Raw genomic sequence first — 288,358 nt, forward strand, 5'->3', positions numbered from 1 at the left:
CTATATGACAGGCTGTAGGTACATCCACCTCACTACCAATGACTCAATTTTTTTTTTTTTCCTGTGGTACATGGGCCTCTCACTGTTGTGGCCTCTCCTGTTGAGGAGCACAGGCTCCAGACACGCAGGCTTAGCGGCCATGGCTCACGGGCCCAGCCGCTCCGCGGCATGTGGTATCTTCCCGGACCGGGGCACGAACCCGTGTCCCCTGCATCGGCAGGCGGACTCTCAACCACTGCACCACCAGGGAAGCCCTCAGTTTTGTTTCTTTTTATGGCTGAGTAATATTCCATTGTATATATGTGCCACATCTTCTTTATCCATTCATCTGTCGATGGACATTTAGATTGCTTCCATGTCCTGGCTCTTGTAAATAGAGCTGAAATGAACATTTTGGTACATGTCTCTTTTTGAATTATGGTTTTCTCAGGATATATGCCCAGTAGTGGGATTGCTGGGTCATATGGTAGTTCTATTTTTAGGTTTTTAAGGAACCTTCATACTGTTCTCTGTAGTGGTTATATCAATTTACATTCCCACCAACAGTGCAGGAGCGTTCCCTTTTCACCACACCCTTTCCAGTATTTATTGTTTCTAGATTTTTTGATAATGGCCATTCTGACTGGCGTGAGGTGGTACCTCATCACAGTTTTGATTTGCATTTCTCTAATAATTAGTGATGCTGAGCATCTTTTCATGTGCCTCTTGGCCATCTGTATGTCTTCTTGGAGAGATGTCTATTTAGGTCTTCTGCCCATGTTTTAACTGGATTGTTTGTTTTTTGATATTGAGCTCCATGAGCTTTTTGTGTATTTTGGAGATTAATCCTTTGTCTGTTGTTTCATTTGCAAATATTTTCTCCCATTCTGAGGGTTGTCTTTTTGTCTTGTCTTTGGTTTCCTTTGCTGTGCAAAAGCTTTCAAGTTTAATTAAGTCCCATTTGTTTATTTTTGTTTATATTTCTGTTACTCTAGGAGGTGGGTCAAAAAAGGTCTTGCTGTGGTTTATGTCAAAGAGTGTTTTTCCTATGTTTTCCTCTAAGAGTTTTATAGTGTCTGATCTTACATTTAAGTCTTTATTCCATTTGGAGTTTATTTTTGTGTATGGTGTTCGGTAGTGTTCTCATTTCATTCTTTTACATGGAACTGTCCAGTTTTCCCAGCACCACTTATTGAAGAGGCTGTCTTTTCTCCATTGTATATTCTTGCCTCCTTTGTCATAAATTAGGTGCCCATATGTGTGTGGGTTTATCTCTGGGCATTCTATCCTGTACCATTGATCTATATTCTGTTTTTGTGCCAGTACCATACTTTCTTGATTACTGTAGCTTTGTGGTATAGTTTGAAGTCGGCGAGCCTGATTCCTCCAGCTCCGTTTTTCTTTCTAAAGATCGCTTTGGCTATTCGGGGTCTTTCGTGTTTCCATACGAGTTGTAAGATTTTTTGTTCTAATTCTGTGAAGAATGCCATTGGTAATTTGATAGGGATTGCATTGAATCTGTAGATTGCTTTGGGTAGTATAGTCATTTTCACAATATTGATTCTTCCAATCCAAGAACATGGTATATTTCTCCATCTGTTTATGTCATCTTTGATTTCTTTCACCAGTGTTTTATAGTTTTCTGAGTACAAGTCTTTTGCCTCCTTAGGCAGGTTTATTCCTAGGTATTTTATTCTTTTTGTTGCAGTGGTAAATGGGAGTGTTTCCTTAATTTCTCTTTCTGATTTTTCATTGTTGGTGTATAGGAATGCCAGAGGTTTCTGTGCATTAATTTTATATCATGCACCTTTACCAGTTTCTTTGATGAGCTCTAGTAGTTTTCTGGTGGCATCTTTCGGATTCTCTATGTATAGTATCATGTCATCTGCAAACAGTGACAGTTTTACTCCTTTTCCAATTTGTATTGCTTTTATTTCTTTTTGTTCTCTGATTGCTGTGGCTAGGACTTCCAAAACTATGTTGAATAAGAGTGGTAATAGTCTTGTTCCTGATCTTAGTGGAAATGCTTTCAGTTTTTCACCATTGAGTGTGATGCTTGCTGTGGGTTTGTCATACATGGCCTTTATTATGTTGAGGTAGGTTCCCTCTGTGCCCATTTTCTGGAGAGTTTTTATCGTAAATGGGCGTTGAATTTTGTCAAAAGATTTTTCTGCATCTATTGAGATGATCATACGGTTTTTATTCTTCAGTTTGTTAATATGGTCTGTCACATTGATCGATATGCATGTATTGAAGAATCCTTGCATCCCTGGGATATATCCCAGTTGATCATGGTGTATGATCCTTTTAATGTGCTGTTGGAATTTGTTTGCCTGTATTTTGTTGAGGATTTTTGCATCTATATACATCAGTGATATTGGTCTATAATTTTCTTTCTTTGTGACATCTTTTTCTGGTTTTGGTATCAGGGTGATGGTACCTTCGAAGAATGAGTTTGGGAGTGTTCCTTCCTCTGCAATTTTTTGGAAGAGTTTGAGAAAGATCGGTGTTAGCTCTTCTATGAATGTTTGATAGAATTCGCCTGTGAAGCCATCTGGTCGTGGACTTTTGTTTGTTGGAAGATTTTTTTTTTTTTCTTTTTTTTTTATTTTATTTTACAAATTTAATCAGTTATACATATACATATGTTCCCATATCCCCTCCCTTTTGCGTCTCCCTCCCACCCTCCCTATCCCACCCCTCCAGGCAGTCACAAAGAACCGAGCTGATCTCCCTGTGTTGGAAGATTTTTAATTACACTTTCAATTTCATTACTTGTGATAGGTCTGCTTATATTTTCTAATTCTTCCTGGTTCAATCTTGGAAAATTGTACCTTTCCAAGAGTTTGTCCATTTCTTCGTGGTTGTCCATTTTATTGGCATATAGTTGTGTGTGGTAGTCTCTTAAAATCCTCTGTATTTCTGCAGTGTCAATTGTGATTTCTCCTTTTTCATTTCTAATTTTATTGATTTGAGTCCTCTCCCTTTTTTTCTTGATGAGTCTGGCTAAGGGTTTATCAATTTTGTTTATCTTCTCAAAGAACCAGCTTTTAGTTTTATTGATCTTTGCTTTTGTAGTCTTCGTTTCTGTTTTGTTTATTTCTGATCTTTGTGGTTTGTTTCCTTCTACTGACTTCGGGATTTCTTTGTTCTTCTTTCTCTAGTTGGTTTAAGTGTAGGGTTAGATTGTTTATTGGAGATTTTTCTTGTTTCTTGAGGTGAGATTGAATTGCTATAAACTTCCCTCTTAGAACTGCTTTTGCTGTGTCCCACACGTTTTGGGTTGTCGTGTTTTCATCGTCATTTGTTTCTGTGTATTTTTTAATTTCTTCTTTGATTTCTTCAGTGATCTCTTGGTTATTTAGTAGCACACTGTTTAGCCTCCATGTATTTGTGTTTTTTACAGTTTTTTTCCTGTAATTGATTTCCAATCTCATAGTGTTATGGTCAGAGAAGATGCTTGATACGATTTCAGTTTTCTTAAATTTTCTGAGGCTTGACTTGTGACCCAAGATGTGATCTATCTTGGAGAATGTTCCATGTGTACTTGAGAAGAGAGTGTATTCTGCCACTTTTGAGTGGAATGTTCTATAAATATCAATTAGATCTATCTGGTCTATTGTGTCATTTAAAGCTTGTGTTTCCTTATTTATTTTCTGTTTGGATGATCTGTCCGTTGGTGTAGGTGGGGTGTTAAAGTCCCCTACTATTATTGTGTTATTGTTAATTTCTCCTTTCATGGTCGTTAGCATTTGCCTTATGTATTGAGATGCTCCTATGTTGGGTGCATGAACATTTATTAATGTTACATCTTCTTCTTGGACTGATCCTTTGATCATTATGTAGTGTCCCTCCTTACCTCTTGTAACAGGCTTTATTTTAAAGTCTATTTTATCTGATATGAGTATTGCTACTCCTGCTTTCTTTTGATTTCCATTTGCATGGAATATCTTTTTCCATCCCTTCACTTTCAGTCTGTATGTGTCCCTAGGTCTGAAGTGGGTCTCTTGTAGACAGCATGTATAAGGGTTTTGTTTTTGTATCCATTCAGTGAGCCTGTGTCTTTTGGTGGGACATTTAATCCATTTACATTCGAGGTTATCATCTATATGTATGTTCCTATTACTACTTTCTTAATTTTTTGGTGTTTGTTTTTGTGGGTCTTTTTCTTCTCTTGTGTTTCCCACTTAGAGAAGTTTCTTTCGCATTTGTTGTAGAGCTGGTTTGGTGGTGGTGAATTCTCTTAGCTTTTGTTTGTCTGAAAAGCTTTTGACTTCTCCATTGAATCTGAATGAGATCCTTGCTGGGTAATGTTGGTTGTAGGTTTTTCTCTTTCATCACTTTAAGTATATCCTGCCACTCCCTTCTGGCCTGCAGAGTTTCCGCTGAAAAATCAGCTGATAACCTTATGGGAATTCCTTTGTGTGTTATTTTTTGTTTTTCCCTTGCTGTTTTTAATATTTTTTCTTTGAATTTCATTTTTGTTAGTTTGATTAATATGTGTGTTGGTGTGTTTTTCCTAGGTTTATCCTGTATGGGACTCTCTGTGCTTCCTGAACTTGGGTGACTATTTCCTTTCCCGTGTTAAGGAAGTTTTCAACTATAATCTCTTCAAATATTTTCTCAGACTGTTTCTTTTTCTCTTCTTCTTATGGGACCCCTATAATTCGAATGTTGGTGCAATTAGTGTTGTCCCAGAGGTCTCTGAGATTATCTTCAATTATTTTCATTCTTTTTTCTTTATTCTGCTCCTCAGCAGTTATTTCCATCATTTTGTCTTCCAGCTCACTTATTTGTTCTTCTGCCTCAGTTTTTCTGTTATTGATTCCTTCTAGTGTATTTTTCATTTCAGTAATTGTGTTGGTCACCTGTGTTTGTTTGTTCTTTATTTCTTCTACATCTTTGTTAAACATTTCTTGTATTTTCTCAATCTGTGCTTCCATTCTATTTCCTAGATTCTGGATTATCTTTACTATCATTACTCTGAATCCTTTTTCAGGTAGATTGCCTATTTCCTCTTCATTTATTTGGTCTTATAGGTTTTTACCTTGCTCCTTCATCTGTGACATTTTTTTGCCATCTAATTTTTTTTTTTTAATGAGTGGGATTGTGTTCCTGTCTTACTGGTTGTTTAGCCTGAGACTTCCAACACTGGAGTTTGTAGGCTATTGGGTAGAGCTGGATCTTGGTGCTGAGATGAGGAACTCCATGAGACCTCACTCTGATGAGTATTCCCTTGGGTCTGAGGTTCTCTGTTAGTCCAGTGGTTTGGACTCGGAGCTCCCACTGCCGGAGCTTTGGCCCAGCCGTGGGCTCGAGAACCAAGATCCTGCAAGCTGCGTGGGGAGGCAAAAAAAGAAACAATATCAGAGTAAAAAATAAAATTAGACTAGGAAACTATCAGATATGTTAGAAAGAATGTAAAAATAAAAATATAGATGAATCAACAACCGGAAGGTACATCAGTACCACAATAGGAAAAAAGAGGAGGAGGGAAAAAAAAAGAAAAAAAAAAATGGGGGCAAGGCTGTGGAGGGCGGGGCCTAAGCAAGGTCAAGTTTTGGGCTGTGGGCAGGGCCAATGCTCAGGACCCACAGGGCTGCAAAAGGCCCTGGGGACTCTGGGGGTTTGGGCTTAGGCTCAAGGAACAGAAGGTGCCCAGGCGTGATCCCCAGCCCTGGTCTCAGAGCACAGGGGACCTCACTTGGGGCCCAGTAGGCCTCCTGGGCTCAAGTGGGCAGGTCATAAGCCCTCCTCTCCTGCTCCTCTGGTCTGGGAGGGCCCCTCCCAGCTCCCTCTCCTGATCTCCCGGGCCTCCCTCCCATGCCCCCAGGCCCAGTGCGACCAGGGCGGGAGGGGGAGGGCTTGGAGGGCAGGGGACTGGCCTGGGATCTCAGCAGCCTCCCTGTGCCCAAGTGGGCAGGGCAGTTGCCCTCCCTTCTCTCCTGTTCCTCAGGATGGCTTTTCCTGCCTGCCTCTCCTGATCACCCTGACCTCCATCCGATGCCCTCAAGTACCCACACGGCCTGGAGGGGGCCTTGGAGAAGGATCTCAGGGATCGACCTGGGAACTCCACAGGCTCCCCGGGCCCGAATGGGCAGGGCAGTCGCCTTCGCTCCTCTCCTACTCTTTTTTTTTTTTTTTTTTTTTTTTGCAGTATGCGGGCCTCTCACTGTTGTGGCCTCCCCCATTGCGGAGCACAGGCTCCGGACGCGCAGGCTCAGCGGCCATGGCTCACGGGCCCAGCCGCTCCGCGGCATATGGGATCCTCCCAGACCGGGGCACGAACCCGTATCCCCTGCATCGGCAGGCGGACTCTCAACCACTTGCGCCACCAGGGAGGCCCTCCTCTCCTACTCTTCCCGGAGAGTTCCTTCCACCTGTCTCTCCTGATCTCCCCGGCCTCAGGGACGCCAATCCTGTCTGGCCTCCACTTTTCCTCCCCCCTCAGTCCCCCTACATCCTACTTGTTCACTTTGGGGTTCCTCCCACCTCCTTGGGCATCAGAGTCCCCCACCAGCGGCCGGCAGGTGCCCTAGTTGTGGGGAGACGCTAACTCTGTGTCTTCCCACACTGCCATCTTGACTCCGCCTCCATTTTTAGTTTTTTGAGGAAGCTTAATACTGTTTTCCATAGTGGCTGCACCAATTTACATTCCTACCAGCAGTGTACAGGGGTTCCTTTTCTCCACATACTTTCCAACATTTGTTGTTTGTAGACTTTTTGATGATAGCCATTCTGACAGGTGTGAGGTGATACCTCATTGTGGTTTTGATTTGCATTTCTCTAGTAATTAGTGGTGTTGAACATCTTTTCTTGTGCTGGTTAGCCATCTGTATGTCTTTTTTAGAAAAATATTCAGATCTTTCCATTTTTTGATTGGGTGTTTGTTTTTCTGATATTGAATTGTATTCACTGTTTACATATTTTGGATATTAATCCCTTGTCAGTCACATCATTTGCAAATATTTTCTCCCATTCCATAGGTTGTTTTTTTGTTGTGTCCTTTGCTGTGCAAAAGCTTTTAAATTTAATTAGGTCTCATTTGTTTTTGCTATAATTTATATGGCAAAGAGTGTTCTGCCTCTGTTCTCTTCTAGGAGTTTTATGGTTTTCATTCTTACATTTCGGTTTTTAAACCATTTTGAGTTTATTGTTTTATTTGGTGTGAGGGGATACTCTAATCTCATTGGTGGCTGTCCAGTTTTCCCAGCACCACTTGTTGAAGAGGTTGTTTTTTCTCCACTGTATATTCTTGCCTTCTTTGTTGTAGATTAATTGGCCATAGGTGCATGGGTTTATTTCTGGGCTTTATACTGTTCCATTGATCCATGGGTCTGTTTTTGTGCCAGTACCATACTTTTTTGATTCCTGTAGCTATGTGGTATAGTCTGAAATCTGGGAGGGTTATGCCTCCTGCTTTGTTCTTTTTCCTCAAGATTGTTTTCGGCCATTGTGAAGCAATTATACTCCAATAAAGTTGTAAAAAAAGAAAAAAAAAGATTGTTTTCAGGGTCTTTTGTGGTTTCATACGAATTTTAGGATTATTTGTTCTACTTCTGTGAAAAATGTCATGAGTATTTTGATAGGGATTGCATTAAATCTGTAGATTGCTTTGGGCAGAATGGCCATTTTAACAGTATTCTTCCAATCCAAGAGTATGGGATATCTTTCCTCTTTATATCATCTTTAATTTCCTCCATCAAAACTTTTCAAAGTATAGGTCTTTCACCTCCTTGGTTAAGTTTATTCCTTGGTTAAGTTTATTCCTAAGTATTTTATTCTTTTTGGTGAGATTTTAAATGGGATTTTTTTTTTTTTTTTACTTTCTGATATTTTGTTATTAGTGTATAGAAATGTAACAGATTTTTGTACATTAATCTTGTATCCTGTGACCTTGCTGAATTCATTTATTAGTTCTAATGGTTTTTGGGTGGAAGCTTTAGGGTTTTCTATACAGAGTATCATGTCATCTGCAAATAGTGACAGCTTTACTTTTTTCCCTTCCAATTTGGAAACCTTTTATTTCTTTTTCATGTTTGATTGTTGTGGCTAGGACTTCCAATTCTATGTTTAAAAGAAGTGGTGAGAGTGGGCATCCTTGTCTTGTTCCTGAGTTTAGTGGGAAGGCTATCATCTTTTCATCATTGTGTATGATGTTGGTTGTGGCTTTGTTGTAAATAGCCTTTATTATTTTGAGATATGCTCCTGTTATACCCACTTTGATGAGCGTTTTTATCATGAATGGATGTTGGGTTTTGTCAAATGCTTTTTCTTGTCTATTGAGATGATCATGTGATTTTTGTCCTTCCTTTTGTTATTGTGGTGTATCATGTTGATTAATTTGGGATAAATCTAAGTTGATCGTGGTGTATGATCCTTTTTACGTATTGTTGGATTCAGTTTGCTAATATTTAGTTGAGGATTTTTGCATCTATATTCATCAAAGATATTAGCCAGTAATTTTCTTTTTTTGTCGTGTGTTTGGTTTTGGTATCAGGGTAACAGTGGCCTCATGGAATGAATTTGGGTGTGCTCCATACTCTTCCATTTGTTTGGAATAGTTTGAGGAGGATATGTATTAGTCCTTCTTTATATTTTGGTGGAATTGCCTGTGATGCTGTCCCATCCTGGACTTTTGTTTGCTGGGAGTTTTTGAATTACAAATTCAATTTCACTTCTAGTGATCAGTATGTTCAGATTGTCTGTTTCCTCTTGATTCAGTCTTGGCAAGCCATATGTTTCTAGAAATATGTCCATTTCTTCTAGGTTGTCCCATTTGTTGGCATGTAACTGTTCGTAGTATTCTGTTATGATTTTTTATATCTCTGTAGTATCGGTTGTAATTTCTCTTCTTATTCTGTTTGAGTCCTCTTTTCTTCCTGGTGAGCCTGGCTAAAGGTTTTTCGATTTTGTTTATCTTTTCAAAAACCCAGGTCTTGGTTTCACTGATCTTTTCTATTGTTTTCTATCTCTGTTTATTTATTTCCTCTCTGATCTTTATTATTTCCTTCCTTTTGCTGACTTTGGGCTTTGTTTTTTATTTTTCTAATTCTTTTAGGTGGTAGTTTAGGTTGATTATTTGAGATTTTTCCTGTTTATTTAGGAAGGCCTGTATTGCTATAAACTTTCCTCTTAGAACTGCTTTTGCTACATCCCATAGATTTTAAAAAGCTGTGTTTCCATTTTCATTTGTCTTGGGGTATTTTCTGATTCCCTCTTTGATTTCATTGACCCATTGGTTTTTTAGTAGCATGTAGTTTAGTCCCCACATGTTTATTCTTTTTCCATTTTTCTTTATGTAGTTGATTTCTAGTTTCATACCATTATAGTCAGAAAAAATGCTTGATATAATTTCTATCCTCTTAAATTTGTTGAGGCTTGTTTTGTGCCCTAGTATCCCAGTATGTTCTTCAGGATAGTATGTGGTCTATCTTGGAGAACATTGCATGTGCAGTTGAAAAGATTGTGTATTCTGTGTTTGGGGATGAAATGTCTTGTAGATAAATCTGTTCAATCCAACTGGTCTATTTTTTTTTTATCGAATTGTTTTTATTTTGCTTAAGTACCCCTCCATTTTTTTTAACATCTTTATTGGAGTGTAATTGCTTTACAGTGGTGTGTTAGTTTCTGCTTTATAACAAAGTGATACAGTTACACATATACATATATCCCCATATCTCTTCCCTCTTACGTCTCCCTCCCTCCCACCCTCCCTATCCCACCCCTCTAAGTGGTCACAAAGCACCAAGCTGATCTCCCTGCCAACTGGTCTGTTGTGCCATTTAAGCACTGTTGCCTTATTGATGTTCTGTCTGGATGATCTGGCCATTGATGTAAGTGGACTGTTAAAGTCCCCTACTATTATTGTATTATTGTCAGTTTCTCCCTTTATGTCTGTTAATATTTGCTTTAGGTGCTCCTATATTGGGTGCATATATGTTAAGAAGTGTAATGTCCTCTTCTTGTATTGATCCCTTTATCATTATATAATGCTCTTCTTTGTCTTTTGTTATAGCCTTTGTTTTAAAGTCTATTTTGTCTGATATGAGTATTGCTACCCCTGCTTTCTTGTCATTTCCATTCGTGTGAAATATCTTTTTCCATCCCCTCACTTTCAGTCTATGTGTGTCTTTAGCCCTGAAGTAAGTCTCTTGTAGGCAACATGTTGAAGGGTCTTTTTTTTTTTTTTAATCCAGTCAGCCATCATATGTATTTTTTTTTTTTTTTTTTTTTTTTTTTGCGGTACGTGGGCCTCTCACTGTTGTGGCCTCTCCCATTGCAGAGCACAGGCTCCGGACGCACAGGCTCAGTGGCCATGGCTCATGGGCCTAGCCACTCCGCGGCATGTGGGATCTTCTCAGACTGGGTCACGAACCCGTGTCCCCTGCGTCGGCCGGCAGACTCTCAACCACTGTGCCACCAGGGAAGCCCACCATATGTCTTTTGATTGGAGCATTTAGTCTGTTGATATTTAAAGTAATTGTTGATAGGAATGTACTTATTGCCATTTTATTATTTGTTTTCCACTTGTTTTTATAGTTCTTTTCTGTTCATTTCTTCTTCTTTTTGTTTTTTCCCTTGTGGTTTGATGAATTTCTTCAGTAGTATGCTTCTGTTCCTTTCTTTTTGTTTTTTGTGTATCCATTGTAGGTTTTTCATTTGTGGTTACCATGGGGTTCATATATGTTGACCCATAATTATATCTACTTGATTTAAACTTATGGCCATTTAAGTTCAAACACATTCTAAAACATCTACATTTTTTACTCTCCTTCCGCACATTTTTTTTAATGTCATCTTCATGCTTATCCCTTTAACAGTTTGTTGTAGTTATAGTTGCTTTTACAATTTTTTGTGTTATAATCTACATACTGGCTTATTCAAGTAATCTTCAATTCTTGCTATATATCTGCCTTTCCTAATGGGATTTACCCTTTCCTCTAGATTCTTCTTTTCCATTTAGAGAAGATCCTTCAAGGTTTCTTTTAGGGTAGGTTTAGTACTGCTGAATTCTTTTAGTTTTTGCTTGTCTGAGAAGTTCTTTATCTCTCCTTCTATTCTAAAGGATAATCTTGCTGGGTAGAGTATGCTAGGTTGCAGGTTTTTCCCTTTCAGGAGTTTGAATATATCATGCCACTCCCTTCTGGCCTGCAAAGTGTCTGTAGAGAAATCAGCTGATAACCTTATGGAAATTCCCTTGTACGTGACTCTTTGGTTTTCTTTTGCTCCCTTTAGAATTCTCTTTATCTTTAATTTTTGCCATTTTAATTATGATATGTCTTGATGTGGGTCTATTTGGTATCATCTTGTTTGGGACCCTCTGTGTCTCCTGTAACTAGATATATGTTTCCTTCTTTAGTTTTAGGAAGTTTTCAGCCATAATGTCTTCAAATACATTTTCTATACCCTTCTCTCTCTTATTCTGGAACCCCTATAGTGTGAATGTTGGTGGGTTTAATATTATTCCAGAGATCTTATATGTTACTTTTGTTTCTTTTCTTCTTCATTTGTTTTTCTTTCTGCTATTCTGATTGGGTGATTTTCATTATTTTATCTTCCAAATCACTTATATGTTTTTCTGTGTCATTTAGTCTGACATTCATAGCTTCTAGAGTGTTTTTTATTTCATATATTGAATTATCTATTTTTGATTGGGTCTTTTATATTTTCTAGTTCCTTGTTAAAATGATCTATATTTAGATTAATTCTCTTCCATAATTCGATTAGCATTTTTATTACTGATGTTTTGAACTTTTTTTTTTTTAAGGGATGACATATATTCCTTTTCCAAACATTACAGTAAAACCAGGTGGAAGAAAATGGTTTTAGCAGTTAGAAAAAAAAAAAGTACACATCTGGAGTTTGGCCATTAAAAGTCATTTACAACACCGGGAGGGGAAAAAAAAAGACAAGACGTTCTTTCACATTACAGACCTCCCCACCACCCCAAAGCTTAATACTTGCTTACCAAGTCAAAAAAGAGACAGTTGATTCACAAGCTGGAGGTTTGAACTTGAGTAAGGCATTTATAAAAACCCAGACGGGGCAGTGTCCTCCCCAGCCCAGGGGCCACTAGGCACAGCACAAGAGATTACAAACTCAGCAGGGGAAGGCTGGACATTCAGGGTTTGGGAGTGTAGGCACCCCCACCTCTGGCCTAGGGATTTGGGGAGTAAAAAAAACCTGCCTAGAAAAGAATTGAGGACGAAAACCAGCAATTGCCTTCTTCATGGATGGGGACAGGGAAAGAGGTAGGGCCAGGGGCAGGAGCATTTCACATCACTAACCTAACTTAGGAAACTGCAAGGGACCATCTTCAACTGGCCTTACGAGGAAGACCAGATGGATGATGGGAGAATCCACAAGAGGGAGAGGAGGAGAGGGAACGTGGCTAGGGGGCAACAGCCCCTTCCCTTCTGGGCACAGGAAGGCAGCCAGGGCACCAGATCCAGGCAGTGACCACAAGGACAGCACAGTTCCTGCAGCTTAGAGATCTCCCACCTGCCCCCACCCAGCTACTCATTCTGCCTGCCGCTGGTGTAGGGCCGCTCTCCGGCCCGAGCGGTGGATGGCTCTGTGCCTGGGGCCCTGCCTCTTCTGTGTCTCCTCCCTTGGAGGCAGCTCCAGCCTCTGCCCCTTTGGCCTGGGGCTCCTGGCTCTCGGGTAGCGGCAGCCTTCCCTCCCTGGGCAGTGCCTTCCTCGCTGCAGGCACTGACCCCACCCTGCTCCTGCCCTTCCTCTATGGGTGACGAGGCAGACAGATCATCCCCTCCGGCTTCCGATTTCTCCTGAAGGCCAGGCCACTCACTTTGGAAGGCTTCTTGAAAGAGAATGTCTTCATCTTCTTGGGGGTCTCCTCCCCCTTGGCCACAGTGCCCTGGCCAGGGGGTGCTGGCTTGATGGCAAAGCCAGTGGCCCCAGCTGCCCCCTCTGTTCCATTCATGGGGGAGGGGGCGACTCCCCTTCACCTTTGGGGGTAAGTCTCCACTGCTTTTCACGCAGCCGTTCTCGTGGCCGTTCTCCTGTCCATTTACCTTTGCGGGGGAAGTGCCTGCTGCCTGCTTGGCGGTTACATTGCCCTGGGGAGCCTTGGAGCTCTGGCTGCCCATGGTGGGGTTCTGCTGGAGGGGCGCCTGGAGCCACCCTGGGCTTGTGCCACAGGAGATAGTTCAGTCAGGTGGGCCTCACCGACGGGGGCGGGGATGGGGTGGGACTCGTGGCTGAGGGAGGGGGCCCCACTCCATGCCCCCCGCCACTAGCTGTGCCGGCCCCACTCTGTGCCAGAATGCCACGCTGTTTTGAATTTTTTATCTGGTAAATTGTTTATTTCTGTTTCATTCTTTTTTCAGGGGTTTTCTCTTGTTCCTTCAATTGAGAGTAGTTCCTCTTCCTTTTCATTTTACTTAACTTTCTCTGTCTACGAATTTAGGTAAACCGTTACCTATTGTGGTCTTAAAGAGGTGTTCTCATGTGGGAGCCTCCCTATGTAGAGCGCATGTGCCCAGTGCCTTTGGTGCGAAGGCTGGAAGTTCTGTGGACGCCAGTCACGGCTTTCCTCAGGCTGTGCTGGCTGCTGTCACCTTGGTTGGGAGTGTGGCTGGTGGTGGAGGAGCTAGAGCCTGTGCACAGTTTGAGGTGGGACTTCCTCTCTGCTCGCTGGCTGTCATCGTCCTGCCAGGGGCGGGGTCTGATCCCTAGTTGCTGGAGCAGAAGCCCTGAGGGTCAGGATTGCATTGGCTCCGATCCCTTTAAGTGTGTATTTTTCCTTCTCCCGCACTGGGACCTCTGCCCCAAAGGAGGGGAGTGCTGAAGCAAGTGGGGCTTGTGCTGTTGTAGAGGACCAGTGTGTTGCCTGTGTAGAAGTCTGCAGCTCTGCTCGATGCCGCCCATGGTTGCATCTTTTCCCTGGTCTTCGCTGCCCCAGATCTAGTGCTGTGCTGCCGTGGAGTGAGAGGGACTGGAGCAGGGCCAGAGCATTGGCTCAGCTTGGGCTGGGGCATGCGGTGAGGCGGCTGTGGAAAATCTGGACAGCCACGTTGCTGTCAGAAGTCTGAGCTGCTTCTGGAGTGCTGCTTTGACTGAGCACCAGCAGTGGCTGCCACCGCCCCACCTGGACTATGTCCTGGGCTGCCTCTAGGTCCTTAGCTCAAGTCTTTACCCAGGTCCTGACCACCCTAGATCCAGTGCCACACTGTGGAGTGGAGTGACGGGGGTCGAGGTGTTTGCTTGAGTCTGTCTTTTTTCTAAGATTAGGTCTTCCCTTGCTTTGGCTTATTAAACTGTCCTTGCTTCTCTGAAGTATAAGTATTTTTTAAAACTGGCAAAGAAAAAGTGGACAATGATATTATGTCTCCTCATTCAAACTTATTTACTCAGCCTTGAGTTTGACTTCTGGATCCATTCAAGATAAGTGGCTTGAGGTAAATTTCTAATTTTGATTTCACCACATGTAAAGTCACAGAGGTTCATAATAACATACGTAATATTTGCAAATAACATATGTAATATTTGCAAAGACCTTAGCACACTTTGTAGTACATAGTAGATGATCAATAATTTGTAGTAGTTATATGAAAAATAAAGACAATAGATAAGTGTCATCATCCAGATAAGTAAATTAAGAAGAGTGTCTTGATGGTATAAACTTACCATGTTTACACCACTGTGTTAGCTAAGTTTTTCCATTTTTCCACGGTGGCTTCATTGGGACCTATCCATGCTTTTGTCTCCAAGAGTACGTCTAAACAGTAAGCATCAAGGGGGAATTTTCCTTTCATGCACACAGCCAACCAAACAGACCTGTGTTAGCTGTGAGGAGCATTCCAGAACCAGTGGTAGAATGAGGTTGTGCCTACTGGCTGAAGTTCTTGTTGGATCTAGATTTAAACTCACCTCTTTGGTTCTAGGACTAGTATTTCCTATTGTACGATGCAGATCTTTGTATTTCCAATGCTTATTAATAAATCATAGTTTTAAAAAAATTAATTTATTTTTGGCCACGTTGGATCTTCATTGCTGTGTGTGGGCTTTCTCTAGTTGAGGTGAGCGGGGGCTACTCTTTGTTGCGGTGCGTGGGCTTCTCATTGCGGTGGCTTCTCGTTGCAGAGCATGGGCTCTAGGCGCGCGGGTTTCAGTAGTTGCAGCACACAGGCTTCAGTAGTTGCAGCATGCGGGCTCAGTAGTTGTGGCTCACGGGCTGTAGAGCACAGGCTCGGTAGTTTTGGTGCACGTGGCATGTGGGATCTTCCCGGACCAGGGCTCAAACCCGTGTCCCCTGCATTGGCAGGCAGATTCTTAACCACTGCACTACTAGGGAAGTCCAGTAAATCATAGTTTATCAGTGTTTGTTGATGATTTAAATGAATAAATGTGAAAATGCACCTAGGGGAATACAATAGTCCCATAAAGCATTAGGGTTTTCTCAATTATCTGCTGCTATTTGTTTCAGGGACCTATCTGAAACAGATAGCATTTTGACAGGTGACCTTTAACTTACTAACTTAAGAAAACAGAAAACAGGAAAAGCGTGGGAATTACTCTTGACTAAAACACATTTGTGTTAAGTCCATGATGGGTATTACAGGTATTCTGACAGGCATCTTCCTGGTCAAGATTTAAGTTAAATTTGAGCTTGATATCTAATAACATCCAGACTTGTTTCCCACGCACCTCAAAAGTCGAACATGGGGGCTTCCCTGATGGCGCAGTGGTTGGGAGTCCGCCTGCCGATGCAGGGGACGTGGGTTCGTGCTCCGGTCTGGGAGGATCCCACGTGCCGCAGAGCGGCTGGGCCCATGGGCCATGGCCGCTGGGCCTGCACATCCAGGGCCTGTGCTCTGCAGCAGGAGAGGCCGCAGCAGTGAGAGGCCCGCGTACCGCAAAAAAAAAAAAAAAAAAAAAAAAAAAAAAGTCGAACATGTTTTCCTGGATAGGTGACATTGTGGGGCCTTTAACTGACTCTAATGCAATGTGGGCAGTGCAATGACTGAATGATTTTAGAAATATTGATATCTATAGGCTACTCTATGAGTAGAGAGGAGGCAAACACTTCTGCTGTCTCATATTTATCTGGGATTCTCATGTCACTCTTACGGAAAGCTGGTGGCTTAAAGTTTTTAAGACATCCACTTTGTTCAGGTTCTGCATCAGAAGCTACGGAGGGCCATAATGCAAGGACAGATCCAGGTTTTGTGAGGCCTGAAGCTTTAGACAATTTAGGGTGCTCTATTGTTAAAAAAAACCCCATACAATCATAAATTTAAATATTTGATATAAAAGTGAGTGACTAGAAGGGATCAGTCCTTGCAAGTAAAGGTCACAAAGCTGGTTTCATTAGCTTCCTGTAACTGTGCCTTTGTAATACTGGAAGCAACATTTTAAGACAAAGGGATTTGTGATAGAACGTTGGTGGGTGGGGCATTTCCAAACATTTACCAGTAAGAGACACATGTATATGCTAAATGTAGCTCCAGAGATAGACATTAAGTGCCAAGTGCTCAGAGTGGAGGGAAGCCGGGTTGTAGGGAAGACAGCAGAGAAGGGGCCACTGTAAATTATGCATCCAGGAAGCCTTCAGTTAATTGGAATGCTTAGGGAACTGGGAATCCTTGAGTTGACTTTTCAAATTAATCAAAAACAACAACAAAAAACCCCCATCATTTATTGGCCATCAAAACTTTAAAAAAATACAGTCCTTTTCTTTTTTCCAATTTTCCTGTAGGTTTAAGAATTAAAAGAAAAAATCAATCAATGTAATTTACCCACTGAGTTTAAGGAGAAAAGAAACCAAATAATTACTTAGAGGGGGAAAATAAAGTATTCACTTCCCGCCTTAATAGAAAGTCCTCTGTTGCTTGGGTGACTGAAGTAACACCCGTGCCTGGTGGGAACAGGAATGCTGGCCTCCTTAACTGTCTCTCAGAGACCATTTGACTGGTAGAATTATGGTGGGGACATTGGTTTGATTGTGGTGTAGCTGTAAGGGCTCAATAAAAATTTCTTGAATGGATGAATGAACCAAATGAATGGTTCCAGTTTGAACAGATAAGGACAGTTTTGAAAGCATTTTTTATTCCTAAGAATTCTGTAATTAAATCTTATCAGACTCTTTTGAATGCACTGAAAATTCCTTCCTGAATATGGCCTGGGTTTGACAGCAAAAAGATTAGGAAATGGAACTTTCACTGAGTGCCTGACATATGCCAGATATTTTGCTGATGTCTGTATATTTATTTAAGCCTTGTAACCATTTTGCAGTGGAGGAAAACTAGATCTCAGGACTAAAATAACTTGTCGGTGGCCTTCCAGGGAGCAAGCGGCAGAGCTAGGATTCAGATCCAAGTTTGTGTGTCCAGGGTTCATTCTCTGACTCTGTAACTTGTCATTTGACCTTTCTTTCCAGCGAATGTGAAAGACACATGAAACAGAGACTTTAGCTAGAGGTAGGAAGGATTATAAAGAAGGGAGTGTGGTGTGGTGCAGAGTTATGCTGCTTAGCCATCGGTAGTATATAACTTGGGGTCTTAAATTACCCATCTGTAAGATCAGAGGACTGGAGTTGATGACCTCTGAGTGGGGTGACCACATGGCCCAGTTTGCCAAGGCAGCCCTGATTTATACCAGTTGTACCAAGGTGACTATGATTAGCATTCCCTTCCACTTTCAAAAGTGTTCCACTGTGGATCGTAAAGTCTAAGGCTGCCCTATATATGAGATTGATTCCAGGTCTTACTTTCTATGCTTTCAAATTGAATCTAATAGTTTCTTTGATTACTGAAGCAATAGGAATTTTCATTTCCCAGGCCCATGAGGTGTGAGGGACTGACAGTACATCAAGTGACCTCTGTCTAGAGTTTGCTTTACATTTCTGATACAGATATTTTTTCTGCTATTGCCCCTTTCCTTTAAAAGTACACTAGTTAGGGACTTCCCTGGTGGTGCAGTGGTTGAGAATCCGCCTGCCAATGCAGGGGACATGGGTTCGATCCCTGGTCCAGGAAGATCCCACATGCCGCAGAGCAACCAAGCCCGTGTGCCACAATGACTGAGCCCACGTGCCACAACTACTGAAACCTGTGCACCTGAGCCCTGCTCCACAACAAGAGAAGCCACTGCAATGAGAAGCCTGTGCTCTGCAACAAAGAGTAGCCCCTGCTCGCCGCAACTAGAGAAAGCCCACACGCAGCAACGAAGACCCAACTCAGCGAAAAATAAATAGTTATAAAAAAAATAGTACACTAGTTCATCCCCTTCTGGTCAGTTTGGTTCCAGTTAATTTGGGATCATTATATAAATATTTATTTCTACTAATAGTGGCCATCACTTATTGAGTGCTTAGAATAAATCATTATTCATTATCTCATTTAATGCACTTATTAATATAAGATAGTTTCTCACTTTCTAGATAAGGAAACTGAGGCTTAGAGCAATTAAGTGACTTGAAGGAAGAGGTGAAAGCAGGTATTCCTAATCTCTTAACCATTATACTATAGTAAGGTATGTATACAAACACAGAGCAGATAATTTAAAAAACTATCAGAGTTGGAGACACAATGGTGGGTAAAAGGACGTGAGCTCACCTCCTCTCATGAAAACACCAAAATCACAATTGACTGCTGAACAACCATTAACAAAAAAGACTCAAACCTACCAAAAAAGATATTCTTTCCAAAGACAAAGAAGACGCCACAAGGAGACAGTAGGAGGGGTGCTTTTGCAATGCAGTCAAAACCCATACCTCCTGGGTGGGTGACCCACAAACTGCAAGATAATTATATCACAGAGGTTCTCCCACAGGCATGAGAGTTCTGAGCCCCATGTCAGGCTCCCTAGCCTGGGGGTCTGGCATCAGGAGGAGGAGCCCCTAGAGCATTTGGCTTTGAAGGCTGGCAGGGTTTGAGTGCAGGAGCTCCACAGGACAGGGGGAAACAGAGATTCCACTCTTGGAGAGCACACACAAGGTTTTATGTGCACTGGGACCCAAGGCAAAGCCGTGATACCATAGGACCCTGGGGCAGACCTACCTGCAAGTCTTCGAGGGCCTCCCGGGGAGGCGGGGGTCAAGTGTGGCTCACTAGGGGGCAAGGACACTGGTGGCGGACACCCCAGGGAATACTCATTGGTGTGAGCTCTCCCAGAGGTCGCCATTTTGGCACTGAGACCTGGCCCCACCCAACAGCCTGCAGGCTCCAGTGCTGGGACACCTCAGGCCAAACCACCAGCAGGGTGGGAACACAGCCCCACCCATCAGCAGACAGGCTGCCTAAAGTCATCCTGAGTTAACAGCTGCCTGACATGGCTCTGCCCACCACAGCGACAAGACCCACCTCCACCCACCAGTGGGCAGGCACCACTCCCTCCCACCAGCAAGCCTGCACAAGCCCCTGGACCAACTTCACCCTCCAGGGGACAGACACCAGAACCAAGAAGAATTACAATCCTGCAGCCTGAGGAAGAGAGACCACAAACACAGAAAGTTAGACAAAATGAGACAGCAGAGAAATATGTTCCAGATGAAGGAACAAGATAAAACCCCAGAAGAACAACTAAGTGAAGTGGAGATAAGCAATCTACCTGAAAAGGAATTCAGAGTAATGATAGTAGACATGATCCAAGGTCTCAGAAAAAGAATGGAGGCACCAACTGAGAGGATACAAGACATGTTTCATAAAGAGCTAGAAGCTTTAAAGAACGAGCAAATAGAGATGAGCAGTACAGTAACTGAAATGAAAAACACACTAGAAGGAATCAAAGCAGAAAAATGAGGCAGAACAACAAATAAGTGAGTTGGAAGACAGATTGGTAGAAATCACTGCTGTGGAACAGAATAAAGAAAAAAAGAATGAAAAGAAGTGAGAACAGTCCAAGAGAACTCTGGGACAACATTAAATGTACCAACATTCGCATTAGAGGGGTCCCAGAAGAAGACAGAGAGAGAGGGCCTGAGAAAATACTGAAGAGATAATAGCCAAAAACTTCACTAATATAGGAAAGGAAACACGCAAATCCAGGAAGCACAGAGAGGCCCATACAGGATAAACCCAAGGAGGAACACACCGAGACACATATTAATCAAGTTGACAAAAATTAAACACAGAGAAAATACTAAAAGCAACAAGGGGAAAGCAACAAATAACATACAAGGGAATCCCTGTAAGGTTATCAGCTGATTTTTCAGCAAAAACTCCACAGGCCAGAAGGGAGTGGAAGAATATATTTAAAGTGATGAAAGGGAAAAACCTGCAACCAAGAATACTCTACCCAGCGAGGCTCTTGTTCAGATTTTATGGAGAAAATCAAAAGCTTTACAGACTAGCAAAAGCTAAGAGAATTCAGCACCACCAAACCAGCTTTACAAGAAATGCTAAAGAGGGACTTTCCTGGTGGCACAGTGGTTAAGAATCTGCCTGCCAATGCAGGGGACACGGGTTTGAGCCCTGGTCCGGGAAGATCCCACATGCCACAGAGCAACTAAGCCTGTGCGCCACAACTGCTGAGCCCACGTGCCACAACTACTAGAGCCCATGCTCTGCAGCAAGAGAAGCCACTGCATTGAGAAGCCCATGCACCACAACGAAGAGTAGCCCCTGCTCACCACAACTAGAGAAAGCCCGCGTGCAGCAATGAAGACCTGACGCAGCCAAAAATAAAAATAAATAAATTTATAAAAAGAAAAAAAAAGAAATGCTAAAGAAACTTCTCTAAAAACCTTGCCGATAATCAAGTGTTCATAAAGACATGGAGCAAGAGGATGTCACATATGCTGCAGCACAGTAGAAATCACTGCATCACCTATTAAAGTTGACCCTTCAATTCCATTCCTACACACTTATAGACACTAGCAAAATTCTTGCACATGTACACCAGGAGACAAGTATACAATTATTTATAACAGCATTATTTGTAATAAATAGACTGAAAACAACCTGAAATTTCCATCAACAGTGAAATGAATAAATGTGATATAGTCATAGCATGGACTAACAAATAGCCGTGGACAGCAGCATGAAGTCTCAGTAATTTTTTTTTTTTTAAATTTATTTTTGGCTGCGTTGGGTCTTTGTTGCTGCGTGTGGGCTTTCTCTAGTTGCGGCAAGCAGGGGCTACTCTTCGTTGTGGTGCGTGGGCTTCTCATTGCAGTGGCTTCTCTTGTTGCAGAGCACAGGCTCTAGGCACGTGGGCTTCAGTAGCTGTGGGGCGTGGGCTCAGTAACTGTGGCTCGTGGGCTCTAGAGTGCAGGCTCAGTAGTTGTGGCACACGGGCTTATTTGCTCCGTGGCATGTGGGATCTTCCTGGACCAGGGGTTGAACCTGTGTTCCCTGCATTGGCAGGTGGATTCTTCTCTTTTTTTTTTGCGGTACGCGGGCCTCTCACTGTTGTGGCCTCTCCCGTCGCTGAGCACAGGCTCCAGATGCACAGGCTCAGCGGCCATGGCTCACAGGCCTAGTCGCTCCACGGCATGTGGGATCTTCCTGGACCGGGGCACGAACCTGTGTCCCCTGTATCGGCAGGCAGACTCTCAACCACTGCGCCACCAGGGAAGTCCCTCAGTAATGTTGAGGTGGGTAAAGTAAGTCCCTGAAAAATATATTCAAGCAGTCAGCAAAAGATGAGATTTTGAAAACTGAGGAGTAAGTTAGACCAAGAGAAGAGAGGACATCATAGTCATAGAGACAAGGAACAGCAGATGCATACCACCTCCCCCATTGCATGTGTCCCTAATGTAGAATTCTGGTATACCTGAATTCACTTCTGGATACCTTTTTTTGAACCCTGAGAAATTCTCTAAGTGAATTAATTGCTTGTTGGGAATAGTTGCAGCAGAGTGAGGTTGGAAAGCCAATAAAAGAGATAAAGCAGTTAGGAAAGGAATAGAGATGTTTACAATTAATTCCTGTCTAGGAAGCCAGGTGGGGGAAATTATATCTTGTGCTTCTGCCTGCCCTCCAGTGGCGTCCCCAAGGAGGAAAGGGGCAAAAGTCAATGTCAGTTATGCTTCAGTGTCAAGATTACCAAGACTGAAGGAAGCTACACTAACCTGGAGATTGGAGAGGGATTTTAAAAGTCAAAGACAACTAACTTAAGGTTTTCTCTGTGCTTTTTCCATCTCAAGCACTTAAGTAGGTTACTGTGTCTCTGAGATCACAATGGGAATGATCAGTGGAGTTTTTAAACAAGAACTTTTGTGTCCAGAAAGAAAGGTTATTGTAGTAGAGCTTAGTACTGAATTTTTGAAGCTATAAATTAAGAATCTCAGTTTTTACAAATGTTTAAGTTCAGTTTGCAAATCTTTTTTTTTTTTTTTTTTTTTTAGAAATACAGTAATTGTCCAAAAAACCCCAAAAAACAGAAAAACTATCAGGCCTCCTAAATTCCCATTGGCCTTTCCTTATTTATCAGTGTCAGTGATAATCTTTGTAATTACATCTTCCATTGCTTCCACCATCCATCATTTACTTCAGAGTAGAAGAAGCATTTGCCTCAAGTAAGCAGACTACAGATTTTGACTAAAATGCAAGTTCTCAGGAAATCAAGGGGATTAGAAGGTGGATGTGCTGAATATTTACTTACTTTGTGGACCTTCTTCTTCTTTTTTTTTTGAGTTTGTCTTTCTTTACCAGAGTATAAAGCAGAAAACAGACACTTGCTTTTTCATTTATTTATATTTGCATAGAGAGTACTTAAAATAAAACCCACCAGATGACAGTCTTATCATTCTGCATTTATTTATTGTCTGGCTAACTTACAAAGACACAGATGTCTAGGGTAGGTCCTACCCCACCATATAAACTACCCTGATGACATAGGTACCAAAATGTGCATGTTCACATAATGCAGTGGTATGAAAAACATTTTCTTTCTTTACAGCCCCTGACTATAAATAGGGAAAAATTAATTTCATGCCAGAAAATTTTGGGCACTTTAACAGTCATCACATTTCTGCTACTAAAATATCAAAATTGGTATTACAAGTTAAACTATAAAGGCCTAACAGTTCTTACAAATATGCAAATAATCTGCTACTTAGACATAAAAAGTCAATTTTTCGCAAATCACCAAGTAAGGCACCACTGGATTAAACATTTTTCTTGGTTTTTACTAAATAAAATGCATATTGAAATAAATACTGAACACTGAATTTTAATACTGTAATACATTTCAATATAAAATATGTGAATATTAAGAAACTATTGCATCTTGAATACATTTATTTGGAAATTTTATGGGGAAAAAACATATGTAAGCTCTGGTTTCAGAGAAGTAACTATTAATTTTTGTGATCTGCCATAGTTGGCGATTTTAGCATAGAACTTATTCAAACTTTGGGATGTGATTAGGTTTCTAACTTTCAAAGAAAGGGTGTACATGTATTAATGGAATATTCACTTTAAAAATACATTTTAAAACATCTCTATCCTGGATGAATAGCAACTTTGAGCTGTGATCCTGCTTCAAACTTAGGATGGTATCTGCAAAGTTGGGATATATAAGGAAATTGGCCATACTTACTACACTTTACAAAATTCAGACCCATTTTCTTTGGGTCAGACTTTTCTCTGCCATATTTGCTAGGAAGGCCCAACTCCATCTTTTCTGAAGTGGGTCAATAGGCTTTATCATAGGGATTTTTACCAACTATTGATATCTGATCAAAGAATTCAAAATAAAATGATGCTGCTATATTACAAAAATATTAGAGATTAAAAACTTTTTTTGAAAATACTTTGCCAAGCTTGTTACACTTTTATGTTTCTTGATTTTCTTTGGGTAAAGGCCCCCAAGTGAACGTATGAAAGACAAATTAATGGTGGTGGGCGGGGAACCAAAATAAGCCCAGGACTTTGACAAGGAAAGTTATAAAAATACAACAGATTCAAATGGGCAACTTCATAAGTTATTAGACATCCCATTATTAGAACTCTAAGTTCTTTTGCTTTTACATAAATGAAACATTTATTCTATAAATAGGAATGCTTCTTTCAAATTTTTCTTTGGATTGATTTCTTGTTAGCATCTCCCAGTAATACATGAACAATTCACTGAAACCATAATACAGAGTTTAGGTAGATATACATATACATATATAGCCGTGAACTTTAAAAAAATAAGTAATGGTAAATTTTAAACATAATTAACCATATAAAACATCTAAATGGAAATCTTTTTTTCCAAGTGTATAGCTAGATTTAAAAGTCCCAGTAAAGTTTTGTAAACAAAACCATACAAAAAGGGCAAGGCTGGCTCATCCCTATGTCCTCTGGGGGAGCTTTATTTGCATAGATCCAAGGCAAATGATTCTCCCAGAAAGATTCAAAACAAGTTCCCTCCAATTTCCTGCAGCAGTCTCTTTCTCTCAACCCCATAATCATCAGATTTAGATTTTTAGAGTTTTGTCCATCAACTCAAAACTGTCCCCTTCTTCCACATTTCTGATTTGCTACCTTTCCCTGACTTTCCCCACAACTATGGAGCCTATGAGCCTCCTGCCCTAAGGAGCAAGCTGGGCTGGAGAGGAATGAAGCCACTTCCGATGCATAAGGCAGGAGGCCAACCGACAGATGAGCTCAAGGCAGCTGCTTCTAAGCCCTGGAGCCCCAACTGGCTTTCATTTTCTTTCCAATGGCTTTATTCCACATGACTGTAAACCCTATTATATCAATTTCTGACCTTGATACTGTGAAGCAACATCTGTATACAGATTTCCAGGGAAGAGGGAAAATAAGGGAGCAAAATCTAAGGAAAGCTGTTTGCCAAACAAGGTGTTGGGTCCTAACTTTATTTTTAGTTACCTCTTGAATTGATAAAGCTCATCTTGCTTTTTTTGTTTTTTAAACAAGAGGTTTTTGCACTAGCCTCTATCTTCTGGACCTGCGCTGTCCAACATGGTAGCCACCAACCATGTGTGGCTATTGACCATTTGCAATGTGACAAGTCTGAATGGAGATGTGTTCTAAGTGTAAAATACATACCAGATTTTGAAGACTTAGTACCAAAAAAAGTATATAAAATATCTCATTAAAATTGTTACATTGACTGCAGGCTGAAATGATATTTCGGATGTCGGTTAAATAAAATATATTAAAGTTAATTTCACCTATTTTCCTTTTTAATGTGGCTACTAGAAATTGTAAAATTGTATATGTGGCTCACATTATATTTCTATTGGACAGCTCTGTCCGAGACCGCCGAAGATTGGACAGCCTGTAACTGCAAACATTTCACATGAGCAAGTTGCTTAGGTGGTCTGTGGTTCATGGAAACAGGAGGCCAAACATGCAAAAAAGGCATGGAAGCAAACAGCTCTCAGGGACCTTAATATCGTGATCTGTAGCAAAAAAGCAGTGAATGTTTGAATTTCATTGGTTGAAAGCTGGGACACAATTCATTGCTGCCTACTTGCCACAAAAGCCTATATTCATCCCCAAAGCAGCCAACAGGCTATAGCTGAAGCAAGCAATAGCTTTAAGAATATACACAATATAAAAAGCGAGGTGCATTTCTTTACTGCATACCCACCCTGCACACACGCATTCCCACATCACCTCCCTTCTTCCCTATTGCCATCATGAAGGGGACAAGGGAAGACAAGAGAAGGAGGGTGTGCGACTTGGACAGCAACAGCAGAAGGAGCTCTTGGGCTTGCGTGGAGAAGAGCAGGCAAGGATCACCTTGGGGTAGGAGGAAGGGGTGGGGCACCCCTTTCTCTTCGGTTGGATCCACCTTGATGAAAAAATAGACAAAATATAAATTTTGGTTAGAAAGCTTATGTTCTCACTGTAAAACTTAAGAATGGTTGCAAAAGAACCCACTACCCGCCCCCCCCATGATCAAGGCTGTAAATGACTTGCACATGTGCATGAGAAATGAAGGGAAGAAGCAAGTAAGGATCTGAACAAATTTTCCTAGAGAAGGATGACCTACCACTGCTACCAAGTACTTGTGCGAAGTTAAAGTTTTTAAAAAGTCACTTTTTTTCTCTTCACATAGTATGTGTGATTATACATTACATATAATATATATATTATAGATTGAGAAAATATGGATGAGAAAAACAAAAATTCACCAATGCTTTTACCACCCAGAGATAACCAATAACATTATGTGTATATTTCCCATATATAAACAGTTCCCTTTTTTCTTCCAAAAACAGGATCATATATAGTACATTTGAACCTTTTTCAAAGTCATTACTCTTTACAAATATAATTGTTAATGACACATTGCATTCTATTATATAAGTATACTATAGTTTATTTATCTAATCATTCCCCTTTTGTTGGGCATTTAGGTATCTTCTAATTTCTAAACAATGCTTTTTTGATAGCAGCCATCCTAATAGGTGTAAAGTGATAGTTTTATTTGTAGTTTTATTTGTGTTTTCCTAAAGATTAGTGATGTTGAGGATCTTTTTATGTGCTTATTGGCAAGCTGTATATCTTTTTTTTTTTTTTTTTGCTGTACGCGGGCCTCTCACTGCTGTGGCCTCTCCCGTTGCGGAGCACAGGCTCCGGACACACAGGCTCCGCGGCCATGGCTCGCGGGCCCAGCCGCTCCGCGGCATGTGGGATCTTCCGGGATCGGGGCACGAACCTGTGTCCCCTGCATCGGCAGGCGGACTCTCAACCACTGCGCCACCAGGGAAGCCCTGGCAAGCTGTATATCTTATTTCAAGAAATATCTATGCAAGTATTCAACCATTTTAAAAATTGGGTTGTTTTGTTGTTGTTGAATTGTAGGAATTCTTTATGTATTCCAGATATTAACCTTTTATCAGATATATGATTTGCAAATATCCCATTTCATGGGTTTTCTCTTCACTCTATGGATAGTGTTCTTTTAAAAACTATGCATATTCATGGGCTGTCAGCATGCCATAACTAGGTTTAAAATCCATTCACAATTAAAAAATTCATTTGTCCCATGCACATTTTGTTTTGAGGATCTAACAGGTGTTAGGCATGAAGCCAGGTGCTCAGATGCTCTGAGTAGGTCTACCAGGGACTTGTGTCAATCGAGTAGGTCTGCTAAGGCCACAGTTCTGAGACTCAGGTGGACTGGCATTGATGGATTCCTCAGCAGGCCACCACTTCCCTGACAGCAACCAAAGTAGCCCACTTAGGGATTCTTGAGTTAGAACAAATCTCTGAGCAAGGGGAGGAGTTAGAGGAAAACAGTGGCAGTCCATTACCTTGCCTCTTCCTGTTTTTATCCCAACCAAGTCTTTTCTTGGGCAGGGACCTGAGGAAAGACTCATCTGGATGTAAATCAGCTATCTGTCATGGAGCCTTGACTGTCAGTTGACACACCACAAATGTTGAGCAAAACAAGGGCTGGCCTTGTGCAAAGCTGCAATTAGGAGGCACTGTTCAGGGCTGTCTGGGTGCCCTACCAGGCAGTGGGCCTGGAGGCTGAGGCAGGTACAGGAGCAGGATAAAACCACTCTGTAGTACTTTATTTGTGTTAGAAATGATCCATTATCATTATAAAATATTAAACATGCCCAATGCTAGAAATATTTTTTTAAACCTACAAAAACATTTTTGGAGGGCTGTGGAAATTAATTTACCGACCTAAGAAATATTTTTAAATGCTGCTGTATTTCAAGCTCTGTGCCACTTTCAGAAGATGCAGTAGTGAGCAGGACCTAGTTCCAATCCTCAAGCTGCGGACAGTCATAAAGACAGGAAGTTGGGGGGAAGGAATGTGTTCAGCTATTAAAAATCTAGAGGGGCTGGGGAGGATGGCTCTGTTATTGACGTAAATATACAAATAGCACAGAGTGGGGTGGGGGGAGAGAACTCTTCCCACGTGAAGACTTTTCCACCAAATATTTCAACCACCAACTCTTGTATGATAATTTTATTACAGTTATGCCTCTTTTATTAGGCATCATCTAGAATGCAGTATTCCACATAAATAACTTTTTTTAGGAATTAAACTTGTCCTTTCAAGAAGCAATATTCTGTTTACTTCTGGCATTTTTTTCAGGGAAATTTTTCTAAAGTATTTTCTGATTCCTTGAATTCTTCAACAGAAGCACAAAGCACAATTTGTCTTGTTCTTAATAACCCAACAGAAACATCTGTATTGTACAGTGCTGTGATACCTAGCAGAGCTCTGTGTTCCTAGCTCCTCCTTTAACCCAAGACTGCCACCTATCTCTTCTCCCCGAAGTCAGTGATTTTGCTTCTAACCAACCTTGTCTTCAGCTGATATTAATCTGCTCTAAGGCTGGGAACCAACCAAGCAAAAATTAAGAACTGTGTGTTAAGAAAGAGTCAGTAGGCTCAGAGTACGTGAAGGAGCTCTGCTGGGCAGTGAGGACAAGGCTAGGGGCACGTGACAGTTCTTTGACATGCTCAAACACTTCTTCTCCACTCATTTCTGGCTTGGGAGTTTGGTTCTGAAGCTAAGGCTATTACAAGATGGGGCCTCATCAGTGATATATGTATATTTCATGCTAATTCTTCCTTAGTTCTATACATTTATTGTTGTGAAATATCAGTTTTTCTATTTCCTCTTCTTGTTCATGTATTTCTTTTCAGTAGGGGAAAACTGATTCACTTCTTTATGGTAGCATTACATCTGTAAGGAAAAAAAAAATCTAAATGTCCAATAATGGTAAACTAAATTATTATATGCTGACTTGATGGAATTCTGTAGAATAAAACCCATGTGATAAAATAGAGAAGCGTTTACTCAGCAATGTTATATAAATCTCATCAGCAAAACCCATACTCTATAATTATTAAACTATATAAATCAATCAGAATTAGATGGATAAAAATTAGAAGACAACCTGGTAAAACGAAAATATCTGTTATGTTATGTGGAGAGATTATGGGTATACTTAAAATTTTCATGTAATGCTCTGTAAAGTTATGATTATATTTAAATGATCAAAGCAGTTACAGTGAGTTTTTGTTATAATTAGACATTCTGCCAGTCTCAAAACTGGTTGGAATAGAAGATGGCTCTAATTGTGCCATCTTAGGAAGATCAAAATGGGAAAAGAGTGTCCAAACAAGCAAAATAATAAAATTTAACCTACTAGCAAACTAAAGGTATTTTGAGCTTGTTAATCATTTCTCATATGCATTCTGGATGTCTCCATTTTCCTCAATGCGTGTGGAAGCAGAGTTTACTAGAATTTATATGGTTCCAAATCCAGGAGTGATTTCTCTGAAATCGCCCCACTCCAGGCAAGAGACCTGGATTTCCTATACAACCCTCAGTTGTGTATAACCCAGGCTCCTCAAGTATGAAGGCACCCAATTGCCCTTGTAGAAATACTCACTCCGGCTTTCATTTCTTGCCAATTTACTGGGATAACTTTTGGTAGTTGGTACATATGGCTCTGGAGGTGGCAAATCAGAAATCGGATGGAAGAAGAATCTGCTTTCCCACTCATCTGAGGGAGAGAAACAAACAGTATCTTCAGTAACAGACAATCTTCTCTGAAGACTTATGTAACGAAAGGCACAGAATGAAATACAGAGAGAATGGCAGAGATCGCTTCTGGTTTTATGTCTAGAAGTTTAGAGAAGAGCCGGAAGTGCTACAAATGTCACTGATTAGCACAGCGATAAAATATACTGGTCTGCGTATCAAACCAAAGCCAGATCCAGGTGACTTTAACTAGAGTGACTAGGACCCAGCCAGTCCCTCTCAGGAGCTGGGGACTAAGGTTTGGGATGCCTTTCTTAATTATTCCTTCACCAGCGGAAGGAGTAACTAGGACCCTCTGATAACAATGGCAGAGATAAGCTGTTCAGTATCTGCAGGCCATTGGGCCTCTTACCCACCATGAACTGTTCAGAAAGGTAGGTATAATAAGGTTAGCTACAAAAATGGTTCTTTTCAGAATTCTGGAATCTCTGGAAAGTTAACCAAAATGAGACTCAAACAAGGAACAGAGAAAAATGATCTGCCTTTTTGGGGAGTGGAGGAAGGGGGATTACTATATTTCATCTGAAATCATGGTGGGCCCTAGAGTGCTTAGATTAGTGCTGTGCAGTATGATAACAATGAGGGTCACACAAACAAGAAATGTTAATGCAAACATACAAATAGACACAAACACACCTGCCATTCAACTGCTGCTCTACTATAGCTTGTACGTTTCCAAGGAGCCGGGACCACACCTCACCTTCACATGAAGAGTCTTGGAAGCCGTTTCTAATTGATGTCGATGGTGGAGGTGGGGGAGGCACCCCAGTGCCAGGCCTGTCGGGAGGAAGAGGAGGCCGGGGCCCACTTCTAGGACTGTCTGTTCCACTCCTGGATGGCACCTGAGGGGTGGCAGGCAGGGCCCGAGATGTGCTGCCGTTTCTGTTCATTGGAGGAGGTGGTGGGAGAGGGCCTGGAGCAAAAGAAAAATGACATTTAGTCCTATACCTTACACTGTACATTACTATTATCATGGTCATCAACATGCAATTATTGAGTGCCTGCTGGATGCCCTTTTACTAGGGAATGTGGAGAAATGGTGGAGAGTTCCTAGGAGGTTTAGCCAAGAAATGATTAGACGCATATAAGCACAGAAATGCACAAGTGTACACACATATGCGGAACAGGTGCATATGAGAGCTAAATGGTCGTTTGGCTTTGAGTTAGTATTGAGATTGGAGGTGATGCAGTTGACAATGGTAATCAATCATCTGTTTATACTGACAACTGTATACTTTAAAAAACATTTAAAATTCCTTTTAAATAGCTGTTGAACTAATTACTGTGACATGTTACTTATTAAGTAAATGCTGTTTTAAAAATAAGATAGTTATGAACTTATTTTAGGTCTCCAGAGGGACTAAGTTCTTTAAATGCATGGTATTATTGCTAATTATACAAGCATGTTTCTGTGATGCATATGATCTATTTCCAGGCAGAAGTGGGATCAGGAAACCAAACATCAGTCATCCCAAGAACAGTTAGAGTTCCTTCTTGGTTCTTCCTCTTTGGGGTGTCAGATTAACAGAGGGAGTGACAATCAGCTAATCAATGTGCATGGCTATAAATGCTGGTGCAGTATCCTGACCCTGTGCAGGCTGGTTATCCTGTGGAACTTAATTTCCTGTCTACAAAAGAACACCTTTCTCACTGCACTGTTGCCAGAAATACGTAGTCAAAAAGCAAATAAAAAGTATTATATAGTATTTGAAACCATGTTTTAAAAATGCCGTGGTGTGGTATAATCAGAAAATTTTAAGTTCTTAGTAAATAATTCAAAGTAAATTCTTCTTTTTGATAGTACAAAGGAACATATCTTGCTTTCCCCATCCTCCAAATGCAGAGGCTGTTTGGGTCATGAGTAAATTTTTAAAAAGAAAAAAAGAACTTGAGCATCTCTCATGCAAATCAAAATGGCCTTAGTAATTATTCCTGACCTTCAGTGGTGTGTTCCACTAGCAACATGCTGACATCTTTCTGTAAACACAATGTCTTATGATGCTATAAATATAAATATGTCTTGTTAATTACAGATTCAGAATCCAACTAGAGGACCTTAAAGTGAATGACCCACCCATCAAAGATATTCCTGTCTGGAAGTCTTGGCTCAGATCTCTAATGGAGGTGGGAGGCATGCCCAGCCCTGGTTCGTCTCTCAAGGAGTCTTCAGTGCCTAATCTGGTAGAGTTTATTTATTGCCCCATCTGCTTCTCACTGCTGGAGTCCCAGTTAGTATGAGTAGAATTATTGGGGGGAGAAGTGGCTCACACTCTGTGGGCTTAATGGCAGTGGTAGTACCACCACATAGCTGTCACTGAACGCAAACTAGACTTCCAATACTATGGGGCCTGGTACTACATAACCTGATCAACTTGATCTCTCTGACTTTTAAAGTAACTGTTCATGTTCTTTACTCTCCAGCCTTCCAGCCCTCTGCTCCAAACCTAGGCAAGCATAACAGGAAACAGATTTCTATTTCCTGTTGGCAGTATAATAATGAAAACGATCATTTGTTGAATGCTACTACATGCGGGGAAATGAGAGAACCACTATACACACTGGTCTCATTTAATTCTTACAACAGCTCCGAGGAGCGTCAGGACAGCAGGTGAGGCCTCAGAGGTGTTGGAAGGTTAAAGAGCCCAAATCAGTACACTAATGAGTGGAAGAATAGGATTTGACTCCATTCTGTCAAATTCTAAAACACTCCCCTAACAATGAAGCCAAGCCACCTCTCAAAATATAGATGGCCCTTGATGACTTCTCATAGGTTCCTTGTGGAAATGTAAATTGGTGGGAATTTTCTAGAGGCCAATTTGGCAATACCTATGAAATCCATAGTTTACTATGCACATCCATTGTCCTAGAAATTCCATTCCTAGGAATTCATCCAAAAGAAATACAGAGATGTGCACAAATATTTAGCTACAAGAATGTATCCCTGCATTATCTGCAACAGCAAAACTCTAGAGATGGCCTGTATGACCACGTAACTAATAAATAAGCCAAGGTACTTTTGTGGGATTTAGTATTATGCAGCCATTAAAAGTCAGGTTGTAAAAGAAGAGTTAATCATATCAGAAAATGATAATGAGCTAAGTTAAATAAAAAGCAAATTAGCAAACAATATATGTAGTATGATACTAATTTTGCAAACATGTATGTATATGCATTTAAAAAAGACTGAAAGGGTATATAAACAATGTTATATCTAGATGATGGTGGTGGCAGAATTATAGATGATTTTTATTTTCATTATACTTTTATGTATTTTGTATAATAAACAGGTATGACTTAATGTAATTGAAAGAAACAACAAATATATATCACTGCCTATCCTATTTGGGGGAATATTTAATCTGTTGATTAAATCATTTGGTAGAACCAAGCAAACAGCTCCTCAACCATTTTGGGGGAAAATCCATACCTGTTGGATAAGAAGAAAATGATGCATTTCATTCATCTGACTACTTGTTCTTATTTGTTCACTGAAGCATACTTAATGAGATGCCACAATGTCTAGACTGAATAGACTACCAACTTTTCATATTTGTAGCTGACTCTCCCTGGCAAAGTGGTTTGAAGGAGTGGTTTTCACTTTGCTACACATTACAGTCACCGGGGAGCTTCCAAATATCCTGATGCCCAGTTTGTAAACCAGACCAATGAAACCAGAAACCCTGGGGTAGGAACCCAGGCATGGTGGTTTTTAAAGCTCCCAGGTGATTCCAGTATGTGGTCAAGTTTGAGGACTACTATTTTAAAAAAGTGTTTATTAGGTTCCTGAGGTCAGGGGGTCAAAGGTCAGTTAGCTTCTCACAGAGCAAAAAATGCCCCATTTCCAGACATCCTGTAGGTATGGTAAGGTTAGATTCCAAAACTAGATAGTTCTTCTGAATCCATCAATAACAAACAGAAAACAAACAACCACCTATGTAAGTAGGAGAGAGAATACAGACTGGTCACACTTCATTTCACACTGTGGAGGTTCTCCCCTTAGATCCAGGTTTCTCAGCCCTGGGTGGGGACACAGATGGGCTTCAGCAGGTCCTTCAATCCATGAAACAGCAGGCAATTTTGAGTTTATGCTTATGAGCATTTTTATGGAGAGGCCTTATTATACCTTTATCTGATTCTCCAAGGGATCTATATGTCAGAGATGTGAACAGACAGCAAAATGGACTCTAGTATGTGTCAAAGCTTGACCGATGAAGAGAAGTACAGGGGAAGTCCATTCACTCTTAAATAACTGCCCTCCTTGTTGGAATAATGGGCCCTCCTGCAGGAGATGGGAATTTAGTTCCCAGTTAAGACAGCAGAAATTCCCTTTCAGGAGATGTCAGGTAGAGTGGTGAGATGGAAGGTGAGTGAGTGGCCTATTCTTTATTAACTCGCTTGGGATCATTTCACTTCACTGGTTACTTAGTCTCCTCACTTCTGAAACGTGGACAGAAGTATGGGTCCCACTTTCTTCAGAGGTTACGTGAGGCCAAGAGGAAATCATATGGGTTATGTGTCACTTCCAAGGTCAAAGCAGCCCGAGAGTTCACTTAAGCTTTTGTTGGGCTCTCTTCATGTGCAGTTGGTAGTGACTTCTGGGCTGGCTGGGTCACAGGGGCACAACTCACCGCGCTCTGGCCATACCTGATCTGCCCGGTGGGTCCCTCACCGGAGGAGGGGGTCTCTCGTTGGGCGGGGGAGGAAGAGGGCCCGACCGCCCGGGTGAAGGTAAGGGAGGCGCAGATGACAACGACGACGAGGACGAGAGGGACAGGTTCCGCTGTGGGAGCCTCGGGATTTCGTCGCCGCCGCCGCCACTGGACCCTGGGGGCACTGGGGGAGGGCCCGGCCGGCTGGGGGGCAGGGGCGGGGCCTGCGCGGAGGGGGAAGGCCGCGGGGTGGAGGGCACCGGGGGCTTGCTGTTCTGAGGGGGAGGCGGGGGGACAGCCTCCCTATGGATGGAGGGCCTGCTGCCCACTGGAGGGGGCGGAGGAGGGGGTTTGTCATCCAAGGCCCTGCTCGGGGTAGGGGGGAGGGGAGGCCGGTTGGAGAAGGGCGAGGAGGAGCCTGACGGGGTCTGGCGGGTGGAGCCTCCACCGAAAGCAGCCCCTCGGTTTCCGGGGAGAGGGGGAGGAGTCGGCCCGGGGCTGGGCTGCCTGGGGGCCCCGGACACTAGGGTGGACCCCCGGTTGTGCAGACTTGACTGAACGGGTCTTGGAGTATTAGGCACTGGAGGCGGAATATTATCAGGCTTCGCGCCCACGTCGGGCCTCGGGGGAGGCATTCGGTTCCTCTGAGGTTCCGGAGGTCCGCTTCTGTGGCCTGAAGAAGGCACAGGGAACCTCCCTGGGCCACTTGGGGGCGAGAAAGGTTTGGCAGATGTGGGTCTTCCTCCTGGTGGCAAAATCGGGGGTCGACTTCCTCCAGAATCTGAAGAACAGGAAAAAAAAAAAAAAAATCAGAAAGTTAGGAACCTTAAAGGAAATCAGAGAACTCGAGTAAATTGCCAGCTACTGGAAGCCCTTTCCTAGATGCTGTAAACAATAGGTAACTATTATTTCTATAAACTAGGTTTGGTGCGTCCTTCCGGGAAGCAGAGGGACAGATCACAGCTGTCTCTCTTCTGCTCCCAGATTCCACAACCCACCAGCTTTCAAAGGGACTCTGGAGAGCTCGCTTGGCATTATGGACGGACAAGAACCAGGATGAGGTTGGTAAGAGCTCTGGAGACATCCCTGTTCATTACAGAACAGGATGGCACTGGTACATGGGATTTCTGCTCATGATTTTCTTTTCTCCCCATCACTATCCCTGTCCCCCAACCCTGTGCCTCTCAGGTTTGAAAAATAATGTAGCCGTCTTAGATGAAGAAATTAGTTATCCCGATATAAGTTTCTGTATGGGAGGGCTTACCTAGAACCTTTAAAGGTAAATTTCTAAGAGAGAATGGAAAAACATAGTGGAAGAGTTATGACTGAAATAAGAAACTGTCAAAGGAAAAAGAAACTGTCAAAGTTTAATTAAAAGAGTTGACACCGGCGGATGGTCTTAATCTACAAACAAGTAGGCAACTATACAACGTTTTTCCCTACTAGGTCAACTTCCACTTTAATACTGACAGGACAACCCTACTATTAATACATAATTAATACTCAACTGCTTTGGTTCAACAAAGGGAAGAACTAAAGAGGAACCAAAGTTATGGAAAAACTCAAACCACCACCCCAGAGTCTCTTAGAACCCAAACTAATTCTCAAAAAATGCTTAGTCTGAAAAAACTTCACCCAGTTCAACTATGAGCTGATTAATGTACCAAATGTTAACCTGCTATACTATATGCCATCCATTATTCTAGATGCTAGAGCCAGAGGAGTAAACAAAACAGAAAAGCTCCGGCTCTCTTGTAGTTTACGTTCTTCTGGGGGAGATAAACAAAAAACCAGTAAACATAAATATTTTCAGATAGTTATAAGGACTAAAAAGAAACTAAAATAGGCTGATGAGATGAAGAATGCCCAGAGAGGCCAGGATAGATGGGGGTGGCCCTTCTGAGGATGTGACATTTGAGCTAAGGCCCGCCATGGAGAGGAGGAAGAGAAGTGCTTCATTCAGGGCCAGCAGGTGCAAAGGCCCTGAGGTGGAAATGAGCTTCAAGTTAAAAAACCAAGGCTTTTATGTGCGTGAGGCACAGTGAGCATGGAGGAGAACCCTACGAAACGTAGCCTGAGTGGCCAGCAGGGGCTGGGTCATAAAGAGCCTTGTAGGCCAGAAGGCGTTCAGATTTTATCCAAGGCACAATGAGAGACATTTGGCTGGATTTATGAATAATGTGAACTCTAGAGAGAATTTTTTATTTTGACTTTAGCACTAGAAATGAGCTATATTTTCCTTGACTGTGTGGTATAGTTCTATGTCACCAACTTGTGATAAGTTTTACCTTCCAAATTTGGATGAAAGGTGCAGTTACTATCCACATATATGTTACAGGGATGGGACCCATTATGCAGATAGTATACTATGCAAATACTATAGCATTTTGTGTACTAACTTAAATTCCATCTTCATTTCATTGTTTTACTTCCAGTTGTCTTTTGCCTGAATTTCTTCACCTACTGTTAAACTACTGAGTGTATGCATTTGTCAGTTGCCTCAAGTCCTTTCAGTGGGTTTTAAATAAACAAATTTAAATGCAGGCCTGGCAAGATAGAATCTCTCATATTCTTGAGTCTCCTTCTAGATGTTGACAATCCAAAACTAAAATAGCCAGGTAACCCTGAGGATTCAGTGACTTTATCTTCATATGAATGTGACAATTTCACACTTTCCCAGTGGACATTTTAAAAGACCATAGAATTAGAAATAAAATTCTTCTAACAACACAGTAAACATTAAAAAGTAAAGTTTCATGGTGAAATTTCTTGAGCTTCTGTCATAGGGGAGAGCCTCACACACTCTGTAAGGTTTTCTGTTTAGGCATGACCAGGTTTAACTTTTTTCTGTGCCATCGTGTTCACAGACAATCCTGTAGGACTCATTTCCATGGCTTCCTGCAGAGAATACTTAGAATCACTAGCTCTGAAATGCCAAATGTCAGGCAAAACACCTTTTTAGATTTTGTGTGATATGTAATTATATTTCATATGACATGCTCCATTGTGTGTTTGAAAAGAGACCCACAAGTATTTACTACACTCGACAGGTGGGTCAGACTACCTCACAAAGAAAGTGAATCTGCCAGGTCACCAGGCAGAGTTTCCAGGGGTGGCAAGTCCCAATTGCTCCTTCCTTTTCTTCCCACTCTAGCTTACCCTTTAGAAAAGTACAAAAACGTACACGTTACCCCAAGGACACTGGGCAAATATTTAACAGCTCGATGGAGCTGTCTGATCCTGATTTTAAAAAAAAAGAAAAAAAAAGATGCTAAATAGAGTCCCTCTTTTTAAAAAAACTTATTTTATTTCATTTATTTTTGGCTGCGTTGGGTCTTTGTTGCTGTGAGCAGGCTTCCTCTAGTTGTGGTGAGCGGGGCTACTCTTCGTTGCAGTGTGTGGGCTTCTCATTGCAGAGCAGCTTCTCTTGTGGAGCACGGGCTCTAGGTGCGCAGGCTTCAGTAATTGTGGCACGTGGGCTCAGTAGTTGTGGCTCACGGGCTCTAGAGCACAGGCTCTGTAGTTGCGGAGAACGGGCTTAGCTGCTCCGCGGCATGTGGGATCTTCCTGGACCAGGGCTTAAACCCATGTCCCCTGTGTTGGCAGGCGGATTCTTAACTACTGCACCACCAGGAAAGTCCCTTGAGTCCCTCTTATAAAACAGTGTTAACATTTCAAGAAATCTAAAATGTTTCACAGGGCACAGTGCCTTAGAGGGGATGCCAAGTCTCAAAACCGCCAGACTCAGCCTTGTCTTCAGTAACTAAGGAAGGAAACTCTCCTTACCACTCTCCCTGTTGGCTGTGGATCTCAGCCTTGGCATCCCAGCCTGGAACAGTCCTCCCAAACCGGGTGGTCCACCCCCTCCAAAACTCCCACTGCTGCCTCCGCCACCACCACCAGCTCCTTTAGGTTCTGCAGAAGGAAGAAAACACAGCCTTTACACATGTCTGAAGATACCACCACAGAACTTCACCAGTCCTCGCCCAAGTAAACAGTCACGATACAACAGGGAGCTGGCAGAACCTAAGCCCGCGGTGGACACGTGGAATTTCATTAAAGGGTAGGGCTTTAAGGATTCACCCTGTCCCCCGTCAGAAAAGCAGAGGGTTCTTTCTACTCCAGGGCAGTCGCAAGCCCAGTGGTAGAAGAATCAGTAATAGATAATGACTTTCCCCTGCTTGGCTGGCTGCCACATGAGTTAATATCTATTGTGTATCATAGGAGTTGGTAAATAAAAGTATCTTCAAAGAAAGAAAGTCTTAAGGGAGGAGGAGATGCAATAAAAGGTGAGAAGAAAGGAAACAGTAAAAATAAAGGAGAAGAAACTAAAATATCCCATAATTTTGCTTCATTGAAATACCCACTTTTTGGGTGTATTTTTCCCTGCCAGGCTTTGGTGGGGTTTTTTGTTTTGTTTTGTTTTTCATTTTACATGTTTTTTCTCATGACCAAATTCACTACATAGTTTTCAGCCTGCTTTTTTCAGTCAATACTTTATTGTTAGCATTACCCATGTCACTAAATATTTTTTGAAAACATGAGTTTAAAGGATTGCATTGTGTTTTAGAACACTGAATGTACTGTGATTTATTTATCCATTCTACCTATTTGATGGCCTTCCAGGTTGATTTAAATTTTTTAATATCATAAAACCCAACAGTAGACTTTAACATTTTTATAATTCTTTGCAACTTGAGACGATGCAAAGATTTTGTTTTATTTTGTATTTGTTGCCAAAAACTGTGAAAGATTTCAAAATAGGCAAACAAGAAAACAAGAAAAGAAAGGAAGAAGAAGGAAGAAGAAGAAAGAAAAAGATTACTAAGTATCCAGTCTAGCCTTCTGGGTTATTTCCCATTACCTTTGAGCTAGTCTGCAACTCTGTTAAATTGTACAAAACTGATAATAATGCAAATGATACTTGTCCATAGAAATGCATATTGGTTGTGTTCAGTGTAATGCAATTGATTGACCCATTTTGCACCTATTTGTAAATTCATTTCAACACTCACCTGCCTACATATATGTGGTACTTTGAATTCTCCTTTGAATTGATAACATTATATTGGTTCCCTCATTAATTAATGAGCTAAATAAAATCTTTGATATATGTTTATTTTATATCTGTATTAGAGCCATGATTATACCCTCTTTAAAAAATTGTCTCTTAACAATTTATGTATGTATATGTTTTATGAGGTTAAGTACTGTTTAAAGTTCTACCCCTGGAAAACCTTGTTGAGTCTTTGGTAAGTATTACATGAGATCTACAAATTAATCTGGGAGAATCGACACTTTCATGATATTTAGACTTTATGGAAACATGGTATATTTTCCCATGTCTTCTGATTTATTCAGTAAAGTTTTATAATTTTCATGATGTGGATCACCCATAGTTCTTTCAGGGTCACTTCAAATACATTTTTGTTTGTTGAAATTATGAAAGGAATGTTTTTCCTACTATATTTTGGAATTGGTTATTACTGGCATCAGGAAATTTCATTTAATATCTAATAAATCACTTTCCTGCATTTTCAGAATTAAAATTTATTTTTTACCTTGGATTTTCTAGTAGACAAATGCTCTGCAAATAATAATGGTGTATGCCTTCTTTTCTAAGAGTTGTGTATCTTATTTCTGTTTTATATAAGAAATTACTTTGATGACTGAGCTTCCATAACAGTACAAGTTATTAATGTTTTATTAATTTAAAGACAATTTATTTTAAAATAGTTATAAAGAATAAATAGGGCTTCCCTGGTGGCGCAGTGGTTGAGAGTCCGCCTGCCGATGCAGGGGACATGGGTTCGTGCCCCGGTCTGGGAGGATCCCACGTGCCAGCGAGCGGCTGGGCCCGTGAGCCATGGTCGCTGGGCCTGCGCGTCCGGAGCCTGTGCTCCGCAACGGGAGAGGCCACAACAGTGAGAGGCCCGCGTACCGCAAAAAAAAAAAAAAAAAAAGAATGAATATACATTTCTATATTTATCTTAAAAATAAATTATTAACATTATTAGTATTTTAAAAATAAAGGAAATCATGTTTTGATTTTAATGAGAATGACTAATGTTTCAAAGTTACATTTAAAAAAATATGTATTTATTTGTTTATTTTTGGCTGCATTGGGTCTTTGTTGCTGCGTATGGGCTTTCTCCAGTTCTGGCGAGCGGGGGCTACCCTTCGTTGTGGTGCACAGGCTTCTCATTGGGGTGGCTTCTCTTGTTGCGGAGCACAGGCTCAGTAGTTGTGGCACACGGGCTTAGTTGTTCGGCGGCATGTGGGATCTTCCTGGATCAGGGCTCGAACTCGTGTCCCCTGCATTGGCAGGTGGATTCTTAACCACTGCACCACGAGGGAAGCCCCCAAGTTACATACTGATTGTTGGTTTGAAATAACTTTTTTTTCTTTCTAAGTATTCGTGGTTAGCAAGGATCCTTCCACTCTGGGTTTTTAAGACTTTCTTATGGCATGGAATTTTATCAAATGCCTATCCAGGATCTACTGAGATCAGTATATGGTTTTCCTTATTTGATATGATAGATATATAGACTTTCTAATATTAAAAATGAGACAAACTCTGGATTTGGTGAATTATTTTTTTAATATACTATTGAATTAGAGTTTTTGGATTTTTAGTTAGTATCCTCTCGTCTGTGATCATAAGTGGTCTACAGTAGGGTTTCTTAGCCTTGGAACTACGGACATTTTGGGTCAGATAATGCTTTGTTGTGGGTGACCGTCTTGTTCCCTGTAGAATGTTTACAGCATCCCTGGCCTCTACCCACTAGGTGTCAGTAGGAACCCTCCCTCAGCAAGTTGTGATAACTAAAAATGCCTCCAGGCATTGCCACGTGTCCCCTGAGACACTGATACACCAGCTTTCTTTCTGTATATATGCTGCCTTTGTCATGTTTTGATATTAAGATCATGCCAATCTCATTATACCTAACAGATTGCTTTCCATGTCTTCCTACATTTAGGAATGATTTATATAGCATTTGAATTTGTTGTTTCTTAAAATCTGAAATAATTTTCTGATAAAATCATCTGGCTCTAAAGCTTTTTAGAGAAAAAGTAAGTTGATAAAGTTTTCAACTTTTTCCTTGCTCACTGAAGCTTCATGAATGATTTTTGGTAAATTTGTACTTTTCTTAAAATGTTAAATTCTTTAAGATTTCAAAATGTTTTAGCATATAACTTCATTGTAGCATCCTTAATTTTAGAAAATCTGCTTTGAATCTTATTTAATCTGCTTTCTGAGCTCTATTTATTCATTTGTGTTTTCTTTTTTTCTGGATTAGATTGATCATAAGTCTGTGTCAGCTCTGTATCTTTTCTAGGTGTGGAACTTTCTGGGATACTTATGGGAACTCTGCTGACAGAAGAAACAATCTGATACCGAACTCACAAGAATTACTTCGCCTAGTACGATATATCAAATTAGAATAACAATTTCTGGAAGTGTATGCAAAATTGCTTCCATATAAAATTTAAAAGTTTTACTAATTTTAATTATTGCCAATAATATTAATAATGCCCTTGTCATTAAAACGTTATTCGTTGATGAACGATACATTCTGGAATACTGCATTTCATAGGATACCTTTACCTGGTATTGAACATTCAAAGAGATCGATGAACTTGTTCTATCAGACATCATCCACTAGTGTTCTTAACTTGCAACAGTTGTACAGCTTTCCGATAGAGAAGCTACACTAGTTGAACAATTAAATTGGAGGACAAAGCTGACCTCAAGAGTTATATCATGTATAACCATGGTCAACATTTTGACATAGAACCCAGGGAGGTTTCACCTGCAAACAAATACAAAACCATGGATGGACTTTGCCACTTGCAAAGAGCTTCTAACAACAGTGTTAGTGTCCAGTTAAGTTCATGGACAACAAGGGCATGCATTGGGTTGCATCTGGTGTCCACAAAGCAAAATGCATTCTTAAACATCACTGAGCAGATGGGAGGGAGAACTAACAAACACTCTTTTCCATTTAACGAGAAAAGTGTATCTTGAAGAATATAATGAACTTCCACTAGTGGATTCAGGACTAGGCCCCAGACTGTCCATTCTTCTTCAACATCTAGGGAATTCTCCAGAGCGTAGGCTCCCTCTCATAGTGGAGAGAACCACTGGGCTCTGGTCTAGAGGTTGGCAGTTTGTGGAGTTCCTCTGGCCCCATCCCAGGCACCATGATTCAATGGCTATTGGACCAAAGCTCCCCAGAAAGAAGCGACTGGGCTGGGCAACCCCAGGGAGAACCTTGTGACACAGATCAGGAAAACTAAGCAATTGATTATACAATAACCACACCATTTTGTGGGCATTCTGACCCAGAGGTAAGACTTCGTCAAAAGTCAAAGACCCTCTAGTTGCACTGAAGTGTGGTGCATTCCATCTGCACCACCTTGCCTGGTAACAGAGCAAAACTCAAAGGCCTTTGTCGTGGTCTTCCTCTCTTCCACCTTCCTCCCACACCAATGTTCTTCACCTAACGCTGATCTTTCTCTTCTACTCGTTAGGCACTTTTCCTAGAAATTCCTCCACTTGGCTAAAATCCTACATCGTTATTCACTTGTCTACAAAGCTCCCTCTGGTGAGTTTAGGACAGTCTAATTCCTGTTGAGTCCAAGTGGCATCTGTGGTCGAGGATGAATTCTGGGCACATCTGGCTGGCAGTGGAAATGTGTGAGGAGTGTGAGATGATAGTCTTGAGGCCTGATAATTAACTTCGGTAGATGCTAGCCATATGTAATGTTTCATTCTGTTGTACATGTTAATAAGTAGCCCTGTATGGTGGGTACTTGTTTGTTTACACATACCCTGCCTTGTTCCAGAAAGTATCTCAGATTTACGATGGGTCAATAAGCAAAGCTGTGATCTCATTTCCTCTCTCTCCAACCCCCTAATAATCATAACTACATTTGAATTATACATTCCAGGCAACAAAACACTTTCAGAAGCATTGTCTCATTTGATGCTCACAACAAACTTGTGAGGGCAGTAGAACAGGTATTATTCTCCATTTTACAAATGAAGACAAAGGGTTGGAGATGGTCAGGGCTCGAACCTACATCCTTTGATTCCAAGACTAGGGCTCTTTCCATATTTCATGCTGCCTTTTGCTCTGTGGTAAGATGAGCAAAGGGTTAATTTCCAGAAAGTGCTGTAAAGAGCTGTGAATAATTCAGAGAATTGCTGCTGTGTGTGTCTTGGACAAAGAATTATTATACTGGCTTCCTGCAGCATTACAGGGAACCCAAGCCAGAGCCATGGCCTACAATGAGTGATACAGTCCCTTATTCTGCTAGCTTTGCAGCTGTTGTTAACCAAAAAAAAAAAAAATTTTTTTTTGGTGGGAAGAGTAGAGTTGATTGTTAGGTCATAAACCATTTATCTCCGTGGAAAATAACTTTTTTCACTTACTGTCCAGTATCGGTGCACTTCTGTCATTGGTGACTGCCTTCTTTAGTTTCTTCCCTTTGCTGATGTCAGAGAGAAGAGCATTTCTCCCAGCCTGCTCTGACTTACTCAAGGTAGGCTTTTCTGTATTGGCCTGAAAGGAAACGGGCAAATTCATCTTTTGAATTAAAATCATGTACTACAACACTCAGTGAGGACAGCTAGCACATTGGGAGCTTGTTATTAAGATTCTTGGCAATAGGCTGTAAATTCTCTACAAGTTTTAGACCCGATGTCACTCTTTTTAAGACCCAGACATTTGGGAGCAGATGCAGCAATAAATTACATTCATTTTTAATGCAGGAAGAGTCACTCCCTGATAAAAGTCTCTGAAAATTCAGATCACAATCTGGCCGTAACCAACAGAGCAAGGGGTGGATGGCTAGAAACGAGTAGGGAATTTTAAGTCTGAGAGGAATTTGCAGGATACTATGAGGCTTCATCCTCTAGAATGTTCTCTGAAGAACATCTCTTTCTTGTCTTTTGGAACTAACCTGGTGCAAGAGGAAAATTGTCTTTATCAAAAAGGGTCAGCTGTATTTTTTTTAATCCACCAAAATTTTAGAAAATAATTCCCTCTGGTTACACTGACAAGAGATTTTTTCTTTTTAATTTAAGGCAGATTGGAGGTATAATCTACAAATAGTAAAATCACCCTTTTAGTGTACAGTCCTGTGAATTCTGACAAACATATACAATCGTGTAGCCACCGCCACAATCAAGATATACAACATTTCCATTACCCCCCAAACTCCCTTCATGTTCCTCTGGCCTAAGGTGTTCCTGATGTTTAATCCCTTTAAAAAATTTTTTTATTTTTAAATTCTTTTTTCCATTATGGTTTATTACAGGATATTGAACATAGCTCTGTAATCCCTTTGAAAGCTTAGACCACAGAGACTGCACAGCTGACAAAGATGCTGCTTTAAAACCTTTGGGGGGACTTCCCTGGCGGTCCAGTGGTCAAGACTCCGTGCTTCCACTGCAGGGGTGTGGGGTTGATCCCTGGTCGGGGAACTAAGATCCCACAAGCTGCGATGAGCAGCCAAAAAATAATAAATAAATAAATAAATAAAACCTTTGGGTATTTTGTATAATTTCAGAATTCCTGGGAAGGATTCTTACTGTGAAATTGGGATTTTGTTTTTTTCAGGGTTCTTTCAGGGAGTGGGAACACTAAGAGGCCAGCAAATGGACTCGGAAGCAGGCGTGTACCTGTGTCTATCACACTTGGAAACTGGCTTGGTCTGGCCTGGTCCCGGAGAGAGTCGTCTTCCCCAAACCCAGTGGTACTTCTGGCAGCCGTGAGAGTCCTTTGAGGCTCGCCCCAGCCCTTCTGAAAGGCTCTGATTTCACAGATGCCAGCAAGGGCCACAAGGAGTAAACCTGGGCAAGTTTAGCTTGATACCTGACCCAGCTATTTATTATAGTTAGAGGCAGAGGGAGAGCTAAGAAAAACCCTGAAGCAGGCTAAACAGAATCTCTGTGTATGAAGCTGAAAGGCTCTTAATTAAATTATAAAGTAGTAGTTGCTCACGATAGTAACAGCTAACATTTATATAGCTTTTACTATGGGTCAGGCACCGTTTTTAGCATTTTATGTATATTCATCAACCCTGTGAGTCATGACTTCCATTTTAGAGTCAAGGAAACTGAGGCACAGGGAAGTTAAATCATCAACCCGGTTACCCAGCTGGTAAGAGGAGGAGCTCGGATTCAAAGCCTGGCAGCCTGACTCCGGAGCCTTCCCTATAACCTGACAGAAGGATAACCGCGGGGTCTAGAATGCCCCTTCCTGGAAATGGGGAGGTGTTAAAGAGTACAAACTTGCAACTAAAACCATGGATAAGTTCTGGAGATCTAACGTACAGCACAGTGATTACAGTTAACAATGCTGTATTATATACTTCAAAGCTGTTAAGAGACCAGAACTTAAACGTTCTTATCACAAAAAAGAAATGATAATTATGTGATGTGATAGAGGCATTAGCTAAAACTATGGTGGTAATTATAATACTTAAATGTATCAAATCGATGTGCTGTCCACCTTAAACTTATACAGTGTTATATGTCAATTATATCTCAGTTGAAAAAAAATTAATAAATAAAATGCCCTTTCCCCACTGGCCTCCAACCCTCCTCTGAAGCAAGCCTGTTAAGAGCTTCTTGGCAGTCAGTTCCAGAAAGGCTCTTTGCATATACAGTTCGCTTTTGCTAATGGGATCATCCTCTATTGCTCTGAAACTTGTTTTTATAACTTAACAACATGCCTTGGACATCTTAGAAAGAGCTTTTTGAATTACCTATTGTCTTCGTTTTAAGGATGAAAAAACCTGAGGCGTTTAGAGGTTAAGTGCCATGTCCACGTTGGTTCTCTTCATGGTTTTGGATCAGCAACCCTCCCTGACCTCCTGTTCTGCCTCAAAATTTATTTTGACACCTGACCTCCTTGGGTGCTGACTTATCTCTTGACTGTGCTGTTCCACTGGATGGTGTCCTATGATGGCCACCAACCTTTCCCTTTTCCCGTCTCTATATCCTGTCTCTCTAGGATCTTGCTTTTAGTCAGGTAATAATGGATAGAAATGAGTGGATAGGATAAACCAGGGTGTCCCAAACTTCAACCATTCTGGTACAACTTTTGTGACTTTTGTCATCTTCTCATGCTACCTGTGTTATTATTTAATATTTTTCATTAAGTCAATTCACTATTTTATTTACTATACTATTTCTCACTGAACATTTCTTTTAAATTAACTCACTATTAAACCCTGGGTGTGCTAGTTATAACTTTTAGAAGACATATTAAACACATGAGCATTAAAATTAAAAAAAAAATCAAGGCACATACGACTCAGCAGTGGTGCAAAACCTATACTTTTGGGGAAATATAAACTAGTCCTTCTATGTTAACCAGATCACAGCTTTTCAAACTTATCTAAGGGAAGGACGAATTTTTAAGAAAAAAATTTCCAATCCGTCATGGACCAATATTTGGTAAAATAACAATGACTTATTAGAAAAATGAATCCGTTTAAAAAAGACACACAAAATACAATCTTAGAAATAATAGTCATAACACCACTTCAGATTGCTGTAAGTGTTTCTAAGCACTTACTCTTAAATTTCTTATTTTTGGGGGACTCTAACCAGGAGTTGGAGGATCACACCTGGAATAGCAACGAGCTAATCAATGGTCTGTTCTTCCAACTAGGTTCCAGCCTTAGATGGGTTATAAAAAATATGTACCATGGAAGCCTAGGCAAGGGACTTTTCCTCTCTGAGCTCCAGTTTCCCCAAGTGAAAAGTGAAGGGCCCATCACTGGGAGGCTCCTTAGCAGCGAAGGCTTCACATACTGGGGGGTGCGTCTGGGAGACCTTCCGTATCACTGCAGGGAGGGCTGCCAGCTTCCTGGAAACGGGTGCACTAACTTCTGAGGACAGGTCCATCAGGGGGTCAGGATGAGCCCAGAGAAGAAATTCCTTAGGAAAGTACACATGGAACTGCGAGGATGGATTTAAAGGGCGAAGTAAGTGGGGGGAGGGGGGAGTGGAAGATGGGGGTTATTTGTCAAAAACAGAGTGGGAAGAAAGATGGCGAAAGGCAGAGAAAAAGTAAGTGAGTCTGGAGGACACTTTAATGGATGCATTTTCAGACAGGCAGACTGGGTCTCTGGACTATCTGCCCAGATGTTAAAGGCTAGAAGCTGAAAACAGTGCAGGCTAGGCAGAACTGCTCCTGCCAACTGTCTTAGGCCAGCGTGTTCAAATGAACAGGACATGTCTCCTTGATGGACGAGGCAGAGGAAACCTAACTAATCCACATTCCACGTGTGTCCTACGCATTACATGAGACCTTAGACTACAAAACATTTTCGTATGGTTATCTGCTGCATCCCAGGCTCTGGCTTATTTACTCCAGCACCTGGAAGGCTTACCATATCATTCATATTTAAGCCAGAATGTGAATACACTGAAAACAAATACATGTGTGCCAGGTTCAAGTTTGTTTAGCTTGCTTCATGCATGGGCCATGGATGGGGAGAATCACTCACCAGAGAAAACGTGGGCGGTGGTGGGGGTGCTGGAGGGGGCGGTACGGGCATCCTGGACAGTTACACTTTCAGCAGTCTGGCTGACAAATCTGTAAAAACAAAAAGAAACAAAGCACCATCATGTATTAGACTTCTTAGTAATACTCCATCCTAATCTTCCTTCCCGCTGTCCCGTCAAAGTGGCAGCTATTCACGAAGCCCAACTTTTATAAGAGGTGGAATTCCTTTACGGCATGGCTAGGATGTTACTATTCTGGAAGGTGGTTAACAGGGAAGGCTTCTCAGCCAAAGTGCCTGGAGATCCTGGAAGCAAAATCCAGTGCCTCATGCTGCTCAATCCCACCACCACCAAAGCAGGTTGGGGGAAGGACCCTGGCCTGCTGCCCGAGTAAGCTGGGAGGTTATTAGGAAACTGCTAGAAATGTATCCTGGCCAAGTCCGATGTTCAAGTGGCTCCACTTCACTTATCTCCATGGCGCAGTCCTCTCCACTTCTCCCGCCCCCACCCACTCCATGCCCTCTCTTTTCTTCTCCAACATTCCTGACATTTCTTCTCCACTCTGCTGCTTTTCTTCTCTGAGATTCCTGACATCTGTCTAGGTCTGGGTAGCACCCAGGAATGCAAAGATGAATCTATATTTCTATACTTGCCCTCAAAGTTCTTACAGTCCTCCGGGGAAAGGAGATGGGAATATGGGAAGATAAGATGGGCAAGGAGGCTGGATTCCTACCTCTATGCTACTTGGCGTTTCCTTACAGGATCCAAGTGGAAAAAAAGAGGGGAAAAAAGAGAGGAGGAATCAAACCTCTGATTCTGGGCTGTTTACTACAAATAGGCTTCCTTAGAAAGGCTTATCTGCAGTCTGATTGCTATGGGGACAAAGGGAAGGCCAGACTCCGTGGGGTTGAGACAGCGCAGGGAAGCCCTGGTGGGTAGCAGCGGCGAAGGGGGCAGCCTGGCAAACATCAGGGCCTGAAGAAACAATGGCGAGGACATGCCCCCAGAGTTGTGCCAGCAATGAACCCTGTCTCCCTTTTCCCCAGTCCTCGGAGTCCCATCCCTGGGTCTAAGCAGAAGCCCCAGGCCGCAGCCCTCACCCACGTACTCACCCCTCAGTATCCCAGCTTCTCCCACCCAGATCTTGCTACTCCTGGATCAGCAGCGCTCCCAGATTGGCAGCGGGGCATCACCCAGAGCTTTTAGAAACATCAAATCTCAGTCCCTCTGCCTGCACTGCATTTGTTTCAGCATTTTAACAAGATCCCTGGGTGATTCATATGCATTTGAGAAGCCTGGTGGTAGAGGCTTAAACCAAGTGAGCAGCCTGGAACACTGACCACCTGAATAACATTGTTTCTGTGGAACATGTGTCCTGAATTTCAAACCTCAGGATTATCTTTTATTTTCAATAGTCTCTTAATTGCAGAAAACAACCTCTTAGAATTTAAAGTATTAGGGAATTCCCTGGCGGTCCAGTGGTTAGGACTCTGCACTTCCACTGCCAGGGGCCCAGGTTCGATCCCTGGTTGGGAAACCAAGACCCCACAAGCCACGTGGCACGGCCAGAAGAAAAAACAATTTAAAGTATTAACTTAGTTCAACCACTGAAAGTTAACGTGGAAAACTTATACCTTGAAACAAATACAGATGACCCTTGAACAACGGGTCCACTTAGATGTGGATTGTTTTCAATAGTAAACATTATAGTACTATACCATCCGTGGGTAGCTGAATCCGAGGATGCAGAATCCGGGTGCCGAGGACCCGTGGATAGGGAGGGCTGACTGCGTGCAGAGGGTCGGTGCCCCTAACCCCCGCATCGTTCAGGGGTCAGCTGTTACTTTCTATAGAAGTTTTGCTGGATGGCTTGCTTTCTGTGACAGAAACGGAATGGAAAAGCTAAGAGGACATGGCCAAACTTGTCAAAGCTACTGGAAGACAGGAATCAAGAGAGCTTCTGACAGTTCTATTCTGAGTGCCATCTAGAAAATGAAATTTAAAAAACTCTAGAGCAGCAAGAGCTGCTTTCATCTATTAACAGTCAATTGGATGATAAAGGGCACTTTATTTCTGTCGTCTTGAATACTTATGACCACACTGCAAACTAGCATAATTCCACTCATTTTACAGAGGAGGACGCTGGGACTCAGAGGAATTAATAACTCCCTGAAAGACCCGCGAATCTCATTCACATCAAGTCCTTTTGATCCCTGCTCTTCTTAAATAAGCATTTTTAGGCAGGTAAAGGGCTAACTAGTACTGCAGCTCACCTGTAAACCCGGTCAGGATCCGGTTTTCAATAAGAGCCTGTCTCAGACAGCGGTTCTTTTAAAATCTATTCCTTACATTGGGCTTTTCTGGGTGACACCAATCGGTCCCCCATGGGGCTACACAGGCAGTGTAATAAGGAGGGCTGGGGGGCCTGTGTTTGGAGGCCTATGAAGGGGGTGCTCCAGCTGCAGGGGCACCTCCGGAAGCCTTAGGGTTGTGTCCTAGGACCAGGAGGAAGGATGGGGATCTGAAACGGGATTCAGGCCCAACTAACTGTCAGAGCTGCTATGACCAAAGCAATTGTCTGAACAGCTGAGGAGGCAGCTAACCAAGGAAGGGGTGGCCGGGTCCACCCAGAGGGCCCGAGAGACGGGCTCCATGGGACAGACCGTCCACATGCTCAGTGGATGAAAGGCCCCTCAACACTCCATTGTGTCAGGTTCTACGCTCACCAGCTAACCTGCCATCCTGTTAATCCTAATACTGAGGAAGAGGTGGATTCTGATCAGCTACCGGGAACCTCTTACGGGTTTGGTTCTCATAAGCCAGTCTCTGGTTGCAAAGATCAAATTGAACTTCTGTATGCCTTAGGGGCCAGATGACGGAACAGGGACACTCTCAGGGGACTGCCACCCTGTAAGGCCTCTTTAGTCTAAGTATTTTACAGTTTTCTGTCGTTGCTGTTATGGCTCTCTCTGTGCATTAACTGACTTATAAATAAACCTCCGGAGCACAGAGGCTGCGCCTGCCCCTGCCCCGCCCCCTCCGATAAACAACGGGGAGAGGATCTGCGGGTGGGCGCTCTCACCTTTCCCAGGCTGAGCTCTCCTTCCTCTCACTGCTGCTGCTCCCCCTACCCCCAACCCTCACTCTCCTCCAGACAAACTCCCACGCCCACCTCCACACTGAAAGGTGATTCCAGAGGCCTCCATGGTCTCTTGGCTTCTTGCTAGCTGAACAGCGGCTGGTCTGGACTTGTCCAGGCTGGGCCTTGAGGGAAGTTTGTGAGAAACCCCAGACTCCAATCCTGCCACCCCAGCACACGGGTCAAAGAAGACCAACCTCATGCCCCCAACGCCGCGCCCCCAGCAGGCCCCCTTCTCGGCTGTCTTACCACCAGACCATGAACTCCATCCGGTCTTCCCAATACATGGCACAAAGCAGGGTTCTCACTAAATATGTGGGACTGGAAGAGCCAGGTATCACACAAACAAGCCATGTGCTGGTCTCTGGAACAGCTCCCAGCATCAGCCCATGTGCATCCCAAGGCCTGGGCAAAGAACCAGTCCAATGGCAGAGGGGCTGGCTAGCTTGAAGGCTGGGTGCTTGCTTTCCTGACTTCATCAGGGCAGTAGAGCCCAAGACCTTGGGAGAGCAGGGACTTCCCTGGTCTCCTGGAGTTGAGAGCCCATGTCAGAAGCAAGACTGGGCCTGACTGTAGGGCCTCAACAGCAGCCTAGATCCTAACGGACAGGCCTTCCTAGCCTGGATCTTCACATCCACACGGTCTGTGGACAGAATTCAGGGGTTCATGAACTTGGATGAAAAAAAGGACATATTTATTTCCCCTAAACTCTAACTACAATGTAGCACTTCCTTCAATTATGAATACAGGCCACAAACCACACCTGAAACCTTTTCACCAACAGCTTTTCCCATGATATTTTCACATCACATTCTCACACCATATTAAAATTGTTGCAGATCTCTTTTGAAGTTGTGGCAATGAGCTGCTGCTAGATCTTGTATCTATTTCACTGTAACTAGTTGCCTTGGTAATCCTCTGTATTTTGTTTTATGCATTTAACAACAGTCAGAAAAGCAGTCTGACTTTTTTGGGCTTTACCAGACACTAGCGTGGCCTATGAATGAAAAAGTTTAGAATCCCTGTGAGAACATGAGTCCTGGGTCAGGAGAACATGATTTTGAAACTCTGCTCTGCTGCTAATAACCTGGGATAAGACTAAGCTCTCTGAGCCTCCCCTTCCCATCTGTTAAATGGGGGTACGAGGCGGATGAAATGAAACAGTACAGCAGGCCCGGGTAGAGTAAGCCATCAACAGACGGGTCCAGAGCTGTAGCCCCTGAGGTGAGCATGCGCCCTGCTGGTGTGAGTACCGCTCGAGCATCTGGCAGAGGACGACCTGGCCTGGTGACTGAGCTGAGGCCCTGGCTTTGCCCAGAGTCCTGTGTGGGCAGGGCTGCCCCCTGGGCATGAGGCAGCCTGAAGGCTTGGCCTCTCACATTTGGTTCTTCCCTTGGGAGATAGGAGCGCGGCAGGAAAGGCAGCTCTGTACCCAGGTGGGAGGGGCCCTAGAAGGGAATCAGTGACTAGGGCAGGGGCTCCCAAGTGTCAGCCATCATCTCTTGCAGGGGAACCAGGCTCCCTGAAGTGGGAGGATCACGGCCCTACCCATCTGCTGATCCTTGCCCTCCTACCCTCCCCTGACCCCAGGCACAGAACTTCTAACAGTACACACTTTTGAGAATTAATTGCTTTTAGAGAATCATTTCACTGTTTAAATACTTTCATCATAGAGAGAAAGGTCAGACTTTTCTAAAATGTTCACCTTGTGTGCTGAATTTTATGTGCACAAGGAAAACCACATGGATAGAAATGGGTTTTTTGTTTTCACACACAGTGTTGTGGACTGAATTTATATGTTGACGCTCTAACCCCTAGTACCTCAGAATGTGACTGTATTTGGAGAGATGGCCTTTAAAGAGGTGATTAAGTTAGAATGAGGCCATTAGGGTGGGCCCTAATCCAATATGACCGGGGTCCTTAGAAGAGGAAGAAACACCAGGGATGTGTGAGCGCAGAGAAAAGGCCATGTCAGGTCACGGGGAGAAGGTGGTCATCTGCAAGCCAAGAAGAGAGGCCTTGGGAGAAACCAAACCTGCTGACACCTTGATCTTTGACTTCCGACCTCCAGAAATGTGAGATAACAAAATTCTGCTGTTCGAGCCACCCAGTCTGTGGTACTTTGATATGGCAGCCCTAGCAAATGATAAACACAGTTTTAACAATACATGTTATCTATCATGTCTGCTATCCACAGTGAAAATTATAAGATAATAGCTTTCGAATAAAATCCACCAACTGATTTCTCACCCAAACGATCTCTGGATTGTCTGTCATACATTAAAGAAATTAAAAGTCAACCTGAGGGGGGACTTCCCTGGTGGTCCAGTGGTAAAGAACCTGCCTTCCAATGCAGGGGACGCAGGTTCGATCCCTGGTAGGGGAACTAAGACCTCACATGCCGTGGGCCAACTAAGCCCGCACGCCACAACTACTGAGCTTCCGTGCCTCAACTGGAGCTTGCATGCCACAGACTACAGAACCCACATGCCCTGGAGCCTGCATGCCACAACTAGAGCAGAGAAAATCCACGCGCCACAACATACAGCCCACATGCCTCAACTAAGACCTGACAGAGCCTAAATAAATAGATGAACAAACAAACAAATAAATAAATAAAATATATATTTAAAAAAATCAACCTGAACCCTAGGGAATGTGAGTGATTACCAAAGTTTTATTTAATAACTGAATCCCTAAAAACATCAACAAATTTTAGATGGAAACTATTGAGATGAGGGGAGGGATCTACCAATAAACCTTTCAGAAAGGAATTGATTCTTTGGGTTGAGAGAACAGAGTACAATATTTTACATAAATGACTTCAAAAATCCACTAATTGGCTCTTCTTTGTCACCTACACACACGTAGATATATACACACAATATACATCAATATTTAGAAATTCTGGAATTTCCTATTTCTGTGAGAGACATGGATGGTTTTGTTGGTTTTACTACACTTCTAGTAGGTCAGCATCATGGTTTAATGATGCTGGACAGTGGACAGCATCACACACTGACCCTAGATCAACCAGGGCAGCTGGTGGCCCTGAGCCATCTGCTAAATGTGTAATACTGGTTATGAGGAACACCTTGTGAGAAAGAGTGAATTGCTCCCCACCCTACAGCAATGTATACCCCCAACAGCATGGACAACTAGACACTCAATCAGAGTCCAGAGTTCAGTCCAGAGTTGCCCCAGGAAACTTATGCTTTCTTCTTCAATATGCTCATCTAAGAAAGCAGAATTATCTCTGAATGTAAAATGATCAAGAGAACTGGCAAGTTATTTAAATAAACTGTTTCTTAGTTTCTTCCAACCAATGTCAAATTCATTCTAGATTATGCCATGTGAGGCCCACACTATAGAATGACAGGAAGAGGGGAGAGATTTCCAGCACTGTCCAGTGAAATAATCCTCAGAAGGCCAGCCTCTAATCCTGAAGACGTGGGTGTGAATCAGCCAAGTTCTAGCAGAGAAGATAAGAAGCAGGTTTATCCAGTTATGTTTTATCACGATTTTGGACCATTCAAAAATATAAAGCATTTTGCTATGCAAATCTTGCCAAAAGTCACCCTTAAATACTATTGTACCTAAAATGAATGGGAGAAAAGTAAACTTTTTGTTTAGAAAAGGTTGAATTCATCACTGTGTGTGGGGGGGGGGGGCGGGGCGGGGGGGGTACAGGGAAAGGACATAATAGAAATAATACAATTGAAAAGATCCTAACGTCCAATGTTCTCTTGCCCTCATTACTTTCTATTCTCTATCTTATTTTTATTTATATTCCTTGATATTTTACTTTATATATAATGCTCTTAACTCATTTTCATGTATATATTCCTTGTGTGCGTCTTCAGGTTAGATTTTTGAGAATTTTTTTCTGCTTCCAAAAGTAGCATATATTCATTTAGAAAATGATAAACAATATAAAAATGAAAAGATGAAAATAAAACACGACAGTTGTATTTAACCACTGAAGGAAGCATTTGATAATAATTAAATATTAGGTGAAAAAGGGTTGGGGTTGATAATACCCAGAGATAATTCTTGTTAACCTTTTGATGTATATTTTTCCAGCTTTTATACACAAACACACACATACCTCTTTGTATCTATACAAATACACACATGCACAACTGTTTGACCAATAAATATTAACAGAAGGAAATTTATAATACATACAACTCGACAGTGTTTTAATAAGGAAAGGCCCTTATATTCATATCGAGTTATTGCAGCCATAAAAAAAATGATTGCAAAGGCATTCATTATAAAGGTAATGAATCTACTCCAAGTTATACCGTTAAAATAAAATCATTTAGCAAAAACTCAAGCTGCTGCTAACATTGGTAGTTTGGGGATTCCTACTCATGATTATTTTGGGTTCTATTCTTTAGAAACTCCTCCATGAGACAAACTTAGTTGGATGTGTTTAAGATCTGCAAACCATCAGAACTAATTAAGATGAAGTTGGCTTTGTTCTTCAACTTCCTGTAAAAATGCTCAACAGGAAAATTGATGCTCACAGCAAACCACAGCCATCCTGTTTCTTTAGCAGTCTTTTCACAGCTGCAGTTGCCCGTAGTTTCTATTTTCTGATACCAGGCCCAGCGCAACAGCTCAGTGCCCCACCCCCAAGCCCGGCATGTCGTTTTGGCCATTTTAGCAACTTGTAATACGTTTGCATAAAGTTTGTTTCTATTATTGTGACTCTTCCTCTCCTCAGACCAAGCTCCGGAGGGCTGAAGGCAATGAGGCAATCAATGCAAGAGAAGAAGCAGAAAAGGCTGCTCAACCCAAGAAGAAGCCAAAGGTAGAGAAGAGAAACAAGCTTTCCTTTATAAGCAAAGCAACTGCCTCACCTAGTTCACAGTCATTGTTCTTCTCAATCTGAGCTGAACGTGGTACGCGCGCTTGCTGTACACGGGACCCCTCATTTCTCAAAATGTACTTGCTCTTTTCTCCGTTGATCATCATTTAAGGCAATAGCTTAAGTGAATTCTGCTTATGGGCTGTCTTCTCAACGGTAAGGGTTTGTGTCTCTGCTGTATTTGGAGGGTCCTTGGCTATTTCAGAAACACTTCTTTTAGATAAAGAGTTGGATAATTTGGGGAGTAGGGGGAATTTTTCAGAGAAGACATTTTGAAGCATCTACAATGTCATGACGATCAGAGGGGAGCTTGGACACAAACCCACAATTTTATTGTAAGAGTAACTGCTGGGGAAATAAAGGTTGCTATGAAGTAAAATTATTTTTTTAATACACTGTCCTACATGTTTAATTGAAAAATTAGTGCAAATTCACAGACAGCTAAACCCTCTCAAAAATGAGAAAATGAAGGTACACCTACTTGTCCTTGTTTAACTATGGGAAAGGGAAGAGAAATCTTTTCTACTTTATCCACTTAACTAAAAAGTACCAATTTGCCTCCCACAACTTCCCATCTCTAACAAGTACTGGTTGTTTTTTTTGTTTGTTTGTTTGTTTTTTGTGGTACGCGGGCCTCTCACTGTTATGGCCTCTCCCGTTAAGGAGCACAGGCTCCGGACGTGCAGGCTCAGCGGCCATGGCTCACGGGCCCAGCCGCTCCGCGGCATGTGGGATCTTCCCGGACCGGGGCACGAACCCGTGTCCCCTGCATCGGCAGGCGGACTCTCAACCACTGCGCCACCAGGGAAGCCCTGTTGGTTTTTTTTAGTACTCTCTTTAAGGGCCTCAAATCTCAAAACTACATTTCCCTAAATCCTCAGCACCACATTTAGTTTTACCAGAGGATTAAGATCTGCCCCTCCCTGTTCTCCACTACACACACACACACACACACACACACCCCACACACACACTCATGCACACATACTCACAGCATATAGGTCAACAAACTCAACATATTTTATTCATTTAACCATTGAAAGTGTAGCCTTATAATATAAGCAGAAGAGTCACCACATTTACTTCTGAAAAGGTCAGAAGACTTAGAAAGGACATGGTCTTACCTGAGATTATTCACTTAAAGATATTTACTGTGGCTGTGACATTTAAAACAAAGCATTTGTACAATCCCAGATTCTCAGGATTAGGAAAGGACATCTTGTGGCCTCCTAACTGTACTTACGAAAAAAGCGCTTGAAATTACAGTTAGTTGTTAGTGGCCTTGGGCAAACTGCTTAGCTTAAGTCCAGTTCCCACGATAAAATGGCGAGAAGGGTACCGACTCAACAGGACTATTCAAGAGTTAAATGACATTTTTTTTCCTTAAATTCCATATATATGTGTTAGCATACGGTATTTGTCTTTCTCTTTCTGACTTACTTCATAGCACAGGGAGATCGGCTCGGTGCTTTGTGACCGCCTGGAGGGGTGGGATGGGGAGGGTGGGAGGGAGGGAGACGCAGGAGGGAAGGGATGTGGGAACAGATGTATATGTATGACTGGTTCACTTTGTTATAAAGCAGAAACTAATTTTAAAAAAAAGAAGAAAAAAAGAGTTAAATGAGGCAAGTGCTAAATAAGTATTAGCATTTAAAAAAAATAAAGTAAGCAAAAGTCAAGAGCCTAACATACAGTGAGCGCTCAATAAACATTGTCTTTTCCTTTTTTTAACCATGAGAAAGAGAAACCACGAGCTGATGATGTAGCCCACATGTGCACACCCATGCAAACTTCTGCATTACAAATGAATGGCAAAGGGAGGTGCATATAAAGTGCATTTTAAATTTCTCAGAAAAGCACACTAATTAAGGCATTACTTATTCTAGTATTCTTTTCTTCAGTTTTAATTTTCAGGACTCAGGGTTACAAAATACAGACAGAGGTATTTGATAGTCCGGGGTAAATGCTCTTTTCAACAATAAGTAAATGTATGACAATTTGGAAAAACAAAAATGAGTCAAACCTTAAAGCAGGAACGAATCACAATTTAAATAGCCAGAAACTCCCAATGAAAATGACGTGTTCATGAAGTGTTAAGCAGACTTCAAAAGTGCATAAAACTTGAAAGGTCCAGGAATTAGGTAGCTCACTTCCTCTTACATTTTAGCACAGGTTGGGGAACTTCCTGCCTATAGGGCAGATCTAGAATTTGATTTTGTCAGCGATCAGAGTGAAATTGCTGCTGGACCCCAGGGAAAATTCTTCACCATGGGAAGGTCTCTGAATACTGCAGTTCATTCAGAGTATGTGTAATCCTCAAAAGTTTAGATATTAGAGTAACTGAAGAGCTGTGAGCAATTAACCAACAGGTGAACTTTTCAAAGAGCATCAGAAAACAACCTAGGATTTTAGATAAATCATTTAACCTCTTTAGACTATAAAAGGAGAATTTTGACTAAATGATGTTCCAGTTCAGAAGCAACATAACTTTATGAAGTTAATGCATAATGTTAAACCCACAGCCCAAGTGACTAGTAAGGGTATGGTTTCCACACTAATGGACCTCAAAATCTTTTTCAGGCTTCTCCTCTTCCTCTCTCACTATCCTGTCTTATTCTTTATCCTGCTTTCCCACTATCTTTCTCTCTACCAAGCTGTCCTACTTTTCTTAATTAGAACCCTCCTACAGTCTTTTCTTCGTTTTACCACTTGTCTATTTTCTGATGTATACACTAGTTATGCCACTGAATTATTTAAAAGAACTTATACTTATTGACCAAAGTTGTATGTGCCCTCTTAACTTTTTAAAGCTTTATTTTATATTTCTCCATAGGGTAAAAGGAATATAAGTCAAGTTGCTTTTTCATATATGCCCCAAAGGAAAAAAAAAGCATTTTTTTGATACAAAAAAGTTTCCTTAATCCTGCTCTGTAGATCTCTGGGTATACCGTTTGAAATACGAAAATTACAATATTTTATGTCAAAATATTAATCATATTAAATGTAACTAGTTACAATGAATGCTGCAGAATTTGATTAGCAATAGTAATTGTGCACCGCACTGTTAGGATGTTGAACAGAATGATTCTAAAAGACAAACTGTCCTAAAAGACTCTGCTTAGAAATGATTTGGGATTTGAACTTAAGTAACAGGTTTGTAGCAACAGACTGGCAAGAGCTTAGCTCCACGGTACTTTCCTTTGGAGCTTCCAGTGGCTCCTTTTGCTTTAAAAGCACTTACTGTTGCTGGCCAAAGTGAGAATTCAAAGGCAGTCATGTGGACAATTGCACCATCCACCGAAAGGATACAGTTACTGACATAAACCCCCATTTTAATGGCAGAAAAAATTCCTGTGGATCCAAACTTGCCCAGTGGTCAGGAAAGATTCTCCTGAAAATCTCGCTTACATTTTGGTTCAAAACGCAAGATCTAAATTGCCCACAATCACTATAGCAGTGAAACTAGTCCTGTGTGCAACAGGACTCGACCACATGGTACTCTACTGAAAAATTAAACAACTTTACCTCAACATACTATGCTCCATCAAAAGCCATCGAGTCCTTCCCTCTAACTGAATAAAGGAAATACATTTAGTTTGAATATAATCTTTCTTACCGTTAAAGGATACTGCAGGAAGGCATGATCAGGGACGCAGGCAGACAGGGAGGAAGCAAGATACGAGAGAGAAAACCGTCCCTGAGAAAGGCATCATCTTCTAACGCAAACGTGGGGTCGTTTTTGGACAGCCATTTTGGACAAGCTCTGGCCTCTCGTTAAATGTGACACACTGAGTCAGAGGCAGACATCCTTCTGTGGTTATTCACTTCCTGTCTGATTAATTTGTTGCTTGTTCCTTCCTCCTTTTATGCAGAAAAAAAGGCTAGATGGGTTTTACTTCAGAAGCAAGCAAGAAAACCCCCCTAAATTTGGAAAAATTAAATGTTTCTCCTTCCCACCAGGTGTAACATACCTTTTGGTACAAGAGGAGACACGAGGAGATGAGCACCTCCATCTGGTCAACAGCCCAACTATTTCTAGACACCTCCACAAAAACAACTGCTCATGGAACGTGAGATGCCTTCAAGAAATTCCATTTTAAAGCATCACTCTCGATATTGATGATAACATTCAGGAATAAGGGAAAGAGTCGCTCAAGAACTAAAAGCTCTAAGCAGCACTAATAAATAACGTAAGTGATCCTTCCTCATCTACAGAGCTGGGTAGGGAGTAAGTTACAAACGCAGGTGAACCGAGCTAGTCAGGTGTATGAAGGCAAATGAGTTCTGAAACGTAATTTTGGTGCCCAAGTCAGGATAAATGATATACAGGCACAACTCATTTTATTGTGCTTTGCTTTATTGTGCTTTGCAGATATTACATTTTATTATTTTTTTAACAAATTGAAGGTCTGTGGCAACCCTGAGTCAAGCAAGTCTATTGGCGCCATTTTTCCAAAAGTATTTGCTCACCTTGTGCCTCATTTTGATAATTCAATCAATATTTCAAACTTCTTCATTACTATTATATTGGTTATGGTGATCTGTGATTACTGATCTTTGATGTTACTACCACGACACGACTACCACAGACGATGATTATCACTTGAATGAAGTGTTTTTAAATTGAGATATAGTTGATTTACAATAGCAATAAAGTAGTTTTTAATTAAGGTATGTACATTTTTTTTAGACATGATGCTACTGCACACTTAATAGCCTACAGTAGAGTATAAGCATAACGTACATGCACTGGGAAACCAAAAAAAAATCGGTGTGACTTGCTTTATTGCGGTATTCGCTTTATTGCACCTGGAATGGAATCTTCAGTATCTCCGAAGTAAGCCTGTACAGCTCAAGTCAGCTGAAGATCAGAGCTTTCTAAGCCAAAACGTTTTGTTTCCGTCCGCCACACTTAATGGGGTGACAATAACTCTCCCAGAGGATGCTTGACAGAAGCACAGAGATGATGAGTACGTAAGGAGGAAACTCAGATTCCTCACTCTCAAAGGACTCTAAGAGGTGGGCAGGAGATGGAATACAGGCAAAAAATATTATACCGAAACCTTGAGAAGTGTATAAAAATCTGAAAACGCTCAGAATTTTTTCTCAATCCACCTGAAAGGTTCAGACTTATATTTGTGACACACACCGTGTACCTGTGAGAAAACGGTATCAGCTGCAAGAATGAAAAACTGAGGCACATTCTGGAGAAGTACTAGGATAGCTGACGTCCAAGGTTCTTTTAACTCTCAATTCTTTGAGATATGAATCTAGCTTCACAAGGAGTTTCATGATGCCAAGCCACGGCAGAATTCCTAGAAGTGGAGCTTCCAAGGATTAGTGACCTAGAGTCTTCAACTTTGCCTGGTGCCACTTGATGGTACAGACTTTATTCTTCTCAACTAACGTAGGGCCTGGAGTCCAAGGGACACTCAATACATGAATAAATACATGCAGGCCTGAGGCTGGACAGAGGTGGAGGCCTGCAGCTATTATCTCCTTCGCCCTCCACTAACCTCGGGAAAACAAGAGAACTTGATCACCTACCAGGTAAATGCCTGAGTGACTCTTTGGGGAAGTCTAACTATAGTTGGGTCTAAAAAGAGAACATGGGCAATAGGGTGATTTTTCTATGTATTTACAGAATTACTTTGAAGTTCTCTAATAAGTAATGTGCCCCAAACACACACACACACACACACACACACACACACACACCCTAGGACACTACAGTTCATGACTATTCTCACCCATTAGGAAAAACTCAACTAGAAGGGGGTATGTCACTTAGAAGTCTGGAGCCTGTGAGACACACAAGGGAGTAGTTGTCTAGGGTTTGGGTCTATTTCATCTTTAATGAGAACTTGTAAGCACAGTCAACTTTGGACACATTTATGAGGTGTCCACTATGCACCATAGACATAAATCAGATAACGTTCCTCCCTGTTTAAAACCCTCCAACGGTCTCTCATTTCACTTTAAAAATCCAAGGTCTGCCTAGGCCCACAAGGACCCACAAGATCTGCGCACCCCCCACCCCGTACACCCAGCTCTCTGACCTCATCTCAAGTAAACTCCCTCTTGCTAATTTCTTTCGTCTTTCTGTTCCTTAAATGCACAAGGTCATTTGCATCCTGGCCCTGACACTTGTAAGCCCTCTCACCTGGTACACTCACCTCCCTGGTTCCTTTTCATTCTCCAGTTGTCAGCAAAAATGCCCCCTCTCGGGGCTTCCCTGGTGGCGCAGTGGTTGAGAGTCTGCCTGCTAATGCAGGGGACACGGGTTCGAGCCCTGGTCTGGGAGGATCCCACATGCCGTGGAGCAACTAGGCCCGTGAGCCACAACTACTGAGCCTGTGCGTCTGGAGCCTGTGCTCCGCAACAAGAGAGGCCGCGATAGTGAGAGGCCCGCGCACCGCGATGAAGAGTGGCCCCCACTTGCCACAACTAGAGAAAGCCCTTACACAGAAACGAAGACCCAACACAGCAAAAAAATTAATTAATTAAATAAATAATAAACTCCTATCCCCAACATCTTAAAAAAATAAAAATAAAAATAAAAATAAAAATACATGCCCCCTCTCATGTCCCATCTCTACTCCCACTTTCTTTTTTACCTGGCACATGTCGCCACCTGGCATGTTTTCATTTAATTGTTTAGTTCCTTGCACATCCCTCCCCACTAGAGCTCGAGCTCCATAGGACCTTGTTTCCTGCAGTCGCCTCAGCATCTAGAACAGCATCTGACTCCTGGTAGGTGCTCAACAAATATTATTTGTTGGATGAAAAAGAAAAGCAATCTCTCTTAAAAATTCTACCAGAACATAACATTCGTTTAAGAGCCTAAGGCTGTTCCCCCTAAAGCAGTGACTAAGGAATGCCAAGGCTAGACTTGCACTTTCTTGTTGGGAATCTGCCAGGGAAAGGACACTGGAGATGAGCAGTAAACCCTTTAGCCAACCGGGGGGCTTGGCAATGTGTGCAGAGTCTCCTGCAGTGCAGTGGTTCATGTCACTGGGCAGTGGGGAAGAGGAAAATGGGTTAGGAAAGTTAAAAACAAAGAAATCATCCCATCGGAAAGGAAGGGGAAGAAATTACAAGATAAAGGAAATAAGGCAGGAAAAGATGGAGACAAAGGAGAGATCATGGTGGGCGGGGGGCGGTTCCAACTGCATCACTGACAAAGCGGCCTTGGAGGCCACCCTCTGCAGTGGGTGTAGGTGTTGGATGTGAAAGCACTTTCTGCCCTTCCTCTGTGCCCCGGTGTTCCCAGATCCGCGTCAGTTTCTCAGAATAAGGAATTTTAAGGCCGAATGAGCCTGCAGAGATCAGAGTCCACACCATCATTTACAGAAGAGGAAACGGGGGTCCAGAGAGGTTAAGTGACCTGCCTCTGTCACACAGCAGGCAGCAGCAGAGCTGGTGCCAGAAGCCCGGTCTCTCTCTCCATGGTCCGGTGTCATTATGGCCTTAAGCCTCATTTTAAGTTCAGAGGAGGATTTCACTTAATTCCTCTCTATAAGCATAAGCAGAGGTGGAAGGAAGAGGGGTAGAGAGAAGGCTGTGATGTGGAGGGAAGCAGGTGAGGGTAGGGTTTGTATTGCTGTTGGGGATGTTATTATAATCAAAGGCCGAAGAAAAGTGGATTGAGACCCCGAGGCGAGTAAAGATAATCACAATTCTGGACTTCAAAGAGAATTTTAAATGTGTATATCACCCTATTCAATACATAGACCAGTCCCAGCCTAATGACAGAGTAAAACAATAATCAACAGTCTCCGGACCAATCAGATGAAGAATCCTCCATGTTAATCTACAGAAACAGAAAACGAAGGACGGACAGAGATTATAATACAACACGGTGGTTCTCACCAGTCTGGGTAAAGCCGTAAAGAATCACAGCCAACGACCCTCCTACGGTGACCCCAAATCAACAGAGACTGAGTAAGGGCAACAGTGACATGTATAAAATACAAGAACAATTGTTTTTTATAATTCTGGTTTTTCAAGTTGTGTTTCCATGACTACCTGTTATACTTCAGTATTTCCCTGGTAGTAGAAACATATTTTAGAATACTGTATTCCTTCCATTCTAAAACACCACCTTCGTCAATAGCAAAATACCCCCCTTATAGCTTTTTCGGGGGAAAAGGAAACAGTACCAAATTAAATGTATGCATTTATTGTAAGAGAAATTCTACTTGCAACTTGTTAAAATATGGGAATTATGTGATTTAAAAGAGCAGAAACAAAGGAATTACCTTCTTCCCCATAAACTTATCAGTACAGTTACATAGAGGGCTGATCATTTAAAAATAATCTCAGAAACAGAGAAATTAAAAACAAATTTTGTACTATTCTATGTCCTGCTAATATAAATTGGTATAATCTTACTTGGGGAAATATTTGCAATATATTTCCTTATGTTTTGGCAGCTCAGCATCCACTGACCCTACTTACAATGATGTCCTTCAGTTTTCTTTTTTTTTTTTTTCTTTTTTTTGCGGTACGCGGGCCTCTCACCGTTGTGGCCTCTCCCGTTGTGCAGCACAGGCTCCGGACGCGCAGGCTCAGCGGCCATGGCTCACGGGCCCAGCCGCTCCGCGGCATGTGGGATCCTCCCAGACCGGGGCACGAACCCGCGTCCCCTGCATCGGCAGGCGGACTCCCAACCACTGCGCCACCAGGGAAGCCCTGTCCTTCAGTTTTCGTTTGGAGATGCATCCGTCTGTCCCTCCCTCCCTCCCTCCTTCCCAGACCCTGTGGGTCCAGAGGAATTCACTCCCATTCCAGATACACGAAGAGCTGGCTCATGGGATCCTTGCATTCACGTGGCCCCGGAGACTTTTTTGGTGATGGCCTATGACCTCATCAGAACCAAGGGAATTTGTGGCCGGAGGAGAGGACTCTTCCTGAGGGACGAGACTGGAGTTGGATCTGTGAAGATGGAGGGGCTGGAATTGGCTCACTCATCCTCTCACCCACATGGGGTTTGAAAATGAGACCAACGAAGTGGGGAGCTGGGGATGGAGAAAACCCAGCTGTTGACGTTGTTGGCTGAATCCATCTATACCTGAAGCTAGTTCTATTTTGGACTTTTAACTTATACTAGCAAATAAATTCTCTATTTTGTTTAAGCTGGTGTGATCAGGTTTTCTATCACTGGCAATACAAACACTCTTACGTGATACAGAAATCAGTACTAGAAGTGAATATGGAATGTGACTAACCCTAAAATGTGCAACTGGCTGACTTAAGGTTGGATGACAGCTAGTGCAGGCTTCCTGCATTAGGAGGTTGACCATCCTGGCTATGTGATGGTAACACTGCTGGTTATGGTGCCACCTATTGAATCCTGGGTCTAAGACCACAAGCCTCCTGAAGGTGCACCATTAAAGGATTCGGAGATGAAATTTAGAAGGTTGGAGTGTGTTGGCTACTTGCAGCCTTCAGTGAGAGCCACAGGAAAGAGATAAACTTAGGATGAAACTGATTGGAAGCCCAGAGGCAGGGAAAAAGGGCTTTGTTAATAGAGGCCTTTTTTTTTTTTCCTGTGAGGTGCAACCAAGATGGTTGAAGAGTCAAATAATCTGGAGCTCTGTGGGTTTAAAAACCCAAATTCTCAACACTATGCTAACATTAGATAGAGCAAGGCCAGACAGTAAGCACAATATCAGGAAAGAAGTTTGAAACCTAGGAGAAGCCCGATTCCCCATCGTCTCTCCAAAGACACTGTGGTCTCTCATCTGAGCAGAAGGCCCATTACATTCATTGTGATACACTGGTTTCCATCTCAGGAGCAAGGAGTAAATAATTAGTGGCTTCACCACCTCAGGCCACTGTTTCAAACTGTACCTAATCAGAGGCCACTAAATTTGGGAGTGGAGGATGGTTCATTTGCTGGGAGACAGAAATGCCCAGGCTTGGCTTCACATTCAAAGAGTACGACTCAACACAATCCTGAGTTTTGTTCACTAGTCCATGGAGTTCAGGCGTTAGAGAATCCTACCATGTTTTTAAGTCCTAGAGGATAAAGCCCCAGAATGGTCGAAAACAGTTTATGATTGCTCAAATCCTAAGGCAATCCCTAGATCCCTGAAGCCAGGAGAACAGGGTGTAGGCCGTGGAACAGGTGCAACCCTGCTCTTAGAGACGGCTCTGAAGGCAATAGATAAGGAAGGCCCACCCAGAGAGCAGAAGGAGGTTAAGCCACTGGATGACCAAAGTTCTCATTCTGTTGCCACACAGCTAGAGTCTGTTCAGTAGGTTATAAAATATGCTAGAGACAGGAGACCAATGTCTCCGCTCCTTTCCCAAATGGACGTTTAATTGTGAAATTCTTCTACTGCTCTCCCTCCACCATTGTATACTGGGTGTTAAATTTATAATTTAGCACTGGACCGTGAGGTACTACATTCAGTACTGACGGACAAGACTGTGGAAAGTATGCACTCGGCGCTGGACTTGGACTTGGATTGGCCACCTATTTTGGGGAGGAGGGTGAGTGTGATTTATTATGTGGGAGCATTTTTGAAACTGTATGTGTGGGAAGATGTGTGTGTGTGTGTGTGTGTGTGTGTGTGTGTGTGTGTGTTGGACAGGTAAATAGAGTATACATTGGTTGCTGTGGGGCTGTCCAGCATCCATTCTTCTGAATTACAGTAGAGCCTCAGATCTGGGGAGAGAGACATGCACTGTTCTCCACTCCTGCTCTTCTGGCTTCAGTTGGGCTAACTCTACCCGGGCTCCAGGAATGGAAAGTGACCAGCCCTGGCCAGTTAGAGCCTGCGGTTCTCTGGCTGCAGTGACTGGTTCAGAGATGAGCATGTGACTACTTCACACCAAGGAGATGCAATGAGACTTTTTCTAAGATGTGTGGGGCTGGGACTGGTGGTATGACAGCCACACTGTACACACATGGAGACTGAGAATGAAGCCCGTGCAGTGAACAAGCTGTGAGAGGAGCCTGAGACTAAGGGATAAATAGGAGTTTGGGATTAACAGATACACACTACTATATCCCACTCCTGGGCATATATCTGGAGAAAACTCTAATTCAAAAAGATACATGCACCCCAATGTTCACAGCAGCACTATTTACAATAGTCAAGACGTGGAAGCAACCTAAGTGTCCAGTGACAGAGGAATGGATAAAGAAGATGTGGTATGTATACACAATGGAATACTACTCAGCCATAAAAAAGAATGAAATGATGCCATTTGTAGCAACTTGGATGGACCTAGAGATTAGCATACTAAGTGAATTAAGTCAGGGAAAGACAAATATCATATCACTTCTGTGTGGAATCTTTAAAAAATGACACAAATGAACTTATTTACACAACAGAAACAGACTCACAGACATAGAGAACAAACTTATGGTTACCCAAGGGGGAAGAGGGTTGGGGAGGCATAATCAGGAGTTTGGGATCAGCAGATACAAACTACTATATATAAAATAAACAACAAGGTCCTATCTTATAGTACAGGGAACTATATTCGATATCCTGTAATAAACCAAAATGGAATGAAAAAGAATATGTACATAGATATATAAAACTGAATCACTTTGCTGTACACCTGAAATTAACATAAAATTGTAAATTACTGTACTTCATTAAAATAAATAAAAATATGAGGCAATTGGAAATTTGAATATTGATTGACATTTAATAATATTAAGATTATTGCAAATTTTTAAGCATGATAATGTTATTGAGGTTATGTTGTTTTCTACAAAGAGTCCTTAAATTTTTCGAGATACATACTGAAATATTTGTGGATGGAAAGGTATGATGTCTAGGTTTGCCCTGAAGTGAAAAAGGGGGAAAATAGCTAGAGGTTTAAAGAAAACAAAATTGGCCAGAGATAATCATTCCTGAAGCTGCGTGAGGCATACGTGGCAGCTTGTTACAATGTTCTGACTACTTTTCATATACATTTGAAATGTTTCTATAATAAAAAGTTCAAACAGTAAAATAAAAGTGACTCGAGGCTCACTCCCTTCTTCATCCACTAGAGGCTGTTAAAGGGGTTTGCTCACTCTGTTATAATCATGCTCAGACCTGGGAGTTACAGAAGTTACCTTTTTCTCCTCAATAATGATCTCTTTGGTTGATAGATGAAATGGGACAGAGACTGAGGGCTCCCTTATACTGATTCAGAACCCAAGTAGCTCTTCCTAGAAAAGCATTCAACTCTCAAAATTGGAGACCCTCTTAATGGTAACAAAAAAGCAAAAATCTAAATTCCAACCAACCAACCAAAGAACAAAAGAAAGCAACGCTCCTCCTAGATCAGCACTGTCCAGTAGAAATAATTTGAGCTATATGTGCAGTTCTATATTTTCTACTAGCTACATTAAAAAGAAAAAGTTAAATACTAATAACATATTTTATTTAACACCCTATTTCAAAAATATTATCATTACAACATGTACTCAATAAAAAACCTATTAATTAGGCATCTTGCACTCTTTTTTCCTATTAAGTCTTCAAAAACAGGTGTGTATTTTACTATGGGTGACATTTCAAATGCTCAAGAACCGCTACCACACTGGACAACACGTCTCTAGATGGTGAGGGCCTGGTGGGAAGGAGCCCCGTCTTATCCTAAATGATTTAATTAAAATGCAAACATTTCCCAGGTGGTCACCAACATTCAATACAAGTGGCCCCCAGGGGAAAAAACCACGTGAGATATAGAAAAATGTTTCTTACAACTCAAGGGGCCAATGGGTGGAAAGCCCTGTTTTCACATCCTGCCATGTATCTGTTTGCGCACACACCCAGGGAGAAGCTGCTGGAATATGGATAGCCGTGTGTTCCTTCTGGCTGCCAATCTGGTTGCTAATCATTAGGTATGAAGCCCAGGATGGGGTCTCTACAATGATTTCTGGGGTGGGGACAACAGCCGTATTGTTCCCTGTTCAGTCTTCTCTCCAGCCATATGGCTGGTGACTCAGTGTCTCCTGCTGGAGAATAGAACCATGTGGACAAGCCCTTCCCTGGGCTCCTCAGGAAAAAAGGCTCTATCCAGCTCTGCACCTTTGGGCCTGATGGCACTCATCTGAAGCCTGAAGGAAGGGCTCACTGACCCGAGACTCCCCCTGGGGCCCCCTGACTCCAAAGAAGCAGCGCCAGGCTAGTGCAGCTGCTAAGTGGAGAAGCAGACCCAGATCCTCTGCACGGGGACAGGAAATGGGGGTGTTTGTGGGTGTCACAACAACGGGGAGGGCCTGTCTGGGATTCAGACCAAGGATGCTAGACAACCTGCAATGTACCAGACTGTCCCACTCAATAAAGAACTGACCCGCATGACCTACAGAGGTCCTGTTGGACACTGATGTAGGTGAAAAAACTGTTTAGTTATCTGAGCCGAGAACTTAACTCCATTTTACATACAATTCAAAGTAATTATTGCACTGCTGTATTAGTCCCTGAATTTTCCAGTAATGCAACTGTCATGTAAATGAAATACTATGTTTTGCTCAGCTTTTTACCCAGAGTTGCTCATCTCTGCTGGAAAATGTGTCCCAAGGTATCGCCACTTGCGGTACCTAAGTCTCTCTTACCCAAATTAGCCTGCAGCTGCAGCTGTCCCACTCACAGTGATTATCAGTGTAGCTGCAAACCCCTGACCACTCCATTTTCTTTGCTAATCAGTTGTACCCGATCACTTACAAATCGAAGTTATTTTATAATAAATTACATTCCTTTCATTTCTCTTTTTAATTACAGATAAAGATTACATGGATCTGGGGGGACATGATGTGTGAGGTCAGATTATTTCCCTGGTGAAGGTTCACTGAAGCTTGTGAAGGGGGCATTAGAAAATACTGTTATTCAAAGTGAGCCCAGGGTCAGACAGGGCTGCAAGCCACTGCTTCTGTGCATACCCCTGACTGAGCTCCTTTAAAGTCAGGCACAGCAGTTTGATGGCTCTGCTTGTCCAGCCTGGGAAATAAAGAGAGGAAGCCATGGGGCCCGTCACAGCTGCTCACCTATAATCCTGGGAGGGAATCTCACACTTTGTTTCCCAACGGTCACAGCTGCATGCGGTGCTTCTTGCCCCTGTTTCTCAGCAGGGCTGCTTCTCTCAGTGGCTTGGCTGAAACAATTTGTTCTACTCGAATGACCCCAGATTCCATCTGATTTTGCCACTTCAAGAACTTTCCACCTCCCATTTGGCTGCTCTGGAATCTCCAAATGACTGACTGGGAAAAAAGACTGTTGGAAAAACACTTCCAGGTTGTCTCTAAAGGGATGGCCGCCCTATCAGACAACGGAAATGCCTCCCGCTGGACCAAATGCACGTACGTGTTCCCTCAACTCCAAACATAGGTCCAGGGGCAAGAGACCAGAAGAGGTGCGACCACAAGGTGATATGCTCTACCATTTTGTGTGTGTGTTTTGCTCGTTTTGGTTTATTGGGTTTTTTTGGTTTTGCTCAGTGCTGACTAAATGACTCTTCCCCTGCTGCACGGAAGCTGCTTAATTCAGTCTTGGATCATTTCATCCTGTTTGAGAACCATTCCAACGGAATGGACAGAGTGATGGCTTACATAAAAGCAACTCCAGGACTACGTTTAAATATTGACTAGTCTGAGAAGAGCAAACCACAAAGCCTTGAGGTGTAAAAACCACAGGTGGTTTATGTTTTGTAGGACACCCTCAGGAAGGTAAATGGACATAGTTAAAAAAAATCAAACTGGTTTCTCCCTGCCTCACCCTTACCTACCACCATTAAGGAATAAAAAACAAAATAAGACTAAACGGCAATTAAACAGAACCCAACCTGGGTGTCACTCTTGGCCTTGCGGTGGCAGCTCTGTCGAGCAAGGCAAACATGTAGCTGTCTGGGTTCCATGGCTAAGGTCAAGCGTAATGGCCGCCGGGGCCACAGCTCCTCCCAGCCCGGCCACCGCCCCTCTCGGTCACCACAGCTGCTTCCTTCCAGATTCGCTTCTCCAACTCCAGCTCTTCTGGCCCCATGCTCAACCTCCTGGCCAGTCTTCTCCAGCCAGAAAAACAAACGCACAAAGAAGACTATTTCCTAGGAATCAAATCTTCGATGATCTTTTATCTGCTCTCCCCATGTACCTGTCTCTGACCTCACGGCTGACTGGGGAGCCGGAACGCTGCGAGGGCTCCCAGGCAGTCACTCAACACTCAGTATCCACTGTGTGCCAAGTGCTGTTTTAGGTGTTGCGGATGCCACAGGGATCAGACAGGTGAGATCACACAGTGATCTCCACCCTCACAGAGCTCACGTTCATATCTGAGTTGATGACGTGATGGAAGGAAAACAATTTACCCCCCACCCCGTTCCGTGCCGCACAGGTGTTACAGAGTACCCAGGTCACTGCCAGAGGAAGGGCTAATTCAGGCAGACTCTAGTGTAAACGTATAGTGCACCAAAGTCCTGGGGTCATCATTTCGATTTGAGAACCATTTCCATACAAACATACTTGAGGGCACCCTGCCAGGCCAGCCCACAAAAGTCTACTTAATTCACAACATGACTAAACTAAAACTTTAGTTCCAATTCTTCAAGGGAGAGGACTCAGAAGTGATGGACGGGAGAGGGCTCAGAAGTGATGGACGGGAGAGGGCTCAGAAGTGATGGACGGGAGAGGGCTCAGAAGTGATGGACGGGAGAGGGCTCAGAAGTGATGGACGGGAGAGGGCTCAGAAGTGATGGACGGGAGAGGGCTCAGAAGTGATGGACGGGAGAGGGCTCAGAAGTGATGGACGGGAGAGGGCTCAGAAGTGATGGACGGGAGAGGGCTCAGAAGTGATGGACGGGAGAGGGCTCAGAAGTGATGGACGGGAGAGGACTCAGAAGTGATGGACGGGAGAGGACTCAGAAGTGATGGACGGGAGAGGGCTTCATGATTCTCTGCTGCGCCAGCCTCAGCCTCTGCCCCATTCCCAAGCCGGCCCTACACTTTGCCTTGACTGCACTCAGGACATAAGGGGCTCCTGTCCCTAAGTACTTCTTACCCAGAAGTCATAATTCCCCTCCACAGGGTAAGATGACCTCATCAAGATGTCAGGAGGAAATCGACTTGTTGCCTTTTATCTTTAAAGACAGAGGAGTTGTTAACCCAAACGACATTGAATTTAGTGGACGTTTTGTTGAGAGAAAGGAAGCCGTTTGGTTGGAGGGAGATGCTGTACAGTACAGTCACACTGTCTAGGGTAAACTTTCTTAAGTTTCTCCTACTTTTTTTTTTTTTTTTTTTTTTTTTTTTTGCGGTACGCGGGCCTCTCACTGTTGTGGCCTCTCCCGTTGCGGAGCACAGGCTCCGGACGCGCAGGCTCAGCGGCCATGGCTCACGGGCCCAGCCGCTCCATGGCATGTGGGATCTTCCCGGACTGGGGCACGAACCCGTGTCCCCTGCATCGGCAGGCGGACTCTCAACCACTGCGCCACCAGGGAAGCCCTCTCCTACTTTTTATAGTTTTCTTCCTTCACTTAAATATATATATTTTTTCTTATGAAAAAGTCATACATGAAAAGTTTAGAAAATAGGAATAATATAATTTTTAAAGTGACCCATTAGTACTCAGAGAAAACCAGTTACCATTTTGGAGTTTCCTTCCAGTCTTTTTTCCTCTCTGTGCGTGCATCTGAAATGGAATCATACTGTATATATATAGTTTTATACTCTTCTTTCTCACACTTCCCTGTGTTATTAAATATTATCCTAACACAATTTTAATAGTTGCATATTTCATTTTTATAGATGTTCCATTACTATGTAAATACTCTTCGTTGTTAGATATTTAAACTGCATCCAATTTATTATTACAAATCCTATTATGATTAATACACTTGTATCTAAATGTTTGTGGTCCTTTCAGATTATTTCCTTAGGATAAATTTATTAGAGTACAATTACTAGAATGGAAGATATGAAGTTTTTCCTTTTTCCTCTTGATACATGTTGTTATACTGTTTTCTTAGTTTTAGCATTCATATTCTCACTAGCACCCATTTCATTTCTTTTCAACATGTGCTTTTATCACTTTTCAAAATGTGCCAGTTTGATAGACAAAAAAATTGTATGTATGAGAGATTTTCATTTCTTTGATTATTAATGAGGTTAACAATGTTTTATATATATTTATTGTCTTCTCCATTATTAGTATATCTTTCTCCATTAGTTATCTGTTATCTGGATTTTTTTTTAAATCACAGGGTTTTAATCTTTTCCCTTATTTCTTCCACTTTTGAATTTAAAGGCCACCTAAAAGCTCCATGACTTTTCATAGACAAAATAAAATGTTCTGACCACTGGGGGACTGGGTGGATAGCAGTGACCATTTCTGTGTGTTTATAAATAAGATTTCATAAATCCAGAATCACCCCTACTCCCAACAGATACACATTTACAAAAGAATTCCCTGAGATTGCAACTGTGGATAATTTTGTGCAGCCTCTGAGAATGTTCAACGTCTAAGAAATGTTTCCATCCCATACCGGGAGGAAGGAGCAGGACATCCGGGCACATCTGACCACGGTTCTTCCTGTCTCAGAGGCAGAAGTAGGAATGCCCTGATTTATGTTACACACGTGCAGACATGTGTAAACCTCTAAAGTCTGAGTACAGAAAACCACCATTATGACCCTGAGTCACCTTATTCCATTTTTCACAAGACCAAAGTTCCCAGGAACTAAGGAGTAATTTAGGCTGACCTAATGAGCATCCAAGCTTCTGTTATGTTTGTCATCTTCCTTAGTAATTCTGAAAATATTCTGGAAAAACTAAAATCTAACTTAGAATTTTTTTGATTGAAAACTTGGTGATAAAAACCTTTCTGAGCCTAAGTTATTCAAAGTAACTACAGTTATCTATTTGATGATTCACCGGAGGACCTGGGCTGGAATGACATTCTCCCGTCTCCTTTCCACCTGTGTCTTACCAAGTCAAGAGCTATTCCTTACTTAGTACAGTTTTCTCTCCTGGACTTAGAAGATGCTCAATATGTCTAAATGAGAAAGGTAGACAGTCTGGGGTAAAGTGACTGGCACAACACTAAACACTCAGCAACATCAGCTATCATTACTATTGTTAAGTGAGCTAAACTTCTCCCCAGTTAGTGCTACTTGGTAAAAGAGGGAACACAGCAGATGAAGTGGCTCTTTTTGTTTATAGAGGGATAATTCAATGTAATTTAAGAATAAAGAATTTACTCTATGTCATAGTTGAGAAAACCTGGGTACTCGTAATTTCAGAGTCTCCATTTTATATTGGTTCTACAGCTCATTTTCAAGTCTACTTAGGCCTATTTCAAAAAGATGGCATTGATCTACACAATTCTCTTTTACGAATGCCTCTGCTTTTTTGTGCAATTTCAAATATCACTAGACTTAATGAACACAAATTCAGAAAAAATGCCCCAGAAGCTTCCTAAAAATACCATTTCTCCTAAAAGTTAAGGAGAAACAGGGATTCATAAATTGAGTTTATGTTCACTGCCTTGTTTTCATTTGAGCTGGAGAGGCTCCCTGTCAACTGCAGGTTAGAGCTCCAGGAGGAGGATGGAGACCCCAAATCCTCCACTTCAGAGAGCAGGCTTATCTTCAGTGCACTAAGAAAATGTCCCAAAGCCCTTGGGGACTGTCTCACCCAACTGGGAAATGGAAGAAAGAACTTCTTTTCAAGTCTGCTTTATTCTAGTGGTTGAGGAGTGCAAAAAGAACAGTAATGGTCTGTGAATGTTTTCAGAGGTGGCACATAATGAACTGAAAGAAAGCAGGCCTTGAGACAAGATCTGGGGTCTCTGAGCAAGTGAGAAAACAAAATGATTCCTATCATTAGGCCCAGGTTCAGCCACCACAAGATGGGGGACTCAGACGGGAAACACAGTTGTGCCCAGAGTCAAGTAAAGCTTCAGCAGAACCGAATACCACACAGAAAACGCTTTGCGGATCCAACTCTTGTTGGCAGGGAATTCACGGAAAACCAATATGAAGGTCACCAGTGTGAAATTTTATTTTCCAAAGTACAAAGGCTTCTGAACACAGAACTTCCTAGTCATCCTAGGTTTACTCCTACCTCGTGCAAAATACTCTGTAGGGGCACATTTCTAATACTCTTCATCAGCAGTGCCTACTGAATTCTCTTCAGCCTCTAATGCACAAATGTGGAGATTAGGTTTTCTTCCCTTGCTTTCCACCCTCTCCCTATATCTTGCAAATACAGATGAGCGTTTCTCAGAAACGCTGAGAGATACATAAAGTTGAGGTATCTCAAAGTCTTCATAGGCATAAAGACGCACAAGGTTGAACAATGGAGAACAACAACACATATTATACCCTGGATTCACTAACAATTACTTAAAAACAGTGTAAAAGGCAGTGTACAATATATATTACTTAGGAAGTAACTGGGACCTGTTATTGCTTTGCTAGCATTTGGGCTTTTACAAAAATAAAGTCCACGGAAGGACTGGGTCAACTCAGTGGGTATTTTCCTTGAGTGTAACCCCTCCCACTCCCTCCCACACACAAGCAAGCAATTACATTTTAAAAAATATAAAATCAGAACTGGATGAAAGTCAAATCAGTTTTTTTTAATCCATAAATCTGGGAATATAAAATCACTATAAGTTTATTATGGTTATATATTTAAAATCTCTAGTTCTGTTTTCCTCAGCATAAGTATAAAAGTACTGAAAGGTTTAGAATTTACTTGTAAGATAATGTAAAATATTACTATCTTTGTAACAAAAGAAATTCATGAATTTATGGAAAAGGGAATAATATTTATAAAACATGTTAGTAAAAGCACTTGCATATGTTTGCATATCAACATTTCAAAGTATTCAAAGGTCATTTATTTTAAAATATTTAGGACTTCCTTGGTGAGTGGTTAAGACTCCAGGCTTCCACTGCAGGGGGCGTGGGTTTGATCCCTGGTCGGGGAACTAAGATCTTGCATGCCATGTGGCGTAGCCAAAAAAAAAAAAAAAAAATTAAAGTATAATATTTAAAGTATAATTAAAGGAAAGTTAAGAATTGCTTTACTCAAACTTGCAGTTTCTAAAAATTTATCAGAACCAGAGAGCCTGGACGTATCAAAGATTAAGTAGAAATCGACATTCAAGAGAGTCCCATGGAATTCTCAGGGAGAGCAGGCAAAGGGTCATCTGAGGACATTATTTTAGCCTAAACTTTGAATATCATTCAAACAGGGGAGCCAATGCCTGATATTAACAAAATGCAGTTTTCTATTGGTAAGGTCAGATGACAGCCCACCCTGTCTGCCAAAATTAGTGGATGAGGAATCATTTCATGAAGTCATGCACAAACATGAAATAGACTGTAAAGGTTTGCTGCCATCCCTCAATCATCACTTTGCTTGGCTAGGCTGCCTGCCGGCAGGAATATCTCCCTCTGCAAAACTGTTTCAAAGTAATGACTTGGAGGAAGTGGTGTGCTGATACCATGAAAAAAAAAATCCCTCAAACACAAAGATAGTTCAAAAAGCATCTGTATATGGCTCAGAGGAAACAAAGAGCTCAGCTAATTTTCAACTCAAAATAAACCCAAGAGATCAGTTTACCTTGGCTATAACCACACACACACACACACACACACACACACACACACACACAGGAAAACTGAGGGTCAGCAATTATCCAGTGATTTTGTTCTGTGCCAAAGGGGATGAAAGGGGAAGATTATCCATCCTGGGGCCAGGATGGAATAAGAGAAGATACCCCACCCCACATGGCTTCCCACACATATTCACATGTATGTAAAGGGACTTCACACCGTTCTCTCCATGAGACCGGTGGGCCCTAGAATCTGACGTCCCTCCCTGAAGCCAGCAGTAGATCAGAAGCCATTCTGAGACTCTAACATATGGTCTCTCCATCACTGAAGCCTTTCCATGGGTTTTCCTTCCACAATGCTGTCCTTACAGAGCTAAGAAAGGATCAGGGCACCTAAAACCTTTTTTGTTTTTGGTCAACATTAGGCTGAAATACATCTACAATCTTTTTAAATGAATAATATTGAATTTTTAACTTTTGAGCATTTAAAAATATTCTTCAAATTAAGCCAACACATCAACAACAAATATCACATTTATATTTGGTTTTGAAAACCATTTGGAATTTTCTGTAAAAGCAGCTACTTTTCTGACAGAATAGGTGGAGATTGCTACCAAAATCTTAAAAAGATCCTTATTTTTATTTTCAAATAATTTTCATTTGAGAAGATCATTAGATATGTCAGCAAAAGTCTTTAAATTGTTTTTTCAATCCTGGTTTTGTATCACTACTTTGACGTCTTTCTTGCTGATAGGGTGAAGGAAGTTCCAAAAGCCCTTCAGTTCTGATCAGTTGAGGAAATTCATCTCACAGCTGAAGGCTTACTTATTTTATTTTATTTTCATTTTTTGTGAGAGGAAGACAGGAAAAAGTGATTGAATTTTAATATCAGAAACATGTGTCATTGACCGTCAACTGGGTAGTAAGATTTTTAGTTTAAAACTTTTAGTACCCAGGTAACATGTGGGGACAATGAAAGTATTTTAAAGGATGTTTTCCCTTCCCCTTCACAATGTTCAGGCTGTGCGCAGGAAGCAGAGATTTTGTCTCAGCTCAGGAGCCCACCCACAAGAGCAGCTCCATGCTACAGTTTTCAACATTTGTCTTTCTAGGTGGAACACCAGTCAGCAATCCTCTGAAGCTCATAAAACCCAACATAACCTTTTGGGCTTCTCTGGTAAAAACACATTGAGTAATAAAGGATAGAATGCTTTCTGTTCAATGTTTCCAGTGCTATTCTCTGGCCAGAAGAAATACCAAATCACAGGCATCTGGAAAAGAGAGATGGCCCAGAAAGAACAGCGGTCTTCTTACACAGCCTGTGAGCAGTGACCCCCTAAAGGTTCGTCTCCTGCTGTCTGCTGCCTGTGGAGCTACAAGCATTGGAGCAAAGAGCCATTTCTATCAGACTTGACTCAAGCGATAGGGGGACTTAAAGGGCAGTGGTCGACTTCTAGGGAGTGAAATGTTGTCTGATCACCTTGAGGATACAGGGAGCGGTGAAAAGATGAGGGTCCATGGCAGTGACAGTGAGAGAAGGAAGTGTGCTCCATGAGATTGCACACCATGTGATGTTAGTATCTTCCCTAGGAGCTTTCCCAAAGGCATCATTCAGCTTTAGAAAACAATTAAAAGGCCCATCAACATCTCTATGTGTAGTTTACACATCCTACGATGCTTTCTTGGCTGGTCCATGGGCACAGAAAGAATTGAATAAGATACCAGAAAGTGGACGAGCTACACTGTGAACTGATGCAGAGGTGGAAAGGGCATGACTTAGGAGGGCAAGGATTCAAGAAAGGTCTCTGAGGTTTCCTTTCCACAGTTCTTAGTCACATAAGTTCCTTTCTGGATCTTAACAGTGACTAATGGGCCTCAGAAAAGGAATCGGGGTACTAGATGGAAAATGCCAGAAGTCAACGGCTCTCTTCAACAGTGTTAAGTTTTTTTTTTAACCCTTTCTTTATTCTAAAGTCCCCTTTTCAGAATAATTTAAAATTCCATAATTACAAGTGCTTCCTTTGTGCCTACATTCCCCTTCTGAGACCAACTGCAGCTAGACCCACCCTAGCCATGGCCAGCTGGACGAGAGCAGGTCCCTGGCCGGGAGTGGCCAGTCTTCAGGCTGGATAGCACATTGAGTTGGCCGGCCATGAAAAACTCTACTCACATAGGGCAGTCAGGTTCCTCCCAGTCTCAGAAGGATGAACTGGGAATCATGGAGAGGGAGGGGCAGTCAGCTGATGGCACCAGACAAGAGACAGAAAGCTTAGCTGAGCCAGCTAAGCAGCGGACATGAAGAGAGAGGAGATGATCCAACTCCTGGCACATCATGGTTTCTCAGGTCCCTAAACTGCATCCTCCTCTTCAACGATTTTAACAGTACTAATAGTAACAAGAACAACAATACTAGCTAACATTCATTGCACGCTCACTATATGTTAAGGAGCATTACAGGCCCTTTTACAAATATTAATCCAGTCATTTTCACAATAATTTTATGAAGTAGATGATGATGATGATGTTGGCACTGAAGCACAGAGAATTAAGTAACTTGACCAAGGCTACACAGCTTTTAAGTGGTAGAGACACAACCTGAACTCACATGGCCTGGCCCCAGAGTCCATGCTTCTAATCAACATGTGTCTCCCTGTGGGGCTAGTCCTGGGTGCCCTGTTTCCTTATTGACCTCCCTGCAATAAAGTCCCTCTATTAGGGAGGCCTGACAGAGTGTCTATTTCTTGCTCCCCTATTGTCTCAAAATTAGCATTTTTCTTGGTGCCACTCATGAATCTCAGGAACTTAAGTATATATTTATTAATTCAAGAACCATTTAATGCTTACTATGTGCCAGGAACTGCTATGAGCTCTGGAAGCTGTTCCAGCTCTCGGGAACCTTATCTTTGGTAGAAAGAGAGTTGGTCTGCAAACCCCACCCCATTAGAATGTGCTTCCAGTGTCTACTCTGTAAGGTCACACTTCCATATATAACACGCATATATCACTTATGCATGATATGTATACTATGATATCCTATCTTTGTACATATTGTGTCTTATTTTTGCATAATACTATATTGTATCCTGAGCTCATTGATAAAATAATGTCTAAAAAAAGCACATTTAAAAAATCACCAATCCTTAAAAAACTAAAAATAGAGTTACCATATAATCTTGCAATCCCACTCCTGGGCGTATATCTGGGGAAAACTCTAATTTGAAAAGATACATGCACCCCAATGTTCACAGCAGCACTATTTACAATAGCCAAGACCTGGAAGCAACCTAAGTGTCCATTGACAGATGAATGGAAAGAAGATGTGGTACATATATACAATGGAATATTACTCGGCCATAAAAAAGAATGAAATAATGCCACCTGCAGCAACATGGATGGACCCAGAGGTTATCATACCGTATTAAGTAAAGTCAGACAGAGAAAGACAAATATCATATGATATCACTTATATGTGGAATCTAAAAAGATGATACAAATGAACTTATTTACAAAACAGAAATAGACTCACAGAAGCAGAAAACAAACTTATGGTTACCAAAGGGGATCGGGGAGCGGGGGTGGGGGAGAGATAAATTAGGAGTTTGGGATTAACATATACAAACTACTATATATAAAATAGATACCAACAAGGACCTACTGTATAGCACGGGGAAAATATCTTGTAATAACCTATAATGGAAAAGAATCTGAAAAAGTATATACACACATGTATATGTACAACTGAATCACTTTGCTGTACACTTGAAACTAACATAATATTGTAAATCAACTATACTTCAACAAAAAAATGAAAAATAAATCACCAGAACAAAAACAGACATGTTGAAGATGGCTTCCCTCCTAGGATTTCTAACATCCTTCCTAAGTTTCAGAGGTCTTCCCTTCCTAGGATTCCGGGTCAGAGCGAGGCTGTGGGGAGGGCAACAGTTATGCTCATGTTGGCTGGGACTTGCTCGGAAAGAGTACGTCCCTGTAGGTGGGGCTGCCATGTTCCCCCAGACACTGCAGAGCAGCGGTGGTTCTAGCAGGGCATCTCAGGAGTACGAACCACAGCCTTTTCTCCGTCCTACCGAAGCTCAGGGTCAGCCTCTTGCTCGTGGTACGGGCCCCATCGCCGCTAAACGCTGTTCATATTATGTCTGTAGCACTTGCAAGATGGGTGCTCCCAGACACCGGGTGTCACACTGTCTCATCTGTCGACCCCTACAGCAACCACAACCCTGCTCTGCATTGACAGGCCTTTAGTACATTTTAAGTAATTGTCTTCCCCAAATTCCAAAGTCTACCGTGCAAACTGGTGAACATAAATAAGTTTAAAGAAGATCAATTACCTATAATCCTACTGGGTAGAAATATACATTTGTTAACTTTTCGGATTATTTCCTTCTGGTCTTTATACATACATGAAATGTTTTAAAATTAGGATTGTGATGTATGTAAGTTTGGAATCCAATTTTTGATTTTTAATGACTGCATGATATCCTACATCAAAATTTATTTAACATTCTTCTATTGCTGGTCATCTAGTTATCTCTTACTTTCCTTTTATGTGTGTCAATATCAATATCATTATATACAGATTCTTGTGCTCAGCTAGGATTATGCAATGGAATAAATTATAGAAACAGAAGTATTGGATCAAACAGTTTGAACAATTTTTTTTTTTTTTTTTTTTGCGGTACGCAGGCCTCTCACTGCTGTGGCCTCTCCCGCTGCGGAGCACAGGCTCCGGACGCGCAGGCTCAGCGGCCATGGCTCACGGGCCCAGCCGCTCTGCGGCATGCGGGATCCTCCTGGACCAGGGCACGAACCCGTGTCCCCTGCATCGGCAGGCGGACCTCCAACCACTGCGCCACCAGGGAAGCCCCAGTTTGAACAATTTAAACTCTCTTGATACACAGTGCGTACACACACTGGGAAGGCTCACATTTCCTCTGGCATCATAAAGGAATGCCCCATTCACCGTACTCTTGCCAGCACTGAATATTACAGTTTTAGAAAAGCTATATCTTAATTTGGTTTCTTCAATGGGTCAGAACAGAGTATATATTGAAACTCTATGCTCCAACATAAATTTCAGAAGAGCCACTTACGAACAGGAGTAAAATAAGCCTATGATCATCAGTCCCCAACTTCAAGCCCCTGGAGCCTTAAAATGCTGCAGAATTTTATAAATGGAAATTACTTTAGGGATCACTGAATAAACTGTTTTGGTTTATAAATAAGGTAACCGAAGCTCAGAGAGGTTAGGGACCTGGGCAATGTATTCGAGTTAGAACTAGAATCTAGTTGTCTTGCCCCATGAGTCATTTCTTTAGAATAGGTTGACAACCTAACAGAAGCAACAGAGTGAAAGTATAAAGGAAAAAAACAGCATACAATATTTGAAAAGGAAACGATTATTGATCTAAATTCTATTTTATCTTTGACATCAAGTCAGAATAACTTGTTTTATGGACAAAAGCAAAAGCTCACATCTAAGTACTACTCTGTTCTTAAGATCCTTGTTTAAATCTATAATAAGATTTTTTCCCCCGCAAGCATTAAAGTATTCAGCATTGATCTGTTACCTCCTCATCTGACCAACATTCACTAAGAAGATACTGTGGCCAGGGGCTGCGCTAGGTGCTGGGGTAGTAGCGGGGAAGTGTCCCAAGGTAAGAAACGAGGGATTCATTCTTGGGGGGAGGTGGGCAGGAAGACGTGAGCAAACAATCATAATCCACGTGGCTGGGTGGTGACAGGAGTGCACGGGTGCTGTGGTGGTTGGTGGCAGAGCGATGGATGTGGAAGGCTTCACACAGGAGCTGGCCAGGCACTGCGCCTGTCCTTGAAAGCAGTCTACTGAGCAGAGGAGGAGAGGAACCTCCCAGGCAGTGAGAGAGTAAGGCTGCTGGTCAGATGCGGCGGAAACATGGCGGCCTGGGGAGATGAGGCTGGAAAGGTATTCTGGGGACAGGCAGTGTTCAGGAATTTGGACTCCCAAACGGGAGGTGCCTGGCCCATGAGAGACATTTAAGCAGTGGTGCCATGATCAAAGTTGTGCTTTATCAGCTCACTCTGATGGCAGCGAGGGGAAGGGCTGGAGTCTTTGAAGGCAGGAGACCTTATCTGCACTGGTCCAGCCCACAGGCTTTGAAGGTATAATTCAGGGAAGAGGCGGAGGAAACATAAAAGAGGACATGGATTCACGTAGTGCTGAATGTTGTTTGAGAAATAACATGACACAGAGATGGATTAGACGGGGGTGCCATTCATGAGGTGGGGAAGGCAGAAGGGAGGTCCAGGTTCTAGAGGGAAGTCATTTGCTCACTTTGAGCTTGAGATCTGCTGAGATATCAGGGATACCCAGAAAGCAGATGGAAATACAATCTGGAGGTCAGGGAGGGACCAGCACAGGTCACAGGTCAGCATAAGCAGCACAGGGCTAACCACCCCTCCCACTCCAACATCCCCCCACATACACCTGCGTGCTTCCTGTCGCCTGCAGGCAGCACTGCCCGTTAGAAATATGCCAGCCGTATACACAATTTACAGTTTTCTAATAGACACATGATAAACACAGGTGACAGGTGAAATTAACTTTAAGGATATGTTTTATTTAACCCCGTATATCTAAAATATCATTTCAACATGAATCAATATAAAGATTACTAATGAGATATGTTACAGTCATCTTTTCATACTAAATCTTCACATCCTAATGTATCCTTTACACCTACAGCCCAGACTGTATCAATTCCTATCAGCGACACTTCAAGGGGACTATGCACTGGACTATGCAGGACTAGATGGTGAACCGCAAGGGTGATTTAGGCACCAACATGACGTTTCTCTAGGCCTTGGAATTTGTGGAATTAAATTAAACAGAACTTAATTTTACAGACGAGAGAACAACGAGGAACCTGCTGAGCCCCCCAAATCACTACCCACCACCCCCTTCTCATGCTCTGAGAAGCGGTGGCACAGGAGCAGCGTCGCATGTGACTGGAAGTTTGAAAAGGCTGAGGATAGGGACCACCCCTCTAAACCTTACTTACTAGGTTATCAAATACCCTGGAAGCAATCTGAGTGAACTCAGATCCTCTTGAACTTGAACTGGCTACCTCTTAATCTGTATATGTGTCTGGTCTCCCAATAAGTTTCCTAAGGCAGTGGTTCCCAAATGTCAAACATTTGCAAACCGACTTCATAATTCTGGGATGGCTGCATACCACCCAAATGACATCATTTACTCAATATTTTCATTTAATTCAACTAACCTTAGAAAAATCTGAATACATAATTTAGTGTCATCCTAAGTGACTAGATCCATGAAACCATGGATTTCACGGTTAGATATTTTTTCTAGCATACATGATAACTAGGGGAGAACCCGCGTGCAAGCTCATTCACATGTTGGCAGGACTCAGTTTCTCGCTGGCTATTGGTCAAAGCCTCCCTGCATTCTGTGCCGTGTGTGGCTATTGGTCAAAGCCTCCCTCCATTCTGTGCCGTGTGTGGCTATTGGTCAAAGCCTCCCTGCATTCTGTGCCGTGTGGGTCTATGGGGTGGTTCAGAACATGGTAGTTGGCTTCCCTCACAGTAAGCAACAGAGGGACAGAAACCCCCAAGATGGAAACCATAGTCTTTTACAATTAAATCTCAGAAGTGATATCCCATCCTCTCTGCTGCATCTTGTTCACTATAAATGAATCACTAAATCTAGCCCACATGAAGGGGAGGGATTTAAATAAGGGTGTGAATTCCAGGAGGTGGGGATCCTTGGGGGCTGTCTTAGAAGCTGCCTACCAGGTAATGATGTAAAATATCCATGACCTCTATTGGTGAGGATGTCACAAGTGCTGCTAAAACTACTGCAGTTTGTTGGCTACATTCATACTTGCAGGACATGCAAATTTTCAGTGAGAGGTTAGTGAAAATAAAGGTGTATTATGTTCACAGACTTCAGCTTAAACCCCCTTGTGTTAAAGAACTCAGCATACCTCGCACCACCTAAAAATCAGTCTGATGCTTTGTGGATGGGCACAACGACGCCTCACATACCCCTGGAACCACCATGTGTGGGCATTTACCATGTTTGTGAAAGAATCCTTTTTTTTTTTTTCTTAACCTTGTGGTACTGCTAGTCCAACTCAGAAATAAATCGACTTTGAAAACTTTGAAAACTGTTCCCACAGCTGCAAAAAGCAAGTGTTTGGCACTAATAAATCCGGATCAGTGGAGCTCGGCTTATAATGAACTTTCACCTCCTCTAGGCAGGAGGAGAAACTGATCTACTGGGACATACAAGTCATGTTTCAAAGGGATAACCATTTTTCTAATGACAGGTAGCATCGGAGTAGAAAGCAAATAGAGCAGAGATGTATTCCTAAAAAATCCTATCTTCTTAAACTTGGGGCCCTCTGAAAACACGAATCAAAATTATATTTCTAAGGGCCCTGCTTGACCTCTGCTTATTACCTTTCCAGGCACAGCCACTGCAGGTATTTTCCTTCTAGATGGTGAAGAATAGCCTGGGATGCTAACGACAGGCCCAGAGCAGAGAACCAGTGATCTTTGTACACAATTATAGTTGAAATTTTGCCCTCCTGGACCCCAATCAAAACTCGTCATCGCCTGCTCACAGAAATGCATAGGTGTTCCATTGTATTGGGGGTGAGACAGGAGTTATATTCAAAATATTTAACAACCAATAAGGCACAGGCAATAACTGATCCAAACAATGTCTGATGCTAGAGCAGGGTCCTGGGGCACCCCTTGCTGTGCCAGGCATTAATCCTTAGTTGCTGAAGTATGAGAGAGGTCTTGGGGTGCTTGGGGTGTACTCGGGTGACTGAGGTTGGTGATGAGTCACCAACGGGTTTTGAAGCATCTCAGTATTTTAGTAACCAGCGCAGCTGCACCAGTGCTAACAGTCTGAATGTCATCTGCTGCAGTGGGGGGCTGCTCCTCCCAAGGGTCCCCATGGAGGGTTCTACTGTGGGAGCTGACCCTATTGCCCTTCGGCACTCTGTCTGGCTTGTACTGTGGGGACAGAGCCCAGCCCTTCTTTCTGTGCCTGGAGCTGAGGTCAGTGCCTCTAGGTCCTGGACCACTTCCAAGGCTCTCAGAACCCCCTGCTCATGTCTTCTCAGGGCTGGCTGGCTGCAGTCTCCCAGCTCCCAGGCACCTTCTAGGAGCAGCCTGCACAGCTGCTGCCAGCTGGCACCAATGGACTTCTACGCAAGAGAGGGCTGGGTGTTTCCTGTAAGTCTGATGGAGGGGCATGTTCTTAGTCCACAGGCATCACACCACCCAAGCAGCCCCACCACCATATGGGGCAGAGATGAAAAAAGAGACTTTTTTCATGTACCCTCTCATTTCAAGGACTGGTTTAGCAACTACTTGGAATTCCTGAATGGAGCTCATGTTTTACTTTTTCATAAAGGAGGTCATTCTGCAGTGCCTCTTGGTCTATATTATTTTACTAAAATGCTCTGGTTGGTTTACTTTGCTCTTGTTTCTAGTAAACAGAGTAGGGGAAGCTTTGGCTACAGGTAGCGCTGGGTCTGAATTCTGGCTCAGGGGACTGCAGCCAAGTCACTTCCTCTCTGAGGCAATGTAAAAACTTCTGTAAGTGGGGCTCACACAGAGCCTGCCTTGTAGGCTGGTCGAGGGTCTAAAGAGACAAAGACAAAATTGACAGATACTCTTCTAAACTGAGCACAAGATTGAGAATAAAAACTTTCAGTCTCTGTCTGGGGTAGGAACTTCCAGTGTTACTCCAGTGTACCAATTTAAGTTTTTTTTTTGTTTGTTTGTTTTTTTTGTGGTATGCGGGCCTCTCACCATTGTGGCCTCTCCCACTGCGGAGCACAGGCTCCGGACGCGCAGGCTCAGCGGCCATGGCTCACGGGCCCAGCCCCTCCGCGGCATGTGGGATCCTCCTGGACCGGGGCACGAACCCGTATCCCCTGCATCGGCAGGCGGACTCTCAACCACTGCGCCACCAGGGAAGCCCCAATTTAAGTATTTCTTAAACAGATCTTTTTTGTTCACTCAAGCTGACTAAAAAGCAGACAAAGGGCAAATTTAGAGGTCAAATGTATTCAATAGGTTTTGCACAGACTTAGATCCAACCTATAAGAACTCAGCGTTCTCCCTACTGAATGAAGTTAACATACCTCCTTTTTTCCAGGAACATAGCTAACATACATTAATTCATTAATATTTGTATAACTAGCTAACATTTGTGTCAATCACAATAAATGCAATTTCAAATCAAGATAATGTAAACATAAACATTAAAAGATGGAAAGAACCTCATAATATTTTCTTCAATTGCCTTGACATATACGCAAAGAAAAGCATGATTTCTTTAGGTATTGAGCATCTGAAAAAAAAAAACCTTTGCTTTTGCCTACGTTGCTAAAACTTTTTTTCTTAAAAATAAGAATAATGGGGACTTCCCTGGTAGTCCAGTGGTTAAGACTCCACGCTTCTACTGCAGGGGGCACAGGTTTGATCCCTGGTTGGGGAACTAAGATCTCACAAGATGCGGCCAAAAAAAAAAAAAAAAAAGTACACTTTCTTCTCAAGTGCTCATGGAATATTCTCCAGGATAGACTATATCTTGGGTCACAAATCAAGCCTTGGTAAAGTTAAGAAAACTGAAATCATATCAAGTATCTTTTCCAACCACAACACTATGAGACTACATATCAATTACAGGAAAAAAACTGTAAAAAATACAAACACACGGAGGCTAAACAATACGCTACTAAATAACCAAGAGATCACTGAAGAAATCAAAGAGGAAATCAAAAACTACCTAGAAACAAATGACAATGAAAACACGACAACTCAAAACCTATGGGATGCAGCAAAAGCAGTTCTAAGAGGGAAGATTATAGCAATACAATCCTACCTCAAGAAACAAGAAACATCTCAAATAAACAACCTAACCATACACCTAGAGCAATTAAAGAAAGAAGATCAAAAAAACTCCAAAGTTAGCAGAAGGAAAGAAATCATAAAGATCAGATCAGAAATAAATGAAAAAGAAATGAAGGAAACAACAGCAAAGATCAATAAAACTAAAAGCTGGTTCTCTGAGAAAATAAACAAACTTAATAAACCATTAGCCAGACTCATGAAGAAAAAAAGGGAGAAGACTCAAATCAATAGAATTAGAAATGAAAAAGGAGACGTAACAACTGACACTGGAGAAATACAGAGGATCATGAGAGATTACTACAAGCAAATATATGCCAGTAAAATGGACAGCCTGGAAGAAATGGACAAATTCTTAGAAAAGCACAACCTTCTGAGACTGAACCAGGAAGAAACAGAAAATATAAACAGGCCAATCACAAGCACTGAAATTAAAACTGTGATTAAAAATCTTCCAACAAACAAAAGCCCAGGACCAGATGGCTTCACAGGCGAATTCTATCAAACATTTAGAGAAGAGCTAACACCTATCCTTCTCAAACTCTTCCAAAATATAGCAGAGGGAGGAACACTCCCAAACTCATTCTACGAGGCCACCATCACCTTGATACCAAAACCAGACAAGGATGTCACAAAGAAAGAAAACTACAGGCCAATATCTCTGATGAACATAGATGCAAAAGTCCTCAACAAAATACTAGCAAACAGAATCCAACAGCGCATTGAAAGGATCATACACCATGATTAGGTGGGGCTTATCCCAGGAATGCAAGGATTCTTCAATATATGCAAAACAATCAATGTGATACACCATATTAACAAATTGAAGGATAAAAATTATATGATCATCTCAATAGATGAAGAAAAAGCTTTTGACAAAATTCAACACCCATTTATGATAAAAACTCTCCAGAAAGTAGGCATTTGAAGGAACCTTCCTCAACATAATAAAGGCCATATATGACAAACCCACAGCCAACATCGTCCTCAATGGTGAAAAACTGAAACCATTTCCTCTAAGATCAGGAAGAAGACAAGGTTGCCCACTCACACCACTATTATTCAACATAGTTTTGGAAGTTTTAGCCACAGCAATCAGAGAATAAAAAGAAATAAAAGGAATCCAAATCAGAAAAGAAGAAGTAAAACTGTCACTGTTTGCAGATGACATGATACTATACATAGAGAATCCTAAAGACGCTACCAGAAAACTACTAGAAATAATCAATGAATTTGGTAGAGCAGGAGGATACAAAATTAATGCACAGAAATCTCTTGCATTCCTATACACTAATGATGAAAAATCTGAAAGGGAAATTAAGGAAACACTCCCATTTACCATTGCAACAAAAAGAATAAAATACCTACAAATAAACCTACCTAAGGAGACAAAAGCCCTGTATGCAGAAAACTATAAAACACTGATGAGAGAAATTACAGATGATACAAATAGATGGAGAGATATACCATGTTCTTGGACTGTAAGAATTAACATTGTGAAAATGACTATACTACCCAAAGCAATCTGCAGATTCAGTGCAATCCCTATCAAACTACCAATGGCATTTTTCACAGAACTAGAACAAAATATTTCACAATTTATATGGAAACACAAAAGACCCCGAATAGCCAAAGCAATCTTGAGAAAGAAAAATGGAGCTGGAGGAATCAGACTCCCTGACTTCAGACTATACTACAAAGCTACAGTAATCAAAACAGTATGGTGCTGGCACAAAAACAGAAATATACATCAATGGAACAGGATAGAAAGCCCAGAGATAAACCCACGCACAGTCACCTTATCTTTGACAAAGGAGGCAAGAATATACAATGGAGAAAAGACAGCCTCTTCAGTAAGTGGTGCTGGGAAAACTGGACAGCTCCATGTAAAAGAATGAAATTAGAACACTCCCTAACACCATACACAAAAATAAACTCAAAATGTATTCAAGACCTAAATGTAAGGCCAGACACTATAAAACTCTTAGAGGAAAACATAGGAAGAACACTCTGACATAAATCACAGCAAGATCCTTTTTGAACCACCTCCTAGAGAAATGGAAATAAAAACAAAAATAAACAAATGGGACCTAATGAAACTTCAAAGCTTTTGCACAGCAAAGGAAACCCTAAAGAAGATGAAAAGACAACCCTCAGAATGGGAGAAAATATTTGCAAATGAAGCAACTGACAAAGGATTAATCTCCAAAATATACAGCAGCTCATGCAGCTCAATATCAAGAAAACAAACAACCAATCCAAAAATGGGCAGAAGACCTAAACAGACATTTCTCCACAGAAGATATACAGACTGCCAACAAACATATGAAAAGATGCTCAACATCACTAATCATCAGAGAAATGCAAATCAAAACTACAATGACGTATCACCTCACACTGGTCAGAATGGCCATCATCAAAAAATCTAGAAACAGTAAATGCTGGAGAGGGTGTGGAGAAAAGGGAACCTCTTGCACTGTTTGTGGGAATGTAGATTGACACAGCTACTATGGAGAACAGTATGGAGGTTCCTTAAAAAACTACAAATAGAACTACCATATGACCCAGCAATCCCACTACTGGGCATATACCCTGAGAAAACCATAATTCAAAAAGAGTCATGGGGCCTCCCTGGTGGCGCAGTGGTTGGGGGTCCGCCTGCCGATGCGGGGGATGTGGGTTCGTGCCCCGGTCTGGGAGGATCCCATATGCCGCGGAGTGGCTGGGCCCGTGAGCCGTGGCCGCTGGGCCTGCGCGTCCGGAGCCTGTGCTCCGCGGCGGGAGAGGCCGCGGCAGTGAGAGGCCCGCGTACCGCAAGGGGAAAAAAAAAAAAAAGAGTCATGTACCACAACGTTCACTGCAGCACTATTTACAACAGCCAGAACATGGAAGCAACCTAAGTGTCCATCGACAGATGAATGGATAGAGAAGATGTGGCACATATATGCAATGGAATATTACTCAGCCATAAAAATAAACAAAATTGAGTTATTTGTAGTGAGGTGGATGGACCCAGATACTGTCATACAGTGTGAAGTAAGTCAGAAAGAGAAAAACAAATACCGTATGCTAACATGTATATATGGATCTAAAAAAAAAAATGGTTCTGATGAACCTAGGGGCAGGACAGGAATAAAGACATAGACATAGAGAACGGACTTGAGGACACGAGGAGGGGGAAGGGTAAGCTGGGATGAAGTGAGAGAGTAGCATGGACATACATACACGACCAGATGTAAAACAGACAGCTAGGGGGAAGCAGCCGCATAGCACAGGGAGATCAGCTCGGTGCTTTGTGACCACCTAGAGGGGTGGGATAGGGAGGGTGGGAGGGAGATGTAAGAGGGAGGGGATATGGGGATATATGTATGCATACCGCTGATTCACTTTGTTATACAGCAGAAACTAACACAACACTGTAAAGCAATTATACTCCAATAAAGATGTTAAAAAAAAAAAAGAACAAGAATTACGGAACCCCTGAGGCTTAAACAGTAAAAGGCAAGGCCTAAAACAAAAACCCTGATCCTTCCACTCTCATTTACTTAAGTAAACATTCTCTCTCTGATTTCAGTCCCAGAAATCAATCAATGAGTAAGTCCTTATGCAGAGTTCCATTTCATCTTTTTTATAGGAGTTTTAGAAGCTACAGGTGCATTGAGGAGTAATATTCAACCATTAAGACCATTATGGAAGATTAATTTCTTCTAGGATTCTATCTCCTATGTGTAGACACATATCCAAGCCTACTCAACATCTCCATGCAATGTCTGTCTAACAGACCTCTCATGCTCATCACATCCCAAACTAAACTCCATAGATCTCCCTCCCCTGCCACCCCCTTGCTCCACTTACAGCCTTCCCCATCTCAGTCTGATGGCACTTCCATTCTTCCTATGCTTGGGGTAAAATCCTTGAGGTCTTCCTTGACTCCTCTCTTCCACTTATCATCATTCAATCCAACAGTTAATCTTGTTCTACCTTCAAAATAACCAGGCTCTGCACTATTCACAATACTCAAGACATGGAAGCAACTTAAATGTCCACTGACAGATGAATGGATAAAGAAGATGTGGTATATATATATATATATATATATATATACACATACAATGGAATACTACTCAGCCCTAAAGAATGAAATAATGCCATTTGCAGCAACATGGATGGACCTAGAGATTATCATACTAACTGAAGTAAGTCAGAGAGAGAAGGACAAATACCACATGCTATCACTTATATGTGAAATCTAAACTACAACACAAATGAACATATCTACAAAACAGACTCACAGACACAGAGAACAGACTTGTGGTTGCCAAGGGGGGAGGGGCAGGGGAGGGTTGGATGGGGAGTTTGGTACTAGCAGGTGCAAACTATTATATATAAAATGGATAAACAACAAGGTGCTATGTTATAGCACAGGTAACTATATTCAGTATCCTGTAATAAACCATAAAGGAAAAGAACATGAACTTTGCTGTACACCCAAAACTAACACAACACTGTAGATCAATGAAACTTCAATTAAAAAAAAAACAGGCTCTGATTACACCTCACTGTCACCTCTAGTGCTCCCACCCTGGTCCAAGGCACCCTCATCTCTCGCCAGAGTGTACTGGAATAGTCTCTCTCTTCAACTCTTACTCTCCTGTACGGTTCTCTCAATACAGTAGCCAGAGGCATCCTTTAAAGAACAAAGCCAGATCATCGTCTCTCCATGGCTCAAAGTGATCCCAAAGCTCCCTTCTCTCTTGATTGAAAGCCAGAGTCCTAGAAGGGCCTACAAGGCCCTCCAGGACTTCCCCCTACTTCCCTCCTCCTCACTTACTCTGCCTGGTCACACCAGCTCCTCCTTATTCCTTGAATATGCCAGGCTTGCTCCTGCCTCAACGCCCCTTTGCCTTTTCCCCAGTAACTGCAAGGCAAATTCTCTCACCTCTTCCAAGTCTTCACTCAAATGCCACCTTTTCCGTGACAATCATCCTACCTGCCCCACTTAAATCCATACAGCCACCCCTGCCTTGCCGCTCTTCCTGCTGCACTTCTTCCACAGTCCTCGTTACTTTTAACCTGGGACTGTACCACGTGACATACTATTTTATTAGGGTTATTGTTATTGTCCACATCCCCCACCTAGAATTTAAGATCTACATGGAAGGTGCTCAGTAAATATTTCTGAATTAAGGGAAAATGCCCCCCAAAGGGCAGAAAAAAGACCCCATAAAATATCAAGAGTCCAAAAAAGGGCTTATAATGTCCAATTGCAGGACCCATATATTATATTTCATTTTCTTCTTTTTATAATGCTTGTGGCATTTTAAAGAGGAGTGACAAAGGAGCAGGACTGACACTGAGGAGAGGATGCTGTGGAGGAAAGACCCCGTGGAGTGGCATTCCCGGGGAGGGGCAGATCAGCACACTCCCAGCACAGGGACTTCGCCATAGAGGTCCCCAAATCTCCTTTTTATCTGGGAGTCAGAGGGATCAGCCTCAGAATGACCGACCCATCTTACAAATTCACAAGAAGCTCCCCAGCACACCAGAATTCACAAATGATGGCATTTCTTTCCAGTGACCATGGCCATTGTCCAGAATATACTCTTCTGAGATAGTGGTTGCAAGGAAGCTGATTTAATGTTCAGAAGGTGGTTCAGGGATCTTGGAATCAGGGCTAAGGATGGGTACGCCTCTTGAAGGCTGTTTAATCTGGGCCATGGTCACTGGAAAGGCTACTTAATCTGGGCCTGATCTTCAGCCACACTGCTCAGTGGACAACCCCTGTCAATCCACAGTCATGTCCACAAGATTGAGGGTCTCTCTTACTGGCCAATCCTGGGCAATCCTCTTCTTCACTCCAAGGGGACCATCACCGTTCACTGCACACAAACTTTCTCCAGGTAGGATGGATTAGGTGTCTACTGATAAGGTTACACCCATATTGCTGTGCCACCTTCCAGAAATGGAGGTCACTTGGCTGGAGTTTTGTGAGCTCACAGGCTCCTCAGTCGCCTGGCCTGCCCCTCTTAGGCATGGGTCTGGCTTCTGTAGATCCCAGAGGGGTAGAACATACAGAGTCCAAGTCCTTGGGAGCTCTCAACATTGCAGCCCGTGCTGGAGCCAGGAGCCAGGAGCCGTGATTGATGTTCACCACTCTCACCAATTAGCTCTTTTGGCCAAGACAAATCACCTAACCTTTCAGGGCCTCAGTTTCCAAATCTAAAAATAAGAGGAGGGCTTCCCTGGTGGCGCAGTGGTTAAGAATCCACCTGCCAATGCAGGGGACACGGGTTCAAGCCCTGGTCCGGGAAGATCCCACATGCCGCAGGACAACTAAGCCCGTGAGCCACAACTACTGAGCCTGTGCTCTAGATCCCGTGAGCCACAACTACTGAGCCTGCACTCTAGAGCCCGTGAGCCACAACTACTGAAGCCCACACGCCTAGAACCCATGCTCCGCAACAAGAAAAGCCACCGGAGTGAGAAGCTCCTGCACTGCAACGAAGAGTAGCCTCCGCTCGCCGCAACTGGAGAAAGCCCACGTGCAGCAACGAAGACCCAACACAGCCAAAAAAAAACTAATTAAAAAAATAAAAATAAAAAAAGTAAAAATGAGGGGATTGAACCCTTGAAGGTCCCTTCTATTTCTAAAAACCCAGAGCTCTATTTTTTACCTACCTCTTTAAGTTTTAAATAATGACAACAGCATCTGAAACCCTGTTTCCGAAACTTTTCCCAAGACCAGATGTTCCTGGCACCGAAGTAGGAGAAAAAAATAGTTTTTGAATAACCTAACTTTTTTGTCTTTTAGAGCAAATTATCCTCTGGCCTTTTCAATTCCCTTTCCCCTACTGCTATCTCCTTATGAATCCTTTAAAAAAGCTTTAAAAAAGTGAACTATCCACCCTTCCATATTCATCAGGATCTATCTCATAATAACATGATTCCCCCCACCCTCCCCCCCATTTATTTTTCCTATGAAAAACCACTCAAACACTTTCATTCTGGCAACTATGCTCATCAGCCTTGATTTGGCCCTGTTTTGCAGGGGAGGGTATTCAATGCTCTGAGGAAGTGGAACGTAAAGATTAGAGGCGGGGCTGGGGGAGGAAGCAAGCTGTCCTTGCAGGTGAGTTCTGGTCTCAGTTTTCACGAGGTGATGGGCAAGAAGGGGGAACGCAAAGGGAAGGAGAGGAAGAGTGAAGGCACATGTTGTTTGCTTTGAAAGAGGTTTTAGGCGAAGCCCTGGTGGCAGCCCATCAAGAATGTTCAGTTGGTTAAATGACTTCTGGAACTGGGACTTTCCTAAGAAGTCACACCACAGTGAGAGGGCGGAGCTGGAACACCAATTCCTGTCCTTTAGCAGCTCTCTGCCCATCTGTCTGCGTAGCAAGCTGGTGAGGTATTGGGCAGCCCCTCTACTGGTCCCACACCCAGTTTCCAGGAGCCAGGATCATTCTACAGGTCTCTAAAGCCTTTAAGGAAGACCAAATCTTTCCGTAGCCAGCCTGGAAATCAAAGATGCTCCAAACCACCATTTAATAAGTCAGTGATTTATTGAAAGAAGAGCAATTCACTAGCAGACCCTCCAAACGAATCTATAGGTATAATACATGAATAACTGCCTAGCCTGAAGTTAGCAGCATGTTCTAAATAATTGTAGGTGCCAAGATATCATCTAATGACTTTTAACTGAGGAAACAAATGCCCTAAAGAATTTTTAGGAGGGGTGGGTACATGCATGTGTGCAAACATGTATCCTACGATAAAAAAAGTCTCTGTTTTTAAGTCACACTAGGATTACAAACCAATACAATGAGTGAACCTAAAATATGACATATTATTTAAACGCAGGCACAAACAAAAGCAGAAAGCTAGCCTAATTCATACCAGAAAGTATCAAAAACAGACATTCTGGTAAGTATCTATCTAGTCTGACAGTCTCAAAGCAGTAACTTCGAATTAGTATGGAGAAATTACAATGTTGGTGGTGTATGAATACCTCCGGGTGGAACTGGCATAGGATGTCATGTACACTAGGAAGAGGTGCCTCTGAAGTTTGTCGGTTTGTCGCATCATAACAGGGTTCCACCTCCAGGACTCATATTTTCCCAGTTTGTTCTGTTATTCTTTTCAAGACAAAGCTTTCTCTGTCCTTTCATCAACAAACAAATAAATGCTACTGTTCTTGTCATTTCCTGATAGCTTGCTTTTTGGGGGGGGTGTGGGAGAGGAGAGGAGGGACACTAAGGCTTTTTTTGGTGGGGGGGAAACAGCACCAACTTTCTAACTGATAAAGAAGTGGAGGGAAATTGAAACGGTAGAGTGAAGAATCAGTCGGGCACACAGGCAATCCCTTCCCTAACCACAATGATACTCCATTTAGAAGTAGCGCCTCCAGCAAAAGCAGCCCTACACAGCACTGGGCCCGCCTGCCCATCACATCTGCCCTACCAGTTCCTTCCTGAAAATCTGAAATCTACACAAACCCCCTGGCCACAGCTCCAGAAGAGTCCCGCTGTTCTTGCTCCTTTTCCTGGGACAGCAGACCAAGTCCTCTTTGGGTCCTTACTACTCAGAAGCAAAATACATTTTGCTTGAGGCATTCATGAAGGAAAATGATAATGGTTTCGTAATCTGAGATGAATTCAAGTCTGTGGGTTTGGAGGGAGGGTGGTATAAGAAGACATAATTACTGGATGATTCTCAGAAAGTATGTTTATTCTTGCACAGAGTCTAGTTTTAGTCAACAGAATTGAGGATAAGGCTTTTTCCTGACATTTACATAGCTGAAAAAGTATACATTATGGAAGGAACAAAAAGCATTACCCCAAGCTCTTCCCTTTCTTTTCCTTCTCTTCACCTTTGTCAGTTCTCAAAAACCAAACTGCTTATAAGCTGAAAATGACTGAGATTTTGTATAGCACTCCAGAGTTAGGATAAAAATCATACTGTTGGAAAAAAAAAAAACCATATTATTGAAACTCATGCTCTTTCCCAAGGGTGTAGATCATAGGAGGCAGCTGGTTCCTAGTAGATAATGTGAATATTAGAACCTGCACATACAATACTTAAAAAATCTACAGTTCCCTAAATATTTAGAATAAAGAACCCTTAAAACTCAACAACAAAAAACCAAATAACCTCATTAAAAAATGGGCAAGGGACTTGAACTGACATTTCTCCAAAGAAGATAGATATACAAACAACAGCAAGCATATAAAAAGATGCTCAATATCACTAATTGTTAGAAAAATGCAAATCAAAACTATATCATCTTACATCCATCAGGATGGCTGCTATTAAAAAAAAAACAGAAAACAACAAGTTATTAGCTCGGTTGTGGAGAAAATGAAACCCTTGGGCAGTGTTGGTGGGAATGTAAAAGGGTGTAGCTGCTATGGAAAACAGTATGGCAATTCCTCAAAAAATTTAAAATAGAACTACCATATGATCTACCAATACCGCTTTTGGATATATATATACAAAAGAATTGAAAGCAGGGTCTCAAAGAGGTATTCGGACACCCATGTTCACAGCAGCATTAGTGACAAAAGCCAAAGGTGGAAGCAATCCAAATGTCATCCACAGATGAATGGATAAAGAAAATGTGGTCTATACATATAATGGACTATTATTCAGCCTCAAAAAGGAAGGAAATATTGACACACGCTATACCATGGATGAACCCTGAGGAAATTATGCAAAGTGAAATAAAGCAGCCACAAGAAGACAAATACTGTATGCTTCCACTTATATGAAGTACCTAGTCAATCTCATAGAAACAGAAAGTAGAATGTGGTTGCCAGGGGCTGGGGGAGGGGAAATGGAGAGTTGTTGTTTCATGGCTATAGAGTTTCCATTTCACAAAATGAAAAAGTTCTGGAGATGAGTTGTACAACAATGTGAATATATTTAACGTTACTGAACTACACATTTAATAGTTAAGGTGGTAAATTTTACCACAGTTGAAAAAACCAAATCTATGGCTCCCAGTATGCTAGTGATGATAACAATAATACCTCAGACACACCCAGGAACTTCTCTCTGAGAGGCCCAGAGAGCTGGCCTACAGACTTGCTGATGCCAACTCAAAAAGACGGCCGAGGATAAATTCAACTATATGGTTGCACTCATCAGAGCTTTATTTTTTATTTTCTTTTTCTCCACTAACATGAATATTTTGAATATCTCACCATGTCACTCCTCTGAAACTCAGGCCACCCAAACATCTGTGGATGCTGATTCTGAAGTGCTACTCTGTATTATCTGGGATTCTGGGGAAAAGAGGCCTGCCTAAATGTCAGGGTCCAGGAGAGGAGGGATATGTGAAGTCAACCCCCTTCCTCTTCTTATTTAGAGAATTCAGTAACATGCCCATGCAGCCCCTCCCCATAAAATTCAGCATCTTTTCTCCAGATAAAAGATGACCACTTCTCTCTTTCTACTTTTGACCTTCACACTGAACTGGCAGTACTTCCTGTCTAAGAATTACATGTGAGATTAATATTCCAGGTGTTCACCACCATCCAACACGATCTACCACCTTCTGCCATTCTGAGTCCTCTTCTTTTTGTCTTTTTTTTTTTTTTTCCAGAACCACTTCCAGATTTGGGGATCAAAGGCGCTGCATAATAATGACACTTTATAAACCTTCTCTTGCATCTCAAACACAAAGGAGCACAGTGAAGGTAGAAAGCTGGAGAAATGGCTGGGGAGAGAACAGATTCCCCCAGGAGAAAGGGAAACAGCTTTTGGAAGGATGCACTCCAAGAAAAAAGATGTCAGGTCCATCTGGAAAGTATTTAACAAAATAAAAAGCCCTTTTCTGCTATGAGCAGCAGATTAGCAGAATACAAAACTCCCTGAACAACAAACCTCTAGGACCAATTAAAAATCAAAACCAAACCAAAAGAAGAGCTCCTTCTAGGGATGTCGAGCCACGGCTAAGTTGTAAGCCTCTTTCTGGTGGTGCTCAGGAGAGCTCCATGGTGCCATGTGCAAGAGACCTTTCCACTGCGGTGCTCCTCCATGTGTCTCCTCCAGGCATTTATTTGTGCAAAGGGCTCCAAACATTAAATAAAGTCCTATCTCCCCTCCAGCTCCGACCCCCAGTGGAAACGTGGGCTGCCTCAGTCAGAGCTAGTGCAGGGTTTCTGAAACCACTTGGGCTGAGAACTCCAACTCAGAATCCTCCCATAGTCCGTCAGCTTCCTCTCCATCTTCTTGCATAACATGGTAGCAAAACATGAAGCAAATGTGGCAATCTGAGGACATCATCAACAATGATTTTTTTCCTCTTGCCTCACAGTTTTGGTTATTTTGCAGTACTGGGACATAAACAACACATGGGTCCGCTAACCCCTCACCCCACTGTCCTTCTGTTTTTCAGCACAGACACTTTGTAGTCCACTTTGGAATGAAGAGAAGGAAACAAGAAGCTCCCAAACCTGGGCTCTTCTCTGCCTTTCTCTCCCTGCCTCTGTTAACACGTGAACAGCCACAGAAGAAGGCTAGTTCGTTTTCAAATGGCCCAGAAAAAAGCTCCGCAACCTCTCTGGCTAACCTGCTTTAGTGCTTAATGACAGTCCAGGAAGGTGGTAACTTCCTTCCTCTCACTCAGATTTGAGACATTTTCCTTTGTCATACAGGTCTGAAAGCGGCAGGCCGTTGTGTAAGAGCCTTTTACTGAACTTCTTTATTAAACTGTCCCTCAAGGACCACAGGATGAATAATCTTGGGCCCTTTAGCTGTTTCTGGGCTCTAATTTCCAATGCTTTAACCATCTCTTGGGCTCTTCTCTAGACTCCTCAAATCTTCCTTTCTAGAGGAAGAACAAGCTGAAGACACAAAGCTCTAGTGACAGACCTCATGGCTTCTATACACCCTGCACATGACAGCCCCAGGCTGTGCTCTGAAACCCTGGGGCAGGGGGAGGCAGGGGACGTCCTCATCCCACATTCAAACTGCCCACACCCCTCTACACCCATTTTCTGTTAATAAAAGAAGGAAAATTACAAAAAAAAAAAAAAAAAAAAAGAACACAGAAAGGAAGAGGGCAGAAAAAAATATATAAAAGAAAAGGGAACTCAAGAATCTATAAAGATACAAGAAATTATTTTAACAAGAAATACAAGCCAAAAGATTCGTTCTGCCAGGCAAAAAGTGCATAAAAACAACAAACTTTTGCATGCAGCCTTGCAGCGAGTTTGTCCACACACGATTGCTGCATTTTCTACCACCCTTTGAACACCCAGCGTCTGCCTGCAAACACAAAATGATGCGTCCCAATTTATGCTAATAGGTAAACTCGAGGAGAGGCTTAGCTAGATTCCATGAAATAAGTAATTTAATGACCATCTGAAGGTTTGTTTTTTAGGGTACAGAAGTTCTGAGTAGGGAAGCAGGAGGTTCTGAGAATTTCATTTTCATAATAATGGCTTGCTGCTTGTTCCTCTAATAACGTGTGGCTACCAGCTACCCCCTGGCTCTTACATCCAAAGCCGGAGCAATTTCTTCGCATTGCAAAGAGTTAAAGACGGTTTAAGGAAAGAGAACCACTTAGGTATTTTAGAATGGCTATGAAAGATTTTTCAGGGGGAGAAAAAAAGGCACTAACCTGCGTTGTTTTAATCCGCTGAAATGACCCAGGTTCTCAAGTTCCCCCTCTGTCTTCTGGCCAGCTTCCTGTAAGTGTGGCATGTGACATTATACTTCCTCACTGCACCTTCTCTGACTCCTTCAAGGAGTGGTCAGAGGCATGTGATAAGACCATCTCCCTGCCTGCTTCATGCTGGGGTAATCCTGTGTCTGGAGAAATGCTGTGTCCTCACAGGGGTCCCCAGCTGGCTTCAGGCATCCCTAGGGCTCAGGTAAAGAGGAGAGAAGCAAAGGGGGTGGGGGGCAGGGGACAGTAGTATCTGGGCTCCTGGCTCTTCTGACTCCACAAGGTGGGGGGAGAAAAGGAGGGACAGAGACTCTTGGGCCCCAGGCTGCCCACCTTGGGGTAGGGGCGTCCGAGCTCACTGGGGCTTAGGCGCTGTCCTATCACCAGGACAGGCCCTGGGAACTGCTGAGGAAGGGCGGCCGTGGTGCTGCACCCAGGGTGTCCCCAGGATCCTCTCTGGAGGGCACCAGCCCAGGGCCTGGCTCGTGGTTCTGCACCCTGCAGCGACAGGGGCCACTCACCCTGAGTTTCCAGGGACCGTCTCAAGTTCACATCCAGTCTAGCTAGTCCTGCTGACGGACTGTGTGCCCTAACTCTGGGCTCAGCAAACAAAGCCCCAGTACTCCCTGCCTCCCAGGGCTAACTAACTGGCACACACTTCCCCCCTGCTGGTCTCCAAAATATGCCAGCCTTTTGGTTTCCCCTGAAAGGGAGGACTTTGTCTTCCTGTGGGATGGTGGGGGGTTCCTGGCGGCACGTGAGCCCTGGCCATGGGGGACCCTGATGCTGGCCTGGCAAGAGCACCTGGGAGAGGCCTGGAGAGGGGAGGCCTGGAGCAAAGCTGAGGCAGGAGCAAGCAGGAAGCCCATGGCTGCCGTTCTAACTTACTTGTTCCTGTGGTCAGTACCCGCCTCTTTCCTGTTATAATTCCTCTAGCTCTCTGGAGGTCCAACACACTGGAATTTGTGGATGTAGGAAGTGGTGTGTGGGAGTAAAACGATGTCCTGGACAGAGGGGAATATTCTGCAATTTGTGCAACTTGACTCAGTGCAGAAACCCCAAAGTTGCTTCTATTTGGCTACGCTGGCGCAATTCTTTTTTTAAAAAATGCTTTTAAAGGCATTTTTTAGTTGTTTTTTAGGAAGGTAACCGTAGACAAGCTCACTGTTCCAAGTCTTGAAAATATTACCCTATAATTCCTTCAAAGAAGTTTTCCATGTGAGAATACCGAGTAAGGGAACAAACCCTGGGAGTCAGAACTTTGGAGAACACTAAAACTCTGAAGTCTCACCACATAATTACATTTCTGGCTTTGAAAGCACGCATAACTGTTTTTACCATTTTGACAGTTGATGGCTGGTTTTCTGATTGAACTGTACAGTTAGATTAGCCAGTTGAGTGAGTCAAGATGGCTGAAAGCACGGCATTCGCTTTAAAATAAGAATAATGGTAAAACTTTGCCATCTTGGAAAAACAAAATACTCCATCGATGATAAATAATAATGAGTCCATTTAAATTTATTTGGAAGTGTCACATTCTGGGCTAGGCTGCCAGTTCCATTTTTTTCAACTAAGCAGTTACATATGTTCTGCTTCAGCCATGCTCTGTGTGGAACTTTTTTTTTTTTTTTTTTTTTTTTGCGGTATGCGGGCCTCTCACTGTTGTGGCCTCCCCCGTTGCGGAGCACAGGCTCCGGACGCGCAGGCTCCGGACGCGCAGGCTCAGCGGCCATGGCTCACGGGCCCAGCCGCTCCGCGGCATATGGGATCCTCCCAGACCGGGGCACGAACCCGTATCCCCTGCATCGGCAGGCGGACTCTCAACCACTTGCGCCACCAGGGAGGCCCTGTGTGGAACTTTTAAAGGTCTCAACAAAATGCCTTATAACTTCCTTTTAAACTCTAGAATCTGGCCTCCTGTCCATGAATTTTTTTTTCTGTTTAGGCATTAAAAGAATTTTAATGGACTTTATCTTTTAGAACAGTTGTAGTTATAGAAAAATCAAGAAGGTAGTAGGGTTCCCACACATTCTGTATCCAATCTCCCCATTATTAAAATCTTACATTTAATATGATAGATAAATAATTAAGAAACCCAATATTGACACATTATTATCAACTAAAGGCCACAGGTTATTTAGATTTCCTTAATTTTTTCCCCAATGTCCTTCATCTGTTCCAGGATCCCATCCAGGACACCATATTACGTTTAGTCATCAAGTCTCCTTAGACTCCTCTTGGCTGTGACAGTTTCTCAGACTTTCCCTGGTTTTGATGACCTTGACAGTTCTGAGTACTGGTTAGGTATTTTGTAGAATGTCCCACAATTGGGGCCTGTCTGTTGCCTTTCTCATGATACTGGGTTGATGAGTTGTTTGGAGGAAGACCACAGAAGTAAACTGCCATTTTAATCACATCAGGTCAAGCACATATACTATCAACATAATTTAATACTGTTGATGTTGGCCTTGATCACCCGAGGTAGTGTTTGTCAGGTTTCTCCACTGGAAGGTTGCTCCTTACCCCCTTCCATACCATACACTTTGGAAGGAAAAGCTTGAGGGTGGAGTATCTATATAAATTATTTTGAATTCTTCTTCACGGAAGATTTATCTCTTCTCCCCATTCAACAATTTTTTCAACCATTTATTTATATCAGTATGGCCTCATAGGTATTCATTTTATACTCTGGGTTATAATTCAACACTATTTTACTAATTTTGTTGCTGAAATTGTTCTACCTTTGACTGGTGAGACCTCTTTCAGTTGGCTCCTGTGCTCCTTTGACATTCTCCCACCAGTATTTTGTTTCTTGGTTTTTGTTTTTGAGCATTTCATTATTTTCTGGCACTAAAATATGCTCCACACTTATCACGTATAGTACCGCCCCAACTGTCCATGACTTATTTTGTCTTTGACAAGAGAATAAAAGAAAATAAATCTATGGGCCTGAGAAAGCTTAAATTTACCTTCAGTTGTCATTAGTTCTGCCCCATGTATTAGTAAACATTTAAAAAATTGTTTTTATAAAATTAGTCCTATCCTCTACCAGCAAGAAAACACCAAAACATCAACTGAGTGAAATTCTGCATTTCCTTAATTCTAAGATGCATGTTTGTGTTGATAGTGCTTTTTTCCTTCATGTTCTAACATTCCTGGAACCAAAGTATACATTTAATACCATGTCCTTGCCCCCGCCTCCTCACCTGTCATAAATTTGATGGTACACCTTACAGCTGATGGTGTCTTGGGAATGGAGGAAGGAGAGCAGTCGATTAGTTCTTGTTTGGACCATAGACATCACTTAACTACTTTCACTGATATTTTTCCCCCACTGAACAAATATTTTGACTAAAGTGGTTTGATGTGTAGCATCTACAGATTTTTACCTACTCCCAGAAACATTCTAACTTTACCTCAAACCACATATTCTCATCAAGCATTAAATTCTTTTCAACTTTTTATGGGTTTACTATCTGATTCCTTTTATGTCTACCATGTCACTTTTTCAAGATCTCAGAATCCATCATCATGCCAGAGGAGCCTAATGCTGACACTAAATGGTTGCAAGAATGATGTCTCACTCTTACAGAGGAGGCCTAAAAGTGCTTACTGGTCAGAAGCAGATCAGGAAGGACTCCTTGGTCCCCCCCTTTCCTACTTGGGGAAGCCATCTGATTACATAATGGCAAAACTGGTCATTTCTTTCTCTGTGGCCAGGAACTCATGAACGGCCGCTGCTTTGGGAGTGTCATGCTTTATAGATTTTTTTCTTTTAATGGACAGGGACTCGTTTACCTAATCACCACGGGCATATTTCAAGACAGTCACAGATAAAATGCCCAGTCTTTTCACCCAGGCAGATAGAACTTGGGTACTCTAAACGTTATTATGTGTCCTACTCCTGTGTAAAATATACTAAGATATTGACTGTGCCCTAACCATCTCACCAGCATCCAGAAGAGATTGGAAGAGATGCCACACTGACTTTTTTGGCAGTCCTTACCACATGCACGGAGCTGTCCCTTGGTATCTGCAGGGGATTGGTACCAGGACCCCCCCACACACACACACCAAAATCCACGGATGCTCAAGTCCCTTACAGTCAGCCCTGTGTATCCGAGGTTCCACTTCGGTGGATAGAGACGGCCCAGTGTACTTTAATTCTCACAGCAATCCTTTGAGGTAGGTACTGTGATCCCCACTTCACAGATAAGTAGCCAAGTTAGAGGAGCTAAATAACCACCCAGAGGCCCTTGATAAGTTTGAAGCCAGAGACTCAGAGCCTAATGCTCCTCTTTGCTATAGATGGTTTACCATCTATAACTCACAAGCGGGCACTTTATTGAATACAGTCCTGTTCTCTAATTATTTTTTGCACATGCTTTTCACCTCAGCCAAACCTAAGTGACAGTGAGGACAGGGACAGTGTCTTTTAGCCCATTAACTCAGCTTTCCAGCCTCATTCCAGCAGCTTTCCTGTTAAGTCTGAACTTTTGCCTAACTGCCAATCAAATTTTTTTTCTTATTGGAAAAAATTCACAATTTTTTTCATAAAGGTAAATAATTTAACATCATAATTTCCCTCCCCCTACTTTGTTGTTTAATTTTGTTTTTCATTTATTAGCTTCTTAAATTTTAAGCTTATTTTCTTTTCAGTCCTTTCAATAAAAGGCTTAACTTTTTATCTAACTATATTTTTAGTACAATCCCCATAATTCAGTGCACTGTATTTTCATTGTTAATTTTAAAATAGTCTATAGTTGCAGTAGTGATTTCCTTTTTGATCCAAGAATTATTTAAAAGGACCATATCTTAGTTTCCAAGTGCTTGGATGGAGGTAGGGGCAGGAGCCATCCTGTGTAACTTTCATTGCTATGTTATTGTTATATGCCTACTTTTTGGTTAGTTTAAGTTTCTTTGTGGTGTAGTATTTCATCAATTTTTGAAAATGATCCATGGTCTTTTAAAAAAATTGTGTATACTTCCTACTTGTTGGGTTAGGTTAATAATAATAACTATGTTATTCAAATCTTCTGTTCCTACTTAATTTTATTTACTTGATAAAATTCTGAAAGTATTTTGTTAAAGTCTCCCACTATGATTATGGAAAAGTTTATTTATGCTTTAATTTTGTATATTTATTTATATTTTTATTTGCATTATTTTGCTTGTATTTTTAACAAATTTTACTTAATTCAGTGCTAAATGTTCAGTACATAAAGTTTCATTGTTATTGAATCTTGTTTGATTTATATCTATTCTTTTATGTCTCGTTCAATATTTCTTTTTATATTGAATCCCACACTTTTTAGAATTAATATTACTATCCCTATTTTTGTTTTGTTAGTTAGAATTCACCAACCTATCCCTTTATTTTCTACCTTTCTGTGTAATTTTGGTATACAAAGACTCCTAAAGACAGCAGTTAGCTGGATTGTCTTTTTAATCAATCTGAGAGTCACTGATTTTAATATAGGAATTTAACCTAGTCACATTTATTGTTATATGTTTATCTTATGCTTGCTATTTTATCATATGGTTTTCTTCTTACTTTTTTTCCCTCTTTTCTTGACCTTTGCTGATAGACTATGGTTTTTATTATTGTAGCACCCCTAGCTCTGTGTGTGTGTTTTAATATCTAATGGTTTAGAAATCCTACCTATACTTTTTTCTAAAGATCAAATACATGTGACCTTTCTTGGTGAACATCAGAGAACTGCATAGTAGGACCCTGTTAATTGGTAAGGTCAGTCCATTGCTTTGGGAAATTTAATGGTAGATTCATGTTAATAGCAATAATAGATTTTGTGTATATATGGGAATGACACTACATAGGTATTAGAAACCCTTCTAAAAGAGTATGTGACCAGGTCTCCATTCACTTCCCTTCCCCCTTCCTACAACAAGGACTGGCTACTACAGCTTTCACAAATCTTGTGGATGAGTGTGGGGTAGAGGGGCAGTCAAGAACCTAGTGGTTGGGATACAGCCAGGAACATCTTAAGGAATGCTTCTGCAAATTCTGGACTCTGAGACATACAAGCACTTTGGAGATCTGTAGAAGTATCTGTCGAAGGGAGGCTGTCAGGGTGAGTTTCCTGCTACTTCACTTCCAGTCACTAGAAGTCATCATCAGCTGAGAAATCTAATCTAGAATTAGGTAAGAGTGCAACAGTAAGATCACAAGAATGTAAACATACCCTCTAAAGAAGTGAAGAATCCAAATGAGAAAATAAATGTTGCTAGACTTGCTTAGGAGGCTAGAATTCTGAGTTTCTTAATGTCTAGTTAAGAAAGCTCAGTAATCAACAAGAATCCACCTTTTTTTTCCCCCTAAAAAAGGAGGTGGTTTCCACTTTTTTAAAACTTTGATATAGGTGCAGGGGCGGAGAAAATTCTGGCCATAAAATACCTAAGCAGGTATTCTTCGTATGTGTTTCTATAAGTGCATGTGTTTGAATAAAGGTTAACATTAAAATTCCGTATTTAATTTTTCATGGAGAATCCCAGTGGGAGGGAGGGAATAGGGATAAAGGTGAAGCAACTGTTTAAAGACCTGCCATTAACTCTCAATTTACTGGACTGAGACCCTGGTTTGGATCACCAAGAAGAAGTGATTAAATACCTTAGAAGAGTGTTTCTGTTCTAACATATTTTAAAAATTAATTTAGCCGCATAAAATTTTATGAAGTAAATCTTTTTTTAAGCATTCTCATAATACAAAAGGGGAGACTAAGGGATTCCAAGAGTTGAAGGGATTTTTTTAAACAAGTAAATAAGTGATAGAACTGGGATTTAAACCCAAAGCTTCTGACTACATGTCCAGTGTCATTTCCAACATACACCAAAACTTCTGTTTCAGAGAAAGCTAAACCCATGCACACCACATGCATATTGTGCAGAGAGAAATTGCAGCGAGGCACACCCTTGGCAGTCAGTGCTTCACAATGTAGGTCAAACAGTCCAGCCGGACCCCAGAGCAACTGTTTCTACACTGACCCTCAGGGGTTTTGGGAGCATTATGTCATGCCAAAGGCTTTCCTCATTAGCAATCATGCAAAAAGACACCATGCACCACGTTTCTGAGCACTTGGAACAGCTAAAAAGAAGATGAAAGGTCAAGAAAGTTCTCTTAATGATGCACTGCACTCTGGTACATTTGATTATGCCATTGTAATGTAATCTAAGCCAGAATCATCAAGCACTCTGGCCAGCTGTCTTTAAAGCCAGAGCCCTACCTGACAAGAGTCATTCTTTGGCATACTACGGGACCTGAGGCCAACAACCGAACTGGCCGTTTCCAATTTCACGCAGCTTAATTCCAAATAACTAGGCCCCTCACTCATCTTTGTTGTTGTTCACAACATTGAAAGGATATGGCAAATTCCCTTGTTCAAAAAAAGACTGGCTAGGGGCACACAGAAAGCCTTGACATTCACCCAGGATGAGTTTTAAGAAGCCTCATAAACACAGAACTCCAGAGGTTGTAGACAGTATTGAGAACCAAGACCCTCTCACATATTTCTTGCTCCTTTCTTTTAGGCTGAATAGAGAAAAGAAGAATATAAGGCAATCTTACAATTCAGAAGTGAACCAAGGTTATTGGGAGAGATCATGAGTGGGTATTATGCAGATCTGTAGCCCTGATTCAGGATTTGTGTTTTTCTCACACATATACATAACATGGGACCAAGAAAACATGCCTGTTTTCACAATCTTCCTACTCAGATGCATCCCTCCCTTCCACATTTAAGAGCACATAGAATACGGTAGAATGGGTAAACAAGCTCATCCCATTCCTAAAAGGAAGGATTCTGGAATCAAACTACCTGGGTTCAATCCGAGATCCATCACTTACTAGTTTCAGTGAATTACTTTATTCTTTGGGTCCCAGTTTACTCATCTGTAATATGCAGATAACCTTCTGAGTATTGAGTGTGATGCTGCATTCAAAGAGCTTAGCCAGTGCAGTGCATAAATGGTGGCTCCTGTTACTGATAGTAGGTGGAAATTTTATTAGGAAATTCTACATTAGAATTTCTTACGAGAAATGCAATCAGGGACTTCCCTGGTGGCACAGTGGTTAAGAATCCACCTGCCAGTGCAGGGGACACGGGCTCGAGCCCTGATCCGGGAAGATCCCACGTGCCACGGAGCAACTAAGCCCGCGTGCCACAACTACTGAAGCCTGCACGCCTAGAGCCCGTGCTCCACAACAAGAGAAGCCACCGCGATGAGAAGCCCATGCACCGCAACGAAGAGTAGCCTCTGCTCGCAGCAACTAGAGAAAGCCCGCACGCGGCAACGAAGACCCAATGCAGCCAAAAATAAATAAATAAATAAACAAATAAATAAATTTATTAAAAAAGAAAAAGAAATGCAATCAGAGTCAAGCAATGGGCTTTATTTCTGAGGGTGCTGGGTAAACAGGAAATAAAAGATATTCAGAAATCAGAGGCAGTTGAGCTACAGGTCCTCCAGTCATTCTAGAGAGGCACAGTCCATCCAGGAAGTAGAACAGGAAATCCATATGCATACTCTTAACTTTGGAAGTGGTGTAGCATTTATGCTTCTAAATTTGGAAGAGATGGATGTTATTTGTGTCTGATCAAAAAATTAGGAGGAAAATGGTTTGTGAATTATATCTCCATTAATTTTTTTTGAATGATGAAGGGTTTCATAGCCAGTGAAAAACTATGTGGATGAGAAAGACAGAGAGGTTTAGCAGTGGCCATGAGTGTAGGGAGAGGAACAGATGGCTACACAGAATTTTGGAGAAATTGTTTATGTGGTGCGAACTGTAACACCTTTAAGCCATGCCTTTTAGAAAACCTTATATGAAAGAGACACATTACTCTTCAAGGCTTTCTGGCTTTCTGATGTTTTCTTTGAATGAGACTCCAAGCAGGATCTGGACCATGTGGGGTCTCTAGATTTATTCACGTTACAATTAGAGTGTGGGTCATACCCAGCTGGTCAACATCAAACCCAACCACATGTGTTTATCACATATTTTCTGGATTATGATTTGGATTTTGAAGTGGCTGCAGACAGGCTGAATTATATGATTCTATAAATGAGGTAAATTTCCAAAAGATAAACATCTCTCAAGGTTTTATTAATTACTCACAGTCATTCTGAATGAGTAACAATACATTTTATATATAATTACCTATTATTTTCTTTGCCTAGAAATAAAGTTGGTGCTCTGAGAGGTACCTAAAATAAAACAAGGTGCTATTTGCTAAATTACTGTTGCATATCTCTCAATGATATACTTACTGTACTGAAAGCAACATAGCAGCTACTAACTAACTTCCAAGGACAAACGTATATACAAAAATGATCAAACATCTCTGCATCTAATAACATAAGTGTACTTATGAAATATGTTTCCTGAACATTTTATATAAACTGCATTTTAACCTTAGGGGCACTGTGGATCATTAATAACACTGTTGGAAGTGTAGGCAGAATAGGAGTTAATGGAATATTATGATGAACTGCTTATGGTTTTTGTTTTAATAAATTATACTTCCCTTTTTACTGGAAAATGACCACCATGAACTGTAATATTCATCAAAATATGTAGACATTTTTAGTAACTAGACTTCATAGGTGTAAAGCCTTCCTAAGCAGTAAGGAATATGCAAGGGGAAGATAAGTTGTAACAAGCAGTGTGTTACTAAATGTACAACTAAATGTATAAGTTCAGGTTAAAAATAATTCATTTAGCTTGATTAAAGACAAGGATTTAGGGTTACAAAAACAAAAACAAATAAAGCAAAGCAACACCAACACAACCCTGGGTTGTCATTAATGATAAACTGTCTTGCAATCCAATTTGCTATCCAAATTGTAAAGAAAAAAACTCTAGGAACCCACGACCAAACTGTGCTAACGGTGCACAGACACATCTTAGGATTATGTTTCTCATTTGCGCAGTTGCAATAACAGGCATATTTTACTTACAGAAATCCAACTCTTTATGCTTGAAGGAAAAAGAGAGAAAAAACAATTTACACAGTGACAGCCATTTCACTCACCATTCCGTGCAATGAGGGCGCCCCGAGTCTCCTGAGATAAGGGATGTGAATCTGTGGTTGTCACGGGCATGCCACACTGGGTATAATACCAGTCTTCAAAAACACATATTTTTCACATGCTAGGGCTCATAAATGGCAACCAGCCAGTTCATGCGGAGGTCAACCAAGGAAACAGTTGTCAAGAATAATTCTGAATAGAGGAAACTGCTACCTTAGCCACAACTGTAAACGTCACTGAACTGCACTGGACCAGATACTTCTTTATCTCAACGTGGTTCCCCATCCTGACAATGGCAGCTCAGAAACTCTGCTGCTGCAGTGACTCCAAGGCTCAGTTATAAACCACCGTTCCTTCTGGACAGTCCCTCCCTCACGTTCTCCTTATGACAAGTTGATGAAGGAAAGATTTGAGACGGATTTTAAAAAACCAACAACAACCTTTTACTGTTGTCCTGTACCTGCGATAGTTTCATGTCTCTCGAAAGGAGACCGGAAGTTTGGAACATTACTGGCCCTTTTAAAGGAAAAGAGGAGGCATACCCAGAGGTGAGTGACTATCCTAACACACGAGAATGTGCTAATGACATGCTCCCCACCGCAGTCTGCTTTATCATCCCTTACAAAAAATCTGGAACAATATGTAGTGAAACAAAGAAATTACTTTCCATCTCTCAGTACATCTCTGAAGTAAAGAGTGAAACTTAAGGCAATAAGCACCTCAAGAGAGAGGTGTTCTGTCTCCTGTGATGCCAATCTTGGCCTTGGTCAAAGGTCACCCCTTCCTCCCTCCCTCCCTCCCTTCCTTCCTTCTTCCTCTCAACCCTCCCAGTAGAGTCTCACCCCCTCACTCCACTGGACCAGTCATCCCCTAGACCACTCCTTACCAGTCCATCTGGAGGTTAGGGGAAAGAAAGGGGCTTGGCACCTTGCAGGTGTTTATTGAATGAATGAACGATCACTGCCTCCCCAAAAGAAAGAACAGAGGAATTCCTCATTCTCAAATCCACAGTCCAGTTTACCAGTTTTATAAACGGTCCACTCTGCGTATGCACAAAGTATAAAAGCTTGAAAATGAAAAATGCTGATTCCAATTCTAAGTTAACCTGCCTAGTAATTTATAGATCTTAAGGTGAAACTGGATATAAAATTCCCTTTGTCCCTCCTTCTACAATCTCCTGTACTAGTGTTTCTTGGACCTTCTACTTTCACTGAATCATAATACCATCTCGACTGCTCTCCTTAGCAGTCAAAAAAAAAAAAAAAGAAAGAAATCTCCTAGCTTTTCAGTTTTCTTTCTAGGATTAAACATAAACAGTACACCTCCTGACAATATTTTTAACAGAGTGGCGTCCAAACAAGATAGAAAGTCTTTGACAAATAGAAAGCAACCAATCTATCTTCAGTCATACCTGTGCTAGTGATCTTTGTTCTGGTTCAAGGTGCCCATGGGCTCTCTTCAGAAGGATGGGCAGTGAGAAATGGCCAAGCAGGTGCCTGCCATGAGGACTCACGTGTGATGGCCACACAAGCACACTTGAGACTAGCACTATGGTGAACTTAACGTGTCTAGAGACAGCCTGGTTTACTGGCATTGCATGTGCTGTGAATTTGCTACCCCTGATCTAGGAATATGCGTTTTGACCCACAAGGAGCTGGCTTTCTCTGTTGCTGGCTGGGCTGAAAAGGCAGCAATTAGAAAAAATAAAGATCTCTCCACACAGCCTCTCAGAAGGGATCTGCCCTGTGATCTGCCATACCCTGATTTTCAAAATTCAGACTGAATTCAGACTCTTCTTAAAAAGACCACTAAACTAATTCCAAATGTAAGTACTAAGACTGTTACTTACAGTTCAGCTGCTTCTGAAGCACATGCTACCTCAGGCCCTAATAGCCTAATTTTCCTGTATATGCTCAGATTGCTTTGTAAATGCTCTTAATAGCACAAACTATTAGCATTATCCATTAACCTAAAATAATTATGACATTAAGTGTTTATATGTATTAACAATGCTTTTCTTTTAAAAAAAACAAAAAACAAACACTAAGTGCTTTTTAATGCACTGCCTAATTCATCATCATTGAAGAAAGCTGTTATTTCTACTTTAGAGATGGTGACACGGACTTACTGCTAAATGAAAAACAATAACATACTCCTCTGAGCAAGCTCTAAAATTGCAGAAGAGCTTGGTTTGTCACCTATTACTGGGTCTCAGTTCAATACATACCTATTAACTGATTAGCTCACTCTCCCATGTTTATCTTGTATGGAAAAAACCTAGCAATAATATGGTACATTTTGATGGGACCAGGTGGTTCTTACAGTCAAGATCTTATAAACACAATGACGTGATACTGTAACTACCCCAGCTATACAGCCAGCCCACCATGGTGGGTGAGTGCTCTGGTTATCTACTGCTGTGTAACAAATGAGCCCAAAACTCAGCTTTGTAAAACCACCATTTCATTATCCTCACGGATTCTGTGGGTCAGGAATTTAGAAAGGTCATGATGGAGACAACTCATCTCTGTTCCATATTACCTGTGGTCTTAGCTGGGATCATTGATAACCTGGGGGCGAGAAGGCTAGGGCTGGAGAATCCACTTCCTTGATGGTTTCTTCATTTATTTCTGATGCAAGGCTGGGAAGGCTAAAGGATGGGCTCACCAAGACTGTCCACCACAGCACGGACATCTAGCTAGACTTCTTACTTGGTGGCTCAAGTCTCCGTGTTCCCAGTGAACAAGGCAGAAGTATGGACTTTTACGACCTAGCCTTGAAAGTCACATGGGGCCACTTCTGTCTTACTCTCTTAGTAAAAGAAATACAATCCCCTTCCCCCACCAGGGTCAAAGGAAGGGGACACAGACCCACCTCTCAATGGGAGAAGTGTCAACATATTTGCAGCCATGATTTCAAATACCTAGAGTGAGCCTTCAGTTTCCCGTTGTCTGGTGCACCAACATTTGGAACTTGAACTTTTATTGAGCAGCATTTGTGTTTTCAGAATATCAACCATAAATGCCTGCAATTATATTTCTGGATAATCAGATTCTGAATTGCCATGGAGGCAATAAAATGCCTACATGGATGTTAGGAAAATATTAATTTGGAAGAACAACAAAGTATACAACTGGCAGATTTGTTGGCCTGTTTTGCCTTTAATTTTATCAAAATTATTCTGTTGGGAAAAAAATTTTTTGCCCTATTTCCACTAAGGCTATAGAGCAATCAGATGCCCCAAGCTAAATTAAAACACTTAAGGAAACTTAGGGGAAACCAATTTAACTTTATAGAACTAACTATTCAGCATGAGGTGGCAAATTCAAACTTCTATCAGAGCTGGGCAGGTAGAGAAGTAAAAGCCAATGGAAATACTGCGGACTGGGGTTAACTGGAGCACATGTGTCCTTTGCCTTAAGGTATCTGAATATGATTTTTAAAAATACTGCATTTTCCAGAAATGGCTCTTAGACCACAGCTTACGATCTTTGACTGAGATTACATGGTGGATATTTCTTAGGTTTACAGTTTTTTGTCCTGGTTCTATTGGTCTATTTTGCACTCCTCTGAGACCAGAAAATAAACCCTCACTATATAATTATGTAGTTAATAAGCATGTATTGAGCATTTACTATGTTCCAGACACTGAGCTAAGCTACTGACATTTGTTCCTTATTTAATGCTCAACAGTCCTTTGGGGTATTACTGAACCCATTTTACAAATAAGGAAATGGCGCTTCAAGGAGGTTAATTAACCTGACAAAGGTGATAAAGCTCCTGAGTGGTACACAGTGAGTGGTTCACACCCAGACAGGTTTGACCCCAATACTTGTGCTCTTAGCCACTGCATGTTATAACATGGTGCTTTGGATGAATGTGGCTCCCCTAAACCACAGGTGAGTGGTGTCCAAGAAGGGGGCAAGCCTTGGACAACACTTCTTTGGTTATAACCCATCCAGTTACTCTAATTTTGGGATAGAAATGGAAGTTTACCTGAGGCACTGAATATGCAGAGACAGTCCCTCCTACACAGAATACTGGAAGTTTAAGACTGTATAACGTCACTGTACTCCAGCACCCAGACCACATCTCTCTGGACCCGGGGAAAGAGATCTGGAGTCTCAGCCTTCTAGAAGATGGGCAGTGCCTCCACCATTGATCACCTGATAGAATCCCATCCACTAGCAAGGCACAATTCACGTATTTATCAAACGAGCACAAGATACGGGATCATGGAAACTGGAGTTTCTGTGCTCAACACCCTCTCTCGGCAGACCATCACATGATTTTCCCTTTAAAAAATCTATTTTGAAAAATCCCCTTTAAAAAAAGAAATCCTCCTCTATTTCCTTGAAAAGTCAAATAGAGTTCTCATACATCAAACATATGACAGAGGCAGTTTTTAATCATTTAAATTATTTATCCTTCATTGTTTAATGCTTTATACCACTCCTCAATGCATAATTTATTATACCATTTACGTTTATTAAAAATTGATCACAGGGACATGCTCTCTCCCCATCTTCTCAGGCAACAGATATTTTTCTGTCAGATCACTTGAGAATAGACAACAATTTTTTAAAAATTGACTTTAACTGTTTGTATGCATGTCCCTTTCTTAGGGTTCCTTTTCTTCCACAAAAGGACCAGAGGTTACCTTAGTGTATTAACTGCTCATTTCCCTTTTTCATATATTACAAGAAAGGTTATCTGAAGGCCCACTGAGGCTTTCAGGAAAAAGGCTTATTTTACTTTTCTAACTTTTAGAATGTGGATGGATGTGAAAAGGAGGCATGAAAGAACAAGATTCTAGAGTCTTCCATGACAGAGGTCATAGCTGTGGGGCTGCCTCTTTCTCTTTGCTTTTTCTATTCTGTTCAGTATTTCCTCCTCAGATGATTCATTTTCCTTGCCTTAACTGGCATGTTTCTTTTTTTCTCTTCTCCTTTTTCCAATTTTGTCCTAAATCCCCTCGCCTTTGTACTTCTCAACCCTGTGACCTGAGTTGCTCTCTGTAAGCTGCCAACCTCAAATCCTATAACTCTCCATCATCAGTGTTTCCAACCCACTGCCCTCAAAGTGAAAGGTTCAAGAAGGTGCCATCCTTGGACACTCCTGCCTCAGACCTGGTCATTCTACTCTTCCCCATGGGAAGACAGGAGAGAAGCAGAAAGCAACACAGTGGGTGAGAAAGGTGGGGGAGGGAAGCAGAAGCAGGTTCTAATAAGGTTCTCACAACATGTTAGTCTGAAAAAGGTTTGCAGTGGACTAAACCCCAAAGGAATCAAACTTGGTACATTCTAGTTGGCTCTCCTTGCTACTTCCAGCCCACCTCGATGGGATCCAACCCCGCCTCTCTTCCAGGGCTCCCTACTGGAGCGGATGAGACTATCACTGGCCACCCAAGCCAAAAACCTGAAGGTAACCCTCGCCTCTTCCCTCTCACTCACTCCTGTAACCAATCAACCAATTACTAAGACTTGCAGATTCTACTTCCTAGTATCTCTGGACTCGTCCTCTGAGCCATCCACCACTCTCCCCTGCCCGGCCCCAGAACAGTTTCTTGGGGTCTCCAGGCCCAGGTCCTTCCATTCTCAGCATGATGTAGCTATGATCTCTCTGAAAGGCAAATCTGCTTAAAATTCTCTTCCTATCACAACTGAAATCAAGTGTAGTCCAAACATGGCTTACCAGGCTCTCAATTAGTGAGGAGGCTCCTGCTTAGTTCTTGGGCCTTTTGTTTGAACCCAAGGTGTGACTCCTCCCCTCCCCCCACCGAACATACCTACGCAGCTCTACTGTCCACACTCCACTTGCTAGCCACACCAAACTTCTTCAGCTCCACGGAAGAGCCATATTTTCTCTTGTCTCTTGGTCAGGGAGCATGCTGTTCTTTTCCCAGCAGCCCTCTCAGCCATCTCCACAGGATGCCTCCTCTGTCTTTCCATGAAGTCCAGGTGTGCTCCCAGGGCCCCTAGCACTCCTCCCATCCCAGCACTCATTGCTGACATGGTAATTTTCTGATTCCTCATTTCCTGTGCTCCCCACAGACTAATAAACTCCATAAGGGCAGGGACAAGGCTTTGCTTGTTCACCATTGTATGCTCACTGCCTGGTGCATGACATGCACTTGATAAGTATCATTCGATTGAAGAATGACTGTGGGGTAGTCTTTTCCACTGCTGGCCTCCAATGAAGCATGCCTGGTATTCACACCTTGTGTAGTCCCCTCCCCTTGAACTGGGCTGTTACCTGTGACTTGATTTTTAAAAAAAGAAAGTGAAGAACCTGCTAGTTCTGGGCCTGAGCCTTAAGAAGGCCTGGCAGCTTCTGCTTTTCTGATTCTAACTACCATGTAAAAAGTCCAGCAATCCTGCTGAAGAGACCATACGGCAAGACCACTTGGAGAGGCCACTTGGAAAGTGAAAGGTCCTGACATTTCCTGGAGAAAAAGAGAAGCCCAGCTCAGTCCTGCCGCAGCTAACCTGCCATCTGAATGCAGCCCCAGACTGACCACAGGCAAGAATGGCAGAAGAGCTGCCCAGCTGAGCCCAGCCCAGATTGCAGAATTGTAAGCAATTAAATGATTGTGGTTTTAAGCCACTAAGTTTTGGGGTGGTTTGTTACATACCAACACATAACTATAATAAATTCAATACATAAATAAAATGGAATACAAAAATCACAGAATAAATTTTATGCAAAGACAAGTCAAAGTTTCTAAAAGGCAGATCTAAGAAAAGAGCAAGAGCATTAAAAGGATATAGAGGAACTCATACCACCAGCTTCCATTTAAAATACATCACAATTTTCCTCTGTCATTTTCTTTGGTTTTAAGATATTTTCCAATGAAAAGATTTCCCTACTTTTTTTTTTTTAAAGGATTCCTGGTCTGACATTAAAAATTAAGGAGTCCAACCAAGGATGCAATGTGAACATTAAGACACTGATGGAAACTAGCAGGTGACCAGCCCATCCTGCTGTTCCACTTCCTCTTACTTACCAGTAGGGTAGATCCAAAGCTGTAGATGAGGGCATGGGGGCTGCTGTGTTCGGGGCAGACTGGAACATTGTAGGGGCTCCTGGCTTAGCTGGACTGAGCATCAGATGTTCAGTTCAGCGTGAAAAGTCACCCAAAGAACAAAATGGCCAATTTTGACTAGAAACTAAAATGATCAGTAGAAGTAAAACAGACAGCTACCCATGACTTTAGCCCAGGCATCCAATCACTTACCCAAACACATACACACACACACTATACTGACGTCCCATGGAGACAGCTGAGGCAGTGTTACGTAATCCAGGACATGGTTAGATTCTGTTTAAAAACCCACGTAGACAGGCAGAATGAAGAGACAGTGCGACATTTACAGGGGTTTGGTGGAACTCTGGATGGATGCTTCTCATAATTACTGCTCTTTCAGAAAGAAAAAGGATCCCCGTAAAAGAAATAGGGTCTAAGCTAAGTATCTGTCTTTCACAAAAACCAAACAATAGAATGCCAAAAATATTTTCTAACAGTTCATACTGGACTAATGCTTTGACGTTTCCGAATGATCTCAGGTCAAGAAGGTAAAATTAACAACGCTTTTTTGCTTTTTTTTTTTTTTGCGGTACGCGGGCCTCTCACTGCTGTGGCCTCTTCCGCTGCGGAGCACAGGCTCCGGACGCGCAGGCTCAGCGGCCATGGCTCACGGGCCCAGCCACTCCGCGGCATGTGGGATCTTCCTGGACCGGGGCATGAACCCGTGTCCCCTGCATGGGCAGGCGGATTCCCAACCACTGCGCCACCAGGGAAGCCCTATCAACGTATTTTTGAGAATATATCATGTCTTCTATTTTATTATTATCATTATTTTTGGCTGTGTTGGGTCTTCGTTGCTGCACGCGGGCTTTCTCTAGTTGTGGCAAGCAGGGGTTACTCTCTGTTGCAGTGTGTGGGCTTCTCGGTGTGGTGGCTTCTCTTGTTGTGGAGCACGGGCTCTAGGCGCGCGGGCTTCAGTAGTCGTAGCTCACGGGCTCTAGAGCGCAGGCTCAGTAGTTGTGGTGCGCGGGCTTAGTTGCTCCATGGCATGTGGGATCTTCCCGGATCAGGGCTCGAACCCGTGTCCCCTGCATTGGCAGGCGGATTCTTAACCACCGTACTACCAGGGAAGTCCTATCATGTCTTTTAAAACTGTCTCCAATTAATAAATCTTATCTGGTGGAGACTGAAGAAGTAGATTTAAGACAAATCTGGCAGCATGTATGCTGCATGTTTAGAAAGAGAAGGATCAGTTCCCAGTGTGTGCAAAGCTCCAGGCTCTCAACAAGAGTAACAGAAACTTAAGCAAAAACATAAACCTTCAGCATTTATTACATGTCCTGTCAGTTGGTGAGACTGAGCGTTTAAACGCTGCTGAGAGAGAGCAAAATCTAGACTTAAAAAATGGGAACTATTTCCCGCTCTTTTTTTTCTCCTAGATAGGGGGGCTCTGTGAATAGATGCCACTTGGCTGCTCCCTGCAATACAGCAACCTCAGAGAATGGAAAGCTTGTTCTCTACATTTTCCTCTTGTGGGGGGTAACTTCTGGTGGAGGCACAGACTTGGGCTTTGACTGTGGGGAGAGGACAGGATACGCCGGCAGTGAAAATAAGCCAGGCACCCCATTTTTACCTTCGAGGGAAGAGAAAAGGCTGGCATAACAGCAATAGCATTTCTCAAGAGACGGGACCTGGGGGATTGTCATGGGGAAGCCAGTCATCTCAGATACAAGGAAATAAAGGGGCACCAAGCTTTGTGGTAGGGATGGGAACTCATTTTCCTTATGTGCCAGTTGCTAGGCTGGGCCTTTTCACATGATTTTATTTAGTACGTATTTAATGTGTTGATGCGGTGGGTGGATGAATGACGAAGGCAGGCAAGTCCTATCCGGAAAGGCCACAGGAGTCTGTGAATGGTACAGGTGGGACTGGGATTCCGCAGAGCAAGGTGGAAAAACAGGGTGGAGAGGTTTATAACTGAGCCTTGGGGATTAGGGGAGGGGGATGTGAAGGAGGGAGTCAAACCTCCTAGCAAAGACCATGTCCATGCTGCTGACACAAGCCCCCAGATGTTTGACCAGGTGACCGAGAATCATGGTGAAGCTTAGTAAATGCAACAAGTTCATGTACAGTGAAACTGTGCCGAATCCCACAAGCACTCTATACCCTAGAAAAGGGCAAAACAGTGTGAGGCACCTTGGAAAAGTGCAGGGTTGTTCAAGCCATGCTCTGTGCGGGTTGCGGGGACCCCCTCACAGAGCACCACGGAAGGCACATACACTTGACTTTACCCAGAAAAGCTTCCCTTCTGCTTGAAAAAAAATGAGTTCTCTGTAAAAAAACTCAAACAAAGTGAGAACTACTGGTGCAGCACAGAAACTCTTAGATAAGGATCCTGCAGACGCGAATCTGAGTTGCAGCCCTACCACTACCGAGCCTTGCGCCCTCAGAGCAGCCATTTCGTCTCCTTGATCCTCCGTTGCAATATCCAGACAACAAAGATGACACCTATCTTACACGGCCATTTTGAGGATCTAATGTGATACATTATGTGAAAACACTTTGAAATTACTTTAGAGGTACAGGTTTTAGAGAACATAAAAGGCTTTCTTTCTTTTTTAAAAAATAAAGAAATTTCTCAGTAAGTCAACAGGCACTTTCCTTGGAGGCCATTTTCTACCTCCTGTATTTGTACCGACAAAATCCATGGCCGTCTCGAGGAAAAGCATTATTTAAAGAAGATAATTAGTGCTCAGCACAGTTTCACTGACACCCCCAGAGCACACAAGATAAGGGGATCTTACTCTCAAAATCTACCTCTGGGGTTTGGCAAATAAGCTGGTAGAAGAGCTGCTAAACTGACAGAAAATGGGTTAAAACCTCCAAGTTCCATGTTCATGGCTTCAAAGCGAGAACTTAGACCTTTCCTTGTGTTGGGAAGGCTGACGTGGGATCTGAGATTTAGAACTAGAAGGGACACTCCCGGATAATCAACCTCTATTTTACAGACAAGAAAACAGTGAGCGTGGATGGGAGGTGACTCATCCAAGTTCACAGTGGCAACTGTTGGACTTGACCTTACATCCAGCACTTTTCCACTGCAAGAAGTCTGACTAATGGCAGACTCCTGAAACCTGATTTCCCATCAATAATGTATCTGTGTAAAGTTAGCTCAACTTCCCCATAATCCACTTGAACAGAGTGCTCAGAAGGCATGCCAAGTGGTGGCATTTCTGCTGTGGCCTGGGGGTAGGGCGAACCACTTCCTGGTTTGCCCAGGACAGTCCACATTTATGCCTGTTGTCCCAGCATAATTATGAATTGTGCTCCCTCGCCTCTCACAAGTATCTGGATTTGGATGGAGAATTACAAAGTACTCTTTGTGATTTTCTGGGAGAAAGAAAGGGACTCAGGGTAGAACTGCTCCCTGAGAGCTTGGTGTGGTGGTTTGGAACCAACAGAGATGTGATAGTTGTCTTCAAATACTGACAGGTCTGTCTTATGTTAATAAAATTAGACCATTCTGGGCTTCCCTGGTGGCTCAGTGGCTGAGAGTCCGCCTGCCCATGCAGGGGACATGGGTTCGTGCCCCGGTCCGGGAAGATCCCACATGCCACGGAGCAGCTGGGCCCGTGAGCCATGGCCGCTGAGCCTGCGCGTCCGGAGCCTGTGCTCTGCAACGGGAGAGGCCACAACAGTGAGAGGCCTGCGTACCGCAAAAAAATAAATAAATAAATAAATAATAATAAATAAGAATTGTACTCTAAAGGGTCTCCAGAGCCAACCTGCCTGGGTTCAAATCCTGGTTCTGCCATTTACTAGCTCTGTGACCTTAAGCAGGTTGTGCTTTAGTTTCTCCATCGGTAAAATAAGAATTCCACAGGGAGCGCTCTGTAATCACTTGCTCCTATTACTATTCCTGACTGTTACTTGGCAGGTAGTGGATGTGCCCAGAGTGGGGTTTTCACAGGTGGACTAGGAAAGGGCTGCTGGGCTCCTCCTGGAGAGGACAGTCAGCACTGGCTCGGCTGATGTTGAAGATGCCACCCTAACTCGGTGAACTCAACGGGTCTGCTGACTGCTTGAGGCTGAGTGTGTCAGCAGGGGGCATCTGGTGTCCCCAGTGAGGGCAGCACTCTGGGCCGAGCACTCTGGAAAAGGACCTCGTTCAGGACTGTCAGGCGGCTGGGAAGGAACAGCCATCCCCACTGCATGTGGCAGTGGAATGTAGTGATTTAGAACATGGGGCTATCAGACCGTCTGCTTTGAATCCTGGCTCAACCACATGCTAGCTGGGGACTCTGGAGAAGTTACTTGACCTCTCTGTGCCTCAGTTTCCTCCACGGTAGAATGGGGATGACAACAGCGCCAGTCTCAGAGGAGTGAGTGTGATACAAGTACAGCCCAGCACAGAGCAAGCGCCTGACGAATACCGTTACTGTGACGGAGGCACCGGCCGCTGCAGCTTACAGCAGGAGATCACCTGAAAGGAGCGGGCACTGAAGTCAGGAGGGACGAGGAGTCTGTCCAAGGCCTCCAGTAAGCACCTCGCTCTCTTCTCTGCCCAGCACTCAGTCCAGCTCAGGGAAGACTGACTCACCCAACCTCTGAATCCCCAGGCACGGTTGGTCAGTTGGTGCTGGGGCTGCAGAAGTGACGGGCCTGAACTCGGGCAGCAGGCATGGGAGGGCCAGAGCCGGGCCAGCGCGCGGTGGGCAGAGCTGGGGGCACCCTAACCAACAAGCAGGGGTGAGTCAGGGTGTGAGTCCACGAGCTCAGAGCTGGGTGGAGATGGGATGGAGGCAACAGGGATTTTATTGAAACACAGCAGGTGGCATCACTCCATGGGCTAAAACCCCATTAGATTACAGTATGGTCCTTGCAGAGTACCTGGCCAGGCCTGCCTCTCTGACTTCGTCCTCCCGCCTCCCCTCACAGCCCTCCTTCTTTCCCTGGGACCTGTCCAGCTTGTTCTCACCTCAGGGCCTTTGCACTCGCCATTCCCTCTGCCTGATGCACACTTCTCCCCAGATATTCACATCTGGCTCCTTGTCATTCATACCTCAACTCTCATAAACTTCCCTTAACAGCTGTACCTCAAGTAGCATCCCTACCATTCCATCCCATCATCCTGTCAGCCTTGTTTCATAGCCCTTATCACTACTAACCTACCCAAGTAATTAACTAAGCGTTAATTATTGAAGCATTCATTAATTTGTCTGAGTTACTTGTTTGCTGTTTCTCTCTCCTAGAACATACATTCCACAGAGACAGGGAGCCTGCCTTCAGCAAGCTTCAATAGTGAGCACTGAGCAAATGTTTGGTGAGTGAAGAGATGAAGCAAAAACAGGCTGCAGAAGAGTAAGGAGGTTTGGGGGTGACCGACCTGGAGAGGTGGGTTCAACTGTTTTGGTCAGTGGGAGCCTGGGATCCGGGTGGGTGTGTCTGTGGCTGCGTTAGAGACAAGAGGCTGCCCGGGAAGCGGAAGGAACCCCTGGAGGGAACGGACAGATTAACTGAATGGTCTTCACCTTCTCAGCAGAGCAGGGAGGGGCATCACTCTGGCTGGCACAGGCACCTAACCTGGCCCGGAGTTAATACTGCACCTGTGTGTGGCAGGAACAGGCCTGCACTCAGTAACTCTTCTCCTGCAGTGTGGTTTCAGGCCCTAAGCACCTAGCAGACAAGAGGCAGGTCGGCTGACGTTTTCTGAATAGTGCTGAGGAGAATCTAGCACAGAGTCCTGCAGAGACGGGGCTTAAAAAAAACATTCCTGATTATGGTTCTATAGAGCAGCAAAGTTTAGCTGCTTTAAAACAAGTGAGAGGGCCTCCCTGGTGGCGCAGTGGTTGAGAGTCCGCCTGCCGATGCAGGGGACACGGGTTCGTGCCCCGATCCCGGAGGATCCCACATGCCGCGGAGCGGCTGGGCCCGCGAGCCATGGCCGCGGGGCCTGTGTGTCCGGAGCCTGTGCTCCGCAACGGGAGAGGCCACAGCAGTGAGAGGCCCGCGTACAGCAAAAAAAAAAAAAAAAAAAAAAAAACAAGCGAGAATCCCACGGGGGAAAATCTATGTGTGGAATTACCACCCTATTGACAGCCAAGCAGAGCTAATCTGAGCGTCCTGAAACAGGGCAGCCAGGCATGTGAGGTTCCCGTAAGTGTTTCTATCTTCACGTCATGTTTGATTTCTGGCCCTCCAGAGCAGCAATCCCAGATGAAGCAAACCAGAGCCGTCAACATGCTCTCTGAAGGGAAGAAGAGGGCTGCTTTGACCAGAAGGCTCTACGCTGGAGACCCAGCAAGAACAATAAAAAAGAATGTGGTTCCCGCTAAGAGTCTTTCGGCATTCATCAGCCTACTGTCTTGATTTTGAGAGTTTTTTCCAGAAAGTTATCTGGAGGTGGTACCCTGGATCATTATGAGAACATTGATGCAACAGTTTTAACAAGCGTTGGTAAATGTTTATAGAGCTCTAATTACTCGAATTTCATATCTAGGAAGAATATCACTACTTTACAGATTAATTTTTAAATTTTAACGTTCGTGGGGGATTAGGCAGTAAAGAAGTTAGAGACAAAATGAAAGGGGAACAAAAAGCACTTCTCTATAAACACGTCCTTTTCAGTAATCTTCTTTCCCAGGAATTAAGGTCAAGGGTGAGAGAGAGGAGGACGAAATAAGGGTCTTAGGAACATTTATGGGGACCAGGACCACAGAGGAGACTTTTTGAATAAGTTCGTGCCCTAGAAAAAGTCACTCTCCTGACCTAAATTCAGGAGCAAATGCCCCGTGCCTCTGGTTTACAAGCGAAAGAGCTACCATTCAACCACTACCAAAACCCCTGAGGAGTTCAGAAGAAGGTAAGTAAAGGGTTGGGCAGAGAAGGAACTAATAAAACATTTTCCCCTTCAAAGCACTTGGCTAATGTTTCCCAATTCAACTTCACAGAGAACCTTGAAAGCAGCCATTAATAGTCCTTATTAACAAAACTCTGGAATTTGCACTCCTCCCCAGCCTCCGGCCATAAGCTTCCAGAGGGGAAAGGCAGAGGCCTTCGGCTTCAGGGGAGAAGCAGTGAGCTCAACCCTCATTTAGTTTTGATTTTATCTGTGGAATGCCCCAAACCCACTGGCACACCCCTGAGATAGCACGGATAGGCAAATTGCATGGGGGATTCCAGATGTGAAAGTGTACGTAGGTAAGAGAACGCACACGGGTTTTTTTCTCTTTTTCCATTTTCCACTGCCGAGCTCCTCTGTTTTGGTTGAGCTCAGCGGCACAAGTGCCTTGGATAATCTAGAAATTGCTTCCATATGTGGGCACAGGAAAGAATGTACTCATGGGCTGCCTGAGAAGGAAGCTCCGGCAGCCTCTCTCCTGCCAGAAAACGTGTCTCGGGCTGCAGAGAGCCACAGGGTGTTTGAGCTGAGGGAGATCTGGGGAAGCATCTCCAAGTCCCCACTCCCCCTCAATCTACCCATGAGGACTCTGGGGCCCAGTGTCACACAGACAGGGACAGAGCTGGAGCTAGAACCTGGGGCGCCGGGACTGCCTTTCTTATTTTGAATCCTCTTTTGCATTTAGATTTGGTTTTATCCAAGAATGTTTTTGATCTTAGATAGGTGTAAATAACTAGGCAAATTATTAAACACAGACAGAGTGTGCTAGGTGTACCTGCCATCCTGTGAAGCCCCTCACGCATCCAAGGTCCCAAGCCCGTATTCAAGCTCCAGAGCCAAAGGGCTACCTAGTTCCTGGTCATCCCCAACTATTCTCTCTGGGGTCGGGCCCTGTAAAACTTGAACGAATGTCTGAAATGGACAGCAGTCACCCTGAGGTTAAATTTGTCTACTTTTAGGGGTGTCTCCTTAGTCCAAGCTCTTCAAGTGAGGTGACCTCATTGGGACGGAAACCATCCTTATTCAAGTATTTTTCTCAGGTCACATGTTGTCCTTCCCTCTCCTCTCCTCACACCCCTGCTTCCCTGCCTACTCCCCACTCCCCTACCCTTCGCCCCACAATTGCTTGAAAGAAGGACCTGTAGCTAATTCAGTGTAGCAGCAGGATGGCAGGTTGGGGTCTGGACCAACAGGTCCAGTTAGATACTGAAGGCTGGCCCTAGGGGCTGGACCCTTACAGGAAGCTCAGCTCAGAGGGCGCCAGGGAGCTCCTCCCACTGTGCAGTGGCACCCACACCAGGGTCTCCACGGCTCCTGACCACTTCAGAGCCTTAATGCCCGGTTAGTGCTGGGTTGGTCCAGAACTTCAAACAAAGACTCCATTTAGGACCCGACAGAGAGTGGTCTGCAAGCACCTTCCTCTCTCCAGAAACCTGCCACCCAGAACCTTGGGTGATTTAGGCCTGCATCACATCATCTTGAACTGCTTGACCCAAGTGGGTAGACGCAGCCGTTTCAGATGCGCAGGGGTGGAAAGTCAGAAGGCACTCGTGCCTCGGTTCCCTGCTTGGCCAGGGGCAACTTGGCGCCTCACCACTTTGACTTCTCACCTCCAAGCAAAGAGCCAGAGCAACTTGTCCCAAAGACCCACCAATGAGTCGCCCACACCTACAAGTCAGGGCAGACAAACCTCAACTTTTTAAAGGCTTGCGATGCGGAGGACCTGAAGCCTGGGTGGGGTTTAGCAGTTCTGCTCTTTAAGCTCAACTTTTTGGGGTCTTTTTAAACTGTCCTGTCCCTTCTTATGCTCCATTATGAATCAAGTGTGTTCAAGTGCCCTTCAAAAATGTTTTCTTAATATTACCATAGGTAATTAGAATTATTACTGGTCTCATTGCAAGTATTAACTAGATAACGTGGTCTTTCAATAAATATTCATTGAGTACTTATATGTGAGACACAGAACTAGGGATGTAACACTGAATACACCCTTCCCTGTAACATGGCTCCTCCATCTAGGGAACTCGGAACGAAGGGGCTTCAGCTGCCCCGTATCATCCTGTTTACGCTTCCATTTCACTATAAACCGTGTAGGATGGGGATGAGTGTACACTTATTCAACTGTGAGCACCCTTGCAGGACAAGCAGCGTCTGTCTTATTTGCGCCAGGACAAGGCATCAGGGACACTCAGTGCTCTCTGTATGAGCAGAATTAAAACTCGGCTTCGTCTCCTCCCTTCCTTGGTCCTCCATCTCCATCACCATCTCACCAACTTCCAGCGATTGGAAGCGTGAGGAAAACCTCTTCAAGGGCTACAAAGCCTGTGTTACTGGATCTCCTTCTGCAGAGATCTGCCAGAGTCACAACGAGAATTGGTTTCTACACGCCTGATACATTTCTGTTTAAATCAGTATTTTTCAAACTGCAAATTGCTGCCTATTCTCTGGCTGTCAAATCGATTTAATGGGTTGCAACCAGCTGTTGCTTCTTTTTTAAAAAAAATAATAAAAAAAATGTACTGCACATGGTAAGGATGGGAATTGTTTTATAAAGCTTTTGTTTCTATTATCAATCTATCTATCTATACTGGATCTCAAAGAAGAATACATTTCTTACTGTAGGTCATGGTCAAAAAAGGTTTTGAAATGCTCGTTTAGATAATGCTTCTTTATATGGAGTACTCACTGTTCACAGAGAGTTTCTTTTTAAATACTGCCCAGATGCCATCTGCCATCTGACATTGTGATCTGTCACATCTGACATTCAAGGAATAAGGCACTCTAAGCATGCTTCTTTTTGCTGTTTTTTTAAACTCTAAACCACGTGTGGTCTCTTCAATTCCCAGACCCCAGAATCTTCACAGTACAAGGTTCCTGCCTGTGGCCTCTGTACTAGGACCAAGTTTATTCGTGCAGCTCTTGTGCCTTGGGCCCTTCTGAGGTACCTCATGGGGGGAAAAAGGATGAACTCCCTGGGCTGACTTACTGAACAGGGTCAGTTAAAGCACACGCTGCCCTCTAGCTCCTCCTGGAAAGCAGGCCACTGCTGGTTTCATGAGAGTTCATCAGTTTACACTGGAGCTGGGATGGTAAGATCCGGAGACGGTGGGCCCCACCTGCACCCACCAGGGCTGGCCCACAGCCGTCCCCTCTGTACCCCGCAACCACGCAGAGGGAGGGCCGGAAGCCACCTTCCCACTCCACACACCATCCAGGCTTGAGGAGGGGGAGAAGCAGCAACGAGGCAGGACGGGGGTGGCGGCCGCTCGCACAGCACAGCTCACCAAAACCGTCCTTCTGGGCCTCCCTGGTGGCGCAGGGGTTGAGAGCCCGCCTGCCGATGCGGGGGACACGGGTTCGTGCCCCGGTCCGGGAGGATCCCACATGCCGCGGAGCGGCTGGGCCCATGAGCCATGGCCACTGAGCCTGCGCGTCCGGAGCCTGTGCTCCGCAACGGGAGAGGCCACAACAGTGAGAGGCCCCGCATACCGCAAAAACAAAACAAAACAAAACAAAAAACTGCCGTTCTAACCAAGCCAAGGCACGGAGACCAGAGACCCGGGCAGCACAACCTTCTAAGTTTGAATCCTGGCTCTGCCTCTGGTTTCTTCCTTAATTCTGTAACAGAAGGGTTCCGGGTCACATCAGAAAAACACAAAGATCCTGTTACCCTCTGACCAAGAGCAGTGACCTGTGGATTTGAGGCTGGAAAGGCCCCTTGGGGCTCAGAGCAGCACACCTCCCTGAAAACCTTCCCACATCAGACGGGGCTTGAGAATGGAGTGGGTTTTGTTTTACCTCCTGCTCTCTGGAGAGCTCTTCTATTCTGTCCTTCCCTGGGCTTGAAGAGATGGCCAGATAAGCTGCCAGCGGGGCCTGAAGGAGTAAAGCAGCCCTACCCCTTGGGGAGGGGACCTTTAGGGACTGCTGGTCCAGGTCTCTGCAGGCACTGTGGAGAATGCCCCTCGATTCCCCCCAAACGCTTTTGCTGAGGGTGGGATCACAGTGACCAGGGCTGAAATCAGCCCTGACAATGTTACCTTACAGCCCACGTTGGGCTCATTTGGAGGCAGTACAGCCCAGAGGTGGGGAAAACAGCTCTGGATGCCTTTCCAGGCCTGCGTTTCTGTCTTTATGTGACTTCCTCTCCATTCGTGCCTGTGGGGATCCCTGGGTCATTGCTCTGCAGGTACGAAGGCGACCTGTAGTGGTCCCTGTCCGCAGAAATGGCTGTCGAGCCCTGTGGTTCTGGCTGCAGACAGGGGCAGGCCTCCGCAGGCTGCCTGAGCCTCTTCCAGGAAGGGCTCGATGATCTCCATCCCAGCAGTGGAGCAAGAGCCCTGTAGCAGGCAGGCCTCTCGGGGCCCAAGGCCAATATGGCCAGAGCTTGGCTAAGGCCTGGCTGCCTGACAGCAGCAGGGTTTTGAGAAACATTTTTCTTTATGGATAGGAAGTGACCATTTCCTCTTCTCCCTCACGTCCCTCACTGAACTCTGCTATAAGCCGAGTCAGTTTGATTCCCTAACCTCCAAAAGAGACTTGAGCAGAGGGTACCAGGGACTTTCTAGAAGGCAGAGGCTCAGTATTGCAAACTCCCTGGGAGCAGCTGCCACTGGAACCCTGCCTTGCCTTTTCCTCACCTGGGCTTACTGCGTCCTGTACCTGAAGCAGGTGTCCAGCTGCATCCTTCACATCTTTAAGTCAGTGTTAACCTTGGCCCTGCCCAGCAAAGAAATAGACCATTCTATGTTTCATCTGTAATTTAATAAGAAAATCACTTACAGAATGTTTTATACAGTCTCAGGCAGGGGAAAGAGAACTGGACTGGAACTCAGCAGGCCTGTTACCAACTAGCCATTGGCCTTGGGAAAGTCACATAACTTCTCTGGGGTTCTCCTTCTACTGAGAGGTTAGGCAAAATGGTCTTCATCTTCACTTGGCTTCCTATGTCCAACATTCTGGGATTTTATGAAAGATTCTACATTTTATAGTTGAATATTATACTCCTTCCCCACAGGTTGAATGTCATTCATTTATTCTTTTTTTTAAATTTTAATTAATTAATTAATTTTTAATTTTTTGGGCTGTGTTGGGTCTTCGTTGCTGCACACGGGCTTTCTCTAGTTGTGGCGAGTGGGGGCTACCCTTCGTTGTGGTGTGCGGGCTTCTCACTGCGGTGGCTTCCCTTGTAGTGGAGCATGGGCTCTAGGCACGCGGGCTTCAGTAGTTGCAGCACTTGGGCTCAGTAGTTGTAACACTTGGGCTCAGTAGTTGTGGTGCACAGGCTTAGTTGCTCCGTGGCATGTGGGATCTTCCCGGAAGAGGGACTGAACCCTGTCCCTTGCATTGGCAGGTGGATTCTTAACCACTGAACCACCAGGGAAGCCCCCATTCATTTATTCTTGAGAACATCATGTGTCACTAGTCAATGATACTAGGCAGCATTTGTGACACTCTAGGAATATTTTCTTCCTCATTAGAGACTGCTGAAGTCTTAGGGGTCATTTAGAATGTATGGCTGTGACGGGTGTCAGGTGTTAAAGTGGGTGATTCAGAGTAAAGCTAATGTGCTACTCCAAACACCATGAAAAGAGCAGGCCCTTCTGCTGACAGGTCAGCTGTTGGTCTTAATTTTTTCTGGCTGTCCTTTTTTCAACGCGTTGGTGACACTAACCCAGAGGTATGCAGAGAAACAGGAAGTCCAGGTTACTTCCCCAGAACAATGGATCAGTGGTCAACCATCTACATGAAGAAAGCTGAGGCCACCTAGGTCCTTTACCACTGAATGTCCCTTACTGAAGGGGCAGGTGGGCCCTGTGGCTGAAGCCACACGGACTGGACTGAATCTCACCTCTGCCAAGTTAGCCATGTGAACTTGGACAAGCTGACTATCCTCAAATTCCTCATCTGTAAAATGAAGATAATAGTGTCTGCCTCATAGGGTTGCTATATGGATTCAGTGAGTTAATTCAGAGCACTGAGAACATTACCTGGCACATACTAAGCAATATCTATGTTATTAGATGCTATTATTATTACTACTTGTCCAAACATCATTACTAGAAATCTGAAGAGGAATAATTCATTCCTGACTTCTGTGAGTAAGCGAGAGAAGGCAGGCACCCTCTTGCTTCTGTTTCCTGATGACTTCTTAGTAAGGGCAGCCACAGCTTAGTGCAGCTCACCACTTTTCCCTGCACTTCCAGGGCCCCCACCCAGCAACCTCCTTAGGTCAGGAAGCTTCTTACCCTGCAGAGGACGCTTAGGATCCGAGTCCCTTCACTCCCACTGCTGAGGCATCTCCCCGTAGCTCAGGACCACCAGATTCTTTCCCTGTTGTCACTGCTGACCTCTGTACTCTCTCCACCACCAGGAACTTCCTCCCTTTTCCTTCCTCCCTCTGTGTTTCTGGGGCCAGAGCTGAAGGGAACAAAGGGGAAGTTTCTACTAGGCCTCCATCCTTCCATGGGCATCTGGGTTGGAACTCAGAAAGCATCTTCTCCTAGTCACAACCTTATCTACAAATGGTGGTTGGGCTCCCTCGGGCACCAGTCCTAAGGTTCAGCTTCCTGGGGTGGGCAAGTTTGTCTAACCTCTCTGTAAAGCAAAGAGTCCACAGGGGTACCATTTACCAGTGTGTCGGTCCAGGATCTTTCTATGCACAACTGGAGACCCTGTAACGTTAGCACCAATCTCAAGAAGCAGTGTGCAGTTTCTTGGATGCCATCCAAGATGGTCTGCCTCTGAGCCAAAACGGCAATGTGCTGTTCCTCAGACCAGGATTAAGAAACAGAAACAAGACACTCAACCAGCAATGGTCACAACCACCAATCAATGGTCACTGCAGAACTCCCAAGGCAAAGCCCCAAGTGGGTATTTTTCTCCACCCCCGGGAATTCCCACCATCGTAGTGAACATCCTCCAAAGCACACACTTACAGTCACCTGCATATGGTGTTTGGTCTGAGGCTGTACAAAGGGCACATTAGTCAGCAATGACCTCTGCTTTCTAAGACACTGCAAAGGCAGATGTGTACAAAACTCAGCCATCCATGTGCTTGCCCAGCAACACTTAGAACTGGTATTTCCTGGCTCTATCTGAAGTGTTCTTTAAAAGGGGTAAGCCAATGACATGTGTGTGCACGTGTATATGTGTATGTGTGTGTGTGTGTGTATACACATGCACCCGTGGGCGGTAGATGATGAGGACACATGGTTTCAGGGTTGGGACCATGTGTGCACTAATACAGAATAAAAGTGAGTATAATGGATGTGTGTAGGTACACACGAGCTAGTGTGATTTTCATTGGATGTAAATAAAACAAGATCTGCCAGGCATACCTGGACTCACCTGGCTCACATCTCACTCCCACAAATAACATTACAAGAAAATCTTGGGATAATAGCTAATGGTCTTTTTTCAAGAATACAATAAGATTCAAGTATTAATGAAGAACCCTATGAGTTCCATGTAATACAGCCACACTATTTTAGCTAAATGAGGAATGCGATAAGCATCTATTTCTCTCCCTTATTTACCAAATACTTAGTCAAAAACAGGTAAAGTAACATTTCAGACTTATCAAATTTCTGACTGATAAGTTACACTGTTAACAACAGCGCCTTATCTGGAGATGTTGGGTCTGTCCCAACACAGGCATCACAGACATCCTAGCCTCAGTCTTCTTCCCATTCTTACAAATTCCCCTACTATTCTTGCACAGTGTTTTATTGTTGTCAAGGTCACGTGACCACTAGGCAACAAAGCTGGGATTATAAAACAATGGTAAGCTCCTAGTCTACTGCTCTTTTGCACTTTTCACTTTACCACTCTACCTTTAGCAGAGGATTCAGTGCAAAAGGAATTAAGTACATAAGCTGGTTGTTATTCGGTCTTAACCTGAAAGTGACCTGACTTTCAAGAGTCTATTTCTGAGGATTGATGGACATCCAAAACCAGGGGCAGAGTGAAAGTGGAGGCAGGGCAGAGGGAACATATGCCCTCAGGCAACAGCATATGAGGGCCCCAAGAAGCTGAGTGTTTGCAAGTCCCAATGCCAAAACTATGGTCTGTGCCCAGTTCCCCCCGGGCACCACTTTCCCTCACTGCCACTCTGTGGCTAAAACCTAATACAGCTACCTACCAAGGCCAACCAGGTACCCAGAACCCAGTCCAGACTTAGGACGCTGGCTAGTTGAGGGCCAGTGGATTTCTGGCCTTGAGAATGACCTGTTTTTTTGAGTGGTGGAGAGTTCAGTCCTGCAGGACTGGGCCACCCATGGAGACCCAGGGTCTAGAGATTTTCCTGTTCTCATCAGACCTCCCATCTTACTGCACTGAAGCCTCCATTAAGACTGACTGTGAGAGGCATACGGACAAGGCTGCATTCTGTGAACTCACTCAGCTCCCGTGGACCTTAGGGTTCTGCACAAGAACATACATTCTGAGGAATTCCTCTGGCTCCATTATGCCAGGACTTCAGCCTCAGTCTCGCCTGGAACCTTGTTCTTCTTTCTCCCTGCTTTAGCCTGGCTCCCTCCAGGCAGACACGTCAGTTTGTCCGTCTAGTCTGTGGCCTTTTCCCAGCAGGAGGCCCTTGGCTTGTCGCAGCCCCGACAGTTTGGCAGGACGTACAAACTGATCTTTCCGGGGACACTGATCTGGACAATTCAGCCTCGTTCAGGAGATCCAGCTCTCAGAGGGTCCAACTCTGATGTGTTCTTTCTTAAACAGGACATCCCTTTATGAAGCTTCCTAGCCTTTAAAACACTCACATTAAAAACAGAGCAACATTTTATTATGGCAGATCTCAAGGACTCACAGGGCTTCTTAATTTTCAGTTCCAACGTCTGCTGCCCAGACACAACCTTTCTGCCATCTCTGTCAGGTTAGTTACAAAGCACAATGTTGGCCCGACCTACCCAGATACAAGAAATTTTGCAGATTGATTTAGTTATTCTGTTCATATAAATGAATCCAGTTGTACAGCTGTTTCCGATTAACCAATGTACTGCTGGAGTTATATACAAATAATTTTATAGTGAACTCAGCAACTGCAAGGACAGGAGCAGTGGAATCTAGTCTCACCTCCCAGAAAAACAAGCAGAAGCAACAAGGGCAGGGGCTTTCAACCACACTCCAGGTTTAAATTCCTATCTGCTATGATTCACTTTTTCCTCTTGATGTAATTCAGCATAACTTATAACTAATGCTCTCAAAGAATGTTTGTCTTCAGACTTTAAGATTCAAAAGGGAAACCCAGTTAGCTGTGCAAGCTTAAAACTCCTTTAAAATTTCCCATCTTTGCGTTTTATAAGTTTCCATTTTTCCTGGTAAGACATTTATATTTCCTGAGACAATTTCTTACATAATATATTTCAGAAAGAGAAAATTGGAATCAAAAGGTCTGTATTGACTTTGTTATATGTAGATATCAAGTGTTTTGTTTCATTTCAATACAGAACAATTAAGCTCAGTGAGCTTAGGCTCAAGTTTCTCTTCTCCAGGTCTAGAAGACAAACCATATGCACATTAGAAAATTAAGGAAAAGACAGGGCATGAATAATTCAAGTGAATGGAATTAAAAAAGAAAAAGGGTAAAGAGAGTGACAAGTGCTCCCTAAAGAAATCATCTGAAACAAAACAGGAAAAAGAGATTAGAAAGTTTATACTTCTAAAATGAATTACACTGGCAAGGATGTGGGGAAACAGATATTTTCAAATAGTTTTAGTAGGACTATGAATTACTACAACTTTTAGAAAGCAATACCACTTTAGGGACTGTGACAGAAATCAAAGCTTCTGTATGCCAGTATTTTCTGAACACACGGATATTCGGGGAAGAACTGTAGTAGCACAAAACTTGAAATAATATGAATGGTTAAATTACAGAATATCAATCAGCCATAATATAAATGAGTTTTTAATTTGGAGAGAATGGCTATAATGTTTTGTTATGTTAAAAAAAAAACCTTGTGACTTCCCTGGTGGCACAGTGGTTAAAAATCCGCCTGCCAATGTAGGGGACATGGGTTCAATCCCTGGTCCAGGAAGATCCCACAAGCAGCGGAGCAATTAAGCCCGTGAGCCACAACTACTGAGCCTGCGCTCTACAGCCTGCGAGCCACAACCTCTGAGCCTGCATGCCACATCTACTGAAGTCCATGTGTCCTAGAGCCCATGCGCCACAACTACTGAAGCCCACGCACTCTAGGGCCCGCATGCCACAACTACTGAGCCCGCATGCCACAACTACTGAGCCCGCATGCTTGCAACTACTGAAGCCCGCGTGCCTAGAGCCCATGCTCCGCAACAAGAGAAGCCACTGCAATGAGAAGCCCACGCACCGGAACGAAGAGTAGCCCCCGCTCACCACACTACAGAAAGCCCACGCGCAGCAATGAAGACCCAACGCAGCCAAAAGTAAATAAATAAAATAAATAAAAAATAAATCTTGTGGATATCAAAAAAGATATCTTCACCCCCATGTTTATGGTAGCATTATTTACAATAGCCAAGATAAGGAAACAACCTAAGTGTTCATCAATGGATGAATGGATACAGAAAATATTTCACACACATGAATATTATTCAGCCAAGAAAAAGAAGGAAATCCTTCCATTTCTGACAACATGGATGGATCTTGAAGGTATCATGCTAAGTGAAATAAGTCAGAAAAAGACAAATACTGTATGATCTCACTTAAATGTAGAATCTAAAAAAGCCGAACTTGTAGAAACAGAGATTAGAATGGTGGTTACCAAGGCCGGGGTAGGGGGTGGGAGGTAGGAGAATTGGGAAAATGTTGGTCAAAGGGTACAAACTTGCAGTTAGAAGATGAATAAGTTCTAGGGATCTAATGTACAGTATTGTGATTATAATTAACAATACTGTTTTAAATACTTGAAAGTTGCTAAGAGACTAGATCTTAACTGTTCTCATCACTAAAAAGAAATGATAATTATGTGACATGTTGGAGGTTAGCCAACCTATGGTGGTAATATATTACAATATGAGTGTATCAAATCAACTCGTTGTATACTTTAAACTTATACAATGTTTTGTGTCAATTATGTCGCAATTAAAAATCATGTAGCCTTATGTGTATAAGGTTTCAATTTTTAATAGAAAAACTATATATGTGCATATATATTTGTACATAGTTTTATAAGAAAAGAAGGGCACACCCCAAACTGGTAATATTGATTACCTCGAGTGGTTAGATTTGAGAGACATAGGAGAAAAATTAACTTTTTCTTTGTATACGTCTTTCTCTTTTGCTTTATTTATATCAAGCACATAATACTTTTGTAATCTCAACAAGGTAAAAACTATAATTTAATTTTTTTAAGTGATAAGAGTCACATTTTCAGCAAAAACAAGGAAGCAAAGACTGAATTACAAAGACTGAGCACCTGGCTTGATGGTTGACAAAAGGGACATGTTTCATCACAGCAAAGTAGAGATGATGTATGCAGAAATTCTGTACAGAAAGGAATGTTATGGTTAAAGTAATACCATAATACCCCATGCACAGTCCTTTAACCAACTGAGAATTGTTTTCTCTTTTTCTTCTGCCAGTTCCTCATCAAAGGGAGAAGACTGGGGGGGGGAGGTTTACAATGTTTAATTAATAAGGTTCTAGCTCCAACATCTTTGTAAAGTACCACGTAAAGTAATCCCTAATTTTAACAATGATCTAATTTTTTATTTTGTCTCAAACAACACGTGAGGCTTTTTTTTTAAACAGTGCTAAAACTCTAGGGAAAAGAATAATGTGGAATTTTACTCACAAAACCTGGGATTAGTTAAACTGATGCTTTGGGTTAAATTTTAAACCATGCGTGGCAATCAAATTCTAGCTCTAAGAGACAAGAATAGGCACTGCTAAAGTAAATGACTACTTTTTAAAGATTTTTAAAAAGACTTCAACTACTTTGCCTTTTTCTAGGCCCTCAAAAATTGCATTAGAAATTTCAGTACCATCTGAAAACTTGTCTTAGTGTCCCCCAGCCTGCCTTCTGGGGCCTGGGGAAGAGAACTGGTTTCGTCTTGTTTTATTCTCCCTGCCCCCACCCTTTTCTCTCAATCCATCACCCTGGTCCTTCCTGAAAGTCCCTCCCTCAGCACATACATGTGCTCCTTACATTACATGAGCCTGCTCAAGAATACCCATTTCTTCCCCTTTTATCTCTGGCTGATCTGTCTCCACTATTTAAATATCCATCCCCATAACACAAGTCTATTGTGGTGAAGACACTGATCTCACTGTTTACATTTTTTAAAAAAAATAGCTAGGGTACATGTTTTCTCAAGATCTTCTCCAAGGTCTAAAGGTTCTCTGCTTTCAAAATCTACCCTGCCTAGGGAAGAAAATAGTCTCAGAGTTTCCTGAAATATTATTTGATAACATGTTCAACACTTCAAAATTGCATCAAAGATGTGGCCAGATTTCTTTCTTGGTCCCTCCCAGGCTAAATTCTTCAGTCAACAGACCTAATCTCCTGCATACAGCTATAGAAAAATGCTTGGGAACTCTCAGAAACGGGCTGGGTGACATACAAGTGGTTGAAAAGCAAGAAATTCAACCAACTGCCCATTTGGTCTGTGTAAGCCAACTAAATGATTATATTGATGTTGTCACTGAATTGGTTGGTTGTCTGACTTGACTCAATGGACTAGCTGTCTGGGCATCATTAGCAAGAGCTAACAGATGAGAAGATGGTCATTGAACAGGAAAATATATCCAACCCGACAGCAGAATGCCATGCAAGTATTAAGAACATAATAGCAATATGTCCAAGAAATGCTAAAACTATCAGGCAAGCAAAATGCAAATAACCCAGTCTCAAACATGTGGGGTGGAGGAGGGAGAATAGGAGGAATGTAATCAAACTGTGTTTAGCTGTTACAATGAGGTAAGGTGTACACATTACATATTCAGTATTTAAAGTAACCAAGTATTGCCTATGAGAAAAAATATATTTAAATAATGTAAATGTGTGTGTATATATATATAAACATATATAGATGTGTATTGCCTATGTAAGAAAAATAGAACATATGTAAAATTAACTTTTATTTTAAATCGTAATTGACTCCTCTAGCCAAGGAAACTATCTGGCCCTCAATTTTCCATTTTATTCACCATTTCCTTCCTCCTGCAGACACCTCTTACCTAAGAGGACTATTTATCCTCCAAATACAAAGGAGTCTGTGGCAGTCTGGGGAGAGGCTAGTGTCCTTCAATTTTGCTTAAACTCCTTTCTCAAGTTGTACATCACCTCTTAGCTCAAAGAAAAAGATGGAAAATCCGTGGGTGGGAGGGCCTGAACACTCACTAATGTGGAAGTGAACCACATACAGGTATTAGATCAGGAAATGTTACATCTTAGGTTCTACAATAATAATTTCCACATTCCCCACAAGAACACAAAATCCCATTCCTTTATTATTAGGATCACTGTTATTTTTCAATTTGGAAGAAATAAAGATAAACAGCATTTAAAGATAATTATGTATGTGATGAAAAGTAATGTATTATACATATCAGTCATGGTGAAGGATGAAATCACTCTTAGGATGAAACTTGTTTCCCAGCATCTTTAGAAGCCAGCATCAAAATCTACTTTGCCTTCGTAAAAAATTCACTCACCTCAAACCTTACAACCAGAGTGGTGGAAATAAACTGCCATTCAACAAGCATTAATTGAGAACCTACTATACAAGAACCTACTGTTTCTGAGAGAATGTAAAAAAAAAATTAAGTTATTTCCTTCAAAGAGTTTACAATCTAATGAGGGAGAAAAAAACACATGCAAGTGACTCCAATATGGAATAGAGTGGATTCCAAGCCACAGGTGAGGCCCAAACAGACAGCAATGAGAATTTACTAAGAAGAGGGATGAATCGGCTCCAGATGAAGATGGCGTTTCAACTTTTCTTAAGAAGCATGTTTTTACAATGTGAACCATGTTCCTCGAAGCCACTGAACTAACAAAATTTGTAGGTGATTGTGTCTCCTGTTTATTTTAGCTGTATTCTTCTCTTATTGAGTATTAACAAAGTGTGCTATTTTTCTTCTCAACAAGTACTTGTGGCCAATATGAAGAATCTATAGGATTCAACATACAAGTGAGGAAAAGGGCAGTGTCAAGAGAAGAAATGGCAAAGCAGAGGCATACAGATGGGAATGGAAAAGAATCTTTGGCTGGAGTCCCCAGCATGAAAAGTGGTGTATAATAGAGCAGAAGGTGAAGTTAAGGGTTAAAAGTGCAGAGCTTGGAATCAAACTGCCCCAGGCTTGAATACTAGTTCTGTCACTAGCTGTGTGACCTTGGGCAAGTTACCGAACTTCTCTCAGTCTCAGGCTCCACATACATGTATAGAATCTACCTCACGGGGCTGTGTGACTGTTGAGAATGATTCAATTAAATGACACACAGTAAGTGGTAATGTTAAAGAAAGGAAAGGAAAGGAAAGAGGGAGGAAGGGAGGGAGGAAGGAAGGAAGGAAGGAAAGGAAGGAGAGATTTTGTAAAGCTTGGGCCAGATCACAGAAAGCTTTGAAAATCTGATTCACTTAAATTAATATAACTAAGCAATAAAATGAAATTAAAAGGAAGACACTGAGTTACAATGGAAAGATGGCTTATTAGAAAAGAAACAATGTATCCCTAGTAGGCAATGCTAAAATGTTATAGTCAGCCCTCCGCATCTGCAGATTTTGGTATCCACAGGGGGTCCTGGGCCAATGCCCCTCGGACACCAAGGGATGACTACTTGTGTAACATCACAGCAACATGGTTTTACAATATGAACCATGTTTCTGAAGCTTCTAAACTAATGAAAATTGTAGGTGATTGTTTTGCCTGTTTATTTTAACTACGTTCTTCTTTTATTGAGTATTAGCAAAGTCAATTATTTTTGACTTCTCACCAAGTATGGATGCCTGACCTGAAGCCTGCAATGCTGAGCAGGCTCCCCAGGAATCAGTCAACGTTTCTTGACTCCTGGCCGCCAGAGAACATGAGAGCAGTGCTGCTCCCATCCGGTGGGCATGGGTGCTATACCTGTGACCAAAGCAGCTTGGCCTGGGACAGGCAGTCCCCCTGGTCACCCCACACGGATGAGGGCCACTGTGTGACTACCACAACATGTTACCCCAGCACTTCCTGGTGCCAAAGGGACAGGAAAGTAGCGCATCTTTCTTCCCCTGGCCCTTTATCTGCCCTGGTCATCTCAACAGAGTAGCTTGACTGGCTAAGCAGACACCACAGGCTGGTAGCCCTCCCCTCACCCCCCATACTGAAGTTCCCCTCTGTGACATCCCTCCTCCTCAGCTGTTAAGAGAATACATGAGGTGATCAGTGTGAAATGCTCAATAAACTACACACAGCTGAGGGATTATTATGTGTTCATTTATATACAAAGCAGTTCCTAAGTTTAGGCTCTTTTTAAATTTCCATATGGAAAGAATACCTACACAGTGTTTTGTGCAAATTAACGCTGATAACAACAATGACCCACAGTCTCGGCCTTGGCGCCATCTTCCGAGAAACCTCAGCGCCATGAGAGCGAAGGTGAGCATCCCTGCCAGTGAGCTGAGGCTGTAAGAACTGGAGATTGTGGGAACAGACGTGGCAAGGGAAGGCCGCCATCATTCTGGATCACTGGGTTCTCAAGGGTGCCCAAGGGCTGTTGGGAGAGGAAGGATAGTTTGGGGAGAAGCAGAGGAGGTGGTGCTGGAGGAAGAAGCAAAGGTGCAGGCTGAAGCTCAAAAGAAGATGGGCAGAGGTCCAAGTAAACTCGTACACCCATGGAAGCCACGGGAGCAGAAACAAGGGAAGCCAGAGGCCAGGCACGCTGGAACAAGTCGTCGGACTGCATGCCAACTGTCTAGAACTTGTCTCAATGGATCCGGAACATTTATGGCCATTCTGATCCCCTCGACCACCTCTGAGAGACCCATCTTGCTGGTATCAAAATGGTCCCTTTCAGTCCTTTGCCCTGGACTTGCGACATTCTGGACTAGTTCTGTTCTCAGCTGTGGCTGAATGTAACGTGCACAATAAATCATCTCTTTTGCTGTCTTAGCTGAAGAAAAATAATAATAATAATGGCCCACAAATACCTAGCAGCAGCACTGTCCTGGATAATCTGCCAAGTGATTCATATCCATGACTTCATCAGACCCTCAGAACAACCCGGTAGGTACAGGTGGTTACAGTACTCTGATTTTAAAGATAAAGAAACAGAAGTCGCAGACCATGTGGAAGACAGAGCTGGGAATGGAAGATCTGCCTGACCTCCTGGCTCACGGTTTTACCTTTAGGGACTCTGCAGGTGGTAGTACGTCAGTACCACCTGGGGGGGCTTTCAAAAATAGATTCCTGGGCCTCACCCCAGCGTTACAGAATCAAGCCTTTTTAAGTCACACCCATGACTAAGGACCAGCATACTTCAATACTGGTTAAAGCGTGTTAGGTAGATAGCATTCCTCAACTAATTGAAGGTATTCTGGGGAACACGGTGAGCCTCAGAGTTTGTATTACTTCAAAGTATAAAAGGCAGAGTTAATTATTTTAACCTGACCGTAATCCCTACAAGGTGAGAACAACTGATAAATGTTGGGCTGGGCGATGAGGCCCGTAAGGAAGTATTCGTTTCTCCCAGGGAGGAGGAAACTGAACTGTTCCTCAATTGGAGCAGGGAAGATGGAGCACCATGTACATGTGCCTATGAATCTTCCCATGCCTGGCACGTGGAAGACACTTAGTAAATACTCGTTAGATAGACAAATGAGGGAAGACTGACTCCCTCCAGCTGGAAGTAATTTCACTCTCCTCTAAATTCCCTGTATTTGCTCTGTAGGTTTTTTTCATCTTATTTACCACATTCTACCCTGCATTCCTGATGTTCAAAACCATGTCTCATCTCTACCAGCAGGTAAGCATTCAGGGACCAAACCTCATCTCCTTCTGAGCTAGGTCTCCCCTTCTACCCTGGCACAGGGCACAACAGTGACCCCTAAAAGGGACTGTCAATGCCAAATGAGCATGTTGCTCGATTTCAACTGTGAGCCGATTCACATACGTGGGTCCTGGCTACTCACAAGGCCTACCAAACCGTCCAGCACTGCAACATAATTGTGGATTGCTGGGTCACAGTGACAGAGAAACCTCTGTATGAAAATCATTAGGAATTTGGTAGACCTCACGGGAGGGCAGACTTCCGGAAGATGACGGCTCTGGGAGACACAATCCCAAATAACAGATGCTTAAAACTGAAGGGGTTACAGCAACAACAACAAAAGGCACTTTTCTTTAATTCTGTTCTCCTGATGTGCACTGTAAAAACCATGTATGTTCCTAAAATTAAAACCGTAGTGAGGAACACCCTGAAATATCTAAGACAGCGACACAGACCCAGTAACAAATACTTCCCACAAAAGCAGGCTCATCCCTGGCCAGAGCAACTAAGACAGTGCGTTTAAAAAGTAAAGGCATCCCGGGCTTCCCTGGTGGCGCAGTGGTTGGGAGTCCGCCTGCCGATGCAGGGGACACGGGTTCGTGCCCCGGTCCAGGAGGATCCCACATGCCGTGGAGCGGCTGGGCCCGTGAGCCATGGCCGCTGGGCCTGCGCGTCTGGAGCCTGTGCTCCGCAACGGGAGAGGCCACAACAGTGAGAGGCCCGCGAACCGCAAAAAAAAAGTAAAGGCATCCCACCTCCTCACTGCCCCTGTCCCACCACTTTAGCCCTTTATTGCTCTTGTGTCTGTGTGGCCCTCCAATGCCTTGTGCTGTGCTGCTTTTTGCTGTTTCACACGCCATTATCCCACCTGATTCTCACACGATGAGATGGAGGAAGAGCAAAGGTTATCAACCCCATTTCTTGGATGAGATAAGTGAGGCTCAAGGTACACAATATGCATGATATGCCTAAGGGGCCAGAAAGTGGTTGAATACACAGTAGACACTTAATTGCTGAAATGAACAAACAAATGAAAGAAGGCATGAATCTCTCCACCTGGAAGTAATCTCATTGTCTCTAAATGTACCAGAATCTGATTTTACCTTGCTTACAAATCTCTCTGTTCTACATCACACAAACCTAAGAGTTTATGTGCTGCTCAGGGAGCCAAAATTATGGCAGAGGTTGGGTAGGTCCCAAGGAAGAAGATGATATTAAAATGTTTTAATAACATCTGCAGAGTCTAGTCTGCACAATTCCACTCAACAGGTAATGGGCTCCTACAGGTGGTGGCGGATTTGATCCCTGAGAAACTCAACCTTGTGGGGATGTCAGGTAGGTAAAGATACACAGCAAGAGTGAAGGCAGAGTTGTAAGCACTGTAAAGAGGGATTAAGATGTAAATATTGATGGCCTATGCAGGATCTCTCACCTCCAGAAGTCAAAAAGTATTTTATACAAACTGAAAAGGAAAATTCTTCGGAGTTATTTTAACTGCTAGAGAAAAAGGCATTTTTTTGAGGAGGAAAAAATATGCCAATGACTCAAAATGAAGCTGCAGTATTGTTTTGGAATTGCCTTGGGAAACTGGCAAAAGAAAACCCACCTAGGGCGGGACTCTGTCCAGGGGCTCCGCGGCTGCACCGCCTAAAGCCTGGGACTACCCACGGCCAGCGACTGGGGGTGGGGTCCAGTGACCATGCAGGGGACAATAGTGACATGCAATTTTCAGAAAAAGGTACCAAGTCCATCCAGTCACTGCTGACAACCTGAGAGGCTTCCCAGAGAACTGAGATAAAGTCAGGAGCCCGTGGCCCAAGAAGGAATATGTATTCCTCTGGGATTGAGCAGGACCAGAGGACCTGACCAGGCTGGGCCCCTCGCAGACGCACCCTTTGTTAATCTCAAAGAGTTCAAAGTCTAACCACGAGTTGAAGATTTGGGTCCCCCTGACTGGGTCAGCTGGTTTCTCTTACCCTTGCAACTTTCTTTAACTGTTCTTTTTTAAAAAGAAAATGTAGAGAGAATGAGACTGCAGTGAAGCTGTCCGGAAAGTTCGGGAGAGGCCCCGGGAGAAAAGCGCTGACGGGGATTATAAGTCCTCTAAGGTCACTGCACACATCGAACGCGCGCGTCTACACCGCCCACTGCGCGGGCAGCAGCCTGGGGCACCCGGCGGGAGGCGAGTTTGGGAAGCCGAGTTGCGGGATGGGTACGATTCCCCAGCGAAGAAAGCGAAGCGGCTCCAGAGCAGGAACTGGCCCCGGGGATGCCCGAAAGCCCCCATCCACCAGCGCTGGGGATGGGGAGCAAGGGGGAAGACGCGCCCCAGCGCATCCCCGCGAAGCCCCTGCCGCGGGTACCCACAGCGCGAGCGGGGCCGAGCCCCCCGGGCGGCCCCAGCCTCGGCGGAGCCAAGCCGCGCGCCCAGCCCCAGAGGCGCCCGCGTCCGGAGCCCATCGGTCCGCGGCCCCTTCTTCCCCCGCCCGCCGGCCAGCCGGCAGGACGCTCGAGCCGCCGGGCCCGAGTCGAACCCCCCAGGAGACCGCGCGCCCGCCCCCCCCCCCGCCCGCAGCGGACGCAGCCCCGACGTCCCCGCGGCCCCCGCCCGTGCCCACCCGGGGCAGAGCCGCGCCGCGCCGCCCAGCCCCTCCCCGGGGTCCCCGGCGGCTGCCAGGGTCTCCACGGGCGTTGCCCTGAGTCCCCGGAACCCGGTCGCGCCCTCGGTGGCGGCGGCGGCGCGTCCCTTACCGCGCAGCGGCTCCGTGGGGCTCCAGGGCCTCGCGGCGCGCCGGGCATTTTTTTCTGGGAAACTTCTCCCCAGTCCGTAGGGCTGAGCAGCCGGGCAGGAAAAGTGCTCAGCGCCGGGAGGCTGCGACCATCCGGGAACTTCGCTGGGATGTAAACCCTCCCCCTCGGCTCCCGGTCCCCACCCCCCTGCGGCCCTGCCACATGTGGACGCGCGGCGAGGCAGCCGTCGGCCCTTCGCCCTCCTGTCTGCGCGCCGCGCCCGCGCTGCCTGGTGCCGAGGTTCTGCGCCCCGCGGCCTCGGGACCCTGGAGGAGCGTGGCAGTAGTGGGGCGGTTAGGAGTCTGGGGCTCCTGTGTCGCTCCGTCTCCCTCCCCTGTGTTTGCAGAGGAGCGGGAACTGGAAGGGGTGTCCAGCCAAGGGCCCTTTCCCACAAGGACTGCAAGCTCTCCAGCTTCCCGCTGCCGGGGTTACCCCCCAACCCCGAGGGAAAGCCTTTTCTCCTCTGTTCTCAAAAGAAGGGGCCTGCTTTGAGACATCTTAAATAGAAATTCATCTTAAAAATGAATTTTAAAATGCAGTGGCGCCCACAGAGGCCCAGGGTCCATCCACATCTGTCTTCCTGAACACTGCGTGGGGACAGCACTGCTACTCCTCTCGTGTAAAGATGCCCGCCCCTCCCCCTCCCCTCCCCCTCCCCCTCCCCCTACCACCAGCACCAAGAATCGGCTGGGATTGAATGGTTTTGCTCCTAGTGGGGATGGATTTGTCATCAGCCACCCACATCCTCAAATACGGTGGCATCAACAGCAAACATTTGGAGAAAGCTGAGGCTCTACTCTGTTGCCGGAGCTGTTACTGACCGGCTCTGAAAGCCGCCATCTCCAGGCTCCAAAGAAAATTTAATACTCACTAAGACGACACAGGTGTTAGAACGTGTGCGTTTGAAAAGAACAAGTTACGATCGATATAATAACCATTTAATCATATTGTTAAAATATCAAGGCTGTGTATCCCCTTAAATAAAAGCAGGAAAGGTGGGAACATAGGCGCTTCAGAACTGATGTCCTAGGCTGAAAAGGTGATTCATCCTTGACTTTAGGCTGTCTGCTCCTATGCCAGTTTCCATGTGCACACTTGTACCTTGACATGCTCTTAACAGATACAATAATTCTTCTGGGAAAGAGGTTGGTAACATGGATAAACTTCCCAGTGACAAAATTTGTCCCTAAGTGTACCCATCTTTTAATGGTTCATTATGTATTTCATCATTAGAAGCTTTTCTTTTTCAACCATTTCTATAGTGATATACATATGCTTGCTGTGTTTTATATAAAATGAAGACCATTGATTTCATTTATCAGTATATTGTTCCAGACTTGAAAAAAAAAGTCAGTAGCACTTACCACTGTGTATCATGGAAGTTAAGTCCAGGAGCTGGCTCCTATCAGCCCTCTAAGCCTCAATTTTTGCTTCAGTCAAATAGGGATAACAATAGCTCTTACCTCTTAGGATTGTTGTAAGGATTAAATGTGACAATCCCTCTAAAGATTAGCAGAGTAGCGGCACACAAGTGGAACAGGAATTTTTACTTATCTTTAATTCCCCAAAGCCCAGTAGAGCTCCTGGCAACTTTTAAGGAATTGATTAAATATTGGTTGGGATAAGAACTCTCTTGAGTGTGTGTCTTTCAAGAATCCATATAAATTTTGCATTCGTACACAAAAAAGAAAATTAGGAAGATAAAATATATGTCCATTCCCATTATTTCATCATTGGAAGCCAAAAATAAATGGTATTCTGAATTGTCTACTGTTTTAAGTCGCCCATAAAGTCAGTGATCAGTTGTCCAGAGTGCCCTGGCTCTCTCTCCTCAGACAGCATTTCTCTCAGTAAGGTCAAAACCTGAATAGTATTTTATCACTGGTAATTTTCTAGTTTCCGTGAGTGGGCTATGGTTATGTTAGATGTTAACATTTAGGAAAGCTGAGTGAAGGGTATGTAGAAACATTTTTTACTATTTTCACAACTTAGTTGTAAGTTTCAAATAATTTCAAGTTGAAAAAGTTAAATTTTCGTCTTAAAAAGATCAAAACCTAAAAATCTACAACAGATACCTTCTTCCCTTGCGTGATGTTAAATTATACCTTAAAATTAAGATACTGAGGGAATTCCCTGGTGGTCCAGTGGTTAAGACTCTGTGCTTTCACTGCAGAGGGCTGGGGTTCCATCCCTGGTCGGGGAACTAAGATCCCACAAGCCACAAAGCTTGGCCAAAGGGGGGAAAAAAAAAAGATACAAAATGAAGAATGAAGTTAGGGGACTTCCCTGGTGACACAGTGGTTAAGAATCCACCTGCCAATTCAGGGGACACGGGTTCGAGCCCTGGTCCGGGAAGATCCCACGTGCCACAGAGCAACTAAGCCCGTGTGCCACAACTATTGAGCCCGCACTCCTAGAGCCCGTGCTCCGCAACAAGAGAAGCCACGGCAATGAGAAGCCTGCACACCACAATGAAGAGTAGCCCCCACTTGCCACAACTAGAGAAAGCCCGTGTGCAACAATGAAGACCCAATGCAGCCAAAAATAAAAATAAATAAATTTATTTTTTTTAAAAAAAGGTCTTCCCTGGTGGCGCAGTGGTTGAGAATCTGCCTGATAATGCAGGGGACACGGGTTCGAGCCCTGGGCTGGGAGGATCCCACATGCCGCGGAGCAACTAGGCCCGTGAGCCACAACGACTGAGCCTGCGCGTCTGGAGCCTGTGCTCCGCAACAGGAGAGGCCGCGATAGTGAGAGGCCCGCGCACTGCGATGAAGAGCGGCCCCCGCTTGCCACAACTACAGAAAGCCCTAGCACAGAAACGAAGACCCAACACAGCAAAAATAAATAAATAGAGCCTCCCTGGTGGCGCGGTGGTTGAGAGTCCGCCTGCCGATGCGGGGGATGCGGGTTCGTGCCCCGGTCCGGGAGGATCCCATATGCCGCGGAGCGGCTGGGCCCGTGGGCTATGGCCGCTGAGCCTGCGCGTCCGGGGCCTGTGCTCCGCAACGGGAGAGGCCACAACAGTGAGAGGCCCGCATACCGCAAAAAAAAATAATAATAATAAATAAATAAATAAATAAAATAAAATAAAATAAAAAAGAATGAAGTTAGTACCAGGCACTAGGCAAAGGTATTATGCTAAACCTCTGCAGTCATGGGCACTTTGAAATGAATGAAGAAAAAATGACTTCTTGAATGCTGCTTGAAGGCAAAGTTAGGCTAGAAATATTATAATGATCTTGGGAAAGAAGGAAAAGGGAGGGAGATAGAAGGACATTGAGATTGGCAAAATTAAGACAAATTTACCAGAACCCAATATTATTAATGCCATATATGTGCTTACCATTTCAGAGCTATCATTTGGGGACTCACCCTAACCTCCAAACTAGGCCTGTGGTGTTTTAGAACTTCCCCTCTTATAACAATTACTTGTTTATTGCAATTACTTTTTAAATGCCTGTCTCCTCACCCCTCCCCCAAGACAGTAGTCCCCTTTTGGGGGAGGGGCATATGAAGGCAACTGAGTCACCACAGTACTCCCAACACCTGGCACATTTCTAGTACTCATGACCACTGGATGAATGAATATACCAAGCATTAAGCTAGGTCCTTTTACATATAGTATCTCATTTAATTCTCAAGGCAAATTAACTGAATAGATATTTGTCACCATTTTACAGATGAGGAAACTGTGACTTAAAGAACTTAGGCAACCTGCCCAAGATCGCTCAACTTGTGAACATCAGAATCCAGATTATTTTGACAGCAAAGCCCTGACTCTAACTACTATGCATACTGTCTCTTGACCCTACTTCTTGTGTTTGTTCCACCTCTGAGGTTCTGATGGTGCAAATGACCTGAATTGACTAGCATCCAGATTCCTTGGTGCCAAATAGCAAAAGAAGAAAACTTATTGATCTTTGAACAGACTTATTGGGGTTCAGGTATATCTGGTTAAAGGCTCTATACTGACAAGTGATTTGGGTTCTCTCTTCTGACTTAATACAGGGAGAACATACAATGTTATGTGGGACAAGAGCACCAGGCTAGGTCAAGGGATGCTGCAGAGAATCAGGGTGTACTTAGTACCATACCTTATTCCAAAAAAACTTAAGACAGTAAGAATTGAATGTGATGAATTTAAACCTTAGTCCAAGATAGCAAATTTAATCATCTTCTTTCCTTATTAAAAATATATTCTCAGTCTAAATAATTCAGGTATTCCATAAGCATAGGTATAGAAGGCTAAAGACTCCTGCAATCCCATTCTCCAGAGATAACCACTGTAATAGTAGGATATATTATTCTTCTCCATATTTTTTCCTATATATCCTTAATTTTTTTTAAAAAATCAACAAATATTTATGAAAAGCCAAATAAATGGGGCCATACTACACATTTTCTTCTGTAATTTGCCTTTCTTTTCCCACTAAATAATCTATTGCATTGTTTTTCTCTTGCTATATAACAAACTTCCATAAATTTAGCAGCTTAAGACAACATCCATTTATTATTTCATGGTTCTGTAGGTTAGAAGTCTGGACAGGGCATGACTGGGTTCTCTGTTCAAGGCATCACAGCCTGAAATCAAGGTTTCAGCTGAGTACTTCTCTGCAGGCTTTGGGGAAAATCCACCTCCAAGCTCATTGAAATCATTATTAGCAGAATTAAGTTCCTTATGGTAATAGGACTAGGGTACCCATTTACTTACTGGCTGTCACCAAGTGGCTGCTCTCAGCTCCTAGAGGCCACCTGCATTCTAGCTTCCTCCATCTTCAAAGCCAACAATGGAGAATTCCCTCACATTGAATCCCTCTCACACTTTCAGTGTCTTTTACAAGGAAAAGCTCAATCCTTTTTAAAAGCTCAGCTGATTACATTAGGTCCATTGAGCACAATCTCCCTATCTTAGACTCAACTAATTTAGGGCCTTAAGTACATCTACAAAATCCCTTTACAGCAGCATCTATATTAGTGCTAGACTGAACAACTTGGAGAAAATATGTGTGTACCCGGGAGTAGAAATCTTGGGGCCATCCTAGAATCCTACCTACTGTAGATACATAGGTTTATCTTTCCATTTCCCTAAATATAAATCTACTTCATTCTTTTTAATAGCTATGTAGTCTTTCACTGTATGATGAATCATAATCCAACCAAATCCCCTATTAGCAGACATTTATGTTGCTTCCAGTTATTTGCCTTTTAGAAATACGCAATAAAGATTCATGCTCTTAAGTGCCGATACACCTGTGTCCTTCTGTAAATTAGCATCCTAGAAGTGGAGGTGCAGGGTGGAAGGGTTTGCAACTTTTGATATAACCTGCCAACTTGCTGTCCAAAACGTGATACCAATTTATACTTTGAATGACAACACTGAAGAATGGAAATAGCTAATTCTTATAAACAATTAAATTCCCTTCATAGACTGTTTCATCAGGAGGCCATAAGTGTAATGGTTAAGTGCACGGACTTTCTGTCAGGTTTTTTGTCTTGACTCTTTGATTTCCTAATTGCATGAGCTGGAGCAGGTGGCTAAGCATTAGTTCCTGTATCTCTAAAGAGAGGATAAAAATGGCATCCCTTTGTATTAGTTATCAGTTGCTGTGCAACAAATTACCTCAAAACTTAATGACTTAAAACAACACACACTTATTATCTCATAATTTCTAAAGGTTAGAAATCTGGGTGCAGCTTAGCTGGGTGTTTTGGGTTAGGGTCTCTTGCAAGGATGCAGTCATCTCAAGGCTTGATTGGAGGAGGATTCACTTTCAAGTTCACTCACTGGCCGTTGGCTAAAGACATTAGTTCGTTGCCACATGTCTCCACAGGTCAGCCCACATCATGGCAACTGTTTTCCCTCATAGTAAGTGAGCAACGGGCAGCACCCAAGATGGAAACCACAGTCTTTTTGTGATCTTGAAAGGGACATCTCATTGCTCTGCCGTATTCTGGCCATTAGAAGCAAGTCACTAAATCCAGCCTACACTTGGGGTGAAGGTGTGGTACAAGGGTGTGAATATTAGCAGTCAGGGGTCATTGGGGTCATTAGAGGCTGCCTACCACTCTCCTCATGAAAGTGTTGTGAGGTTCAAATGATTTCATGCATGTAAAAGAATACACATGGTGTCTGATTCTTAGCAAGCACTCAAGAAATGTTCATTATTATTGCTATCATCATCATCCTTGTTCATTACTCACACCCATTTTCCTATTTGACCCAGCATGACATCAAGAACAAAAGAATGGCATTTACACCACAGCTGCTGTTTGGACAGTACAGCAGGCAGTTTCCATCAGGAAACAGAAATCTTCTCAAATGAGGTAATATAGGAAAGCTTAATCAAGGAATTGTTTACAAAGGTGTTTAGGAAAAGGAACAAGGGACGCTGCCGTTACTGCCCCCAGGCCTGAAGGGGACAGAATGTGAGAGGGTAGCTTCAGCTCTGGGAGGGGGCTGCTGGCAGGAGTTGTGACCTTCAGATGAAGAATGGTGTCAAGCCGCGGTGACCCTGGGGTGGGACTGGAGGTATAAATACCCTGACTTGTCGCCTGCCAGTGTCACCACCACGTGAACCCAGTCAGGAGCCGGAGGACAAGGAAACCCGCCATGCTGTCCGCACAGGTCAGCCCCCCCAGGACTGGAGGGAGGAATGGAAAATGGCCAGCACAGGCAGGCACAGCTGTTCACTAACCGATGTTTCCCCGGGGACCTGACATCATGTCCCTTCACATAAAAGAGGAACTGAAAGGCAGTTAATCCTCAGTGTCCAGTATAGGGGGCAGGAAAGGGTGGTGGCAGGGAGCACAAGTCCAGAGGAGTTTGATCCAACTGCTGGTTTCTGGTGCCCCTACAGGAGCAGTGAGGAAGGTACAAGGATTGAAACTCATAACTGGCAGGCAGGTCCCAAGTAAGTGTCTCAGGAAGATCATGTGGGCTGTAGGTTTTATTTATGCGGGGAATGGACTTAATGGCACGAAAGGCGTTTGTGCTGATGACTCTGATGGATGATTAAGCCTTGCTTCATTGGTCAGGTGCCAGGGCAGGTACCTGCGAAGACCTCAGTGGCTTCTAAAGGCATAAGGGTTTTCCAAATGTCCTCCTCCTGTAACAAGGATCCAGGTGCCTAACTTCAGTGAGTTGAGGCAGCACAGCTGGAGGACCAGGGAGAAGTGGACCCTTAATACCATAACCAGGAAGTGGGGTGACCCCAGGACTCAGAGTGGGACTTTTTCTTCCCAGTCTCAGCATTCACAGGGAGTCCCTGTGGAAGTGTAGCTGTGCTGGGATGGTTATTCCATGCTTATACACCTGCAGAAGTGGACGATGCTGGAAGGGGGCAGGGAAGGCTGAATTTGTTTACTTTATTTATTGTGGCAAATTGATATTCACTTAAAAAAACACTTTATGAAGATGCTGTTAAAAGATGATTGATCTGGAAGACAACCCTTTAAAAGGTGAGGAGGGCACTTGCTAAAATATCCCAAGGGTATTTTGAAGAATGATAATGTGTCACGGACCCAGGCAAGTGATGAACTCAACCTTCTGCAGTAGGTTTTAAAAATTACAAAAGTTAAATATATGTAAAAATATAAAACATATCAAAATAGTGTTAATAAAATTAAACAGTAGAATCTATGAGATGGGGTTGACTGAAAATCTGTAATTTGAGAGGACATTATCTGTGTGAAAGTACTTAAAGATGTTACTAAACCTAAAACTTTTTAAAACTTCAAGTGTGTGTATTCCTTTTTTTTCAAAAAAGGCAAGTGTTCTAAATTTGCTCTTCTTTTCTGTGATGATAAATGGTCGTTAGCAGTGTGCTACCTATTTAATAGTTTAGAAAAAAATAAGTTCTCTTAATCTATCCCTTTAATGTAAAGTGACATTTTAATGATGTGAGAGAAACAGCCTTTGAAAAGAAATTTGTATTCTAGAAAGTATTTTTGAAAAGAGGTATTTAGAAGTATTTCCATCATCCTTTGGTTTTGTTTTTTTTTAAAAATCAAGTTTATTATCTATAAAAACCCTTATATCTACTTACTTTGAAAACTTGGAGAAGAATTTTAGATCTGCTTAAAAATCTTCCTATCAACGTATTTTAGAAGAGAGGCAGACAGCTGAGCCCTTTGTTAAACTTGTAAAATGCATCAGATTCTAATAACCTTTCAAAAATAAATTATTGACTGCAGGGAACAGAGAAATTTACCAGCTGAATTTCAATAGAGACCTTTACATAACAGGTGAGTGGGACTGAAAAAATTACTGTGATTTCCTAAGCAGGTAATCGTTGGGAGGCCTCTTCTGCTATGCCAGCTGCGTGGTTCAAAAGCAAGTAGTGTACTTGGAATTGGACCTCCCAATCCAATTTTATCACAAAGGGTTAAACCAAGGTTGTAAAAAATAATGGAGCACTAAAAAGAACTATGGTACTTCCCTGGTGGCGCAGTGGTTGAGAGTCCGTCTGCCGATGCAGGGGACACGGGTTCGTGCCCCGGTCCGGGAAGATCCCACATGCCGCGGAGCGGCTGGGCCCGTGAGCCATGGCCGCTGAGCCTGCGCATCCAGAGCCTGTGCTCTGCAACGGGAGAGGCCACAACAGTGAGAGGCCTGCATACCGAAAAAAAAAAAAAAAAAAAAAAAAAAAGATCTAGAGTTGCCAGGGGCTGGGGGCAGGGAAGAGGGATGAATAGGTGGAGCACAGGGAATTTTTAGGGCAATGAAATTACTCTGTATGATACTGTCATGGTGGATCATGTCGTTATGCATTCATCAAAGCCCATAAAATGTACAACACAAAGAGTGAACTCTAATGCCAACTATAGACTTTAGTTAATAATAATATCTATCAATATTGGCTCATTGTTTTATAACAAATGTACCACACCAATATGAGCTGTTATTAATCTGGGAAACTGGGGAGAGGAGGGTTTGAGTGGGTATATGGAAACTCTTTGTATTTTCTGCTCAATTTTTCTGTAAATCTAAAACTACCTCTCAAAATAAAGTCTATTAATTAAAAAAAAATGAAACATATTCAATTATGGTCCTCTTAGAAAGAATATTTTTGTTGCATTTTTAAAGTGAGAGCAAAAATCTTGAACCATTAATAAATAAAACACTTTAAAATACTGTTTACCTCTAACTCATTCACTTTAATTTATATTTTTGTGTATGTTCAATAATGTACACAATGGAGTATCACAGTAACATCTGATTATAATCTGTAAGTCATCATCAGTCTTTGGTGGGGAGTTGCACCCTCAAACATTTGTGCTGATACTATGCACATTCAAAATGTTTGTTGCTCTCTGGATTAATGCTTTCCCATGGAGAAAGTCAGCTTCGCATGGCTCAGTGAGTGTCTGGCGGTGGCTTGGTAAGCACTCTTGGAAGGTGGTGCTGGAGGGTGAATTACTGAGGCTGCCTTCCTGGGGCCGGGGTGGTACCAGCCAGGCAGCCTGCAGGGAGGGTGTCCTGCAGAGCAGCAGTCAGGATTAGGGGCTGAGGGACTTGGTTTATGTGGAGAACATAAAAGAACCAGAATATTCATGACCTGGCCAAGTGACAGGCAGGCCAGGGAGGCTGGTGTGGAACGCTGGAAGAGCCAGGTCCTATGGCAGGAGGGGAAGATAAGATTGGCTTACGTGGGCTATTCATCAATGAGGTAAGTCATGGTAGTCATGGGGAGGCCCAGCAAGACTTTCAAATGGATAGATTCCATCAGAAAGTCCAGTTCTGGCAGCATGGTGGGGCCTGTCAAACCCGTAGTCATAACTTGGTATCAAGGGTCACTGGAGTGATAAGCTCCTGCGGGCTGGACTCGAGAGACTGGACTCGGAGGGCTGATGCGGCCAGTGCGGCCGGTGGAGCCAGTGAGGGCTGAGGGGTCAGTGGGGCAGGCTGGGCTAGCTAGCTCGGCCTTCCCTTCAGCCGGGAAGAAGGAAGCAGCTCCCACTTCCTTACTCATCACAGAACTGAATTAGGAAATGAAATGGCCACTTCCTGGCCTGTAGAGAGAAAGAGCTCCTTGGCCATCTGCCAACTAGAGGAAACCCCAAATTCAGCCTCTCCCCAATCCCCGAAGCCCCGAGTTCCTCTGTGATGGTGCCCCATCAGGTACAGCGGTGGCTGCCCATGTCTTCTGACAGCAGAACCCTTTCTTTATGCACAATACCAAACATATGAAGCCAGCCAAGGCCGAGCTGCCCTGGTGGAAGGGCAGGGGAGCTGCAGGGTGGGAGCTCAGACGTCTGTCCATGCTTGGCTTCCAAAATGAACCCCGAGGCGCAATTTGAGAACCAGTGCCTAGAGAAGCAAGTCCAAGCCCCTTGACATTCCTTCTATTTTACTTTCCAGTCTTGTCCTTGGGCACTCCTTGCTTTACGTTTTATGCCTCAAAGTATAGCATTGCTCCCAGACATCTGAGCTGTTTCATGCCTCTGTGCTTTGGCCCATGCTGTTCCTTCTGCTTGGAATGCCTTTCCACTGGCTGCCTCTGGCCCAGTCTTCAGAATTCACCTGTGATAGCATCTCCTTTGATAAGGTCTCTGGGCTCCCATAGTGCCCTTGAGATGTCTACATCTGAGAAGTTACCTCTTTCTACTGAAATTCTTTCTGTATCTGTTACCCTTACTAAACTGTAAACTTCCCAGGTGCAGGAATCGTTTGAATCTCTAAGTCCTCCATCCCTATTCCCAGCACTTGGAATAATTGATACAATTTTTTTTTTAATTTATGTTTTGGCTGTGTTGGGTCTTCGTTGCTGTGAGCAGGCCTCCTCTAGTTGTGGAGAGCGGGGGTTTCTCTTGTTGTGGAGCACGGGCTCTAGGCACGCAGGCTTCAGTAGCTGCAGTGCGTGGGCTCAGTAGTTGTGGCACACGGGCTTAGTTGCTCCAAGGCATGTGGGATCTTCCCGGACCAGGGATCGAACCCGTGTCCCCTGCACTGGCAGGCGGATTCATAACCACTGTGCCACCAGGGAAGTCCCAATACAATTGTTTAAACATTATCAGTCATCAGTTTAGAATACAGTTTAGAAAGGAGTCACCAGTCTCCTTTCTGGAAAGCTAGTTGGAGAAGAGAGTGTGTAATAAAGAAGGGAGGGAGGGGCACAGTACCTGAAAGCAGAGGGGAGAGGAGCTGAGGACTGAGGGGCTGGAGGGAAAACAACCACGTCCTGTGGATTTTTGCATAAAGTCACTGAAAGTTTACATCAGGTTTTGGGCCTGACATACTGCTGCCAATTAAACCTGGTAATAAGTAACTCTGGGAAAATGCACCCTTGTCTGCAATAGAAGGGCCTTTCCAGGAGTTCTGGAGGCTTTTGATGACTTCCCCGAGATGCTGCAGGCCTCCAGGGATTCTAACCAGCATAATGGATTTTTTAAAGAAAATGGAGACAGCTGAGCAAGGAAAGTTCGTTCAAGTCCCGGGGGGATGATAATGGTTTGGTTTAGGACTCCTTCAGATCTGTCTGAAGGAAGAAATCTCTTACTGGAATCGTTTGTTCATGGTTAGGGAGGGCGAGAGGGAAAAGGCATTGGATTCTGTATTATGAGAACCAGATGGATCCCAGGCCCTGCTTTAAACTATTGAACGATCTCTCCATATATGGAACGAGCTAGCAATGCTCCTCTTTCCCTGCTTCCCAGGTGCGCTGCAAGAACAAATGGGACCAGCACTGCCACTCACTGGCTTTGTGACCTTGGGCAAGTTCTTTAAACTGTGCACCTCGGTTTCCTCGTGTGTCAAATGGGACACTACTTCCCTTAATCAATGAGATAATGCACAGAAAGCTCTTAATACAGGGCCTGATATAGAGTAAGCGCTCAATAAAAATCAGCTAAAGTTATTGCTAACACCCTGAGCCATTTGGACAAGTTTAATTGATGATAAAAAGGCAGCTGAACTACCAAAAGGCAAGATAGCGTACAACTGACCCGTGAGTCAGCAGCAGCAGCATCAGGGGTAGCTTGTTAGCAATGCAGAGTTTGGGGCCCAACACCAGCCCCAGTGTGTTTAACAAGGTCCCCAGGTGATTCATATTCAAGTTAAAGTTCAGGAAGCAAGAACGTAGAAGCACTGACATATCTACCACTTAACTCTCTAGGTCACTTTGGGCGGGTTCCTTAATCTCCCCGTGCTTCTTTTGTCATCTCTAAAACCCTGGCTCTCGGGGCCGGGCCGAGGTGGTGGTTGAATGACGTAATCTGGGCTAAGTATCTGGGGTGGTGTCTGCACGGGGTAAGCGCCCTTCAGGATTGGCTGCTCTGCTCTCCAGCCCCACCCCAAACCCGCCCCTACCCAGGAGCCTTTGCTGCTCTGTTTTCCAGCCCTCCCCGCAAAGCCGAGAGACTTGCACCTGGGGCTATGGTTCAGCAGGAACCGGACGGCCAGGTTCCCGTGCTGGCTCCCCAACCTGGAGAAAGGTCTGCCTGTCTGCCTGGACAGCCACCTGACTGTTCCAAGTCTCAGTGTTCCCTCTGTTAAAATTGGACCAGTGACTGTGCCTAGCTCTTGGGGATGCCGAAGCACTGAGTGAGACGTGCAGCAAAGGGCCGGGCCAAGGCTCGCGCTTGGGTTTATCGTTGGGCACGTACTGATTGGAGTCCACGCTCCAGGCTCAAGTGTGTCCCTGACCCACTGGAGCGCTCTGCCTCTTGCTGCCCAACCAACGGGTGCAGGAACTCCCTGGGTACCAGGGAGGACAGGACCCAAACCCTTCCAGGCAAAGGAGAGAGAGAAGGCAGGCTGGGCCAGGTGAGTAAACCAGCCTGACGCCTCCCCAGGAGCCTCACCTGGATTCCCCTCTAGCCCCTAAGCCCATGCGGGTGGGGCTCAGCAGCAAGTTTGGGGAGCGTCTGGCGTTTTGCCTACACATAATGAGTGTATGTGCTAGGTGTACTGTGTGGATAAAGAATAGAAGAGTCCTGGGGCTTCCCTGGTGGCGCAGTGGTTGAGAGTTTGCCTGCCGATGCAGGGGACACAGGTTCGTGCCCCGGTCCGGGAAGATCCCACATGCCGCAGAGCGGCTGGGCCTGTGAGCCATGGCCGCTGAGCCTGCGCGTCCAGAGCCTGTGCTCCGCAACGGGAGAGGCCACAGCAGTGAGAGGCCCCGCGTACCGCAAAAAAAAAAAAAAGAAGAGTCCTGAAGGTATAAACATGTTGACCAGACGGGAGACTCATCCCCACCTCTGTCTGTTCTGGGCCTCTCAACCTGTGCTGTTAGGATTGAAGGAAAGGCCAGTATGTTATCCCATCTAATCGTTGCCTCTAACACCTTGTTTTCACAGTTCCTCTCAGTGACTCTGGTGGCACCACAAGAAGTGTGTCCTTTTAAGGTATGAACCCGAAACTCCAGTGGGCTTCTCTAAAGTTAGTGGAAAGCTTTTCACCTACTTCAGTTAAATTGGCGGTGGGGATCTCATTGCTTGGAGAAGAATCTTGCACAATGAACGTGAGAACAGTTTTTTTGTTTGTTTGTCTGGTTTTGTTTTTTTATTATATTGAACTATAGTTGATTTACAATATTGTGTTAGTTTCTGGTGTACAGCAAAATGATTCAGTTATACATACAAGTATATGTATTCTTTTTCAGATTCTTTTCCATTATAGGTTTTTACAAGATGTTGAAAATAGTTCCCTGTGCTATACAGTAAATCCTTGTGATTATCTTTTATATATAGTTGTGTGTATCTGTTAATCCCTAACTCCTAATTTATCCCTCCCCCTTTTTCCCTTTTGGTAATACATGTTTGTTTTCGATGTCTGTGAGTCTATTTCTGTTTTGTAAATAAGTTCATCTGTATCATTTTTTTTAGATTTCACATATAAGCGATATCATATGATATTTGTCTTTCTCTTTCTGACTTCACTTAGTATGATAATCTTTAGGTCCATCAAGGTTGCTGCAAATGGCACTATTTCATTCTTTTTTATGGCTGAATAATATTCCATTGTGTGTGTGTGTGTGTATATATATATACAGACATGCATGGTGTACATAGCATGTATGTAGTAAAATGAATTATTTTTAGTACTGACATAGCACTGTAGTTTTGTGAATGTCTTATATCTTTTTTCAGGGAATAGTTTATATAGAATTTCAGCCTTGGGTGCTAGCAGTGAAGCATAGTACTTCTTCCTGGAGTCTTGGGGAGATGTGCTGTTCTCCATTTTCCTGTTTACAAGACTGGGGTATTGTGTTATACTACAAAGACTCTTCATTTCAGGAGCTTGTTTTCAATGAGACTAATTATTGGTATTAATACTAGAATTAAAAGAAAGTATAGGATAGATGCAAGCTGTCCAACAGCCATATATGGGTACTCCACAGGCTGTCCTCCGATTCATGTTAGTGTCAGTAAGTCTGCCACTAATACACAGAACAAGAATTGACTGAAGGGCCGAAATATTATGCTTCGTTGTTTAGATGTATGGAGTATGGGAATGAATGCCAGGATTAGGATTGAGAGCAGCAGGGCTAAGACTCTTCCTAGTTTGTTGGGGATTGATGGTAGAATTGCATGCGAATAGAAATGCATGCGAATAGAAAGTACCATTCTGGTTTGATGCGTGGTGGCGTGCTGAGTGGGTTTGCAGGGGTGTAATTGTCGGGATCTCCTAACAGGTCGGGTGAGAATAGCGCTAGTATTAATGAGGCTAAGATTAATAGTAAAGTGCCCAAAATGTATTTTGTAAATGTATATATTTAATTGTGTAATAGGGGATGGAATGGGATTTTTGTCTGTATCGGATGGTATTCCTGTGGGGTTGTTGGATCCTGTTTCATGGAGGAATAATAGGTGAACGGCCGCTAGTGCTGTGATGATGAAAGGGAGAATGAAGTGGAAGGCAGAGAATCGTGTTAGCGTTGCTTTATCTACGGAAAAACAACCTCAGATTCATTCGACAAGGGTGGTGCCGATATATGGGATTGCTGAAAGTAGGTTTGTGAGAACAGCTGTGCCTCAGAATGATATTTGTTCTCAGGGTAGGACGTAGCCTATGAATGCGGTGGCTATGACTATAAGTAGCAGGATAATTCCAATGTTCCATGTTTCCTGAAAGGTGTAGGATCCACAGTATAGGCCGCCTCCTACGTGGGCATAAAAGCAAATAAAAAATATGGAAGCTCCATTTGCGTGTATGTACAGGATGATTCAGCCGGAGTTGACGTCTCGGCAAATATGTGTTACTGACAAGAAGGCAGTTGTTGTGTCTGGTGTGTAGTGTATTGCCAAGAATAGGCCTGTTAGGACTTGTAGGATTAGGCAGATGCCTAGTAAGGAGCCAAAGTTTCATCATGAGGAGATATTTGATGGGGTGGGGAGGTCAATGAATGTGTTGTTGAGAATTTTTATGAGCAGGTGGGTTTTTCGGGTGTTGGTCATTGGTGTTCTTGTAGTTGAATGGTAATGATGATTTTTCATGTCATTGGTCATGGGTGAAGTCCATGTGAGAATAATGATGACATATATTGTATTTATTTTAAGCATTATTTTTGTGATTAGTTTTGTGGGGTTTCTTCAAAGCCTTCTCCTATTTGTGGGGGTCTAGGGTTGATTGTGGGTGGTGGTGTTGGGTGTGGGATTGTGTTAAATTTTGGTGGTTCATTTCTAGGTTTAATGGTGTTTCTGATTTATTTAGGGGGAATATTGGTTGTGTTCGGTTATGCAATGGCTATGGCCACCGAACAGTGCCCTGAGGTTTGGGTTTCTAATAAGGTTGTACTGGGAGCATTTCGTTTAGGGTTGGTAGTAGAGTTTTTAATGGTACTTTATATTTTGAAGGATGAATATGTGGAGATTGTGTTTGAGTTTAATGGGCTGGGAGATTGAGTTATTTATGTTACTGGTGATTCTGGGTTTTTCAGTGAAGAGGCTATGGGAATTGTGGAGTTATATAGTTATGGTACTTGGTTGGTGGTTGTTCCGGGTTGGTCATTATTTATTGATGTTGTGGTTATTATGGAGACTACTCGGGGTAATTCAATAGGAGTATGCTGAGGGTGATAGTAATGAGGAATGATAAAAAGTAGAGCTTGATAAGGCCTTTTTGATTTGAGACTAATGTGGAAGATTTTAGTTGAATGAAAGCTGTAGTCTTTGGTAGGATGGTTTCTAGTCAGATTAAGTCTAGTAAGGAGGTTGCTAATTTTTGGCTTATTAATAGATTTAGATGGGGAGGTAGGTGGTGTATGATGGTGGGGAAGTATCCTAAGAGAGTGGAGAACTTGGAGGAGTCTGATGGGTGCATATATTTTAAGTTTTGTGTGTTAAGGTTGATTTCGAATGCTAGTACAAAGCCCAAGGTTCTTACTACAAGGGCAGTCAATTTTAAATGTAGGGGGATGGTTATTAGGGGGATGGTTGTTGGAGGAATGCTGTTGGAGATGAGGAAGCCAGCAAAAATTCTTCCGATAAACAGGCTCTTGATGGAGTTGATTAAGAGGGGGTTGTCTCCGAAGGAGAGAAACGGGGCTGTCCTAGTAGTGCAAAGAAGATAATGTGAGTGCTATAGATGGTTGTGAGGGAGGTGGCGGTTAGTTATTAATAGGGCTCAGGTGTTGGTATAAGACGTAGTGGCGGTTTCGATAATTAGGTCTTTAGAGTAAAATCCGGTGAGAAAATGTATTCCTGTTAGTGCTAGGCATCCAATGATAAGGGCTGTTGCAGTGAAGGGTAAAAGGTCTCGAATAACGCTCCTACTTTTCGAATGTCCTGCTCATTGTCTAGGTTGTGAATGATAGACCCAGAGCATAGGAACAATACAGCTTTAAAGAAAGCGTGTGTGCAAATGTGTAAAAATGCTAGATGAGGTTGGTTGAGGCCAATCGTTACTATAATTAAACCTAGTTGGCTGGAGGTAGAGAAGGCAATAATTTTTTTAATATCGTTTTGGGTGAGGGAGCAGATAGCTGTAAACTGGGTGGTAAGGGCCCCTAGGCAGAGCATTATTGTTTGACTGCGTTTGTTGTTTTCTATTAAAGGGTAAAATCGGATAAGTAGGAAAACTCCTGGTACAACCATTGTGCTTGATTGGAGGAGGGCCAAGACTGGGGTAGGACCTTCTATTGCTGAAGGGAGTCAGGGATGAAGTCCAAATTGGGCTGATTTTCCAGCTGCGGCTAGTACGAGTCCCGTGAGGGGTAAGTTTAAAGAGTTTTGGCTGAGCATGAAAATTTGTTGTAGGTCTCATGCGTTTGTGTTAGATAAAAATCATGCCATTGATATGATAAATCCGACATCTCCCATGCGGTTATATAAAATTGCCTGAAGAGCGGCTGTTTGCCTCTGCTCGCCCGTGCCATCATCCGATAAGCAGGAAAGATATGATTCCTCCTACTCCTTCTCATCCAATAAAAAGTTGGAAGAGGTTGTTGGCTGTCACAAAGATTAGTACAGTGATAAGGAAGAGGAGTAAATATTTGAAGAATTGGCTGATACAAGGGTCGGAGTGTATGTATCATATTGAGAATTCTATAATGGATCATGTGATGAACAATGCTACTGGTACGACTGTGATTGAGAAATAGTCTATTTTGAAGCTAAGTATTAGTTTGAGAGTTTGGATGGTAATTCACTGTCAGTGTGAGATGAATATTTCTTGGCCTGTGTGAAGGAATATTATTGTTGGGATTAGACTAGTAATGAAAGCACAGGAGACAGTATTTTTTACATATGATGGGTATTTGTTATTTTTGCAGAAGTTCGTGCTAGTTATCATGATTGGAATAATTAGTATTAGTGATGTAATTAGGGCAAAAGAAGAGAATAGGTTTATTACTTTTATTTGGAGTCACACCAATTCTTTGGTTCCTAAGACCAATAGATAACTACTGTCCTTTAAAAGTTTGAAAAAACCATACTATTAGGTATGGGGACATGATTTAACAGTTCTTGCAATACTTTTTCGGTAAATAAGAAGTCTTAGTCTTCTGTTGCTAGACTCACAATCTAGTGTTTTTTAAAAATATATCTACAGTACAGGGGACCAAACTAGGGGTTTAGTGATAGGAGTAGAAGTGGAAAGATATATAGGGTTATAAGAGCATGTTCTCATGTGTAGAAGGGTATAATGTTATTGACATGGTAAGTATGTTTGCCTCATTGTGTTTTGATTAGTATATACATGGAGTACAGGGTTGTAAGTACAATATTGGTTCCTATGAGGATAATAGTGAGATTTGATCATGAGAAAGTTGCCATGACTACGAACAGTTCTCCGATTAGGTTAATGGTAGGGGGTAGGGCGAGGTTTGTTAGGCTTGCTAGTAGTCATCAAGTACCTATCAGTGGGAGAAGAATTTGTAGGCCTCGGGCCAAGATTATGGTTCGACTATGAATTCGCTCGTAATTTGAGTTTGCTAGGCAAAATAACATAGATGATGTGAGGCCAAGAGCAATTACTAGGGCGGTAGCCCCTATATAACTTCAGGGGGGTTGAATAAGGATAGCTGCGATAACGAGTGCTATGTGGCTGGCTGAGGAGTAGGTGATGAGTGATTTTAGGTCTGTTTGATGTAGACAGAGAGAGCTAGTTATGATTATTCCTCATAAGGAAAGCATAAGGAAAGAGTATGCTATATATTTTGTTAGAGGGTTAAGTATTGATGTGATTTGCAGCATGCCATAACCCCCGAGCTTTAGTAGTATGGCTGCAAGGACTATGGAGCCTGTGATAGGGGCTTCTACATGTGCTTTGGGTAGTCAAAGGTGGAGGCTGTAGAGGGTCATTTTTACTATGAATGCTATCATGCAGGCTAATCACATAAAGACGTTGGACCAGGAGATGGGTAGGTGTTGGGTTCAATAGTGGAGTAATAGGAAATTTAAGGAGCCTACAATGTTTTGTAAATATGTTAATGCCACTAGTAATGGAAGTGATCCAGTTAGTGTATAGAATAGAAAGTAGAGTCCTGCATTAAGTCGTTCTGTTTGGTTACCTCAGCAGGTAATGATAGTAAGGGTGAGGATTAATGTGGCTTCAAATATAATGTAAAACAGGATTAGTTCTGTGGCAGTAAATGTTATGGTTAAAAGTGTTTGTAACATGATTAGTACTGTGAGGTAAAGTTTTTTTTCCGCATTAGTGGTTCTTTGAGTAGGTGGGATCGGCTAGCCATTAATATTAGAGGGGAGGAATCATACTGTTAGGATTAGTAGTGGTGTGGAAAGGGAGTCAGAGAAGAATGTTAATGAATAGTTGAGGCTATTGTCGTTGAAACTGATTAAGAAGAAGTAGGCTTGTGAAGCTAATTAATAGGCTGTGGGTTGTGGAGTTGATTCAGATCATGTTGTTGTTGTTGTTGTTGTTGTTTTCCTCGGTACGCGGGCCTCTCACTGTTGTGGCCTCTCCCGTTGTGAAGCACAGGCTCCAGACGCGCAGGCTCAGCGGCCATGGCTCACGGGCCCAGCCGCTCTGCGGCATGTGGGATCTTCCCGGACCGGGGCACGAACCCGTGTCCCCTGCATCGTCAGGTGGATTCTCAACCACTGCGCCACCAGGGAGGCCCTCATGTTTTTTGATAGCCAGGTCGGGGGTATTAGTATGATTGTGGGGATGATAAATTTTTAGCATTGGAGAATGTTGAGGTTTTGTACATAATCGGTCCCATATGTATTCAATACTGTTACTAATAAGGCTAATCTGAGAGCTGCTTCGCAGGCTGCGAATACCAGTAGGATGATTGGTATTATGCTGGCTAAGGTGAAGTGCTAGTTTAAGATTGTTAGGGGGGCTTCCTTGGTGGCGCAGTGGTTGAGAGTCCGCCTGCCAATGCAGGGGACACGGGTTCAAGCCCTGGTCCAGGAAGATCCCACATGCCGCGGAGCGGCTAGGCCCGTGAGCCACAACTACTGAGCCTGTGCGTCTGGAGCCTGTGCGTCTGGAGCCTGTGCTCCGCAACAAGAGAGGCCGCAACAGTGAGACGGCCTGCGCACCCCGATGAAGAGTGGCCCCCACTCGCCGCAACTGGAGAAAGCCTTTGCACAGAAACAAAGACCCAACACAGCTAAAAATAAATAAATAAATAAATTTAAAAATAAATTTAAAAAAAGATTGTTAGGGCTGCTAGGATAAACAGTGATAATATTATACCTTGTAAGCAAAGTAGTGAGGATATTAGATGAGATCGGTATATTAGTAAACCTATAAAGGATATGTTGAAGGTTATTATAATGTTTATATGTACTAGAGACACTTGGTAGTTATGAGTTTAATCACAATCTAATGAGTCGAATCACTTGTTTTATTTTAAACTAAATACCATGTTCAGCCCACTCCAAGCCCTTTTGAGTTCACTCGTAGGCCAGGCTGGTTGCTAGTACTGAAATTAGAAACAGGGTTATGATAAGTATTGTTTCTAGGTTGTTTGTTTTGGTTGCTCAGGGGAGGGGTAGTAGGAGGGCAGTTTCTAGGTCGAAGAGAAGGAAGGTGATTGCTACTAGGAAGAATTTTATAGAAAAGGGTAGGTGGGCGGATCCTGTAGGGTCAAATCCTCATTCGTAGGGGCTTGTTTTTTCTGCATAGATGTTTAGTTGAGGAAGTCAGAAGGCGATAAGTACGAGTAGTGAGGCTAGTATTGTGTTTGTTAATAGGGTCAGTATTAGGTTTATTGTTCTTTTTCGGGGTGTACTGAAACTAACTGATTGGAAGTCAGTTGTACTAATTAATACTAAAAGGACTATGAGCCTCATCAATAAATAGATACGTGAAGAAATAGTCATACAACATCTACAAAATGTCAGTATCAAGCAGCAGCTTTGAAGCCGAAGTGGTGGTTGGATGTGAAGTGGAATTTTAGTTAGCGTAGGAAACAATAAGAAAGGTGGATTCCAATGTAATCCATGGAAGCCTGTGGCTACGAAGAAAGTTGACCCATAGGCCCTGTCTGAGATTGTAAAAGGGGTTTTGTGCATATATATATATATATATATATACACACACACATACACATACATACCACATCTTCTTTATCCATTCATCTGTCAATGGACACTTAGGTTGCTTCTATGTCTTGGCTATTGTAAATAGTGCTGCTATGAACATTGGGGTGCATGTATCTTTCCAAATTAAGTTTTTTCCGATATATACTGAGGAGTGGGATTGCTGGATCATATGGTAGCTCTATTTTTAGTATTTTAAGGAACCTCCATACTGTTCTCCATAGTGGCTGTGTCAATTTACATTCCCACCAACAGTGTAGGAGGGTTCTTGTTTCTCCACACCCTCTCCAGCATTTATGATTTGTGGTCTTTTTGATGATGGCCATTCTGACTAGGGTGAAGTGATGCCTCATTGTGGTTTTGATTTGCACTTCCCTAATAATTAGCAATGTTGAGCACCTTTTCATGCGCCTGTGGGCCATCTGTATGTATTCTTTGGAGAAATGTCTACTTAGATCTTCTGTAGGTGGGCACAGTTTTGATTCCAAGTCCAGAAGGGACTAAGGGAGTAAGCCCTGTGGAGGTTGGGACTTCTTCACCAGCTCCACGGCCTCCCTCCCAAGACGGGCAGCGTCTGCCCAGAGAAGGGCCTTGAGTGGGCAGGCAGGCTGGGCCAGAATCCTGGCACTGCTACTTCCTTGCTTCCTGCATGACGTTAGGCTAATTATTTCTTTCTCCTGAAAATCAATTTTGTCTGCAAAATGAAGGTAATAAAACATCCCTGTGTAGCATTGTCATGGGAATGAAAATGGAACATACTTTATAAGGATCCAAAGTGAAACACTTGAGAGCGTGAACGGGGCGTTATTAGTAATTCCACAGGAGCCCGCCTAGCGGCACTGTCCCCGACAAAGTGGCACATGGGGTCTCCTTAATTAAAGGGCACATGCTAGGTGCTCAGTGAGTGGTAGGTCATTTCTATGTTACATCTACTTAAGACAGGATTGCCAGATTAGCGAAGAAAGGTTGTGTCACAGGGCCCAGCAGTAAGGTGAGAATTACGGGGTTAGAGATAAAGTAAATGTAGCCAAGATTCAATCCATGAATCACTGGGATTATTGCACACAATTAGCATGAAACACAGGTTAGTCAAAGTAGGGAGGAAAAGAGGGTGGGTAAAAGCCAGTCCCAGGAGAAGTTTGGGAAGGAGGCGTCTGACACAGGCAGTGGTCTCTGGTCCAGCAACAGGTCTTGCGACAAGCATGAATAGAAAGTCACCCTCTGGGGCTTCCCTGGTGGCGCAGTGGTTGAGAGTCCGCCTGCCGATGCAGGGGACGCGGGTTCGTGCCCCGGTCCGGGAAGATCCCACATGCCGCGGAGCGGCTGGGCCTGTGAGCCATGGCCGCTGAGCCTGCGCGTCTGGAACCTGTGCTCCGCAATGGGAGAGGCCACAGCAGTGAGAGGCCCGCGTACCGCAAAAAAAAAAAGTCACCCTCTGCTCTGACAGGGCCTCCGGTGTCCCCGGATCAGCTCTCAGCAGTGTGGAGCTGGGCTCTCCAGCGAAGAGCCTTCAAGTCAGTGGACTCAGTGGTCGTTAAGGAGTCTGCCAGCAGCGAATGAGACTGCGCCCCAGGGGGTCTTGTCTCTATCAGTTGCTCCTCCTGTTCCAGTGAAGTTTTTCCAAGGACATTACCAAACAATTTCCTTATCTAAAGTAACAATTTATCACACAAAGACACCACAGGCCTATACTGCATGTCCCAAAACAACTAATACAGAAGTTCATGTTGGCCACTGCAATTCCATCTTGAATTACTTAACACAGCTTAAATCCTATGAGTTTCACAGCAGATGAGTAGGAATCATGACATGAAAGAAATCACATCATAACACAGGGTCTGAAATATTGCCTGGAACGCACTTTTAATAAAAAATTAGTTGTTGTTTATCTGAAATTCAAATTTAACTGGTGATAAGGTACCTTATCTGGCAACTCTTGTTTAAGAGCCTCAGGTCACAAGGACTTAAGTTATATAAGTAAAACGCTTACAGCCAATGCTATGAAGAGGGATTGCCTCTTAGAAACAAACGGTTGCATTGGTTCTTTTCTCCCAGCAGTCACTGGGGTTATTTTGGAGCTGGCTTTAGGAGAAGGGGGAAGAGAAACCAAATGAGGGTGAGGGGAATGGTGGAAGGTGATGGAAGGTCCAGAGAAACTGGAGGGAAGATGACTAAGATCTCCTGAGGAACAAATGGAGACAACCCTAGACCCTTCCAGGGCATGGAGCTTTAAGAGATTAAGGACAGAATGAGCCCTTTGGGGGAAAGACAAAGAGGAGTTTGGAAAGCTCAGAGGGAGGTGATGAGTTGTACTTCCAATGCCCTGAAGGCAGGAGGATGGTTACTGGTAACTGGTGTAAAGTTTCCGGTGTTGTCTATTTCAACCCTGACATTTTCCGTTTGTTATTTACCCAGAATGTGCAGAGGAGAATATGAGCGGGGCTTTTCCTTCATTTGCTCTCTTTACCTCAAAGGTGATTTGAGAGCTTTCTCTCTCCTGTTGGTGTGAGAAAAGACAGTAAGAGAAGGAGGGAGATGAACCGTGGTCACCTACACTCTGAGTGCTGCAGGCGCACGTGAGAATCAGTCCTGGGGCTGTGCTGCGGGCAGGAGTGGGTCTGGGAAGAGGTGTCCACTGGCAAGGCCAGGGCTCCGCAGTGGTCCTGTCTGACTCAGAGGGACACCTGCTTGTTGGTGGCGGGGCTCCCCCTGGACTCTGCAGAGACAGGACTAATGTGAGCACCGAGGCTGCCATTTTTGCAGCAGGGCCCTGGGAAGACTGGCCTCTTGGCTGGGGCGTTACCTCGGTGGGCCGTCAGCCCCTTTGGCCCTTCACTGATGGGCTCCCCCTCCTTGGGAGGGGGGTGGCATATTTAAGGCAATTTAAGGAGTGATGCAAGGGATGCAAGCTATAGGTTTCTTTCTCACTACTGCCCACAGACATTCAGTGTGGGTTAAGCCCCTGTATACACACAAACACACACAGAGACATCCCCTTTTTCTGGTTGTGAGAGGAGCAACTGAGAGCCTTTCCCCCTTCTAATCTGAGTCCTGGAGTGGGAGGGAGAGAATTCCACCACCAGTCCCTTCCTGAGATCAGACGGCTTGGTCGTATGGAGGTGACGCAGTAGAAGAGGCTATTTGATAAGCCTTTCTAGAAAGCAGAGCATAAGACAGCTGCAGGCTCTTACTCGGCTGTTTACCTCGTGATCAGGAGAGAAGTTTGCTCCCAGCAATTGGGGTCAATTCCTTCTCTCTTTCCCCTTCCTCCCCGTAACCCACACGAGGCCATCCGCATGCTCCCCTACAATCCAGCCAACCAAACCGCACACTGGGGCCAAGACACTGGAGAGAAGTGGAGGGTGGCATCTAAGGCAATCACCTGGCTCCCGCCTTTCTCCTCTATCGGATTCAGAGTTTTTCATTTGATAATCCCCTCACTCAGGTTTCAGCATCAGCTGGTTTCCACGTTAGCTCCTGTTCCCCAGGGATGTGACTTCTTGCTCATTCGCACACACAACAAGGCAAACCTGAGTGAGAGGATTATCCAATGAAAAGAAACTATGAAGCCAGTTAGGAGAAACGTAGGCAGAAGATGGGTGTCAGGTGTGTTCCCTCGCGTCTGCCCTCCGCTTTCTCTCTCCAATATGTGGATTCACATGTGCGGTCCAGAACTAGAGTTAAACGTATTCAACAGAAAAAAAAAAACAAAACTTCTTTATTCTGAGATTATGCCCTTCCTAATTTTTGGTGCTAAAAGTTCTTTTTTTCCCATAAAATGAAGGTCATAATAAATGATGATTTAAAAACTGTTCATAGTTAGCAATATAAGATGTTAGCAGACTCATGTCAGTCCCTGAAAACAATTTCTTTAAAATATTTTACGCTTACACTTGAAATCCAGAAGTCTGGGAAGCACTGAGTTAGACCCTTGGCGCCCCAGGTGGCTGGGCCAGAGCAAGCATTCACGTTCAGGTACCCCACGTGGCACTCACAGGCACACCTCTGCACTGCAGCATCCTTTCAGGACAGGCAGGGAGGTGACGGAGCAGACTCTTTCCGACATCACGGATTCTAGGGTAGAATAAATCTAACCTTCCACTGGTGTCCTTATTATACCACAGAAATTGATGAGAAATTCAGCATGCATTTTGGCAGCAAAATGTTGCCGTGTTTGAGAGTTATGTGTACAAAGCCGCTGAAATACATTCTCCACCGGATTCTGCATTTTTTTTTTTTTTTTTTTTTTTGCGGTACGCAGGCCTCTCACTGTTGTGGCCTCTCCCGTTGCGGAGCACAGGCTCTGGACGCGCAGGCTCAGCGGCCATGGCTCACGGGCCCAGCCGCTCCACGGCATGTGGGATCCTCCCGGACCGGGGCACGAACCCCTGTCCCCTGCATCGGCAGGCGGACTCTCAACCACTGCGCCACCAGGGAAGCCCCCGGATTCTGCATTTAATTAGCCCTGTTGCTTTCTAATTTTGTTAAATTGAACAAATATACATTTGAATCCTAACTGGACAAACATGGAATGAGGGGCTGTGGGAAAACTAGGAGTGGATCAGATGTGGCCTCTGCCTTCCAAGAGGTTACAACCCAGTAGGGTGATAAGAAAATGACCAGCTGTGGTAAAGGGAGGACAGTGGGGGAAAGGCATGAGATGACTCAGTCTCGGGGGTGGGGGGGGTGGGGAAAAGGGGAACAGTTCAGAGGAGGCAGAGGTCACAGTTGACAGGGGACCAGCAAAAGCATTATGAGAAAGGTGACATCTAGGTGGACCAAACTATGTGAGCAATGTGGGAGCTGCAACTGTGTAATCACCCGAGTGTCCCTAGATCCCTGTACCCAGTAAGTGCTCAATAAGTGTTTGAAGGATTAATTAAATAAGTATTACTGGTGATATATGTGCTAGTTAAAATAAAGAGTTACTAAACACTATGTTTTTCTTGGGCTTAGAGCATTTGGGGAAAGCTCTTAGTTTAAGCAAGTTTTATGTGTATATACTACGGGATGCTTTCTCACATTTCAATTCAGTGGCTGCAGTACTTACCATTCAGCACAAGAGGGCGCTGCTGCCCAGCTTACTTAACTAAAATAGTATTTCTCTAGGTTTGCCTATTTTTTCTCAAATTACAGTGTAATATATTGTGCCACTTAACTGCCCTCCCCCCAAATAGCCCACCAGCCCCAAATTTCCTATCAATACAATAAAATTATTATCGATGGTGCATTATTTTCTGAAAATAATTTCTCCTGTTACATGATTAGTAGGAAAAAATATATTTAAAAACATTAAAAAATATATAAAATATATTTAAAAAGTTTTATAAACAAATACCTTAGACCAGGCGGACTGTTCTTCAGAGCCCTAAATAATCCAGGGTTTCCCAGTAATGGGAGCTTTGCTTATAAAAATGCTTTAGGACCTCATATATGTGGGCAACAAATCTGAGATAACAGTCACTTCTACGTGCCCAAGGTTTCATGAGGATCAAAGACTAGGAGAGATGTTAGTTGAGTCCAGACCTTTGAACTTAGGATGTGCAATTTCTTTTGCAAGGGGCTACAAAGTGTAGATTATGAAGTAGCCAAAATTCTTGTGTCTTGGATAAGAACACCTGGTATTTATAGTAATCAGAGTTTGGGGGAAAATTAGCAAGTAATTGTGTATATGATTTCAAAGGAGTTCTGATTTACTAACGAATTATTTATAGAGTTTTTCCAATAGCAAGCTTCCTAGTACTGTACATTTTAAAAAAAACACTTGAATTCCCCAAATCAAATCTACATACTGTTTTTCAGTGACATTGTTTCTGTCAAAGTGTGTGCTGTTATCTAAAAACAGCCCCTAAAAATGACAGTGTATAGAAAATTTAAATGTGGGAGGTAGCATTATTAAGGTAAAAGGAGAGCAATGTGTTTGTAGCCACCTGCCAATGAAATAATAGAAAGAGTTTAAAGTGAAAGAGTATTTGCCCAATTCATGAGCAAATTCAACCTATGTAAAGAAATCTGAATTTCATCTGAAAGAAAGAAAACAATCCCTCTGGTCTTCCCAGAACTATTTCATTATTTATGATTCTTTTTGGAACTGTAAGTCCCAGATTTCTGCCCTCACCAATGGCCACACTCTCCCATGTCTGGATGCCCGTGTTTGTACATCACCTTCTACCTGTACTGTTGTTCCATGCTCTTCACTCTTGAAGGGCAAGGACCAGGGCTTCTTGATTTTTGTGTCACTTACAAAGCCTAGCCAAGGGCCAGTGGTGGGCTCTTCATTCACGTTTAGAAAAAAATCACAGCCACGGGTGACTGATAAATAAATCAAGGAGGAAGAAAATGGGCTCTTAATACTTAAGGGTTATGTGTTTGCTTATTTCTGGATGATTGGTTGTTAAATCTTAATGCTTCAGTCAAGAGGTAGCAGGGATGGTGAGGAGCATGGACTCAGGCACCTTGGGTTCAAATGACAGCTCAGCTGCTTCTAGCTGTGTGTTCTTGAGTAAGATTCCTGTCCTTTCCATGTCTCAGTTTCTTATTCAGTAACATGGGATGATGCCGATGCTGATATGAAACTTCCCACATAGGGTTTATTCTTTATAAAATGTGCAGAACAGTGTCTGCCATAGAGTAAATACTATTAGTGATTATAAAATAGAATAATTATATTGACTGAGATGTAGTCAAAGTGTACGTTGTTCATTAAAAGCCAAATAAAGCTTTAAAAAATGTAATGGAGATGGAGTGATGAAAATGTTCCGGAATTATATAGTGGTGATTGTTGCATAGCCTTGTATACTAAAAACCACTGAATTGTATACTTTGAAATAGTGAATTTTATAGTATGTGAATTATATCTCAATTACAAAAATGTAATGGGGAAAAATTCAATTCAACAAATATTTATGGACACATAATAGGTACTCAACCTTGTCCTGGGCTCGGTGGAGGATATAAAGCAGTTTAAGACATAATCTTTGCTCTGGAGGGTATTGTTTAAGGAGCACCTGCAGTATCATTGGCACCTTGCCCAGCGTTCTGGAGGACATCACTCTCCACATTTCTTACACTGAGACTCAGAACGGTTACGTAGCTTGCCCAAGGTCCCACAGGAAATATGGGTAGCAGGAACCCAGCTGCTTTCTTCAGGTAGGGACAGTCTTGTTGAGGACAGATGATTTACATCTATAGAGTAACTAGTGAAGCAAACATCAGAGGAGGTCATCAGGCCCAATATGTGGGATAAGGAAAATCAAAAAGAGCAGCCAGTGGTAGGGAAGGTTTTCTGGAGGCAAAGGCCTTTAGAGGGGTCTTTATAAAAAGGGAAGATTTGTGCATGTAAGTCATAGTGGGAGTAGGCATCCTAGATGTGTAAGAAGTGCTCCCTGAGCTGCTCTTCCTAGAATTATGCATATTCTCAGGTTGAAAGCCTTATAGTGGTCAAGTTAACAAACAGGGCATATGAGACATTCAGCTGACACAGCTGAAGCCATAGGCATTTGTTTGGACAAATGACACCAAGGTAGGATGGCGGTGAGAGAACAGGAGGATCTAAACACAATTTAATTTGCTTGACTCACCACCCACTTGCTTCTTTCGTCATTTATTCAGTACTTTTTTTTTTTTTTTTGAGCGCCTCCCTGACTAATATGTGAGAATATAAACAGAAATAAAATGCAATCTTTGCCTTTCGGGAAGATTCCAAGCGAGGAGTTGACATCAGACAGGTATACAAGAAAATAAAGGGATAAGTGATATATAGCAAAGGGCTATAGAAAGGTGAATGGAAACACAGACTTAGAAACACTACGCTCAGTTGACGTTCAAAAAATAAAGATTGGGGCTTCCCTGGTGGCGCAGTGGTTGAGAGTCCGCCTGCTGATGCAGGGGACACGGGTTCGTGCCCCGGTCCGGGAAGATCCCATATGCCGTGGAGCGGCTGGGCCCATGAGCCATGGCCGCTGAGCCTGCGCGTCCGGAGCCTGTGCTCCACAACGGGAGAGGGCACAACAGTGAGAGGCCCGCGTACTGCAAAAAAATAAATAAATAAATAAATAAATAAAATAAAGATTGTTGAAGAGGTTTATTTTTCGGGCTAAAACGTATACTCTTGCAAAGTACCTTAACAGGGCCTTTCCCAGCTGATAGAAGGACAAGAAAGCCTTGGGGAAGAGGTACCCAGGGCTGGGAAGAGACAGGAGACCCCTCCTCACTCTGCTCATGTGGGCTCCCTGGCTGGTGGGTGGGCCACTTGCCCCAAAGTGCTTTTAAATGTAAAGTGGGACCATTTCTCTTCTCTACCTTTCCAAGTGACTTCCTGAGGGAAGATATGTTGGGGCCTGGTTGGAAGAGGGAGCCAGGCCCCTTAAGGATAGGATTCATCTCCCCCAAGAGGAAAGCAGTTTCTCTATCTGGGCCTCACTTTCACCCAACCCTCACTCAGGGACTATTTTCAAGGGTAAGAAAGGAGCAGTTTGTGATTTTAAAAAATATTTTGATTGTGGTAAAATACACATAGCATAAAATCATTTTAACCATCTTTTAGTATACAATTCAGCAGCACAAAGTTGTCCAACCGTCACCACTGTCTATTTCCAGAACTTTTTTCATCATCCCAAACTGAAATTCTGTACCCCATTAAGCAATAACTTGCCCCTCCCCCCAGCCCCTGGTAACCATATTCTACTTTCTGTCTCTTTGAATTTGACTACTCTAGGTATCTCATTTAAGTGACATCATATAATATTTGTCCTTTTGCATCTGGCTTATCTCACTTAGCATAATGTTTTCAAGGTTTATCTCTGTTGTAGCATGTGTCAGAATTTCATACCTTTTTAAGGCTGAATACTATTCCATTGCATATGTGCATCACATTTTGTTTATCCATTCATCCACTGATGGACACTTGGCTTGTTTCCACCTTTTGACCATCGTGGATAACACTGCTCTGAACACTGGTGTACAAGTATCTGTTCGAGTTCCTGCTTTAAATTCCTTTGGGTTTATACCGTCAAGTAAAATTGCTGGATCATATGGTAATTCTGTTTTGCTTTTTGGGGGACCACCAAACTGTTTACTATAGTGGGTGCACCATTTTACATTCTCAATACCAATGCACAAGGGTTTCAATTTCTTCACATCCTTATCAATAGCAACTGCAGAAGAATGTGGAAAGGATCCTGAACTTGAGTTGAAAGAAGTCAAGTACCGTTTCTGGCTATTCCTTTTTACTCCCTTCCCTTCCCAGCTCTGCTTTGTAATAAAATATTTATAGGGGAATAATTTTAGATTTACAGAAAGTTTACAAAGATAGTAGTCTTAGTCTGTTTGGGCTGCTATAACAGAATACCATAGACTGGGTGAACAACAGAAATTTATTTCTCACAGTTCTGGAGGCTGCAAGTCCCAGATCAGGGTGCCAGCATGGTTGGGTTCTGGCGAGGATCCTTTTTGGAGTTGCCAACTACAGACTTATCACTGTGTCCTCACCTGGTGGAAAGGGCCAGTTAGCTCTCTGCAGCCTCTTTTTTTTTTGCGGTACGCGGGCCTCTCACTGTCGTGGCCTCTCCCATTGTGGAGCACAGGCTCCGGACACGCAGGCTCAGTGGCCATGGCTCACGGGCCTAGCCACTGCACAGCATGTGGGATCTTCCCAGACCAGGGCACGAACCCGTGTCCCCTGCATCGGCAGGCGGACTCCCAACCACTGCGCCACCAGGGAAGCCCTCTGCAGCCTCTTGAACAAGGGCCTCTTAATCTCATTCATGGGAGCTCCGCCCTCATGACTAAGTACCTCCCAAAGGCCTGACTCCCTAATGCCACCATATTGGGCATTAGAATTTCAACATATGAATTAGGGGAAGACACAAGAAATTAGACCATCGTAACAGTAGAGAGAGTTCCCATATGCCCTTCTCCCAGCTTCCCTCACTATTGACATAGCTATGGTACATTTATCCAAACTAAGCAGTTAAGATTGGTACAATACTATTAACTAAATTATAGACTTTATTCAGATTTCATCAGATTTCCACTAAGGTCCTTTACCTGTTCTGGAGTCCAATCCAGACACCACATGGCAGTAAGCATATCTGCTTTTTAACTTTTTTAAAAAAATAGAGGTATGGGGCTTCCCTGGTGGCGCAATGGTTGAGAGTCCGCCTGCCGATGCAGGGGATGTGGGTTCATGCCCTGGTCCGGGAAGATCCCACGTGCCGCGGAGCGGCTGGGCCTGTGAGCCATGGCTGCTAAGGCCTGCGCATCCGAAGCCTGTGCTCTGCAATGGGAGAGTCCACATCAGTGAGAGGCCCGCGTACCGCAAAAAAAAAAAAAAACAATAGAGGTATGAATGCCAGATAATAATAGCATGTTTGTTTCAGGCTCACAACATAATGATTCGATATTTATATACATTGCAAAACGATGACCACAATAGGTCTAGTTAACTTCCATCATACATAGTTACAAAAAATTTTTTCCTGTGATGAGAACTCGTAAGATGTACTCCCTTAGCACATCCAAGGGCTTCCTTGGTGGCGCAGTGCTTGAGAGCCCTCCTGCTGATGCAGGGGACGTGGGTTCGTGCCCCAGTCCCGGAAGATCCCACATGCCGCGGAGCGGCTGGGCCCGTGAGCCATGGCTGCTGAGCCTGAGCGTCTGGAGCCTGTGCTCCGCAACGGGAGAGGCCACAACAGTGAGAGGCCTGCGTACCGCAAAAAAAAAAAAAAAAAAAAAAATGCAGTACAGTATTATTAACTATAGTCACCATGCTGTACATTGCATCCCTGACTTATTTATTTTATAGCTGAAGTTTGTATCTTTTGTCTCCCTTCACCCATTTTGTCCCCCTCCCCTCCAGTCCTCACCTCTGGCAACCACCAATCTGTTCTCTGAATCTATGAGCTTGGTTTTGGGTTTTTATTATAAATTATTATTATTTTTTTAAGATTCCATGTATAAATGAAATCATTCAATATTTGTCTTTCTCTGTCTGACTGATTTCACTTAGCAGAATGCCCTCAAGGGCCATCCATGTTGTCTCAAATGGCAAGATTTCATTCTTTTTTATGGCTGAATAATATTCTTCTGTGTGTGTGTGTGTGTGTGTGATATTTTCTTTATTCATTCATCCATTGATGGATATGTAGGTTGTTTCCATATCTTGGCTATTGTAAATAATGCTGCAGTGAATGTTGGGGTGCATATATCTTTTTGAGTTAGTGTTTTTGATTTATTTGGATAAATTCCAAAAGTGGAACTGCTGGATCACAGGTTAGTTCTATTTTTAATTTTTTGAGGATCCCCCATACTGTTTTCCATAGTGACTGTGTCAGTTTACATTCCCACCAGCAGTGCATGAGGGGCCCCTTTTTTCCTCATTCTCTCTAGCACTTGTTATTTCTTGTCTTTTTTTTTAAATTGAAGTATAGTTGATGTACAATATGGTGTTAGTTTCAGGTGTACAGCAAAGTGATTCAGTTATATATATATATATATATATGTGTGCGTGTGTGTGTGTATATATAAATATATATATATATTAGATTCTTTTCCATTATAGGTTATTACAAGATACTGAATATAGTTCCCTGTGCTATACAGTAAATCCTTTTTACTGTTTATTTTATTTATCTATTTAACCTATTTTATATATAGTAGTTAAGTATAGTAGTTTGCATCTGTTAATTCCATACTCTCAATTTATCCCTCCCCCTTCCCTTTCCCCTTTGGTAACCATAAGTTTGTTTTCTATGTCTGTGAGTCTGTTTCTGTTTTGTAAATAAATTCATTTGTATCAATTTTTAGCTTCCACATATAAGTGATATTACATGATATTTGTCTTTGTCTGGCTTACTTCTCTCAGTATGATAATCTCTAGGTCCATCCAGATTGCTGCAAATGGCAATATTTCATTCTTTTTTTATTGCTGAGTAATATTCTATTATATATATATACCATATCTTCTTGATCCATTCATCTGTCGATGGACACAGGTTGCTTCCATGTTTTGGCTATCGTAAATAGTGCTGCTGTGAACATTGGGGTACATGTATCTTTTTGAATTGTAGTTTTGTCTGGATATATGCCCAAGAGTGGGATTGCTGGATCATATGGCAACTCTATTTTTAGTTTTTAAAATACTGTTCTCCATAGTGGCTGCACCAATTTACATTCCCACCAACAGTGTAGGAGGTGCCCTTTTCTCCACACCCTCTCTAATACTTGTTATTTCTTGTCTTTTTGACGATAGCCATTCTGACAGGTGTGAGGTGATGCCTCATTGTGGTTTTGATTTGCATTTCCCTGATGATTAGTGATTGAGCATCTTTTCCTGTTGACCATCAGTATGTCTTCTTTGGAAAAATGTCTATTCAGGTCCTCTGCCCATTGTAAAGTCAGATTGTTTTTTGCTGTTGAGTTATATGAGCCCTTTATATTTTGGAGATATTATCCCCTTTTCAGACACATGATTTGCACATGTTTTCTCCAATTCAGTAGGCGGCCTTTTCATTTTGTTGATGGTTTCCATTGCTGTACAGCGGCTCAGCAGCTTTTTATTTGCTGAGACCCTCTGACACTCTCCTCTCTGAGCCTCAGTTTTCTCACGTGTCCAATGCGAACAATGATAACAGCAACCTGTACCCACAGGGTACGGTGAGGACTGAGTGGACAGAAGTGAGGGTGTTTTGTGGGCGGTAAAGCTTCATGCCCGCGAAAAGGAGCATCATTGACGCCTGCAGCCTCCCTCCTTTCACCAACTGGCCTCCCTGCCCTGCACCAGGTCTTGTGCCTCTTGCTGACTGAGCTGCCAAGGCCGTCAGAGGGAGGCTCTGCCACCAGGCCTGCCCTGGCCAGAGGAGGCCTGGCGCTCCTGGCCCCGTAGGTGGCACTGACCTGATTGAGGGCTCTGGCGGGGCCTCCTCCCACTGCTTCCTCTGTATTTATAAAGCTCCTCCAGGTGCTGGCAGCTTGACACTTTGGGGATGGAGAGAGGCTGGAGGTTACAGGCTCAGCTCTTTCCCTGGGTATTTGAGATGACCACTTGGGATATTCTCCGGCCACAGAGGGAGGAAGAAACCATGAGTTGGCTCAGCTGCTTTTTAATTCTCTCCAGGTTGGGGTCGGGGAGGGGCGGTGGGCTGAGGGTGCAGGGGTGATATTCTGAGTCTGGTTTGAGAGATTGCAGGAGCTGAGCTCAGCATGCTCTCTCCACTCCTGGCTCCCTCTGGGGCTTCCTGGAAGGATCTCTCATTTGCTCATGGCCACTCTCTCCCACATGGCTTCTTGGTTAGTGCTTGTAGTGGGTTGAACAGGGGTCCCAAAAGGTCCTAACCTCTGCTACCTGTGAATGTGACATTCTTTAGAAATAGGGTCTTTGTAGATGTAACCGAGTTGAGGATCTTGTGATCAGATCATCTTTTAGGCCCACCCTAAATCCAATGACAGGTGTTTTTATGAGACATAAAAGGAGGCAACACAGAGGCAGAGGAGAAGGTCATTGAAGACAGACACAGAGATTGTAGTTATGCTGCCACAAGCCGAGGAATGACACAGGTTGCGGCAGCCACTACAAGCTAGGAGTGAGGCGTGGAGGCCATTCCCCCTCAGAGCCTCCGTAGGGAACCAGCCTCTCAACACCTTGATTTTGGACTTCTGGCCTTGTCCTAGTCAGCACTGGCTGTCGTAACAAGGCACAACAGACTGGGTGGCTTAAACAACAGAAATTAATTTTATCACGGTTCTGGAGATTGGAAGTCTGAACTCGGTGCCGGCATGGTTGGGTTCTGGTCAGGGCGTTCCTCCTGGCTTGCCGACTGCTGCCTTTTCACTGTGGCCTCACATGGCAGAGAGAATGACAGACAGCAAGCGCTCTGGTGTCTCTCCTTAAAAGGGCACTAATCCCATGATGAGGGCCCCATTTTCATGACCTCATCTAAACCTGAACTCCCCAAAGCCCCATCTTCAAATATCATCACACTGGGGGTTAGGGCTTCGACATATGAATTTGCGGGAGGGACACACAATTCAGTCCATAGCAGGCCTCCAGAACTGTAAGAGAATAGCTTTCTGTTGTTTCAGGCCACCCAGTTTGAGGCAGTTTGTTATGGCAGCCTTAGGAAACTGAGACAGTGGTCCCCCCCACTTCCCTAGGCACCCTCCTCAGTGAGACCACCAGTCCAAAAGGAGACTTACAGGCCTCAGCGGGGCCAAGGCAGGAGGATGTGGATGAATGGTGTGACAGCGGCCTGGGCCCTCTGGGTCCAGACTCAGTGCCCCCAGGAGGACTGGCACTGGGCAGCTGGGGGCTGTCATGGGTGCCCCTCGTCTTCGGCTACATCACTGAGGAGGGGGACCTGGCACTGCACTTGGTGGTGACTCATCAGCCTGAGCTCTTCCTGGATCTCCTCCTAGGCTTATGGCCTGGGCCTGCAAGATGAGCTGGGCCAAACAGCCCTGCCCCCGGCAGCCATCCTGGGGAGGCATCCAGGGTGCAGAAGTCACGTGTGGCAGGCACCAGGCTGCACACGGGGGGGCCACGCCGCGCCTGCTGTGCCGCATCGCGGCTCTGGTGCTCACCCGGTGCGCGAGGAGCTGCCCACGCCTACCTCAGTCAGGGCCTGACCACAGCCCAGCACCAAATGCCTCCGCTGCCTTGTACCTGGAACCTACTTAGAGAAGCGGAGGGTGAGGAGGACTGGAAACTGCAGCTCTGGTCTGAAAACTAGGAGGGCCACGCCCCACTCCACACGCCGTCATCCTCGAAGGTGCAGAGATGGTCCAGCTGCTCCCAGGAGGTTGAGTTGACCTCAGCAAACCAGGACCCACGTGAGGCCGGAGCCCCCTGCCCTCGGCGGTGGAGACCCAAGCAGCTAACTGGTGGGAGATTCTCCTGAGGGCAGGCTTGGGCCCTGCCGCCCCCAGGCACGCGTGTGTACCCCCCGGGGCAGCCCTGCTCCTGCCCACCCCCTCCTCGCCTGGCTCTTCCGAGCATGGAGCATCTGAGTCTGAGGAAAGGATGACAAGCCTAGCTTCTGCAGCAGCAGTAGTGACAGCCCCTGCGGGGGTGAGGGCGTGAGTCGAAAGGATACATTGGACGGTCCAGCAGCGGTGGCAGGGTACACTGGCGGGTGGGAACGGGGAGAAGAGATATCAGGCAGAGGACTGAAACCGACCGTGGGCTGGAGCAATCGGAGAACTCAGGCAGCAGAGTGCACGTGTCCTCTTGGAGCAGTCAGCACAGACCTGGACAGTAGTGGTTGAAAATTAAAGCAACGGCAGAGGTAGGACTCAGGAGGAAGTGGAGACCGTGGGCCATAGTGATTGGCAGCCAGAGGCAGTGACAGGTGATGTGGGGGAGCGAGAGGTGAAGCACTCAGGTGGAGGAGAGAGACTGCAGTGGCTTTGGCCGCTGAAGAACTGGAGCAGGGCTAGGACTCGAGCAGTAGCAGTGGGGGAAATGACTTTGAAAATGGTGGGCTGAGAACTAGGAGCAAGGGAACTCAGGCTTCAAAGCAAGACCCAACTGTTGGGGTGTGAGGAGAGAACTCAGGCAGCGAGGAAAGAGGCAGCCGCCTGCGCCCTCTGCCTTGCCCCCCTACCCCCAGGGTGAACACGATGGCATCGTGGTCCCCAGTGATTGGAGCAAAACCACATAACTCCCACCTCAGCCTCGAAACGTCTCCCCATCTGATTGGTTTGATTGTTAATACAATTTCCAATTTGATAAAACCCCAGTTCTGACAACCAGAAAAGAAAAGAAAAGAACTTAGGGATTCGAGCTCTTAATAATTTCTGCTTCCATTTTTCAGTCTATAATCCCCATCCCCCAGGAAAACTTACCCGTCTTGTTCCAGTTTGAGGATGCTCCTTATTTCCCAAGAAGTCACCCCTTTACCCAGACACACTCATCAATAAAGCCACATGGGGCAGGACAGGGCTGGGCACTCACCTCTAGGTGGGGGAGACCGATCCCAGCCTCTCCTCCCGTTTCATCAGGAGATAGATCAGCCCTTAATGAAGGGAAGAGATTCCAAAGGTGAAAGTCCTTGACTTGGTGACAGATTGATGCAACAGGTATTTAGGGGCTGGTGGGACTTCACACTGTGACATTGTTTTACCCACTCAGGGCCACCCTGCTGGCTTCCCGGACAGGTGGTGAGCAGGGAACATATTGGAGGGCCTCACTTTTAGGGGAGAAATGGGCTATTTGATGTAAAGGAAACAGCATGAGGGCAGGAGTTAAGAGACCTGGCTTGTCACTAACTAGCTCTGTGACCTGAGGGAGGCCACTTCTCTGAGCCTCAGTTTCCTTGTCCTTAGAATGGACAACATGATTTTTTAAGTTCCTCCTCTGAATCAATAGTGAGTCCTGGGGGACTGTGATAAATTAGGCAAGCAGCAGACTTGGGTGCTGAATCTCTCTGCCTCTCTCTTTTTTGGCTAATTGTAGTAAAATATACAGAATGTGAAACTGGCCATCTTTTTTCATTTTTATTTTATTTTTAATTATGGTAAAATACACATAAAATTTACTATCTTAACCATTTTTAACCATTCAATCAGTGCCGTTAAGTACATTCACAGTGTTGTACAACCATCACAACTGTCCATTTCCGGAACTTTTTCATCATCTCAGGCTGAAGCGCTACCCATTAAGCAATAACTCGTCCCTTCCCCAAACCTTGGTAATCTCTATTCTATTTTCTGTCTAATGAATTTGGCTACTCTAGGTACCTTCTGTAAGTGGAGTCATACAATATTTGTCCTTTTGCATCTGGCTTATTTACTTAGCATAATGTTTTCAAGGTTGATCTGTGTTGTAGCATTTATCAAAATTTCATTCCGGGCTTCCCTGGTGGCGCAGTGGTTGAGAGTCCGCCTGCCAATGCAGGGGACACAGGTTCGTGCCCCGGTCCAGGTAGATCCCGCATGCCGCAGAGCGGCTGGGCCTGTGAGCCATGGCTGCTGAGCCTATGCGTCAGGAGCCTGTGCTCCGCAACAGGAGAGGCCACAACAGTGAGAGGCCCGTGTACCGCAAAAAAAAAAAAAAAAAATTTCATTCCTCTTTGAGGTTGCATAATTCATTATAAATGTATGTATATGTGTGTGTGTGTGTGTGTGTATACATACACACACCACGTTTTGTTTATCTATTGATGGACATTTGGGTGGTCCACCATTCGGCTATTGTGAATAATACTGCAGTGAACTTTGGTGTCCAAATATCTGTTCAGGTCCCTGCTTTCAGTTCTTTTGGGTGTATACCTAGGAGTGGAATTGGTGGATCATATGACAATTCTACGTTTAGCTTTTTTTTTTAAATATCTTTATTGGAGTATAGTTGCTTTACAATGTTGTGTTAGTTTCTGCTGTATAACAAAGTGAATCAGCTATATGTATACATATATCCCCATATCTTCTCCCTCTTGCGCCTCCCTCCCATCTACATTTAGCTTTTTGAGGAATTGCCAAACCTTTTCCCCTTTAGTTTACTCTTAAATGAAGGCACTCAGTCCTGCCACGGGTGTGTGATGGGGAGTCCCATGGAGATATAGATTGCACCCACCTGCATTCAGACAGGCTGCCTGGCACTGCCATTCCCCGTTCTCCCTGGTACTGATGTGGATCAGATGTGTTCTGGGGAGCTGATGGCCATTACTGAGCCCAGGGCTGCACATATTCTAGTTCTGGGGTGAACTGCCTTGTGGCTTATAGGTTGCTATGGAGAAAGGAAATAATTTTCTCTCCTTGTCCAGAATTGCAGAAATGATGATGATATGTGCACACATTTCTGATTTCATTTATAGAACTAGAACCCCAAACAGGAGTGGGGTAAGGACTGGGGGAAAAGGCAGGTGGTTTAATTGGGAAGGCAGAAAGATGGCTGACACTAGGACTGAACCTCTCAGAAACACTGACCAGAGTCGCAGGATGGCCCAGATGGAGCCAGAGTTGATCCAAAGAGCAAGCAAGCAGATGAACTGGCCCAGCCCAGAGCTGCTTTGAACCTATAAGGTCTAGGTTCAAATGTCAGTTCTACTTTTTTTGCGGGGGGCCATGAACTTAACCTTCCTCAAGTTCAGTTTCCGCATTTGTAAAACAGGGACAGTCATGAGAGTTCTGAGGATAAATAAAAACATGCCTGCGAGCCCATTCCCACAGTGCCTGGGCCCACACTCAATACAGGTTAGGACCTCTTTTCCCTCAAACACCAAGCATCAAGTTCAGGTGCTGTGTTAGACTGGGAAGACCTTCCCTCACCTCCAAGTTCTAGAAACCTACTTTAAAGTATGAGTTTTTGAGCAAGTTTGCATTGTGGTGGCCATTCTAGAATTTTCATATTGTCTTTCTACTGCTTTCTTTCTCTCCAAGTCAAATGTTTCATCTTTTTGGGACTGGTAGATGGGGCTCTTTTAGCAGGTACAAAACTGACTTTTAAGCAAAGGATAGACTCTTTGCGTAAAATTTAAAATTTTTAAAAACTAACAGAAAAGCTCAGTTATCCTGGGCAAAATTCTTCTGGACACTGTTGGAAATGAACGCTTCATGTAGCAATCCAGATTCATTTACTGCAAAGGGTTCACTCTCTAGGCAGCCACAGCAGGAGCGAAGGGAGAAGCAATGTGAAGACACTTTGAGGCCATAACCTTATGTAAACAGAAACTTTTGTCATGAATAATAAATACAGAAAATTAAATGTTTGATAAGTGAGCATGTATCCAAGTAGACAAATTTCCCTGGCGCTGAGCTTCTGCTCAGCTTTCTGCTCATCCTTGCTGATTCAATTCAATGAGCCGACCTGCAAACACAGCCAGCGTTCCGATGATACAGACGAGCATGAAGACTCCGAGGAGAATGTGGTCCATCACCATTGCAACATACTTCCATTCCTCGGCCGCCTGGGAGAGAGGAATATGTTAGAATTTCTGTAAGATGATCATGGACTCACGATGTTCGTGCTATCCATCATCTAGGGGCCCTTCAATCTGTTGATCATCCCTCCACTGGCATTATGATCTTTATTTTTTAAATAGGTTATTCACAATATGATGACTTGCTAAGATAAGATGGCCTGGGGGTCTCTGGGCACATCTTACGTCAGTAGCTGCCCCTTGAACGCCAACCTTCCCATCAAGCCAAACCCATCCCTCTGTGCTCGAGCATTTGACCATTTAAACAAGAGGTGCAGACCTCAAGCCACAGAGCTTACGTTATTGGACTCCTGGTCTGACTTCATGGTCTCTGCGATGTATTTGATGCCCTCAATGGCACTTTTCACCTCGGGGTGTTTGATCAGGGGAGAGTGGAAACCCATGGGTGGAGGTCCCGGCTTCCCAGAAATGTCAGAAATATCAATGTCTTCTGTAAAAATTTTTTTGTCTTGTTTTTCTCTGGATGGTCTTTTCATCGTGGAGAAGAACATGATATTTGGGATAGTGTCGATAAAAACCTATAATAAAATAAAAAAGTCCACGTATGGGAATTATTGTCAGCAGGGCAAGCATCAGACTCTGATTTTGCATAAGCAATGTGACCTTAGGCGAATCATTCAGCTTCTCTGGGCCTCAGCCTCTTTGTCCCTAAAACAAAAGGACTCTACTAGATTTTCTCAAAGCTTCCTCGTCTGTATCCTGAGACCTGTCAAATGACTAAGGCTAACAGAGATGATTCTGTAATGCCAGCAGCTTGCCACTGGAGGGAGCCTGTGTGCAGCTAGTGACTCAAGAAACCAATGAAGCTTAAGCTTCCAGACCCCCTGTAGGCACCCACTTCTTTCGAGGCCTGTGTCCTCATGATCAAAAGGTTAAAGAAAGGGCTCCTCCCACTAAAAAAATATATATAAGGTTCCGGCCCCACACTGTTTTCTTCTGTTTCTTGTTCCTGAAGAAGTGCAGCATAGGTATTGCCAGGAGTCACTTGGCCTTTAGAGAAGCAGGGGACTGTCTCTCCTCCCAAAAGAATACATTGCAAGCAGTAGTTTCTCTGTCAATTCATAACAAATCTTTTGCATTGTGCACAAAAGACTGGACGTTAGTGTCTCTGTGAAGATGTATAAAAGAACCAACATATTGGAAATGTTAACACATTTTAAAATTCAGTAATGTAAATATTTGAGACCAAGTTCCTCACTAAAACTTTTTGACAATCTCTCATCAAGCCCCCTCCCTACCCCCACTCCCAATTTCTAGCCCTTATTCTAGTCTCAGCAGATGATTCTACCAGCAAAAAAATAAGCAGTCTGTTCACAAACTGGAAGACAAAAACAGACATCTCAAGATTTCAAAGCATTTGAATAAAAGGATAGTGATTTATTCATCTTCTCTAATCAAAGAGATTTTTAAGGTTGAGTTTGGAATGGGCTTTGTTAATTCTGGTTTTCTTATCTCCCTGGGGTGGTTGCTTGAGTTATTTATACCCAGTAAGAAGCCAAAGAAAGTTCCTTCCCCAAAACCCCTACAGCCCAGAAAGGACTTTCCGTTCCTAAGTGCCCACAAGGGTTACCTAGGAGGCCACTGGCCATACAGAAGAGTAGACCTGCGGATGCCTTGAGGGAGGGGCGGCCCTGTGCAAAGTGTGCCGGGGCCTTGCTCGCTCACCTTCCGCACCCACTCAGGCATGACGTGGGTGCTGGGGGAGCGGTGGTGCGTGTTGATGACGATGACGGTGATGATGATGGATGCGATGACGAACACCATGGTGAACAGCATGTACTTCCCAATCAAGGGCACTGCACTGGAGGTGGAAGGGATCAGCTCCACAATGACCAGAAGGAACACGGTTAAGGACAGCAGGACAGAGATGCTCAGAGTCATCTTCTCTCCTGGACAAAAGAAGAAACAAACACAACACACCTGTTATGGGCTAAATTGTTCTTCCACCCTAATTTATGTGTTGAAACTCTAAGCCCCAGCACCTCAGGGACTGTTTTGGAGATAGGGCCTTTAACGCGATGTAATTCAATTAAAATGAGGTCTTAGGGTGGGCCCTCATCCAATATGACTGGTGTCCTTATCAGAAAAGGAGATTAAGACAGCCACACACAGAGGAAAGGCCATGTGAGGACCCAGGCTGAAGACAGCCATCTGCAAGCCAAGGAGAGAGGCCTCAGAGGAAACCAACCCTGCTGACGCCTTGATCTTGGACTTCCAGCCTCCAGCACTGTAGGAAAATAAAGTTCTGTTGCTTAAGCCACCAGTCTGTGGTCCTTGGTGAAGGCAGCCCTAGCAAACAAGCACACCACCAAAACCCAAGGGTGAGAGGAATGTGACCGTCATGTTCTCAAGGTCTCGTTGTGGGGAATTTTTCCTGCAGAATTTCCTATGAGACCTTGGCACCTTAACTCTGCTGATGATGGCAAGTGGCAGGCGTTTCCATTAGAGGCTGCCAAGCAGGAAATTCTACTTCACCTCTTGCCCAGCGTTCCGTTTCTTGGCGGAACTCAGGGAACCCAGGGAGGTTCTGGGTGATAATCGAGACCCCAGATGGCAGTTTTTCCATCTGCAGCAGAATGTCTTAAACCTCACAAAACTGAACTGCAGCCTGGCCTACTTGTTACCCAGCAGATGGATGGGCAGCACAGAAGTACATGTATCTTTTTCTCATTGTGGGAGCAAGCTGCAAGACCAAAGCCGAGAAAGGACAAAAGCAATGATTTCACACCACTCACTTTCTCATCTTCATCTAAGGGGATGATTTGGGTTTTTTTTCTTGTTTTGACTTTTTTTGTTTTTCATGCTAAGGGATGAGGAATTCCCCTTCCCCTGAATCTTTTCTCCAGGCCCTACAATTTCAGGGTGAACAATTCCCAGATGGTGTCTTGGTTGGACAAGTAAACAAGAAAGCCAGGGGCTGGATGGCACTGGAATATTTTTGTGGGGATTGACCAGCTCAGATGCAGTAGAGAGACTTTGGAAGGGACTTTCCTTGGGATGGTCTTGGTGTTTGTGTCCTGGGAAACCCCTCGTGTGGCCCTGCTTTCCAGTGTGGAGCTTTTCGCATTCTGGATGCGTCCAGATGCTAGGGATATACACAGGATCCAGAGTGGATGCAAACAAGATATTGTCAGTTTCTGGTGGGTAGGAAAGTCTTCAAAAGTAAAAAAGAAAACAGAATTATAAATATAAAATATTGATCAAGGTACATCAAATTTCTTGATTAATGATAATAATGATAGCTAACAATTATCAAGCAGTCTCACTGTTCTAAATGCTTTTCAAGCATAAATCATTTAATATTAATAGAAACTCTGATTAGTTTCCATATTGCCCTGCCTAGAGTTTTCTCTCTTTAAGAAGCTTCATTTGATTAGAAAGGTGAAAAAATACTTGTTTGTGATCATTTGTTTAAGAATGAGTACAATCCCTAGAACATATGTTCTCTGGGGAAAATTCTGCCTTATTCTCTACCTTATCCCTGTCTTGTAACAGTTGTTTAAACGGTATATGTTGAGTGAGTGAATGTGTAAGTTTTTTTTTTCTTGTTGGAAAGTTGGATTTAGACTTCTGTGGGGGTTTTTTTTGGGGGGCCTTCTGATAAAATTGTTATCTCTCATAAGTTTGAGGACCACCTTACCATCTTTCTTTTTTCCCTGCTTGTTTGCCGTAAATCATTTAAGAGCAGTGACTTGTTTGCAGGCATATGTGTTCCCTTTCCCCCTTTTCTGTAGATTGTTGGTGTCTGGTGAAATTATGTCACAGATGTGATTACTCAGTAGGAGGTAAGTAAGTTGTCCAGGCTGATATGGGAGAAAGAATTGCCACTTGGGAAGTATGGTGTTGTGTGTAAAGATACTGCCATCTGGAGAATAGATACACAAAAGCTATTTTCAAGGGGCAAGCCATGGGCAAAGGAGGCAAGACCTGATTAGTCACATACAGCAAGTGACTTCATGGGGAACGAGGCATCGGTAGTGTCTGTGATCCACGCCTTACCCAGCACATTTCGGGGCACACAGCAGGTATTCAGCAAATAGGTGCTGGTGGTTATTCACTTAACCAGACTGAGCTATGTATGCGCATCTTCAGGGTCCCATTCAGCTCTCTGCCTGCTCTGTAGTCTGCCCCAGCTGGGATTTCACCACTGCACATGGCCAGTCAGTACACGCATCCTCCCAGGGATGATGATTTGGGTCCGCCTGCCTGTATTTGTTTATTAGCCATGGTTATTTCTGGCTTCCCCCAAAATAGTAGCCCGAGATCCGTCAGGGTCAGCAGCTGCCGCCATGGCAGCTGCACCCACCTGAGTCTGTGGGCAGGTAGAACACCAGGCCGGTTAAGAAGGAGAAGAGCAGGCAGGGAATGATGACATTGACGATGAAGTAGAGAGGCAGGCGCTGCATGACAAAGTGGTAGGTGATGTCCAGGTAGGGGGTGGAGGGGCAGCAGGCGTAGAACACCCAGTGCTTCCAGCCCCGGGACTCCTTGATCACCCATTCCCCACTCTCCATGAAGTTGCTTAGGTCTGGCTGGTCGCTTTCCTGAGAAGATGGAACGAAACTTTGAATTCCCAGCCTCCTCACCCTGAGGAGGGGGAGGGTTTCCTAATCAGCTGTGACAAGGCAACCGATCCCAGCACTGTCACATACCCAGGAGGGACCCTGGGTTACCTTCGCTTTGGGGTAAAATAAGGGGGTTTGGACTATTGGGATTCTCCATGTTGACTATACATTCAAGTCACTTGGGAGCTTTAAAATATATTGGTGCCCTAGCTCCACCCCAGTCTGATTAAATCAGAATTCTTGGGCCTGAGCCTGGGCATAGAGAATTATTTAAGCCCCAGGTGGTTCTCTTATACAGTGCATCAAGAACCTTCCCAACCAATTGAGAACCATCAAACTAGACAATCCCCAAAGTTCGAATGGGTGCTGAGAGCCTATGATAATGGAGGGGCAGAGTTGGAGACCTGAATCGCGCTTTTCCTGCAACCAACCTCCTCACAGTTAGGTCACCACCTACCGGGTTGATGGCCACCACGGATCCGTCATAGGTCCAGGTGCCCAGCTTCATGCTGCAGTTCTGTTCGTCAAAGGGAAAGTGGGTGACGATGATCTCACAGTAGCTTTTAAAGATGGCGGGAGGTGTCCACGTGATGTGGCCAGTGTAGTCCAGGAGCACTTTGGTGAACTTGACAATGGCAAAGTCACCATCTGCACTACAATTGGGATAAAAGAGGAACAGGGATCCAAGTGACAGACGAGCCTTCAATTCTGCTTGGGGATGTTAACGGGAGACAGTTGTTAATTATTCAGGTGCTAATTATAGAAGCTTTCTTTTGCACTTCATCGCTTTTTATCTGTGGCAATGTTTTTCAAATTTGTCTGATAATAAGGGTCACTGGGGTGCTTGTTTAAAATATAGATTCCTGAATCTAAAAAATAATACAAGTGAATCTTTACAGAACAGAAACAGATTCACAGATAGAAAACAAACTTATGGTTACCAAAGGGGAGAAGGAGGGGGAGGGACAAATTAGGAGTATGGGATTAACGGATACAAACTACTATACTTAAAATAGATAAGCGGGCTTCCCTGGTGGTGCAATGGTTGAGAGTCCGCCTGCCGATGCAGGGGACACGGGTTCGTGCCCCGGTCCGGGAAGATCCCACATGCCGCGGAGCGGCTGGGCCCGTGAGCCATGGCCGCTGAGCCTGCGCGTCCGGAGCCTGTGCTCCGCAACGGGAGAGGCCACACAGTGAGAGGCCTTTGTACCGCGCACGCACGCACACACACACACACACACACACACACACACAAAAGATAAGCAACAAGGATTTAGTGTATAGCACAGGGAATTATATTCAATATCTTGTAATAACCTATAATGGAATATAATCTGCAAAAAATCTGAATCTCTATGCTATATACCTACAACTAACACTATTATAAATCAACTACACTTCAATAAAAAATAAAACAAAATGTAGATTCCTGAGCACCATCTAAGTGCTGAATCAGGATATCTAGGGATGAACCTGAGAATCTACAGTTTTAAAGGAATAACAAGTGACACGGATTCACTGCATCCCAGATTTTTCTTCCCAGTCCTCAGTAGTATTTGTGATGTCAATCTCCATGTATCCCTTCTCTGATATACTTTGAAAGTTAATTGAGAAGAAAAACAGGAATTTTAAATAAAAACATGTCTAGTGGCTCATTACGGTGACAAGCACGTTAAAGAAGGGGTCTATTACCTTTAAAGAACTATTTAGACCCCAGTGGGGTGGGGTCACAAACTCAGATGCTTCCAGGGCCACGCAGGCAAGGAAGGAGGGAGGGTTGAGCCTGGCATGGGGAGAGACCCTCTCTCCTCTGAGGAAGACACCACTCAGCTCTGCCATGGTGTCTGCGTGGGAGCAAAGGCTCCATGTTGCCTGATAATCGGATTCTTCCTTGGAAGCTGGGAATCAAGACTTTTAATCCAAAGTTGCCACATATATATATATACATATATATATATATATATTTTTTTTGAGGTACGTGGGCCTCTCACTGCTGTGGCCTCTCCCGTTGCGGAGCATAGGCTCCGGACGCGCAGGCTCAGCGGCCATGGCTCACGGGCCTAGCCGCTCCGCAGCATGTGGGATCCTCCCGGACCAGGGCACGAACCCGCATCCCCTGCATCGGCAGGCAGGCGGACTCTCAACCACTGCGCCACCAGGGAAGCCCCAAAGTTGCCATATTTTTGAATGTTGGATTTTTCTAGAGAAGTTAAAAATTCAGATTTTAATGTATTTCCCAATTTTCAAATGTTGGCAATAATTTCTCATTAAAAAAGGCAACATGGTAGATAGTAAAAAATAACAAACTATTTCTGCAGGTCTTGTTCAGTGGGTGGTCTGCTCATTCCAGAACAGCCTGCGCCCCAGGGCCTTGGCAGAGAGCAGGACAGTATAATAGGTGCTGAAAAGCGGGTGGGGTCTACCTTGCTGGGCTTTCAGGGACATGTGTTATATATTGTGCCTCACTTCATAAATCAAGAGATTTTCTTCTCATTAATTTTTCCTTGGGACTGAGAAGAGGCTCTATCCAGAAAACTATGCAGCTTGAGACCCTCCCAACAGAGCAGAGGGAAAAGATGGTCTGTCTCTCCTTCTAAGCAAGTGAAACAGGATTCTCTCCCCTATGAGGGTCTTTCTGAGTGAGCTTAGCAAAAGGACCTGAGGATTTTAATTGTTTCCCTCAGATTCTCAGTGAAAGAGAAACTTAACTCTGAGAGATAGACATCTGTCCCTATGAGCATACTTGTCCAAAAGTTTACACAAATGATTGTGTACTTTGACTCAAGTTTGAATCCCAGGTCGGATTGGAAAATATGTAATAAAATATCAAAGTTGGGGAGGGTCGTCTTAAAAGGTATCATTTCTGCTCACTAGCCCTGGCCACCTTCCCTGGTGAGTCTGCTAGAACGCACAGCCTGCTCGCTCCAGACACGTGCTGTAGAATGTCAGACCACAAATCCTCTAGGCCAGTGTTGAATGCTCCTGCCTGGGAAGGATGCTCTTTGCAATGAACATTCCCTGACAAATGAAGGGCGTATGATAATGAACGTGTCATTAAATTGGAGTGTCTTGAATCACATTATAATTTCACAACATGCAGTCTGTCACAGAGCCCAGTGGATGGGCTACATAGGCATCCCAGGCCATCAGCAGCACACGGCATCTTGGGATGCTGTGAGGATGTGATAAATAACAACCCCAGGAGGTTCAGACCTATTGGTCGGAAGGACATTTAATTCCAAGGAACTCAATTATATGACGTTTGGGTTCCTTGGATAGTTGCCATATACCCTACAGGAGCTCTCAGGGATTAAATGTCCCCCACCCTGCAGCCCTGTTTCAATTTGGCTCTGATAATTGTTTCTATTCATAACACGAGACACCATATGGCACCCCTAGCATGTCAACTTGGCTCTTGGTTTTTAAGGGTTATTTAATGTGAACAGTGGTGAGACGCATGCCAAGAGTGGCAGCCCTTCCGTTAGGGCACTTGGGCTCCACCTGCCCCCATAATGTCGGCCTCCTCATCCTGTCTGTTTTGCTTACTTGTTATAAAGAACTAGGTCTGGGCGCCAGATCTTTTCCGATGGAATGTGAATTTTTTTCACGCCACCATAGTCGTCTGGGTTCCATTTTAAGTTGTAATCCACCCATTGCTAGAAATGAAGACATTTCGTCGATTAAAAATATTTTTAAAATCTAGGGTTATCAAGAGCTCTGATGAGCACGGTAATTCAGGTATGGACAGAAATTGTGTTCCAGTAAGAAGGGTTTGATTCAGAATTCAGTTTTCCCTTTAGTAACAAGTAAGAGCAAACACAGAGCACTGAGTGCATGCAGGAACTGTTGTAGGCATTTTACCCATATTCATCATTTAGACCTCACAAAGTTCCCATGAGGTAGGAGTGATTATTGACCCCATTTTACAGGTGAGAAAACAAAGGTAGCCCCAAGTAGCGCCACCACATGGTAGCAGATCTACCAGGTACACTGCCCACCTTAGGAAAGGAGAACGACCCTATTTGGAATGTTTTCCTCAAGCAGGCAACATCATATTTTTAAAAAGTATTATATTTTCTTCTACATTATGAAAGAAACGTATACCCAATGCAGCAAATTTGGATAACACAATGTTGAATTGTCTCCCCCAAATTAATATGAAGTTCTAACCCCCAAGACCTCAGAATGTGACCTTATTTGGAGTTAGGGTCTTTACAGAGGTAATTAAGTTAAAGTGAAGTCATTAAGGTGGGCCCTAATCCAATATGACTGGTGTCCTTATAAGATGGGGACATTTGAAGACAGATACATATTCAGGAAGAAAGTCATGTGAACGTGAAGACAACCAATTCTGAGCAAAGCAGAGAGGCCTGGAGCAGGTTCTTCCTCACAAACTCAGAAGGAACCAATTCTGCCAACACCTTAATTTTGGACTTCTGACCTCAAAAACTGTGAGACAATAAGTTTCTGTTGTTTAAGCTGTCCAGGTTGTGACTTTGTTCCAGGAGTCCTAACAAATTAATACACACAGAAAAAGCACAAAGTACAATAAAAAATAAACACCAAAACATGATCCACAGTCCCACTACCCCAAAATATCTACTTTTAACATTTTGGTACATATCCCTGCTACCTAAATTGATTCCCTCTGGGCCCATGTTAAATTTCAGGTGAATAAAAACAACATGAATGCAATTATCTAGCTGAGTTACCTGTTTCAGACGAACATTGGTTGTCACGATCTGATTTACTTCATCCTGAAAAAAAGATAAGGCCCCATCTTTAGGAGGACAAGAGGGGAGCCAGGGGAGGATGCTCCAGACTGGGAGGTGTAGAGAGCCTGGAGCTCTCTTGTCTCACCACGTTGATGAGCTGTATCAGCTGCAGGCCCACCGTCACCTCCACGGCCTTGCGGTGGTCTTCCACGGGCCGTACGACGCTGTTGTAGTTTTCAAATAGCTTTGCCACCAGGCGGGTCTCATGTTCGGAGCCCAGGACGAGGCCAGCTGAGACAGCAGACAACACACTCACTGTCAGAGTCTGCTCCCACCCTCGACACACACTGACTAACGTGAGTAACTGAGGTGTGGCCAGCTCGTGGAAGGCACGCAGGCCCCCTTGTTGAAGGGCTCCCTGATGCAGCTATTATTGCCTTGAATTCCTTTCCAAGTGCAGCTGCCAGTGTGGTCCCTTCCCAGTGGGGCATGCCAGATTATCATGCATTTGTACTTTGGACAGATGACATTCCTTCATCCAGCATCTGGCTGCATCAAGTTTGCTAGGAACACGCACACACAAGAAGAAAGGTCCACACAAAGTCGGTGTTGGTATTTCAGAATCTGGTCATGATGCAATGAAATCTCAGATTGGCTGGCCTCAGAGCTCATGATGCTATGAACAGCCCAAAATTGATGCTGATTCGCACCCACTAGGATGTTATTCTATAATTAACAAAATTAAAATTGACAAATATTGGTGAGGTTACAGAGAAACTGGAATCCTCATATGTTGCTGGTGAGAGGTAAATGGTGTAGCTGCTGTGGAAAGCAGTTTGGTGGTTTCTCACACAAGTTATACACAGAGCTACCATATGAACTAGCAATGCCATTCCTGGGTATATCCACAAATGAACTGGTCATACAAAAATTTGTACATGGGGTGGAGGGTGTATAAATTAGGAGGTTGGGATTAACGTATACACACTACCATATATAAAATAGGTAACCAACAAGGACCTACTGGGCATTACACTCAATATTCTATAAAGGAAAAGAATCTGTAAAGGAATATATATACATATATATATGACTGGATCACTGTGCTATACACTTGAAACTAACACAGTATTGTAAATCAACTATACTTCAATTTAAAAAAGAAACCAAAAAAACCCCAAAGCCAACAAAAAATGTGTACATGAATATTCATAGCAATATTTACAATAGCAATATGGTAGAAACAACCCACATGTTCATCAATGGATAAATGGATAAACAAATTGTGGTATATCTATGCAGTAGAATGTTATTCAGCCATGAAAAGGAATGAAGTTCTGATACATGCTACAGCATGAATGACTCCTGAAAACATTATGCTAAGTGATAGAAGTCAGACACAAAAGGGCACATTGTATGATTTCATTTATATGAAATATCCAGAATAGGTCAATCCATAGAACAGAGAGTAGGTTAGTGGTTACTAGGGACTGTGGGGACTGGGGAATTGGAGTAACTGCTAATGGGCCCAGGGTTTCCTTCTAGGGTGATGAAAAAGTTCTGGAATTAGTGGTGATGGTTGCATAACATTGTGAATGTACCTAATGCCACTGGATTGTGTACTTTAAAATGGAAATTTTATGTAATGTGTATTTTACCATGGTAAATCTTACATACTTATGTATTTTTCCATAATTTTTTTTTTTTTTTTTTTTTTTTTTTTTTTTGTGGTACGTGGGCCTCTCACTGTTGTGGCCTCTCCCGTTGCGGAGCACAGGCTCCGGACGCGCAGGCTCAGCGGCCATGGCTCATGGGCCCAACTGCTCCGCAGCATGTGGGATCCTCCCAGACCGGGGCACAAACCCGCGTCCCCTGCATCGGCAGGCAGACTGTCAACCACTGCGCCACCAGGGAAGCCCTCCATAATTTTAAAAATAAAAAAATAATCACTGCTGATGGGCCCATGTCCCAATTAAGTTGCTAAGAGTGAAAACCACATGTTCTGCTGACCTGGGTTTGGGGCTCCTATTTGGAGCATGAATGATTCCAAGGAATCTTTACTACGTTTTCCTTCAGGATGGAGGGCAATATCATCCAGTATTCTCAGAGCCCACAGGCTTTGTGTGTTGAGCGTGATGTGGTCCTCACCAGCAGGCAGGCAGGTAGGCAGACATTCTTGCCTGAGATTCCGAGAAGTGGGCTGACTTGTCTGCAGTTATGCAGCTAGGGCAGAGCTGAAGTTAGAGCCGGTCATTCTGTGCCGTGCTCCTGTGCTCACTTTTAATGTTATGAATGTGCTGGAAACTGTACAGCGACATGTGCCATTATTCCTATGAGAAAATGTGTTCCAAATTCCAACAAGTTCCTTATGAAGGATCTCTGTAACTCAAGCCTGCTGTGGTTTGGGGGTTGCCTGTTCAGGGCTGGGAGAGGAAGTAGACACACGATCCATTTGCCCGGATTCATGTAACCAGATCTCCCCTTTCCGCAGGTTATTGCTGAAACTACACTTTTTCCCTGGGCCAAGACAACTTTAAAAATGAAATGAGTGAGATGCTTTCCCTTTTTTCCCAGTTGTGTTAACTGATCACCGCTAAGGCAGGTGATTGGTTTTTTATTTTTCTCCTTCAATCCTAAGTTTGGAAGTGTTTGTCAACAAAATAATTATTAAGTAAAAAGTAATTCCATTTTCTATCTTTATTGATCAACAAAAATAATAACTAACACACCCAACTTGTTTTGTGCCAGACATTCTTCTATGTGCTTTATATGTACTAAGTCTTTCAATCCTCATAACTGGGTGTGGTATGTACTATCATTGTCCCCACTTTACAGATGAGGAAATTGAGGCCCAGATTTCATAAATGGTGGAGCCAGGATTGACACCCAGAGCCCATGCTCTCAACCACTATTTCTCATCCAGAACTTTATATCAGTTTGAAATAACCAATGCTATGGAATGAATTGAAACATTTTCATGCTCCCAAAAGTATGTGTTTTAATTAGCTTGTAGAGCTTTATTAAAGGTCCTGTATTTGTATTATCTTATTGAATCCTTATAAAAATTCTATGAGGTCAGTCTTTACTCCTACTTCACAGATGGGAAAACTGAGGTCTGGAGAGCTGAGCCATGCATTCATGACTCCCAGCTAGTTAGAGGTAGGATTATAAGTGGAGGCTGTCTGACGAGAGGGCCTGTGCTCTTTACCACCTCCCTAAAGGCAAATGTATCATGTCCATTCGAATTTTTGAAGGTTTCAGTATAGCTCAGATATCTTCATTATGACCTTCCTGGACTCTCTATATTGAATGCCTTACCTAGCCTACCTCTTCATTTCTAGTTTCCCAAATTTTCTGAACCTAAAAGGGTCTGTGCAGAGCTTTCATGTGGCATCTCCCCCAAACTACCTGCATTTGAGGACCCTTAGAGCAGCATGTTGTCCAAAGACCCAGGTCTTGCAGGTGCCCCACTGAGCCCCTGGGATGCAGCTGTCCTCTGTCCTCCACGCCTAGTCTATCCCAGGGCCCACCCAGCCCACAGTGGGAGCAATGGGGGACTGGCGTGGATCACTGAGTGCCTTGGCCACTGCGTTTGAGGTTATCGCTTTGGTGTTACCTTGGGCTGCTTATTTTTAAGTGACCGTTTATTCCAGTTTGACAGGAAGAACATACTAGAAAGCAACAGAGAGAGCAGATGGTCAGCATTCTGTGGCAGGAAAACTATGCAGGCCAACCCTAAGTTCTGCTAGGGAGTAGGGAGCACTGGGGAGCCAGGCACGGTCAGGGTTCCGGGGATACTCACTTCTTCCTCTGCACCCTTGCCAAGGCCAAGGGGCCTTGTGCCTTTCGTAATGAACTTCTAAGGAATTTCCAAGGAGGTCTCCATTTCTTAGACCATATTCGTTGGTATTCTTTTCTTTTTCCTCCCCAAAGCAGGGTAGAGTGATAGAAAACTTATAGGACCTGAACTCAGAATTCTAGGATTCTGTTCCCAACTCCAGTATGGTCTGGAGAATTGGACCATCTCTTCACGGATTCAATAAATCACAGTAAATACTTTCTTTAAAAGGATGTAAATTAATAAACACAGACAAACACATATGTAATGTCAGAGTCTCCCTTTTCAGCCAAATCATGCTGGTCATCCCTATTCAGATGGTGGTAACATTAATTCATTCACATATTCGTTGAACATTTGCTGTGTGCAAAGCATTTTTTGAGTAGTTTTGAGGTTTTCCAACATGAATCGGATACAGATCCTGTCTTCCTACCTTCATGGACATTGGTATTTTCCATTTATATAAATAACTGTAAACAAGCTGGAAAGTAATATGCCATAAGCAAGGTGGTAATGAAGTGCTTGGGATTCCTGAGCTGGGGGAGAGGAAAGGTTGTAATGAATGTGCTATAAAAATAGAACAGAGATCATTATGTGTTACGCTAACACTGGAAAAAGTGTCCCTCACTTTTGCCCCCAAAGGACTGAACCTAAGTAGGGGAACCCAGCCACAATTTTAAAGTGTTCTTTTGTACCATACTAGTCCAATCTGTATTTTTATGTGGGGAATAGCTTGGTGGGTTGGACAAAAGGAATTCTGTCCTGTTAATAGTCACCTTGGGTAATTCTTATCTCAACCTGGTACTGTGTTTCTTCCTACCTTTTCAATTTCAGGCTGTGTTTTCTGACCATGCACATAAAAAATGGAGTCTGATCACATTCCAAAGTTTGTACATGAAGTGACTTTGGGAAGGTCAGTCCATGTCTTTTAGACTCAGTTTCCCTATAATATAAATTTGAAAATGTTGGATTGCCTCATCTTGCTCTAAATTTCTGTTAACTATCCATGTGAATTGACACCAGCAAACTCTAGGTTTGATCTAAATACATATCACATACTTCAAAAAATAGCTAAACTTGCATTTTTGGAGATCCTTGGTGTCCTAAAAGATCTCTTAAGGATTTTTATATATAAACATATCACTTAAGAATTTCCATTGAGTGTGGTGTTTGCAAACACACATACACACACACACACACACATACACACACACACCACCACCACCATCACCACCAAGCCAGCTTTGGTTTGATCGAGTCCAAATCCCAGAGGATATAGTTTATCAGAGTTTAGGCTATTTCCTTCAACTCTGCTACTGAAAACCATTTATAATAAAGCTCTTCACCTCTTTTGCCCAGAAGACCTGTGTTTGTCAGAGCAATATTAGAGAATAGAAATCACAGAATGTCAGTCGCCTTGTTTCTCAGTTGAGGTGATATCACCAGTAAACTTTTATATGAAGCAATCAGCAAACATCTATTTCCCTCGACCGGAAGTTTGGGATTCAGGATAACTTTTCAGCTGCTGTGTTGTGACACATTCCAGAGTTGAACGCAGGTCAAGGGCTGTGCAAGGTTTTATGGTTTCAATTAAACCCAAACCTACATATAGTAGTGTCCTTTAAAAAAAAAAGTAGGCCGTAATGCATTCATATGAATTTTTTTTTTAGCTTCAGAAGTTTAAAAAATTACAAAGTATTTCATCTCTCATGGAGAGCGTTTAGTTACAGTTATAAAAAGGTTTCTCCCTCCAGCACATGGAGCTGTCAATCTATCCTCTTCATTATCAGAATTCTCCTAGAGCCATAAAAAGACTTGTTAACTATATTGCTTGTCATTATAAGTCACCCTTCTAAGTTCCTATAGTTGTTCAACTATGATAGCAGCTCCGGGATGGTAGAAGAGGTGCTGAATCAGATCGTACGGATTTACTAAGATGCAGGCACTGAAGGAAAGAGAGATTGCATGTCTACTTTGTAACTTTTGATCAGGCAGCTCCTATTTTAATTGGATAACCCAACTAAAAATCTTTATCCACAAACCCAATCAAGCCAACATTGGTGAGAAACGGACAGAGCAGCCTGGGGCTGGTGAAGCCCTGCCATTCTGTGTTCCCATCAAAGAAGCAAGACTCTGGTTCGGGGGCTTCTAGTGCTTCAGCCTCAAAGGAGAGCCCCGCAGCCCTGGCACTTACCTGAGCAGAGGCCAAGGAACAGCAGGAGTGGCCGGGGCTCCATGGGCTAGTGGTGGGGTGTTCGCCTGGGCCGCTCTCTGGCTGGACACTCAGCTGCTGGAGGGTTTGGCAAGTGAGTGAGCTGAGCCAAGCTATTGTTTACACCACCTGTTTGTGGCAGTGACAGCTGGGCTGCCCGGAGCCCTGGAGCCCGGGGCTGAGGTCCTTACGTTATTGCAGGGCGGACACTTTACACAACTGCTGGACCTTTGACAAGTTGAGGGTGAACTGCACGGTGTTTTCAATGCACCATGAGTCAGGTCTTCATTAAAAAAAAAAAAAAAAAAAACCACGTTAGAGTAGGGAATGAATACTCCCTCCCTTTTGTATAAACCAGAACCTCATCTGTGTGGATTGATTTGATCAGGGTCACTGGGTCTGAGTAGCTAGTCAGCTGTGTGTGTAAGACACTGATCATCCTAAATCACAAAAGTCCACATTCTACAAAGAGGAAAATTTATTTGCTCTGGTTCCCTCTAGGCTGAGAATGCCTGGGGCTTCTGTGAGGGAATGAATTTGAGAAGAGTGGGGTTGGTGCCGCTGGAGAGCATTCCATGTTTGGTTGGGTTTGGTTTCAAACAACGGTGGCTTCTTCCATAAAACTGGTTTTACGATGGCCCCCGGAGTGGCTGTCCCCAGCCCTGTCTCTGTACCAGGCAATACCTATCCTGCAGTGCGCCATTAGCGACAGCAAACAGCTCACCTCCCATGTCCTGTTATTCAAGTGAGAAGTAATTAATGGGAAACTTGTCCCACTGCATAAGCGCCGTTCCAGGCTCCTACTTCCTGCGGTCATTCCTCTGCCTACTCTCACTCAGGGAAGCAAAGAGCAGAGTGCTTCAGTTTTTCAATTTATTTGTATAAAAAAAAATATCTGGGGCTTCCCTGGTGGCGCAGTGGTTGAGAGTCCGCCTGCCGATGCAGGGGACACGGGTTTGTGCCCCGGTCCGGGAAGATCCCACATGCCGCGGAGCGGCTAAGCCCGTGAGCCATGGCTGCTGGGCCTGCGCGTCCAGAGCCTGTGCTCCACAACGGGAGAGGCCACAGCAGTGAGAAGCCCACGTAATGCAAAAAAAAAAAAAAAAAATCCCGAAAGCCAGTCATTAGTGATTGCTCAGTCAGAGAAGGATTTTTACCAAAATAGAAAAGGGAGCAGTTATTTAAAGACACCCTGCCGGTTCCTTCCTTGCTTCCTTCTCAAATTGAATCAGGTGAAGAAGCTCTCTCACCTCAAGCCCAAGAACAGCATCCTGGCCAATTCCCCCATTCCAGTGAGTCCAAAGAAAGAATTAGGGAAAGGGCTGGGAGTGTAGAGAGCTTAGAGTCTGCATTATTTATATATTTTTTACTTTAAATTGTGGGAGACGTGCTGTCAACAGAAAAATTGATTCCCTCCTTTCACATAGAATAGCACTGTGGCTACAAAGCCAGGAATACATCCCTTCACCCTGCCCCTTACATCTACATGGAGCCATGGGACTGAGTTCTAGAAAATGAAATGGGAGGGGAAATTTTATGAGACTCACCATCCTCCCACTGGAGCTCATCCATGCTCTTCTAGTCTCTGACTGGCTGGAATGGACATGGAATGGACATGACCCCCAGGGTGACCTTGGAAACCACATGTTGAAGGGGACTTTGCTTTTGATATCCTGAATCCTTGAATGACTCCAGGGAGGAGGGCGCCCCATTGACCTGGTTACCACCCAGCTCTATTTCATGAGAGAGAACAAAACTTTGACTGTGTCAAGCCATCAAAATTCTTGGGTTTATTTGTACAGAAGGTAGTTTTATCATTGTTAATACAAAATTTACTCCCTTGCACTGGGGTTCTTAAAACATGTAGCACAGTGGGGAAGGTAAGAAAATTGGTACTGGAGGCAGAAAAGATGAAGATAATAGCAAATTACTTAATAAAACTGTTGTCCTGGATTTCTTTCTGAGCAGAGTATGTACCAAGCCGGTGGCTCTAGAAGAGGTTGGAAAACACAAAGTCAGTGTTACTTGTTTTGTTTTTTGACCACACGGTGTGGCTTGCAGGATCTTAGTTCCCTGACCAGGGATCGAACTCACGGCCCCTGCAGTGGAACGGTAGAGTCCTAACCACTGGACCTCCAGGGAATTCCCAGTTCTTACTGGCTTTGCTTAGGGAGTCTGTACAAGGAAGAGTCAAGCTCAGGCAACATTGGTTGGTTCAAGAACAGAAATGAAAGGGATAGGATGAGTCCAGAAATCTGGAGCCTTCCACTTTGAGCCCTAAGAGTAAGTGATAACATGGAGGAAAAAAAAAAAAAAAAAAAAGGCTCTGAGCAACAAAAGCCCATTAGGACTTCTCAATACCTGGTCTCACCACTGTAGCAAAAATCGCTTAAGGTTGCTCTCTTCACGCTCAGGCCAATTTCTTTCCCAGAGGGCTTCAAGATGGTTTCCATTAAGTTGGAGGAGAGAAGCCTAGGGGTTAGGGTGCAAAGAGGTAAATCAGGCTTGAGAATTGTGTCTGGTAAAGAACCTAGGTGTGCATACTGTCATGCGCAAATGACTGCAAAGAAAGATTTCAGAAGCTTACTAAATATTTGAAGGAATTGTATGGCCAAAGAATTCTGTTTTTTTTAAGAGTTTTTTTTTTAATGTCTTTATTGTAGTATAATTGCTTTACAATGTTGTGTTAGTTTTTGCTGTATAACAAAGTGAATCAGCTATATGTATACACAATCCCCATATCCCCTCCCTTTTTTTTTTTTTTTTTTTTTTTTGCGGTACGCGGGCCTCTCACTGTTGTGGCCTCTCCCGTTGCAGAGCACAGGCTCCGGGCACAGGCTCCGGACGCGCAGGCTCAGCGGCCATGGCTCACGGGCCCAGCCGCTCCGCGGCATGTGGGATCTTCGTGGACCAGGGCACGAACGCGTGTCCCCTGCATCGGCAGGCGGACTCTCAACCACTGCACCTCCAGGGAAGCCCTATCCCCTCCCTCTTGCATCTCCCTTCCACCCTCCCTATCCCACCCCTCTAGGTGGTCACAAAGCACCGAGCTGATCTCCCTGTGCTATGTAGCTGCTTCCCACTAGCTATTTTACATTTGGTAGTGTGTATATGTCCATGCCACTCTCTCACTTTGTCTAGAGTCTGTCATACAGAGTGAAGTAAGTCAGAAAGAGAAAAACAAAAACCGTATGCTAACACATATATATGGAATCTAAAAAAAAAAAAAAAATGGTTCTGATGAACCTAGGGGCAGGGCAGGAATAAAGATGCAGACGTAGAGAATGGACTTGAGGACACGGGGAGGGGGCCGAAGAGTTCCTGAACTCAGACTACAAAAACTTTTGTTGCCCAAGCCTTGAATCAGTCCTTCGGTGCCCAAAGACGCACTGGGGGAAAGCAAGCTACAGTCTCTGCAGGAGGGCACTGTCCACACTGCTCACCTCACATGCGGCCTTGGAGATAACGGACCAGGAAGAACCCCAGCAGAGGGCACATCCAAGAGCCACAGAGGGCAATGGACAAGGGAGCTCCGCCCAGAGAGCAAAATCAGAGACTTAACCAAGGAATTGTTGCAGACCCTCTCAGCGCCCAGCCATGTTCCCTTGGCTTTCACCTCGACTTGGAGAAATCTACTGACTGCCCACACCTGCAACCCTCTACCTGAGATTTTTTTTTTTTTTCCTGGCTGTAGGACAGGGGACACGATGGAAGTGCAAGGGAATTAATGCCCCGCAAAACAGCCCTCAACCACTGTCGGAGGATAAATTCCCGCCTAGGATGGGATAACTGAGGCACTCTCTGCACTGCATCCCAGGGTTCGTCCATGGGATGGAGTCTTGGTTGCCCCTAGTGGACGTGGCCTGACAGCCTTGCCTTTATTCATTTCTGTCTCTTTTCTGTCTCAGTGTCCCCACCCTGCCACCTCTCTGATAACCCCTTGCTGGGTCTGCTTCTGGGGAAATGCAAATCAAGACAGAATTTCTTGCACTGTCTGGGCAGGGGATCTTCACGATGACGTGAGTGGGTGCCTTTCCCACGTTTCCACCATCTTACCTATTCTCTTCTGTGGGTGAACCGCTGGAACTGCAGACTAAAAAAAAAATATTAAGGGGCTTCCCTGGTGGTGCAGTGGTTGAGAGTCTGCCTGTCGATGCAGGGGACGCGGGTTCGTGCCCCGGTCCGGGAAGATCCCACATGCCACGGAGCGGCTGGGCCTGTGATCCATGGCCACTGAGCCTGCGCGTCCAGAGCCTGTGCTCTGTGGCGGGAGAGACCACAAGAGTGAGAAGCTCACGTACCGCAAAAAAAAAAAAAAAAAAATATATATATATATATATATATATATATATATTAAAACTGCTATCATCCACAGGAGTAAGCCTATTTTTTTCATTGAAAAGTTTATTATTAAAGTAATTCAACTTTCTTACAGAAAAATTGGAAAACAGATGAACAAAAAGAAAAACTTTTACCCATAATCCTTCTACCAGAAACATCTATGGTTAATGGGTTATTTTATATACATTCAGACTCTTTCCATGCATTTATGTATGTTTTATGTATTTGTGTATTTATTTTCACTGACCCCAAACCCTGTTTTATGTTACTTGAAGTCAAAAGAGTTCCTTTAAGTTTTAGGTTTTTATGCTAGGGAAATGATATTTTCAGGAAAAGATTAATTTTTTTTGCAGGTTTATTGAGGTATAATTGACAAATAAAATTGTAAGATATTTAATGTGTACAGTGTGATGATTTGACATCCATATACATCGTGAAAGGATTCCGCCCATGCCTTCATTTATTAAAAATTTTTGTCACTGGGCATTGCTATGTGCCAGGCACAGTTCTAGGCATTTGGAATACATCAGTAAATAAAATGAAGATTTCTGTTCCTCGGGAAAAATGCATTCTAGTTGGCGGAGATTATCAATAAAAAAGTATATAGAACTATACTCCAATTAAAAATATATATATACAGATAATAAGTGAATTGTTTAGTATCTTAACAGGTCAAAATGCTATGGAAAAAGTAGAGCAGGGTAAGGGGGATCGGGACAGCTGGAGAGGGCGTCGCAATTGTAAACGTGGTAGGTTGAGGGTACGCTTCGATGAGGACGAGGCATTTGAGCAAACACCTGAAGGAGGCACAGATTTCTGTGGTATGAGCATTCTAGGCAGAGTGAGCAGCAGTAGAGGTCCCCAAGGGGAGTGGGCCTGGAGTGCTGAAGTCGGAGCAAAGAAGCCAGCCCGGCAGGAGCAGAGTGAGTGACGGGGAGACGGCCAGAGGCTGAAGTCAGAGAGTAGCCTGGGGGCAGAGGGGACTCAGCACACCTTGTAGACTTTTACTCTGTGTGAGATGCGGAGCCCCTGCATGGTTTTGAGCAGGAGTGACATGCTCTGACACATGTTGTAAAAGGGCAACTCTGGCTCCTGTGGCGACAAGAGGCTGTAGGGGAGACAAGTTAGGAGCTACACAGTAATCCAGGAGGTGGGTGGTGGTGGGTGGGACCAGAGTGGATGCAGTGAGCGCCATGAGAAGTAGTTGGATCTGGGAACTATATTCTGACACTAGGGCTAATGGGATTTCCTGAAGGATTGGAGCTGGATGCAAAAAAAAAAAAAAAAAAGAGGATGATGATTAAAGATGATTTGCAGGGTTTTGGCCTGAACATTATGAAGGTTTTATGTGCCAACAAGTGAATTAAGGAAGGCTGTGGATGGAGCAGATTAAAAGGGAGGAAAATCATGAGTTCTGTTAGTTTGAGGTGTCTATTAGAAATCTGAGCCGGCAGTTGGATTTAGGAGTCAGGAGTTTAGAGGAGAGGACTAGACTAGCGTAAATGGTGCTTAAAACCACGACTGGATAAGATCAAAGGAATGAGTATAGGCAGAGAAGAGAACTAACATCAAAACCACAATGAGCTATCACCTCACACCTGTCAGAATGGCTATCATCAAAACGACCACAAATAACAAATGTTGGTAAGGTTGTGAAGAAAAGGGAACCCTCGTGCACTGTTGAGGGGAATGTAAATTGGTGTAGCCACTGTGGAAAACAGTATGGAGGTTCCTCAAAAAACTAAAAATAGAGTTACCATATGATTCAGTGATTCCATTCCTGGGTACATATGCAAAGAGAATGAAAACACTAATTTGAAAAGATACATGCACCCCCATGTTCACAGCAGCATTATTTACAACAGCCGAGATATGGAGCAACGTAAGTGACCACCAACAGATGAACGGATAAAGAAGATGTGGTACATGTATATACAATGGAATACTACTCAGCCATAAAAAAGAAGGAAATTTGCCATTTGCAAGCAGCATGGATGGACTTGGAGGATATTATGCTTAGTGAAATAAGTCAGACAGAGAAAGACAAAGACTGTATGAGATCACTTATAGGTGGAATCTAAAAATTACAACAAACTAGTGAATATGACAAAAAAGAAGCAGATACAGAGAACAAACTAGTGGTTACCAGTGGGGCAAGGGAAGGGAGAGGGTAAGATAGGGGTAGGGGATTGAGAGGTACAAACTACTGTGTATAAAAGAAATAAGCTACAGCAAACAGAATATAGCCAGTATTTTATAATAACTATAAATGGAGTATAACTTTTCAAAATGGTGAATCACTATGTTGTACACTTGAAACTTACGTAATGCTATAAATTAACTATACCTCAATTGAAAAAAAAAGTTGGGAAGAAGAGGAGGATGCAGCAAAAACTGAGAAGGAGGAAACACTGAGGCAGGAGGAGATTCAAGAGAGGATGGGGTTCTGAAAGCCAGGTGAAGGGCTCTGCAAGGAGGAAGGTGTGGCCCGCTGTGTTAAATGCTGCTGATGGAGCCCATGAGACGAGGACGGAAATGACCACAGGGCTTAGGAATATGGCGGCCACTGGTGACCTTGACATGTACAAAACCTGACTGGAGTAAGGTTTAAGAGGGGAGAAATTAGAGGGGCTTTACTGCAGGGCATAACAAGGAAATGAGGTTGTAGCTGCTGAGAGAAGTCATCAATAGAAGTTGTTTTGTTTTGTGCCCTTTTTGGGGAAGGGAAAAATAACAGCATATTTACATGATGATTATAATGACCCAACAGTAACAAGAAAAAAAATTGATTGTGTAGTAGGGAGCTGGAAGAAAACACCCATATAAATGTTTTCAAAAATGAGATTTACTATACATACTTTTCCATAACTTACAGAGTATAAAATAGGCTCCCAGTCAAATAATGTCTCTACATTTTCATTTTTAATGGCTGTAGAGTATTCTATTTTTTAAGTGTGTGATAATTTGTTTAACCAACCCCTTATCACTGGACTTTTGGATGATTTCCTTTATTTATTTATTTATTTTGCTGTTACAGGCAGTCATGCAGTGGACATCCTTATAAACCAGGTAATTTTCTGATTGTTGCCTTAGGATAAGCTCCTATAAGTACAAGTACTGGGTCAAAGAATGAAAAGGTTTTAAATGATTTTAATGCATATCAAATAGCCCAAATCCCTGTTTTAGAATTGATCAAAGCCATTCGGGTCTGCCCTTATCACAATTATATTTTTCTGTTATACCTATCACAGTTGTGTACTGTTACATTTATTTGTGTGATTTATGTCTGTCTCTCCCACTAGACTGCCGACCAGTGAGTGCAGAGACAGCCCCTGATTTTGCTCACTGCTGTATCCTCAGCTTTTGGCCCAGATCCTGACCCATGGTAGGCATTCGGTTAATAATTATTGGTGATGGAATGAATAAATGTAAAGCTTAGTTCAATGCATAGGGGAGAAGATCACACTGATCATGTCATTTGGAGGTAGAATGAAGGATGGCAATGAATTGCTCCAGTGCCTCTCAGGGTACCTGGTACATAGCTACAAAAGTGTTTGTAATTGACTAATTAAATAATGCATGAATGAAGGGTACTGCTTTTACAAAAGTCCACCTTCTTGTGTGGCTTAGTGAATGGAATAGTTGTGGATCCTCCCAAGGTCACTTCTTTGGAGAAAACCCTCAGTCTGTGTCTATTTTGGTGCCTCTCCCAGGAGCCTGGCTATCCCTTAGCCAAACCCTCCTGTTCCCAGCGCTGAGCTCCTCCTTCCAGCGGCCAGCAGGTGGCAACAGTGGGTCATTGAAGTGACGGTGGGGCGGCTCTCCTGCCTGGAGCACCGCCCGCGGTCCCCAGGGCCTGTCGGGGTGCAGTCCACCCGGAAACCTGAAGGCAGGAGGCTCAGATGTGTTCCTGGGGACCCCGGAGCGGTGGTCTCCCCTCGGGAGAGTTGGGAAAGAGGGATCAGCTCTCAGCCCAACGACAGAGTCTATTTTATAGTTCACAGTTGAGCCAGGAATCCTTACTGGACAGCTCAAGAGCTAAATGAGACTCATTTGAAAACCTGGACTAGTTCTGGCTCTGAGATTTTATCCAGTTCACACCAACTGACCCGCCTCTGTCATTGTCTCAGTCTGTCTGAAATGGTCAGTTTCTTTTAATTCAGTTTTTTTTTCAGCCAAGCTCAGTGCCCGGCAGTTCAGGCTGACACTTTTGTAGGAATTACTGGATCTGTAATCATTGGGTTACAGAAATGCTTCTTATGACGTACAAGACAGGTTGCTGCCCGCTCACCATGGGTCCACCCTATCTTGGTGCTGTTCTGTTCCAGAGGCTGGGATGGATTTGCCCCCATCCACCTTTGCTCTCTCTCTCTCTCTCTCTGCTTTGTCCCCTTGAGACTAATGATAGGGAGGAAATTACCATTTGCCGAGATCCAGCCGTCTACCATTTCACTCTCACAGCCACCAAGAGGGGTGGGTGTATGTTAATGTGTCCAAGCCCACTTAGGTCGTAAGTACCAGAGATATTTCTAATTCCATATGTGGTGCTCTGGCCACTACACTCATGGTCCAAACTGTGCTCCAAAAGGCCCCTCAGAGGGGAGATGTGGCCTAGCGGTGGTGTTTCTTGCCTCTCACCTTTGCTTCATCTAGAGCAACTGCACTTGGACTTAAAAGAAAAAAATTATATACATATGGGTGTGCGTGGGTGTGTGTATATATTCTCCTTCTAAAAGGAAAGCTTACATAATATTTTATGTATTTATATAAAATATAAGCAGAAGTTCTGAGCCTCACAGGATATGTTGATTCCAGGGTGCATTCTGACACGTGACTCATGACAGAAATGTGCACTGTGGCTATAAGACAAAGCAAAGTTCACGGGAACTGCAGCAAGGCCTTGGCCCTTGCAGCGCCAGGGTCTAACCACTTGATTAATTCAGGAAATGCTTTGATGACAAAATCCTTCTGCATCTGGCTTCTCACGTTCTCTGGAACAAACACAAATCAAGGAAAATGAATCTGACGCAAAATCAAATGTGTCCCGCTCCCACTCTCTGCCTGTAACAAAGGGTGTGTTTTGAACTGTTCTTTGTCACCCAGAGTCTAGGTAATAGCAGTCTGAAGGAAAACTAAAGAAGCCTGTGAGGCCAGGTTGAATGACAAATGAAAAACTGGGGCAGAGAAAGAGGGAGTGGAGAGAGAAAAGCCTCTGGCAGGGTCTCTGGAGCTGGGAAGGGAGAGAGAGAAGGAGAGAGTGCTAGTCAGAGAGGAGTCCAAACAGTATTGTTAAGGAACTTTGCTGGAGATTTAAAGTACACTCCTACCTTTGGTATTTTCTCAAGAGACAGAAAAGATTTGAATTGTTTTAATTATATTTTCCTGCAGGGCTGGGTCCAAGACTGGACCGTGTAGGATTCTGGGTTTGAATCGGTTACATAAGCAAACTTCAGTCTTTGCTGTCATCTGGAAGAGTCAAAACCATGCATGTTTTTCAATTTCCTTTTGTCAGCTGCCTGAGTTTCTATTCTGAGAGGTGCAAACTGTTAAACGTTGTTCACTTGTGTTCCCTAAATAACTTTTAATTAGTTTTAATTTGGACCAAGAATGTTCCACTGTTGACATAGTGACAGGAATTATCAAAAGTAAAATTAATAAGGAGATCCAGAAAAAAACTTGCACTAACATTATAGTATTTTATCATATCTATCTCAGCAGAGACACAGATAATTTTAATTTTGTAATGTTGGTTTTTTAATGATTTTCTTCAAAGTAATGATTGCATTGGAAAGAGGTTACTTAAACCTTATTTTTTACTTCTCAAGCATCTTTCACTTCTCAAGCATCTTTCACAATGGAATTTTTGTGTTGTCTTTCAATGAAATTAACTGCATTAGTGCAAGAAATGCAGTCATATCAGCAACTGTATGTAGCCTTTGAAACCTCATGTCGAGCTGGATAGTTATTGCTTTCATTACACAGTGGAAAACAGTGAGCAATGACACTTTCACCTAAAAAACTGCGAAAGAGAAAAGCTTGTCAGGGCTCTCAGAATATCATAAAGCAGACAACACAAGAAATTTCAAAATGTTGGAGTTTTTAAAATCAGCTCTCTCCTCTCCCCTCCCTTGTCCTTTAGGACAATGGTGTTAGTGGTCCCCTAACCATTAGTGCATAATTCTAACAAAGACTTGCACACCCCTTTGGCTAAAAAGTAGCCAAATATCAAAGAGCTACTAATCTTGGGGTCAGCCCTTTTTCCAAAACGAGTAAGGCCTTCTGAATCCTTTTGGGTAAAAATCTGGCAAAGATCACAGAGAATTTAGTAAAGGTTTCTGATACATCAGTGGAATATCCTATGAGGATTCCGCCCATGAGACTAATCCAAGCATGCTCTAGTTTAGTCCAAAAACCTATAAAGTCATAAATGCATGAGCGGGTTTCTTTAGTGAAAGGCTGTGACCTGCGGGGTAAATTTGCCAAGTGCAGCAATCAGCTGTGATCCTGTCTACACTCTCATCTTCATCATGCTCTTAAGTACTATGTAATTTGGTCCTGGGACCACTTAGCTAATTACAGATTAGAAGGATGGAGCTTGAATGTTACTGAACAACTGACAGAATTATTTAGTATTCTGCAGTTCAGTGAAAAGAGTATAGATGTGCTTGAATACTTATGGAGCTTTACCTTCTCTTTTTGTTATAGAGTTCTTACAACAAATTAAAACGTGTGTCAGCGCCATAACGATCTAGATAGACTTTTAAGGATTGGCTAGCTGAGACTGAATTTTATTCAAGCACTATTTCATTTGTCATGTTGGTGTAACCGAGCAAGGGCTCGTGTGCCCACAGTGCAGAAAGCCAAACTCTGACAATGGGTGTTTGTGGCAAAGTAAGGGTTTATGTCAGGGCTCCAAGCAAGGGAGTGGGTGACAAGCCTCAGATCTACTCCCACTTGGTCTTCGAGCTAGAGGTTTTCTTAAAGGCGAAGAACAAAGAAGCTGGGATTAATCATTGTCTTGTGACATTTCTTATTCATAGTTTCGGGAGTCAGGATGCCTACGTTTTACGTCTCTGGTCTGGTGGTCCATGACGGGAGCAGTGGGGACGGGGTGTGTCTGTTAGCTCATCTTGCCCTGGAGAAACAACCTGAGTGTGTACGTCAATGATGTTACTGACCACAGCAATTTTAGTCCTCTGACTCTGGTGGATTAGTGTGCAGTTAGCAGAGGATTGAGGTCAGAGGGCACAAGAAAGGGAATAAAGTTTTGGATAGAGAGGTTAATCATAAACTCAGCAGGGGAACTTGGTTTTAGGAAACTCGGTTTCACTAATTTTAAGTATTTTAGCCTATTGTATGGCTGTGGTTGGTACTGTTTAAACTGCCAGCGTCTGTGCGTCCCTTCTGTGCGCCCTGACAAGGTATCAGTGGCACTAGCTTGGCTTTGTCACAGCTCTGGGCACAGTGGCAGTCCCTGGGGGTCTCTGGAGCTCCTAGATAGACACGGTGCATCTGCCTGGAGCTTCAGTTTTACATGAAGCCTTGCAAAAAACAAAAGTAATCAATTTAACCATTTATTTAATGTGCTGCCAATTCTTTATTTAATTTGCTGTGCAGCAAGCAGAATTATGCATTAACTATGTTATGATTAAAAACTAAATATTGGCTAATACTTGCAGTGAGAGAATAACAACTTGTAAACCAAGAAGTGTGTCTGTTTAGCTGGCAGAGTTCCAGCCAGAAAAGAACTGGTGACATGGAGAAAAAAAAAATATGATGACAATTGTCCTAGGAGAGTGATGGGCCATAGTCCCACCTGGCCCAAAGGTGAGGCAGCCCAAAGCCTGCTGCTCTCATCTCCTATCAAAGTCCTCTGTCACTGGACAGGAACTCTAAGGACTACTGTTTCCAACCCGAGGAAACAGGACCCATCCTGTTATGTGAAGTCCTGAAAAACCTGGCCGGCTGAGCATGGGCAGAGCCATTAGAGAAGTTCCCTCCCACCTCATCCTGGCCTGCACTGGGCACAAGGACATCCTCCAAGAATTGTCCCCATTACTCTCCCAGACTGGCTATGGCACCTCCCAACTCCTGTGCCTGAGGTGCCATGGATGGCACCTTGAATGGGCACCACCCTATAGCACACCCTCATTGTACCCCTGCCCTCACCCGTCTACCGCACTATGGGCAGCACAGCCCTGCTCACATCCAGTCCTTGTCCCTGGTCCAGGCTTTGAGTTCCTGTCTTTGTGTGGTACATTCCCAGGAATAAGGACTGAATCATTTAAAGCCTGATTTTTCTGTGAAAATAAATATGACTGCAAAATTCATATGACCGTGAAGACCTCAAAGAAGATGGGTGCTGTTTGAGGCCCCTTTGAGCGGTCCCTGGGGGTGCATTCATCCTCCTCCGCTGTTAGAGCGCCACCAGTATGTACACTTGAGAAGCACGACTCCAGGGGACATCACAACAAGGTGAAGGATGCATCTGTGATGTCCTACCCTCCCCACCCCCAAATTGGGGACAGTGCTCTTCAGAGGGTACGTGTCCTGCTGGAATCAGGGAAAATTCCATCCAGTTCCAGATATCTGGCCTCCTAACTGAACACCTGCAATGCCTTTGTCCCCTCCTGCCAATCTGTGCAAAATGTTAGGGAAATAAGCCAGTTTTCCTTCTTCGTGGGCTCACAAGTTGTACCAATTTAGTGCAGACTGGTCCTTTTCTCTCATTTTCTGTAAATTTGTTTTCAGAAGTATTTGAAGTTGTTTTAGTGAAATTCAGCTCTACATTGCTTGTTTTTCGTTTCAAGAAAGACAAAGGCAGCTTTGGCTGGTGCTGGGGAAGCTGAGCTCAGAAAGCTCAGGTAGGATCAGGGGCTGTTGTGGCTTCCTTGTGATGATTTGTGCAACAAAGCACGTGGCCTGGGCTCCATCCTCTTCCCTGCCCCTTAGAAACTTGGGGAGCCCAGGCAGGAATGAGAAGCCTTTCTGAGCATGTGACTGTCTCTGGATGGAGAGGTCCTGGGATGACCTTTTCCTGGACAAATGACTGCTGTCCCTTACCTGGCCTTTCCTCCTTTCTCCTGCCCTGAGGGCTTTCAGGATGCATTTTGGGTGGGAAGAAGTGTACCATGGGGGTCACTCATTGGAGATCTGATTGTGAGAATCTTTGGTTCCAGCCAGGCTGGTTCCAGGCCCAATTCAGTTAATTCTGGGTTAAGATTGAGGGTCTGACCCTTCTCAGAGAGCCCTTCCCTCACAACCTCTTAAAACATAACTTCCCAGAGACTGATCTTTGGTTTGTGTTTCCTAGAGAATAACTGGCAAATTTGGAGGATTGTACTTCCGTATTCATTTCTACGCTGGTGGCTAATTAGCACGTTGGTTAAGAAGGATCTTGCGCATTTATTAGAATGGTCATCTTAGCAGTGTGTCTCCAGGGTCTGGCTCTGGGACAAACATCCCCACCCTCCCAGCTGCACAAGGTTTGTGTGTCCCTTTTTGTCCTAAACCAGAGTTCTCTCTTGTACCATAAGCATGAAGACTTTGCAGATGGAAATTCATCCCTGAGACGGGGGCAGAGCCTCTGCCTGCCCCCAGATGGCTTAGGAAGGGCGAAGAAAGGTTCAGAGGAACGAAGCTAAGAAAGCGAGAACCATAGAACTAGGTCAGCTTAATTCTAGGGAAGAACTGGGAAGCAGGTTTGGGGAACGAGAGGTTACTGTCAGAGACTGAGGGAGACGCACCAGGGAGCTGCCTAGGAATGTGGGAAAGGACCCTGGTATCAGGGTGGAAAGACCCATGACTTCAAGGAAGAGAGGCTGAAGAAAATCCTGGCTGGCTGTGAGCAGGGAGAGGGTGAAGGTGTGGGGTGTGGGGAAATGGAGAAAGAAATTAAGGAGAAATTCAGACAAGCCAGGTAGTGCTGGCCTGTACAGGAACATGTGACTGGCCTGCGTTTATTGGGTCCTAAATTTTCTCACACATCAGTAAAGTAACTCTTCCACCTGCATTAGAATGGGATGCATGTATACCCCTTCTCTCTCCCTGCCACCCCCAAGATGATATAAGGACACTTGTTTGGGGACATAAATTCTAATATGTTTGATTTTTTAAAAATTAGTTTCATCACCCCAAAGTTATGCTTGGTGCATTCATGGTCTGCCTTTATGCTCTCTGAATTTGCCTTTTCAAAGCCAGGCTCTTCTCCAAAAATCCACTCTGGCAGGAGATCAAGGGTGGGCCCAATGTTCTTCAGCTAATGATAAAATTCCACAGTGAAGCTTTCCCAGCATCATCCAGAAAAGACCCAGAACTAGCAATCTGGCTCTGAAAACCGCAGCATATGTCCCTATACAGGCTGTGCATCTCGTCTGAGCAGCATCCCTGTCCCCGGCCAGCAGGAGGATGGCTCGGTCAGGTGGGGGCAGATGGTGCCCAGAACAGCATGCCCCCAGGCTCATCTCTGGTGTCCCTTCCGAGTCTTTCCCGCACCCCATAGCCACGGCCCTGCCCCTTGCCCCAGTGCCAGTGCTGTGGTTTGCTTATTTTGACGTATTCATCCCCGACATGTCCAGATGAAAGGCAGGAAATGGGCAGTTCCAGTTCCCATAGCAGGAGTGGTTAGACCATATTGCATCACATCTCCAGGCCAGTCATGGGATCCTGGAGGCAAACTCAGCGCAGGTTGACCTCAGGCACCCCACACACTGGGCGCCAAACCCCCTGCACGGAACCCCTTCTCACCACGGACTGCCGGCAGCCTCGCTCACTCCCACTACTGCCTGTGGCTGAAGCCACCTTCTCAGAAGGTCACTCGCACTGGGACTCCCCACTGCCCCGAGGGGCGTGCCCCAGAGCCAGCCCACTTCCTGCCAGCCACTCCCAGGCCCGGGTGGCCTGACTGTGTCTGAGCAATTAATGTGGAGCTTTCCCTGCGAACAGGAAGTGCCCCCAGATCTTCAGGGCAGAAGTTTGAAAACCCCCAGGATTCTAAAAAAGTGGCAGAAGTTGACCCACCAAGACTCAAGCAAAGGAAAGAAAAGAAAAAAGAAAAACAAGCCAAGGCTTTGCTGTTTTCCCTGAGTGACTACTGGCTTTTCCTGCAGCCATCCAGTCAGCTAGAAGATTCTTCTGTAAACACGTCATCTTTTCCATGAGACATAAGTAAGCATCGCTTCCACCCACACTCAGGATGTTAAAACATTAGAAAAATGATTTGTTCTGGACCAGAAAAAACCTTACAGGAAGAATTCCATTCCTCTTCCACCAGGTGTGTACCATGTGTCTGGGTTATGGGGACGGTGGGGACTGTAAGTGTACAGTTCCTGGCTTTGGTGCAGTTACACCAAGCCCTCGTCAACAGGCCACACAGAAAGAGCATTTGTGCATTTCATTTCCTCGGGGATGATTCTTGAAAGTGGCTGTAATGCACCTGATCACATTCAGATGTGTTCCGTGGGAAGCGGGTGATTTGAAAGTGCCATAAAGCCAGCTTGCAAGGTGCCCAGATAGAGTGCCACTTCTTGTTCAACAGAAGCCACTAAAGACGAATACTCAGGGATGATAATGTGCTTTTGTGCCTTTGTCTGGGGCAGCCTATTAAGGTAGAGACCCCTCAGCGTTGACAGGACAGCCCCTTCCTGTGTGTTCTAGGAGAACGTAATTGGCTACAAAACCTTCTCTCAGGGCCACCACTGCTACATACAAACCCAGTTAGCAGCAGTGAACTCCGATGACTCCTGGGAACATGGAAATCGCACGTTCTACAGCTAATCAGACCCGTGGAATGGTGGCACATATCCCTGTCCTCAGGAAGGTGGGATCCGGGGACCACAGTGGGGCTGGGTTCTCACAGAGCCCCCATATTCCACTGATTTCAGAGCCCCCCTTTTTGGGTGAATTACACGGTCTTCAGGGATTAACAGTCAGAGACCGGCTTCTGTCTGCTCAAGGCCTCTGGGTCTGGGAGCACCACGGTTTTACTGTGAGGCCAGAGATATTCAAAGGGAGTCGTCTAGGTCTTAATTCAAGCACAGCCCCTCAGTCCTCTCCACAACTCCCTCCCCACAAATCTGGATGGATTTAAGAAACCCTTTGTTTCTTGTGATCTGACTCTCCTCCCAAGGACTAAGGAATCGTACGTTCTGACTCCTGAGAGACGAAACAAATACATAATTTCAAGGCATGGAAGGATGCTCTGGCCCACCCCATCTCAGTTTAAATAAGTAACGTAAATGCCTGCAGGCAGGTGCTAAAAGCATGTGCAGAGAGAAAAATATGAATGCAAAAGGACAAGACCAAAGGAAATACTTGCCTAGTTTTGGAATCGTTATTATGACGGGACTATGGTGATCGTTAATCATTGCCACGTGGGATCATAAGCTGGAACAGGCACACTAGGCTCCGGGCACCTTGCTCCTAGTAATAAAAGTCCCATTTAGAAATAAGCTTCTGGCTAGAGCAGCTGGGCTCAAATCGACTGGCCCAGCAGCCATGCAGGAGGCTGACACAGAGCCTCTCTGGAGGTCATGCTTTACCCTGATTGGTGGTCTGGTTGTTTCAGGCGCTCTCCACTGCCCATGGGACAGGTCACTCCTCTTTTTCCCACCCAGCGATTGATGGGAAGAGCCCACTGGGTGGGGGAAGCCTGGCTATTAGGGTAGGCCTGCAGGGCTGGTGCCAGAGTTGGAGGCTTTCTCTTTTTTATTTGACATGTGCTGTGCTGGGTTCGTCTCCATGGAGTTGGGTCTGCTCTGGCCTCTGGCAGCAGAGAATATTTGGAAAGAAGTAGGGTGGAAGTCTGTGGAATCAGAGACCTGGGGAATCAGCTGGAACTCTCACCTGTAAGCAACGGAAGCCAACTCTTAAATGGCAGAAAAGGACTCTTAAATGGTGATGGGATGGTCCAGGTTTACAGGGGGGCGGGAGAGTGAGCTTGGAAAAACAGAGGCCTGAGGGTTCAGCCACAGTCAGGCCCACAGGCAAAACGACTCCCAACCCCAGTCTTTCCATGACTCTGCGCCCCCTGCTGGGGATCTCGGGGCATCGCAGCCCCCCAGGCACCGCTGGGACTGGACGCGGCCACCGTGGCTGAACGGCTGCCTTCGGGCCGCAGACACAGGACCCCAGAGCGCGGCCACAGGGCTCCTTCCTGGCTCCTGCCACCGTTCTGGCTCCTCATTCAAGTCCAGAGCTGCCCCAAACGGTCAAGACCGGCCACTTGCCTGTGCCTCACAGGTGTTTATCGCGTTGCTTGTACGCCTGAGTTCTGATGCCGGTTCTCCCACTTTTATTGTCAGTGGGCTTTAATGAAGATGAAAGGAGACATCTCCTGAGCTCTGGAGGTTCCTCTCCTGTCCCTACACCCAATCACCTCTGGTCCAAGCCTAGTATTCTACTTGGTGGGTATCCATGCCCTTCCCTTCTCTTTCTCAGGTTGTTGTCATTTTTATTTTTCGCCTTAGAAACTACATCGGGCGAGAGGGTGGGTTGTGGGCCAAGATCAAATGTGCCATTGCTCTGCAGAAAGTTTAGGGGGGCAGGGTGGAACCAGTGGCCAACTAGCGGCCAAGGCAAAGGCGAGACCTGATTAGACAATGCTAAGCATCTGTCAGAATTCCCAGCACCTGGAACAAAGCTTCAGCTGGGGGCTTCAGCCAGGGTCTGCAGCTTCCACGGGGAGTGGGGGAATCTCCGAGAGCAAGGAGACATCTCTAGCTGCAGGATGGAGCCGGAGCCAGGAGAGCTCGTCCCCCAGCCAGGTAGGAAGGAAACGGAGTGGGCTGGAGAACATTGGGAGGTTTTGAAAGAGTACAACAAGACTCTGTTTATCTTCTCCCTGGCTTCTGCAGCCGGTCTGCAGTTGGGATAAATTCAGCACAGGAGGAAGAGGCAGCATTTCCTCCCCCTCTCTCCTCCCATTTTAGGTGAGAGGAGGAGGTGGCATGGGGGATAGAGAAAGATCTGGCGAGCTCACCAGCTGGTGCTGCGGGGCTGAGCACAGCGAGCTTGCTCTGTGCTCCCACAGAGAGGGACCCAGACAGGAAGGAGAGGTGCCCCCTCTCTTTATCCCTTCCTCCATCTCCTTGAAATCAGGATGGAGGGAGTAGGTAGCCCCTGACACGGTGGGATCCAAGGGTCTCCACAGTCAGCACGCCCCAAGCAGAGCCCCACCGACCAAACCGGGCCATGTAGCTTCTGATGGGGGCCGTGATTTTGGAGAACAGCATTGCTTCCCGCAGACCCAGGTGAAATGCAGTCCTGCTGCCTGGGGACGGTAATGACTAGCTCCACCCCCTCTGCAGAGCTGGTTCCTGAGGGGTGGGTGAGAGATTTCGATTCTAGTGAAGGGGAGGGGGGAGGGAGCACAGTGGCAAGTGCTCTAGGCGTAGGGGTCACTGAGGCTCTTGGAAAACAAGGGGCACCAGGGAGACTGGAATGAGTGAGCGACAAGGGATTGGGGACAGGATAATCAACTCGTGGCCTCGTGGCCACTAACATGCAGCCCCACCTCTCTGTAGCTTGAGGAAGAAGCTAGAAAGCTTTGCTCCAGCTTTCCTAAGCCCTGTTGAAGCCTCTCACAAGAGCCTGGGTCCGGACAACATGCCCAGATGCCTCTCGGGCTGCGTGTTGGCTGTGGAGATGGTGGAGGGAGCCCAGAGGCCAGTTCACTTCGCAGGGAGAAGTAACTCTCCCAGCCGGCTCTAGGGACAGTCTTAAGCAGGATTTTATTTATTGTTTCTATTTTCTAAATGGTTCGTTTTAAAATTTGGTTCAAGGCCTTGTAGTTATGGAGACGAGATACTCGGTCTCCACTTAGCTCATCTTGTGCTTTTTCAGGAACCGTACAAGGGCCTGCCACATCTGGTCTTGCTTTGAGCTGCAGTGTCTGTACTCTGAGAGCATTAATGCAGGTTATAAAATTATAATGCTGATGATAAAAGTCTAGCTATAGTGTTAGCTACTATGGAAAAATTCTTGTCATTGGTCTTTTCTGTGGATTGGGCTAAGCACCTCTATCTATATACTGCTTATCACCATAAGTAAGGGTCAGGTTTGGCTTTGTTTTGCTTCATGTGTGTACTGGTGTTTATGGCCAAGCTGAGAAGCAAACTATTGCCACTCACCATTAACAAGTAAGGGCTGATCCTTTGGTTGCCTGGGCTCCTTATTAGGAAGTGTGATATTTGGTTATTACTGAGCTCTGCCTGGGTGGGAGTGTCATTTTGAGTGGGCCCAGCTTGGGACCTGGAAGCCAGCATTGCCAGAGGGTGGTTGGCCACTGGGCAGTCTAAAAACCTAGAAGGGAGCTAAGGGAGGTGGGTGAGAGCCATGCCTTGTTATGCTGTTTTGATAAAGACATCACAAGTAGGCAAATGTTACATCATATGTATGATATAGACACATGTATGCAGATATGTTAAAAAGTAATCTTTTGGTGGTGGAATGCGGGTGAATTTTTTTCTTCATGTTCTGAGATTTCCGGGTGTCTGCTCTGAGAATAGCTTACTATTGTGATTAAATGAAGAAGGCCACAAATATTAGTTTGTAAAGAGAAGGAACAAATTTTTATTTTCAAATAACATGTACAGTAGGATACTTTTTCTAGAATTATATGTATAACTTGTGTCCATCTACCTGTCCATCCACCCATCCATCCATTTATCCACCACCTACCCATCCATCCATCTTTCATTTATTCATCCATCCATCCTTCCATCTGTGTATTTGCACAGAAAGATACCTGGAATTGTGTTGACCAGATGTTTGTGATGGTTATTTCTGGCGAAATTTCAAACGCCTTTGTGTTCTTCATACTTACCTCTGTTACTTGAAATTTGTAATAACGAGGTACATTTTTTAAAAAGAGCGTCTCTGTTCTATTCCTGGGTGAGCCCCGGTCACAGAGCCCAAGTGAACGCTCCCAGCAGGCAAGGCCAAGCAAGACCCTGACCTCAGGCCCCTGCTCCCTAGTGACACTGAGGCTGCCTGCTGAAGCCCTAGTATGGCAGGTGTGCAGCTCAGCAGGGAGGGAGCCAAGAGGGAGATGCAGGTGGCACCTGAGCTCTGTTTAAAACCCACAGCCAGTGGCATCCTGAGCCTTTATGCCCGGCTGGCTGGGTCTGTAGCTGGCTAGGGCTTGGGGTTCACAGCTCCAGGGTGGCAGCTACAAGCCCCCGGGTCCCTCTGCCCCTAAGAGTCTTATTCTTGTGCGGTGTCTCTCTCACCCCAGTTACCCTGAAACTGGCATAGGGGCTCCTGTGGAGGGATCTCCAAGGGTCCCTGGGTTTGGAGGTTGCCAAAGTCAAGGATGTGTCTATTAAATGTTTTTAGCTCAAGTAGAAGAGCCAGGCAGGCGCTCCTTGTATACGGGTTTGCAGAGCATCTTCTGAGTATTGGGGAGCTGGGAAGCAGCAAACACTTTCTTACCTGGGGTGAGAGTGAGAACAACAACCACTTAGGAAAGCAGGCTGGCTTTTATTATCTAGTAGAGGGGAAGAGATACAGACACTGTGACCAGTGAATGCTGTGCTTCTGGAAATGTATAAGGATGATCATTGGAGTGTTTTACATAATATCCCCAAACTGGAAACAACCCACCATCCATCAACATTGATAGCATACATGCCCTAAATAAACCGAGCTATGTCTGTACAATTGAAGGCTATACATCTGTAAAGATCAACTAACTACAAGTAGGTGCAATGACGTGGATGTAACTCACAGACATAAAGTTGAGTGAACGGAGCAAATTCAAGAATGTATACAGCATTAGTCCATTCATGCAGAATTCAAAAACAAGCACAACTAAACCATCTTTTTAGGGATTGCATATAAAAGTGGTGAACATATGAAAAAAAGTCAAGAAAAATTATTATAAAAGTTGGGATAGGGTTACCCCTGGTGGAAGGGAAGTTAGAATCGGCCAGGGTTTCCCAGGGTGGAGGGGGCTCCTGGGGTGCCTGGCAATGTTCTCCTTAACTTCGGTGCTGGTGACAAGGATGTTTGCTTTACAATTATTCATTCAACCCATCAATTACATCTCACCTGCTTCTTTGAATATATGTTATATTTCACAACAAAAATACTAAGAAGAAAAAAAAAAGCAAAATGTAGCAAAGGGATCTTCCAGCCTCCATGTCTGGAAGTGGCCTCTTTTTTTTTTACCTGTAGGCTCCCTTTATTTCAAGGACCTCAAGCAGCATGTTTGTCCAAGTCTCTGACCAGGGTCAGAAATCAGTAGGCTTTTATTCCGCAGGTTCGTCTATGAGCTTAGCCTTGTGCCACATACTGGTGGGAGTCAGAGTGGGGAATGTGCTGCCTCCAAGACGACAACACATTATGAATAACGGTGAAAACACCAGACCAGGCTACAGCGACTTTCAGTGCCAGGGCACTTCGTAGGAGATGGAGCTCTGTGAAGGCTTGACCATCAACTTCTGCTGCTCCCGAGGATGGGTTGGCTGGTGACAGCAGTGGGTGTGGGGAGGGTGGGAAGTAGGAGAGGGTGTTGTGACGAAGGAAAGGATGTCACGAAAGATGTAGGGAGTTGTGGAGTGTCGGGGAGGCCAAAGAGGCCTGCCTGACCAGATGGCCAGGTCCCCATGGGTGTGTAGGGGAGGCCAAGTGTTGCTGGATTGATGGGGTGGCTCAGGAGGGTTTAGAACACCAGGATGATGCATTTCCCCTGCATCCCCACCTTACTGCTAGTCTAGGTCACTCAGTCAATCAATAGATCATCACTCTACTGCCCCCAGGCACATTATAGTCTAAACAATCAATAGAAGAGAATTGAACTGAGAAGACATGTAGAAACCCTCAGAGAAACATAGGTGAGTGAATATGAGAGAATTAAAATATAAATACAATGACGCTCTTTGCCAAACTCCATTAGGAAAAAATTCTCATCTACCCCCGGAAACACATTGATCAAAAGTCCACAGGGACTGGGAAACAGCATGATACTTCTTCAAAAAGTTAAATATAGAGTTACTATATGGTTGAGCTATTTTATTTCTGGGTATATACCCAAAATAATTGAAAACAGAGACTCAAACAGATACTTTGTAAAGCCATGTTCATAGCAGCATTAGTCACAATAGCCAAAATGTGGAAAAAACCCAAGTGTCTATCAGTAGATGACAAAGTGTGGATAGACAAAGTGTGGAATATACATACAATGGAATATAATTCAGCCTTAAAAACGGAATGAAGTACTGATACATGCTATAACATGCATGAACCTTGGTTGCATTAAGTGAAACAAGGCAGACGCAAAAGGACAAATACTGTATGATTCCACTTATATGTCATCGTTTAATGGGTAGAAAATTTCTGTTAGGCATGGTGGAAAATGTTCTCGAAATAGAGAGTGGTGTTGGTTGCACAATCTTGTGAATGTTCTTAATGCCACTGAATTGTACACTTAAAAATGGTTAAAGTGGTAAATCGTGTTATGTATATTTTACCATGCACTTGGAAAAAAAGCCTATAGGGGCTGTTATGAATGGAATGTGTCCCCCTAAATTCATATGTTGATATCCTAACAAACAGTGTGATGGTATTAGTAGGTGGGACCTTTGGGAGGTAATTAGGTCATAAGGATGAAACCTTCATGAATGGGATTCATGCTCTTATAGGATGAGACAAGAGAGCTTCCTCTCTCTGCTGTTAGCTATGTGAGGATACAGGAGGGCAGTCATCTGTCAACCAAGAAGCAGGACTTCACCAGACACTGGATCTACTGGCACCTTGATCTAGGACTTCCAGCCTCTAGAATTGTGCGAAATAAATGTGTGCTGTTTAAGCCACCTCATTTGTGGTAATTTGTATTAGCAACCTCAACCAACTTAGACAGGCTCAAAAAATTGTTCCTGCATGTTGAGATAGAGGAGAGAGACCAGGGCTGTGGAATCATTTCTGAATAGCAGAAAAGACAGAAAACAAGGTAAAGTTTCCTCGTTGAAGACTGAAGAAGGAGAAGAAAACACTGTCCTTGGTGGGTTTCTGGAGCTCCGCCTGTAGCCCCGTCAACATCAGAGATGACCCAAATGACCAGTGACCGGGTAGACTTGGCCATTTCTTGAAAAGTAGACCAGCTCTCTCCTTCCTGCACTCATGCCTAAACAAAGGCCAACCCCAGATACCCTCCAAGGAGCCATTCCTTGAAAAAGTACTTTTTAGAGTTCTTCTTTTAGAAGAACAAAAAAACCCCCAAAGTTAGCAAAAGGAAAGGAATCATAAAGATCAGATCAGAAATAAATGAAAAAGAAATGAAGGAAACAATACCAAAGATCAGTAAAACTAAAAGCTGGTTCTTTGAGAAGAGAAACAAAATTGATAAAACATTAGCCAGACTCAACAAGAAAAAAAGGGAGAAGACTCAAATCAACAGAATTAGAAATGAAAAAGAAGTAACAACTGACACTGCAGAAATACAAAGGATCATGAGAGATTACTACAAGCAACCATATGCCAGTGAAATGGACAACCTGGAAGAAATGGACGAATTCTTAGAAAAGCACAACCTTCCGAGACTGAACCAGGAAGAAATAGAAAATATAAACAGACCAATCACAAGCACTGAAATTGAAACTGTGATTAAAACTCTTCCAACAGGGGGCTTCCCTGGTGGCACAGTGGTTGAGAATCTGCCTGCCAATGCAGGGGACATGGGTTCGAGCCCTGGTCTGGGAAGATCCCACATGCCACGGAGCAACTGGGCCCGTGAGCCACAACTACTGAGCCTGTGCATCTGGAGCCTGTGCTCTGCAACAAGAGAGGCCGCGACAGTGAGTGGCCTGCGCACCGCGATGAGGAGTGGCCCCCGCTTGCCACAACTAGAGAAAGCCCTCGTACAGAAATGAAGACCCAACACAGCCAAAAATAATTAAATAAATTAAATTTTAAAAAAAAATCTTCCAACAAACAAAAGCCCAGGACCAGATGGCTTCACAGGCGAATTCTATCAAGCATTTAGAGAAGAGCTAACACCTATCCTTCTCAAACTCTTCCAAAATATAGCAGAGGGAGGAACACTCCCAAACTCACGAGGCCACCATCACCCTGATACCAAAACCAGACAAAGATGTCCCAAAAAAAGAAAACTACAGGCCAATATCTCTGATGAACATAGATGCAGAAGTCCTCAACAAAATACTAGCAAACAGAATCCAACAGCACATTAAAAGGATCTTACACCATGATCAAGTGGGGTTTATCCCAGGAATGCAAGGATTCTTCAATATACGCGAATCAATCAATGTGACACACCACATTAACAAATTGAAGGGTAAAAACCATATGATAATCTCAACAGATGCAGAAAAAGCTTTGGACAAAATTCAACACCTATTTATGGTAAAAACTCTCCAGAAAGTAGGCATAGAAGGAACTTACCTCAATATAATAAAGGCCATATATGACAAACCCACAGCCAACATTGTTCTCAATGGTGAAAAACTGAAACCGTTTCCACTAAGATCAGGAACAAGACAAGGTTGCCCACTCACACCACTATTATTCAACATAGTTTTGGAAGTTTTAGCCACAGCAATCAGGGAATAAAAAGAAATAAAAGGAATCCAGATCAGAAAAGAAGAAGAAAAACTGTCACTGTTTGCAGATGACATGATACTATACATAGAGAATCCTAAAGATGCTACCAGAAAACTACTAGAGCTAATCAATGAATTTGGTAAAGTAGCAGGATACAAAATTAATGCACAGAAATCTCTTGCATTCCTATACATTAATGATGAAAAATCTGAAAGTGAAATTAAGGAAATACTCCCATTTACCATTGCAACAAAAAGAATAAAATACCTAAGACTAAATCTACCTAAGGAGACAAAAGACCTGTATGCAGAAAACTATAAGACACCAATGAAAGAAATTAAAGATGATACAAACAGATGGAGAGATATACCATGTTCTTGGATTGGAAGAATCAACATTGTGAAAATGACTATACTACCCAAAGCAATCTACAGATTCAATGCAATCCCTATCAAACTACCAATGGCATTTTTCACAGAACTAGAACAAAGAATTTCACAGTTTGTATGGAAACACAAAAGACCCCGAATAGCCAAAGCAATCTTGAGAAAGAAAAATGGAACTGGAGGAATCAGGCTCCCTGACTTGAGACTATACTACAAAGCTAAAGTAATCAAGACAGTATGGTACTGGCACAAAAACAGAAATATAGATCAATGGAATAGGATAGAAAGCCCAGAGATAAACCCATGCACATATGGTCTCCTTATCTTTGATAAAGGAGGCAAGAGTATACAATGGAGAAAAGACAGCCTCTTGAATAAGTGGTGTTGGGAAAACTGGACAGCTACATGTAAAAGAATGAAATTAGAACACTTGTAACACCATACACAAAAATAAACTCAAAATGGATTCAAGACCTAAATGTAAGGCCAGACAATACAAAACTCTTAGAGGAAAACATAGGCAGGACACTCTATGACATAAATCACAGCAAGATCCTTTTTGACCCACCTCCTAGAGAAATGGAAATAAAAACAAAAATAAACAAATGGGACCTGATGAAACTTAAGAGCTTTTGCACAACAAAGGAAACCTTAAACAGGATGAAAAGACAACCCTCAGAATGGTAGAAAAGATTTGCAAACGAAGCAACTGACAAAGGATTAATCTCCAAAATATACAAGCAGCTCATGCAGCTCAATATCAAAAAGACAAACAACCCAATCCAGAAATGGGCAGAAGACCTAAATAGACATTTCTACAAAGAAGATATACAGATTGCCAAGAAGCACATGAAAAGCTGCTCAACATCACTAATCATTAGAGAAATGCAAATCCAAACTACAGTGAGGTGTCACCTCACACTGGTCAGAATGGCCATCATCAAAAAATCTACAAACAATAAATGCTGGAGAGGGTGTGGAGAAAAGGGAACCCTCTTGCACTGTTGGTGGGAATGTAAATTGGTACAGCTACTATGGAGAACAGTATGGAGGTTCCTTAAAAACTAAAAGTAAAACTACCATGTGACCCAGCAATCCCACTACTGGGCATACACCCTGAGAAAACCATAATTCAAAAAGAGTCATGTACCACAATGTTCACTGCAGCTCTATTTACAATAGCCAGGACATGGAAGCAACCTAAGTGTCCATTGACAGATGAATGGATAAAGAAGATGTGGCACATATATACAATGGAATATTACTCAGCCATAAAAAGAAACGAAATTGAGTTATTTGTAGTGAGGTGGATGGACCTAGAATCTGTCATACAGAGTGAAGTAAGGCAGAAAGAGGAAAACAAATACCGTATGCTAACACATATATATGTAATCTAAAAAAAAATGGTTCTGATGAACCTAGGGGCAGGACAGGACTAAAGACACAGACGTAGAGAATGGACTTGAGGACACGGGGAGGGGGAAGGGTAAGCTGGGATGAAGTGAGAGAGTAACATTGACGTGTATATACACTACCAAGTGTAAAATAGATAGCTAGTGGGAAGCAGCTGCACAGCACAGGGAGATCAGCTTGGTGCTTTGTGACCACCTAGAGGGGTGGGATAAGGAGGGTGGGAGGGAGTCGCAAGAGGGAGGGGATATGGGGATATACGTATGCATATAGCTGGTTCACTGTGTTATGCAGCAGAAACTAACAGAACATTGTAAAGCAATTATACTCAAATGAAGATGTTAAAAAAATTCTTCTTTTATTGTGTGAGCCCACCCTGGACGCTATTTGAAAAAGAAAATAAATTTAAAGATGCTGCAATGTGTTTACATATACCCAATGGAAATTTTGCTTCTCAGACTGCTTGAGCAGAAAACCTCACATCCCCATGGCAACCACATTCCACCGTGACCACGCATCTCTGCCAGGTCACCCACCCATTTGTAAGCCTCAGCTCTTCAAGCCCCTCCTGTCAAACACATGGGGCCCAAGTGATACCACCCACTGCGGTAGTTCCACGCCTCCAGGATTGCTGATGAGGGCTTGTTCTAATCTGTAAGGGACATTTCCAGAGACCCATGTAACCTGGGGCAGGGACCAGCTCTTCTTGGAAGTCATTAAGAGACAGAGAACTCTGGGGGAAGCCATCGCCCTGTGGAAATGCAAGGCCCTTGCAGCCTACTCAGGGGTTTGGAGCACGGGGATGAGGGGTGCGCCGCTGACCGGAAAATTAGCCCCTTCGTAATCATAGGAACTGCGAGTCCCACATTCAGTAAAGACTCAGCTGATAATTAGATCCTTAATGCTTTATTCCCTTGAACAGAAATCATGACCCCTTTATAGGGTCTCCATTGCCATCTTCCCTTTGATGTTTCAGAACAAGTACTTCTTTCAAATGTGTGTTCTCAGTACCATTTTCAAATAGCATTTCGGAATGGCTGACCTATGCTAAGGCCACCTTCCCCTTCCTCAGGGGGGTAGCCGGGGGCCTGTCTTCTCCCACAGTCACCCTTCCCTGCTGACACAAGAAAACCTTTGCAGGGGGTTGTGGGTAGGAATGAAAGCCTGCAATTTTGATGTTTCAGGGTCCCCAGCCCCTGACTGGCCAGCATTCCCCTCATCTCTCAGCTTTTATAATCAGCGAGTTTTGAGATTCCAGGCCTGAAGTCTCTTTCCCCACAAAATTGCAGAAAGCCTCAGGCCCTCCGAGAACTAACTTGGTATGTTTGCCCTTTGGATTATATTTGATTGGGTCAGACTTCCAGTATAAGGAAGACATACATGAAAGAAAGCAACTGTTCATGTTGTTGGTGGATCACAGGGTTTTTTTTTTGTTTGTTTGTTTTTCCTTTACTGCTTTCCCTTGCCTTTGAGAAAGTACAAAGTAGGGGAGGGGGAAGTGCTTCCTAACAGGCAGAGTTTCTCTGCATCTTAAGCTAAAGCTGGGCTGGGCTAGTCCTTTGCTGGGCCTTCCCTGAGGCTCCGCAACACCCGCCATTGAGGCGGGCACTTGGCAGGTATTCCTTGCGCAATGTCCCCAGCTCCCAGCTCAGAGTGACCTTCCACCAAACCCTTTGCTTCCCCCACCATAAAGCTGGAAAAAGAAGAAAGAACAGTGGTTTATGGGGTGTAGGCAAGAAAAGAAGTCTTTGATATAACCCATATTCAGCTCAGTAGACATGGAGTGGTATGGACTTTGCAGAATGAGAATCTGAAAAAAAAATGTATAACTGAATCACTTTGCTGTATTAACATAAACACACTGCTATATATAAAATAGATAACGAACCAGACCTGTATAGCACAGGGAGCTATACTCAATATTTTGTAATATAAGGGAAAAGAATCTGATTTTGCAGAATGAAAGGCTCTGGCTTTCCTCTGTAGACAGATAGCTATCAAATGGAAGTGAGCAGCAAGACAAAGAAGAAAGCATGGAGGGGAGAGAGAAGCAGGGAGAAAGCGGGAGAGAGGATCAGTGTCTCCAGGAATCCAGGCCTGATGCCTAGCCCAAGCATTTTTAGGTAACGCCTGGCTTTTCCTCCCCTCCCCTCCCCTCCCCTCCCCTCCCCTCCCTTTCTTTCTTGACAAGATGAAGCTTCTTCCCTTAGGCAGCTCTGTTTTATCTTGCTATACCCAGCCAGAGCTATAAGGATTCAAGCCTGTCTTCACAGATGTTTCCTTTTAATCACCGTAATTAATATTAATGGTGATTAATTTTTAATGAGGACATATCAAGGAACACACTGGCAAAAGTGCCCACTGGTCATTTGAATAACCTTGATTTTGTGAGGCCATCGTCCTTTTGGCTTGGCCACCTGTTTCACAGACAATGCATCGGATCCCAGAATTCTCTGATAATGTGTTAATTTCTCCTCCTAGACCTGGAACAAAACCAGGGTGTTTTCCAGAGCAGAAACAGTGGGGAAGTGAGCTGCCCTGACTGATTTCTCCTCCCACCTCTGAGGAGGCTGTGAAGGGACTCAGTGGGGGGAATCTCCTCTGATCTTTCAGCAGTGCCACCGGGAAGAGGAATTGTTGTTACCTGGTGAGCATTCACTGAGGCTCATTCTGTGCAAAGCACAGTGCAAAGTCAAGTGGCTTTGGGAATCCAAAGCCAGAGGGCATCCTGGTTCCTCCTGCTCTGACAAAGTGGATGGATGCCTTATTCACCGGCCTCAGGGAACAGTCCTCTGTAGATAGGCTGGTGGATGCCAGTGAACCCTCCCTCACTAATCATGTAGAAACCATTCATAATGTGCAAACTACCCTCATCCGGCAGCCAGCCCAGCACCGAGGTGCTGATGGTGGGTGAGGACGCTTCCGGGCAGGGAAGCCTGGTGTCAGCTCCCTCACCAGCAGCTTCAAGACGTCAGAGTTATATATTATTGATACGTGCCTAGTACTTCTTAATTTCTCTCCAATCATTCATGACTTTACCTAAATCAGTGTTTTGAAACAGATGTTAAGGGAGAAAATGTTCTTAAAGAAATTAGTAAGTTTGCAGAAAAACAAGGCTTTCCATGCACAAGTTGCCAGTTCACTTGATCTCAAGGTTTTTTTTTTTAAGGTAAATCTTTTCAGACTCCTTATTATGCTAACATGATTGCAATCTTTATTTATTTATTTATTATTTTATTTATTCATTCTTGGCTGCGTTGGGTCGTCGTTGCTGCGCGTGGGCTTTCTCTAGCTGTGGCAAGCAGGGGCTACTCTTCGTTGTGGTGGCTTCTCATTGCGGTGGCCTCTCCTGTTGTGGAGCGCGGGCTCCAGGCGCGCAGGCCCTGTAGCTGTGGCTCGCGGGCTCTAGAGTGCAGACTCAGTAGTTGTGGCACACAGGCTTAGTTGCTCCATGGCATGTGGGATCTTCCCAGACCAGGGCTGGAACCCGTGTCTCCTGCATTGGCAGGCGGACTCCCGACCACTGCGCCACCAGGGAAATCCCATGATTGCAATCTTAATAAAGGTGGCATTGACGCTTAAACAGCTGACCCTTGAACAATGCGGAGATGGGGGGCACCAACTCTCTGGCACAGTCAAAAATTTGAGCGTAGCTCATAGGTGGCTGTTTCTGCGGTTCCTCCATTTTCATGGTTCTGCTTCTGCTGATTCACCCAACCGCGAATCCTGTAGTAAGTATTTATTGAAGTGGACCTGCGCAGTCCAGATCCCTGTTGTTCAAGGGTCAACCATATAGTGTTTCCCAAACTTATTTGACTCTAGAGCCCTTTACTCTTGAAATAACTGTTGAGCTCCCCAGTGTATTATCAGACTGCCTGCTAATAAAACCAAACTAAGCTAACTGGAATTGAAGGCACTAAGCAGAGAACCACAGCAGCCGAGCAGTGTTGCAGAAGGGGGACGTCAGAGGGGGGCTTTGGGGGCTTCGGGGGTCTGGGCTCAAGTGTTTAAGATGTGTATTTCAAGGTGGGGGAATAGAGTCATTTAAGACTGGTGAACATAGCAAGGGTCTTGAGAGGTAGGCTGTGGTTTGATAAGCAAGCTGTTTGCCCAGGTGAGGAGTCCGTTGTCTCAGGTAAAGGGATCTGCAGGAATTTCCTGAAGCAAAGACTTATCTTCCTCAGGCAAAGGTCTCTTGGAACAGAGAGCTAAGTCATGTTGACACAAGCTCTTAGGCCTTCTACCTGAGTGAGGTTGGTGCAGGTTGTTGTAGTTCTGAGAACAATTTGTATTTCTTACACTTTGTGGAATGTTAGTCCCATCAAATGTGGTCTGAGAAATACGGACTCCTTCTTAAAGTGGTTTAATATGGTTCCTGTTAGAACCCATCTTCTTCTTCTGACTTAATATCTAATTTAGGTTAGGCTATGCGATTTTGAACAAAATTTGAGTAAGAAAAATATTGAGGACAGGATCAGACTTAGGTCAGAAACTAGGAGGTGAGACTGTGAAGGAGAGCACATGAAGCCAACTACATGTTGGACTCTTCTTTTTTATTTTCTGTATTCTTGATGTTCTGGCATTTGAGGCCTTCATCCTGGAGAGACCGGCTGACCCAGGGTTAGCTAAGTCCTAGAGATTGCAAAGGACTCTTAGGAAAGTTGCACGTTTGATGTGCAAACCAACCAATCCAGAGCCCACATCCCCAACTGTCTTCTTTATTAAACTCTCACAGACCAAGCCCATATTTCCCCTGCCTTAAGTCACCCTAGTGTCAGGTCCTGGACAACCAGGGACCACCCCTATAGTCCAGAGCCCATCGAAATTATTCAAATTATCCAACCAAAACCAACTCAGGGAACCCACCCTGCCTTGTTCCCTCCTTCCCAAGAGAACCCCAATAAAGACTCTGGGCCATACTCTGCTCTCTCCCCTACTGCTCCTGACAGACCCTGGTCCATCCCCCTGTGGCCCTGCATGGCTCCTGTTCCTAGGGATCAGCATTTCCATGTCTGTGTGTCTTACCATACCTGATTAAAACAAATCCCAGGCACATTTTAACATACCAACAGGAAATGCAACAGTCTGCACACCAGGGACACATTAGAATCACCCGAGAAGCTGTCTGCCCAGCGCTTGCGCACAGAGGGTTTGATTTAATTGGCCTGTAGTAGGGCCTCAGGTGACTCTAATGTGTAGCCAGGGCTGAGAAACGTTGAGCCAGTGGTTCTCAAAGGGTGATCCTGGGACCAGCAGCATCAGTGTCACCTGGGGCCTTGTTAGAAATGCAAATTTTGGGCCCCCACCCCAGATCTCCTAATTCAGAACCTCTGGCAGTAAGGCCTTTATCACATTCTCCAGGTGACTCTGAAAGACGCTAAAGTTTGAAAACCACTGCACTGGGCTAAAGCAGGGCAGAGTCAGAGAAGCAGGCCACCAGTGGGCTGAGGGCCTGGAGCCCTTACCTTTATGACTACATTTAACGCCATCTCCTCGTGCTGATCAACCACTTCTTCGCTTCCTAGAATCACGGCGCACCCCATGAATTGTGGTATGTTGTATTTCCATTTTTGTTTGCCCCAAGGTATTTTTTAAATTTCACTTTTGATTTCTCCTTTGACCCATTGGTTGTTCAGTAGCATGTTTTTTAGTCTCCCCGTATTTGTGTATTTTCCAGTTTTCTTCTTATAATTGATTTCTATTTTTATACCATTGTGGTCAGAAAAGATGCTTGATATGATTTGTCTTCTTAAATGTATTGACTTGTTTTGCGGCTTAACATATGATCTAATCTGGAGAATGTTCCATGTGTGCTTGAGAAGAATATGTATTCTGTTGCTTTTGGGTGAAATGTTCTATACATGTCTGTTAAGTCTGTCTAGTCTGATGTGTCGTTTAAGGCCCATGTTTCCTTATTGATTTTGTCTGGAATCTATCCACTGATGAATTAATGTCCCCTCCTATTATTGTATTGCTATTCTCCCTTCAGGTCTGTTAAAATTTGCTTTATATATTTAGGTGCTCTTAGATTAGGGGCATAAATATTTATAAATGTTATATCCTCTGGTTAGACTGACCCCTTTACTGTTATGTAATGGCTTTGTCTCTTATTATAGTCTTTGTCTTAAAGTCTATTTTGTCTGATATAACTATAGCTATCCCAGCTTTCTTTTGGTTTCTATTTGCGTGGAATATCTTTTTCCATCCCTTCGGTTTCAGCCTGTGTGTATCCTTACTTCTGAAGTGAGTCACTTGTAGGCAGCATATAGGTGGGTCTTGCATTTTTTTTTATCCATTCAGCCACTTTATGACTGTTGATTGGAGAAGTTAGTCCACATACATTTAAAGTAATTTTTAATAATTGTGTACTTATTGCCATGTTGTCAATTGTTTTCTGGCTGTTTTTTATTTCCTCTTTCCTTTCTTCTACTCCTGCTCTCTTCCTCTGTGACTTGATGATTTTCTGCTGTGGTATGATTCGATTCCTTTATCTTTTGTGTATTTACTATAGGTTTTTGCTTTGTAGTTACCATGAGGCTTACATAAAACAACTTATAACAGTCTATTTTAAGATGGTAACAAGTTTAAGTGCATTCTAAAGCTCTACATTTTTACTCCCTCCCATGTTTTTGATGTCAGGGTTCCTAGAATCTTACGACAAGAGCTGGCGCTGACGTAGTTGAACTTAACCTCTGTTTGCCCCCATCATCTCCTCTCTCATATAGTTTGGATACTATTTTTAAAAAAACTTGAGCAAATTATTCCTCAAAACTATGAGTTTTCTTTGGTAAGAATAAAAACTATCTTAGGAAAATGTTCATTCCTATGGAGAGGCATCCAAATATCAGGCCAGGCCTTGATCTTTTGCACAGACAAGCCCCAGCCTGTGGCCACATTTTACCTATAGACACATCAGAGGAAACTCACTGGTCTGAGATTGGTACAGTGAAAATCAGAAGATTTTTCTGTTTTCAGAACATTCCAAGTTTACAACATTTTACCTCTGGAGGGCCCTTCTTGCTAATATTCTTCATTTTAATCTCTAAACATTACCTCCTCTGCTTTTTGTGTTACCACAGTGACATGGGCAGTTAAGTAGTTATGATTCAGAACTAGAAATGCATCTTGCTTCACATGCTGACGTTACCTGCTACAATTAATCGTGACTGTATCTGAACAATAATAAGCACCCTAACACTTTCAGAGCTCCAAAAACTCGGTCAGCAACATGCTTATACTTCTTGTTTTGTGCTATCCTGTGGAATAAGCAATAATGGAAAAAATTTACATTGTCAAATATGCTATTACTGACTATATTAAAGTAGTCTCTCTTCAGCAAAGAACAAAAAAAACCTCATCAATCAGGAGTTTCCTTACACTGTGTGTTGATGAATGAATCATATTTTTAGCTTAGCTCTTTCTTGAGTTTTGGTTTCAACACATGAAATATCAATTGATGTGAGGTGCCTGTGTGATATGCCAGACTGGTGAAATAATTTTACTTTAAAAGTTATTTAAGCATTTGCTGAGAGGCCCCAATGACTTTGATAAGGTGGAAGAATGTGTTGAAATCAACAAATGTTTGAATCTATAATAACATTATTAATACAACCTTTTCTAGTAAACTTGCTAATTGGTCTTAAATAGGATTTGGTCTACTAGTTATAACCTAAGTCCTTGACTAGACAAAATCTAGAGAAAACAACTTCAGTTTTTTCCCTTCATTACTATTTGGGAAATGCTCGGGCTGTCACAGTCTGTTTTAGATAAATGGTGACTCTGAGCTGTCAGGTTGAGACGGCTTTTCCCAGAAAGACTGCCAACTGTGCGCGGAATTGGCCAAAATGAGCTAAGTGCTCTCAGCTGCAGTAGACTGATACCATCATTGCCGAGCTTCGTGTGATGCCGGGAAATTAGAGGCTGGTGAATCCACAGCAGAGGATGGCATGACAGGGCCCTTTCATGCTCTGTTGTCCCATTCCAGACTGCACACTCTCTTCACAGGGATAGGCAGCTAGTGCCGAGGCCCATAGGAAATAAGACAGTGGGGAAAAGGACAGGATTCAAGTTTCCCTAGGCCAAAATGATCTGGTCAGTTCCTTGAGAACTGGAGCTGACCTTGTTCCCAGGCTAGCACAGTGCCTGGCCCGTGGGGAGGGAGCAGGCAGGAAATGGGTGTGGAATGAGGCGTGCGGATATATCGGGAGGCAGGTCTGGGCTCCACTTGTTGAGAGAATGCAAGTGAGAACTAGATGGCTAAAAATTGGAGACGCTGGCGGATCCCTGACAACGCTATACTCCTCTCAGCCTTCTATATCCTCACACAACGCGTGCCAGTCAAGGGTCAGAGCCGCCCAGTGTCCCGTGGAGGTGTGAGGTGCGGTAATGATGTATGTAAAGAGCACGGCTACTTCCGCTCGTAAGAGTAATGCCTCTCACTTAACACTAGGAGACAAATGTGAATGCTGTACAGTTGCTCCAGGCATATGAAGTTAAGATGCTTAAAGAGTTCCGTAAGAAGTTATCCTCCCAATGACAAAAATATATAGTTGGGAGAAGAGTTTGGAGTATTCTGCTTTTCCAATGTGCATTAAAAACAGAAACACTTCTGGCTTTTTAGGTGGACTCACCAATAATACGTAATCAGGTTTGGGGCTATAAACTCTAAAATAGTTTGTTAAAAATGAATAGTGTTGGAGCCCTGAACCTAATGTATTCAGAGGCCTTCTATTTGAGCTCATTAAGTAACCAGAAACATTTTGATAAATATCCATTCTTCCACTTAGGGACACGTTTTTCATCTCAATTCAGTGAAGAACTACTTCCTCTGGCCAGCTGGTGTCACTGGCATTAAAAGCTAACAAAGACTGTAGAGAAGGGAAAATCTTCCGTTTTTCAATAATTCCCTTAAAACTGTATGGAGAGAGTTGAGAAGAAATGGACTTTACGTTCAGGGCAGAGGATCGGCAGTGCTGCTGAATCTGTGGGTGACGGTGGAGCGGCTCACGGGTCCCTCCTCCCACTCCTGATGGGGTGGAAGCTGAAGCCACTGCCTCGTGTTATAAAAGGTCACGATTTGAGGAATCTCCGAGTAGTCTTAGAAAGATACGTATAAAAGACTCTGGCAAATTATGGAGTCAGAGCCTCCCTTAGCGACTGAAAATTGTTCCTTCATTTCAAGAAATGTCACCCGACAGTCCAAAGGTGCTCACAGATGACGTAGCTGTGATTTGTATCCGCACGTCCTGGGGGAGTGAACCACACATCCATCTGTTTAAAAACATGCCCAGTGCACTTGTTCACAAACCTGGTAAATAGTAACCTTGTCTGAAGACTTACTCAGAATTTTATCTGAACATCTGCTTCTTATGTACTGTGATCAGGCACTGCTCCTGTAATACAGATACACCTGTAATTCCAGTAAGTGCCTGCTCTAAAGTCAACCATATCTGTTACTTTTCAGGGAAAAATTAGGGCGATTATATTCTAATAAGGCAACTGAATTCTCCTTTAAAAGGACCTTGTACAAAATGAACTTCAGTCCTGAGCACGCAGCAGCAGTTCAACAGATGTACCTAACCCAGGGACAGACCCCTGTGATCAGATTTCCCTGACAAATGTGTTTCATGAGTCAAAAGCATCCCCTTAGTGCTTTTCAGTGACCTCCATTTTAAAGAAAATATCTATACGATATAAAACAAATCTCTGTCCTTTATTAATCTCTATATCCCATGTTGCTTCGTGCAGTGACATTTTTCATATAGGCGACTGTGGTTGAGGAGATAGCTGTAATGAACTGCACCACCACCAGTTTTCTGAATATAGACATTAATAAAACGTATGATCAACTTCCTACTATAGCCCCAGAGTAAAAATATGGAAAAACTCCCTATTTCTGTCAGTTTCCGTTATCTTTGAGACAGTCTTGAAAGCACTAAGGATCGAAATGGCAAACATGGAAATGTGTCTTGTATTACTTTTTCAGTTTTTTTCCCCAAATAACTTTACTTATTTTATTTATTTATTTTTGGCTGTGTTGGGTCTTCGTTGCTGCATGCGGGCTTTTCTTTAGTTGCTTCGAGCCGGGGCTATTCTTTGTTGTGGTGCACGGGCTTCTCACTGCAGTGACTTCTCTTGTCGCGGAGCACGGGCTCTAGGCGTGCAGGCTTCAGTAGTTGTGGCGCGTGGGCTCAGTAGTTGTGGCTTGTGGGCTCTAGAGCACAGGCTTAGTTGCTCCACGGCATGTGGGTTCTTCCTGGATCAGGGATCGAACCCATGTCCCCTTCATTGGCAGGCAGACTCTTATCCACTGCGCCACCAGGGAAGTCCCACTTTTTTTTTTTTTTCAGTTTTTAAAGCAGGATAGAACTTTAGTTCTGGGAGGGCGCTCATTTGACAGATAAGGAAACAGACTCTAGATGATCATTAGCTCAAAGCCATGTGGGTGGCTAGTGACAGTATCAGGCCCATTGCCTGGGTTTCCGGGCCTTGTGTTGTGTGTGTTCCCTAGTTGTCAGGTTGCTACCTGAGAGTCCTCTCAGGTAGTGTGGTCAGCTCAACTGCACGTCAACATCATGCATCTCTGACAAACCCCCGAACATTTAGAAAAGTCATTCTTTTTAGTTAGCCCTTTTTCTTTTTCTGATGGCTCTAGAAGGAACTCCTGCCTGTGCTCCCCACTGTCCCAAAAAGTTGAGAAAATATTCTAGATTTTTGCCAGAGTATGCAAGAAGAGAAATACATTCAATGAATGGGTATTCTATTTCTAAGCAGTTTTAAATTATTTTTTTAGGAGCTCAACGTAAAACTTTCAACAGTAAGCAAAAGAGGTGAGAGGGTGTACTCAGTATTAAATAAATGGCCAAACACATTTTTCCAAATACTCTCAGTCATGAGAAAAAAGTGAGCTATCAATATTTTTGATTTCTAAAAGCCAAATTTAATAAATTAATAACTGCATGCCAGATAAAAACACAAAATTACAACTGAAAACCAAGAATAATTTAACAGAAAATGCTCTGCATTGTACTTTTTTATTGGTAGAGATAATTTACTAAAGTAACAAATCTGAAAACACATTTTGCTTTTGCTGGAAAGAAAGTACTATGCTAGAGAAGAACTAAGAGAAACCAGAAATAAAGCATTTGAGAAAAGCAGGCATATGTTATAGTCTATGGTGATGCGGCAGCCAGAGGTGCTGGTTTCTCCATTTGTGTGCACGTTTATGGAAGCATCAGAAACCAGTGACGCAGGACCCAAAAGCAAAGTCACGACAGAGTTACTCTGTGAAACATGCTGGACTACAACCACAGGCGACCCAGGACGAAGGGGTGGCGCAGGCTTGGTGTCTCCTTTGTATGGGGTTCCCTTGCCAAACAGGGGGCTAATCATGCACTAGCTTGAGTTTCTCTTAACGTGATAAACACCCAGGACTACTAGAACTGGAAAGCATGTGTTCACTGTTTTACAAGGACAGCGGAGCAGTGCTATGAAAACAACGGGAAGTTCCTTCATTTTAATCTGGTTATATGCCCAAACTTCTAACCAAGAAATAATTCAGCTATAAGAGCCAATTAAATTACTATAAAACATTCCTTCATCTGTAAAACATTTCTTTTTTCCTTCAAACTAAAAATCTAAAATAAAATGTCTTCGTTTTTGATAAGCAGCTCCACCACCAGTCTCTGATATCGTATATCGTTCAGGGCAGCCATGGCGTCTAGTTCTGGAGATCTCATGAGGGTTGGGCCGAAAACAATCCCAAGGTTCTCTGCATTCATCAGATTCTCCTTTTCGTGGAGGGTCACTCTGAAAAATACGAGGAAGGGAGGGTGACTTCATGTACGCTACGGGGGTCTTTGGCGTGCTGAAGCACTAAAACAAAAGATTCACAGTAAAGGTTTGTGCCCACTGATCAGCTCTTTCGCTAGGTTATTTCTCTGCACTTCTCCTTAACTTCAAAGTACTGACTTTCCTTAACGGAAATGATGTTAGTAAATAATTTAAACTTCTGGTGATCACTGGAGCTGAAGCCTGAGTTGATGTGCTGGCCTGAGTGGAGTCAGTTCTATTTGTGGATCCGCCTGCCACAGCCTAGAGCTGCAGGGGTGTGTTTGTAAACAGGGAAGGGAAGGGATCATCTTGATAATTCCATCAGCTCTCCCTCCACTTTGGCGGGATCTTGTTTCCTATAGAGCATTTTTGCCAAGTTGAATGGTTTATTGAGTAGTTAGGGAGAGAGTGGTAGCCATATTAATAGGAAATGGCTCAAGCTAAGCAACCTCGTCAGGGAGTGTATTTATATTCTTTTTACTGCTACAGCAAAGGCACAGAGACTATAATTTGAGAGTTATTCCTTTGTTTTAGTGTGGAGTTCTTAACTGCATCCACATACACAGCAAACTTGAATTTACAAGTGAAGCATATTAAAAAAAGTTTGAACTCATGGTGCTTTTAAGGAGGGAAACCATGTAAATCCTTAAAAGCACTGTGAGTTAAATATTCACTTCTGGGTAACTTGCACCTAAAGGCATACAAAGTAGATGTCAAGTTCTGCTGGGTTTTTTTGTTTCTGATTGGTACTATATTTGGAAATCCTAAAGCCACTAAAACTTGGTCATATAATTTTAAAAACCTTGCTTCAACTGGGAGAGATGGAGGGTGACCAAGCAGGGAAATAAAGCTATATCACCGTCAATCACTTTAAAACATTCAACCAGAAGTAACTGAAGTATTTTATTTTCCATTCTTCTCTTTACTCCTTACTTTACTCCATCACTTTTTACAGCAGGTTTCAACGTTGGCAACATTAATTCAATAATCTAAAATGCCAAGTCTGAAGTGCCTATTTTGGAGCAAGACATAAGTGAGCTTCCTTGCAAGTTGCTTCGTTCTTTCTTTATTATACTAATGCTAGTGTCTTTACAGCTGCAACCTTTTCCCTTTCCACAAAAACTAATGCATGTCCTCGGCAGAATATTGATATTTCTAACATATTTGGAACATATACTTGAACTGCGAATACATGTATGTCGGAATCAAGTCTGCATTCAGTATTGGAGTGCATTTTTTTTAGCATTCCTTCTCAATGTGTGCGATTTTACACAAGAAGACAAGATACCTATGTATTTATTCATTCATTCAGTAGATCATTTGTCCTTTCTTTCACCTTTGCTTTCATCTGATTCTTAACATTTAGATGTGGTACAAGTATAAGCGTCCGAGTTGGGAACTTGCCTCTTTAGATGCGCCATGAGATACCGGAGGGTTTCGCAGTGAGCGGGCGGCAGCAGTTTCAGTGCTTCATGAAGGGTTTCTAATTGCTCATCAGGATCCATAATTTCTACAGTAGCAAGATGAATACCAAGGAGAGAAACTTTAATCGACACCTGGTACACATGGCCCATTTACTTCTGTTCTTGTGGTGATCTTCTAAAACTGACAAGAAGTGCTTTCTCACAGGTCCTTGCCCACAGCTTTGGAAAGTATTTTTAAGGTTCAAGTCTCAGATTTCCAAAAGTTTAGTGTCAATGTGGCAATATCATTTACTTGGACTTTTGGGGAGAGCACCCCGTGTTTTCACTTGAGGGTCCTAAAGTCTGATAAATATGAAAATTGGATATTGGATATATAGGATGTAACTATAAAAAATTCAGACACATAAACGTATGCAAGGATAAAAACTTATATATTCAAATAAGGTCATCTTAGAACATTACAGACATATTGAAACAATGTTGCACTGTTCAAAATATTTTGAAAATCTCCTTTCAGCAATGGTATACAAGCGATGCCAGCCCAGTGCCCACTGCAACCCCTGCCAAAGTTTTATTAATTGATATTCATGCTTTTTTCTTTGTAGACCAAGAAATGTATCATCCAATATTTACTTCCTTTATTCATTAGACTTAGTTTTAAATTATTTTGTTATATAAAAAAGTCAATTCTACTCTCAAAGCACAATTCTTCTACTTAAGATATTCGGAAGAATGCAGTACAGACTTTGAAGGCAATTCCAAACGTTCTGAGTGACAACAGGATCCCTGAAATAAATGTGACTCTTACAAAGGTGTAAACTTCGAGGGGGACAATCTTCATTTGGATATTTTAGTTCTGTTTTGGCCAAAAAACCACATTCCTTTGAGGTCACAGACTGCGTTTAATTCATCAACCACTTCCATATTCAGAAACAATAGACATCTTCGGAATTTCATGTTCTCAAAAAGAGGACCATAGCACATTCCTGCTTCTACCCAAACGTCAAGAAGATGGGGTGCCTTTAAACGCTGGGCTTCAGGGCAATTGCCTTTAAGTGTTGGTTAGCTGCCTTGAAATGCTGGAAGGCCATATCTGACCAGAATACAACATTTTAGACACAAGACCAAGAATCCTACTCTTTCTAATTTATAAACCAAATCAACTCAACGGCAAAGTACTGGAGTCAGGTAAAAACTGATATAAGATGAAAGTGAAAAGTTCCTAGCATTGGCAGAGCAGATGTGATAAATTTCAGAATGTGGACAGTGACTGAAGCTTTTTAATTCAAAGAAACTTTGGCCATTTTACAGTTTCTGCCCAAAGCTTCCCCAGAGTTCTTGGTTCATTTCTTAGCAATAAAGAATGTATTATTTGCCTTTTGCTATGATAAATAATGCATAGTCTTTGAACCATGGGGCATTAAGGTTCAAAGTGCCAATTCATAACAGCAATAACATCTCAGATACTGAAAGCCAATCATTTTATTTCTAGAACAAACAGAAGAGAATTCCATTTACTATAGAAAACTACTATTTAGTTTTTACTTAGCTATAGTTTTTATGATTGGACTAATTAATTTGAAACGACAGTATTCTGGAAATTGAAAAAAGAGTAACTTAGTTTCCTTTTCACTTCTATAGTTAATCTTTATAAGGAGACTCTTGAGATAGTGTGAAATTAAGGACAGTGTAGGTGGCCTAGCAAAGAAACAAAATTCCCTGTTCACAGAGAGCTTACTTTCTACTGGAGGCAATAGACAATAAATATTCTATCTTACAGTTTATACTAGATTAGAATGAGCGCTATGCAGAAAACAGCAGGATAAGAAACACTGGGAGGGCTGCAAGGGTGCAATATTACATGGGATGATCAGGATAGGCCTTAATGAGAAAGAAAGTCTCGTGTACAGACTTTGAGGGAGGGAGGGAATGAAACCCATGGAGATCTGGGTGGAGATGGTTCCAGGCAGAGGGACATCTGTGCCATGGTTCCGAGGGGAGAATGTGCCTGTAATGTCTGAGGAGAAGCGAGGAGGCAAGTGTGGCTGCAGGAGGCTGAGCAGAGAGGAGCAGACGGGGGTGAGGTCAGAGAGGTAACAGGGCACTTGATCACGGCAGGTGCCGCGGGCGAGTCTAAGAACACGGCACTTACGGAGAGAAATGGGAAGGTTCTGCATGAGGGAGGGTCAGGATCTGACATACACTTTTCACAGTATTGCTCCTCTGGCTGCCACGTGGGAAACAGGCTATGGAAGGGCAAGAGTGAAAACAGAAAGACCACTCTGGTCATGATTACAAAAATCCAGGTGAGGAATGACACTTGTCTAGACCAGGTGGTGGCAGTGAAGGTGGTAAGAAGTTGCTGGATTCTGGGTATATATATATATATATATATATATATATATATATATACATATTTTTTTTTTTTTTTTGCGGAACACGGGCCTCTCACTGTTGTGGCCTCTCCCGTTGCGGAGCACAGGCTCCGGACGCGTAGGCTCAGTGGCCACGGCTCACGGGCCCAGCCGCTCCATGGCATATGGGATCTTCCCGGACCGGGGCACGAACCCACGTCCCCTGCATTGGCAGGTGGACTCTCAACCACTGTGCCACCAGGGAAACCCTCTGGGTATATTTTGAGGGTAGAGTCCAGAGGGTTTCTTGATAAGGGCTGTATGAAAAAGAGTAATCAAGAATAAGCCAAGGTTTGGGCTTAGGCAATTGGAAGGATGGAGCCTCCATCCACTGAGATGGGGAAGATCACGGATGGAGGAGGTCTGGGGGGAAGGTCAAGAGTTCTGTTTGAGATGTCCTTCAGGCGTCCAAGTGAACATACTGACTGTGGATTGATCTGGGGTTTAGGGAGAGGTCCGGACTGGAGATATAAATTTGGGAACATATGACAAAATGCATTTGAATATATGGATGTTAAATTGACAGAAATTCTTCCCTGGAATTCATTTCTCTTTTTTCCCCACTTAGAAGAGTCTTGCCCATGATCAGTTCTTCAGAGAACACACATCTTTAGCTTTAAGAAAACCACAGCATAATTTAAGAGCGAGACAGACACAGTGGAATGTACTCTGAGATGAATGGCCACCGTCAGTTGTTCAAGTGTACGAAAGGCTTGCGTGTGGGAGAGGGTGACACGGCACCACCACCAATGGGAGGAGCTAAAAGCAGGCAGAGTGCCCTGCGCATCCGTCAGTGGACACCTGTCCACCAGCGGACGGGCCGCCTAGAGAAGCAGTGATCTTGCAGTTACCGGGTATTTAAAAAAGAATGTGTTGTAGAAGAAAGTCCAGTTATGTGACCCCTTAGAGTATCTAAAAACTCTAAGATTCTATGGTTCTTAATATAAAAGTATGTTTACTCAACAAATATTTTTGAGTACCTATTACGTGACTGGGCACTGCGGGAAAGCAAACAGGAGAGGACCCCTGCCTCTGAGGAAGCTACAGTCTACTAGGGAAGACCAGACATGACTATAACCTCGGCAGGAAGGAACAGGCTGTGAAAGAAGCCCAGCCAAGTGCAATGGGAATCCAGGGGAGAAAGGCGGCCTATGGCTGCGAGGTGCAGGGAAGGTCTGGAGGATGTGGGGATGTGGACATTGTCAGGGCAGGAAATGAGCACTCTGAACCTGCGTCAGATCTAGTTACAAGCTCTTTGAAAGAATGTATTGTCTAATTCTTTACAGAGAAACTCAAATACAAGAAGAATAAAACTTAGGCAAGCAAAAGGGGTGAATCAGTGGCAGAGCTGAGGGGAAACTCGGCAAGCTACCAGGCTTCTCTTCAGGACATTTTAAGTTGCTGAGGACAAAGAACCCTGGGTTTTCTCTCTGAGTTGATCTGACTCGCTCAAGGTTACACACTGACTGAGCCATGTAGCTTTTCTAAGATCTGCTGGGAAGAGCTCTTAGACTCCTTGGCCAGAGGAAGGTTTCTCCATTCAGCCTGACCAGGAGCTCAACTGTGGCAGTGTTGTTTCCACGGTGGTTGGGAAGCCTCCGTGCATGCTGGGTTATTGAGCACAGCCTGTGAGAAGCATCTGTCTTCTGGGCCTTCGTATTGTAGGGCACCAATGTCTTCACTGGGGAGAGGGAATGAGGAGGAAGTGCTGGGTAGACTAAGGCTTCTAGGTGGTTCGTAAGTGAGTTTCCAGGGGATCACGAAGCTCTTCAAGATTCTGGTTGGGATGCCCTGGCCTCCTCCACCCTTGAATCCTTTTCTTCATTTCGTGCCACCACTCCCTTCCAGCTTTCACCCAGCAGTTTCTCCAAGGGAGGCTGCAAGAGCAGAGCCCAAACAGCTTTTGCAGGAGAAAGCTTTAACACAAACTCTGATTTTTTTGTTGGCAAGGGCTGCTAATAAATGCCAGACACCTGAGACCTGAAAAACACGGCCCCAGTTGTTTTAGTGGCTGAGATACAAAAAAGTTCTGAGATACAAAAAGCTCATCGGGAGGGGTGAGCTAGCCCTGTCCTTTGTTTGGAAAGGGTGCGCCCCTCCCCTCCCCTCCTATCTTCCTCCTCCGTTTAAGCCTTTTGTACCCTGTTCCATCAGGCGAGCCAAGCTGTGTGTAGAGTGGAAACAGCACGGCTTTGACAGATGTGGGTTTGAATGCCAGGGCCACCTCCTCTCACCATGTGACCCTGGACAATTTACTTATACCTGTAACATCTCATTTCTTCTAAAACAACATCATGGGTGTAAAGTGCCTAGCACCATTCCTGACACCTGGTATATGCTCTATAAATCTTAGCTTCACTCATCTTCCTTATCTGCTTATACAGATAAGAGGATGGCTATATCTGTGCATCTAAAGAATAAAACAGACTACTACTAGGAAAGACATGTTACAAGGACACAATGTTCCACAAACTTTTTGATATCAGTATCAAACACATACAGTAAACGTTTATATTGTGTGTAACTATTATGCCAGGGTTTTTTATGTCACACATCAAAACAGTTTTATATTAGAAGGAAATGGAATTTCTACCTTGATTTAGGAAAGTTTCTTTCTTACGATGTGCTTTCAAGAGCTCTCTGAGGGGTGACATAAGGGGGCTGGCTGATTTCACACCAGAGGGCTGTTTCAGACACAAACCCAAGAACAGTGACAAATGCTTTGGAAGAATAATAAAGAGGGGAGATTGTCCTCAGCAACTCAGGTGCGTGTGGGGAAAGAAGGTGAGGTAGTTTGGGTGTGTGGGGCAAAAGGCCTTAAAATTCATAAGGAGTGCTTAGATTTTTCTTCTAAGTAGATAAAGGGGTTGTGTAGCGTTCACACCTGGGGTTTGAATCCTGGCTCTGTCCTGTGCTAATCGGATGCCCTTGGGGTAGCCACAGAGCTGAGTTTCAGTTTTACTTGCAAGCAACAGGGGGCAGGAACACCATCCAGTGGAGCCCCCAGAGTTGTGCCGGGGGTCAGAGCAAACGGAGGTCTGAGCAGCCCTTCGCGATACAGGTGTATGTCAAGTGCCTTCCAGGTTAGTGGCGATCTGACTTATCTCTCTGGGGAGGAAACCTCTGCCCCAACAAAGAAGAACCTGTAAGCTCCCTCAGACCATTTTCATGATCTGCCCTGAATCCCCCATTCCCATGGAAGAGATCTAGAGTCTTTTCAGGCTTCTAACATGAAAGTTTGTAAAAACCAGTGTAATTCTCACAGCTGTTCTCTACATGAGAGCTTGAGCTGACCCGCGAGAAATCAGGGCTCCATGGAACTAACCACAAAAATTCTCAACACAAGCTCTGAAGGGGAAACTGAAAGTTAGAACAAAGAAAGTTTGTACTTGTGAAATTTCAAAATCAGAAAGCAAATCAGTGTTACTAAGGAAGTGATGTTATTATTGAAAGATTAACACAGCATATGGTTTTTAAGAGAGAAAAGTAAATGACAGAAATAGCCTATCTTTTCTAAAAAATGGTAATGCTGACACTTAAAATCTGTTAAGAATTCCCTTCTTAAAAAAAAAAAAGTGTAAATTACAGGTATGATTTTTGCACCATAAATAAAATTTGGCAAATGAGCCTTTGCTTTTTCTCATTTTCATCTTAACTAAAACTTAAAAAATAACTTTGTGATCTAAAATAGTGCTCCTTAAAGTATAATCTGCAAACCCGTGCCAGTTTGCAAACTGCTTATTAATGGCCTGTCACAGGATAAGGACAGAAATTGAGAGTAAGAATTTATATATTTTATAGCATTCTGACAGAGTAATCTTCACGCTTGCTGAATCTAATAACAAATAGTTGGTCTTGTTTTTTCAATTTTATTTTTCTAGTTATTTTTATCTTATTTTACAAAAGTACTGGTCCGTATCTAGGAGAACTGGTATAAGCCTTACTTTGGAAAATACATTGCAGAGATGCTTCTGATGGTAGAAGTCATAAACAACCTATGTTAGAGAAGAGTTCAGAATTCTTGTGAGTGTATTAGCCATGGAGAGAGGCCAGGGAGAAATAGTTCATAAAATGCATTCAAGATACTTAGCAGAAAAAACAGGAGATGTGATTACCAAGAAGAGGCGATTTGTCAGGTTACAAATGCACGCCGTCATACTTACTGGCAGACTCTATAAACTTAGGGTAGGCGTCGTATGTGATGAGTGGAATTGGTAAATCTCTGAAGTACAGTTTCAGTGCACCGGTGATAATGTTGATATCTTCATACATGTTCACAGAAATATCTGCTTTCTCACCATCTTTGAAGGATGTTAAAAGAAACAAGTAAATATCTGGATTCATAGCACTTTTAACAAATAACATTTTTGTATGCTGTTTTTAAAGATGAGCAATGCTTCAGTTTTTAACATCAAATTCACTGTGCTGAAATATATATATATTTTTCTGTGAATCTATTTTTTTGAATTTTATATTCTGAAGTTACTTATTTTTCCATGTTTAATGATGGAGGGGAAAAGTAGGAGATGACTGAGGTTAACAGAAATATTTTTAAATTTCATGAGTACTTGAGAATTCCTAGGGGAATAATGTGGGGTTACTTTATTTTCCTTTTTAAAATAAACACAGAGGATGTGAAAAATAACAGCTGAGGTCCTCCCAACTTACAAACGACCCAGCACAAGAGGCCACCTTTGATTCACCTCAGGTTCCCACACCTAACGTTAGATCTTGCCTGAGCCCTGGGGGTAGGAGAGGTAGTGAGAAGTGAAAAAGCAAAACAAAACTTTAGAGTGTTGAGATAACAAGAGAAAAAATTATAAAACAGAGGAAATTTTAGAGTTGCTGGGCCTTATGACTCTCAAGCAAAGCTGGCCTTCTTTCAGGGCGGCCCCTTCTGCCCTCCCCCTGCACTTAGTACTTTGTTAAAACAGCTGAATTTTCATCTACTAAAAACTTAATTAGTGTCTACTCTGAGCTAGATCTTATACTAGATTTCTTTTATTCCATTTAGCTTATGAAAGATTTTTAATGATTAAAAAGCAGCCTCGGGCCTCCCTGGTGGCGCAGTGGTTGAGAGTCCGCCTGCCGATGCAGGGGATACGGGTTCGTGCCCCGGTCTGGGAGGATCCCATATGCCGCGGAGCGGCTGGGCCCGTGAGCCATGGCCTCTGGGCCTGCGCATCCGGAGCCTCTGCTCCGCAACGGGAGAGGCCACAGCAGTGAGAGGCCCGCATACCGCAAAAAGAAAAAAAAAAAAAAAAAAAAAAAGCAGCCTCTTACATTTGGTAGTGTATATATGTCCATGCCACTCTCTCACTTTGTCCCAGCTTACCCTTCCCCCTCCCCGTGTCCTCAAGTCCATTCTCTACGTCTGAGTCTTTATTCCTCTCCTGCCCCTAGGTCCTTCAGAAACTTTTTTTTTTAGATTCCATATATATGCGTTAGCATACAGTATTTGTTTTTCTCTTTCTGACTTACTTCACACTGTATGACCGTATCTGGGTCCATCCACCTCACTACAAATAACTCAATTTCATTTCTTTTTATGGCTGAGTAATATTCCACTGTATATATGTGCCACATCTTCTTTATCCATTTATCTGTCGATGGACACTTAGGTTGCTTCCATGTCCTGGCTATTGTAAACAGAGCTGCAATGACATTGTGGTGCATGACTCTTTTTGAATTATGGTTTTCTCAGGGTCTATGCCCAGAAGTGGGATTACTGGGTCGTATGGTAGTTCTATTTTTAGTTTTTTAAGGAACCTCCATACTGTTCTCCATAGTGGCTGTATCAATATACACTACCAAATGTAAAATAAATAGCTAGTGGGAAGCAGATGCACAGCACAGGGAGATCAGCTTGGTGCTTTGGGTCCATCTAGAGGGATGGGATAGGGAGGGTGGGAGGGAGACGCAAGAGGGAGGGGAGGGCTTCCCTGGTGGCTCAGTGGTTGAGGGTCTGCCTGCCGATGCAGAGGACATGGGTTCGTGCCCCGGTCCAGGAAGATCCCACATGCCGCGGAGCGGCTGGGCCCGTGAGCCATGGCTGCTGAGCCTGCGCATCCGGAGCCTGTGCTCCGCAACGGGAGAGCCCACAACAGTGAGAGGCCCGCATACCGCAAAAAAAAAAAAAAAAGAGGGAGGGTATATGGGGATATATGTATATGTATAGCTGATTCACTTGTTATACAGGTTGCTACCTTTCAGAGAAAAAGAAATGCCTAACATTCAATCTGGCGTAGATTCAGGGTTGTTCCTGATGCCATTACTTCATGTCATTTTCTTCAATCTTATCAAATATGTGGGCTGACCTAGATTTCCTCCTACTGGGTTGGTAATAATATCTCATTTATTTTGTCTTCTGTTTCTGTTGGCTGTAAGAGGTCTGTGATGGGAGGGGAGTGTAATGGAACTAGAAATATGTGCTTGCAAAGGAAAGAGGCTCTTTACGATCACAACTCCTATTCTGTTTCACTTCCTGTATTCAAGTTTACAGTTCCTTGGTACCACCTATTCCAGTGCTCAAAACAAAGACAAATTGGAGAACCATGGCAAGAAACCTTAATTTAAACGTTAGTTAAAAGAAAAGAAGTCCCTTGGGCCTCCCTGGTGGCGCAGTGGTTGAGAGTCCGCCTGCCGATGCAGGGGATACGGGTTCGTGCCCCGGTCCGGGAGGATCCCACGTGCCGCGGAGCGGCTGGGCCCGTGAGCCATGGCCGCTGGGCCTGCGCATCCGGAGCCTGTGCTCCGCAACGGGAGAGGCCACAACAGTGAGAGGCCCGCATACCGCAAAAAAAAAAAAAAAAAAAGAAAAGAAGTCCCATTGAGCTTTTCTTTGGCTGGGTCCTTCCTCCCACAGTGGGAGGTCTGATGCCAGAAGGTCCCCAGTTCCTCTCAGATTCCTGCCCTGACATGAGCTCAGACTTTCATAATGAGATGCTGGGGAGGCATGCATGGCAGGCAGAGTTAGGTGGGCCACCGCAAACCTGGAAATTCTGAGATCTGCAATGACTTAGATTCCCTCCCCTACCATCCACCTCCACTGTTTTCTCCATGGTTCTTGGTAAATTTAACTGCTATGTATACATTTTGGTGAACGTGGACCAGGCTTGGATACTCAAATGTTGGTAATACAGTTAAATTTTATGCTTATTTCTCACCCTGAAATTTAACAGTTTAATACTTACAACTAATACAAAAAATAATAAAAATTATAAGCTAAGTTTTTTCATTTGGCATAATGATCATTAATGATTTAGAAAAATAATGGAAAGAATAACATAAGAAATTGTGCCTTTTTTGGCAGAGAATTATTGTCCTAAGTTAATGAACCTGCTGGAAAACACACCTCTGTCAAAAGCCATCTTGACATCTTCAATTAGGTCACTAAATCCTGAGACTCGGTACAGTCCTTCAGAATTAAGACCTGTAGAAATAAAGCAGGGAAGCTAATTAGTTTCTTTGGAATTATGCCCAAATTTTAACTTCTCATACTTTAGGCTGGGGAAGTAATGTGTCAGGAAGAATGATGAGATATACATGTTTAGAAACCTCTTCGCACTTTTCTCCCAAGATAAAACCATTTCACTCACAGTTCTTTAATCCTGACCTACCGTCACTTGAACATCTGTAACTTGGCTCATCATTTTGTCTAACGAGATCAAATACCTTAGGTCTTAGGGGAAATTATTTCATCACCCCCCTTACACAATAAATTCTTTTACATAACGGAAGACTAAGATAAACTATATTAATAGGCATATAGCAGTTTTTCCCAAGTGGCAAAGAATAATTAGGGTGCATGCAGTTCTGGTTTTTGGTTTTTTGGCCTAGGATAGTTTTAAACAGAGCATTTATACCTTTGCTTTTTGGACCTAAGAAAAAATATAAAAACTGACAAATGAATTGGTACCTACATATCAACTTTTACAGACAGGAAGCATCAACCATCAATATATTTTAAGCATATTTCTTATAACTGGTTAAATGTACCTTGGAATCATGCTGGTTAATTACCTGTTAACTGATTTCAGACTTTCAGATCATTTGTTATCTGAAATCATTCCCCCTAAACTGGCAGAAGAAAACCTAGCTGTGCAGTGAGTTACGACTGCTCTGAACCTTGCTGGAAACGCCTCACCTCGAGATTCAATCTCCCTGATGCACATGTCCACCACCATGGGCCGCTTGGTGATGTGGGCTTTCACGAGTGTTGTCAGGTCACAACTGTACACCTTCTTGACATGTTTCAAGTCTGGCTTACAGTCATTTGGGACCATCTTGGAACACTGCTTATGAACATTCAAACCACAGTCTAAAGAATAAAGAAAGGGAAAATTCATTATTATTTTCAGAATGTTGAGCATTCTGGAGTGTTTATTTTGGCAAGACACTCCAACTTGAATTAGGTTTAAAAGGGGACTAGCTTCCAGCCTGCAGAGTGGGAGAAACATTCTTCTCATTCTTTAGGAAAATTCTGATTTTAAGTTAGAAGACTAGAATTCTCGCTCATGTTCTGTCATTTACTTGCTGTATGATCTCAGGAGAATACCAACCCAGGCCAAACAAAATTAGTAAGTGTTCAATTAAATGTCTACAAAATGTAATATTACACCAACTAGCCAACTAAAAATTTAAAGTTCCGTTTCTTTAAAGTTATATAAAAAACTATTCCATGTGGATATAACTGCATTTTAATAAATCTGATATGAGGTGGAATTGAACCTCCAAAAGTAAGAGTATCCCAGGGCCCTCTTAAATTGATGCTGCTCGTATTTGTGTCTACTCCTAACTCTTTATATATATGTATAAGATAATGAATATAGAATACATCTAGTAGCTAAAAATAGCCACAGTTATTATTTGTTACTACTATTATCAACAGGTTACTAATGCGAAGCACTATTCCAAGTGCTTTACATTATTTACAGAAAACTCTATAAACCAGGTACTTTTATTCTTCTCTTTCATAAACCTGATGAAACCAAGCATGTACGTGTTAAGTAACTTACCCATGGCATTTAGTACATTTGAGCTGAAATTCAAGCCTACAAAGATTGTATAGTCCACGATTTTAACACCTATAACATATTGCCTCTACTGAAGTTGTTCCTTTGCTTTGTCATTTTATTGGGTTATAGCTTCTAAGATGCCAGAACCCAAACATTTTCTAGTTAATATTTTGAGGTATTTTATTTTCAACAAGAAGAGCACAATGGCATTTTAGAAGAAATAGAGAGGAATACAAATCTTTTGCTAAATTGGACCTAAAAGACATGGACCATACCTGAATAATTTAACTAAAAATAAATGTCACCTTTATGTTTGTTTAAAATATTAACCATTTGTTTTTAAGTTCATGAAAACTTGTTGTTGACCTCTCATAAATCCAGTCCAACTGAGGTACACACAATTTATAGCCAGGTCTTAATGGATTTGAAAACCATACAGTCCCACGACCACTGTCTGTGGTCCTTGGGCAAGCTTCAGTTTTGCTTGCTGTTTGGGCAGAAATGGGAGCATAACATTTACCTCACAGAATTGTTATGAGAATTAATAAGCCAATGCATTCAAGGTGATTTGCATATTATAAAATGTTAGACAGGGCTTCCCTGGTGGCGCAGTGGTTGAGAGTCCGCCTGCCGATGCAGGGGACACGGGTTCATGCCCCGATCCCGGAAGATCCCACATGCCGCGGAGCGGCTGGGCCCGCGAGCCATGGCCGCGGAGCCTGTGTGTCCGGAGCCTGTGCTCCACAACGGGAGAGGCCACAGCAGTGAGAGGCCCGCGTACAGCAAAAAAAAAAAAAAAAAAATGTTAGACAAATACTGATGATCATCATCATTATTATGACTTTTGGTAAAGCTGAAATCTAGTTATATATATGGCAGTAACAGTTAACAAAGACAAGGAAAATTAGCCAAAACTTATAAATAGAATTGTTCTTTCATTAAATGTGTAGATATTATCAACTTGAAAAAAGAACTTAAGGCTTGTGGTGACTCTAAGGGAAGAAGTCATGTGTACTGCGCACCTCCCATGTGCAAAAACAGGCTAGCTGTAGAGGGAAGCTGAGTCTTTGAACACGTGTGTGTAAGTGAACAGATGAACGTGTGTGTAAGTGAACAGCACTGGTGATGGCACAGCCCATGCTAATAGTGTCCAAACATCATCATCACTAAAGAACAGGTGCTTCTTTGAATACGTAAAGGCTGCCAGGGCAAGGAGCTCGATCTGTACCATCTGAAGAAATGACCCAACACTGTTCTGTGTAGTTAAATAATGTCCAAATGAATACATAACCCGAACCCCAAATTCCTCTTTTTTTTTTTTTTTTTTTCTCTTTTCTTTTTTTGCGGTATGCGGGCCTCTCACTGTTGTGGCCTCTCCCGTTGCGGAGCACAGGCTCCGGATGCGCAGGCCCAGCGGCCATGGCTCACGGGCCCAGCCGCTCCGCGGCATATGGGATCCTCCCAGACCGGGGCACGAACCCGTATCCCCTGCATCGGCAGGCGGACTCTTAACCACTGCGCCACCAGGGAGGCCCCCCAAATTCCTCTTTATTCTATATTAGATATAAATAAGATTTCTGATTCAATCATAAGGCAACTCAATGGCAATGGCCACTTAAAGGACCTCATTTCCCCTGAAATTTTAATGTTTTGTATAACTTCCGTAATTTAGAGTTAGATCTAGAATCTATTAGCTGTGTGATTTTGAGGGGGTTACTTAAACTTTCTGTGCCTCAGTTATATAAAATGGGAATAATAATAGTATTTATCCATTAATATTAGATTATTAGGTTCTATTATTATGTTAATGTGAGGCTTCAATGTTAATACACATAAAATGCTTACACATAGTAAATTATAATTGTTTACCATGACTCTGTTATTATTTAGAAGAGTGAAACATTTTGAGAGGCCTTTCCTAGGTAGTGCCCCAGGGTTCACTGTAAGGCATTGTCATAATCAGCTTAAGGTCAGGAGCTAAGCTGACTTCTAGGCCAATTCTGTGTTCGTCAGATGTGAATGCCAGGTCCTGAAAAGGACTTGGATGCTGGGGTTATAGCTGCTTCCTCATCTACACTGTTCTTTATACACTTCATTTACATAAACGTACCTCCAAATAGGTACATCATTTTTCTCTGACTGCTTTCACCAAATCTGGGGAGTCTTCAGCCACCAGTTTTTCAAATATCTTCCACCCTCTCACTCTTTATCCTCTCCTGGGACTCCAACAACACAAATGCTAAATCTTCTGTTACTGTTCTACAGGTCTCTGAAGCTCAGTTCACTTCTAAAAATCTATTTTTGCTCTCATTTGAATTGGATAATATCTACTGATCTATCTTCAGCTTCACAGATTCCTTCCTCTGACATATCGTATCTACCACTGAGCCCATCCCGTGGGTTTATTTGTTAATAAAATTTTCAGTTCTAAAATTTACATTTAGTTCTTTCTTATATCTTTATTTCTTTTCTGATATTTCCTATTTTTTTTTCATTTGTTTCAAGAGTGTTTCTAATTGCTTCTTGGAACGTTTTTATGATAGCTGCCTTCCTTGTCTGATAATTCCAACATCTCTGTCATCTCAATATTGGCGACTGTTGATTGTCTTTTTTCATCTGAGTTGAGATTTTCCTGGTACTTGGTATGAAATGTAATTTTGAACTGCATCCTGGATATTTTGAGTGTTATAAGACTCTGGTTCCTACTGAAATTTTCAATTTTAGCAGGTAGTTAACCTGTTTAGATTTAGAATGCACATCCTGGCACACTTTCATAGGCTGTGTTTCAAATGTCAAACTAGTTTACAAAGCCTTTGGAATGCTATTGCAGTGCCATTTTGCCTACCAAACTTGTATGTTACTCAAATGGCAGGACCCTACCCTACATTCTGGGGAGGGAAGAGGGCCATATCCTAGTTATTATTGCAGGGTAGGGATGGAAGTCAGGGTTTGCCCACAGACCTGGTTGGGGAGGAGTGCTGTGCTGCATGGAACTGCAGGGTGGGCACGGAAGAGAGTTCCGACCATGCTCTCAGCTGCCTCATTACTGCAGGTCAGGGATGAAGACAGGGCTCCGCCCGTAGACTTGGGCTGAGTGGGTGCTGCTTCTACTATAGGCGGGGGGATGAAAGTCAGGGTTCCACCCACAGTCTCAGCCAAGGAGGGGTTCCACTTTCTTCCTGCAAGATGGTGATGGAAGACAGGGCTCTGCTCACAGACTCACAGGAGAGAAGTGCAACCTTGTTACTGCAGAGTGGGATGGAAAATAGGGTTCTACCCACAGACTTCTGCTGCAGCATCCAGCAGAAGTCCGTGGGTAGGGGTAGCGATGTGGCTTTATCATGGTGTTCACCTGGAGAATGGTAGATACGGCTAAAAGACTTCTGTCTGGCTTGGGTGCCCTTTTCCCAGGGCTTTGGCTAGGAAGAGCCAGCTTTTCTTGGGATTTGTCTGTGCCTGTTGGCATTTATGGGTTGTGGGTGTCTTTAATGCTCAGGCTGGGACACACAGGAGTTTCAAAAAAACCCCAAATCCAAAATACCACCAGGCAACTCGCTTCTGGGCTCCTTGAGCCCTGAGGTCCCTACTCAGCCCTCCTTCTTTTACCCAACTTTCAGTCTTTTGATAATTGATGTATATATTCTGTCCAGGGTCTTTTGTTATCATTATTGTGAGGAATAAAACATATTTATTCAACTCGTCTAGAACTGGAAGAACTCTTACATAATATTTTAAAAGTATAAAAGTCAGCAGAGCTTCATTATCTAAAAATAATGTTGATGTGGCTCATACTTTGTGTACATAGAAGTCACAGATCCAGCTGGAGATGGCTGTTAGTAACAACCTACCCCAGTGTCTTCTTTTCACAAAGACAATGAAGCTCAGAGAGGCTAAATGACTTGTTCAAGTTGCTCAGCCAGAAACTGGTAGAACTGAGATTTAAACCTTGGCTTCCTAATTCCCACCCTGTGCTCTTCCCACTGAAGGATATATATACCACTTTTCACCAGCAGTACAACATGTACGCTGAGTTACTGTTTTCAGGGTTGAAGATGAATTTGCTATTTTCAACCTCTTATTCAATAATGTATGTTGTACCTATTATTTGTTGTATATGCTTGAGCTTAAAAGGCTCTGCTATATTTTACTGTTACAGAAATCTATATGTGATTTGGCAAGGACTTTTAAAAAGCAGTGATAAAACCTACGCATTATATTCTTGTTTTGTCACATTCTTTCCTAAGTAAGTGGAAATCCACTAGAAGGTAAAACAGTAAAATTTGGATGCATCCACAGAATATCAAAACATCTGAATGGCCCTAATGGTCTGATACTAATATTAACGTTTTTCCTTTGAATGTTTGCAGTTATCTCCCATTTTACACATCAGCAAATGCCTAATTTATTTGTGACTCAGTGAAAACTGGATAAAGAGATGACTGAGCTCAGATTTAGGTATTTAACAAGAAGGGAAATGTTTCCTAAACTGATATTCTTTCTTACATTTGGATAAGATTAAACTATGGGACAATATATTATGCTCAATTTTAGAAATAAATTTCAAAGCCCAAATTTTTTGGCAGGATTGGATATGAAGTCCTTCAAAAGACCAAAGGATAGGGTAAAGTCATTAAAATGAAGTATCGTTATACCCTTAAGTTCACAGTGCAATATACCAGCTCTGCGCTTGCTCTGAAAATTGCTGCTTCAGGGACTAGCAATATATCAATATTTCAGGTTGCCATTAAGACTTTATTTGGTTTTCATACTTATTTATTAAAGTCATATAACTCCTATATAGTTCAATTTCTCCCAGGGAAGCTCTACAGTATGAGTGGAAAAAAAAAGTCCATAAAAGATTATTTCATTTGTTGCATCTCTTGGTTTGGTAGGTTATTTTTATGTTACAATTAAATCACATTGCCCCCTCCCAATTCTTCAAGTTAATAAGCACAGAATAAACACATAAAAGGAGGAATGAGAAATTCAAATCATATTTCATTCTGTCCTTATTAATCAAGTATTTCTATTAGAATACTAACTTCAGGTTACTTTCGGATTTTCTGGGCTTGATTTCTCTAAAAAACATGTGTGCTTTATATCTAAAAAGCACAGAAACCTATTTTTTGAAATAAATAGCTGATATTATTTATATTCTATTGATAGGATTAAGGGGTAATGTTAATGTGTGTTTTGAAAGGAAAGGTAATCATTCATTCTTTTCTATGAGTGTTCCTATTTTAAATTCATTGCAAATAGAAGTTTTATTTTAAAACATGTCTCTTAGCTGTCCCTACCTCCACCTCCACGCCCACCCAGGAAAAGTGGGACTAGCCCATTTCTAACATGCATCAGAAGTCATTATTTTCACAAGCAAAATTAAGAAGAATACTTTGTTCTTTGGGATATTTATGAAAACACTGCTTTCAATTAAAAGGAGCTACATGAAAGTCGTAAGCAAGTCTAACCAATTTCTCATTGGGTTACAAGGGCAAACATAACTTTTTAGGTACAATAAATCAGTAATTAAAATAGAAGAAATTACTTCCCCTTCTCCAACCTAAAAGTTAAGCGCTTGTATACGCAAAGCAATAAATACATTTTATTATTAGGAAAAAAACTGCCATTTCCTTTTGGGGGCCGGCAGCAATGATAATGATACACTGGAAGAATGAAGTCACTTTCATAAATAACCAACACTAAGTTGATGTGTCTGATTTACAATTATTATCCGGCTTAACTGCTTAGAATATTTTGGGAAGGCTAAAATGAAAACAATTCAGGAATGCTGGTGGAATAATGGTCTTTTTCATGAGAGAAATGTTTGGTGATCTTATAATAGATTACTTTAACCTATAAGCTTAAATTTCATAAAGAAAGGAAAAATGGTCTGGGAAAATTATTCCATCTGAACAACAATGATCCTTTGCACTTAACTTTTGAAGGCCACTTACTTTGATGGTAAATATTTTAGTAGGAGGAGCACCACTCCCAAGCTGCAGTTAGATGGTCTCTTGCAACGTCATTTTACTCACTTTAAAGAAGCCTAAAGTAAGGGAGACTGTGGTAGGTGAGATGTTTAACGCCGACTGTGGACCCTCATGTTGTGGAGTTTTGGAAAGATCATGTCTGCAATGACTGCATCCCCATGACTGTCCCTGCTGCTCCCTCAGTTGTCCTCGTCAGCTGTGGGTGTTGAGCGAGCCTAGAGCTTTCAGTACTGAAGGGACAGCTTGCTTGCTATTAGCTGGATTCAGTCTGATTCCTTCAGCTACTCTGCCACCAGCCTGGTGACTGGAACACCACCCAACACTTTGCATAATGTTAAAAAAAAAAAAAAGTGGGTGGTGGTGGGATACAAAACTGCTGCTTTTGGCAAACATTCCTTTAAAAATTCCTGACAACCTCTCTTCTGCCTTGGTGGATTTTGAAAAAAGAAACCAGAACAAAGCAAGCTGTCTTAGTGATCAAAAGCAGATAAATACATCTCTTTTCTGACAGGCAGTATTACTTCCATTTTTCTTTGGAAGTAAAAGCTTTAATGCTTAGTGGCTAATGTATTAGTCTCCTGTTGCCGCTGTAACAAATAACCATAAACTCAGTGGTTTAAAACAATATGAGTGTATCATCTAACAGTTCTGGAGGTCAGAAGCCCAAAATCAGTTTCACTGGACTGAAATCAAGGCCTTAGCAAGCCTAAGACCTCCTTCGGGAGGTTCCAGGGGAGAATCTGTTTCTTGCCTTGCCTTTTCCAGCTTCCAGAGGCTGCCTGCATTCATCGGCTCATGGCCCCCTTCCCCCATCTTCAAAGCTAGCAGCATAGCATCTTTGCTCTTTTCTGACCTCTGCTTCTGTTCTTATACCTTTTATCTGACTCAGCCTCTTTTGCCTCCCGCTTACAGGGACGCTTTGATTGTGATTACACTGGGCCCCTCTGACAGTCCACAGTAATCTCCCCGTCTCGACTTCATTAACTTAATCACAGAGTCTCCTTTGCCATGAGAGGAAACAGTCACAGGTTCTAGGCATTAGGAAGTAGACATCTCTGGGGAGCCAACGTTCACCCTACCACAGTTAGTTCTCTCTCTCTTGAAGTTCTTAATTCTTTGCATTCTGTTTTATATAAAGTAGATGGCTCAAAGGTCAGGATGAGCCACTTCCGATGAAAGAATCCCACCGTCAATCTAAATGTAATTAGTTGTCATAGAAAACAGAAGTTAATTCAAATCCCAACCTTCCATACTTTAAAAAAATGGGTTGAATTCTTCTTATATTGCTCAGTAATAGGGTTCCAATCACACAGAATATAATGCTTTTGAAGACAAGATATAACATAAAATGAAAAGGCTTTTCTTTACATGGTTGACCTTTACTCAAAATAAAAAGTGGAGGCTATCAAGTGGGTGGCTATGGGATGGGGTGAATCATTTTCTTTCTTCTTTTCCTTCACATTATTACTATCATAAACATTCCAAAACATTTCTTCTAAACATGATTTGGGGTTGTAGCGTATGGCCAAAGATTATTCACATGTGTTGTGCTAATTCTCTGCTAATAGCTGACTCAGAATTTCCATGTAGATGGCCTTCACTCTTTCAAAATGTAAATGATAAACATCATCACTCTAGTAAAAGAAAAGCTTTTGAATTAGTGACAGTCTTAAAATGTGTAAGAAATGGTTGCAGTCTCAGCTGGTCAAGGCTATGTCATAAAGGCAAACCAGGCTTCTTAAGACGACCATTCTTCGAGCAGGTGATTTGTGCTTTGGAAAGGGTACTCCATTTGCCTTTGAAACACCACAACGACGTGGATGTTCTTAACTACACGACTATGTTCCGTTCAAAGGCTTAACCACAACCTTCCTAGTGATGGGTCCTCATCCTGACTCTGGGTAACCACCAGCCAGAAGGATAATGTTGTCCTCATTTATTCTCTGGGCAGAGAACTGCAAATGGGGCTGTCAGCCCTCTAGGATGTTGGAGGAATTAGACTGGCTCTGAGCTGAGGCTCTCCTTGATGGACACCTCTGCACAGTTCAAAGTTAAGACGTGAGGAATTCATCCCCCTCCTCATGGCAGCGAGGTCCCTGAATGGATCTGGCTAGTGATACATGCCTGGAACCTTATCATGCCTTAGTGGTGCTAAGGGAGTTATAACCGAAGGAAGGGTGACTTGGAACGTGCACATACAATGCATACCACACCTTGCTATTCAAAGAAAAGGCAATTTAGAAATAAGAAAAATCAAACCCCAGAAGTTTCTGCACATAATGGACAACAAAAATATTCCATTAGGAATCATGCCACAAAATAAATGTGGATTTTTACAGTGCTAAATTTGACAGAATTACTTCAGTTACCATTTTGAAATACTTTACTCTTCACATACATTTTTAGAGTTAAGCTTCAGGCAAAAGACATGTAAGAAGATACTTTTTAGTTTTACAATTTAAATAGCAGAAAGAAACTTCTATGACCTAACATTACACATCTGAAATTTAAATAATTATTTTTAAGCCTATACCAGAATTTAGAGCAGTTTGAATAAATGGCCAGTACTCAGTATAGTTGTTCTATACAAATGAATTTCACATTATGTGAATAACTACTTATTTCATAAAGCATTTCAGTAAATCCCTGAGTTGGTTATTTCTTCATGTGGAAACCTTCAAGTTTCTAAATTTAAATCTAAAATACTATGGTCATATTTTATAAAGAAGATAGGGCATATTCAAGATTTTAAAATGTCACAAACAAAACATTAGTGACTAAGTGGTTTTTCAGAATTTGGTAATCATCTTTTGAGATAAATTCACAGATTTTTAAAGCTTCAATTTGATTTCACAAAATTTAGTAAGGACAATTCAGCTTAACAAGTTATCTTTAAAATTCAGTTTCTAAGGCAACAATCATAGGTCCCTGTACACTGCTTTAAAAAAATCATTCTTATAAATTTAGTTGCTGCAACATCAAAGGCAAGGCAAATATAACTGCCTTACTTTTGTCTCCTTTTATCAGACTTTCTGAACAAGACAATTTCTCTCTTTTTAATGGACCAGACTGCTGCCCATTAAGTACAAGAAGGTGAAGGGCAGATAAAATATCAATAGTCAGATTGGCTGCCTGAGAATCCAGCCTGTTGCATGTTAAGAGCAAACGGGGGTCCAGCCCATTATATGTGCAGAATAGCAAAGCTCCTCATGAGTTACTCCTTATAGCTTCATAACTTACACAATCAGGCGAAAAGGGAAGAGCTCTTACCTGCACATCTCACTCCCTGAGCAATGAGTCCCCACATGAAGTTGGCACAGTATTCACACCAGTGCGGCCCCCTGAATGTGTGGACCTGAAAAAGAGTAGTGAAAAAGTGGCCCGAGGGGAGATTACAGATGAGGAGATTATTTCCCTTCCAGGCAGTCATACACAAGCCGTAGTCAGTATCAAGAGGCACAATATGGTTACAGTTAGAAAAACCCTGGTTGAGTGGAACTGCCAAGCAGTTACAATTTCCTTCAGAGCTTGATTTCCTCTTTGTTTTAGAAATGGTGATAAATCAAACCAATATTCTGCTATTTATTTTTGAAAACAATTTCTACAGTGGAATTTTCCAACTGGTCCCCTCCAGCTGGAAGCAGTCTCATCTGTGCGCTATACAAGTACGGACATATTCTGAGCGCTACGGCGTGAAGCGGGGTGAGGAGTGATGGAGACAGAATCTGTCTGTAAGGATTTTGTCAGATGATCCATCTCCTGTCCTCTGTGACCACAGTTAGGGCCACGGGTGGTGAAGGTGGTATTTAGTGGCTGGTTACAACAGAATCATCAAAAAGGGCTAATATCTGTTCAGAACCATTTGATACTATGTTAGCAAAAGAAAATGAACATATTTTAGAAACTGCAGAAGCTACAGTTGATCAGAAACCCTGTTTGAATACAGTAATTATTCAGTCATCTTTCCAGCTCATAAAGGTTTTACTGCATTTGATTCTTTTATCTCTAAGAAAGGAACCTCCAAAGAAAAAGGATTCAAATGCCAAGATACCTATAGACTTTATGGATAGGAAAGAAAAGCCATTCTAGCTTAACCTAAATGAAAAAATATTGGTAGAATAGAGAAGCAATAAATCCAAACCCCAAACATTAAAGAATAAAAGAAAAAATATCTTGAATATTATCAGTAACACTTTAAGACTTCTGAGCAAATACTGGCTAAAAATGTACTCAAGAAATAAGTCAAAAGAAAAGGGACAGGGAACAAGGAAGTTACTGATCTGTATCAAATTGCATTTACTTGAGATAATTTCTTACATATATATGATTTCCTCCAGCAGAAAACAGTAATACAAGAGAGTGAAAATCACAAAGTGTGACGATTTGATTTCAACATAAATATCTGCCAAAACAGCTAGGGCAAATAATGAAATTCACAGCTAAGACTGTCATTTTTACTACTGTTCTATTTATATAAGTGATTTTTTGTTTGTTGGTTGGTTATCTATTTTATACACAGTAGTGTGTATATGTTAATCCCAGCCTCCTAATTTATCCCTCCCCCTTTCCCCTTTCCTCTTTGGTAAACATTCTGTTTTGGAAATAAGTTCATCTGTGTCTTTTCCTTCCTTTTAGATTCCACATATAAACGATATCATATGGTATTTGTGTTTCTCTGTCTGGCTTACTTCACTCAGTATGATAATCTCTAGGTTCATCCATGTTACTGCAAGTGGCATTATTTCATTCTTCTTTATGGCTTAGTAGTATTCCGTCGTGTGTGTGTGTGTGTGTATGTGTATGTCTTCTTTATCCATTCATCTGCTGATGGACATTTAGGTTGCTTCCATGTTTTGGCTATTGTAAATAGTGCTGCAGTGAACTTTGGGGTTCTTGTATCTTTCCAAATTATGGTTTTCTTCAGATATATGCCAAGGAGTGGGATTGCTGGATCATATGGTAGCTCTATTTTTAGATTTTTAGGGAACCACCATACTGTTCTCTATAGTGGCTGCACCAATTTACACTCCCACCAACAGTATAGGAGGGTTCCCTTTTCTCCACACCCTCTCCAGCATTTATTGTTTGTGGACTTTTTAAAGATGCCCATTCTGACCGGTGTGAGGTGATATACCTCACTGTAGTTTTGATTTGCATTTCTCTAATAATTAGCAATGTTGAGCATCTTTTCATATGCCTTTTGGCTATCTGTATGTCTTCTTTGGAGAAATGTCTATTTAGGTCTTCTGCCCATTTTCTGATTGGATAGTTTGTTTGATATTGAGCTATACGAGCTGTTTGTATATTTTGTCGGTCACATAGTTGGCAAATATTTTCTCCCATTCTGTAGGTTGTCTTTTCATTTTGTTTATGGTTTCCTTTGCTGTGCAGAAACTTTTAAGTTTAATTAGGTCTTATTTGTATAACAGTAAGTGATTTTAAACAAACAAACAAATAAACAAACAAACTTACTTCAAACTTAAGAGGCTACTGAACATAAGACTTACCCTGAATGTAAGATACATATATTCCATTTAGAAAAACCATGCCAATTAATTTATGACACGCCACTGATTATAAGCTTAATCCCAATTTCAGAGATGTTAAAATGAAAAAAAAAAGCATATAGTAGAATCAATGAAATATGGTATATCAGAATTCGAAATACTACTACTGGCCAAAATATCCATATATGGTAGCAGTGAATAACCCAGGGTTCATTCCAAGCAGGTATGTGCTTGTGACTCTGATCACTGCCAAGTAAACTCAAGTACAAAATGTTGTGTTGATTTTGAAAAGGCGGCCATAATCCCTTCTATGTCTTTTATGGAAAAGGGTCAGGAATGCAGATACAGTTGCTTCTGGATTGTTAATGATGTTCACAGCCTGTAAATTGAAAGCATTTCCTGGAGTTCCTGAAGCCGAGCTCAAGATCAACTTTCAGATAGTCTGTGATGTCTTTATTTTCTTCTGTGTTCCTCTGAGTGAATAAAACTGGATAAAGTATGTAATCTTGCTTTTAATCTGAGGTGAATGAATGAAACAGATAGCACTGACTCATATTTTAAAAGTTATATAATCATGAAATAGCTAGAGAATTGTGAAGTTATTTTTAGGGGAAGTCTCAGGATAATCCAGTTTTACTTAACTTGGTAAGGTTAATAAACTAGATAAGAAGTGTGGAGGAAGTCCGGTTTTGTACCTGCCAGTTACTCATGATAAAGGGTGTTAAAGTTCTACTGGTATGTAAACCACTGAAACAGAGAAGAGCTCTTGGCAAACACAACTGGGTATTGAGATGTTGTGATAGAACCAATTCCCTTCCTCACCTTCACAAAGCAGTAATGAATGTGGCCTTTTGAAAACCTTGGGGCATTTCTTCATATTATATATGCTGAAGGAAGGGTTTCACTGTATGAGCGGTCCAATGTTCTCTAATCAGAGGATCACACATGTATCTCAGAAAGTAATCTTCAGGAAATTGTTCTTTATACATTTCCTTCTTGGACAGGTTTTTATAAAGGCATCTTGCCACTTGGGGCTGGTTTTAGTGGTGGTGGTGTTTTTACTTTCGTTTTTTTTTTTTTTGCAGTACGTGGGCCTCTCACTGTTGTGGCCTCTCCCGTTGCGGAGCACAGGCTCCGGACGCGCAGGCCCAGCGGCCATGGCTCACGGGCCCAGCCGCTCCGCGACATGTGGGATCTTCCCGGACCAGGGCACGAACCCATGTCCCCTGCATCGGCAGGCGGACTCTCAACCACTGCGCCACCAGGGAAGCCCTACTTTCGTTTTTTTAAACTGTTTGTAAGGCAGGTTATGTAGCTCTCCAGGAAATGGTTCTAGAAGTAAGCCTTGAAGCACTGGAAGCTTACTAAACTTGTATTTGTATAACAGGATTTAACTGGATTCCCTTTTGAGTTTTTGTATCTAAAATTTTTTTTTTTTTTTTTTTTTTTTTGGTAGTACGCGGGCCTCTCACTGTTGTGGCCTCTCCCGTTGCGGAGCACAGGCTCCGGATGCGTAGGCCCAGCAGCCATGGCCCACGGGCCCAGCTGCTCCGCGGCAAGTGGGATCCTCCCAGACCGGGGCACGAACCCTCGTCCCCTGCATCGGCAGGCGGACTCTCAACCACTGCGCCACCAGGGAAGCCCTAAAATTTGTTATTTCTTAAATTTTGTTTTGTGACTTTCATGACGCTGGATTGTATTTGTAAAAATGGAGTATTGTAGTCTTTTTTTATCTTTTTTATTCCCCTAGAGGTCATCAAAACAAATAGACGTCACTCATTAATTATTTTTATTCATTCATAAACAGTTATTAGGTGATGACATATACAAAGATTAAACCAAATATTGGCTCAAGGAATTCACCATAGGTTTCTCCTGTTAAATATAATGTGAAAAGCCTCTTCTGAAAGTGTCTGCAAAGTGTGAGGGTAGCTGGGGTGGGCACTGCTCAGGTATTATGTGTGAGCTGCGGTTTCCGGGATGAGCAGGGTCAGCCAGGTGAGCAGATCAGGCCTGAATGGGGGTAGGCGTGTTGGAGCGGGGTGCATTAGGTGACCCTAATGACCGGCGTGGCAGGAGTTGAGAGGCAGACGGGACCTCTTCCACGCCTACAAATGTATACTGTGTTCAGTCAGCAATGCAGAGCCACTCAAGATTTTTAAGGAAAGTGACACAGTCGAGGGGACAAGGCTGGAGGAAGACAGACAAGGGTGCTACAGCAGTAGTCCAGGTAACAGATGACACGGATCTGAACTCAGACAGTACTGATGGAGAACATGGGGCAGAATCAACAGCGCTTGGTGACTAACTGAATCGGAGGCAAAGGAGAGAGGAAGAACGAGGGCTAACTCTTAGGGGGAAGATGGCATTAACGGGGAAGAGAAGTAGAACAGGTTTGGAAGTGAGGTGGGAGGGAAACAGTGGAAGAGGTGGAAATGGCTGATTGAAGATTGCTGAGAAAGAGGAGGTAACCCATGGCGTAAGGTTCCTGAGGGCATCCAGTGGAGATGGGAGCCAGGGCAGAGGGATTAGTTTTGAATAAGAGAAAATTCAACTCTTCCCCTTCCCTGTGTTGGCAGGGCCAAGGGTAAGGGGGAGAGGATGGCTGTGCAGTGCAGGAGTGCGGGGGGCCTGGAGGCAGAAGGCTAAGGGAGTTATACCCAATGGTCTAGTTTCTGTGTGTTAGGAAGTAAGTTCAGTCATGGAGCCAATGAAGAGTTTAGAAAAAGTGGGGAATAGGAACTGGAACTGGCCAGAAATTCAGAGAAGGGCTGTTGGACTTGAAAGCAAGCTTCCTTCCTGGATGTCATTACAGTCAAACTATAATAGTGTCAAGTGCATTAAGGAAAAAGTGACAAATACTTTCTTTTAAAAAGGGTGATTGTGTTATATCTGAGCTTTATCTAAATGTTTTATTTTATATGCAGTTTTACGTTATCAGTGATGTTTTTATCACATATTTTACCAATTCAGAAAAAGATATCTTTAACAAGTCAGTTGCACAAATTGTACAAACTTAGAATAGCTCTGCAGTTGTTCTCCTCTACCTAGCACGACGGAAACAGGGCGCTGTTCCTGCAGCTGAGGCTCTAGGGCGCTGACACCTGCAGATAATTCTGCTTCCTAGATATGGTCGTATTTTGATTACCCGTCTCAGAATGATCAAATCAGAATGTAACAGGCATTCAAAACGCAATAATTAAAAGGTCAAAAGTTGCATCTTGGGGGTTCTTTCTGCTTAGGAGAATGCTAAGAAAGAGCTAGGGTGGGATCTGGTAGAAAGGAGGCCTGAGTGGTTCAAAAGGAGTGCAGGAGCTCGGGCCAAGCCCTGGTTTATAAGACAGAGTGACTTGTGCCTGTGATTCCCTGTATTGTAGCAGACGCCCTTAGACATCTGCACAGGTCAACACTCAGGGAATCAAGATTACTGATGTCTTCATAACAGAACACAACGAACACTCATTAAGTGACATTTTCCATTTTTAGGGGATTTCAATTCTAAATTGCCCCAGATTTTTATGTTTTCATAAGTTTGTGTTTTAGTTTTCCTGTCTCTTCTTATTCTCTAAAGTTGTTGGCTCTTTTTCTTTCCTCCTAACCCTTCTTCCTTTTCCATCCACCAGTTCTTAGTTATGGACCAGGAAATCTGATAACTTTGCTAGCACTGGATATAAATCAAGAAAATGTGTCATCTGTCTTCCTCTTGAAGGTGTTAAGAAACCAAACCAAACGAAACCCACCAAATTTCTGGCTCCTTGTCTGTGTTTCTTGTAGCTGAGGCTGAGGGACAGTGGTCTTGTGAGAAAGGAGGTGTTAGCATCTTGCTTTTTATTCTGTGACATTCTTTAGTCTCTAGTTACTGTTTCATATAAGCAGAAGCCACCTCTGTTTCTGCTGTTTACTGTATGACCATAATGACATACACTGCCTTTATAAGGTGGGAAAATAACCAATTCCTTTATAAACAGGACTGTTTCTCCCTTAGAGTTATTTAAACAAATCACTTGATCATTTTATAAAAAAGGGATTCCTTTGGGGGATGTTTTGGTAACAATCAGCATCATCATATAACAGTATTAGTGAGGTCAGAGATGGTCCTGAGAACAGTAACCTCGTAAGTTGGCCACAAGTATTGTTTTTCTAGGCCACCTCCAAAGCTTTTGGTATATCTCGACAAATGAAAGTGACAGAGTACACGGCTTGAATTATACCTTCATGAACAGAGGGCATAGCAACTTGTTTTAAAGACCTCTTCTCTTTTGCAACTGGAAAAAGGACAACATGGCATCTGAGATTGCTCTCACCTGTGAATACCTCCTGTCACATCAATCACCTTAAAACTGGAGATGAAAGACTGGATTAACTAATGGACCCAAAAGAATCTGTCACAGGGAGGGCACTGGTCAGAAGCAGGCTGAAAAGGACAGACAGCAAGGGAGATGGGTGGGCTACTGAGAGGCCCACGTGGCACAGGCCAAGGGTCCTGTGTCTCCTGTGTACTGACCTAGGTAAAAACTGAAGCCATTCTCACTGGGCCTACCGTTATACTGACCCAAACCCTGGCTTCTATAAGAAAACCAGCAGGTCTGCTTCTCATGTTTCTGACGTTCACATCTCCAGTTTGAATGTCAGTAGCAGAAACAGTGGAAAAGAATTCCATGCTATTAGAAGAGAAAGAAAAATTCAGCACAACTTCATTATCCCTTCCAAGCCATAACACTACCTCTAGAAATAAGCATGAATGCAAACAGCCAAGGAGCATGCCTGCAAAGCCTGCTGCAAATGTAAACTGTGTTGGAGGCAGTAAGAACGTTGGGGGAAATGAAATTGTGCTTGAGAAGGTGGGGATGACATTTCAGCTGCTGCTCTTAATTTGGGAGGCCCTGATGAGTCAGTTCTCCAGCGCGGTACTGGGCAATGAAGGGAGAGAACAGATGATCAAAATCGAAAGGAAAGGAACATAGGTAGGCAGGCAGCTGGGCAGGAAAGGCTTTCTCTCTCTCTTATTTTTTCTTTTCCATTTTTATCTTTAGGGCAACCAGAATGTACTCTTTTAAGTAACCAATTTTAGCCTCACCAAGATGGCTTGTTTTTGATCCAAAAGATTTGGAATTTAGAATTTGGGTCCTAATTTGACCTCTTCAGTTAAAGTATATGTTGATTTATACTACGCGATGAGAAGAGAATGTAGAACATTGGCTATGATCATTAACAACAAATACATAAAATTGTATAGAGGTTCCCTACAGGAAAAAAAGGTAGGGAGGGGGAACTTAGAAACAGGAGTATCTGTAGTATCAAAGCAATACCTTCTTGCCTTGTTATTTAAACTATTAGTGGTCTTAACATTCTTCAGGAAAAATCTATAACAAACAGTAAGGTTTGGGTACGGTTAAGCCAGCAGCACTGATACCACGCTGACTATGCCTCCCCCTCTTGTCCTGATGGAACGGACATGAAAGGTGGTGCCCACAGCAGGAAAGGCAGAAGGAATGCCCGGAGCGCTTGCTGAAACATGGCTTCGAGCAGTACTTGGGGCTGGTGAGTGCCTGGTCTAGGAGGAGGGGCACACCCTCTGGCCAGCGGCAGACAGAATCTAGGAGGTTCTGTGTGCCTGGGGTTACTGGACAGCTGGTGAAGGGGCACAGGTGCTAATAACGGCTTCTACAACTGGCTGCTACACATGGTTGTGCAGGGACTCTGTGAGGCACACACTTCACCTCACAAGTAGTTAATACCATCAGAAGTATTACTGTGAAAAGCATGACAAATGACAGAAAACTCCGTGACCTAATGTTTCAAGAGTGAGGAAACTGTTCAAAATTGAGGGAGATAACTCTAAAAGCCTGCTGGACATACCATGGTCATATCACAAATAAGAGGTATCCCCTTAAATATGAGAACTAACTACAGGAAAAAGCTGATATAACATGGTCAGGCTATGACAACACGAGTTGTACTTCACTAGTGGGGCAATTACTAGGACACTGTTAATAGTTTAGCTCTGCTTCCACATGAAAAACATAAAAATGGTTTTTATTAATCGGTATAGAAAACAATACTTTAAACATGCACAGATAAAATAATGAACTATTATCAATTCTACTCACACAGTCCATTCACCATAATCCTATACAGGGCCTTATTAACAAAGTTGAAATTTCTTTATGGCTTCCTTCATGATCTACATTTCCCTATCAACACTAGCCCAATGAAGGAGAAATATCTCTAAAATTACAGCTGAGGGACTTCCCCTGGAGGTCCAGTGGTTAAGACTGCGCTTCCACCGCAGGGGGGCACAAGTTCGATCCCTGGTCGGGATCCCGTGCTGCGTGGTGTGGCCAAAAGTAAATAAATAAATAAAGTTACAGCAAATGAACTTGCTTAGAACCGTACACAACCACATTAATGCTGGAACACGAACGCAGTTTCTGGTGTCAAGGTTCTGTTCTAAGCTGCAAGAGTGGCCCCTTGCACAAAGCCATCGACTTGAAATCCAGAAATCAGGCAGTGGAAACACCAAAGTAATCAAGGCATTTATTTTATTTATTTATCAGGTTACAAGGTACAGTTTGTATAATAGATGATATAACAATAAATATCACCCAGTAATTAAAAAACACTTTCCATTTCAAAATATGGGTGTTTAAAGTATTAAAAAACGTGTAATTTAACGTTTAGCCATTTTCCAGGTTTCAGAAGCAAATTTCTTTTTAATTTCTTTTCATAGGAGCTCTAATGAGAGCTTTACCTCTAAACTGAATAACAGTTAAAGTTTAAACATGTCACATGCCATACCTAAAACACTTCTACTTTGACAGTTTAGTTTCATTACTTGGAATAATGTTTGCATTCAAATACCAGTAGTAAAAAATATCGACACAGTGAATCAATACTTCAAAATACCAATCTCCTAAAGTTGTATTATGAAGGTATTGATATAACGGGAAAATAAAATCAATGAATCAACTTGGTTGTGCAATAAAATCCACTGTATAATACACAGCTGAGTGACAGATAATTTCTATACCGCATTGCAGTATGTAAACTGAACACTGAGAGACTAAAAAAGCCTCAGACTAATCCACGTTATCTTATGATCCATAATTCCACAAAGCCTCAAAGTCTGTACTAATATTAACATTTCCACAAAACCAGATTTCAATTTCTCTTTGGTTTGGTTGTAAAAATGTCATCTAAAGCAGTTTGCTGTTAAAACATATTATATTATGAATAAAGTATTCCTCTAATACACCTGGAAAAAGGTTTGACTAAAATGTGCAAAAAAATTATTAAACTATGTAGTTCAAACCCTTTTTAAAGCTCTAGTAAAAAGAGATCCAGATTTTCTCTATTTTTCTATTGGTTTAATTGGGTCTTTTTCTAGTTTCCTAAGGTGGAAGCTAATTGATTTGACCTTTTTTTTCTTTCCCCAAATAAGCACTTAATGGTATAAATTTCACTTTAAGCACTACTTCAGCCACATTCCACAAATTTTGATGTGTTGTATTTTTCTTTTTATTCAGTTCAAAATATTTTCCAATGTCCCTGTGATTACTTCTTTAATTCATGAGTTATTTAACAGTAAGTTGTTTAATTTCCAAATATGTGGGAACATTTTCAGATATCTGTTATTGATTTTGAATTTAATTCTGTCATGATAAGAGGATAAACTTTGTGTGATTTCAATCCTTTTACATTTATTGACACTTGTTTTATGGCCCAGAATATTGTCTATCTTGGTGAATCTTTCATGTTCACTTGAATAGTATGTGTATTCTGCTGTTGCCAAGTAGAATACAAATATCAGCTAAGTCAAATTGGTTGATACTGTTGTTCAAGTCTTCTAAGTCCTTACTAATTTTCCATTTGTTCTATTTCTCTGTTTGTCTATTTGTCCTATCTCTGAGAGAGAAGTGTAGAGATCTCCATCTATAATTGTGGATTTGTCCATTTCACTTTTCAGTTCAGTTGTTGCTTTACATATTTTGAACCTCTGTTTTTAGGTGCATATAAAATTTAAATTATGTCCTCTGAATGAATTTTATTTTATTTTTTTATTAATTTATTTTTGGCTGTGTTGGGTCTTCGTTGCTGCATGTGGGCTTTCTCTAGCTGCGGCAAGCGGGGGCTACTCTTTGTTGCGGTGTGAGGGTGTCTCGTTGCGGTGGCTTCTCTTGTTGTGGAGCACGGGTTCTAGGTGCACGGGCTTCAGTAGTTGTGGCATGCGGGCTCAGTAGTTGTGGCACACAGGCTTAGTCGCTCTGCGGCATGTGGGATCTTCCCGGACCAGGTATTGAACCTGTGTCCCTTGCATCGGCAGGCGGATTCTTAACCACTGTGCCACCAGGCAAGTCCCCTCTTAATGAATTTTAATGTTTTTACTGCCAATAATATTTATTCTGAAAACTATGTTTAGTATAAATATAGCTATTCTAATTTTCTTTGAATTATTGTCTACATGGTATATCTTTTTCTTTTTACCTCTCTGTGTCGTTAAAGTGGGTTTCTTGTGGATAGAATATAGTTGGGTCTTGGTTTTTAAATCCAATCTGACAACAACCTCTATCTTTTTTTTTTTAAATTAATTAATTTATTTATTTTTGGCTGTGTTGGGTCTTCGTTTCTGTGCGAGGGCTTTCTCTAGTTGTGGCGAGCGGGGGCCACTCTTCATCGCGGTGCGCGGGCCTCTCACTGTCGCGGCCTCTCTTGTTGTGGAGCACAGGCTCCAGACGCACAGGCTCAGTAGTTGTGACTCACGGGCACAGTTGCTCCGTGGCATGTGGGATCTTCCCAGACCAGGGCTCGAACACGTGTCCCCTGCATTGGCAGGCAGATTCTCAACCACTGCGCCACCAGGGAAGCCAACCGCTATCTTTTAATGGAGTGTTTAGTCTAGTTCCATTTAATGTAACTATCAGTATAATTGGGTTTAAATCTGTTATCTTGCTTTTTCTTTATATTCCATTTGTTCTTTTTTCTCTTTTCTTGCGTAATTTTGGATAAATTACATACTTTTTATGAATCCATTTTGCCTCCTCTATTAGCTTATAACTATTTTATTCTTTAGAGTTCTAAGGTTTACAGTACACATTTTAATAATATTATAGTCTACCCTCAATATTATACCACTTCATGTATACTGTATCTTACAACAGTACATTTCCACTCCTCCCACCCTGTACTTTATGATATTGTTATTTGTTTTACTTGTACAAACTACATAATATATTACTATTTTTGCTTTAAACAAATTTATGTTTTAAAAAACACTAAAATGAAGGAAAAGAAACATTTTACACTTACCTATATGTTTACCATTTCTGGCATTCTTTATTGTTTTGTACAGATCTAAATTTTCATCGGATATTATTTTCCTTCTTTCTGAAGAACTTCCTTTAATATTCTTATAGCATAGGTCTGTTGGTGATGGATTCACTCAATTTTTCTTTGTTTAAAAAACAAATATTTTATTTTGTCTTCATTTTTGAAAGATAGTTTTGCTGGATATAGAATTCTAGGTTACAGTTTTTGTTGTTGTCGTTGCGTACTTTGAAAATATTATTCCATTGTCTTGCATAGTTGCTGATGAGAATTTTGCTGTCATTCTTTATTCAGTAAGAAGTATTCTTCCCACTTCCCCTGCTGCTTTTTAAAGAACTTTGTAAAATATGTAAGAATACCAGTGACAAAGGAAAATAATCCATGTTTCTTCTGTTGACATATTTTTCCTACATTGAAATAATCTTTATTTAAAGATGTTAATAAAAAAAAACAGTAGTGTAATTTTCTTCTTTTAAAAAAATGTACTTCTGACTCCAAGTACACTGAAGTTAGATTGATTGGCATTGTCCCACTGGTCACTGATGCTGTGCCCCCACCCCCACCCCGCAAACTTTTGATTCTTTCTGTCTTCCATTTTGGTTATTTTTTTATTGCTATGTCTTCTGGTTCACTAATCTTGTCTTCTGTGGTACCTAATATGCCATTAATACCATCCAATGTATTTTAAATTTCAGGTATATTTTTCATCTCTAGAGATTCCATTTGGATTGTTTTAAATAGTTTCCAATTCTTTCCTCACTGCAGCCTTTAGTATACTGCTAATTCAGTCATGTTACTAAGATGATACCATTTTGAGGACTTTTAAACAATGCCTTATGTTTTATGATGTCTTTCTATTCCGACTGGTGGGCAAAACTATATGCAGCCCAGGGACAATTTCAGTAATTATTCAGCCTATTGCTTTCTAGTGGTTTTCTGATAGTTTTTTCTCATGCAGGTGTAGATAAGTACCAAAGACTCATGAAGACTCCTATGCAGATCTCCAGAGCTCTTTCTGTGTACAGCTCTGTCCCCCAGGTACCCTGCCCTAGAAATTTTAGCTGCTTTGTCTTGCCAAACTCCAGTCTCTGTGTCCTCAACTTGGTTAGACCAGCAGGTCCTCTTTGGATTCCCGCTCCATGTGCTGTGGCCTAGAAACTGACTCCAGGAAGTGAGAGCAATCTTAAGACTCATCTTGTTTGTGTTCCTTCTTTAGGTATCACAGAACTGTAACACCTGTGGTTCAATGTCTGACTGTTGTTTTATATACTTTTTATGGTTTGCTAGTTGTGTAAGATGGGAAGGTATATCTATTTCTTCCATCATGGCTGAAAGTGGGAGTTCAGATTGTATTCTTGTTTCTAAAACTGATCTTTCATGTGAGCTTGAACCTGACATTAACCTAATCAGCAATTCTCAATGCCCTTTATATAGGCTGAACAGCTTCAGGATTCTTTTACCCTCATGCTCTACAAGCATACTTCTCTCAGCAAAGTGTTACATTAACATTGTTGTATTCAGTAGGCTGTATAGTAGGGTCTTGTAACTGGTGATTTCATTTGTCATTTAATGTTGTAGTGGGCATTTCTTTTTTTTTTTCTTTTTTTTTTTTTTTTTTTGCAGTGCGCGGGCCTCTCACCGCCGTGGCCTCTCCCGTTGCGGAGCACAGGCTCCGGACACGCAGGCTCGGCGGCCATGGCTCATGGGCCCAGGCGCTCCGTGGTATGTGGGATCTTCCCAGACCGGGGCACGAACCCACGTCCCCTGCATCGGCAGGCGGACTCCCAACCACTGCGCCACCAGGGAAGCCCAGCATTTCTTATTTTTTAGCCATGCAGAATAGATGTCTTGTCTTTGGATAACGGTCCTCAATCCATGTGAACTGTATGGAGCTGATCCTATTCCAAGCTCCAGGGGAAGGTATGCGACGTAGATCTAAGCCAATAAGCACATTCCATTCTCCTAAACCAGAGCTAATGGTTCACAGATGGGCATACAAGATAACTGTGTGAATGCCTACCAGGCCTAGACCTTTTTTGCTCAAATAGTCTCTTTTTTGGAGCTGACTAGAATCTGAGAATATACACAGCTGGAGCCTTTGCCAGCCATCTTGTCACCAGAGGGAGCCTAAAAAATGAAGATAGAGCTGGGAGACAGGATTCTGGTAGCACTTTAAGCCCCTGTGCTAAGGGATACCTTCAACTAACACTGAACTTTTCCTACTATGTGAGTTAATAACTTCCCATTTTGCCTCCATGAGCATGGGTTGGGCTTTCTGACACTTGCAATGTAAAGTCTCCCATCTGTTCCATCAAATGGTAAATATCAGTTATGGGTTCCAAGTGGATTTTTTAAAAAGACACACTGAAGCAATGTCATACAATTGTGGAATAATGAGCTGTAATAGCAAACCATCAAAGCAAAATCACATACCTCCAAGAGATGGACCTTCTCTTTATGAATGCACTGTGCAAGCTTGTAAGGCAGAGCCACAAGCAGCCATCAGGGTGTGGAACATGTAAGGGCTAGAACTCCAAGAAAAGGGAGTTCTACGAAAGAGAAAGAACGAGCCTGACATTTCAGGCCTGATCTGGGCAAATCCATTCACATAGCCAAAAACGTCATCTCTACTACAACAGTCTGGAGGATATCATCTACTATGTCAAGAATCCTCTGGCTCCCATGACCTAAAAATGAATATATTCTTTTCTTTTTAATTTTTGTCTGGACAACACTTTAAAAAACACACCCAGTTCTACTTTTGCTCCCCCCAAAATATAAACATGTAGAAAATAAGCAGTTGACAATGTTCTTCAGAAGTGTAACACCACTGGGCTATTTCCCCTTTTCTTTTTAGCTTTCCTATTTTGCAGCCAGAAGAACAGTAAGATAATTTAATATGAGAAGTTAGTAAACCTGAAAAAAAGCTATTGGTATAGTATTTATCAGGAAAATAATCTGTAGTGGTTTTCAGATACCAGCAGTGCTGTGGTAAAATATCTAAGAAAAATCAGTATCTGCATGTGTTCTCTTCACTTAAAAAATTCTTTCCTAGATTTATATTCCACTTCCTTTGCTGTTTATGCATGTCTCTCTTTTTTTCTCTGCCCTTTGGGCAATGATATTTTTGTGTCAGATACTATTACATACGAATACTGAATGCTAATAATGATAATAATTGTACTGAGATATAGGGAAGTAAGATGTTATGAAATGTACATAGTCAAAGCATGTGCTTGAGGAATATTTTATTAAAGTCACAATAGGCTTCACTATTAAGTAAGACTCTTTGTCCTCCGAGGAATGTTGATATAGTGTGTCATGAAGATGAAGTATAAAAGTATAATTTGTCAAACAAGGTTTTGGAAAACAGAAATGAAATATTATACATATATCTCTCCTATTAACTTACAAAATAAGCAGAATAGAATTAAGACTTAATCCTCAGTTAAATCTGGGGGTGGGGAATGGATATATGATACAAATGACTATAAAAAGTTGCCTTTAAAGTACTAACATGTCCCAAATCCTTGAAGGTTAGATTACTGTGTGGACAAAAACTAAAGTATTAAGAGAACAGAATTCTGGAGGAGGTGACTTTTTAAAATTGTGTGTTCTTCCTAAGGATTTATGTACATCCTTAGCTTGTTATTGTGTCAGGAGTCACATGCCAGGCCAATTCTCTACTTTGGGATAAATTTTAGAGAAACCAAACATTAAATCAGCAGGATATACATACATGATGGAAATCATCAATACCACATTAGATGCAGTTGTCTACCAGAGGGTCTCAAATTAGGATACTGGTTGAAAATAAGAACTAGGATAGGTGCTGGTGAGAGAGAATGCCAGGCTCCTCCTTAAGGTGTTTAAAAGTGGCAACCCTAACATCTTAAAGGCTGGCCTCAGATTTTATTTTTAAAATTGTTTGGTTTTTAATTTCATAAAAGACATGGTACACCTAGTATGTTCCACTAACAGTCTCCTAGTGGAAACAAACTTGCAAATCTCTCCCCAAATGTTAAATTACTAATATTTTTTGTTTCTTAATTCTATAAAAGAAATAGGACACCTAATAAGTTCCACTAACAGTCGCCAAGTAAGAAAAACTTCCAAATCTCTCTCCAAATTTGAAAGCAACAAAAGCAAAAATAGGCAAGTGAGACTACATCTAACAATAAATCTTCTGCACAGCAAAGGAAATAACCAACAGAGTGAAAAGGCAACCCATTGCTGGATCATAATAAAGTTTTAACTTTTTGAGGAGCCTCCATAATGTTTTCCATAATGGCTGTACCAATTTACATTCCCATCAACAGTGTACAAGAATTCCCTTTTCTCCACATCCTCGCCTACACCAGTTATCTTTTGTCTTTTTGACAAACAGCCATTCTAACGTGTGAGATGATATCTCACTGTGGTTTGATTTGCATTCCCCTGATGATCAGTGATGCTGAACACCTCTTCATACAGCTGTTGGCCATTTGTATATCTTCGTTTGAGAAAGGTCTATTCAGGTCCTTTGCTCATTTTTAAATCAAGTTTTTTGTTTTTGGTTTTTTTGCTATTGAGTTGTATGACTTCCCTATATATTTTGGATATTAACCCCTTATCATTTGCAAATATTTTCTCTTATTCCATAGGTTGCTTGTTCACTCTGCTGACTGTTTCCTTTACTGTGCAGAAGTTTTTAGCTTGATGTAATCCCACCTGTCTATTTTTTCTTTTGCTGCCTATGCTTTGGTGCCATATCTAAATAATCATTGCCCAGACCACAGTCAAGAACGTTTTCTTCCCTTATGCTTTCATCTACTAGTTTTTTGGTTTCAGGGCTTATATTTAAGTCTTTAATCTGTTTTGAGCTGGTTTTTATAAATGCTGTGACACAGGGGCCAATTTCATTCTTTTGCATGTGGATATTCTGTTTTGTGTTGGTTTTTATAAATGCTGTGAGATAGGGGCCAATTTCATTCTTTTGCATGTGGATATTCAGTTTTCCTAACATCATTTATTGAACAGACTATCCTTTCCCTATTTAGTGTTCTTGGAACCCTTGTTGAAGTTCAGTTGACCGCAGATGTATAGATTTATTTCTGGGGTTTCTAGTTCATTCCATTGGTCTACAAGTCTGTTTTTATGCCAGTACCATACTGTTTTGATTATTGGAGCTTTGCAATATATTTTGAAATCATTAAGTGTGGTGCCTTCAGTTTTGTTGTTCTTGCTCAAGATTGCTTTGGTTATTTAGGATATTTTGTGGTTCCACATGAATTTTAGGATGTCTTTTTCTATTTCTGTAAAGAATGTCATTGGGATTTTGATAGGCATTGCATTGACTATGTAGATCACTTTGGGTAGTATGGACATTTTAGCAGTATTCTTCTAGTCCATGAAATGATGAGTTTCTCTTGAGTTAAGTACAATATTTAAAGTTCTCTAGCTCCATAAAGTGGTTATGAAGAAGTATAAGCAACTATGTGCAAACCAACAAAAACCTTGTAAAATGTTTCATTTTGGAGTATTAATGTTAGGCAGTAACCCAATGACCTTAATGATCTAAATCTACACTCAAGGTGTCATAACCAGTTCCCCAGCCAGCATTACAAAACACAAGAAGGATAGACAGGACTGAGGTCGAGAGGGCCACAGTGCTGGGGTGCAGTGTACAGGCCTGGGTGGAAGTGCATGATGAGTCTCTGTGGTCCTACTCACCACGAGCAGCAGCAGAAGTAAAAAGTGGAGCAATATGTGTTCATTTTTGGCTTCCATATCATCTGGTAAGTACTGTACTGGATAGCAACAGAAACACAGTGCCTACAGGGACTTTACAGATGATCTTGTCTAATCTCTTAGTTTCTCTCCATCACCCTCTACAAGTTTGACTGCCCTAGACAGAGAGAACCGCCCCCACTATGCTCTGATCTTTATTTTTATCTTCCCTTGCAATGGACCCACATTAAGAATCAGGAACTCTCTGTGTGTGTATACATATTCATATCCATGTATAATACAGAAATTTATAATATAATTCAGTTTAACCTCCTACTTGGAGAAAAACATTATGTATTCTTTTATTTTTTTTTTTATTTTATTTTTTTTTTCTTTTTGCGGTATGTGGGCCTCTCACTGTTGTGGCCTCTCCCGTTGCGGAGCACAGGCTCTGGATGCGCAGGCCCAGCGGCCATGGCTCACGGGCCCAGCCGCTCCGCGGCATATGGGATCCTCCCAGACCGGGGCACGAACCCGTATCCCCTGCATCGGCAGGCGGACTCCCAACCACTTGCGCCACCAGGGAGGCCCTATGTATTCTTTTAAAATGTTTGTTGGACACTCCATGTTCACATCCACGGGAGAAGCAACGGTGAGTGACATTATTGCTGAAGGCTAATTATGAGACATTTCAGGTTTACCATTTCCATTTTGTCATGCTGCATTTAACTTCTTTTAAATTACTATTAATTCAAAACAATATTCAAATTTCTGAGAACTTAAAATATGAACACAGATTCTCCAGTCAAATATAACATGATATTTTGGGTTTTATTTTCATTTGAAAAACTCACGTGAATTTGAGTTTAAAAATTTAAAAATGTTTGTAACAATATAGGTTTTAAGGTCATTAGAAAAATCTATTGTTGTGTCAAAATTTCCTGCTGCATGAAAGTAGTTTCAAAATAACAACTACTACCACCACCACAACAAAGGTCCCCCATCTCACACTGTGTGCTCATTTATTTAATGATTCAATGGATGCTTCTTGAGCATCTACAAGTCATTTTACTAGATATGGGGACAAGGGAAGGAAGAACAAAGGGAGAAAAGATGGCAGGAGGTGGTGTTATGATGGTTGGTGAAAACAATACAAAGGACATGGTAGATAATGGTCCTGGAATATGACATTTCACTGACTGTTAATATAACTAGTTAAACTATATATGAAAGAATATTTTTTTAACAATGGAAAAGAATAATTACATTAACAAATCTAATACTTCTCAATATAATTTAATCAGAGAATTTAAGAGCTGTTAGAGAACTTATAGATCATGTAGTTTTAACTCCACATTTTATACTAAATCTATTTTTGTTGTTTCATCTTGTATTTTTTTCTCAAATGTGAATCAAATGAAGACCATAGGGCTCAGATTTGTCTGTGTCCTTCGAAAGAAAGGAAGGACCACTTTCCACAGGAGTGCTTGCCATTTCTAACCTTCAGTTTATCAAATAGTAGAACATCTGGTCTGGTGGCCAGGATTGACAGGTTAACTATTACCACTATATCCCAAGTCCTGAATCAGTAATTTTTAAAATAATATAAGGTTCGTGTTATAGAGTTAATTTAATTACATTATCAATTAATATTTCAGGATTCATTGCTTACCTATTATCTCGGCAACATTAAATCTATTAATATGTCACATCTTTCATTTCTGTATAGAATGCAAGTGTCTGAAACTCTAAATTCAACCAGTCACCACTTGAAGACTACCTTAGAAAAGAACTAAACTCATACTTTAAAGTATCTATAATTCTTCAGCAGCCTTTTTGCCCGAGGAACTCTGGTCTGAAGTGAAGCATGCAAAGCCTCTGCATGCCACCCCCAATGAGCAAGGGACACTAGACTCAGCATGAAGGAAAAGAAAAAAAAAGAGGAGACAAGATGGCTGAGTAGAAGGACATGAGCTCACCCCTTCTTATGTAAACACCAAAATCACAACTAACTGCTGAATAACCACTGACCAAAAAATGCTGGAACCTATCAGAAAAGATACTCTACATTCAAAGACAAAGAAGAAGCCACAAGGAGAAGGTAGGAGGGGCACACCATGATAAAAACAAATCTCATACAGGCTGGGTGGGCGAACCACAAACTGGAAAATAATTATACCACATAAGTTCTCCCACAGGAGTGAAAGTTCTGAGGCCTGTATCAGGCTCCCCAGCCTGGGGGTCTGGCAATGGGAGGAGGAGACCCCAGAGAATCTGGCATTGAAGGCCAGCAGTGTGTGATGCCACAGGACTGGGGTACACAGAAACTCCAGTCTTGGAGGGTATACACAGGGTCTCGTGCACACCAGGACCCAGGAGAAAAAGCAGTAACCTCATAAGAGACTGGGCCAGACTTACCTGCTAGTATTGGAGGGTCTCCTGCAGAGGCGGGGTGCTGACTGTGGCTCACTGAAGGGACAAGGACACTGATGGTGGCAGTTCTGGGGAGTACTCATTGGTGTGAGCCTTCTTGGAGGCTGCCATTTTCTCACCAAGACCTGGCCCCCACGCAACAGCCTGTAAGCTCCAGTGCTGGGATGCCTCAGGCCAAATAACCAACAAACAGGGCAGGAACACAGCCCCACCCATAAGCAGACAGGCTGAAGTCTGCTGAGTAAACAGCTGCCTGATAAACACACCCCCTGACCCAGCCCTGCTCACCAAAGGGACAAGACCCAGCTCCACCCACTAGTGGGCAGGTACCAGTCCCTCCCACCAGGAAGCCTGCACAAGCCTCTTAGCCTCATCCACCAGGGGGCAGACAGCAGAGCAAGAGAACTACGACACTGCAGCCTGTGGAACAGAAACCACAATCACAGAAAGTTAGACAAAATGAGATGGTAAGGGAATATGTCCCAGATGAAGGAACAAGATAAAACCCCAGAACACCAACTAAATGAAGTAGAGATAGGCAATCTACCTGAAAAAGAATTCAGAGTAATGATAGTAAAGATGATCCAAGGTCTCAGCAAAAGAATGGAGGCACAGATCAAGAAGATATAAGAAAAGTTTAACAAAGATCCAGAAGAAATAAAGAACAGAGATGAACAATACAGTAACTGAAATGAAAAATACACTAGAAGAAATCAATAGCAGAATAACTGAGGGAGAAGAACAGATAAGTGAGCTGGAAGACAGAATGGTGGAAATCACTGCCACTGAACAGAAAAGAAAAAAAGAATGAAAAGAAATGAGGACAGTCTAAGAGACCTCTGAGACAACATTAAATGCACCAACATTTGCAGTATAGGGGTCCCAGAAGGAGAAGAGAGAGAGAGATGACCTGAGAAAAATTTTGAAGAGATAATAGCTGAAAACTTCCCTATCATGGGAAAGGAAACAGTCACCCAAGTCCAGAAACCGCAAAGAGTCCCAGGCAGAATAAACCCAAGGAGGAACACACAGATACACACAGTAATCAAACTGACAAAAATTAAAGACAATGAAAAAATATTAAAAGAAACAAGGGAAAAACAACAAATCATGTACAAGGGAACTCCCATAAGGTTATCAGCTGATTTTTCAGTAGAAACTCTGCAGGCCAGAAGGGAGTGGCACAATATATTTAAAGTGATGAAAGAGAAGAATCTACAACCAAGAATAATCTAGCAAGCAAGTCTCTCATTCAGATTCGACAGAGAAATCTTTACAGACAAGCCAAAGCTAACAGAATTCAGCATGACCAGACCAGCTTTGCAAGAAACGCTAAAGGAACTTACTTCTCTAGGCAGAAAAGAAAAGGCCACAACTAGAAACAAAAAATTAAAATGGAAAAGCTCACAGGTAAAGGCAAACATATAGTAATGGCAGAAAATCATCTGTACACAGATGTGACATCAAAATGACCAACTGAGAGAAGAGGAGAGCACAAATGCAGTATATTGGAAATGCATTTGAAATTAAAAGACCAACAACTTAAAACAATCTTGTTTTTATACTGTATCAAAATCTCATGGTAACCGCAAACCAAAAATCTACAATAGATACACAAAAAAGAAAAAGGAATACAAACACAACACTAAAGTTAGTCATCAAATCACAAAAGAAGAGAACAAAAGAGTAAGGGAAGAAAAACAAAACAAATCCCAAACGATTAAGAAAACGGCACGAGGAACACACATATCAATAATTACCTTAAACGTAAATGTATTAAATGCTCCAACCAAAAGACATAGATTGGCTGAATGGATACAGAAACAAGACCCGTATATATGCTGTCTATAAGAGAACCATTTCAGATCTAGGGACACATACAGACTGAAAGTAAGGGGATGGAAAAAGCTATTCCATGCAAATGGAAATCAAAAGAAAGCTGGAGTAGCAATTCTCATATCAGACAAAATCGACTTTAAAATAAAGAATGTTACAAGAGACAAGGACGCTACATAAAGATCAAGGGGCCAATCCAAGAAGACATAACAATTGTAAATATATATGCACCAACATAGGAGCACCTCAATATATAAGGTAAATACTAACAACCATAAAAGGAGAAATCAACAGTAACACAATAATAGTGGGGGACTTCAACACCCCACTTTCATCAATGGACAGATCATCCAGACAGAATATCAATAAGGAAACACAGGCCTTAAATGACACATTAGACCAGATGGACTTAATTGATATTTATAATGCATTCTATCCAAAAGCAGCAGAATACACATTCTTCTCAAGTGCACATGGAACATTCTCCAGGACTGATTACATACTGGGCCACAAAGCGAACCTTGGTAAATTTAAGAAAATTGAAATCATATCAAGTAGCTTTTCTGATCACAACACTATGAGATTAGAAATCAACTACAAGAAAAAAATTGTAAAAAACACAAACATGTGCAGGCTAAACAATGTGCTACTAAACAACCAATGGATCACTGAAGAAATCAAAGAGGAAATCAAAAAATACCTAGAGACAAATGAAAACGAAAGCACGACAATACAAAACCTATGGGATGCAGCAAAAGCAGTTCTAAGAGGGAAGTTTATATATGTAATATTTTTATATAAATAGTTTATATAAGTAATATTATAGCAATACAATCTCACCTCAGGAAACAAGAAAAATCTCAAATAAACAATCTAACCTTACACCTAAAGCAACCAGAGAAAGAAGAACAAACAAAACCTAAAGTTAGTAGAAGAAAGGAAATCATAAATAAATGAAATAGAAATGAACTAAACAACAGAAAAGGTCAATGAAACTCCTTTGGTTCCTTGAAAAGATAAACAAAATTGATAAACCTTTAGCCAGACTCATCAAGAAAAAAAAGGGAGAGGGATCAAATCAATAAAATTAGAAATGCAAAAGGAGGAGTTACAACAGCCACCACAGAAATACAAAGGATCATAAGAGACTACTATGAGCAACTATATGCAAATAAAATGGACAACCTGAAAGAAATGAACAAATTCTTAGAAAGGTACAATCTCCCAAGACTGAACCAGGAAGAAATAGAAAATATGAATAGACTAATTGCAAGTACTGAAATTGCAACCGTGATTTAAAAACTCCCAACAAACAAAAGTTCAGGACCAGATAGCTTCACAGGTGAATTCTATCAAACATTTAGAGAACAGTTAACACCTATACTGCTCAAACTCTTCCCAAAAAATTGCAGAGGAAGGAATACTCACAAACTCATTCTATGATATGAGGCTACCATCACCCTGATACCAAAACCAGACAAAGATACCACAAAAAAAAGAAAATTACAGGCCACTAACTGATGAAGATAGACATAAAAATCCTCAACAAAATACTAGCAAACTGAATCCAACAACACATTAGAAGGATCATACACCATGATCAACTGGGATTTATCCTAGGGATGCAAGGATTTTCAATATCTGCAAATCAATCAGTGTGATACACCACATCAACAAATTGCAGAATAAAAACCATATGATCACCTCAATAGATGCAGAAATAGCTTTTGACAAAATTCAACACATATTTGTGATAAAAACTCTCCAGAAAATGGGCAGAGAGGGAACATACCTCAACATAATAAAGGCCATATATGACAAACCTACAGCTAACATCATTCTCAATGGTGAAAAACTGAAAGCATTTCCTCTAAGATCAGGAACAAAACAAGGATGTCCACTCTCGCCACTATTATTCAACATAGTTTTGGAAGTCCTAGCCACAGCAATCAGAGAAGAAAAAGAAAGGGAATCCAAATTGGAAAACTGTCACTGTTTGCAGACGACATGATACTATACATAGAAAATCCTAAAGATGCTACCAGAAAGCTACTTAGGCTCATCAATGAATTCACTAAAGTTGCAGGATACAAAATAAATACACAGAAATCTATTTCACTTCTATACACTAACAACAAAAGATCAAAAGAGAAATAAACAATCCCATTTACCATCGCATCACAAAGAATATCAAGGAATAAATCTACCTTGGGAGGCAAAAGATCTGTAACTCCAAAAACTGTAAGACATTGATGAAAGAAATTGAAGATGACACAAACAGATGGAAAGATATACCATGTTCTTGGATTGGAAGAATCAACATTATCAAAATAAGTATATTACCCAAGGCAATCTACAGATTCAATGCAATCCCTATCAAATTACCAATGGCATTTTTCACAGATCTAGACCAAAAAACTTTTAAATTTGTATGGAAACACAGAAGACCCCGAATAGCCAAAGCAATCTTGAGAAAGAAAAACAAAGCTGGAGGAATCAGGCTCCCTGACTTCAGACTATACTTCAAAGCTACAGTCATCAAAAGAGTATGGTACTGGCACAAAAACAGAAATATAGCTCAATGGAACAGGACAGAAAGCCCGAACATAAACCCATGCCCCTATAGGTAATTAATCTTCAACAAAGGCGGCAAGATTATACAATGGAGAAAAGACAGTCTCTCAATAAATGGTGCTGGGATAACTGGACAACTACATGTGAGAAAATGGAGAAAAGACAGTCTCTCAATAAATGGTGCTGGGATAACTGGACAGCTACATGTGAGAAAATGAAATTAGAACATTCTTCAACACCATACACATACACAAAAATAAACTCAAAATGGATTAAAGACGTAAATTTAAGACCAGATACTATAAAACACTTAGAGGAAAATACAGGCAGAACAGTCCCTGACATAAATTGCAGCAATATCTTTTTTGATCTGTCTCATAGAGTAATGGAAATAAAAACAAAAATAAACAAATGGGACCTAATGAAACTCAAAAGATTTTGCACAGTAAAGGAAGCCATAAAACAAAAAGACAACCTACAGAATGGGAGAAAATATTTGCAAATGATGTGACCGACAAGGGATTAATCTCCAAAATTCAAAAACAGCTCATGCAGCTCAATATCAAAAAAACAAACAACCGGGCCTCCCTGGTGGCGCAAGTGGTTGAGAGTCTGCCTGCCGATGCAGGGGATACGGGTTCGTGCCCCGGTCTGGGAGGATCCCATATGCCGCGGAGCGGCTGGGCCCGTGAGCCATGGCCGCTGAGCCTGCGCGTCCGGAGCCTGTGCTCCACAACGGGGGAGGCCACAACAGTGAGAGGCCCGCATACCGCAAAAAAAAAAACAAAAAAACAAACAACCCAATCAAAAAAATGGGCAGAAGACCTAAATAGACATTTCTCCAGTGAAGACATACAGATGGGGCCTCCCTGGTGGCGCAGTGGTTGGGAGTCCGCCTGCCGATGCGGGGGATACGGGTTCGTGCCCCGGTCTGGGGGGATCCCATGTGCCGCGGAGCGGCTGGGCCCATGAGCCATGGCCGCTGGGCCTGCGCATCCGGAGCCTGCGCATCCGGAGCCTGCGCTCCGCAGCGGGGGAGGCCACAACAGTGAGAGGCCCGCATACCACAAAAAAAAAAAAAAAAAAAAAAAGACATACAGATGGCCAAGAGACACATGAAGAGATGCTCAACATCACTAATTATTAGAGAAATGCAAATCAAACCTACAGTGAGATACCACCTCACACCATTCAGATTGGCCATCATCAAAAAGTCTAACAATAAGTGCTGGATAGGGTGTGGAGAAAAGGGAACCCTCCTACACTGTTGATGGGAATTTACATTGGTATAGCCACTATGGAGACCAGTATGGAGGTTCCTTAAAAAACTGAAAATAGGGCTTCCCTGGTGGCGCAGTGGTTGAGAGTCCGCCTGCCGATGCAGGGGACACGGGTTCGTGCCCCGATCCCGGAAGATCCCACATGCCGCGGAGCGGCTGGGCCCGCGAGCCATGGCCGCGGAGCCTGTGTGTCCGGAGCCTGTGCTCCGCAACGGGAGAGGCCACAGCAGTGAGAGGCCCGCATACAGCAAAAAAAAAAAAAAAAAACACAAAAACTGAAAATAGAACTACCATATAATCCTACAACCCTACTCTCCTGGGCATATATCTGGAGAAAAATGTGGTTTGAAAGGATACATGCACCCCAATGCTCACTGCAGCACTGTTTACAATAGCCAAGACATGGAAGCAACCTAAATGTCCATCAACAGATGAATGGATAAAGAAGATGTGGTACATATATACAATGGAATATTACTCAGCCATTAAAAAGAATGAAATAATGCCATTTGCAGCAGCATGGATGGACCTGGAGATTATCATACTAAGTGAAGTAAGTCAGACAGAAAAAGACAAATATCATGTGATATTAATATGTGGAATCTAAAAAAATGATACAAATGAACTTATTTGCAAGACAGAAACAGACTCACAGACTTCGAGAACGAACTTATGTTTACGGGTGTGGGGTGTTGGGGAGGGACAGATTGGCAGTTTGGGATTGACATGTACACTGCTGCATTTAAAACAGATAACCAACAAGGACCGACTGTATAGCACAGGGAACTCTGCTCAATACTCTGTAATAACCTAAATGGGAAAAGAATTTGAAAAAGAATAGAAACATGTAAAATATATGTATGCAATATAACTGAATCACTTTGCTGTACACCTGAAACTAATACAACGTTGTTGTTAATCAACTATACTCCAATATAAAATAAAAAAGAAAAAAATAAAGTGTCTATAATTCATGTCTTCTTTTAATTATTTAATTTGCCTAAGTAGCCAGGTTTCTGTTATTATTATATTATATGTAATCTTGATTTTGTTTTATAGAGCTGTTGGAATTAAACATACCAAATGGAACACTGAATGATTTGAAGGGAGTAAAAGAAATACAGAGGATTTCACTGTATTCTGTGGTGCGTGAAAATGCACTGCTCTTACATAACATCTAACTGTGCCTGGGAGCTAAGAAAGAAGCAAGAGCTTTCTTTAGCACCACAGTCACGCCAGGGTTCTCAACTGCATCATGCTCTCTGCTACTGGGCAAGAAACAGTCTTGACGTGGATTCAGAAAAAATGCCCACCTAGGGGTAATTTGTAATAACAAGAACAGTGGGTACCAAGTACCTACACATACCAGGAATTCAATTTTTCTGATGCAGAACCAGAGGTTCAGAGAGATGAAGCAGTCTGCCCAAGGTCATACAAATAGCAAGCAAGTTCCTCAGGGCAAGGGCTGGGTCTTAGTTATCATCCTATCTGGAGAGTCTCAGATGTAGGATGCAATCACTGTTGGTGGGGTGCCTGTGTCTGACTTTTAATGGCAGAGGTGGTCTTGTTTTGCTTAGTTTTTAAGTTGGTTTAAGAAATTAGCACTTGAGTGCTCACTCACTCTCTCTGTTGTGTTAGGATGGGGCAGTTCTTAAAATGAGAGGTTGATCCAGGAGACAGTTGAAATTACTTTCACTCTAAGTTACATTGACAACTTATAGGGTAATCATTTTTAAGGGATGTGGTACATTTATTTTTAAAATGATGACCTCCCTGAGAGAAACAACTATCTTTTTTGTGATAGATGCTTTATCAAATCCTTGTAAGTAACAATTGGGGGAAAAAAAGACTGTGTTATATAACACAGCAAAATGGGAAGACTTCCTGGGTTTTTTTCCTCCTTCTATTAAAAACAAACAAAAACAACAAAAAACAAACACCTGCCTGGAGTCTGCAGTAAGGCCCAGTTGATTCTTTTGGGGGGGCGGATTTCACCTTGGTGAATGCTTTCACCTTCTGAAATGAGACTTGACAGCTGTTCGACACCACAGAGCAACGTTATATAACAAGGCAGTTCAAGAGGCAAAAAAGAAAACCACATTGAAATGAGTTTGGTGAGTGGCTTGGTGGTTAGGCAGAGTACACTTTCACCAACATAGAAAATAGTCAATGGCAAGGCCACGTGAACAATTATCATTTTGTAAATGCTCCAGATTTTTCCTACAATAAATCTCTGAACTGGACATACTCACATATCACAGGCAGTGACCTTCTAAGTGAGCATTTGTGTGGGAGAGCACTGCTCCTGCCACAGAGTCTGGATTCTTTTAGGGATGTGCCCGGAAGTCAAGTATGACCCCTCCTTCTCTTTTTTATAATGGCACCCCATAGAAACAGTTTTTAAGAAACAGAGAGTAATTTCAATGGAAGGAGTCAAATCCTTTTGAGAGTCAAAGACTTTTGACCTTATTAGCAACTCTAAAAAAAATATGTAATGCAATTCACTGTCCAACATGAGCTCTTCCTGAGCATAAATATTTTACTTTTTTTTAAAACAGTGAGCCCAAGCTCGTTTTAATTTTTTAGCTCCAGAGAAGGAAGCAGGCTTCTACTGTTTAACATGCCTCTTTAAAAAATATAAAACAAGTATCTTTAAAACAGCGTGGGTACCAAGCTATGAGTCACAATTGGTCCCATAGTCAGTACTTTCTGGTTATACAAAAATTTGCTCATGAAAGCCATGTGTTAAATTAAAATTGAGAAATTACTGGAAGACACAACCAAAAAAAATTAGAGAATGTGTTTGTTTATGCAAATCCTTGAACAGCTCTACCCTTTGCTTTTTATCAATATTGACAGAAAGCACGTACAATGAACTTAGCACTAAAATGGCATCCCTAATAGGTCAATCTGTTCCTGCTTAACATACCAGAGGGATATATCTTAAAATCTCAGCCATTTCTAAAAAGTTTGCATAGTTTCCTGCTTAGGAACCTAAATGGCTATTTTTGAGACCGAACATGCACATAACTTGGTATTTGCAAAAGGATGTATTTGGGGTCATTTTCCTGATAAAAATCCTGTTAGACCAGGTTGTATATCATGCAAGAAGACACTGAGGACTAGTACCTGCATGGACTGTTTAGGTTCATAAATGGAAGAGGTGGTTGAGACTGGATGCACACACTGAATGGTCTCAATTTCATTTTACATCAAAGATACTGGTTGAAAGATCAGGTCTTTAATAATATGTTTAGAGAGGAAAAAGAAAACTCTATTTGGTTTACCTTGAAATATTAGCAGTCTTTACACAGCCCATACATTTTGGAATGTATCCTTTATCCTCAAATAAACTGAAGTTCATAAAAATCTTTTTCACTATGGAAAAAGCAGAGCATATTGGGGGCTGGGTATTTAGCATTTGAGTAAAATTAATGCTAGTGTTAAAAATCAGGATAAATTGCAAATTTGGAATGAAATGTCTTACTACAGAGCCTGGTGCACTCTATCTGCTGAATAAATGTTGAATAAATTAATAAATAAAAGGAAGATCAGGGTTTC

At 43.0% G+C, this 288,358-nt stretch overlaps 3 protein-coding genes and 3 pseudogenes across 6 annotated transcripts in view; all 6 read right to left on the reverse strand.

The window, feature by feature from the left end:
- Positions 1-12,373: 12,373 nt before the first annotated feature.
- LOC132495395 (MARCKS-related protein-like) lies at positions 12,374-13,091 on the reverse strand (annotated as a pseudogene).
- Positions 13,092-22,681: 9,590 nt separating this feature from the next.
- Positions 22,682-143,661, reverse strand: WIPF1 (WAS/WASL interacting protein family member 1). Of its 2 annotated transcripts, XM_060106188.1 has the most exons (10): positions 143,506-143,661; positions 49,326-49,484; positions 47,610-47,698; positions 43,519-43,648; positions 37,866-37,994; positions 34,075-34,860; positions 30,131-30,343; positions 29,279-29,392; positions 25,650-25,701; positions 22,682-25,306 (listed from the first exon to the last, which is right to left on the reverse strand). In XM_060106188.1, exons 3-10 carry the CDS (start codon positions 47,658-47,660, stop codon positions 25,294-25,296), a joined length of 1,488 nt encoding a protein of 495 aa, XP_059962171.1. In that variant the 5' UTR covers positions 47,661-47,698; positions 49,326-49,484; positions 143,506-143,661; the 3' UTR covers positions 22,682-25,293. The 2 variants fall into 2 exon arrangements, with proteins under 2 accessions (XP_059962171.1, XP_059962170.1); XM_060106187.1 differs by lacking the exon at positions 49,326-49,484 and having other exon boundaries at positions 143,506-143,660.
- A 14,112-nt stretch (positions 143,662-157,773) lies between these two features.
- On the reverse strand, positions 157,774-158,943 carry LOC132494660 (cytochrome b-like; annotated as a pseudogene).
- A 583-nt stretch (positions 158,944-159,526) lies between these two features.
- LOC132494759 (NADH-ubiquinone oxidoreductase chain 5-like) lies at positions 159,527-171,724 on the reverse strand (annotated as a pseudogene).
- Positions 171,725-183,266: 11,542 nt separating this feature from the next.
- Positions 183,267-198,786, reverse strand: CHRNA1 (cholinergic receptor nicotinic alpha 1 subunit). The gene is made up of 9 exons (XM_060106448.1): positions 198,744-198,786; positions 192,857-193,002; positions 192,709-192,753; positions 191,543-191,652; positions 188,454-188,649; positions 187,738-187,975; positions 185,097-185,320; positions 183,710-183,949; positions 183,267-183,398 (listed from the first exon to the last, which is right to left on the reverse strand). The coding sequence occupies exons 1-9, from the start codon at positions 198,784-198,786 to the stop codon at positions 183,267-183,269; spliced, it is 1,374 nt and encodes a 457-aa protein (XP_059962431.1).
- A 37,646-nt stretch (positions 198,787-236,432) lies between these two features.
- CHN1 (chimerin 1) overlaps positions 236,433-288,358 on the reverse strand; it is a 198,549-nt gene continuing 146,623 nt past the window's right edge. The window contains exons 9-14 of one of the 3 annotated variants that reach the window (XM_060106036.1): positions 259,405-259,489; positions 249,274-249,447; positions 248,482-248,559; positions 245,291-245,428; positions 238,694-238,799; positions 236,433-237,265 (exon numbers count right to left, since the gene is read on the reverse strand). In XM_060106036.1, coding sequence (XP_059962019.1) covers positions 237,094-237,265; positions 238,694-238,799; positions 245,291-245,428; positions 248,482-248,559; positions 249,274-249,447; positions 259,405-259,489 — 753 coding nt within the window. In that variant the 3' untranslated portion in view covers positions 236,433-237,093. The remainder of the gene's footprint in view (positions 237,266-238,693; positions 238,800-245,290; positions 245,429-248,481; positions 248,560-249,273; positions 249,448-259,404; positions 259,490-288,358) is intronic. The other 2 variants (XM_060106037.1, XM_060106038.1) reach the window with 2 other exon arrangements.

The sequence above is a fragment of the Mesoplodon densirostris genome, chromosome 8 (genome assembly GCF_025265405.1).
Source record: "Mesoplodon densirostris isolate mMesDen1 chromosome 8, mMesDen1 primary haplotype, whole genome shotgun sequence".
Classification (NCBI taxonomy): domain Eukaryota; kingdom Metazoa; phylum Chordata; class Mammalia; order Artiodactyla; family Ziphiidae; genus Mesoplodon; species Mesoplodon densirostris.

Bases quoted from the DNA above. Each gene is read 5' to 3' on its own strand.
- WIPF1 (XM_060106188.1), bottom strand. From the start codon at position 47,660: ATGCCCGTACCGCCCCCTCCAGCACCCCCACCACCGCCCACGTTTTCT. The intron at 30,344-34,074 runs GTATGGCCAGAG...CTTTTGCTCCAG, and splicing joins GGACCCACCGGGCAGATCAG to GCCCTCTCCCACCACCTCCT. The intron at 25,702-29,278 runs GTGAGTATTTCT...TTTTTCATCAAG, and splicing joins GGCAAGAAATGAAAGCCGGA to GTGGATCCAACCGAAGAGAA.
- CHRNA1 (XM_060106448.1), bottom strand. From the start codon at position 198,786: ATGGAGCCCCGGCCACTCCTGCTGTTCCTTGGCCTCTGCTCAG. The intron at 192,754-192,856 runs GTGAGACAAGAG...TCTTTTTTTCAG, and splicing joins TGATACAGCTCATCAACGTG to GATGAAGTAAATCAGATCGT. The intron at 183,950-185,096 runs GTGAGCGAGCAA...ATTTTATTATAG, and splicing joins TGCCTGAGTGGGTGCGGAAG to GTTTTTATCGACACTATCCC.